This window comes from Felis catus, chromosome C1 (assembly GCF_018350175.1).
Source record: "Felis catus isolate Fca126 chromosome C1, F.catus_Fca126_mat1.0, whole genome shotgun sequence".
Lineage (NCBI taxonomy): Eukaryota > Metazoa > Chordata > Mammalia > Carnivora > Felidae > Felis > Felis catus.
In genome coordinates, this window is record NC_058375.1 from 149,742,255 (window position 1) to 150,030,612 (window position 288,358).

Consider the following 288,358-nt stretch of genomic DNA (forward strand, 5'->3'; position numbering starts at 1 on the left):
AAATAATGGGGACATGTTTTGAAAAAAACACAGAAGCTGGCATGCACAGGGCCCCACTGACCAAATTAGGGACAATTTGAGCATTAAAACAAATAATGATTGTAACAGATTAGAACCCAGCGGATACAATAGGAAACCCTGAGCCCATCCTCATGTAAATAAGTAAATGAATAAATTCAGTTTGAGGAAGTCCAGGATATTTACATGGTTGCAAAGCATCTCCCCACGAAACACTTATTAACGGCCAAGTGAGAAGGAATGACTTTACTGTGGAGATGCCAGGCAGAAACCACCTTAATTAAGTGGTCAAAGGAAACGTTGGTAATGAGAAGAATGGAAATCCTGCACCCCCCAAAGGGATTCGGGTGGGGAGAACACAGCCTCACTTTGGTGATACTCCTGCCAAAGGTGCAGGACCACGTGGAAACTTCAACCAACCTGAGGACAATCTGCAGACTAACCGGCACATAATCTTCAATTGTGTCAAAGTTGTGGAAGTCAAATAAAGACTGAGATGCTATTTCAGACTGAAGGAGACTAAAAACACAGCAAGTAAATGCAACGTATGATTTTGAACCAGACCTTTTTATTATGAAGAACAATGGTGCTCTCACTGGCATTCCTGTCCTTATTTTGGTGGTTGTATTGTTGTCACCTAGGAGAATGTCCTCGTTTGTAGAGGATAACGGAGCACTGGGCTGGTAATTTGCTCTCAGACAAACCAGGCTAAAAAAACTCCTTTGTAGTGTACTTGCCACTTTTGTTTCAAAATTAAAAAATAAAATGGCACAACCATGCTGGCGGAAAAAGAAAGATATGTTATAGGGTGAACACAAAATTCCCATTAGTTGAGGAAGAAAACATGAAAATTTTTGTGTTTATCAGGGGTCGTGCAGGGCTGGCTGTGCCTCAACATCCTTGGAGTCCCCTATGCTCTCTCCTCAGCTCTCAGGGGTCGTTTGACAGAAAAAGCGAGATGTATTATTGTTGACAGTCATTGGAGAGCTGAAGTATTAGGTAATGGCAAGTGTCATGATTCTCCTTCCCAAGTCACAGGCCTTGCCAGAGGACTTGAGCCCAGCGACTTGAGCTGTAGCTGCTGCTTCACGGGAAGTGGAAGAGAACGGACCATGTGTTGGCTATCACTGGAAGTGCTCAGTTAGTGGTAGGACAACTTGTGGCTTACATCTCTTTTTCCATCTGAGGGGCTGAACTTGGACGTGAAAGGAGCATCTGGAATGTTTGTGCTGTTGCAAGACATTTTGTCCTTCAGGATCAGGGCAGAAGGAGGGATGAAGTATGTAAGAACATTTGAGAAGAGACTTAACTGAGAACATTTATTACAAGTTTACAGTCTTCCAGAGTCACTTTCATGGAGTGGGGCTTTGAAGTGCTGTCCTTGGCTTCCATTAAGGGGCCCTACCTGAAACAGCCTTGGGAAAGGGTCCTAGTATTGGCAGATACTTCCCAGTATCTCCTGCAGAGGTCTCTATACAAAGGTAATAAATACTATCTTGTCCCAGAGGATTTGGTAGGCTTTGCTACCTTTGACAAGAGTAGATGTACTTTCTCCCTTTTCACCTTGGCTGCTAGGAAACTCACAATTATTGAGGTTCAACTATAGGGATAGTGGAGGCCTTTTGGCTTGCAGAGTTACATTCTGTGCTCTCCTTCTCTCTTCACTGTTAATCTCCCAAGCCCTGATTTTTAAATGTGTTTTATTGTATTTCCTATAAGCTGCTTTAAACTATTATAAATTAAAGGTTTGTAAACCAAATAAAGGGACAGAAGGATCACTGGAAGAGAAAAGTTGAAGGAAACAGAAAATTTCCTCTGTAAGACAGAACTAAACATTAGGAAGAAAATTACACAGTAAGAATGCAAGAAGTTCCTTTGGTATTTCTTAAGAAAAGAAGAGGTAAGAGGGCCAGGAACAATATTCACGGTCTCCAGCATGTGTCAAAGCGCAGCGTTTGACAAGCGGGTACAATGGGATGCCTGCCTAGACTTCTGAGAAGAAAGTAATAAATATAAGAGTTCTCAAGATATTGTGGTGGGGTAGGGAGGCGGGTCAGAAAACCACGCAGGTGTTTGCAAATCCACAATCTGGCCTGTGCAGAACATCTGACAGAGGGTGAACAAAGTCAAAGTGATGCTATTTAAAAAGTATCCTACACCCTGCTTGATTAAAACAAATCAAACCAACACTTTCTTTTCCTACATTCCAATATTTTCAGAGCAGGAGTGACAAAGAACATCAACTCTTTGGACATCTGCTCCAAGTCTCCTTCTGGCACTAGCAGACCTACTGAAGACTTCATTTGTCTGCCTGACAATTTCATCTCTCAGAAGGCACAGGGGCCGATGACGGAAATGGCTGCTTTGGCGTGAATTCCGATCAGTAAAAACGGAAACGGTTGGTAATGTGGAAATGACAAGAGTATCAGGAGAGAGTGTTTATGTCGTCTTGGCCCCTCCCAGAACTCCCAAAGCTCTTGATTTAGGTCATGCTTTTGTTACTTCTCCTTGCTAGATTGTCATTCATATGCTTGTGTCTCCTTGCAAGACTGTCCCTGGAGGACCAGGACCACATCATGTCATCTTTGTGTTTTCTGATGTCTGCTGCAGTATCTTTTTTTTTTTTTTTTTTAATATATGAAATTTATTGTCACATTGGTTTCCATGCAACACCACCCTCCAAAAACTCCCTTGTGCTGTCCCTTTATAATCACATCTTCCTCTCCCTCTTTAATTCCTGGCAATCACTCTCATGTCTGTCAATACACTTTTGTCTTTTCAAGAGTGGAAATGACTGACTTAACTCTGCAGCATCTCAGTTGGCAGGACTAATAGTGATAGGTAGAAATTACAAAGATGCAATTTGACTTCGTTATAAGCTAGTTTGGGATCTGTTCCAAAAACATACATGATGCCAGGTAAGGTGGGAAGTGCCCTGTCACTGGAGGTATTCAAGCAGAGAAATTGGATTTAGGGATACTAGATGGTGGAAGATATCTGCAGCCTCATTTATGATCCGAATCTTGTGTAAAAGAGCATTGGAATAACCTAGATCAAATCTCAGCCTCTCAGAATCACATTTAAAATGAAATGAATAATAGCATTAAAGTTTTTATTTAATCCAAAGCCACCTGTTTTCAATTCTGAGCAGCCCAGAGACCTGCCAGTGCTTTCTCGTGCCTCCAAGTCATGAGGTCTGGCAAGGCTTTTGGCTTTCTCCTCTGCCCCCAGCTTCCTTGAGCCTTAAAGTCACATTTGTTACTCCCCGGGTCTGAGCTACAATGCTCTTGGTGAGGAGAGGGCTCTGCCAGCAGCAGGCAACAGTGGTTATCTTTGTGTCTGTTCTTAAAATTACTCTCCGATTCAGAGCCCGGTTACTCCCAGCAGCCTGTGCCTGGAGCTTCAGAATACCCTACCCACCCCCCTTAGTTGCCCTCTAAGGCGCTACACTGTGTCTGTGCATGCAGGTCTCCCAAAGGAGAGCTCACAGCTGAAGGTGAAGAACAACATAACCCTCCCTCTAGTGGCTCAAACTAAAACACTCTGGCCCTACAAAGGTCCAGAGCGAGACGCTCTGGAGCCACCTTGCAGGGCTGAAATTCCACTGCTTCTCAGAGTTTATCCTGAACAAAGGGATAAGCACAGAGCAGCGCCTCTCAGCTGTGCCAAGAGCTGCCTGCTGGGACCCGTGGGCACCCATCTCCCAGACCCACTCCCCGCTGCCATCTGGCACGGGCCCCGGGTGGGAGCCATGTTCCGTGATGGAGGGGTGGTTGTCTCATCACGTTGCTATCTGAGGGAAGAAACTGCCCGACTTTTCTTAACCCCTGAGCTCCGAGTTTCCTCCCTCCTCACCTATGTGACATCTTCTGAAGCTTTGTGTGTAGGGAAGGGACCTTTACTCAAGGTAGCTAGAGCTTTTCCTTTTTGGCTACTCGAGTGGAATGAAGGCATGAGTCAGATCTGAACTTTGAGTCCCACTCAGGCTGGGAAACACTGCATCTCTACTAGTGAATTTTTAATCAGTGTTTGTGAAATGCAAGAGGTGGAATTCAGGCTCCTGTGAATTTACCTAGTGTCACTGGCCAACTTCACCCCAGCCAGTTATAGAGAGGGATATACATGCATCCCAGGGAGCAACTGTCAGCTTGTCCGCCCTCCCTTCCAACCCAAAAGTTCCATCTCAGAGATGGGCCCAGCCCACCTCAGACAAAGGTGAAATCCTGGCTCCCGAGGATGAGCAGAGCAGCCACGACCTTTTAGCTGGGCACCACAGTTCCCCTATATATGAGGGATGGCTCTTTTGAAAGCACCATCACTCCGGTGACAGAAAGGGTGCTCCTGAAAAAGTGTTTACCAGTTTCCTTAAAAAAAAAAAAAATTGTTTTTAATGCTTATTTATTTTTGAGAGAGAGAGTGAGAGCGTGCACGAGTGGGGGAGGGGCAGAGAGAGAGAGGGAGACACAGAATCTGAAGCAGAGCTCTGAGCCATCAGCACAGAGCCCAACACAGGGCTCAAACCCACAAACTGTGAGATCATGACCTGAGCTTTAAAAGTTGGATGCTTAACCCACTGAGCTACCCAGGCACCCTCAGTTTCCTTTTAAAGGCAGCCACTGGATGTCTCAGGACTCCAGTGACATAAAGCCTTCCTAAAAGAACAAACAAAAATAAAGTTAACAAAACCTAAGGTGCTTAGCAGCCCAAATAGCAGATCTTTCCTACCTTTGGTCACTGGTCACATGAGGAAGCACTGGGACAGTGTGAGGCTGGGAAAGAAAGGAGACCATGCAGCTTACAGTCCTAGCAGCCTGTGTTCATCCTGGCGAGGCCACACTTCCTCCTGCCCTGACATCCTTCTCGCTCAAGCACTCATTATCATCAAAGGGCCATATTTCCTTTTCTGAAAGAGCCATTCAGTACCAGGGTTTTCTCGGCTCTGGCAAGTTATGTGGTCTAAACTCCACTTACGTACTTCACACCCCACATGGCCCCACGGCAGGGAGGTGTACAGAGATGGGGGGTGTGGGTTCTTATTGCCTACTTCTCTCATCACCGAGCCATTGGGTAGCAGAAAAAGAATACTGTAGGACTACACAGAACATTTAATCTGCCTTGGGTAAAGGACTCAATTTCCTGTCCCGAGTATTTCCCATAAAGCACCTTACTTAGTGTGGCAGAGAAGAGTTCTCTCTCCCCCATGAATGCTGAACAAGAGCTTCTTAGCCAACTGAGGTCACTGAAGGAGGCCCGTGGTCATCAAGGCACGGATAAGATCACCCTGAAATCCTTACCCATGTGCTTGCTTAACACGACAGGGCAGTTTTTATTCTGTTCTGGGCAATGACAAATAGCACCACAGTCAAAGGGTAGCGGTAGGAAAGAGGGAGACGGGTCTGGCTTTCTGGCCTTTTAGAAGAGACCAAAGGTGGACTTTGGCTGAGAAGGACTGTGGTCAGCTGATGGCTCATGTCTCCAGTTCCTATCAAAAAAGAAGGAGGTGGCAAGGTTTTCCCACTTCTTTCCAAGGACATGTATTTTGAGTACATACCGAATCTGAAGTAATTTTCAACTCACTTTCAGACCAACTTACTGAGCTGAAGAAAGAGATCAGAATGAAACGCATGAAATTCTAATCTACAATGAACCAATTAAAAAAAAAATTGACAGGAAAAATAAAATTTCAGATGTTTTTTATTCAAAGGTTTTCAAAAGAAATAAAACAGAAAAAGCTAACAATCTGATCAAATGTACAGTTCAAAAATGTCTTTTGGCGTTTAACAACAAGTCCTAGGAAAGAAAACTACAGAGTTATCTTGAACCGGACAAATAAGTTACCACTGGCAAGTTTGTGGCACTAGTAAAACAAAAATAAAAAATTAACTCTCTTGATCATATAGATATCTCTATGAAAATCTTTTTTTTTCAATCTGTACAAAAGGTCTTTCTTCATAAATTAATTTTTTTTATAATTTAATGGCTGTCTACTATGTGATGTTTAACTGATTTTTTTTTTATTTTTATTTTTTTATGTACAGAGGTTATGTTTCCCAAATCTTACCCAGACGAGTATGGCACTTAGTTCAGACGTATCTAGCAGCAGATTTCCCCTCCCCTCTAACCGAGCTATCAAATTTCTGTCTTAACTAATGCAAAAATATCAAGTAGTGAGAGACCCAGGTTTATAAATGTATTAGGTACAAGGAGGGCGCTGCGTTCAGTCTGGACTTTCACAAAGCAGTAATATTCCAGGGAGCATAGAACCAATTAATACCACAACTTTAAAAAAGGAAACAAAAACAAAAACAAAACACATTTCTCTTAGGACTATGTAATTTTCACTAGCATCTACACTTCTCAGAGCAGCAAGGACTTTTGAAACTATGAAATGTCACTGACATCTATAATCAAATACAAGCATAAAATTTAAGAACTAAAAAATACTCGAAAGAAATAACTGCTCAGCCCTAGCTCCTGAGCTAGGAGGATTTGGTCTGTGGAAACAGGGAGGGCCAGCAACCTGTCCCAGCACAAAAGAAAATAGACTCTGAGGTAGATAACTGATCACACACCGTTGACCAGACAAGTACACAGTTTTGGAAGACAACTTAATTTACCGTTGCTTTTCAAACGTATGCAATCGTCTCACTAAAAGAGCTTTAAGAACAGTGAATCACCTTAGATGTACTAAAGTAGAAATAACCGTGTATTTATGAATCAGGAATTTCATAGTTTCAAAATTGTTTTCTCTTTACACTGAATACTTGTAGTGATGATGTAAAGTGTGGCACTGCTTGGATCCAAATCTTCCTTCATGCTTTTTTTTTTTTGTTTGGGTGTGTCCATACATCAGTTAAAATTATAAAACCTAAATGCAAAGGTACAAAAAAGGCACATTCTCCTAACCGCAAACTGGTCCGGCAAAAATAAAGAGCACAGAAGATATGACGCTGAGACAAGGTGGAGCAACTGGTTACTGGCTCTTCGGTCTTTGGTGAAGTTACCTTTAAAAGTGCCAAGTAATTTTTATTTCTCAAATTTATGTAATAGAGAGAGCGAGTAGCCAATCGTTTTGCTTCTATTCATATCTCAGCTTAGGTTTGAAGATAAAATCCTTACTTTTAGCTTTTGCCATTTAGTTGCAATAGCAACGTTTTTCGCTTTGCCAGATCTCAGGCAGAATTCTCATTCTAAAGCACTATCATTAGTATAAAGGAAGGACAAAACATTCGGTGACTCCCCGCCCCCGCCCCCCACCCCCAGCCCCAACGCTACCTACACTAAATCTAGAACATCGAGTTAGGTTTTTTTTTTTTCCTGAAAAAAGGCAAAAAAGACTTTACATTGCATCATACAGCAGATATCCTAAATCAGTCAAACTATCAGAGGAAACTGTTGGCATACAGCCTTACAAACAATTTACCCTATTAAAAGTTCCCCAGTCAGAAAATGTGTTTCACACAAAACATTTTTTCCCTTCTTGCATTTCACTACCTTACACATCATGTGAAAAATCATTAAAAACACCTACTACATATTTAAAAAAGCCAAAATTTCAGCAACTTTTATTGACTACCTTTTAAAAGCCCTATGCTGCTGTTTTACAAGGCATAATAGACCAGCTCATTTGGTCAAAGCGTTCTACATCATTAGTTTGAACTAACTTTTACTGAAACAGCTACAGCATCAAAGGAGTTAAGGCAAATTGGAATTCATAGAAAAGGAGAAGACACTTCACACTACGTTGAAAGTAAAACGGAAAAGCTAAGAAGAGAGACGCGGAGGGCAACACTGAGTACAGGGACACTCACACGGCAAGCACAGAACGCCATGGGGGAGGTCGGACTACTTAAACGTCAGAGCCCATTTCATACAGCTGAAGAAAACGCAAATTCAACACAAAAATGGACAAAACCACAAAAATCTGGTCATGCACTTGGATAAGTCTTCATGGTCTTTGTGCATACCCAGAAAATTGAAGTTTTCTTTTTCTTTTCTTTTTTTTCTTACTTTTTTTTCTTTTTTCCTTTTTTTTTTCTTTTTTGCATCATAACATTTGATAAAAATCTTTCGTTTTGTTTTTTTTTTTGTTTTTTTGTTTTTTTTTGTTTTTTTTTTACTAAAATAAACCTGTTCGGGGGAACAGCTACTAGATGAATTTAAGGGTTTTATGCACCTTATAGAACTTATAGCAAAAATAGTTTTAGTTGATTTCATTATAAATAACGTTTTCAAGAACCTGTGCAAAACTGTCAATAATTTCCTAAAGCACAATTGATCAGAAAAATCCATGATTGTTCAGCCTTCACACCCTTCTTCATGTAAGAACACCCTTCTGTACATCTGGAAGAGAAAAATAAAAGATAAATGCTTTTGTGCATTTGGTATAATACGGCACCTCCTTCCTGTTTTAACGGTGTAGGTGTTTGAGGAAGGCAAGGTGGTGGGCATCTCTGGTGGCAGACCAATAAATGCTGGAACCGAGGGTCGTTCCGATGCCTTGACTCCACCTGTCAAACCTGGGACCTGCACCAGTTCTGGTGCACTTGCACCAGAGCAAACAGAGACCCAAGTGTCTTAAGTTCCACACAGCTATTTTATTACGATCTACATGACCAAGTAAAAAGTTTTGAGACTTGTGGTCCAGGTGAGAGCTGGGAATGCAATCCTCCCATCTAAAGATACTAACATTAAATTCACGGTCAAGATATTGCTAATCTTAGAATGCTAGATGAGGCAAAATCTCGTTATTTCCTTCAGTTTGTGAGGAGTAAAGCAATATAAATTTGGGTACATGTACTATAGGTCAAATTTGGTACCTGGTGTTCTGACAGGTTACAGATTTTTAGGGTGGGGAGGGGTAAGGAGGGTGAGAGAGTAACTATACACTTGACTTCAATACAAGGCACTATTCTTTTTTGGACAGAACCTGGAAATTGCACAAAATCACTGATTTAACATTTCAGTAACACTGGATTCCTTGGCCATGATTAAGGCAGTGTGACCAAATCTGAGCTATGCTAAGTATCACTATGATAAAAGAATCATAGACTTTTTCCTTGACGTGAGCCCTACAGTTACAAAGATGTTGCCTCCATACCTCACAGTTACTTATTAGGTTGAAAGGTGTATGGTGAATGGTCATTAGACGTCTCGACAGCCACCTGCTGCTGACCAGTTGCTTCCTACGAGAAAGCAGAACAGGTGACACATGAGCAATGGCATCCAAGCTCTGCTACTCAGGTCTGAGCTCCACATCTTAAAAAGCAAGCACTCATTAAAAGTGATTTTCTTCATATTACGTAGGGTTTTCAAGGTTAATTATTTTCCTAAGGAGTTAACATGTCTGACAGACCCAAAGAACCTCCCACCCCAACGTTTATGAGTTGTCTTTTCATATCAAGCTACAACTTATCAAACAAATATCCCTTGAGGCCAGATGTGACTTGGAATTCAGTATTTTCAGATTTTAGAATCTGAAAAACGGTAGGCACATGCTGTATATCACAGAACATATCCACTGGGGTCTAGGGCTGCACCTCATAACCAAACACATGAACAGGTCTACACTGAAGGATATAAATATGCCCAGTAAGTGCGCTAGGATTCTTGCTTTCCATAAATTCGGGTTCAGTCTTGCCACAGGTCAGGTTTTTGCTGAAGTGGTTGCAAAGAGAATTTTTACTTTCAGATTTTATTGTGTTTCAGAATTGCAGATAAGGGACTGTGGGTTCTGTAACTGTGGCTGTCAATATGTACACAAATTTAAATCAATCAGAGGAGAACAAAACGAAGCAAGAATGCCCCAAATGATCCAAACACAGGCCTAGGGGTGTTTCTGCAACTGGAACTTGTGGGATCTGCCTAGTGGGTACGGCTGACTGGGTTGACGAATTTCCTTGGAATTTTAAGGGTACCGTGCAGAAAAATGCTATGTTTTGTTCAATCGTCATTCAAGTGTCAGTCTTCTTCCATGATCATTATCATACCGGTATCTTCTATAATAAAAACTAAGAGTTATTTAGCTATACTAACAACCTCTATTAAAAAAAAGGTATGGTTTGTTCCTCATCCCTATTATGATTCTAAAACATCTGAAATACCTTACTTGCAATTGACTACTTCTTGTAGTTATTATTATTGACAATCTTTGGTACTAGGATTACAATCTTTAGCTTTATCTTTTTTTTTTTTTAACGTTTTAAATTTATTTTTGAGAATCAGAGAGAGGCAGTGCACAAGCAGGGGAGGGGCAGACAGAGAAGGAGACACAGAATACAAAGCAGGCTCCAGACTCTGAGCTGTCAGCACAGAGCCCGATGCGGGGCTCGAACTCACGAAGTGTAAGATCATGACCCGAGCCAAAGTCAGATGCTTAACCGACTGAGCCACCCAGGCACCCCTTCAGCTTTATCTTAATTTGCCTGTACGTATCACTTTACAGGACACAAGATAGATTCCTGAAGGGTATGAAATGTGCTACAAACTTGGGAAAATATTTCTGGGAGTTTTGGGGTGTGTGTGGCCTGGATGTTGCTACACTCATCGGTATGCATAGAATTATCTTTCACAGTTGAAAATAATCCTAGCTATACACGCCCTCTAAACTCAATTCTTTATGCAAATATTTGACTTCTGATGGATCTTTGAGTCCTATGTAATTTACCCATTTCTTTTTTTTTTTTTAATTGTTTTGAATGTTTATTTTTGAGATAGACAGAGAGTGAGTGGGCAGAGAGAGAGGGAGACACAGAACCTGAAGCAGACTCCAGGCTGAGCTGTCAGCACAGAGCCCGACGCGGGGCTTGAACCCACGAACCACGAGATCGTGACCTGAGCTGAAGTTGGACGCTCAACCGATTGAACCCCCCAGGCGCCCCTAATTTACCCGCTTCTAAAGCTACTCATTGCCAGAATGGCCACTGGAGGGTCTGTACCAACCTCAACGGGAACCGCCGTTGTCTGCACATGTGTATACTGTGGCAAATAAGCTCCTTGCATAGCTGACGTCGCAGGCATGTACTGAAAAGGAGAATACGGTCAGGATGGGAAATGAGAAGCCATGCAAAATTCTGAGTGCTTGGGAAATTTTGAGATGGGATGTCAAGTATTTGAAACTCTCAAAGAAGAAATTTAAACAAGCCACCGCAAAGTTTAATTAGTAAGTATGTCGTATGGAAGGCAAAGTGAATGTTTTCTACTTTCTGAATTTGTCAAACTAAAATTCCCACCTGTCTTTGGATTTCCTAACAAAGAAATACATACATGAAGATCACTAGGGCTTCTCATTCTCAATAATTCAATATCACTAATGTGCAATTTTAGAAGATCTCATCTCAAACGACCTCATTACTTTCCAGCAGCCCCTGAACTAGTATCTATAGAGTTATTTCCATAGGTGGAGACCTAAGGAGTAAATGATGTGTTGAGTTTTTATCAGGTCACCGCAGAACAGGAAATGGACCCTTGGTTTCCTGATGCCGACAATCATCCTTTTCCAAAGGCCGCAAAGCTTTCTTGTTGATCTCAATGTGTACGAACCTGGCTGAGCCTTCACAAGAAGCTGCTGCTGGTTTTGAATGTAAGCAAGGAAAACATACCTCCCTTTTGTTCTTTTCTGCCACCATCGATATGGTCTGAATTAAAAGCCTTTGTCCATCTTACCGTCTAAATGCTATGTTGATATATATCAACCCCGAAAGTTCATCTGGTACCAGCTCAACCTCAGTACCCAACTAAGTCCCCTGGACTTCGGAGAAGTAAGTCAATACTAAGACTCTAATACAGGGCCTCCAAATTTCATAAAAGAAGAAGTGAGGAACAATCTCCTGCCTTTATCACCAAGTACCACCTTCATCTTTTGCTTCATGAGACCAGGTCTGCAGTATGAATGAATGACACCAGTGATTAGGGCTATATGTGGTCAAGTGTGGTTGCCAGATTCTGGTAAAGGAGAGCTACCCAAAGGACAGACATTTAGTTCATCAATTAATCATGTGGAAGGCAATGTTGGGGGGCGGTGAGAAGGGCTCGGACATAACCTTTGATGTCACAGAGCCTGTAATTGATAGATAAGACACAGGCTGCATTAATTTACCCCCCTCCCTTTGCTGAGACATAGGATATTAATTTGCCACCTACTGTTCCGGTGCTGCCTAGTGACAGATGACTCATCTGCTGGGCCAGAGGGCTGATCATAGATGCAGGCTGTAGTGACATGGTGTGCTCCATTGAGGGAGTTAACACGGCCCCCTGGGGAGTCGGGAGACAAGAACAGTGTAAGATAAACTCAAGGAGGGAATGAAGATTCTGTCATTCCTTTTGCAAAGGAAATGCCCTAGTCTGTTGAGATGTGAAGCAAAAATAACCTCTCACACTTGCAAACGGTTTCCTTAACAATTGCCTAAAAATCTTCTAGCTAATGCTTCCTAAAACTTTCTTAAGAGCATTCATTTCACTGAAATCACTGCATTGAACATCTTCCCCTTTCCTTTTGCTCAGCTGTAAAGCAGGCCAGTCCAGCAGGAGGAGCTGTAGTAGGAAATGCAAACTATTTTTGGCTGGATAAGGCTACAAAAATGCTTCCTTAATTTTTTAAAAACTAAACGACAGCTGATGTTCTATGCAGCCACAAAACAGCACACATATCATACGGTGTCTTTGTGTGAAAATGTTCTGGACAGTCACTTGACTCAACATCAGGCTGTTAGGATCAAGATCACATTCTTCATTCACTCTGTTTCTCAGAACTTTCAGCTACAATTTGGCACCAAGGGAGGGAAGCAGATCCAGATATGATTAATACTCCAATTTCAGGTTCTTTGCTTTCATTTGAAAAAATTCTGGGCATTAAACATAAAATTAAATACTATTAAATGGGGTGGGGTGGTGGAGAACAAAAAAAAGTATCGCCCATAACCCAGCCTCTCCCTAATACACAATAAACAATTTCATATCCTAGGTTTTTGCTTTGAATGTAACATTCTATTATATTTACCTAACTTAGTGCATAGCCATCATTATCAACATTTATAATTTTTTTTTTTTAATGTTTATTTATTTTTGAGACAGAGAGACACAGAGCATGAGCAGAGGAGAGTAGAGAGAGAGAGAGGGAGACACAGAATCCGAAGCAGGCTCTAGGCTCTGAGCTGTCAGCACAGAGCCTGACACAGGGCCTGAACTCACAAGCTGTGAGATCATGACCTGAGCCGAAGTCGGACATCCAACCGACTGAGCCACCCAGGTGCCCCTATCATCATTTTTAATGATTGCATAATGATACACTGATTGTCTAAACCGAAATGCAGTTAAATCCATTTCTGCATTTTCTCTAATTTATCCTATGTGATATTCTTATGGATTACATCATTCCTCTCACTTCTGCAATCACCCAATTACCTGAGAATGCAGTTATTCTGACACATCCTACCAATATTAATGTCACGTTTTTGGTATCATTGCAACTGATCTACCCCTTTAATAAATACGCTGTTATTTATTGATAATTAGAGCACAAATAAGGCAGAGACTGGTATGTGGGCACTTTAATTCTGGTTGCAGTCTAAACTGGGTAGGGAAAGGCAGATAGGAACCTTCGGCACACACTACCACTGTCTCCTCTAGATGTTAAACTAAGATATGTGTAGGCTTTGTCTCCAAAAGTTGCCCAAAAAAGATATAGATGTGTGTCAGAAACTGTTTGTTGTTAATGCATGTCATAGAAAATTTCTTTTTAAATTTTTGGTGTGCATCACCAAAAAGTATGTGGGAACATGGAAATGATTCAGAAGCCCAGAATATGCTGAAGGAATTTCCTGCCCCCTTTTCTCATTCATTGGTAGGAGCTACTGTCCAGGACTGTGCACACAGAGACAAATATGTGTGCGTGTTTATATAGACACACACACATGTCATCGGAGAGCTCATCTCCTGTGTTATCAGCAAAACTTGTTTTCTCTACTTCTTCAAAGTCATCTCAGCAACTTCCGATTTAGAACATGTCCTTGGATTACTGTTTCATACACATGGTCTCATATTGCATGCTATCCTTCAGGAGCTGTCCTGAGAGAAATTCCTACCTCCTCTTATGGCCAACAATGGTTTGCTTTTCCTAAACAACGGATCTGTTATTATCTTACAAGTACCATGAATTGTTCTGCTTATCAGAATTCCCATTTTGCCTTAGTGACTAAAAGCAGAGGGCCAAATTTGTGGCCTTCTTATGACAAGCATATAGGACACTGTGTTGGGTGCTGTTAGCTTTTTTTGGTGATTCTGTTCTCCACTTTTATTTTTCAACTGTTATTTACTTATTTTTTTAATTTTTATTTATTTTGGGGGACGAGGAAGACAGAGAGAGAGAGAGAGAGAGAGAGAGAGAGAGAGAGAGAGAGAGAGAGAGAGAGACACGATCCCAATTGGGCTCCATGAAACATCTGTCAGGGCAGAGCCCAATGCGGTGCTCGATCTCACAAACTGTGAGATCATGACCTGAGGTGAAATCAGCAGTTGGACACTTAACCCAGTGAGCTACCCAGGTGCCCCCATTTTTCAACTTTTAAAAGGCATGTTTTAATTCAACAAACTGGATTTTATGTATTTTTGAAAAACACATAAATACACTTAGTGTAACTCAATTAAAAAATGTAATATGCACATAAATATAACAAATGCTCATGCCACTAAAGAAATCACATTTACCAAAGAAAGTGTTACTGTTTCAGTATTTATAATTTCTACACAGGCTAAAGTAACACTGATAAAAATCTCTAGCTTAATTTGTAACGCTTTATACCTACATTAAACAGAATGCAATTTAAAAAAAACGTGAACTGTTTCATCCCAACTACTGTTAAAAACAGTAATTTTAAAACTTCAAAATTTTAAAATTCAATTGGGTGGTCCTCTATAGAACTGGTATAAAGAAGAAAATGGTACCCTGCTTCAAATATGATACATTTTAAGTTCTTACCATTGCAAATTTAATTTGATGTCAAGTACCAATTTGTTTTAAGACAAGGGCGAGTGGATGCTTTATACTGAACTTGTACATTCGCATATGCCATGCTTAACATATCCCAAATCCCATACCATCTTCGGCAAAAGGTTTTAACCCAGAGAAGGGGTTTCTAAATGTTGCAAACCACAAGGCCATGAAGGTGAAACACTTACAGGGTGCTGTAGGATATATGGTTGAGGTTGCATCCAAGAAGGACTTTGCACCTGGAAAAGGGAGGATTTTGAAAGAAACATTGATTTTCATTGGAATGCTAGCGACTTCTCTAGAGATCTTTTAATCATGTTAAAATCTACAGGAGGAAAATAAGGAAGCAATACTATCAATGATTAAAAAGATCAAGGCAGTTAGAGTTCTTGGCAAACTGGTCACTCTGAATAGGATGAAATGATTATTTAAAACCAAGTTCCACGTGCCCATTCAAGAAGTATTAACTGAGTACCAGGCATCAAAGAGAAAAAGGCAAAGAAGATATGGGCCCCACCCTTAAGCAATTTATTGTCTAAGCAAGGAGATAAACAAGTAAACAACTCAAATTGTGAAAGTGTTAAGACCTAGGCACTTTCGGAATGCAGATGAATGAGAATTAATTCCAGCACATCTCATTACAAACTAATCCTTAAAGTATGTGCTTATTTAAAAAGAATAACGAAATTCAATCCCTCTTTGATACCAGGACATTAGGTTTCAGGAATCTTGTCTGGTGGTCAACAATTTCTAGTTAGTGTGTAAAATAAAAATCTGAAAATCAGATTTAGGAAATTAAACTCCAGTAACTACATCTTGACATGTACAGTCAAAAGGGCACCTGCACAGTAGACCCTCTGGGTTGAGGAATAAGCCATGAGAGTCAGGTTCCATGGCAGGAAAGAAAGCCTGTGCAGTCTGCCACTCCAGAGAAAAAAATATCAGTCCATTTCTTGATGCCCAGAGCATTACAGAGGCTACACAACTGTTAAAAAATTAAGTTTCAGTCTCTAATTCTTAGCAACAAAACCCTCCTGTATCTTATCCCCTACTGTTAACTTCAAAGGTTCTATAGAGAGGATATGGGGGAAAGTCATGGGGGGAAGAATGTATTGTGATTTACCTTGATAGCAGAGCCCCGATACTTGTTTTCTCTGGTTTCCTTTGCCACCTAAGGCAGACCAAAGTTAAGTGCTTCTGCCTTGTTAACATTTCAGTTATCTGGACTGCAGTCTTTCCCCACTGGGGTACTACTGGTGGTTTCTTGCAGATGCCAATTTCTCAAATCCAATTGTATAAGCATATGGTGGTTTAGTGGAGAAAGGCCCACTCCAACATGAGTGCGAGGCCTTCACTGAATAAACTGTGGGGAGGAGAGCAGCTCCCTGTAGCCCCCAATTGGGGCAAGATGCTCTCATTTTTGTATGCTTTCAGTGGTCCTAATAATCTAACAGCTTACAGCATTATGGGGTTAGGGAGCTATAACACCTAATCCAATTTTCTTTCTGAAGCAGCAAACAAGCTCCTGTCAATTTCTATTCCTCAATTTTCCCTAACTATAAAATGGGAATAATAATCTATGTTCTTTGAATTCTTCACCATTGGTTCTCCCCTCCTTTGGGTCATGGCTCCCTCTGAAAACCTGATGAAAGAAATAGAACTCTGTCTCCCGCCCACCGCCCGCCCCCCAACCCCGCCAACTAACTGCATACACACAAGCAACATTTTGCAGACAATTTAAGGGAATCTCAGACTACTTGAAGCTCATCTGCTGACCCCACTGTGTCCCTGAATTTATGGGATTAAGAACCTCAGTTTTACAGGTTACAGCACTAAGTGGCAAATGGAATGAAATTCCAGATGCATCTTAGGGAAACACAGAATGCCCAGGAGAAGAAATCAGCCCTTTGAAATGAAATGCTGTTTCCACAGTCAGGTCTCCTAATTTCTTTTTTCTATTCTATGAAACAATTCTGTGGCCGTAATGCTCACTGCCTTACAGTAAAGAGGGAAAAAGGTGGTAGGGACATGCATTAGTAGCTGAAATAGTTATAGCAGCACAATTCAAATCAATATGCACAATCATTTACCTGAGAATAAGCTTACTTGTCCCTAGTTTTAATGATCTACATAAATGGCAGAGGTTTCCAAGTTCGGATTTTTAAAAAGAACTACCTTTCATTAGGGAATTGTTAATTAGGGAAAACACATTAGAGCAGATCTCACTGAGGCTTCTAGAGTAAGGGAAAATAGAAAAATTTTATGTCCAAAATAATGAAAGAGGCATGAAATCAGCAAATACCATGCCCAGCAGATTGGAGGACTAGCCCAAGTAACATTGAAAACCCAGACAGATAAAAGAAAAAATGAGTGAGAACTCAGGAAAAGGCAGAAAGAAGACCTAAAAGCTGAGGGAAGCTACGAATACTCCATTAAAACTTCAGTTTCAGAGCACTTAACCACTTCTCTTTATTATTCGAAGCTACTTTTATGTTTTCAGACAGAACCACCTTAATGATACTGCTTATGTTGACCAATCCATTATTTTAAAAAGTATAATGAATGTACTCTCATCAGCCCGCTAATCCTGTATATGTATTAACGATGATGATGATAATCACGGCTAACATGTAGTGACTGCTCATGATACACCAGGTACTGTGCTGAGCTCTTTACATTATTTAGTCCTCATACCAAGCCTATGAGAAAGAAACTATTATTATCCCCATTTTAAAGATGAGGAAACTGAGGCTTACAGAAATAAAATAACACAGTTATTAGATATTGTAGTTCCCTAACCCCAGAAATCAGGGCTACAACATCTAATTCAATTGTTTAAAAAAAAAAAACAAACAAACAAGAATACACAAAAGTTTAGTCACACAGGATCTCAACAGTCAACAAAAGAGAGAACTATATTCCCACGTGTCTGTATTGAACTGTTGGTATGTTTCTGTCTGGACCAAGGCGGTAACCCTGTTAGAGGTACTCTGCTATAGGAGGAGAAATGAACACCACCGGGTTCGTGGCGAATAGGAGGTAACCCTGCAATAAAACCGAATCACAGAACAAGGTACTTCATGAGATCTCGGTGCTAAGTTGGGAATTTAAGATAAAGCCTCCTCAAAATAACCTGTTTAAACAGGGAGTCACCTCCTTTTTTTTTTTTTTTTTTTTTTTTGCTGCAAATCTCATTGCATTGCTCATTTAATGTTACCTGATGGAGACACATCTTTACTCATTAGCATGTTCACTTGCTCTTTTCTTAGTTCCTGCTGAGGAATAAACAAAGGCAACGGTGCACACCTATTCTGTATTTTACCTAACGTCAACGTTTTTTAAGTTTCAACTTCTGGGACACGTGGTGTCCAACAGCAAAGCCCGCTGTGGAGGAAGTATGTGGGTTCATCCCAATTCTAAAATGCTATGATTTCAAGGACTGACAGCTGATAACCATTTTCTCTTGTTTTATATTCTCTTACATAAAAGTAAGTCTCTCTGTCAAATAAAAAGCAGCTTATTCTAAACTGGCTATCCAAGCTGCATAACATTGGACTTAAATTTCATTATAAGTGTTTAAAATTTTAAGACACATAAAAACGCAGCAGTGATTCACAGCCGGCAAGTTGTCATACTCTTGATGAATCCTAAAGGTACAAACCTGGTAGGCAGATACAGGAGATGCAATATAGGGTGTGAGAGAAGTTTGAGTGATCATTCGGTTTGTAGCAATACTGTATGGTGAAGGATAAAATCTAGAACAAACACAAAAGCCTTTATTAAGTAATCCTTTAAAAAGAATAATTCCCGGAACAAATGTCTGATATCTTCCACCTTCACATTTTCCCTCAAGCCATTATGCATTGATTTTAATGACATACCCGTTTTGTATAGCAGCTGTGGTTGGGTCATATGTAAGTGTCATTCCAGCCTATGGGAAAGAAAAAAAAAAAAAGAAAAGAATCACTCACTGCAAGGGCAAGGTTTACAAATTCCATTTCTTAGGTCATGGCAACATAAAGTAGAGATAGTTTACTAGCACTTGATAAAAGTGAGAGTTTCCTTTAGGCAAACATAAACTCAATATGAGCATTCAGCTCTACACCTGCACAGTCTCATTTGGTAGTTATTAGTTGCATGCAGTTATTGAAACATGGCATCTCTCCAGCACAGTGGCTATATCTCAAGTGCTCAAATAGCCACATGTGGCTCGTGGTTATCACTGGACAGTGAAGACTCTAAACATTTCTCTGAGTCTGAGTCTCTGAAGACTCTAACATTTCTACTGGATGGCACCTCCTTAGACATTCTTGAACTAGTAGGTTACTTAAAAAAAATTCATTGAAAATAAATATGGAGAAATGGACATCCAATATTTTTATTGTCTTTTTTTTTTTTCAACATTTATTTATTTTTGGGACAGAGAGAGACAGAGCATGAACGGGGGAGGGGCAGAGAGAGAGGGAGACACAGAATCGGAAACAGGCTCCAGGCTCTGAGCCATCAGCCCAGAGCCCGACGCGGGGCTCGAACTCACGGACCGCGAGATCGTGACCTGGCTGAAGTCGGACGCTCAACCGACTGCGCCACCCAGGCGCCCCTAGTCTTTTTTTTTTTTTAAAGAACATTACTCAAAAGAATTAGGCAAAAAACTCAACAACAAATACACTGTTTGTTTTAATAATGTTACTTAGGATAATTTCTGAGTAATTATAAATGTAAACCTTGAAGAGACCATGACGTTAAAAAAATACCAAACAGTTGTTCCATTTCTTCGAAGCAATTTAAAATTTTCTTTTACTTGATATGCAGCTAACTGGGAACCATTAACTGCACCCACCATCTATCTGTCCATCTGGAGAGTCATCACTCTCTTAGCACCATTTTCACTGGGAAGAGTTTTAATGGGACATCATCTGCATCATAAAGCCTGAATGCTGGCACCTATTTCAGAAGTACAGCAGCCAAGTCAAGATGCTGCATGTGTGCCCAGTCAAGTAGGCTCTCATGATTACACACCCATACTGAAGTCTCAAGAAGGGACTTACAAGTCTCACCTCTCCTTCTCTATGCCATGGTCTTCCATTAGGGATGTATTTGTTTGGGTTCTGCCTCTTCTTCTGTCCTCCATCCGCAAACTTACACAATAAAGGTTCTGTGGGAGCTGAATGAATGGGGACAAAAAACAGAAAACAAAATTGTATGTGTGTGCATGACAAAATGTAGTTCAACTTTTTTTTCTTTAAATTTTTTTTGAATGTTTATTTATTTTTGAGAGAGCGAGAGAGACAGCATGAGCAGGGGAGGGGCAGAGAGAGAGAGGGAGACACAGAATCTGAAGCAGGCTCCAGGCTCTGAGCTGTCAGCACAGAGCCTGATGTGGGGTTTGAACCCACAAACCATGAGATCATGACCTGAGCCAAAGTCGACGCTTAACTGACTTAGCCACTCAGGCGCCCCCATTTTTATCCCTTCAATAGAAGCTGTGGCAGGTGCCATAAGGGAATTGATAGAACACTTTAAGCCAAAGGTTTACGCAGACCCTTATACGATTATCCGCTGGTGAAAAAGATAGTAAAGAAAATATATTAGTTACTATTTTCAAACCACAGAGTGATGAACACATTTATTCTAAGGAACCAAAGGAATCTTTTCATTCACTTTTATACTTGTTTACGTGCAGACCCACTTGTTTTCAATTCTGTTGATGAATCTCCAAATGCAAATAACATTGTATCACCTCCCCCCATCCCCAAATTAAAAATGCTCCCTTAGCATCTCATCATTCATTCTTCAGAGAGGCCTTCAATTCCCCCAGGAGAAAACAAGTTCCCCTTTATACTATAGCTCATATTATATTTTTAAAAAAATTTTAAATTTTTATTTGTATTTTTATACCTAGCATCTAAACAACTTGGAATTGTGGTGATTTGTTTGGTGTCTGTTTCCCCCTCTGGAATGTAAGCCCCATGGGGAGTGGTGACACTTATTTCTTCATCACTGTATCCCCAGTGCCCAAGTATCTGTCATGTTGTAGGCATGCATGGCACCTTGGTTGAACCAATGGATGAATAAAAACAGGTCTCATATGTTTATTTGTGAAGTACAGCCTTGAAGACAGCTGTTGTAAGAAACGCAAAAACACCTACCCAAGCTATTTAAAGTTTTTTTTCTGTTCCTTTAATCATCCCTCTTGGGGTTGCTTTACTGTATATCCACATCATAGAATGATCCAAAGAACAACTCAAGAAATGAACGCAGAAAAGCAAAAGATTCAGAAACTATCACACAGGGATAAGTATTCATTAGCTTAAAAGAAAAAAAGGTGGGGGGGAGGTGACGGCATAGTAGTCTACCCATGACTTTTCATTTTCTTTGCTTTTCCACAATGAGAATAGTAGTATATTCCTAAAAGTTGTGCATATTTCAATGTTTCTGGTTAATGTAATAAAGGCAATCATACCTTCCTGTCTGGTTCTCACATTCTGTCCTTTGTCTACTACAGAACTCTGATTACTACTTTCAAGTTCTGTTTCAAAGTTAAATAACCAGGAAGAGAAAAATATTACTTATGGAAAATTTACTCCTTTCTCCTTTGCCTCTTATTATCCTAATTCATCTCTTATTTTATATCACTATTACCCACCCACTAATGACAGGGTGGAAGCAAGAGTGCCTCTCAACACTTCTCTGCCAAAAAAACAAAACACAACAAAAAACCCAACTGTAATTCCTTCTCAGTGAGGGATCTAGGCTGTCATCTGGTATGGCTTCCTCCTCTCCCCGGTGTGAACCAGTCCAGAGGGACAGGCTGGAATGTGAGCTCACTTCTGAAAGGCAGCTGTACTACGGGAACCAGAAGTTGAGAACAACACTGTGAGGTGTTTGGGGAGAATACCAGGGAATCTTGGCCCTACCACTGTTTACCTTCTGACTCCACCCCCAGGCCTCAGGCTTTCCTGAACAGGGAACTTCCATTTAAGACAAATGGGCGTGAAGGAAGACAGACTGGGGCCAAATCCTAGACTGCAGATGAATTACTCTGTCTTTTCAAAAAAATGTACTGACTTTTGGAAATGTCTACACCCACCAACAATCTCAGAACGTAAAGTAAGTGGATACAAAGGAGCAAGAGGGCTTTCTCATAGGTGATGATGTTTTTAATTCTACAACCACGCGTTTGGCAACAGGTGGAAACGAGGGCCAGGAGAACACTGCTTTCGAGTAGAAGGAAGGGATAAAGGGCAAACCTGCCTGAAAGTTAGGATTTTCCTTCTGCCACACGTGGGGATGTCTTACCTTGAAGTCTAAGGACAAACAGACAGCTCAGAAGCACAATCTCATTCTTCACAGATCTAAAAGTCCTTCTGGCATCAAATGTTTCCTCCAATGATGTTTTAGAATTTTTACTCCCCATAATCTTGTAGGGCAAGTGAGTAGAATAAACTCTGCAGTGCTAGCCCTTTGTGGGACTCACTTTGAGGACACCCTTTTATCTAGAGGCATTATAAAGACCAGCTAGCTCCTAGACAGAGATTTAAGAGTTTTCCAAAAAAGATTTTAACTTGGCACACTGAGTAATGCAAATGGACCATTTTCCTTCATGAGCATCATTTCATCCAGAGAAAGAAGGCAACCAAGTTGGACACATTCTAGAAATTCACTCTGGGCTGCCTAAGTAGGCAGGTGTGAACAAAAGTATTTAGGCAGCAATCCCTGGGAGCACCAAAGCTCTACATTTGCTCAAAGGCCAAGTGTCCCTATCTGTGGTAAGATGCTGTCAATACATTGTCATTCTTCTAGACTATGCTCTGCCAAAAAAAAAAAAAAAAAAAAAAAAAAAAAAAAAAAAAAAAAAAAAAAAGCAATCTCATGCAACAATAAAGCCTGCTAAAAACATCTAATGATGCGGTAGAAGTCGATGAGGTAAACATCAGGTAAGCAAGGACACGTTTGCAAATATATCATTCAAAATGAAACGGAATAGGATGTAGTTGAATCTTTCAACAACGAATTATGTTTACTACATGATGTGGTGATGTCATTAGGATATTTTTCTCCCTCCAAAAGCAAAAAGGTAAGTAGTTTAAACAGTTTGATACTGGCAGGTATCCCATATTGTTGGAAAGCAAATTTCTTATTTGAAAGAATTACAACCAGCAGAAATGACAGATTTTTTTTTTTTTTTAAACATAGTTGTTGGCTCCCTGTTTTAGGGAAGTGGGAGTGCCCCAGGATTCCATGTGAGGCAAAATAAAATTCTAACAGCTTCTTTCCTCTCTTAAAAATTCTCTTTGGTCTGTTTAGCAGTTGGAACTTATTATTGAGTGCCTACTATGTGTAAGGTATAGTGTTAAGAACGAGGAATACAATTGTGGCTAAAATAGGGTCTTATCTCACACAGCTCTGGCAATCTAATGGGAACGAGAGTGCAGAGTCTTATGAAAACCCATTTAGCCATTAATGGGACAGAATATTGTTTTGAGAGATGTCCGTTTTTTAATAAAAATGCCACCCAGAAGCGAGATACTTCTGATGCTGAAATGGCTGTTATTTCTTTTACAGTGGCTGCTTCATGTACCTGGGTGACATTATGAAAAGCAGGTTATCCCTCTGCGTTCTCGATATCTTATTACATGAATTGTACCGTGTGCTCCAGGAAAGCAACTATGTGAAGATTTCTTTAAGATATTTATGTTAGCATGAAGCTGAGCAAGGGTTAGAAGATTTCAGTTAGATTTCGGAATTGAAAGCAAACAAATACACCCAGATCTGTGTCATGGCTCACTTATTTTTAAGTGTGTGGGAGACTGTTGCAAAATGAGATATCCTTATTTGATTAGCATATCCTGTGTCTTACTTCAAGCCAGACCAGAAGTCTCTAGCATTTGTGTTTTGAAGCCTAATACACAGTTTCCAGGTTGAATACTGAGAGATGCCATGGGATGTCAGATTGTTGTACACATCAGATCCTTCCGGTGGCCTGCTTGGCTGTTCTTTTCAGAAGGGAGATATTGAGGAGGACTGACATGCAGAAAAGGAAGTGCCATGAATACTAGCAATATGACCATGATTAACAGGTAGATTTGGGCATATTACCTCAAAAATATTCATATGTAACAGTCACCCCATATCTTTTACATGGTCAATTTTCTAGATTAGCAATATTTTATCCTATTATGCAAAACAGTAATTGGTAAGAGTCCTAACAAATGATTTGTGACCTAAGATATATTCCTGTATTAAAGTGATATAAAAATTCTATCAAATTAGCCATACTCGATTGATTTTGCCAAATATGCAGAGAATTCTTAGCCGAATTTAATTAGCCACCATATTTTGGGTTTGTAAAGGGTGTGCCTCAAAGGGTGTGAGAGAAGGTCAAATTCTCTTACTATCCAAGACAGAAAAGTTACTTATTTATCAGAACCAACAGGAACATGTAATTCCAAAAGCTTGACCATTGTAGTATATAACCTTCCAGAGATGATGCCACAAACGCAAACACTTACCTGATATTTTCTGGCACCTCTTCAGAGCCATCTAAAGTGACTGCATTGTAGGATTCTCCAATGCACCCTCCACAGGGCCTTGTGAGCTGGGATGACCTTTTATGAATGCCTGATTTTGTGGCACTAACAATCTGGTCCCATCGTAAGGGACAATGAGCTCTATGAGTGATGCCCTTGCTGATTCACTGCCCATCTCTACCAAACAGTTTGCTTACCTATCTTCTGAAGCTCAAACTCTGTAACTATTTAGGCTAAAATGTCTTCCCTTGACATCCACACTAAAAATCACTTCTGGTATGCCTGCTTTGACTAACCACTGTGGCTCATAATTTGACCTCCTAGAAGTCTTCCTCACCTATCCTAATCCAGTGGCTCAGAGAATTAGAGTTGTCTGTCGTTTGTAACAGAGTGGACCTTTTCCTCACTGTGTTCTAACAGCTGGAGAAACTGCTACTTCCAAACTCCCATTTTTCTAGTTAAGCAGTATTTATCCTAATCAACATTCTGTAAAACGTGAACTGCCCTCGATGGAAGTTTTTCCATCGGTTGTGGAAAACCAGCCCACTCAGCAACTGTAATTAGCTTTCTTTCTGATAACATTGCCTACTTTCAAAATTCCTCAACTAGCAACACGCAAGGAACTATCTGGGGCTCTTCCTTTAAACATTTCGACGTAGGGATCTAATACATATTATCCATTTTTTGTGTGCACGTCATCACTTCCTGCCTAGCTTCCTCTTTGTTTCTAACCAAATCCTGCTGTCCTGTCTAAGCACCACACAGAGCCACAGCCTCTCTCCGTAGATGCATGTCCTCCTACGCCTATTTTGTTAGGGTCTCTCCCACATTCCTGACCGTTGTAGAGGGGTTCCTTCTCCCACTCAGCTTTACCTATCAGTAAAATAATGATTTAACAACATGAAAGTCAGGTTAAATAAAAAATAAAAATATAATCCTTCCACATCACTCCAAGTTAAATATTTTACTATTCTATATTTACTGCTTTTCGCAGTCTAAACTTTTCATATCTGCAACGGTAAGTCTTTTTCTCCTACCGTTTTCATTGTGGACCTTTCCCTGTCTTATTATGGAATCTTTTTTTTTTTTTTTGTAAGTGGCTACATAAGGTTCATTTTGAAATGGGTTTATGTACAGTTTCTTTGTTGTTGTAACTAACACTATATGAACATCTGTGTGTGTATCTTATTTCTCTCTTTAACCGCATTAATGCCGACTGCTAAAATGGTGGTCAGGTTGTATGGTAACACTGACTCCAGACTAGTCTCCTTGGTTTGAATTTTCGCTTTGCCATTTGTCACTTAGTGACTCCAGGCAAGTTATTCAATGTCTGAGGTTTCATACTCTGTGGAATGGGGATAGTAATTGTACTTATTTCAGAGGATTGTTACAATTAACATACAAAATGCTCAGAACAGCTCAATGCACAGTAGCTATTGTTATCATACTATGACGACAGGAGGAAGTCAAATGTTTGAATTATGACTCTTCCTCTCGCCTTTGAATTATTAAAACAAGTTCTCAGGAGAGGGACTTCTGGTTTATTAATGTTAGAAACATTTTTAGAGACTGGCCTGTTTTCCGTGGACTTTGATTTTTGTGAGATTTTAACAAGCTGGCCAGGGGTTGCCGCCTTGGCTTCACATACAATGAAGAAATGCTCAAGTCGGAGTTAAGGATGAAGTTACTGGCAAATGCCTTTCAGAAAACTGTTTCACAGTAACACTTACACTTCCCACCCAAGGTCCTTACACTTTAATAAAATTTTACTCTGCTATTTATTGTTCCTCCCTGGCAGAACCTGATAGCGAAAAGGTATAAAACTGATCTGAGGGATCTGCTGTAGGCTGGGTATGATCGATGGAGCCCCATCACCGGCCTGGCATGGCACGCCAAGCATCTGAGGCTGAAACAGTGGCACATTTCCAGTTGAGATCCCTTGTTACTTTTTAAAAGCTAGACTTCCCCTCCACAGTAGAGAATGAGTTTGCGTTTGGAGCTGTAAGACAGCCCTCTCCCCACGGGCCACCCAGGAGTATTCCAGCAGTTTCATGGCAGTGATTGTTCCTCCTAAGAGCACAGCCCTTGGAGCGGCTGTCTTGACAATACACATATTTAGACTCTGCTCTATGTACACACTGGGTAAGGGAGACAGGAACACATCGCAATCCCAGGGGTGTGATCACATTGTCCTAAAGCTACTACCAGGAGCATCACACATGTCTTCAAGGGTTTCTTTTGTCCAGAGCTGTCAACATTCTCTGTTTTTACAGAGTAACAATAGCTTAAGACAAACATTCAAGGAACAAAATAGGCAATAAAAACCCGTGAAAGATTTCTAGCCTTTTCGTTAGAGTCGTAATTTTTCCTCTAAACATTACCTTTCTGCCTCCTGGCATAGGACAATGCCCAAATAATATCACCTATAGACAGAGACTTATGAAATGTGGGTAAGAGCAGTTTTCAAGCCCTGCTGGGCATATACCCAGTCTGAAAAGTCAGAATAACACAGAAACAGATGTAAAACAAGCTGAGGTCTTTGGACAGACCTGGCCAGCAGTTATGCACTTCACTGGAGCCCTTCCATGACAGACGAAGCTTCGGGCTGTGGCAGAATGATGCCAGCACAATACCGAGAATATAATGACTCACATATCCAGGGCTAGACACATTTTTCTCTTTTAAAATTCTTCGCCCTTAGCACACAGGAACGTATTCAGACTCTGATAACATCATGGAGAGGTCCAGAAAGAAAGATAAGTAATCACACTGCATCCTGCAGCAATGAACATATATGTGGACTTTGTCCGTGTGTGTGTGTGTGTGTGTGTGTGTGTGTGTGTGTGTGTGTGTGTATGTATGTGTGTATGCGTAGGCAAAAACAGAAGGCACGGAGCAAGCACTCTAGGACAGTTCCAGCTAACATGCCAACGTGCATTCATTAGTCTTCTCAGAGACTGTACTCTCTTCCAGGCAGGTACAGGAAGAGCATTTTTTAGACAAAACCCTGAATCATGACCATGAGTGACAGTGTTGTTGCCTGGGGCATGTCTCCTAATCTGAACATCTGGTCTAACTAACAAAAACTCCCCATCCCTTGTTTCTAACATTCACTGTGTGGGAAACCACCACCATATGATTTCTCCGTAACAGAATTTTTATCAAGTAAATATTAAGTTATTTCAAACCTCTGTGAAATTCACCTGGATTGTCTGACAAAGTAGTCATTGGTTCTTTAACCCTGGTTCGGAACCTTCCACGCAAATCTGATGTACTGCAAACCAGCTAGCACTCAAAACCAAGATAGAAATCAAGACAAATCCAAATAAAAGGACAATGCTTCAACATTTTCAGGGGAAAACAAGAGGCTGGATGGGGAAGGATAGAGGGGATGGCCTTATGAGTAATTTTTTTCCAACACAAACTATTACGTATATTTAAGAAAGTTTGCTGGAAGATAAAGCCTCTTTGGAAATATGGTAACATCAGGGCCACCTGGATGGCTCAGTCAGTTAAGCGACTGACTCTAGGTTTTCAGTCAGGTCACCATCTCATGGTTCTGTGAGTTTGAGCCCCGCATCAGGCTCTGCACTGACAGTGTGGAGTCTGCTTGGGATTCTCTCTCTCTCAAAATAAATAAATAAACTTAAAAAACAAAATATATGGTAACATTAGGCACCAAAGCACAAGATTTTTAAGAAGCAATTCCAGGAAATAGATTGAAAATAGACTGAAAATCCTGATGTGGATTTTCACAGAGCTATAAACACGTACTCCATTATGCACATGCCCCCAGGACAGGGTGGAATATGTCTGGCACGGGGAATTCAGCCACATCACTCTGGTATGAAAAGAGCTGGCAGAAGGGTGGGTGGCACGTGATAAGTGACAATTTATGTGCAGATCTGACCTCCTGCTTAGCCACCTAGAGACTTTCTTAAGACCGCTACAGTTAAGATGAGTTCACTGTTCAGTTTGTTAATTTTCATAGTGTCTTTTGGGGAATGCATCTAACGTGGGTTTCTTTTCTGTACTTGCTTGGCTCCAATGTCACAGGCAAATTGCCAGTTGTGCAAGAATCTGAGTACTCTGACAGAAACCATCCTGGGTAATTCTGCTTATGCCGGCTCAACAACTTGCATCACTGATTAAACCATCCTCTGACTGTATTTATGAGACGTTATGTCTGCCTAGCAATGAGCCTACATTATTTAGACATTAAAGTGGAGGCTCATTCAATTTACCCTTGCCTGACAATATTTTTGTTTTTCATCTGGCTCTACTGAAAATAATATATGCATTCCTTGGAGAAACCCATGGTATGCAGTAGCCATTTAGGCAATTTGAGAGAGCAGTATCCAATAAACAGACTGGTAGTCAAAGAAAATTTTCGTATTATGTGTACCAAAAAAGGGGAAAAATCCAGAGAAGTTCAAAACTGCTTCAAATTCTGTTGTGGCTCTCAAATCCACTTGGGACTTGTTTTGGGGAAAAGTTGAGTTGACTGGAACTATCCTTCCAAGGCTCACATTATACATTTCAAACTCCTGCCTAAAGGCAGTTCAAACTCGTTTACATGCAAAGAAGTATTCAGAGAAACCCTCAAAATAGCCATGATTACTGTGATGAGCGAGCCCTACGTGAAAAAATGCTCTTGGAAACCACTTGGTAACCTCTGCTGTTATAGGGCGATGCACAGGCTTTCTGTGCCTAGCACAAAATTAAAAATAAAACAGCCCCTGCTGCCAAAGAACTTGCAGTCTAGTTGGGAACTAATACATAGAAAAAAATCAGGAAACGTTAGAAAATGGCACAAAATCAAGTTCTGATTCAGAACAGAGAGAGTGACTTGACTGCACCCCCCTCCCCCCCCAGCAGTGATTCTCTGGAAGCAGAAGGAATCTGTTTCTTACCCCCCAGGTAACACCTGGCACAACTTAGAAGAAACTATTCTCTACTAGTTGCAAAGGTACAGAGACTCCTACAATCATTTACATGTGGTTTGGAAATCAAGGTCTTTTTTTCCTTGAATAGGTATGACCAATAGTCTTTAAACCCACTTCAAAGAAAACAGTTTAAATCATACAACCATGAAGTCCAATCTCGATCTGTGACACCCTGAGATCTACTTCATTCAGGAAACTGGTAGATCTTATCTCGTCTCAGACTCACACAATAGCAAAACAATTGTGTGCAGGGGTATTCTTCCTTCTCGAACTTTCTTTGTTGTACGTAAAAATGAGCTGAGAAAGTAAAGTGGTCACTGGTGGGTGGATGAGCAGCCCTTCAGAGGGACTAAGAGCGTGGGGTCCTGACACTGATGACATGGGGAAGTGAGGAGAACACCAGGAGTCGGCTGTGCACACGTGGTAACCTCAGAAGGCCCCGCGGGGTAGGCTTTACACAGAAAGCTCCCATGTATTACATTTCTCTCTCGTCTTTACTTGGTTGGAGGGTAAAAACATTGCTTTTTATTTTCTTTCAACTCAAGTGCTGTTGATGGAAAACAAAACGAACTTAAAAAACAAAAAGGAAGCTCCTTCACAAGGTTGAGTTCCCTGGAATAGTGTATTCCAGGTCTTTTTATTGCACGCTCCAAACTTGTGCCCTCAGGCACTTCAAGTTCACATGCAGCCCTGCAAACTGTGTGCTGTCGGGTTTTAGCATGCCAAGATGAAGTGCAGTCTGTGGTATCATATGTACTTACAAATAGGTTCTTCCACGAAGTGAGACTTAACTAGATACAGAGAATTAAAGTAAATCTCTAATCACCACTACCAGCCACCCAGTGAAGCATGGAATACTGGGGCTACAGCAGAATAAATACTCAACACCAGTTACACATGCACAGCCTAGTGTATGGGGCAAAATGGAAACGTCTTCCAGTTGGTGGTCGGCCGTTAGCACATGAGCATGTGAACATGTAGTATTGTCTTGGTGAACAGTACAGTGAAATTGATACAAAACCAACAAACATATGGCTGATGTACTGTGTCGGGATGAAAACAGAAAGATGAGAAAAGTTTCTGCCTTCAAGGAGCTTCTGGTTTAGTCAACTGACACATTTAAACATATTAAGGGGACACAGAGGACAACCCAACTGAAGAGGGGAGGCTCTCACACGAGGAAGCAAGATTTGAACACAGGCCTGAAGGGTGAGGGTTGGAGAGCCAGGTTAAAGGGAACTGGAGGGAACTAACTTGGAGACCATATGAGAGAAAGCAGAGAGGAACAGGGCAGCATGGCGTGTTTGGAATACATCTGCAGTTTGGCCTGGGAGGACGGTACATAGTAAGGCAGAGAACAGAGAGAGGGCTCAAGAAGTAGGCAAGAGCCCTTTCACCCCTGGCCTTCAATGACAGTCTAAGAGCCTGGAAGGGAGATGGGGGCTTTTCGCCATAAAATGACACAGAGGCCTGTATTTTATCAAACTCGCTGGCCGCAGGCAGGGAGGGTATCTGGGAAAGGAAAGGCTAGCTATCAGGCAGGCAATCAGAAGCCTGCTGTAATGGCCTTGGTGACAGAGAAGGGGTTAAACTAGGCTGCGGTGGGAGGGACGGAGGGCAGAGGGTAGGTTCTAGAAGTTATCAAGAGAAAAAAAAGTAAGGACTTGAATGGCTTTGTACGTGAGATGACGGATGGTGCGGAAGGCAGAGCCCAAAGTGACTCGACCCTGAGTTTCTGGCTTGAGTGCCTGGCTGGGTACCAGTTCCACTCACTGAGAAATGCCTAACTGACGAAGAGCAGGATTAGACAGGAAAGGGGTCTCGTTCTTGTTTGGAGACAGTGAACGTGTGGTGACTGAGACCAGGCAGCCTGAAGCTCAGGGGAAAAGCCAGGGTGGGAGATGAGTGCTTCTGAATGTACATACCAGCCGAAACCTTGAGAATGCATGACGTCTATCAGAACTGTGGAATTTGGGGAAATAGCAACAATTAGGGTTTAGATAGAAGAAACAAGCCCACAAAAAGAGAAGGAAGTAACACAAGATGGGAAGAAAACAGAGGGATGGGTGAAAGAGACATCAAAGGAGGACACGTTTCAAGGATGAGTAATGGACCAGCAGCATCAAGTATAGCAGGCAGACAGCATCACAAAGATAGAGAAGCTTCCAAATTGGGTAGTCAGGAGCTAAGTGTTAAGGGCTGAATTGTGTTCTCATGGCTCCCGCCCCCCAAAAAGGCTGGCATCCTAACCCTTGGTAACTCATAATGACAGAACAGGACCTTATTTACAAATAGAGTCTTTATGGTTAAAAAGAGTGGGCCCTGATTGAATGACTGGTATCCTTGTAAAAAAGGGGAAACTTGGACATGGAGACAGACATGCACAGGGGGAAGAAGGCATGAAGAAACACAGGGAGAAGATGCTCATCTACCAGCCAAGGATGGAGGGAGGCCCCTCCCTCCCTGCCAACACCTTGACCTTGCACTTTCAGCATCCAGAACTGAGACAACACATTTCTACTGTCTAAGCCACCCAGCTTGTGGTACTTTGTCACAGCAGCCCAGCAGACTAATATGGACAGTTTACCACGCAAGACACAAGGGGAAGAAGTCAGGTTGGGGAGGGCTGAGGTATGAATGTAAGGCAGAAATGGGGACTACACTCTTACAAGGTTTATGTGAGAAAAAAGCTAGAGAGGAACACAGTGCTTGGTTTAATTTAGTTTCAAGATCAGAGACACGTGAATGATCTCAAACACAAATGGATAGATTTTTCCGGGAAACTATTTCAAATTTAAAACGTATTGGCATAGTTCATAGTTTTGTTCTCTGTATTCTGTGATTTAAAAAAAGGCCTGTTGTGGTAATGGTCACAATTTTTGTTCCTAGTATTATTTGTGCATTTTCTCAACTTCTCTACCAATTAGTCATGCCAGAGATGTTACAAATTGAAAATAAAGGTTTTTGTGTTTTTTTGGAAAAAAAAAAATAAAGGCAAAAGACTTTGAAATTATAAGAGAGGGAGGGGATAACTGGCAGAGCAAGGTCCTGATGGGATGTGATCAAGGCCACAGCTTGGGACCCCCTGTTTTTTGAGACTTCAGGGAAGGAAGGAGTTAAGAATGGGGATGGAGGTGGTCCTTGCTGGCAAGAGGCAGGAAGTTGATGGTGTTTCCACCTGTGATCTCAATTTTACTCATCAAGTAAGAAGCAAAGTCATCTGCTCAGAGTTGACAGGGGGTTAAGGAAGAACCGAGCAGGCAGGTGGAGACTGCTGCGAGGGAAGGATGAGAAAACTGAATGAGGACCAATGATGCTGGGGGTCTGGTCATGCTGGAGACAACATTTACCTGCCTGGATTTAATAGAGGCAGAGGAGGTGGCCTGTTGTAGAATTAATCCAGGTTTAGCATTCTGCAAAGCAGGTGTGACCAAGGTACGGGTACAAGAGAAGTCTCGATACTGTTAAAGAAATGGTTTTAGCACTCAAGAACGGAGATGAGGTTTTGCAGGGATGGAAAAGTGGTAAAGAAAGATCCCTCTGTATTTTGGATCAGGTTTAGTGGGAGCTAGAATGAGAGCGATCTTGGAATGAAAAGCTCCTGAGGTGTGGTATTCTTGGTCATGACAACACAAGGCAGAGCGCTGGGAGGAGGTGGTTAGAATGGACTGGACAGAAGGGCTGTAGGGACTGAGGTCCGGGCTCCAGAAGGGGTGCATGGTGACACATGCTGGAACCTTCCACAAGAAAGGCAGGAGCTAAGATGGAAAGTACCTCGGCCCTCAACGGACAGGACTGCAGGACACAAGATTTACTGAGGATGGTAGTGGTAAGATGGGGAGTTACAGGATGGCCTGTCTACCAGAGAAGGAGGGGCTTCCACAAGTCAGACCCTCTGTCCTACTGGGATGGCTTCCATTCATATTTAAACACCCAATGTCTGGAAGAGACACATTTTTAAGTCTTATTTGTAGGATCAAAGAAATGAGTTTTAAGAGCTAAATGAGAGTATGTGGTTCTTGATACATCATGTGCTAAAATTATAGATACATTACATAAAAAACTACTGATAAAATTTTAGATAAACAACATACCAGAAACTCCAGGTGGTGTCTTAATGAATTTTCCATTAAAATGACCAATAACGGCTTCGCACTTTTCTGTTGATTCCATCCTATTCATCCATAAAAATAAAACACACGTTTAGAGATCTCTTAGTTGTCATTTGGTTTTGTGCATGTGAGCACTCTTACAGGTTTACTAGATACAAATGAAACCTAGCAAAAATGTGAATAAGAAAAAGTGGGTTTATTCTTTTATCTAATTGTTATATGTGTACTTCTGTCATAAAATGAAAACTGGTCTCCACAGAGTACTTTCTGAATCATAAAAGAAATACATTATACCCAGAGAGTTTAATATCAAGCACATCAAATGTGTCAGTTTTTTCTACTTGTTGGAAAAGTGGCAATCGATACACAATAGTCTTTCTTGGTCATGATACTGAATTAAAACAGAAATGCCAGCTCAAAATACGATTGTATTTATTATTGCTGCCAGAATATTAGTCATTTGATGACCTTTCCTTTTATATAGTCACAAAAGGACAGACTCAAAAGTCATGGTAAGAACGAGTGATCATCACAGGACACTCCTTGTATGGTTTTACGTTAGCTTTAGGTTTAAAATTAAATCAGCAAAGTCAGTTATGTACCTTCTTTGTCACCCTGGCTTCAGAGAATGAGCAGAGGACGGAGCCTAACTTCACAATTTATTCTACATCTGCAGGTGGCTAAAAACGTTTGAGAAACATTTCAGGGAAATTACATTATTTTGACTTTTTTTTTTTTTTTTAATGGAAGAAACACTGAATAATCTATTCAAAATGCACTACACTCCTGATTACCCAGAGAGTTACATCTTGGTTTTAATGGGTAGTAACGGTTTTAAAAAGCCATAGAATTTAATTGGGTTCCATCTTTGGATACAAAACTGAAACTGCTCGATCTGCTTTCCGAACACCCACAGAGGTAAGGATTTTTAGATGGTGCCGAGCTTTTCACGGTTTCCCTTGGACCTTTGAAGCAATGAAGGGCACACTGGAAATTCAAGTTTTGGTGACTTTCCACCCGTAGAAATTTTAGTTTTGTTTTAAATTATCTGGCTGAACAGAAAGAGCTGTTAGCTAAAAACCAGAAGAACCGAGTCCCAGACCAGTGCTTGAAGTCTGGGGAAAATGCAAACATTTCTTCTTTGACTCCATTTTCTTACATGGAAAATAGTAAACAATGCTGTTTGTGTTGATTTCACAGGTCTATGGGAGACATGATGGTCACCAAATAGGATACTGCATATGAAAATAAAATGCCAGCAGTTTTTCTTCTAAAATAAGAGTCAACACGTTGAAAGATACAGACGTTATGTGTTCCTGCACAGTATGAATAGGTTCCTAAATAATGTAAAATCAGTTTTCGTGCATGGGCTTTCAAATTAGAACTACGTCAAAAATCAAAGCTCCTTCTGTTTAAGATTTTTCTGTTGGAAACCAAATTAACCAATACACTGAAGTATCCTTTCTGGGGAGGAAGGTATGAAAATAAGCTGTAAGGGGCCCCTGGGTGGCTCAGTCGGTTAAGCGTCTGACTCAGGACTTCAGCTCAGGTCACGATCTCAGGTTTGTGAGATTGAGCCCTGCTTCAGACTTCTGCGCTGATAGCGTGGGAGCCTGCTTGGGATTCTCTCTCTCCCCCTCTCTCCTCTGCCTTCCCTGCTCTGCTCCTACTCTCTCTTTCAAAATAAATAAATAAACTTTAAAAAAAGCTAGAAGTGAAAGCACTTTTAGATATATTTGTAACATATTTCTTAAAAAAAAAAAACTAATCTGAAGCAAAACTGTAAATGTTAAAACTGGTGTAGCAATTGGTGGTTAGACAGGTGTCCAATCATTGTCTTACTTTCTGAATGTTTGAAATAATCTAATCCATTGACTTTATGATGAATCAAATTTCCATCTAATAAGAAAAAGCCATACCAATTTATTTATGAAATCTAGGAGCCTATGATTGTTACTTTTAAGAAGTTATAGGCATCTGGTCTAATTAATCAAAACATTAAGGACACATATTTTCAAAACTATCGCTCATGTGGTATTTCCTTGCCCTGGGTCACCGAATATTTAGTGTCCTCCGGTTCAAGAATCCTAATGAACTCCCAAAAGATCTGGAAAAACTACCAACCAAAACTTACACATTTAAATTCATGGTAGAGCTGGCTCCCATAACCCTGCCTCTTCTCTTTTTGCTCGACTTTTATTTTGCAGGAAACTTAGCAGAGCTATTGTCACTGACACGATAAAGACAGAGCAGCGTGCTTACCTAGCAAAGCCAACACCACGACTCGTACCACTGGAATCACGTAGTATCCTTGTAGAAATAACTTGTCCAAATGGCTTGAGCATAGTTTCAAGTTCTTGCTCATCCATGGACAGTGGCAAATTAGAAATATATAGGTTAGTAGGATCTTGTTCCTGTTGCTAAAACAGAACAGAGAATTGTCCGTTAATGTCGAACTGAAGTTGAAGTATTTACGTTAACACACTTACTTTTCTTGAGCCACTCTCTCTGCTCAGGTCCTTTTAGAGCGCTACCTAAAGAGAGCATGGGAGCTACAGAACACCCAGGTCACCTTGGACACTTGAAAACAGTGTCTGAAGCTTGGACAATCTGTGCAGGTCGGACATGATTCCACTGCGTCGTTCTTAGCGGATCTGGGGGTGGAATTGCTGGCATGCACTGCGGAGCTGGAGAGGAAGCCCTCATTGAACCACACTCTCAGCTGTTTGCAGCGCTCCCAAAAATAACCAACCTCTCCTCCACTACTATTTTTAGGAGTCCATTTCAGGCACACTATTGCACACACGGGTAATACTGTGAATAATTCAATCCAGAGACAGATAACGGATTCTGAACCAAGGCATCTAAAGTCCACTGGGGCTTTATCTCAATCCCCTTCCTCTGCTCCATGGCAGGGTCCTTACTACTTACTTTTGAGTTGTGATCACCAATGGGGAAAGGAGAGCCCGTAAATTCACAAAGACAAATAAACTCAAAGACATATAAAATAATAAACTCTAGGCAGAGCAAACTTTAGAATCTGCATAAAGGTGAACTCAAGAGCAAATGGGGAAAGGGAGCTCTGCTAAATCCTTGCTCCTCAAAGAGCGATCCAGGGGCCAGCAGTGATGGGATTACCTGCAAACCTATCAGGAATGCAGAATCTCAGGCGCCCTCCCAGGCCCACAGAATCAGAAGCTGCATTTTAACAGGATTTCCAGGTAATTCATATGCATATGATGTTTAAGGAGCAATAATTAGATCATTTCCCACTCACCTTTCCTTTGCTCAGACAGAATCAGCTGAAACCAAAGATACCAACTGAATTTTCTGAGAACCAGTAACTACTAGGTATATTTACTAAGAGTCCAGTGTTAAATCATCAGAGAAAAAGCTTATATGACAACTGGAATATTTTCTGACCACGTTAGAATCACTTCTAATCACTTCTGCAGGATCACTTCTGCAATTGTAAGACTGGAATTTTAATTTCATTTTAAATCAGGCTTTCCTTTGATCTTACTAACCAAGTGTATCTTTACACACTGAACTATGCAGGCTTATGACTTTTCTTTAATGAGCACTTTTAGTAGTCATTCATTGATATTTTAGCATTAGGCAACAGAATGGCAAACTCATATTTTAGGTGTCCAAAATGCACAGTGCTTTGAAGCATACACATATTGAATTGTACAAAAGTCTCTACTTTTAAATTTGTCCTATCATTAATTAAACCTGAAATGAAACCCATCCTTTTATGTCATCTGGAGTAAAAGTGAACATTGACCTTTCGTGATATACTTACCTGGTAAGATTTAAAATAACAACCTGGTATCCTAGGACATGGCAAATGCTCTGGTATTTCCAAGCATTCAACTTATCAAATCTGGAGAAACTATGGGCAAAAAGTATTGTCCCTATGACCTCCTGGTTCTGACAGTGGGCAGCAACATGGAACCAGACCAGTCCCAAACGCGTGCAGCAGAGGCTCCAGGCCTGGGAGTCCCTGGGGTGTGTCAGTGTGGGTGGATCCAAGAAAAAAAGTGAAATTTTTCAAATGCTCACTAGCAAGCCAAATACTTAACCTCATTAACCCTTCACAGACTGAACAAAATGCTAACTATCTTTGCTTTTAGCTGAAATTAGGATCAGCTCAATGTGGAACGACTGATTATTTTATGCTGAACAAAACCTATCTTTATATCTTTAAGGTATAAAAATTGGAAAGTGATTTAATAACTAAAAAACACTAACAGATAAAGTGGAAATATAAAGAAAAGCAAAATGGTCTTAGGTATGAAAGTTTTCAAATGCTTCTGCAGTAGGGTGAAAAGTAAAATGTTCTCTCCTTATTTTCATTTCACTCACTACATTTGCCCCATTAATTGCACAGCTCCTGGGTTAGTCATCTCACGTGGGCTCTACCCTCCCAAGTCCCTGAAGATTTCCTGCGGTGCAGAAGGCTCTATTTGATCCTATGGAAGTCTGGTCCTTAACTGGCCAGTACAGATGGAGTCCTTTCTCTGAGGGTGGGTCCTGATGAGCCCCGTAGCCTCCTACAGCCAAATGATGTGTACAGCACATTTCATGCATCCCAGACTCACATAAAATAGCCTTGACTCCAGTCCCGTCTTCCAGCTGCTTATAGTTAAGTAGGAGAGATAGAAACACAAGTAATAAGTGCTATGACAGAGATGGGTACCAATCACAATGGGAGGACGGATGGGGGGAAACATGTCTTGGGAAGACAGTGAAGACTTTCCGGAGGGCATGACATTGAGTTGAGACTTGGGAAACAAACAAGTCGTTGAGGCTGAAATCAGATTGTGAAAGGCTTTCTAAAGAATTTGATTCTACTTGGTCAGTCACTGCTGTTGAAACTTCCATTTCAGTGCTGTGAACAGCAAGAAGGACTATGTATCCTGAGGAGTCGGCAGGCAGAGGCCAAAGTAACCTTGCCAGAGTGCAAAATTTTTTTGAAGCCTTGTGTTGTATCTTAGGAAAAAAAAAAAAAAAAGTCATGTAAATGTTGCAATCTATTCCCTAACTATTTAGGTTTGTTTTAGTATAGAAACAGTATTTCTGACCTCATACTTTCAAGTACTACTGATACTCTGGGGAGATAAGCTGTGTTTATCCTGTGATTTCATGTACTGGGGTGGGGGAGGGGAAGCAGGAGGAAGGAGGGACTGCCGTCCATGAACTGCAGTTACAAAGCCACAGTCTGACAAACGGGGAGGTTTCAGAAGCATGGAAACAAGGAAATGATATGATCAAACCTATCTTATGAGAAAAATCTCTGAATCATGCTTAGTCAGATTCAGAATAAAGCTGGGAACCCCCTAATTAAAAAGAATTAAAACCTTCCCTGGGCAAAGATAAGGCCTAAAAATGTTACGTAAGAAACATATAGCACAAATATTGTGGAGACTTCTCTATAAGTTACAATTATAACAATTAAATGACTAACATTTAAGAATGTTCAGAGGATATTTGTCATATGTGAAGTATTTTTAAAAGGGTTAACAATGTAGGTACAAAATACTTTCTAAATCCATGTTTTAAAATATGATTAAAATATGTGTAAAATACTATATTCTTTAAAGTCTTGATTCAACCTGAAAATTCACCAGTGAAGAAAAAAATAAGCACTAAAATCAGAATCCAGAAAGAAACTGAGCTCTTAACCCATTCATTGGTAAATAGTGAGGTAAAAGTAGACTAAACACAAGTGAATATTTCCTATGATTTTAATACATTTGTTTTCAACAGCAACAACTCAATTAGTTTTTTCATTTGGGATGATCTTTAAAGCTAATGTTATTTATTTTTCTTTTCAAATGGTCAACTTATCCTGCAAACATTAGCTACAAAGTTGCAGTAATTAAAAAAAAAAAAAAAAAGAAAGAAAGAAAAGAGAAGAAACTCCAGGCTGGCAGGACTGGCCACAAAAATATCTAATCCCCAAAGTGTCCATGGATCCTAATTACCACACGTTCATAGTGAATGGAATATATAATACTTGCAGTGAGTGGGGAGTGGTTCTTGAATGAGGGTAATTTAGTTTCTTTAAAATCAGTGACAACCATAACTCTGTTTTATTGCATACAATGTTATGTCCCAAAAAACAATTATTCTGTAAATTATGGGTGGCCAAACATAAAGTGGGGCCAACAGGCCTCTTTATATCCATCCTTAGGCATGGAAAAGGTTCAATGGCTTCTCTAACAAGTAGCAAACTAGCTCCCACATTGGCCGTGAGAGGGATAAATGGCCACTAATGTTCACTTGAGTAGAAAAGCAGGGCTCAGAGGTCCCGTGTGGTGTAAAGCACTCAGTCATCATCTGAAAGAAATTAACAAAAACCTCCCTGTGCATGTGGAATGGTTCCTAACATGCAAGAAAGGGACTTGGCAGGAAGACCAGACATCTGTTTTCCCTTGTACTGAATAGGTTCACCAACCAGCCGAGAGCTGCTTACAGGCATGTGAATGCAAACTGCCTGAAGCATGGTGGACTCTGTGTGGAAGGGGGATTAAATTCCTGCTCCTTTGCCTATTTACTGGGGGAAAAAATGTGCTCGCTCACCACCAGGCAAAGAACATATGATGGCCTGCTGACTCCCAGCAGGCCTTAAGAGGTAGTGCTGAAAGGCCTGGAGAAGTCATTCTATTAACAGATATACCAATGTTGATTTGGTTGTTAAGTCTTTTCAGCTTGGTATCTGAAATTTTCTCTTCTGTTTACTGATTCTGAGTCTTCTATTCTAAAAACAAACACATCTGAAACAAAGCCAAGTTTAACAGAAACGGGAATGGCCTTGAGCCTTTGGCAAAAGCTTTTGATAAGTTTCATCAGGGTACTCTATAGACAGAGCTCAATAAATCTAATTTTTAAATGTCCCATTCTTGTCACTATCTGCTCAAGCTAGGAAGAAAGTTTTTCTCTCACTTAGTTGGCTTCTCTGGTCATCAACAAAATAAACATTTAGTATCTACCCTATGCCAGGTACCAAGAAAGGTACTGAAAGTTAAAACATGAATAAGAAACCATTTCTGCTGTTGAAAGCTCTCCACTCTCAATTCTGCACTTCAGTTCTGAGTATCTGGGGAGTCCTTTTTCAACCCAGGTACCCAATGTGTCAAACAATATTATATGCTTCCTCACCCTGAACCCCACACCCACCCCCTGACTTCCCTGGAATGCACTTTAATTTTTTCTAATTACATAAGAAATAAAGACTTTAATATGTAGCAACATGAATTTTCAAAACCTTATGTAGTATCCTGATTAATTCACTAGCAAAAAGTGGATGGCAATGGGTCCCTTATGACTCAACATGGGAGCTAGACCTTAACTTCTTTTAAAAAGCTGTCTCCACAAAAGGTGCATGCCAGGTGCTCCTTTATCCAGACAGCATAAAGGGATGAAGTCAATTCCAGATCTTCAAATCCATGGTGCCATGCTACAGAACAATGGACCCTCTAGCATTTAAAATATCTTTTGTAACTTTAATGATATGATAAAAAATAAATCAGGTCCAGGAAACTCCATCTTTCCACAGAGACCTAAAGAAATTCAGAAATTCATGAAGTGCAGGATGTTGGCACACTGCCAGCATCTCTGAACCTACGTACTGTTCCTTCCCGACAGATGATGTAGAGCGGGATCACTCTTCCCAGCCAATTTACACTACCCAAGTCTCCTAAGGAGGCCTTTGAACAGTGCTCATTATCAATCCACAGGAAAGTGGCGTTCAGGTGCACTGTTGACATGTGCCAATCTAGACCCAGTCCAGTTTTGACTAAATGCAGCATAAAGAGTCCTTCAAAACAGTGGTTATTTCATAGACCACACTGCTTAATATCACTGGCACTGAAAAGATGCCTAGGTAAGTGCTCTTAGGGTTGCTTTAAAGAAGGCCTTTGCATTTGTAACAGGTTGTTCAATAGCCCTCTTTCTAACTTGGGTTTCAGCAGAAGCCACAAAACAATGGTTGGCACTCTGACATTCCAGAGTGAGAAACCAGACCACCTAAAGAGAGCTGCTGAGAACTGGTTTGGGGTGCTTAGCTGACCACCCACCTCCATCTGGCTACGAGAGATTGGAGAGGCTGAGGATGAACATGTATGTGGAGAGAAATGCTGATGTGTTCTGAGTCTCACCATGTGGGCTGCTTCCCTATCACTGCGAGTCAAGCAAGAGGGGCTTGAACAGACCACTCAGGAGGCTTGATCTGTGTGCCGTGGAGCTTGGTGGATACAATGGATCAATGTCCGACTTAAACCTGAGGAATCTAAAAGGCAAAAGGCTGGTTGAAGGGGCATATAAGTGTGGTTAGTAAGTTACCTACTCTCCCACAGACAGTTGCCAAATGCAGATCAGATGAGGGCCACGCAGGGTAGAACTGGCCCAGCGTTGTGTTAAATCCTTTCAAGAAGGCAGCCTTGAAGGGCAAGGAGGTCTCAGCAGAAAGGGGTTGAAGTTAGACTCTTAGATTATCAGGAGCTGAGGCATATATTTACCAGTTTCGAGGAACCACGGGAGAAAGATCAATTAGGGGTGGTGGTGGTGGTGGTGTAAGAGATCTCTGAAAACCTCCCAAAGCATTCCACGAAGGAAAACATTAGCTCTCTGTCTGGCCAGAGAAATTAATACCAGATTATACCACTGTCAGGTCAAGAAACTTTCCCATCCTGTACCACTGTTCCAAGGTGGTGGGGCGGGGGCATAGGGGGCAAGAAATCACAGTTAGTTAGCTGATGGAAGCACAGGAAAAACAAGCTTGGGAAACAGGAGAGAAACTAATCATGCTCCTATCCTGCTGTAGGCTTACAAATTAGGGCAGACCTGAGCTGGAAAAAGGGAGAAGCTTCAATGGGATACTCAAAGTTTCATAAAAAAAAAAAAAAAAAAAAAAAAAAAAAAGTCCAAACAAGCCAACGAAACCCACCAGGACTGGACATTTAAATTACAGGCATCACACATACAACATCAGTAATGTGTTCTTAAAAATCAGATGTTCAGCATCAAAATGTTAATTAGGATCCCATTCCACATTATTTCAAATAATAAAAAATCATAATGTATTACACATGAATCACCACCCTCAATTTCCTAAAATGTCATTACTTATTTTCCTATTTTTCTACAATTTCCTAAAATGTGACTTAAATACATTTGTTACATATGTATGTATATACCCACGTAATAAATGGTTGTATTGGGATATAAACCTTTAAAACATTGCTTCCTGATCACCAAGTAATCAATACAGCTGTTAGCAGACAATTGCAGTTTAAGCTGTGATTTCTTTAGCACCAGTGACAGCCGAGACACCTATCTCTTTGGCCCACTCTCAGCAGTTTTCAAAACCTCTCCATGTGATTCTGACATTTTACAAACTGTATTTAGAACGTAACTTGAGACTCCCTATACAACATCTTGTTTAAAATACCGTATTGTTCGGTTAAGTACATTTAGAAATGGCTGAAAATGTGTCGAAAGAGAATTCTATTCCGTGACGTTTGGATATAAAAAAAATCAAGAGGCATTCTACCGAAAAAAAATTTATCAGAAAGACCTGGAATGAAAGCAGCAATGGAAGGGACGTTTTAAGATAATGAGAGTGGCGGGAAAAGTCATGGGACCTGCCCTGGATATTATCCATGAGAGGATGAAGCAGGAACTTTATAGAACAGAGGAAATGGACAGAGTAGAGGGAAAAATAGAGTTGTTTTTTTGACTGTGTCTTGAAAGTCCTGCTTATAAAATGTACGGTTATCCATTGTTTACAGAGGCAGATTAAACATTCTGTAAATCATTATACAACACAGGTACTGCACAATCATAATGAAATATATTTAAAATCCTCATAATCATGATCTTTCAATAATGCCACAGGGAATTAATTACTCTATAGTATAGACAATCTGAAAATCATGATACTTAATATTTATAGATTTGTTTTTTTTTTTTTAATGTTTTTTTGTTTTTGAGAGGGGGGAAGCACAAGCTGGGGAGGGGTAGAGAGAGGGAGACACAGAATCTGAAGCAGGCTCCAGGCTCTGAGCTGTCAGCACAGAGCCCGAAGCGGGGCTCAAACTCACGATCACGAGTTCCTGACCTGAGCCTAAGCCGGATACTTAATCAATCCAGCTACCCAGGTGCCCCTCAGTTTATTTTAACTTCTTACTCTGGGGTTTGAGAAAATCTGAAATATGTCCAACTCATGTCCAAATATTGGGGCGCTTGGGTGGCTCAGTCAGTTAAGTGTCCGACTCTTGATTTTGCGGTTCGTGAGTTTGAGCCCTGTGTCAGGCTCTGTGCTGACAGTGTGGAGCTTGCTTGGGATTCTCTCTCTCCCTCTCTCTCAAAATAAAGAAATAAACAAACATAAAAAAATATATCCAATTCCATTCAAAGCTTTAAAAATATTGAAAGTCAAGGACTACTTTAGAAAGGTGATTCCTTTCAGTAATTCCTGACATCTTTCATGAAGTTGAATCTTTGAGTCAAGGTAAATGTCTATCTTGGTAGGGGCACCTGTGTCCTTCAGGAGCCTCAAGGTCTTAGCAGGTAACTTATCTCTTTCCTAGAACCCTTTAACTTCTATAAATCTTTCCTTCTGGAAATGGGAATGTCCCTGAGGGAATGATCACATGCTTCTAGCCAGAAGTAGCAGAGGACAGCACAAAATTACTTTCCTTTGTACTTCAAGAAGCCAGAGAATATAAAATTATCGATCTTTTGAAAAGGATATACAAAATATCAAATTGGTGAGTTTCAGGCTTGAAAATATTTCCCACAGCAATTCAAGGACCACAAATGGAAAAAAAAATGCATATAATTATATGAATTTCTGAATAAGTGCCCCCTACAGGTACTAAGTATGACATAACCTGAGTTTACATCTGGGCAATAAAAGGACTGGGGCATAAACCTCACTTTAACAATATTCTTCATCTAGAATGCTAAAAGTTCATCAGAAACAACCCTTGAGTAAAGCCACTGTAGAACTACTAAAGAAGAGATTTCTAACCTGTAAATAACCAGTGTCTAAAAATGTCGGACTTGTGTACAGATTCGAAATAGCATTTGTGGCTTCCACCTCACTTAAAGTACTACTGAGGATGTGGGGGCACAGGACAGGTGTTCAGAAGTGACCCAGGCTGTCTGGGATGGAGGGAGGATGTTCGCAGTGACAGGCAAAGCACCAATGCCAGGCTTCGGAACCAAAGCCAGGGACCAGAGCAGCGACGACTGGCTCTCGACTCACCTTTGCCATTTGAGCTTGAACCCCACTAGCCTTCAGGGCAGACACAGCTTTTTGAGCTGCTGCAGGACTGTCGAAGTCGACAAAACCATAACCTGAAATGCAAAACACACTTCGTTATTAAGCCATTCTTTTGTAATAACGTAAAGAGCAAAAAAAAATGACTCTAGTTGGTTTCCAATGTGGTCAGCAGAAACGAAACCCTGACGTCCTGACAGATGTCTAGCACTGACAGCGGCAAATGCAGCGTCCTTCTCAGGCTGTCTTTCCTTGTCGTCTGTCATGAGCTAGACCAATGTCCCTTCAAAGTAAAAAAGAAAACAAAACAGTTTTCCCTTTTCTCAGGTGTCCTATACTTACTGGAAAAAAAAAAAAAAAAAGACATCTAAGTTAACCAACCAAAGTTAAGAAAAGAAAGGGGAGGGAATCAACTTCAGAGAAATAGCATTTCTAACGATTTGGCGAGAAGGATAGAACAACCCTTTGGAACTTAAGACATGACAGGAACAAAAATGTTTATTCCATAGACTAAACTATATTTTTCAAAGAAATTAAGAATACCCATTAAATACCCCAAATATAAAATAATCTAAATTTTAGTACTTGATTAAAAATATGATTACTTGTTTACTTAAAATACACCTCGTGATCCCCCTTCACTTAAAGAAGGGGGTAAAAAATGCCTCCAGATACCCAAAAGAGCTGTTTCAGCAGTTCATGCTCTAAAACCTAAAACTAAACCTCCCCAAAGAGGCTCTGATTTAAAGCTTATTTACCCATAGCTTTAGAAACATTTTTAACAAGCTGGTCAGCTACTCCTTGGCCACAATGTATCAAAAGCAGAAAAAGGGAGGGGGGGGTGTCAGGCTAAGGGTAGGGCTGCTACAAAAGCAGCATATGGATGGTACTTAGCAGTGAAAACTGGCAACAAGTGATAAAAGAGGAAAACTATACAAAAAACAGGACTTACTCAGTGTAGAGCAATAGCTCCATGCGTTTCGCACAATCCAGTGAATATCACTGTACTAAAATAGGCAATCTCTGATTTTTCCCTGTGATCACTCTTAAGTTATTGGCAAAAAGCTAAATTGTATTTAACACAGTTTAAAAGATCAGGGAAACCAGGCAAAAATACCAACGGAGATTTTATTGGAACTCAAACCTATTACAAAATAAATTTTCAATGAGTAAGAGTATTTTGAAAAACAAAACAAAACAAAACAAAACAAAAAAACACTGTTAGGATGCTGCACAGAAGAAGGGCCAGTCCTATCACTGACGTGTAGATATCGTAAAGATAGTTTAGACCATGAAGTCCTAGTGCCAAAACAGACCAACATACAGATCAACAAGGCCAAATGCAAAGCTTGGAAAAGGTTCAAAGGTCAGTGTGCACTCTTAGTAACAAAAATACTGTCTGGTAACAAAACAAGTTGTAATGAAACAGAGTAAGCCATCAATTATAGAAATAGATGTTTCAGTAGAGATTAGATTAGTTAAAGCTGAAATAAGAAGCAGCTTCCTTCTATTACTTGGAATTGGACTGAAATAAAGCCTAGTTTGATTTAGACAGTGGAGAAATAGCCAGGTTGGAAAGAAAAAGAAGAGTTAGCTCAGGTAAAAGCAGAGAATGCTACTCAATTACCACATCAGAAATTAGGTTAAACATATTCCGAGTGTTACGTAGAAACCTGTAGTTAACGCTAATACGCATCCCTCCGTGGGCACACACAGGCACACACTCTCTCGCCCTTGTACGTATTTTATTACCAAATACAACTTGAGCAGGCCATAAATGAATACCCAACTACAATGAAATGATGTAACTCCTACTCATGGATATTTAAGCGTGTCCTCCGCACAATTCTGCTGTTGCCAATAAATCACAAGAGACAGAGGATCTCAATTTTGATGTAACCGTGGTTGAATTTATTACCAGTCAAGTACTATTAGTATCATTTTATCTGTTATTTTCTTATTAGGAAAAAATCCATAATGGTTGCATGCTAGTTGTTTACATCCTTTTCTAACCACATAGCTGTTTCATAAATATTTGCTTTAAAACAAACGTTAACGGATAGGCATGCAACCACGTGCCCTTTTCCATTTTCTCTGTTGTTATCACTTTCTAGTAAAATATGAGAGTATGCAAATTTGAACTACAGGTTCTATGGGTTTCATTATAAATATATGTATAAAGATGTTTCTGAAGGTGGGATTCACTAAGTAACACAACACCCTCACACTGGGTCCCCAGGAGGGGTCTCAGGTCTCAGGACCAGGCATGTCCTGCTTCCTGGATTTTCCTCCACACTGTAGTGACCGATCCATGAGAATAGCTATGTTTTCTGTTTTTGCTTTGGCTATTAGGAAACATAGGCAGGCCATTTCTGTAGGAACCTGAGGTTTCCTGCTCTTACCCTTAGTTTCTCACTGGTCACCCATTTTTATTTTGCGTGCATGTGTTCTAGTCCTGTATGATTCTGTAAGCATTAATAATTAATCAGTGTCATCATCAATACTTTGTAAGTTGTTTCTTTTTCTTTTTTTCTTTTGGTCCTGAATTGCCATACATACCAGTGTTGGCAAGTTTTTAAATACCTTTAGTTGGCTAAAAACGGACAAAAATTGAAATGCAGGAGAGCAACTGATTCGTGAATTTTCACATTTAATAACTAAGGTACATGTTATTCAGAGCAATGTTTCTCCCTTCAGTGTAATTTTCTTTCTTGGATAGTGTCTATAAAATCTGCTTTGTGACCAAAAAAAATGTTCTGTGACCTCTAAGGTCTCTTAATTTCTAGGTGTAAAATTCTTTGATACAGTCAACCTCAAAAAATTAGTATATAACACAGGAACTTTCCATTTATGTGAATATAATCTCTTAGCATTACCTATTTATCCATCTATCCATCCATTCACCTACCTGCCTTCTCAAGTTATCAGTGGCTAACATGTTATTTGTCTTTACCATGAGGTATGTTGTGTTATTTCTTCTCATCTGTCCTAAAATTACTTTTTTTTCAGGAGCTCTCTCATTCTCACTTCCAGGATTTTATAAACCCATTTTGCTTCCTTGGTCCCCTCACTCCCTATCCACCCCTCACATATGCTGACATCTATCTATTCCTGAGAGTCTGTGTGAAACAAAGAGCCCTAAAAGATTCCTGCCATTGCCCTCACACAAAGCAGTATCTCCTTCGATTCACTTCAAGAGAAGGTCTCTAAGAGATGTGGCGTATAGAAAATCAGTTCCGAATTATTCCTTCTCTTATTCTAAAAGCACCACAACTCTCTCCACTTACCTTTGAACACTTTCCAACTGTTAAGGCTTTGTATTATGAAAATAGTTTACATTTAGCAGGAGTATTTTTTATTTATACCTTTTCTATACCATGTTGAGCATTTTATGGATTTTGGTTTCTAGGGAATAAGTTCTCATTGGAGAAGAGTGCATAATACGTAGGAATTTTCAGTGCAGGGGTGTAGTGAGGAATTCACCCTTACTTAACTGGGGCAGCTTTGCTAATTTTAAACACACTGATCTGCCATGGAAGATTCTTTTTGGGGGGGTGGGGATGGGAGGAAAGATAGGGTAAAGCCATAAAAGCACTGGTCTACTGCGATTTCTCTCTCAGTTTGAAACAAATGTTTGAGATCAGCTTCCTGTTTTATGCCTGCAAAACCCATTTTACTTTATACAACTAAAAGATTTTTTTTTCTGTGTCCTGCTTTCCCAAATCATTTACAAATATGTGAAGTGACGCTAACCTTGGCAACTAAATGTAAACAGTTCAGTCTACAATTTGACTCCCTCTAGTTTAATTCATTTAAAATATTTATTGAGTACCTCTCTACATAAAGCAATGCTTTATTCCCTGTCCCCAGGCAAAACTGTCTTAATGTGCTATGTTGCTTCAACAGGAGCTTAGATATTGGCCACAATGGCTTCTTTAAATTTAGGAGCTTTGAAGAAGAGTCAAATACAATGAACCACTTCACGTCTAGATTAAAGGAAATGGCTGGCTTCTAAGGCGAGGCCTTACCATAGGGTTCATTTACATTCTTTGCCTTTCTCAGACGGTGCTAAACCACAGCCATCACCACTACTTGAAAAAGTAGGGTCTAATTAATGAGGAGATTTGCCTTCTCTGCCTGTTCCTGTCAACCTTATTTCAATTCATGGGGTCAGTAGTTCGACTCAAAGTCAGCTGACTCCATTCTTCCCCTTTCCTAGAAATCACATGCCCATTGTTAAGATGCTGGATCATTAAAAGTCAGAACCGGGGAGCATCAGCACTGCCTACTGTAGACGCCTCCTCTTCCAGCTCATGGAGCTGGATGAGCTCATCCTAATTACATGGAAAACTGAAGGTCAGTGCATCAAATTAATGCAGCAGCATATTTCAAAGGGGGATATGACCTCCCCTCCCTATTACAATTTGGTCAGTGGAAATGGTTCTCTCCTCCCCGCTGCCAATATTGTCAACAGGCATTCAGCACAGAACAATTGGGAGTATTGAAACATGTAATTAAGTACTGCTTAAAACTACTCTATTCTAATTAATAGAGCCAATTTGCACAATATGTAATCTTTTCAGTTCTTTAGTGCAGTCCAATGGTCTTCAGTAAGCAGCTCTAATCTCCTTGGGCTCAGGAAAGAAAAGCTATTTTCTAACTTTACTTCCCTTTTAAAAGTAGCGGCTAAATGCCAACCAGTATCCTGCACATTAGCTCCACTGGTGTCCGATCTGCGATTCTGGCAAACTGCTAACTGCTTAGGGTTTCCAGCCAAAACTCGACCAGGGACAAATGTAAAGGCATATGCTGACATTGTGCAAGACGGGAACTGGGTGACACATAAGACTTGCTTTTTAATAGAATGGAGGTGGTTCTGAAACCAAAGATCAGGTTTAAAATTCCATCATTTTCCTAAAGCTAGGATTTAATAGATTATCATCCAAGGGAAGATACCTTTGCATTTGTTCGTTGTCTTATCCAAAATTGCCTTGGTGGAGACTATTTTCCCATATCTAAAAGATAAACAGGAAAAAAAAAAGGAGAAGTTAAAATCAAGGAACACTTGTTAACATCTAAGTCCAGAGAACACACATACTTTTCAAACATCTGCAAACTTTAAGATACAAAATGTTCTATACTTAGAGGACAGAAAATGAGACTTCTAAACTCTAAACTAAAAAGGGGAATGGCTAGGTCTGCTATTTGAATCTTTGGATTACAGTTGGATGTTGAACTTTGAGGAATCAGAGGTACTTACCTGACAACCTCTGGACCAAAAAAAAAAAAAAAAAAAAAGAAAAGAAAAAGGAACACGAGTTCTGTAAAAAGTTTCTTCTAGTAACACTATGTGAATACAAAGCCAAATGTAAGGCTACAAAATTACTGAGGTACTATGATCCACAAAGACTTTATAAACTGACAAGAGGGGAAAGCTGCCTGCATTATATCTATTCATTTTGGTTTTGCAGACAGCACTGCATGGCTCCACATCGTCACGTGCACGCATGTCCTTGTTTAACATGCCTGATGGTGTATTTAGTGCAGGTCTTTTTTTACCTAAGACTTTGATAGCTATTTATATCTATATAAACAAATATATAAAAATATATAGCTAACACATTCATTAATATCTCTTTTAACTGAGCAGTAACAGCTATATAGTATACACGCTAATGTGTGTGTACATGCATGTGTGTATAAGAAATGAACGCTAATGAGGGTTTGTATAAATGTGTTCAAATTCCTTAATGTACAGTAGACACTGGGGGAAGAAGGGAAAAAGTCCAGAATGCACTGCTACTGAAGATGAAATGGCAGCATGGCTTAAATGTATGTACTGATCCTATATCCTTTATAGTGACTAGACCATAATGTAAGGTGCTGCCATCTATCTATGTCTGTCTTCAAAACCCTAAGGAAAAAAAAAAAAAAAAAAAAACGCTTTGAAAAATAATTCTTAAAAATGATTGGGACTCAGATATGCACATAACTTACTTCATGATCTGAAACCTGTGTCCTCATTTATACATGGTCAATTTTCAGATTTTACTTTCCTATGTTTTACTTTTAAAATTTCACGTTTTCTCATGATCTTGAGGACTAAAAAGTCTTAAAAGCTTAGGAAATGAAGCATCTGTGCAGCACTTTAAACCATTCTGAATACCGTAGGTTTCTAGTTTATGCATTGAACAAGTTGAAATGTTTTTATCAAGAAGAAACAAATGGCTTGAGCCACCTCTTTCCCTCAGTTAATTTTTACTCTGTGTAATCATGTAATCAAATGATTACTAACTAGGCATGAAAGTAAAGATAATTTAAGGTTCAAAAGACAATTACATCCAAGAGGCATAATGCTGCACAAACACCTTCAATTCCCTTTAGAGACTCTTGAGTATTTATAACAACATTAACACAGGTCACTATGCTTACCAGGAAAAAAAAAAAAAAAAGTAGTAATTAAAAAGAATCTGCTAATCAGAAAAAATAGGTGATTTTAGCAACCATTTCTCTACGTAGGTTATTTGCATGCTTGATATTTACCAGTGCTCTCTCCTTTGCTCAAGTTTTGGATGAAAAGATTTTTAGACTGCATTCCTGTCTCATACCATTCCAAAAGTACGGAAGAAGAAAGTTAGTACAGCTCCAATTTGGGATAAGGAGATTGAGAGTCACAGAGATTAAGAGACTTTGCTTGAGGTCACAGAGTTCAGGGTCTTTTGTAAACCACACAGAAGAAAGGAAATTTAGGGAAGGTCAGGGGCTGGCCTTCTACCCTTCTGGTCCTGCCCTCCACACTAATGATGGGAAGGAAAGAGAGGAGTGGGAAGTAGGAAAAAAGAAAAGGCTCCCGGTAGCCCTGGAACTCAATCCATGCCACACTCTCTTCGGGTTTCTGTTCTCTCTGGTCTCTTTGCTACTTTGAGGTCACTCCTCACTTCCACATCTATGAAACCCACACCTCCCCAGATCTTGTTCTACTTCTCTGGGCACTCTTTCCATTCTTCTTTGCCCATTCAGCCTCTTCTTCTCCCTCCTTAACCAAGTACTCTCATCTCAACCCTTCCTTTGCCTAGGAAATCCATCCAGTGCTATGGGGTTGTTTAACGCATCTTCTCTGATGGTGCCTGTCTCCTTTTGGAGTTGTTTGTTGTTGTTGTTGTTTTATCCCCACCCCGACTTTAGTTTTTGTCTCCTCCGCTTTCAACTTAAATATCTTGGTATGTTATTAATTAAGATACTTTAATATCTCATTCAATGTCACCTAATGCCCGATATTTTCTAAATCCCATCCCCAAAGAACCACAAACACATCTTCCCTGTCTTTTTCATTCAATAGCACTATCTCACTCCCAATCTCTCCTCAAGCTCGAGATCTTACAGACACCATCAACTCAGGCATTCCTGAGTCCAGGCAGTCAGTAACTCTTCTGACTTGTCTCTGATGTGTTTCTAATATTCATCCTTTCCCTTCACTGTGTCTAGACCCAAGCAAAAAACACATAATAGCTCTTGCCTTGCCTCCAGCATCTGGTGCTTCCAACCCTGTCTGCTTTTATTTACCTTAAACATCACTTTAAACATGTCGCTCCCATCCATCCCACCATTATCCCATTCTACCCATGCTTCAACTTGAAGAACCTGTTCAAACATTTTCTCTTCCATGAACCCATCCCTAATCTCCTCATCCAAATCCGTTGTGATTTTGTAAGAAACCAGAAAAGGGATTACATGTACTCAATTCCTACTTATGTTCTAGGCACTGTGCCAGGGACTTTGTATGCATGATCTTATTTAATTAACTTTGCAACAATCTTAGGAGGTAGGTGCTATTATTCCCATTTTTGCAAATGGGAAAACGAAAGCTCCTGTAAATTTTAAGCCTAAAATCTCACCTAAAACCCCAAAGCTTAAATGAATTGTGTTTCGTTTTTCACTGCAACTTACTCATGAAATAATTTTGAGAAACAAGTTTCCTTTATACACTGAGGGTATGAAAGGAGAGGAACCAACCCTCTTTGTATTTTATTTTACCTGCAAAGACATCTTCTTATCAAGTGGGAGTAGACTTACTTTTCAAGCCAAAGCAGAGCTTCTGTTTGTGTTAAACACAAGAAATAAACATGTGGTTCCTGGCTGAAAGAGGGATGGGAGGGGGGGTGTGGGAGAAGAGATATTTCTAAAATGTATCAGTTTTGCTTTCTACTGTGGTTTTTACCATGATTTGTGGGTTAAGCCTGAAAGACTATGACTCTCAGGCAGAAAACAGTTTCCACTCAGTCTGTGCTGCTAGTATTCCATATCGTCTCCCGGCACTGCAGTGGATCAGTGGACTGCCCGTATGGAGTTACCTGAGGGGTGCAGCAGGGTTTATCTCTCATAAGCTGTCTTCTTTTGGGGGCTATCCACTCACCTACACTTCCCACAGTGTCAGAGGTACCTCATTAAAATCACCAGGCTGGAACATGTCACACTTGCCATCACTCAGGCCCTGGCTAAGGTAGCGTCTTAGTGGGTGATGAAGTCAGCATGTTGTGGGGAGGGAGTACGGGACAAGTAGTTCTGATGACAGGTGAAAGGATCTAGAACATGGGGATGAACTGTCTATCAAATGGCACCTCAAGAAACAGGAAAAAGTACAGCAGGGCTTCAGAGCAGTCACCATTTCCCACTACTGGTTCTATCTGCAATAAGATTTACTAACGTGGGGCCAGGGATGGGGGTGTTATAGATGATTAACATTTCATCTCATTCTATTGTTGATCATCAGGGCCCAGGTGTAAAAATTCTTAAAGCAACTATTCACCTACCCTTGTTCCAACATGCATTTTGTTTAAAAAAATCATGAATTGGGGCGCCTGGGTGGCTCAGTTGTTTGTGTGCGACTGGTGATTTTGGCTCAGGTCATGATCTCACGGTTTGTGAGTTTGAGCCCCACTTTAGCCTCTGCGCTGACAGCACGGAGCCTGCTTGGGATTCTTTCTTCCCCTCTTTCTACCCCTTCCCCACTTCCCACTGCAAGTCTGCATGCACTTGCTCCCTTCTCAGTAAATAAATTAAAAAAAAAAACAACTCATTAATTAACAGGGACATGTTGGGAAAAACAGGCCTCTTGACTGGCAGAATTCATATTCTGGCAACACCAAGGAGAAGAGAGCAAAGCATAGACTTTTATGGGAAAAATGTGAATATATGAAGATTCTTTGGGTTTTCACCCGATTCAAAGTAACAAGGCTCAGACCACAGCTCTGGTACCCAAAATATAATATTCTTTGCTAAGAGTAGATAATCCACTCCAGAGGAAGCAAAAGGATAAAGAGTAATTAGGAGATGTGACTACAGAATCATTAGAATTTCAAAGGGAGAGGATAACAAGTAAAGACTCACATTTCAACCTATTGGCCCAAGTGAACTTGGCTGGTAAAACCTTCTGCTGATAATCTACCAACATTTCTTGTGCTTCTATCACAGCTTTAGACATTTCTCCCCCATTTCCTTTTAAATTTCTTTCATCTCAGTAAGTTTCAGTCTGTACTTAGTAAATAAAACTTCATTTTCTCCTCTGCCCCCATCAGTCACTCCTAAGCTCTAACTTTTTATTAATTTACCTTAATTACAACAGAAATGCATACTTGTAATTAGAAGACACAGAAAAGTAGGTTGAAATGTTAGTATCACCAGAAGTCCTGGGTAGGAATGTTAAAGCACATTAATGCCTATCTTTAGACTTTGTCCAACGTGCGGGCACATATGGAACACACACGTGTGCAACCTGTGTACACACACACACACACACACACACACACACACACACACACACGTGTGTGTGCACAAACTCCTGTACTAGGGAACTCATGGCTTTTATCACATTCCAAGTTACAAGCCCAGGCTCTGGAAAGTGGAGTCCAACCCACCCACCACCAACAGATGGCGACAGTGGTTGATAAGTTATTTTAACATTGGTCATTCCAGTTGTAAATTTATTTAAGATACCACAGGGTTATGTGCAGTGTCTGTTTTGAAATATTTTAGGATCATTATTAAACCTGAAAAAGCAATGAGTATGTGGAAAACAGGAAGAAAAAGTATACACTTACAATGTGAACAAAAAATATATTTTGTTTTGACGAAGGTGGAATACTGCTCATGTATAGAAGATGATTGGTTTTTGTTTATTTTTTAAATTTTTAAAAGTTTTAAGATAGAGACAGAAAGAGAGAGCATGCGAGTGAGCAAGGAGAGGTGCAAAGGGAGAGAGAGGATACCAAGCAGGCTCCGCACTACCAGTGCAGAGCCTGACGTGGGGCTCGATCTCTTGATCTCAAGATCATAACTTGAGCTGAAATCAAGAGTTGGATGCTGACCCAACTGAGCCACCCAGGCTCCCCATGGTTTTTGTTTGTTTTAATAGCTGAACTGCCAGTGAAGGACAGATTGAGTATGCATCCTATGAGATTCTGTGCCTGTGCAAAGGACAATAATCAGCAAGAAGGAGGGACAGGGAACTGAAATGACGTATGAGTATACGGCTATCAGTTCAACATCAATACTGGACAATATGATCTAATGAGTTAATTCAGGAAACTAATAAAAGCACCAGCTTACATTTATCCAGCTTTTATTTTATACCAGGCACTACTCTAAGTGTTTTAAGTCATTTCAATCTTAACAACCACCTTTGGAGTAGGTGAGGGCTTTTTCCCACTTTGTAGATGTGAAACTAGAGAGCAGAGCACGGGGCCTAGTAAAGGTAGCACAGCCAGAGAGTGGCAAAGATGGAAGACAGGAAGTTTGCTCCGGATAGCCATGCTGACAGATGCAAAAACTGGTTACCAACCATGGGCTGTTCCATAGGTTCAAAGCAATTCCCGTCTTGAGTCTGCACGGCTCTAAATGAGTGAGAGGATGAGGGCAGACTCTAACTGCAAAGGTTTCCAGGACAGATGCTGATAACATTCAGAAGGGAGTTACTGCACTTTCTGAGATAAAATAGACAACACTGTTCTGCTTGGAATAAAATGCCCAATAGAGCATATGTATTAGTGGAAAGGAGGCATGACTGGCTTTAAAGCTTAAAAGGAATAATTCATGTATTTACTGGGTAATAATGGATTTGGGACTATAAGTCATTTGGCACTTGTCATTTTGGACTTTTGGGGGAGAAGAAAAACAATGCACACACAAACACACCCACACAGAGATCATACTGTATATGCTGTTTTCTACCTTGCTCTTTTCGCTGCTTTTTCAGTGGCCTCCCAGGAAAAGAGAATTTCCTAAAATTTGTTTTAGCTCTTCTAACAATGGCTTGAAAAGAGGAAGGAAAAAAAGTATTAGATAACACTCATTTTGCTAATAGACAAGTTTGTTGGAGAATGAAATAAAAAAGTAGGAGTTTTCCAGTGAGGATTCAGAATAACATGGATAACAAAGCCATGAATATATATATATATATATATATATATATATATATATATATATATATGTATGTATATGTATGTAACATGCATTATATATGTATATGTATGTATATGTATGTAACATGCATAACATATATATATATATATTTCCATGGATATGTTATCCATGTTATTCTGAATCCTCACTACCTTGAATAGCTCAACTGGTTATGTTTTCTTTATTTACTTGGTATAGGAAGTGGTAAGCACTTGACGATGTGACATTTTACATTTTAAAATTAGGCAACCAATATCAAGCAAATTTTGTAAGACTTTACCTTTTTAGCACTGAAGATTTTATTTTAAAGTTTATTTATTTATTTTTGAGAGAGAGTGCAAGTGGTGGGGAGTGGGGGGAGCAAACAGAGAGAGAGGGAGAATCCCAAGCAGGCTCTGCACTGTCAGTGAGGAGCCCAAAGCAAGGCTTGAACTCACAAACTGTGAGATCATGACCTGAACTGAAATCAAGAGCCAGATGCTCAACCGACTGAGCCACCCGGATGCCCCAGCACTGAAGATTTTAAATGTTTCTGCAAGACTCTTCTAAGATCTAAAAATACAAAAGGTATAGAAAGTTATTCTACTTTTCATTTCAGTTGTTTTGCCTTAACGGTCCCTGTTACTTGGGTGTAACAAAGGCTGGGTGTGCCTTTGTGGATAAATGATTTCTGGCACAGGGGACAGAACAGAAATCTCCCCCATCTTATGCAGCTGAAATTGGAGCCAGAGTTTGAAGGAGGTAAAATGCTTGGCAAGGGAAAGCTGCTACAGCCCTAAAGGTCAGGAACAAACCTGGTGCTGAAGGTGAACGGAACACAGGAAAGACAAGAACAGTCAAGAAAGGGATCAGACCAAGAAACCAACCCACACAGCATGTCTTTGGCATGCCCTTCACCATATAAGGCCTATGAAGAATATACACAATGCCATTCTTGTCATCAAAGGGGGGGCACTCTGTTGGGGGAATGATAGGGAATCTTTAATATTAAAAAAGAACTAAGAGAACTTGAGGTGTTGTCTGATGAATGCTAAATCAAGGAGGCATAAAACATAGGATAAAGGTCAAGTTCATGAAGAAAGACTTTGGGGAAAGCAGAAATTCAATAAACAGAAGAACCTGTCTAATGCAAACCGTGTTGGAGGAGCAAGGGATGCTAAGTGTGCAAAGGTCCTAGAGGGCCTGGAGTTCCAGGAAAAGGAGTCAAGGAACAGGACAAGGCTGGAGGTGTTGCAACTGCACAGTGATATGACGAAAGCAAGAGTTTAGTAAGATTAATGAAAATCTTATGGCTAGGATCAGCAGAGAGATGCCACATTTTATTATTTTTGTTTTTGTTCTTGGTACTCAAGCAATAACACTCACGTTCAAGAAATTAAAATGGAGGGATCAGAGCAGCTAGGAGATGACTGGAAAGGTTCCAAAGGACAGAAAAGTTTTAAGACAGAGGACTTTTGTGAACTAGCCTTAAATGCTTAACTTGACAGCTGAGAAAAATAATCCATGGTGTCTGTGCTATGGAAAGCCGGTGGCTTGTTTCTGTGAATGCAGAGAAGAGGGAGAAAAGGAGCCACTGCAGCTCACTTTTCCACACTGTCCTGGAAAGGACAAGGGGTTCCAGACCCTGTCCCAGACCTAGAGCTTGAGGAGACATGATCTGGCAGAAGCTCTGACTGTCCTTGGGCAGTCTATCCCTCCTCTACACTGGTTCTGTCATGGCACAGGCGCTGGTGGAGAATAAATTACAGAAGCTCTGGAACAAAGCGTCACATTTTTCAAGAGAAAATATATACACCTGCGGATCTGATTTTTCGTAACACTAACATGTTAACATAAACATGCCCTTCAGGAATACAAATAAAATTGGCTATTTGTACCCAGTTTTTGAGGTTTATAACTTCTTCTGACTAAATTTAGAGCCATGCCTGCTCATCTGCCTTTTCAACATTCCTGGGTGGCACAGCTCATCTATTATAATTGCTACACAAAAGTAACCAGTTCAGTCTGTTTATTGCATATATGGCTTGAACTAAGTAAGTCATAGAGAATGGACATTAAAACTACCTCATGAGAAATGGCTAAGATGCATTTTTGCCATATTCTATGAAAAAATTACACTTCTAAATAAAAGGCACACTATAAAGCATTTGATTTATTACACGGATTTGCTATTGTAGTTTAATATCAAATCTGTTATGATCTGCAATCAAGGTAAAGTAGCTTTAGACTATTTTATGGTCTTTTAAGAGCACACAGCATGCAAAGTGTCATTTACATTATCTTATGACAGAATTTTTGCCACAAGTCACTGTACTACAGCACTTAGGGATGCAGTCACAGACCTACGTTAGCACTCCCAATACTAATATGTCAGAGGAAACTAATACTCCCTGAAAACGGAAACCAGAATTTTACATGTAAAATAGAGATTACCTATCAGTCTGAAACACTGATTAGTGTCTAACTTTTAAAACAAAGACAGCTTGGTTGTAGAAAGTGGTCTTTTATTTCTGAACTGAATTTATGCACTGACAATGACAGAGCATTTTAAAAACTCTCTTCCTCTCCCATCAAAACCCGGAATGTATTTTCTTTGCTTTGACAATGTCACCTTCATGTTGACTTCACGTTACTGTATCGTAACGAAGACAGTATTGAAAGTAGACAGATTTGCAGCCAGAGAGGTCTATGTTCAAGGGATCCTTTGGTCAATGACCAGCTCGGGGACTCTGGTGTAGCAGTTGTCTGGCCTCAGTAATCCTACCCATAAAGCAGAATGGTAACATCTAACCTCACAGGACCACTGCTAAGGGGCTGGCACAGTGCTTGACACAGAATACATACTCAATAACTAATAAATGTTGTCCTCTTCTCCCAACACACTCCAAATAATGGCACTTCTAATTCTTACCACTTGATAGCACTAAGCTAGACTACCTCCTTACCTTAATTTCGACATGATCCTGGGTTTGCAAATGTTGAGAAAATGTAGACCTACCACTTTTTATCCTGACTTTTCAGTACAGTCATTTGCATAATGTAGCCACTCAATATATACTGGCTGAATATGTGAAACATAAACATGTAATATGAATTTTTTTCCCCTGAAAGTGTTTGGTGTAGGGAACTGAAGGAGGTTGGCAGTAGTAGGGAGAAGGGAAATATTACATTTTGCCTTGGAAAATGAACACTGCCTTGTATTTTATTCCAATTTAGCTTATAAGAACACCAAGGAGGGAAACAAGGTAATTTAACAGTTTAACACGAAGTAAAAATTAGTACCAAGAAGAGAACTGTAAAATGTTAGCAGGGGGAAAGACCCAAAAAACTAACAGAATTTTTGTTCCTAGATTGTTTTTCATGTATCTCTAAATTTGTTGCTCTTATAAAGAGAAATCAAAACTAGAAATCTTTCGGACACACACACACACACACACACACACACACACACACACAGTACCAAAGAACTATGTCAGAATCTGCAGAAATTGAATGCATTAAACTGCAACACTGAAAAACATATTAATGTTTTCATTAATTCAAACTGCTTCATTCAAAACAAGAAAAGCGTGACAGAGACTAAAAGTAAACAATGCTCTCTGAAGCAAAACAGAGAGTTATCTGAAACTATTAAAACAGAGTGTGCAAATTACCTAGAAATTTCTTTTGATTCTGATACAAGCAAAAGAGGCAAGAATCAAATTGGACATTTCCTAGACCAAACACTAGTGTTGGCTTTGATCCAAAACACAGCACCAGCGTATTGATTTTCAAATGCAGTAGGTCCATCCTTTTCTAAAGTAAGATGTCTTGACTGCCCCAGGACCTTGAAAAGCCAGTCTGGAGAACAGACTGAAAAGGGAAATGATATCTCTTCTACTCATTTTTAGCTCTAAGAAATCTGGGGACACAGTATAAATGCATCACTGGTATATACACTTGGACAGTTTAAGCAAGAGAATGCTAATGTAATCTGCCAGCACAGTTGATGTTCCTAAACTCAGATACTTCATTCAAGGGGCACTTGTGACCATGGTCACGGCTCTGAGTGGATCTGATGGAAAAGGAATGTTGGTTTCTCCCACGTGGGTTTCCTACTGGTTTGCCTCTGAGCAAACCGTCCTTAGACACTGTAGCTGAAGATAAGCAGTCATTCCAGAGCCAGAGCAGTGTGGTTCTGAAAGTTTATAGTCTTAACATTTAAGAAAATCAGAGGGGAATCATCTGTATGTAAAAGAATGGAACTAAGGAGAACCAAATGCTGTAAATTACTTCAGAATCAGTTTCATGAAATTACCATATCCCAAATGAAAGGGCTACACTTCACTCTCAAGATGGCTGAATTCACTGCATTTTCCAGAAGATGTTCTCATTCTCCTTTGCGAGTAAGGGGGCTGTGAATGAAGGCTAGGACTGTTTACATGACTTTGTGATAATTTTCCCATCTTGGTTGTTTGGAGAAATCTTGCACAATAAGAGAGGTACTAATGGAAAGTGAAAATGCCATTCAGATTCTCTAAAATAACAAAAAACTAGATTCAAGAAATGAAGGCTAATACTGATCTGAAGCAAAATTCCAGAGTGGATTGGTAAACAGAAGGTTAGAGAGACTTGTGAAAAGAACAAATACGAGTGAAGTCCTGAAGAGCAAACCATACACATTCAAGTTTTGTTCTTTCTGTTTTGGGGGGGGGGTGCTAAGGAAGAAAGAGCTGCTTGGGAATGCCACACAGCGTATTTTTATTCGAGCTAAATAAAAATCATTATTTGCTCATGGAACTAGATGAGGACACCTGGGAAGAGAAGTTTGGTCTGGATGAGTGAGTATGTAAAGGGTTAAACAGGTGTCTGGGCTGAACTCTGTTGGTCAGTGATCGCAGCATGGAGGGAAGGCTCTAGTGCTGTGCCACACGGCTCTGTTCCTGGCAGCACTTTCTCAACACGTAAGCAACTACATGAATCAGGTAACTAATAGCATGCTAATTACATATATACATGTTCCAAAGCTGGCAGGGGAGGATGGTGGATGTAAGCTGTCAAAATTAATACTTTGAAACTGTTTCAACAGGCTAGAATAAATCCTTGGCCAAAGCCAACACTATAATATTTAACAGAGAAAAGTAAGTCATTTGTATATGACTATTCTGGGGGTGGGGGGAATCAACTGTATAAATTTAGGTAATGCTTCAACATATTCATGTGAAAATACATGATTTTTTGATTAGGAACAAACAAGTTCAAGTTCTCTGAATAAAACAGACTTACGTTGCACTAAGAAAAATACATGATCCTGATCATAATGATAAATTATGCTTTTGGGTCTCTTTGCTCACCAATCCCCAAAATCCACCATTATGGGTTAAATTGTGTGCCCCATAAGATGTCTTAGGCTCCAGTACCTGTGAATGTGATCTTACTTGGAAATAGGGCCTCTGCAGATATAATCAAGTTAAGAGGAGGTCATTATTAGGGCAGGCCCTCATCCAATGTGACAGGTGTCCTTATAAGAGGGAAATTTGGATACAGAGACACAGAGAGATGCTGTATGATGACAGGTGGGGAACTGAGCTACAAGCCAGGAATACTAAGGATTGGTGGCAAGCCACTGGAAGCTAGGATGAGGCAAGGAGGGGTTCTCCCCTATAGGATTCGGAGGCAACACAGCTCTGCTGACACCTTAATTTTGGACTTCTGGCCTCTAGAACTGTGAAACAATAGTTTTGTTCTTATAAAGCCACCCAGTTAGTGGTACTTTGTAAGAGCAGCCCAAGCAAACTCCTAAAACTCAAGCTTGCCTATCGCTATACACGTTGCTGTGCCTGCCCTGCTCGGTCTTAATTTCCTGACCTTTAAGCTATTACTTCGCTCGGGGAACTTTAGTGTCATTCTGCAAGACTCAGTTTCATGGTGTTCTCGGGCAGCAAGGCTTTCTGACCGCCCCTCTCCGCACCCCCCCTCCCCCGCTCCCCATGAAGTGGAGTGCTGTGTCTGCACTACGTCCATGGCAGCGTGTCCTCAGTGCATCTTGTGCGGCAGTCAGCAAGCTGCCGCACGGCCGGCGTGTCTGCGTCCTCGTTAGATGGGTACCTTTCAACTGCTTTCCTTTGTGTATCAGGCTCCAGAATAGTCAGCAGTCAAAATTCAGAAGAAAGGAGTGGAGGAATAAATAAACGAGGAACAAGAGCCTGCTTTCTACATCGAACGTATTTGTTCTAAACCTCTCCTCTTCCCCAGTCTGGGTGCTTTTCGGAAGAGAATGAGCACAATAGACAAGTCCAGAAATCACAGCCTCTGAGGCAGGCACAGCTGAGAGCCTTACAGATGCTTGCCTGGAAAGGGAGACTTTATATATATATATATATATATATATATATATATATATATATATATATATATATATATATATATATAAAGGCCTTTCTAAACACGACATAGAGAGTTGCCACCACTAGCAGTGGTAAAGCAGAGAAGGATCTCACAAAAACTGACCTAGGAAGAGAGGATCACTAGCACTCAACAGAAAAATAAGTGCAGTGAATTCTTCCAAAAGTTAAATTTATTCTAAGATTAGTTTTAAAATGGCCTTTCTTTTTAGGAAGTAGTGGTGAAGAGTGGTGGTTATTTCAGTTTGTGTCCTTTTTGACAAAATATAATCTTAACTCTGTACCGGCTCTCTAACCTTAATTACTTTTGTTTAGTATACTGGCCCTTAAAATCCAAAACCTGGGGCACCTGGGTAGCTCAGTCAGTTAAGCATCCGATTCTTGATTTTGGCTCAGGTCATAAGCTCAAGATCCGTAGACTGAGCCCTGTATTGGGCTCTGTGCTGACAGCGTAGAGCTTACTTGGAATTCTCTCTCTCCCTGTCTCTGCCCCTCCCCTGCTCTCTCTCTCTCTCTCTCTCCATATAAAAATATAAACATTTTTTTTAAAAATTCAAAAACCTGGGGAACCACTAAAACATGCTGGGTTGGTGAGCAGGAGGTTGGTATCTCTGCTTTGAAAAAGGGACCCATCTGGATGACTAAGAAAATTAATGTCAATAAGAATAATGGTTATGTGGACAGAATCACTGGGTAAAAGAATAATGGCAAAAACATCTTTTAAAAAACCCACAGTTCACAGCATTCCACTCATTTTAATTTTAAGTTATAAACTGGGACAAAAACAGCCCAATAAAACTCTGTAAAATTATACAGGAATTTACCATGCCCCCAATAAAGATATACCTGTGGGAAAAAATGAGACAATGGGGAGAAGGCCTGTGGTTAGCTTCCCTCTCTCCAGTTTTCTCCAGGATTCAGCTGAAGTGGGTACTATTACCAGCAATGATGCCTCCTTATACTTCCTGAACTATCCTGCTGAATTAGCAGAGCACAACCCTCACTCCCGACTTCCTGCTTTGTTCAGGGCTTACTTAACCTTGAATGCTTCAACTGTCAAGGTAAAACAGGTTCCCAATGTAAATGTTGTATTATGTCCTGTATCTTTAGAAAGGCCCTGTAGAATCTGCTAGGAGAGGATCTTCGTAAGAGAGCCCAAATCCTAGTGATACTAGAAAGTTACTGAAGACAGGGAGTCAAAGGAAATCACCAGAAAATCTCACTACGTAACACAGTCTTACATATATAAACACGTACATATATGCACGCATGCACACAGTTCTTTTCAGGTGAATGTAAAGCTCACTTACCCCAGATGCCATCCCAGGCCCTAGTGGGTGGAGATGGGGGTGGGGGGAGGAGAGGTGGCCTTTCTTTGAGCTTGAGTTGAAAGCAAAACGTAGGGATACGACATGATTATCTCCTGTGCTTACTGGAAAAATACACATAACATTCAATCTATAGGATGATCCTAATAATGATAATTCCCACTCTCTTGTAAGAAACATGGGACTGTTTTAGAATGCAGATAAAATAAAATACAAAGTGTTAAGTAAAAGTGAAGTACCCTTTCTCAGTACTTAACTGTTCAGAGCTCAGCTTAACAAAGTATTTGTTTTTCTTTTACCTGGGTCGGTCCCCACCAGGCCAGTATCTGTTCCAAACTGTATCTGACGAAGGTGATAACTGTCCCCTTAACACCCGGGCCTACACTGGGCACACAATTGCTCCATGACCTTGAACGTTTCTACTACAACACTCTAACTCCCAAAGAAATCAGGGAATGTCTTTAAGCTGCAGCTTGCTTTCTAGATCTGTCTCCAAGCCCTCACACTTCAAAAGGGTTTCCAAACCATACACTTCATTTTCAGAAGCAACGCGACAAGAATGAAGGGCAAGTGAAGAAGGGGATGGGTGGGGGGAAGGAAATTAGCACTTTTCGGTCCAGTAAATGAAAAATTACATTTCCTTCTGGTGGCTGAGCGTACAACACAAAGAGATACCCAATTATAGAAATCAGAGAAAAGCTGCAATGGAAATTCAGAAGATAATAACAAACCAGCATTTTTAAAAACCAACAAATACTTCAGAGACATGTGAAACCATGAAACTCCTGCACATGAACCTTGAATGGTGCACCTTGAAGAAAACAGAGACAGAGTGCATTGGTTTTAAATAGATGAAAACCTGAGGGGTCGGGACCTGCTCTAGTCACATGTGTAATGAGCTGCCCACATTTGTGTTCGGCAAGGATGATAATTTTTAACACTCAGTTCTATAAATATTTTCATCCTTTTCAATGAGAACAACTACTTTGAATTACTACTCAGGATTTATCTGCAGTACCTGAAGATTTCCATTTCTCTGACATCATTTTACCTAAGGAGATTTTGCAGAGAAGGAGAATAAGATGTTACTCAGATAACAAGTTACTCTTGAGTAAGCAAATGAGCTAATAAATGGGGAATCGGTACGTCTACCAAGTGTGCAACGGACAAGTGGGCAGTTAAGAACTAGGAGAGAAGCGATAGCACGTGTTTGATTTCTACGATAAACTTTGTAAAGAACTGTCACATTCGATATGTTGGAAGGACTTTCACACACATATCTTGTCCAAGCCTCATGACAACCTGGCAAAGGAGATTAGTCCTGAACGGACACAGGAAAGGAACGAAGACCGAGGAAGAAAGGGGGTCATCTTTCCACTGCACTGCAGCAGAGATGAATTGGAAAAGGAAGTCAGGTTATTTGGTAAGTGCTCAGTAAAAAGGAGTCTGAATCAGGTTCTTCCTGGAACTCATCAAATAGCCACTTCCAGTGACAATGTGCTTTAAGGAAACTTGGCTAAATGGGAAGAGCTTGTCACTACAGCCAAGACTGGACCAGTGCCATGAAGATTGTGTTGGGCCAAGGAAATAACGCAACACAACCCTCTTCTTTAGGAAAATGAAACCAAAACATTTAAGGCCAAAATCCATCTCTTTAAAAGTCACCATTTTAGGCTACGTTGAAAGCACAAGTTTTAAGTTTACTTTTATTAGTAGAGACTGGAGATAATTTGGGGGAGACAAAAAAAATTCTAATGTATACCTAAGACTTTATACTGAAATGGGGGGGATAAAGTAAAAAAAAAAAAAATAATAAAAAAATAAAGGGTCAAAGCTCTTCAGCTAATCACATAACAAAAAGCAAAATGATGAAGATTAACATCTATCATAACCCACGGTGCAGAAGATAGAAAGAAAAAGGCATTTAGAATCTAAAGAGTATGTTTTAGACACAGGTGTTTATTCTCAACAAAGAGAAATGACACGGGACCTAGCTGTCACCTGAAAAAGGGATGAAAGAGTGCACAGGACATTATTTTGGGGGAAAATATTTTTTAAATCGTATTTTTTAAATTATCAAACCAATCACTAAGTGGAAACATGCAAAGGTATAAGGATCTGCAGTACCACTGGGCTCTGGTCAGAATGTGGAGGAGTAGGGAGAGTAAAGGTGTCACAAATACCCAGGAGTGTCCAGTCCCTCAACTGGTGGAGCCTCTTACTGTTACATCCGCATGGCAAACCTGACACATGACAGGTGCAGGACAGCAGCCTCCTAGGGAACTGTTCACACTGTTGTGTGGGAAAAACATTAATGTGCTCGAGACAACAGTGACAATCAAGGTCTTGACATAAACCAGCTCCTACCCTTGCTAAAAGAAGAGAAGGAAAGCAAAGGGGTGTTCAGCGTTTCTTGTCATTTGCTCTCCTCAACTGCAGAAGGCTCAGAAGGGATTTTCATAAACTCTGAGCTAATTGGCCTTGCAATCCTGATGTAACCGTATCCCATGTAGTCGTGCCAATTAAAAACTTCCCACTCGAGGAGGACTCTTCTCCCCAGGATCTTCATTATGTACTTCTAAAACTACACGTAATGTTAACTGTTCTTGGCTTCTTTTCATTCCTAGGGCACATGTATGGATCAGTTCCCACAAGATTCATCCCACAGGTATTCCATGCATTTTTAAATTATTTATGTCTTAGTGGCTTCGTTGCTGGCAAAGAGAACCAGACATTCATTAAAACCATAATTTGGGATGGTCACCGAGGCTGATGTACTTCTGCACAGACTACAAGTTAATTCAAGCCTCCATCCCAACTGGGTTTGGATAAGCTGTCCGTCATTCTTTCCTCTTACTTGACACTGGGCAGCTCATGTCAGAGTATAAAATTTGGTTGTTTTTCCTTTTCTAATAGAGATAAAACACACTCTCTCTCAAATCAGCAGCGATGATAACAACAACAAAGTAAAGACCCCCAGGTTGCACACAAAATGGCCAGAAAGGCACACACCTCTGGCTAAGAGCAAACTGGCCATGCTCACAGGGCAGTGGACACTCTGGAGCCAAAGCTTAAAACCATTTCTCTTATGGAAAAGATTGAGAGTAGGTACAAAGATTCTGCGGCAAAGATTACATAGAAATATTATAAATAATCTAAATATTAATTAAACTGCAGAACAGCCTGGGATGGAAAAGCCATGTAGTCAATGATATTGTATATCCTTGTTACAATACCCTTGTTACTTTGCCCCAAGCAAAGAGGGAACAAGATACGGTATTTCCTGAGCTACAGACTGTCAAGAAATCATATACAAATATCCCTCCCTTGTTTTCTCTTGAAATACCTCAACCAACTCTATCCAATAGGAACAGAATTCAAACCACAAATGTGACCCACATATGTAACTTTAAATTTTGTAGTCACCACACTAAAAAGAGAAATATGAAATTATTTTCAACGTTTTACTTAACCAAACATATCGAAGATATTATTTCAACACGTAATCCGTGTCAAACATCAGAATGAGATGTCTAACATTTTTCTGAAGTCTGAAATCCAGGGTGCGTTTGACACCTCCGGCACGTCTCCATTTGGACTGGCCACATTTCGAGCACTCTGGAGACGCCTGTGGCTGGTGGATATCCTGCTGTTTGCACAGATCTGGATGTTTATGTATTGCTGTCTCTTCTGCAGTTCAGCATTTCCCTCGCCATGGGAAATAGTAGCCTGACACTATTTAAATCACGGCTACAGCAACTGGCAACTACTACTTTAGATTTCTTATGGTAGCTGCCTATAGTGGGCACAAATTAGGGCAATAATCTAACTTTTGTACTTTCAAGTGATTTTTCTAAACTTGGCTGTAAGGGAAATACCAATCATTCACTTTGGGGGCGGGGGCTAATCTTTGCAAATGTCTGAACAACAAGATATACTTGAAACATCCCAAAAGATTTTTCTTTTGACTTACTTGGTAAGATCTTACGTTTAGTCTCACAGTATAAATTATGTCTCATGGCACATACATGGCAGAACATTCTATAATTCTTCCTTCACCATCCCCAACTCTTGGGGCTTTGGATGAGCTTAAATCATATACTTTAAATGAAATGAACGACACATATGAAACAGGACTTCACATCAGAATGCCATCTCAAACATTTGTTTGGGAAGCCTCATTTCAAGAAAAAAAATCTGGGGGCACCCCCATGTCTAATCACTGTCTAAAAACAAGGAACTGACTAAATCTGAAGCCAATTGGCCAGCATATCTGAGATCTGCACTTGTCTCAAGTATCATATTTTAACTTTATTCTACACCACATGATGTTAGGGAAAAACCAGGGCAGATACTAGCCTCTAGAGCACCTTTCATGCAATTCAAAAAAAAAAAAAAAAAAAAGATATTCTCTATTGGAGGAAATCACTTACGCACAGGACTTTGTGACTTGAGTGGGAGACAGAGTTTAGCCCCACATACCCCCGGGCCAGGTATTTTTTGTACAGGTGGCAATGTCCCCAGTTGTACATAAAGTCCTGGGAACAATGCATACAATAGCAGATCTGGGTAGCAAGCTCTGGACACAGCAATGAACTCAGTATGTAGGCTGCATATTTCCTGTAGGTGCATAAACACTAAGAATGCCATCCTTATTGAATGTTGTAAAATGAGGATAACCCCTCCTGATGGACAGGTGAAGCAGGAGATAAGGAGCAGAAATCCAGATTTTCAAAAGGTAAAAATGCTGTTAAAGATATACACTGGAAATTAAAGTTTCTGAAGTTAAGTGAGTTCTTAGTATGAATAAACACACGATGAACTTCATAAAAATGTTTTCTACAAATGTTTATAAGGTGCATAATAAATGATTCTGAAAAAGTCCATCTAATAGTATAAATGGGAAAACCGGAACTTGTTGGTCACACACTTTTTCATTCTTCTTTTGCTACAATAATTTGATTATACCAGAATATAGAATATTCTATTTAATTTTACATGTGTGCTATAAAAAAACATTACTGTACATTCTACTGTCCATCTCAATAGGGTTTAAATGAAAATCTACAATCACTTCAAGCCAAATTCACTGTCTCCTAACCAAACCCAATAGTCCTCCTACATTGGAAAAGCAGGCAGAGCATCCTGCTGTCTATCAGTCCACCTATCTAGTGATCTATCTTTTTTCTCTCATATATATTATAATCTTGTTAAAGACAGGAAGCATGTCTTATTCATTTATATGTCCTGTATCTACCACAATGCCTGTCGCATAACAGGTGCTCAATAAACGGTGGTTGAACTAATGTAAAAAACATTAAACTGTGAAAAGGTAAGGTAGCGGCCATAAGGCACAGACTACAGAATGAACACAGAGAAATACCCAATAACCACTCACCAGTTAGAAGAGAACAGGAGAGGGAAAGGAAAGAAAGGAGCTGTACTTGTTCCATCATGACCTATCTGTGTGAAGCACTGGTGGAAGAACTTTACACATATCACTCACTGAATCCACCCCTGCCCCCCGCCCCTTTATGACTGAGAACACGGAGGCCAGAAAGGAAAAGCAACCTGTCCAGGGTCATCCACCTATTACACATGGAGCCAGGACTGAAATTGGCTTGTCTGTGCCGAATCGCATCCCTTTCCCTGTGCTCTCAGCTCCAGGGGAGGAGCCATTAAAGAACAAGCCAAGGCCCAGCTGTACGGACTCTGGAGAAAAGTTCTGTGCTCCACTGTCTAAGTAGCTATTTTTCTTCTCTCTCCTTTGTCTGTCACACATCTCATTCTGTTCTACGAAAACAAGTTTATTTTCATTATGAGCAACATTACAATCTGAGCATAAACTCTAAATTAATGATCAAGTTACTCTAATAATATTCAACATAAAATTCCAGGAAACAAATTATTTCGAGCCTTTGAAGTTTATGGTAACAATGGTTTTGTTACCTGTTGTTTTCCCTGTTTCTGATGTAGCTGGAAACAAAGCTATGCTGATGCTCTAAAATTATTTGTGACAATCGAAAATGGAACAACATTCGTAAATTAATTTTTCCCACAGTGCTGGGAACTGAAACACAAGGATTTATTTATTATACACCGTGAACTAGCTTAAAACAAGGTTTTCAGTAAAGTGTCCAAAATAGTAAAATAAGTATATGTATATGCTCAAGTGTATGTACACATCTTTACACATGTGTATATGTGTGATCAACTAAATATATATATGTATATATATGTATATATGCATATATATACATAGATATATATGAAATAGCCTTGTGACTAAAGTAAACTGTAATAAGGTATAACATTTGTAAAAGACTAGTTTTTAGTTTATGGGTTTTCTTATTACATAGAAATATATATATATGTATATACATATATACACACACACACACACACACACATACATGTATATATATTTTCTTACACAGAAATATATTTTATTTCTTCTTAAAACTTCTTTTAAAACTTTTATTAATTTTTGAGAGACAGAGTGTGAGTGGGGGAAGGGTAGAGACAGAGGGAGACAGAATCTGAAGCAGGCTCCAGGCTCTGAGCTGTCAGCACAAAGCCCGATGTGGGGCTAGAACCCAGGGACTGCAAGATCGTGACCTGAACCAAAGTCAGACGTTCAACCAACTGAGCCACCCAGCTGCTCCGACACAAATATATTTTAAAGGCACAAATTCTGTCCTTGAATTGGTCCTGTATGGACAATGATTAATGCTCATCAAATGTTCATAATATTCAAAGCACTATGTAAGTCCTTGTCCCTGCCCTTTAGAGGCCTGTACTGTTTGGGTTCCCATCTCTCAATCATATTCCTTCTCCTTCTGCCCTCCTTCCCCAGGTAAATTTGGTGCTCTGTTGTGTAGACCTTAATGAATCAGTTTAGGTTAACTAAATACATGTATTTTAACTTTTTTAAAAAAGATTTTTTAACGTTTATTTATTTTTGAGACAGAGAAAGCATGAGTGGGAGAGGGGCAGAGATGGGGAGACAGAATCCAAAGCAGGCTCCAGGCTCCAAGCTGTCAGCACACAGCCCAACGCGGGGCTGGAACTCAAGAGCCGTGAGATCATGACCTGAGCCGAAGTCGGACACTCAACCAACTGAGCCACCCAGGTGCCCCCTAAATATACTGATTAAATATTAATCAGTAAACTATGAGGAGAGGTTCTTTAGCAATGAGATTACTTTGGATTCTTAGTTTCTTCAAACTTTTGTATGTTTTTCATTTTTTTATTTTTTATTTTTTATTTTAAAAGATCACTTTTATTTTTTTTTCAACTTTTTTTTTGGGGACAGAGAGAGACAGAGCATGAACGGGGGAGGGACAGAGAGAGGGGGAGACACAGAATCGGAAACAGGCTCCAGGCTCTGAGCCATCAGCCCAGAGCCTGATGCGGGGTTCGAACTCACGGACCGCGAGATTGTGACCTGGTTGAAGTCGGACGCTTAACCGACTGCGCCAGCCAGGCGCCCCATGTTTTTCATTCTTTTAATAAGCAGATCTTATTTTTGAGAGAAAATATTAAACCATACCATTCTTAAAAAACCTCTGCTATAATTTATTAATGGATCAATATTAAAGAACGTTAGCCAAAATATTAAAATAGTTGTGAGATTATCATCTGAAGACATATTTAATTCTGCTGAATTCTGCTGGAATTCATATTGAATTCTACTGAAGGATTCAAAAAGGGACATCTTTGGGTTATGTCCTTACGGTGAATGTGAGACTGTGGAACACAGTGGAAGCAAGAATGTCTGAAAACATACTCCCAAGAGGTCTGACACTGGCTTTTGGGTCACCAAGGAGTAATCTAGTAACAGAAGAAACACAGCTGACCTCCAGGTACTTAGGGGAAAAGGAGGAAAGAAAGGGAACCTCAAAGGAAACAATGAAAAATTACAGGAGGCTGGAGAGTGTGAAAAATCAACAACTCCTGGAAAACATGTGAAGCAGATGCAAACGCAATAATGAAGAAATGTAGATAACCAGAATTTTCTGAATTACAAATTACAAAAGACGGGCAAAACTGTTGGCCACCATCCAGAAAAAAAAAAAACCCCAAAACCTTAAGGTCAGAGCTGCAAAAACCAGGAGTATGTGTCCATCCCTTGATGAACAGGTAAAAAAAAAAAACTTCCAATTTAATCCTTTAGAAAACTGGGATAACTCACAGGTGTTGTCAGTGAATATACAGAATATATAGATATTTTTAAAAAACTGCTATCCTAAAACACATGGAAGTCTGAGGGAAGATCAATGTCTTCAAGCTGACTTAAGCACCCAACTATTACAGAGGATGACCCTTAATCCAATGATTAAGAACATAAGGACATTTTCATAGCTTACTCTCATTTTTTCTATTTCTCTATGAAATGTTCATTTTTTAAAAAGATTATAAACCTGGCAGATGCTCTTATAAAGTGGGAAACATTGATTTTCTTAGACTTAAAAAAAGTACACATTTGAGTAGACAAGTAAAAATTGTTAACAAAATCAGGGTCATGTCGAACATAGAAGTATTCAATCTTTTTCATGTAATACACTGTGAGAATTTTTTGCATGTCATTAAGTATTTTTCAGAAAAAAGATGTGTAATGATTCTAACATGTTTTAATGGGCACACTATGAATTCATTATTTCTGAACATTTAATTTGTTCCCAATTTTTTAATACTATAAATAGTACTGTGATAAACATCCTCTTACTGATTTCTTCAGCCCCGTGATTACCTTCCTTCCACTCGGCACTGAGTCCTGAGAACTAGTGGTGACACTGAAGCTCATAGCCTGGTACCACTGTCAAGAATAGAAAGTCTCCAGGGGCGCCTGGGTGGCTCAGTCGGTTAAGCGGCCGACTTTGGCTCAGGTCATGAGCCAAAAAAAAAATTAAAAAAAAAAAGAATAGAAAGTCTCCCTTCTGACAGCCGACAAGGGGCAGGGGAATCTCATGTTCACCATGAGGTGGGGAGGGTTAAGAGTCCAGAGAGAAATCAGAACTGGAAAAACAAACCATAAATCTACTTACATTGCTACAAAAACAGACACATTAATTAGATAACACCTGAGAATATTCTCCCTGTTCTTGGGGAGACCTAGAGATGGACATCCCTAAATGAAGAGGGGATAAGACAGCTGAGCTAGAGTACCAACTGTTTTCTGCTTTGTTTTTATTTTTAAAACATTTTTTTAAATTTTTTTTTTCAACGTTTATTTATTTTTGGGACAGAGAGAGACAGAGCATGAACGGGGGAGGGGCAGAGAGAGAGGGAGACACAGAATCGGAAACAGGCTCCAGGCTCTGAGCCATCAGCCCAGAGCCTGACGCGGAGCTCGAACTCCCGGACCGCGAGATCGTGACCTGGCTGAAGTCAGACGCTTAACCGACTGTGCCACCCAGGCGCCCCTAAAACATTTTTTTAATGTTGATTTATTTTTGAGGGAGACAGAGAGAGAGAGAGACAGCCAGCATGAGTGGGGAGGGGCAGAGAGAGGGAAACACAGAATCCGAAGCAGGCTCCAGGCTTCGAGCTGTCAGCACAGAGACCAACACAGGGCTTGAACCATGAACCATGAGATCTTGACCTGAGCGGGAAGTCCGATGCTTAATGGACTGAGCCCCCGAGGCGTCCCTGTTTTCTGTTTTAAATTGAACCAGCAGAGTACATTAAAATGACCAAATAATTTTATCTCAGACCTCAATTTCCCTTCCATTCCAAATTTCACAATAAATATTTGAGTGGATAAATGAAATGTGAGCAAGATCTAAAGCTGGAATTTCACCTCCAATGTATGTCTTTTCAAACATTTACAACTAAATTGAAATATATAATGTGGTCCACTAGTAAGATTGAGAAAACTCAATAAAAAATTTACTCTCCAAAAGAAAAGTTCAGTAAATCTGGCAAGAACTTCCTTAAACCCTTGTTCAATCTAGCAATGATATAGGAGTTTCATTTCACAACCTTATGTTTGATCTCAAAACCTAGCAGAACTGCCTGTGAAATCTAGTGACAATAACGTGTTATTCAAAGGGCTAATTAAAGATGCCCTGGTTCTGAGCAGCTGCCTTATTACTGTCATTTACAGAAATTTGTCTTAAATATCTGACCCCTTGTCCTTGAAGAAAATGACGTCTACTCATGGTTGGCATAGTATCATGCCTTGCTTTTCTTTGGGAGGCAAATTCTCTTCTGAGAGATTGAAAGGTACAAACTTCCAGTTTTAAGATAAAATATATTTGAAAGTTGCTAAGAAAGTAGATCCTAAAAATTCTCATCATAAGAAAAAAAATGAACTACGTGTGGTGATATTATTAGACTTCTGGTGGTGATCATTTCACAGTATATACATATATCAAATCTTTATGTTGTACACCTAAAACTAATAGTCAATTATATCTCAATAAAAAAATCACCCGAGACATAGGTTTCTATATACGTTTAAACATCTAAATAGACACCACTAGTGCCCCTTGCAGCTACTAAAAGATGCAAAATGTGTAAGTAAGATTCAGAATGTGTAAATGCAAAGTAAGAAAACCCAACCTGGCATTATTTTACACTCATTTCACTCATTATACTCATTTCTTAATAGTGCCAGATGCCTATTTATTTAAATGGTCACACAGAAATAGAAGGTTTTTTAGAGGTCAGACACTCCTTCCACTCTGAAGCATCCACCCCATTTGTTCATATTAGAGTCCTTAAGGGGCATATATCAAGTTAGCAGTAAAGAAGGGAATTTTTTTTTAGGAAAAATTTTACAGTGTCATCAATCTACTACAACCCAAACAAGGCATCGTCCAGTGATATACGAAAAAATGATTATCTCCTAAGAACTTGAGTAAGGGACCTAAGAAGCCATCATGGCATGGAACACACCTCACAGAAACTGACTGATGAAACCAAATTATGATCAGGAAGTAGATTACTACTTGGGTCAAAAATGCTCACTGCAGTCAAATGCTGTATCCTAGGAAGGACAGTGCACAGTTCTCACAGGGTAAGGAATTCCCCTCTCTGTGGAACCTCAGGCAAGACAGAACCTGATTTCCAGTGAATACTCAAAGTAAAATCAAAAGTGTCCTTTACTCCTACCTTCAACAGTTGGCTGTTTAGCATTTCAGAAATTCTCTTTGAATCTCGTAAATTTAAGAAAAACAAAAACATCAAAATCCACATTAAAATGACAAACCCACTTTAGTTAGCATTGGAGCATTGACCCCATTGTCTTACTATAGCCAAATCATAGCAGGGGCTCTGTTCTAGGTTTGCATATGGAAATGGAACAAGTTTATTTGGGCCCCCTGTTTCATTACTAAACCTGTAGGATTACTGGTTCTAATTAAGGACTGTGTTACTGGCTATCACAATTATTAATGTGTATTATTACCATTATAGGACATTCTGACTTCTGCTATGAGTCACCTGGAGTAAAATAACCAACCAGAGAAAACAGGAGTAAGGATGACACAAGATGCCTTCTTGTGAAGCATTTGTGATGGTAAAATACTATTTTATAATTTTTGCTTTGACAGTAGGAGAATAATGACAACTGGAACCTAAAAATAATTCATCCGGAAGATGAGACCACAGTGTATCTATTCTAATTTTCATGTGTGTTATTAATTCAATAAATTCTTTACATAGTATTTTTTTTCAAAGTTCAAGAACATAAGCTTCTAGAAACTGGATTTACTGACTGAAATTAGACTGATGTTAAAAACAATATTGTAGGACTTGCCAACGTATGTTTTATTTCCTACCGTATCTGTTGGCCAAACAAACAGCTTGGAATTAGGAAAACAGGTACCATTTGAATGGACATTTTTGTTTTTTTAACCTGAATGTTATATTTTCAAAAGGTCAACATGAGGGGCGCCTGGGTGGCTCAGTCCATTGAGCAATTGAGCGTCAGACTTGATTTGAGCTCAAGTCATGATCTCAGGGTTGGTTCCTGAGATGGAACCCCACCCAGAGTCAGGTTCTACAATGACCGGGCAGAACCTGATTGGGATCCTCTCTCTCCCTCTCCCTTTCCCCTCTCCCAAAATAAATAAACTTAAGAAAAAAAAAAGTCAACATGAAATCAATAAAATTGACCTATTTCTGGTATCTTAATAACTAATTACTGACATGGTCCTCACAACAGCTAGTAAAATAGGTAAAAAAAAGGTAATTGGTAAGCATTAACACAGGTGGGGCAGCATGTATTACTAAAAAGGCAACAGTTCATTCTCTACAAATTTTAACCTACAATCAAACATTTACCTTTCTGAAATAAGTTCAAAGCCTTACTCAAAGACAGAACATGGGCAGGTGCATTTTTATATTCCTTTCCACATCTAATGATGCTTGCCTGCCTTGAGAAGCATTTTAATGTAGGACTCTAACAATATATGGAAACATTAATGTGTTCTATGAAGATGCAAACATAAGCTATTCAAAAGGAAGAGGTCAGAATTTAACGTTCAAGAGGCATTTATATGGGGATGTCAAAAACTTCACAACTATGACATTTCATGGTTATGTACTGAGTGCTTACCATATGCTAGCACTCAGTCTAAATGTTGGACTAGATGCTGGACTAGAGAGGACAGAGAGGAAAACCCAGTGTTTAATACAGGTAGGTGTTAGGTACAGGGGCTACACGGTGTCCGTCTGTTCCAGTTAGCATCATCTTAGTAGCCCATCTATTTAGCACCGTGCCTGACATACGAGTAGATATTCAAATAAAAGTTTATTAAACTGAACCTAGTATACAATGATTCCCCCAACTGGATAGGCGATGCATCATTAATTCTTAACTTAAAACATGATGATGATAGTTATAGTAATAGAAACTTCCTTCTCTGAGTGTCCATGGATTAGTTTATATGACAGCTAGGCTATGTCTCTCTCTCTCCTAAAAATAATCTTGGAATGTTTGGTACTACCCCTATTTTACAAAAAAAGGAGACTAAGCTTCAGGGAAATTTACCCAAGATTATACAGTAATTTTAGTAGAATGACATAGAAAGTAGAGTCCTTCTTCTTCCCATTGAAAAACCCACAATGTTAAGGTGAGTAACCCGTAGGACATTCAGGTCCTATAGACTAATAGACAAAAACATCAGACAGTAAGTTGCTCAGGAGAGCAGGAGAGTGCTATACCAGAAATTGTTACACCAGAAAAAATCAGTTTATAAATGGCAGCTGAAAATACAGGAGAGGGAAGGAAGACCGAGTTATCAACATTTCCACACAGGAAGAATAGCCTGTATGGAGGCTAACAGAAAGGGGACAGGGGGAAGTTCTCAAGGGAGACCTGAAACTACCCATTCCTGAGAAAGCCTGTAATAAGGGTCAGAACGTCACAGTCTGTGTAACATAATTTCCATACTAAAGATGAAGAAACTGAAACTTAAATGTTTAGTGAATTCTTAGGATGATTCTGTAACCAACCTTTGTTAGTAACTGGTGGGTGCAGGGCTTGAAAACAGGTCTTGTGCTTCTTAAACCAACTCCAAATCATATGCTTTGTTTCTCATTTATTCTTTGAGAAGACAGCCCAGGTAAACTGTATCCCTTTAAATCCTAATAAAAAAGTAGGGAAATGCCCAATGGATGGGCAGAATGGGAACGAATCAGGTTGCCAGTGCTTGTTCAGACTGGTTAGAGTCTCTTTTAACTGTTAAATATTTTGACTGTCACTCTAAAAGGGGATGGTAAGTAGCAGGAATAATCTTTCCCTTATAATGCCGTGTGTAAAGGTTTCAGAAGGGTAGATATCAATCCCTTTAACCGTCCAGGCTATGTCAAGCATGGTGGCATAAATAGTATCCTAAGCAGAAAGTGATTGTTCAGAGTAAAGGACTGTGGTATTACCTTCACTTTAGATTTCCCAGAACCTACCATAGGAAATACTCTTGATACATATTTGGCGAATTACTTGATAAACACATTTCCCCCCAATTTCGGAAGCCTTCTTAGTCTACAAGGTCTCCTCAACCACGAAACATCTCCCATGCCTGCCCATTTAAAAACAACAGCAATTCCATTCTTTACCTCTTTTGGCATGGGTCTTTACAATTCTTATCAAAGATGGGCTATAATATTAGTCACCATCAGAATGTACTTTTTAATTCAGATATGACAACCCACATGTGATGTTAAAAATACTTAACACCCAATAAGACATAGGCACCAACCAATCAAAATGTGCAGCAGCCAGTGAGCCCTCCCAGGGCTGAATGTGGGACCTGTGCCAGCCTGATCACTCCTTCAGAATAGTAGCCCACTTTCTTGTTTTCCTAAATGGAGATTTTGTTCCTTTTGTTCAATTTTTTTCATTAAAATTACATAAAGAATCATATCATACCCTTAAAATACAGACAAATCATAGAAAATATCCAACTCTCCTTCCTATCTACTTCTAAATTTAACCTAGATTGACCTGAATTGCCATGTTATAAACTAGCTTGAGCTTCCATTCTGTCCCTTACTTCTAATTAAAGATAAATAAATCAACACAGAAATGGGGTTAGAGTGAAAACAGACAGCAAGCAAGAGATGCTACACATGAACTCTCTCGATGATTAATGCTATGACTGAGTCTTTCATTTGTTTTGTTTGTTTTAATGTGTATGTATTTATGTTGAGAGACAGAGAGAGAGAGAGAGAGAGAGAGAGAGGGGCAGAGAGAGGGAGACAGAGAATCCCAAGCAAGCTCCTCACTGCCAGCTCAGAGCCCGATGCAAGGCTCAAACTCATGAACCATGAGATCATGACCTGAGCCAAAACCAAGAGTCAGAAGCTTAACTGACTAAGACATCCAGGCGCCCCAAGTCTTTCATTTGTTTTAAGTCATTCTTAAAAGTTAAGACTTCAAAGGCAATACAATGCAATGGACGAACCAAAAACAGAGGTCAGTGGTCTTGTGTCCAATTACAAAACCTTCTAAACACTGCAGAATTCTGAACAAAATTTCTTAAAGCTTCCAAAAACACCATAGAGAACTTTTATTTTTCAATTGGGTTCCTCAATCTATTTAAACTAAATGTAATTATTATGCAAAAGTTCCTTTTTAAAAAAAGCTAACTATGCAAAAGAATGGCAACAAAAGAAAACTCATTGTTTGCTTTTCCAGAAGTACTATGAAAAAGAGATCCTTTCTTATTACCAGTGGAAAAAAAAATAAGTGCAAAACTATTGGTCAGAGAATGGGTCTTTGCAGTTTAACTTAAATCACGTAAGAAATGATTATCAGAGAAAGAATGAATGACTTCTAACTAAAAGCATAAATCACTTTTAGTGTTAACACAGAGGTGGAGCCATGGATGATATCCTCCTTTCTAAGGGCCAGCGATTGCTCAAAATACTAAACAATATTCTAGCCTTGGTAGCTGTATTAATTCAAATGGTTTAGTTTCAGTGGCAAAACCCAGCATATTGCTCAAAAGGCATTTCAAACCACATAACTACCAAAGTAAATACAAACCTGCAAAAACATAACATTCTTGAATAATAATTTTTCTAACACCATGCTAGGCTTATTTAAACACAATTTTTACCTTATTTTTAACCCCATGTATAACAATCATATAATATCCAATATCTTGATGTAAGAGGACAGTCACAAGAATGGATTTCACTGATGCAAAAGACCAAGTAAGGCTGTAGAACTGGACAATTATTTGTTGTAGAATGGTGGCCTAATCTGTTTCCTCACTGGAGGTCATCAAGTATTGGTATAAATAACCAACCCTGAATCAAAGGTTGGTCTGGCCACCACTTTCATCCATGGAATGTGCGATTCTGAGAGTTACATTTTTACTGATCTCTAACACCATATAATATTATCACAGGAATCATAACATTTCTAAACTAAAGAACTCTGCTGCATTTCACGAGTCATATCTGAAATCTAGCCTAACAGCACACCAACAGAGGCTCTGATATCCCTGATTTTCTGTTTGAATAGACTGTTTATACTTACAAAGTGCTTTCTCATGATCTCCATCTTAATTTAGAGTTCATGCTTGAGAAAGGAGGCTAAAATAAAGGGTAACAAATTAGACATTGTCCATTGCATGGAGAAGAGTCAAGGGCAATATTTCTGAACTTTGACCATTCTAAAATAGAACAACGGCCTGCACGGTCATTATCTCAAATTTTACTACCTGAAACAAGTTTTTCTAATTGTGATCCAATTAAAGAACGCCAGTATCTACTGCACTTAAAACATCATATGAAAGGACATTATTAAGTAAATCTACCCAAAACCAATATTGGATATGTTTTTTTTAATTTTAATTTTTAAATGTTTACTTATATATTGGGGGGTGGGGGAGGGGGGGAGAGGGAGAGAGGGAGGCAGTGGGAGAGAGAGAGAGAGAGAGACAATCCCAAGTAGGGTCTGTGCTGTCAGCACAGAGCCCGACGTGGGGCTTGATCTCACAAACCATGAGATCATGACCTGAGCTAAAATCAAGAGTTGGACACTTAACCAACTGAGCCGCCCAGGTGCCAAGTACTTTTTTTTTTTTAAAGGGGTGTATGCATTTGACACTCTAAATAGTCCCTACAGACATTTTTGAAAGGTATCTCACTCAAAACATCCTCTTCACCAGAGGAATGAACAGATTTCTAGTTGATGTTTTTCATTATTTTACTTAGAAAAGTAAATAGCACATTTATCCATCCATCTATGCATTCAGACATAGAAGCAGCTGTGTGCATGTATGTGTGCATACATGTGCATAGGTACAAACTGACCTGCTGTAGAAAGGGCTCAAGGGAGCTTATAAACAGGCATACCCTACCAGATAGAATAAAGGTACAAATCAATGGCAAGGAAGACAGGAGGCAAGGGAAAATGAGGCAGGAAGGAAAGGGCTTACTGACAAAGGTCAATTGTTTCAAGTGCCACACTTCTCATGGGTGGTGGTTAAGTCCGAAGAGCTTGTCTAATGACTGTCACCAGGCAAACATAGTGAATGACCTGGAGAGGAAGTATCTGATTGACAAGAAATCTATCCTAAGCAGCTCTTCAGCACAAGCATAGTTCACTGATAATTGGCCCTAATGATGACTCTGAAATTCAAGTGTTAAGTGTAACCTGAATCATGATAGAGAAATGTATTCCCTTATATCCTTTTGCTATGAGAATTGACAATTCATATAAAACACATAAAGTAAAAATCTATAGTCAGAAAATTGGATTAATTACTATAACTGATTTCTTGACTAAACTGAAGATAGCTCAGTTATTGATTATTTGGAGATACGAATCCCTGGTTTATTAACGCATTTTGTGGATAGATATTAAATATCAAAAAACAGAAGCAAGCAATGTTCTAGGTTCCCAGAAAGACAAAAAGTAACCCTTTAATTCTCCCTATCACAGGACTGAAAGGAATCTGCCAAGGGTTTTAGACAGGTTTCATCTCACATCCCAACTCTGATGTTTGTATTGTGTAGGGAAGGGTTCTGAGGGCCAGCCAGGCCTCGCAGGAAAGGGCATTCTCATCAATTTATCGGCGATTCTGACAGAGAAGAGGAATTGAGGTGGCAGGTTGCCACTTACCTGTTTATTCCTTATCTCAGTTCAATTTGCTTGATGTTACCAATGAGGCTTAAAGCGGTTGGTTATTTATTTACCATTTCTTTTTAGATTTATTAATTTGTAGCCTGCCTTATTACCAAAACTATTTGATGTGTTACAGAAATACACATAATAATAGTAAGCAGATGAGAAAAACAGGGTAAGAGAGAAAAAAAATACATATCCTGGGGGAGAATAAAGTTTGTCCCTGAGGCAAATTCTAAAGCCTACATTTTCATTATGGCCTTTTTCAGCACTGAGTAATCCATATTCAGTGATGTATTAGAGAGGGAGAGGGAGAGGGAGAGGGAGAGGGAGAGGGAGAGGGAGAGGGAGAGGGAGAGGGAGAGGGAGAGAGAGCGAGAGTGTGTGTGTGTGTGTGTGTGAGTGAGAGAGAGTGAAATATGCACCTCAGAAATGGGACAGGTCCTGGGGCGCCTGGGTGGCTTAGCATCCGACTTCAACTCAGGTCATGATCTTGTGGTTTGTGAGTTCAAGTCCTGCACCAGGCTCTGTGCTGGCAGCTTAGATGAGTCAGGAGGATTGGGGAGGAGCAATGCAGGCAGGAGAGGAAAAATCAACGCAGGGCTGGAAGGCAACGCAGATCTGGTGGGCTGCAGAAATACCCAAGGGTCCACCACAGCTGGAGTGAAGAGGTGGTGAGGTCAGAAAAATAGGGGCCGGGGGGGCAGTAGATAACACAGGGTCTCATAGCCATCGTAAGACTTGTGAATGACATGTAAAGTGAAAAAGCCACTTGGAGTCAATAAGCCAGGACAAGTAAGTTTACCTGTCTTTGGAGACAGGGCCAACCTGTCCATTTCGTGCAGATGTGGGCAGCAGTAGAGTACACAGATTTTAGGCACACACCCAAAGATGTTTATCTTTATGGTTCATATTGGTCCATAACATGAAAAGACAGGCTCAGATTGTGACACATCCTGGCAACTGCGTCCGTGTGACAGCAGCACTCCTTGGATGGTGTGGCTGGGGAGATACATGGGTACAAGAGGGGAACGAGGGTTGCCTAATTTGCTGCTGTCTGAGATCATGTATGAAGTGCTACCTCCTCATTTCTCTTCAATGTGGTATTAAAATTCTTCCTCCTGGACATCTGTAAGTGTTGGACCCAAGGTGGAAACCTTGGTCTAGCTGTATCAGGGGTCAGAAAACCATTAATCTATAGAATAAGATCAGGGTATTCATGGATCCAATAAAAAAAATAAAACCAGTCCCCAAAAACTCATAACCAATATATCACTGCTGTCTGTGGAAGCTGAGTAAAGACTGGTGCTATTAGCACAGAGAGCCAGAGAGGAAAGCAGAGGACAGAAGGAGAGGAAACTCACAGAAACTCTAGCATGATGACCTACTTCCAGAAGAATGTTCCTTCAAGATCAAATCTGGGAACTTGTCAGGAAGTCATAGTAGAGAATAAAACAGACGCACAGCCCACACGAGGTTTAGAATCTAGAACCAGATATTTTAAATTGTGACTTATAAAGCCACCAAAACACAAGTGAAGTAAACTCCTATGGCTAAAACACATCTTCAGGCAAGTTACTGAATGTTTCTGGTCTTCAAACATTAAAAAGAAGGACAACTGATTCAAGGCCAAAGTGAATTTCAAGTGAGAATGGGTAGAAGAAAAGCACATTAAGACAAAACAAAACAAAACCCTTCCTTTTTCAAAAGATGTCCATCAAGCTGAGTTGCTGAAAATCATGATTTTGCGTATTTGCCGATTTTAGTGTTTAATGACAGCTGAGGAACTACTGTCTTTATAGGGACACAAAGAGAAGGGACTAGATTTTCCTTTACAATGGAAATGCCATTAGATATTTTAAAATATCATCAACCTCAAATGAGCCACTCTGACAAGAATGATTGCTGTACAAACTGACAACAGAAGACCGAGCAACATTCCACATGCTGTGATTTTAAAAGGGGTAGTCAAAGAGACAGCACGAGAAGCATTTATTTCTGCCTCTTTCCAAAAGAAGTTTGAGACTGCTGGCGAAAATATAAGCAACACTACAAGACAGAAATGGATATGGAGAGCTCAAGGTGAAGGGGAAAAAAAAGCCAGGAGTAGAGTGTTACACAGGCGAGTCCCCTGCCAACTGCCAACAGGGGATGTAAATCTGGCTCAGGACTACTACTAGGAACAGGAGTCAAAATTAAGAAGGAAATACAATAATTATGAAACTGAATGCTCACTAGAATAAAAGCAAGCCCAGGACTTAGGAGAAGTTCCCTTTGTCCCAGCCTGAGGGCCAGAAGGAACTTCCTCCTGGGGTCTTCCTAAGGGCTACTACCCCCTAGCAATGCTCGGTCAGAAGAGCACCTGGAGTCTGAGATTCCCCAGTGCCTGTGTGCGATTCTGCAAGGGCAAATAGCTATGTGGTTCATGTATTGCTTACTCTCCCTGATGACTCTGTTGTATCTAGGGATAAAATTCACACTCCCTGGAACAGTGACTATCAAGTTAGGCTCTTGAAGAGATGCTTTAGGAGTTCCACCAATTTTCCATTTGAATTTTATTATCTTAGCGCTGAAAAAAACCAAACAGGAAATGCAAGCAGATGTGCGGCACAACAACTTTAAAACACAGGTAACAGCCTTCACGTTAAGTCGCTCCAAATGGAGACGCTGGGTCAATGTGTCTCCTGCCATCTCTTTGTGTACATTTGAGCTTCTTCAAAATGAATCACTGATTAGGAAAGCTATAACTCTGCATTGGCATTCTGGAAACTCAAGTCTGCGCATGCCCATTCATATAAAATTATACAAGCAACCTACACACACATCACGCTCAAACAAATGACAGACCAAGAGCAGGTACAACTAGTTGGCATACACCCTCACCATGACCTAACAGCCAATTGTATAATAAAGCTGCCTACCATGTTGACTCAGGATGAAGTGACGTCACTACGACTGGTACTGACTCTAAGTTTTAGGTGCTCCTGGTTGGACTTTTCGGTCTATCATGACACATTTGAATAGCTGTATTAGGGATTCAACATAGAAACAAAACATTTCTAGTTCTCTCTAGCTTCTGGATCAAATTAATTCAAGAGGGTACTGAGATAAAATGCACTGTTAAGAAACTGTCACCTGTGCAACTGCTTATGGGTATAAGTAAGCATTTTCCTGAATGCTGTACAACTAAAATGGAACATAGAAATAAATGAAGTATGTTAGGTTAACAGAATGCTTTTCTGCAACTGTCAACCCGAAGTCTCAATCTCAAATTTTTGAGTTCATCAAAACTGCCTCATTGTTTTCCCTGGTCCATTTTATAAACGTTACAATTCTGTATTTACAAAATATATACTTAAAAAAAAAACCCATTAGTTTGAAACATTTTTACTGTTAAAGATTTCATTTGACTAAGGGGCTTTCCTACTAAAGAAAAATGTCTAAACTTCCCTTGCTGGAGCAGTTCTATTACAGATGTGGAGATAGTGACCCATCAGTCCCTGGAGACTGGGTGAGGCCTATCATTCCAGAGGACAGACGAGCAGCCTCACCAATGGATGATATATTAATCTAATCTGACCTAATCCTAATAGAATTGAATACAAACATTACTCTTTTCTTGTGCGCCATGACGAGGTTGGGAAGCTCGGTGATGCAAAAAAGAACCACAAATCCTTTAGGCAATCCTTCATAAATCTAATTTCTTCCAATAGCTTTTGACAAGAGCTGGCAGTGGAGAGGTTAAAGTTAACTTCTTTGGCAAGACAGTGAAGTACAGATATTTCCTACTCATGAGTAAGGACAGAGTTGAAGGTAGAGTTTACATTCGTTCATGAAAAGAGGCAATCAGGATGGGTGGGTGTTTCAGGAGCCAATGGGATTTATCCTAGGACCGCCACCACCTAATTTTGACTCAAAGAAAGTCACTTAATCTTCTCTGAGCCTCAGTTTTCTCAATTTTAACATGAAGAGACTAAAACAGAGGCTCTTAACTGGGACTGAATATCAGAAATTTCTAGGAGTTGGCAGTAACATTAATACATGCCAGGGTATGTTCTGAGCAGTGCACATGCATTAACCCATTTAGTCCCCACACGAACCTGGTCTTAGTATCCTGATTTTGTACGTGAGGAAACTGGGGCACACAGAGGTTGAGAAATCTGCCTAAGGAAGTTGCAGAGCCAGGCGGAAGGCTCCAGAACCTGTGCTCTTCAGTATAATTGTACGTTACACTGCCTCTCTCTATTTCTCAGAATCTATTTCTCCGAATCTTCTGACTCAGAATCTCCTGAAGAGCCTGGGCATGCAATTTTTAATTCTGGTGAGCACTCCTTGTTAACAGCCTTGACTAGAGGAGATGTAAAGTTCTGTGATTCAGACTGGAGATTGATTAAATAAATAAATAAATAAATAAATAAATAAATAAATAAATAAAATTTTTAATTAAATAAACGCTCAAATTTTTTTGTCTCAATCTGACTCAAAATTAAATGGCCTTTAATAGCTAACTGCATTGTATCAAACAAAAAAAGATAATGAATAAAGGGATAGTAGGAAAAACTGAAGAAACAAAATGTTAGCTAGCCAGCTAAGCAGGAATGACTTACACAGGGCCATTTAAGTAGATGAACTATTGGAGCAAAAGCTATGCCTATAAAGGGGCCACAACAATAATATTTCATAATTTATGGCTTAGATTTGGGGGTGACGATGAAACATTTTGGAAAAAACCCCTGGAAAGGATCTGTGCTCCTATCCAAATGGGCTGGCAGCATAATTTGTTTCCAGGATCACAAATGATTGCCTCTTCGCTTCATCTTTAAAGAAACAGTCCTTATGTTATCAGAGACTGGCCTTTTTGCAAAGTTGGAAGTCTGAAACTACGCGTGTAAATGTGGATACTCAAATGGTTTCTCATAAAGGTTCTCTCACATTTGACACTTAATAGAGGCAGGAAGAAGCTATGGCACAAAGAGAAAATAAAGCAGACAAGTGATGCCGGTCTCATAGGCAATTTAGAGAAGCTTAAACCTGGGCTAGCCAGGTCAGTGAGTACAAAGACAGCCAGGAGAAAGAGCCCATGTCCATTGGCAGAGCCATGAACTTGGTCAGGTTTGTTTGTGTTATGAGTGTACTTCCTCACTAATTCTAGATGCCCCATTTAAGGAAACTCAGCCTCTTCTCCTCCTACTCAGTCCACATCTCTCTTAAAAAATCTCATCTTTAAAGTCTCCAACATGAAACCACATGATCCTATCAAGGGCATGGCAAAGCACGTTATCAAACAAAAAGCAACCTTTTAAAAAGTTTAAGCCCCTAATACTCAACTAGAAAAATTTAAGAAAACAGTTACATGTTGCAGGAATATATAGACCTTATTGTTGACCATGAAGGCTGTATCAATTGAAAGTTTCTATTATACTCGATTCCACTGATGAATAAACATGTTTAATCACTAGTATCTCTTCTGCACTGAAGATTCACTAGTTTGGAACTGATGCACTATTTATTTCCATTTAATAACCACACCAAAAGCACACAAACTCATAAAGCAAATGGGCACTCAATCTGAAAAGCTTCCTGTGAGTGGATGAGAATTTCCAGGCAAGAATAAAAATAAGCTCTTTCTCCTGATCCCCTTATCTGCAATGGTACCAAACTCCCAGTTTCCTACACTCAAAATCTTACACTCAGCTTTGAATCATCTTCCTCCTTGGAGCCACTCCCAGTTTTACATTCCATCAAGGGCAAATCCTAAGGTGGCATGTATCCCCTACCTTCCCAGTGAGGTACAAGCCTTCCTCTGGCATTAAAACCCCCCACCGTACGGTCCTAGTGAAAAAAAGGCAGGCAGCCAGGCTAGTTCTGGCTTTAAACCTGAGTCTGAGCTGCTCATTCCCACCCTGATCAAATGCCAAGCTTTTCCTGATGCCCCAAACCACATGCAGTCACTCCCTATTTTATAATTTCTGTAGCACTTTCTTCTCTCTCTCATGACACATCACATTCTGGCCCATATGATGTGTGAAGTTTATTTTCTATGTGAGACAAGAACCTCCTTGAGGGCCAGAAATATGCCTTGGGCACATCTAGCAAAACCAAAAGCATGATGCTTAATAAATAATGGAATTTCCCACTCACTTCCAATTGTTTAATTTCTCCTCACAAGCTTGGTCTTATGTTTGAAAGAGGTTTATACTTGTAGCAAAACTATAACACTATGTTGTGTCCATTATTATCTAAAACAATGTTGTTTGGATTTGTCAGACAGTGGTCCCTAAAAGAATGTTTCTTTCTGTACGTGCGCTAACCCCAGGCATCAAGCAGATGACAAATTACATACCTCCTCTGTGCTGTGTGATCTTGGGGGAGCTGCACACTCTTCACTAACCAGGAGCTGAATTTTGTACAGCTAGCTACACTAAAACAGATTACTTGGGGGGCGCCTGGGTGGCGCAGTCGGTTAAGCGTCCGACTTCAGCCAGGTCACGATCTCGCGGTCCGTGAGTTCGAGCCCCGCGTCGGGCTCTGGGCTGATGGCTCGGAGCCTGGAGCCTGTTTCCGATTCTGTGTCTCCCTCTCTCTCTGCCCCTCCCCCATTCATGCTCTGTCTCTCTCTGTCCCAAAAATAAATAAACGTTGAAAAAAAAATTTTTTTTTAAATAAAAAAAATAAAAAAACAGATTACTTGGTTAGATTTCAAGAAAAACGAATTTCTCCTCTAAAAACGAATTCCTCCACTATTCCTCCTCTGCCTTTACTTTGAACTTTGACCCTCTTGGCTATTCATGTGGACTTAAGGAAAGCTGATTTTTTTTTGAACAAAATCTTACTACAACTATCACAGCTGTGTGTCTCTTTTAGGGTTCTGGAAAAGGGAGCCCTTTTTGTAGCCTGTGGTAAACAGAGGAACATGGATGCTAAGGGAGGGAGGATGGAGATGATGAACTGGCCTTTAGAGCGTATCTGGGGAGGGAGGGCACACAGCGGTTCAGAGGATGGGCTCTGGAGTGAGATTGTCTGAGCGCAAGCCATGGCTCCACCAAAATCCACCGTACTCCTGAGTCATAAGAGAAAGAACCCTCTTTCGACTTCATCTTTAAAACAAGAATACTACTACTGCTCAGAGAGTTGTTCTTACAATTAAATAATCAAACTACTTGGCATAGTTACTGGCACACAGTAAGCACGCATCTGATTGGCTGCTGGCATCATTCAGGTGTTTACACACTGTACAGGGTTTTTTTCATGGACATTTGTGGAATGAAGATGAGGAAAAGTGAAGAAAGAGGTTATAAATTTCTAAGATCCGTGGTAACCCAATAAAGAAATTCTAAGTCAAACTAAGCACAAATGCCAAATCAAGGTTTTAGAGGCTTTTATTCCCAATGATACTATCGTCACTTTCATATAATGTTTAAACACCCCAGCCTACTGCTACAGAACTCTAAGGTTCCTATAAAGGAACATGGAATGAACATAAAGCAAATTCCATCTGCTCACAGAGAGAAGGAGTGGTTGTTCTTTTAAAAATTATTGTGGTTATGGCCATTATCTTCAGTGCTGGCTTCCCAATTAGATGCTAAAACTAATATTAAAATAGGTGTGCCGACAGCTTGCGCAGTATTTGGGCAATGCAGGGGAGAACGGCTTTTAGTCATGTGTAGGAATAACAAAAAGAAATCCTAAAGAAAAATGTCAATTGGCAATAAGGAGGATTGGTTAAATCTTTAAAGATTCATGCTTACCAAGCCAATGTTACACTGGAGATAAATTTGAACAGACATCACTGAGATTTTCTGCCGAAATATCAAACATATGCATACAGTAGGTACTTGGCAATAATTAGCATCTGCAGTTTCATGTACTCATGACAATGAAACTGCAAGTCTCTTACCTATAGTTAGTTTTAATTTTGCTGCAGTGTGTATTTGAATCATGGAGGGGTTAGGCAGAGGGAAGTGAGTCATGTAGTCTATCACCCACAGTCCATATTTCAAGATTTTTGTTCTAATTGTGTAGCAGTAACTCTCGAGAAGGGATTAAATACTGTGTTAATTTCTGAAAATTTTCCACCACCCAATAAAAACCAACTGATAGTTCTAATGATGAAAGTGAAGGGAGAGCTAAGAGAGGTCTAAGAAAGACATGGATCTCTACTAGAAAGTAGGTACCTGTGTGGAATTTTTTTTTATGCTGAAATTATTTTTGTGAAATTCTGGGATTTCCAAGTCTTCAGACTATGTCTTGGTATGTCAAAGATCTACTGTGCATGCCAGAATTCTTTCATACCATGAAAGGAAATCAAACAGTTAACATGCTGAACAAGAAAACCAAGAGATGAATGAAGACGGAGATGATTCAGTTAAATACACTGTTGGTCTGAAACTCTCAAATCTGTTTTGACTGCTGTTTTTAGAAAAAAAGATCACAAATATGAAATTTGGCTCAGTCTCCAATACATCGTGTTTTGCTCTTTGAGTACACAGAACCTTACGGGAATTTTGACCATAAAGAGAGACTTAGATTACAATTAGTAATGCAACATTTTGACTAAGTAATTTGGGATGCCTTTAAAAGGACGAGACAAAGTCTGAAAACTTCACATCTTAGATCACACTTTTCATCAAAATGCCCAAGTTCCTCAGCGTAAGTCCTCATTGAGTTATTCATTACGTGACATCCTACTACGCTAGCAATAATAGAAAAATGCCAAGTCCCTGAAACTATTGCTATTGGTATTTTATGTTTTAAGAATCTTTTAGGGGCGCCTGCGTGGCTCAGTCGGTTAAGCGGCCGACTTCGGCTCAGGTCATGATCTTGTGGTCCGTGAGTTCGAGCCCCGCATCAGGCTCTGTGCTGACAGCTCCGAGCCTGAAGCCTGTTTCAGATTCTGTGTCTCCCTCTCTCTGACCCTCCCCCGTTCATGCTCTGTCTCTCTCTGTCTCAAAAATAAATAAACGTAAAAAAAAAAAAAAGTTTAAAAAAAAGAATCTTCTAGACCAAGAAAGAACCCTTGAGAGGATAAAAATTAGCTGCTTTATAGCACAAAAACATTTAAAACTTAAAAGAAATTCTGTTACTCATAATACAAATAAAATCTGTATATGGTCAAGAAGTTATACAATAGTAATAAAAACAAAAGTGGCATGCATTTTCTATCATCATAACTCAATTTCACTTTTTGGGAAGATTTTACTTTAAAAAGTGTGCCAGTGAATAAAGAAAAGGTTTTTTTGTTTGTCTGTTTTTTAAAAAGACGCACTAAATGAGAGAACAAGTATTTTTCTACTGCTTTGTTTCTGTTGACTTTTCTTTTTCGTTCGTCTTTCAAAGGAACGAGAAATAAAAATTTGCTAGATAACAGTTTTCAGTACTCTTGCAAAATGCAATTAAAAAAATACTAAAAATTCAGATGGCTTTGGAATACAATACAGCTCAACGAATACAATACAGTTCAACAGGTCCAAATCTCAATTGTCTGAGATAGACAATACCAAACAAAAAATGATCTGTTCGTCTTTCATTCTCAGTGTGTGTGAATTACATAAAACACCACCACAATCACTAAGACACTACTTCAACTTGCTTGGAAGACAACACTTAAAGAGTAAATTATACATTAAAGAGAGATCATCTCCTTGTATCAGCTTCTAATTTAGCCCTACATCAAGAGCTCTGCGTTTGGGAGACTCACACGCCTGACTTTAGAATGATGCTTAATGTAGGCAATAAAACCTTTGGTCTGGGTCTTTCATGTCTGTATAGCTATCGGAATATTCCAGTATAGAATCCATATGTGGAGACAGAGGGAGAGAGAGGTACAGAGAGGAAGAGAGAGGGAGAGACAGAGAGAGAGAGTGCACCGTGTGAGCGTTTCTTCTCTTAAAAAATGCAGTAACTCGGTATGTTCAGGCTTCTTGGACTGAGTCATTTGGGAATACCTGAATGACCTTGGATCACCTGGCTCAACAGTCTCTCCTCAATGTGGAAGTGAGAACCAGCTCTCTTTTGGATGGAATGATTTTTCCTACTTCATCACAGGATCATTGTTTTGAATTTAGGGTCCTTCTCATTTCATGTCATTTCTGTAAATTTCAGAAGATTTCATATTTACCTGGGATTTCAGGGTATTAGATCTAGCAGGCCCGTTGTTACTTTCAGAGTAAAGACCAAAGGTAACATTATTGGGTAAAAGTTGATTAATATTCATCACAGAATGAGTCGCTTTTAGTTTTTACACTAAAAGTAACCTAATCATTTTGGATTAAAGGGATGATTACTCCATTTGTAGAGGAAAAACACCTTTAGCAGATAGATTTCTAAAAAAAAATCTAGAGTTACAGAGATAAAGATGTATAGGGAAATAACATAAAAGTTTCAAGTTGCCCATTTTCCTGATAGTTGCCCGAGTTTTTTTTCCTGTGCTTTTTCTCTCACTTAATACAACTCAAGTTTTCCCTTTATTCAGAGCTAAAAGCTTACAGTCATTTTTAATCATGCTCAAGTCCCGATATTCCTATCTCCTATGCAGTTCCAGTACCTTCTCCTCTTCTCATTTCCTACCACTGCCCTAAGTCAGGGTTGCATCATCTCTCACCTATAAGAGTCTCCTCCGACAAGCCAACCTTTCTACTTCTGGTAGAATTATAATTCTGAGAGAGGGAAAAAACAAAACAACTCACTGGATTATGCTTCTCTTCCATTACATGCACTTTGTAATTGAAGAATAAACACCAAACTTTTTAGCCTATTACTCAAGGTCTAACAATATGCCCCCAACCTGTACTTCCAGCCCCATTTTTGTCTTTACCCACACTCTCCACTCTGGTCACCAGAAGCCTTGCCAACTAGTAATTGTTGAATGACAGCTACACATTGTGCTCTTTTTTAAACTTTTTTTTAATGTTTTATTATTTTGAGAGAGAGAGAGACAGAGCATGAGCAGGGGAGGGTTAGAGAGAGAGGGAGACAGAATCCAAAGCAAGCTCCGGGCTCTGAGCTGTCAGCACTGAGCCTGACGCGCGGCTCGAACTCACAGACGGTGAGATCATGACCTGAGCTGAAGTCGGAAGCTCAACCGACTGAGCCACCCAGGCGCCCCAGTGCTCTCTTAAACACCCAAGTGCTGTCCCACCTCTTGGGCTCTTTCTGAGGCCTGGAGGACCTATTATTCCACGCTGCATGAAATCTTCCCTGTCCTTTAAAGTCGAGACGCCTTCTACCTGAAAGCAACCCCAATGCCCTGGCAGTAAGGTGAACAAAGCCTTCCTCTGACTTCTCACAGAACACCGCACTCATTACAACATTGACTTTGTTCTGTTTTCATTAGGGTTGGTTGTTTATGTCTACCTTTGTAGACCATCTTGCTTCTCTGTTTTGCCTTTGTAAAAGTTATATTTGAAAAAAAATACGGCAAACTTGCAGAAAACAGAAAACAAAGGGACGGGAAATAAAAAGTATTGGGTATTACAACCAGGGACATGGATGACATTAAAAACAACATTTCCTTTTAATTAGTAACAGGCTATAATATTGTAAGTTAGACTTAATTTCACATTTACACTGAAATCATGTTTTATTGCACTTTGACATGCATTAGATATCTATTGAAAGAAAGGACAAAAATAATGGCTGACCAAGATTGGTTTGGGAATGAAAGAAAGGATACATAAGAGGAGTGGAAATATCTTTTGGTTTTTTGTTCATTTGTTCGTTTTTTTTTTTTTTTAATAGTATATTTGCCTTTATTTGCAAGGCTGCTTTATCATTTTTTTAATGTTTGTTTATTTTTGAGGGAAAGAGCATGAGTAGGGGAGGGGCAGAGAGAGAAGGAGACACAGAATCTGAAGCAAACTCCAGGCTCCGAGCTGTCAGCACAGAACCCAAAGTTGGGTTTGAACCCACGAACCATGGGACCATGACCTAAGCCGAAATCTGATGCTTACCTGACTGAGCCATCCAGGCACCCCAATACCTCCTCTTTTGTTTTAGTATCAATAGACTCTTTCTCCTTCAAAATAAGTTGTGGATACACTGAGTTATCCAGACCTTTTCATGAGATGTCATACCATAGTAACCTCTAAGCTACCTAGCCACAGCCAACAGAGACTCACACATCTATTCCTGCTGCAAACCAGGAAGAACTATACCAAAGCTTACATACAAATACTGTTTCTAAATCTTAAAAAAAGATAGTTTGGACACAATGGAAAATTTTACATGCTATAGTCATTATTAAGTCAAGAAATAAATCATGAAACCGAAACCAGTCTTTTTTAAGTGTCAAAAAAAAAGAGCCTCAAGAAGGAGGCGGGCAGTTATGTTAACTATGTTAACATAACCCACTACCCTGGCTTTTGCAGACTTCAGGATCAGAAAAGCTGTTTGTCGCTTTTTTTTTTTTCCACCCTTAGCTTTAAATGTAGGATTACATACAATTTAAGTTTATTCTACTAGTTAGGGTTGTGAGGAATAAAGACATGGGCATGAGGGAGACTAATATTTGTTCAATGACGACTGTGTTCTAGGCAGCAGACCAGCTCCATTCCTCAAATTACTTGATTTAATCCTAATCACAACTTCGTGATATAAGCCATATTTGACCCATTTTACTGGCTCCTAACTGAGAATTAGGTACTTGCCTACCACTGTGGTTGGGAACTCTAGGGTACCAAACACTTGCCATGCTGACCTCCATGATTTTATAACACAGGTGAGAAATCTATGAAGATGACACACTGGGGTACACGGCTGGCTCAGCTGGTAGAGCATGTGACTGTTGATCTCAGGGTCATAAGTTCAAGTCCCATGTTGGGTAGAGAGTTTACTTACAAAAATAAATGAATAAAATCTTTAAAAAAAAGATACACTGTCAGCATCATATCTATCATAGATACACTGCTCAACAGTGGAACAGGCTCTTGGAGAACAGAACAGTATAAAGATGGCTGACTGTGAGGAAGTGACACATAAAAGGAAATAAGGAGAGTTCAGTATGGTCCAAGCATGAAGGAGGCAGGATGGGCTTGGACTTAGCCTTGAAGAATCAAAAAAGGGAAACGGGGAGGCCCCTGAGGTGAGGCAGCAGCAGGAGCAAATCATTCTCACTTGTCACAATGTGGGGGTGGGGGGGAGGGAAGAAAACATTTAATTCTTCTGGCAGTGAGAAGGAAGAAGAAAGGTCATAGAATCTGCAGGACTTGGTGACTGAAAGGGTAATGGGAAATAGTCACCACTGCTCCAAAGCTTCAAGTTGAGAAGAGTAAATTTAGAAATGTGATAGCTTGGAGAGGAAGGAGATAGTGTTGAATCTGAGGTGATAATATGAGAGTGTAAAATGTGTAGAAAATAGTGGCCTTACAAGAAGATGAGGCTATAGAAGAATGAGCCAAAAAGTAAAATCAAAAGAGCAAAAAGTTGAGGAGAAGTGGACAAGGGTAGAAAAGAGCCAGAGAAAATAAGATAGATAGAAGATGCCGGTGCAGTTTCCTTTGAGAACGTGAAGGCAAAATGCAAAGGGTTAAGGTGGCAAGAAAGTGGAAGCGACAAGAGCCCTCAGCCCATCTGTCTCGAAAAATCACCTGAGAAGTCTGAATGAGAGAAATAAAATGGTAACAAAGTCAGGCAAAGTATTTGTTTGGCTGGATGTTAGAGAAGGGAGGGAATTAAGACCGTCTGAAGGTCACGGGGTAATAGATTAATCCCTTCTGTTACTCAGATCATTCCATTTCCTAAGCTTGCTTGTTAACTGTGCTGATGTACTTTCCGAGCAGATAACCTTTCAGAAACAGAAGCAAAGTTGCAGCAGCCTGCAATAGTCACGAGGCTCCAACCAGATTTCCTACACACCTGCCACAATTTAGAAGTTACCTGGTCTGCTTTTCTCATTTAGTACTCCTGGAAAATGTATCTACTTTCAACCCCTATCGCCTTACCACTATGGCCAGGCACATCTCCGCCTGGTTCTTGATGCAGATCTCCATCCGTAACCAGTTCCCTCCAGTCTGAGCCCTGTCCCGTGACCCTAACCATGGTGATCTATACTTTCCAGGGTCAGGAGTCTCTCTCTGACTAGGGTGAGGCTGCTTTCTTACTCTCGTTTCTTCTAACATAGCATGTAGATATTCGACTCCAAACATAGCTTTTTAAAAATATTTTTTGCTTTCCTCTCCTGTTCTCACAGCCCTTATATCATTCTTGTCTTAGACTTGTGCATTGTTTGTATGGAACTAGGTCACTACTACAAACATTCTTAGATATCTTTTCCCATCTTTCTGTTGGATAATACCCTAAAATAAGCCCCCCAAGTTACTTGTTTCAATTGTTGCCCCTCCTGCAGTTCATCCCTTAGGGTCAATTTATAAATATAGTGCTAAATTTTTAATTCTAAAACATTTTTTCATTTTTAGACTTATGAATTTACACCCATCTTTTCTGAGAAGTTTTGATACCTACTTTCTAAAAAATCTCTAATTATGTCCACTGGGTTTTTTAGGCTGTGGATGAGTCACTTTTCCCATAGGATGAGTCACTTCCATGTCACCAACTAGTATTCTTTATTGGAAACAATTAAATCCAGAACAGGAATGCCCTTTTTTCTCTCTCTACATTCTAAGACACAAAATCGTCAGCAAGTCAAACTGGTACTTTTCAGAGGCTCTGTGGTAAATGGAATGAAGCTCTCAGCAGATACTGGCGTATGTATGTCTTGCCTCTGTATAAAACATATCAGGAGCACTATCATCAGAGTTAAGTATCAAACCAGGGGTTTTGCCGATAACAGGAAGGAGTGACAGTGGCAAATGTTTATTGCTGTTATTGATAATAGCGAAGAGAGTGAACCACATTAAGATAATTCACACACGTTAAAGAGACCAAGAACAAAAAAAAGGAGTGAATTGTCTAGGAAAAGTGAGAAAATGATCTTCTACTGCATTTGGAATATGATTTGACTCAATTAAAAAAAATTACTGGCCTAATTTTTCAAGTACATACTTACTGTGCATAAAACATGGCATTCCTCTATTATTTTATGGTTATTTAACCTCTGTGTCCTTGATATTAAAACTCACCTTACATGATTCAAAACTGGCTGAGGAACTATTTGTCTTTTGAAGTCCTCTCTCCTCTTATACCTCAAGAACTGGAGGGCTAACTTCATTCTTTTGTTTCCTCCAGTTATATTTTTAGCTCCTTAGACTTTATGGCGCTCTATCTACCTGTAATTATGCTGCAAAAGCATAAGAAGACGCCAGTAAAGACGAGCAGCAGACAAGATAGCAAAAGGCCTATTTGTGGTCTCGAACAGCTGCAATGGGGCAGGGCACGCCTGGCCAAGTTCCCTCTGACTCTGGCCAGGAATGACAAACCCCACGGGCTGGACTGGCCTTCGGAGGAGTCCCTAGCACAGGACATTATTTCATGATTTCACTGCCCCTAAAGCAAAGGGCTTCAGTCAAAGTCCAAGAAGGCTGATCAAAAGGGTAACCCAGGAAAGGCACAGGGAGGGTGCTGGGAGTGGTGGCCTTAGAGAAACCCTCCAGACCCTGAAGAACTACCACCCACCACCCCACCCTCCTCTCTAAAAACAAAACAAAGCAAAACCACCACCACCTCCTTATGGAAGGCCAGATGTTACTTTTAGTTCCAGTTTGGAAATACTGCTCAAGTTCTGAAACATTTTTTTTTTCTTAAAATGATAAGTAATATATCTGTATTTTACCCAAGACAACAGAAATGAGATGCCATTAATCAGATGTTTAGAAATGGGAATGTTTTTCAGGGAACAGAAACCATTCTCAAGTGGACATTTTCTTCCGCAGTTATGTAAAACTCCTTTTTTGTAAGGGGACATTACTGTCTTTGGGTAAATAAAAGATGTTGTTTGTGTAGGCTTTTATAGCTCAAAGTGATTAGTCTTTACACAATGATCCCTGCACTCTGTATACTGCTTCTGGCTCCTTGATTTAAATTAGCGCTTTCTTACTTAGTGAGTTAACGTAATTTGCAGCAAAGCAACATATTTATATTCTGTTCATCGACCACATTAGCATATAATGCATATTTACTTCGGAACTTCATGCACACGAACACATTTCTTCACAAGACTCAGAAAGGGTGGCAGCGAGAAGGGAAATTGGAATTCTGGAAGCAAGAATTCCCAAAGAGATAAGGGTGAACAACCCAGACCACAAAGCTGCAGGTGCTAGTGAGAACACACTATTATTTCCTGGCCAAAATTAACTCTTACACACGCTTAAGATACAGTTAGATGGTAACTACCTTCCCGACAAACAGTAACAGCTGAAGTTTCTCTTGTTATGGGATAGACCGGCCTCCACAGATGCTTCCTCAAAAAATGAGCAGTCCTAAAAAGGATCCAGCCATACGTTTTGAAAAAAATTCTCATTTTACTTCTCATATGCCAATGAAGTCCAATTCTACTGCGAAGGTGTTCCAATTTATTTTGTGACACAGGCATTTTGCTGATGTTAATGCTGTGTCCAAAGACTTAGAACTTGGAAACTGTCATTTTGCCGATAATGAGGATTTACACTTGTACTAAACCTCTCCTTTAACACAATTTAACACAATGTCACTTTAGAATACGATAAAGGATAAAAGAAATATCTATCAGCTAAAAACAACCAAGAGTAACCGGTACTTACGGCTGGCACAGCTTCACCAGGTCCTGGTCCGTGGTGTTGGGAGGCAGTCCCCGGATATAGAGGTTCGTTTTGCTTAGCTGGTCCCATCCTGAGTTGCTGCTACTGCTGCTGTTGTTATTACTGCTGGTGGTGCTGGGGCTGGGAGGGGCCATGGGGTGGGCTGGGACCAGAGACTGCTGAGAAACAAAGATGAGGAGTGTGAGAACACTAGCTGCAAGGTATTTAGCACCATTCAGAGGCTATAAGAGCTCCGCAACAGAATACACATACAGATCATCTTAAGCGACTTTAATACATATATTTTAATTTACACCTTAAAAAAGTCTGTCCATTCTACACAAAAAGCCCTCTCCTTCAACATGCAATGAATTGTAGAATTTTATTCAGTAGAATGTTCTCCATGTGTCCCTTGAATAGGACTAAATTTATGTAAGATTAACGTATTCACACATTTTAAGGAACACATCTACTGAGACTCTAAATTAACTTGCATGAAGTTATATGATAATAATCATTTTACTGTACCGTAATTTTCTAGTAATTCAGAAATCACTAGACTTTTGAAAAGGTTTTCAAATTCTGAATAACATTTGATTGAAAGTTGCCGATAATTTTATTAAGACTCTTGGGGGAAAAAGATGACTCTTCGAGTGTAAGAAAGTTTGAGTTCAATCACAATGCTGAAATAAGGAAGCCTGCACCTCATTCTAAGTCTGGCACACAGCTCCACTGAGACATTTGGATTAAGATTCACAGGCATGCTGCCTTTCGCTCTGGCTAAGCCTGTGAAATTTAACCCCTGTGAGAACGGTGTGGTAGCTGGAAATCTTCCCAAGTCGCGCAGCAAGGAACAGAACTTGGGTAAAGCCTGAACCTAGGGCTCAGTGTGGTTTCACAGTCAGTAGGCACCTAGGAAGACTGTCTGAAACCACTCGCACCAGATAATTCTCTGTCAACCAATCGAAAGACACCACACTTCTCTGCCCCTGTGCCACACACATGACTTTTGAGGAAGTTAAATGGTTCAGTCTGAGACGGCAGTGAGCACACCCCGAAGTGTCCTCAAAGCAAATGCTCAGCAGTTTCAGACCCGGAGAGGAATTTTGTCACCTCACATCTAAATAATAAATAGACTAACCTAAGGACTTTACTTATACTGAGTAACAGTTTGAAAATATAAAATTAGTCCCTAGATATTAAAAATATTTTCAAATCTTACAGCTTGATTTTTACAACCACAAACAAAAATTTTAGGCACACCTCTAAGACACGATTAAATCCCCCTTTGGAAAGTTGGAAAGCAGAAGACTCCTTGCGATGAATGTCACCTTGCTACCTTGTCGGCAATCTCACCTGTTCACTACAGGTATCTGGCTCTGCACCGAGTTTCTGCCATGACTGTCCTAACTCCACAATATCCCATACACCGGTGTCCTCATTAATCTACACATGTAACCGTTTCTTCATTCCCATACTATGTATTTTTTTTTTCTTCTCACTGCCCAGGGGCCTTGCCAAGATTTTTATGAAGTCCAAACACCGCTTAATCTCAAGCGATTCTCTTTTAGAAGGACAACAGCAAGAAGGGTTAACAATAGTCAGTGTACAAATGAAGGCTGAACTTGAACTGGGAATATCCATGCTGCTTAACCCAAGAAAAAACATACCCGAGATCATATCCTATCAAATGTATTTGAGTTATGCCCGTAAGAAGCAGTTGAACTCCCATCCTTTTCTCTCATCTCTGGTTTTTCTCTAGGGGATAAAGACTCTGCTTTCTAGAAGTAAAACAAAGAGTAAGCCTGTCCCTTGCTCTGCCTCAGGTGGCACCTCACATCTCCCAGGCGTGCCACACAAAGGCCTGTGTTCCTTCTCCAAAATCACTCGATACAACTTGCGCGAGCTGCTACCTGCAATTAGCCAGGCACCCCCTATTTCTCACTTCAGTCAAGTACAGAGGTGTGGGGAAGTGAGACACACATTTGCCTCCCTGTCCTGAGCCTTTGATTTCCACAAAGAACTTTTAGCTAGGCAAGGCTGAATTTTTTCTTCAATCGTCTTTGATCAATGTCGGAGAACCTGTCCTTGCCACAAAACACACGGTCACTCACAGTAGGGCCCAGTATGTTCAGTGCAGCTGGTGGGGGATGAAACATGGTCACCTGGGATCAGCCTTGGACAAGTCTGTGAGAAGCCGTGGATCCGCTTCACCCCCACCCCTCTGGGGCATCACACCAACATGAAGCAAATGAACCATCAGATGGTTTAAGGACTGCATGCCAAGTCTGCATCGGCTCTAACCTCTTCTCTAGGGGGGAAAGTGGAGTGCCAGGTGTGGACTTGCAGAAGTAAAAGACACATTTGGGGGTATGATTTAGTGAGAGATTATTTGGACATGAAAGGAGTAGGTTTTTATTTATGTATTTATTTTTGGCAGAAGCAAAACCATAATTTACATCTTGGAATTTACATAGCTGATTTAATATATCTTTGACGGGCCTCTCTATTTATTACAGTAATATTTTCTCACTCTGGGAAGTCGGTGTGGAGCCTATACAGCCTGTCCCTCCCTGCTTCCCCCCTAGTCTGTCCGGTGGTGGAAGAAAGTTTCTAACACTCTGATCCCAGCTGGGAGAAGGGGGTTTCTGAATGTGCCCTGAGGGGGAATGCCCTCTGGTGAATCTTATACAGAACAAGTTCAAATTCAAACGTTATCCTGATATCAATTATTTCTCAGAACTAGCTGAAGACAGACCAAGATACCCGGAAGAGAGAAGCATTCAATTGTTCTAGGTTGCCAATGTTCTATTTTCTGGTGTAGAAAATTTTAGATCAAAGATTAGGTTTATAAAACGCATAGAAATTAACAACTTAAATCCTAATGACAACTGGACACATGTATAAAGAAAATTCAAACATAAAAAAGCTGGGTTTATTTGCAGAATAGGAAACTTGAGTCTCAACAGGGGTTGGACGTCAGGGCTAGAATGTGAACCCAGGTCTAATAGACAACAAAGCCAGAGCCCTCAAACAGTACTCTACATGGTACACCAGAACCGTCTATATCCTAAATGTGCTATTTGTATTATTTCATTTCTCTGTGCCCATCCTTCCTGCAATCTAAAATATTAAATTCAAGTTTCTAATACCACTGGTGGCCATATATATATATCTATATATATATTATATATATTTCTTTTTTTTTTGAGAAAGACAAAGGTGCCATTAATTTAATGAGTGCACAGGTAGCTTGTGTGTGCGTGTGTTTAACAAAGTCAGCTTCTAAAAGGTTAGTTTTTAAAATTCTACTTTATATTTTCATTAACAAAAGAATTCTGCAAAAAAATTTTTGAAAGCTACAGCACATTACAGCTGAATACCAGAGTCAGCATTTTAGAACAGCTAGACTTAACCAGGGAAGACTTAAATTCCGACTCCCAGACTAAAACGCAATTGAAATGTAAACACTGACAAGTCTTTAAGCACAACTTCAGAGCTCTGATCAATTGAAAATAGTGACACTGTAGCTATGTGCTCAATCACACAAAGAGTAAACTTAAAAAGATATATTAAAAAAAAAATGCTTACCAACAGATGGTATTTTACCAAACTCCATTTTCATTACTGGTTGTCTTTTTATATTTTGCCTCTCAAAACCCCCAAAACTTCCCTGGAATTTGACAAGGACTCTGTCCCCATCCCCTGTCCCCTTGGATGTCGCTAATTTATACAAATTGGACCTAATTAAGGAACCGGGTGGGTGGCTGGCTGACCACAGGTAAACGCTGACCCATCCCACAAGAGCCTTGCCGTCTAGCTCAGCCTTCTCTGGCCTAATTTCACTGCTTCACATCAGGTCAACAAGCTACCCATCAAGTTCTCTATCCAAGAGCAGGGAAAACAAACTAATTTAGTTTTCACAGCAACATTACCTGGGCTTAATTTGCATGCCAAAATTGAGAGAGAAACAAAGTTGGTGAACACGCGGAATGGCTGTGCATGCAGACCCTCACTGCACTCCCTGCAGGAGCGAGCGTGGGCACCAGTGGGAAGAGTGCTTGTCAGCAATCAGGGAGGACTTCCTGAGTGGATGGCTCTGAGGCCGCCATCCCGCCAGGAAGGCCCATTGGTCTCCCACCCTCACACAGGATGATCAACAACAGGCACGTGGCAACTACACACACAGCAAATGAATCTATTTCCCTTTCCATCACATCACCCCCACTCCAATGCCACACTAAGTACACTCTTCTGTATATAAAAAAGTCTAAAGGGTGTTTACAAAAAAAAGGCAAAACTCACCATGTGTGACCTAAAATATTTAGTAATCATGCATTGTTGTAGATTTCTGCTCAGCAAAGATAATAAAAATGAAAATCTGACATTATAATTCTATTGCCTCGTTTCCTCCCTAATACTAATAGGCTATTAGTATTGTGCAAGAATTGTGCTCCCACCAACCTCACAATTGCAGTCATCTTCCCTTCCCCCTTATTTTCTAACTTCCCTGGGGACTCCACTACATTCTGAAGGGAAACCTAGAATCTACCTCTTAATTGCCTTCAAGGCTTCTTTAAAGGCTATCATCCTTATAGCTTACAGAGGCTATGATCCAAAATCCATAAGCCCCATCTCCATCCTGCCACCCCCTGGGCACACATGCTCACGAATGCACACAACACCACCACCATCACCACCCCAAACAACACATCAACTACAAACCAGAAGCAGCATAACCATTACAGTTGCTCCTGAGAGCTGAAAGAAGTTATGGAACAGTCTCATTTTCCACCAGGAAACAGCACGTTAACAAACCTAACGTGAACTGAGTACCATGTAAAGACACTACATACCACACTAACTCCACACACTGGTTCTGCTCCTCTGCTCCATAAGCTTTCAAGGTATAAAAGAAACTTAACAATTTAAGGGAACTATCGAAGGGGGAGGAGGAGCATCCAAATGGGCCAGTTTCACCAGTTAGGGTATTTTCTCCGTTTCCTTTTAGACATCTGAGTGGCTCAAAGAGGGCCAGGAATAGTGGCTGTCAGAGATAAAGTTCCTGGCACAGGGAGCTGGGAAAGTACACACAGCTGAGAAGTGGGAGGTGAATTAGTGAGAGATGAGAAACTGGCCAGGAAGCAGATGCTCTTCCGGGTAGGCCAGGATGTGAAAGATCACCTATATTAATGAACAGCGATAGGGCCCCTTCACACATGCAGGCTCTTACTTCTCCATAATGTGGGAGAGACAGCCAAAGGGCAAATATCAATTAGTCCCATTTGATGCCAGGATATCAGGGCTTGAAATCACATGGCTAATTAGTTAATGAAACTGGTTTTCCTAGAGCCAGTGTCCCTTCTTTGAAAACAAGCTTTGTAGCCTCTAAGACTATGAATCTGAGCAACAGATTTATTCACTAGTTCTTTCTTGGATTATGGTTAAAAAGGAGAGGGCCATGTTTTTGTGTTAGCTATTAAAATAAAATCTAAAAATAAAAATCTCCAATATACTTCACAATTAAGTATTCTCCAAGACACTAATCAAACTGATCCTTACATGTAAAGCCCTGTTCTTTGCATAGAAATCTCCTTACCTAAGTCCATGAATAAAGCATCATTTCCTTAGGCTTCAGATAAAAGAAACAAATTTAAAACTTGCACTGAATAAGATAAATATCTGTTGTATACAACATGACTGAATGAATGGACAGAGACCATGTTGCAGAAGTGAAAATAAACAAAGAGAAAAGTACTTATAAATAAAAACAACAACAACAACAACAACAGCATAGATAGGCTTTTAGGGGTGGAGGTGGTGTTTGTGAAGGAGGTTAAGAAGAAGAACGAACAGGCAGGTGTTGAAAATCCACAGTAGAAAACATACCTTAGATATGGTGTGTGAATTCTGAGGTCATATTTTCTTTCAAGATCTCATTGAAAACAAAACAAAACAAAACAAAACAAAACAAAACAAAACAAAACAAAACAAAACAAAAACTAGCTTCCTTATCATCCAAATATCTCTTAAAGATCTGGTTTGTGTTCCAGCATGCAAATCAGCTCAGTTGTTTGGTTCTCTCCAAGGTTCTGCCAAGAACACCACAGATGCCCCAAGTTGCCTACTGAGAACTCTGGGCCAAGGAACACACCAGAGTTCTTGTGCTATTTGTTCCTTCCAGGGTTTGTAACAGTGTTTATAAAGGGGGAGAATGCTAAAAACCAGCATGAGACCCCCGTAAATACAGTCAACAAATCTTTGACAAAAGAGCAAAGGCAGTATGATGGAGCAAAAGATAGTCTCTTCAACAAATGGTGCTGGAGCAATGGGATGTCTGCATGCAAATTAGGGATGGCTGGGTGGCTCAGTTCGCTAAGCGGCTAACTCTTGATTTTGGCTCAGCTCATGATCTCATGGTTCACGAGACGGAGCCCTGCATCCATCTCTGCACTGACAGAGTGCAGCCTTCTTGGGAGCCTGTCTGCACCTCCCTCGCTCTCTCTCCCTCAAAGTAAACAAACATTAAAAAAACAAAAACAAAAACATGAATCTAGATACAGACCTTACACCCTTCCAAAATTTAAAATGCAAATCTGTAAAGCTCCTAGAAAATAACAGGAGAAACCCTAGATGACCTCAGGTATAGTGACAATTTTTAGGTATTATATGAAGACAGACTCCATGAAATAAGTTAACTGATAGGGTAGATTTCATTAAAATTAAAAACATCTGTGCTGCAAAGAAAAATTCAAAGAATGAGAAGACAAGTCACAGAATGAGAGAAAATATTTGCAAAAGACAGATCTGATAAAGGACTGTTACCCAAAATATATAAAGAGCTCTTAAAATTCAACAATAAGAAAACAAACAACCCAGTACGTGGGGTGAAGGTCTTAACAGAAACCTTACCAAGGAAGATATATGAATGGAAAATATGCATATGAAAAGATGCTCCACATCTTATGTTAACAGGGAACTGCAAATTAAAACAATATAAAGATACCAGCATATAGCTATTAGAATGGCAAAAATCTGGAACACTGACAACACCAGACGCTGGGGAGCACATGGAGACACAGGAATTCTTGCACAGGCTGGCAAAAATGCAAAATGGTATAGCCACTCTGCAGACAGTTTGACAGCTTCTTACAAGACTGAACACACTCTCATTATACCATCTGGCAATTGTGCTTCCTGGTATTTACCTAAAGGAGTTGAAAACTTATGCCCACACGAAAACCTGCACCAGACAAATATAGCGGCTTTATTCACAATTGTCAAAACGTGGAAGCAATAAAGATCCCCTTCAGTAAGTGGAAGGATGTACCTGTGGTACGTCCAGGCAATGGAACATTATTCAGTGCTAAAAAGACATGAGTTATCAATCCATGAAAGACATGCAGGAACCTTAAATGCATATTACTAAGGGAAAGAAGCCAATTTGAAAGGCCACATTTTATATGGTTCCCCCTATGTAACATTCTGGAAAAGGCAAAACAATGGAGACAAGAAAAAAGATCTGTGGTTGCCTGGGGTTGGTAGGACAGAGGGATATACAGGCACAGAGGATTTTTTTCGTTAATGAAACTCTTCTACATGATAGTAAATGGTGGAAACATATCATTATACATTTGTTCAAACCCATAGAATGTACAACACCAGCAGTGAACCCTAAGGTAAACTCTGAACGCTTTGAGTGACTCTGATGTGTTTATGCAGATTCACCCTTGGGGAAAAAAAACAGTACCATTCTGGTGAATGATGCTGATAATGGAGGAGGCTATACATTTGTGGGGGCAGGAGTATACAGGGAATCTGGGTACTTCCCTTGCAATTTTGTGTAAACCTAAAACTGCTCTTAAAAAAACAGTCTTTAAGACAGACTGGAGGCATTGGACGTAACTTATTCACCAGAAAACTGTAGGGACAAGAAAGTAAGTGAGGAGCTTAGGCAATCAGCTCAAAACTTCCCTACCAGAAAATACATTCATCAGGAAGGGAAAACTTTTTTTATAATATATTTTTTTTAATTTTTATTATTGAGGTATAGTTGACATTCAACACTATATTAGTTTTAGGTATGCAACATAGTGATTTGACACTATACAATGCTCACCAGGATAAGTGAGGTTACCATATGTCACCACACAATGTTATTAAAAGATTGCTGGTTATATTCCCTATGGTGTATCTGTCATCACGATGTATTTACTTTATAATGGGAAGTATGTACCTCTTAAATCGCCTTCACCTGTTTCACCCATCCCCCACCTGCCTCTGATCTGGTAACTAACATTTTGTTCTTCACATTTATGAGTTTTCTTCTGTTTTTCGGTCTGTCTGTTCATACGTTTTGTTTTTTAGATTTCACATACAAGTGAAATGATGGTGTTTGTCTTTCTGACTTATTTCCCTCAGCATAATATCCTCTAAGTTCATCTATATTGTCACAAATGCCAAATTTTCATTCTTTTTTAAGGCTGAATAATATATTCTTGTGTGTGTGTGTGCACATGTGTATCACATTTTCTTCCATTCATCTACTGATGGCCACTGAGCTTGGTTCCATACCTTGGCTATTGTAAATATTGCTGCAATAAACACAGGCGTGCACGATATACCTTTGCAAGTTAGCATTTTTGTTTTCCTCAGGTAAATATCCAGAAGCAAAATTACTGGATCAAATGGTACTTCTATTTTTAGTATTTTGAGAAACTTCCAAATGGCTTTCCATAGTGGCTGCCCCAATTTACATTTCCACTAATACTGCATGAGGATTCCCTTTTCCCTACATCCTCACCAACGCTGGTTATTTCTTGTCTTTTTGAAACCAGCCATTCTCACTGGTGCAAGACACTATTTTGTGGTTCCGATTTGTATTTTCTGATGATTAGTGATGTTGAGCAGCTTTTCTTGTGTCTAGGAAGGAAACACTTTTAAGGGTGGGCTCCCAGCTGTACAATCTGCCTCACATATAATGGTCTGGTATGGAACAATTTCTAAAAGACAAAAGCAAGAGTTCAGCAAATGGAAGACTGAGGATGAAAGGGTCTAGGACAGAAAGGTTGAAGAGGGCTTCGAGAGGGGTAGATATGGCTGAGAGGGCTGAACACTGGTGGCAAATGGCAGTCTAGAAAGAAGGGGGTATGTGGGGAGAGGAGAAGAACCAACAAAAACAAAGACAGGAAAGATCATTGTTCGTGAAAGTGAAAAGACCAACCTTGGTTGGCTGAGAGGGCATGCTAGGACAAGCTGGTGTTTGGGGAGGGGAAGGGACAGGAAGATGGTACAAGAAAGGCAGGAGAATAATCTAGAAATTGAGAGAGAATATGGACATGATATCACAGATTATTATTATTCAGAGTGTCCCAGGTAGAAAAGAAAATTTAAAGATGGTCAATGAAGAGGGTAACTCATGGGGAAAGTAAAATGAGGAATTTCTTGCCCATCCTCTCTATGAAAAGGTATATAGTAAAGGAAAAAAAAAAAGTGAGTGGATGAAATAGTCTGAATATCTGGATTCGAATCATGCCTTGGCCAGTAACTAGAACATCATCTGGGAGCACACTCTGTTCCTCATCTGGGAAATGACAGGTGAGACTACAGGATTCCCATCTTCCCTTCCAGCCTGAGAATTTGAAGGTTGGGTAATGTTGCTCCAACTAAGACATATCAAAACAGAACCCAGTCAGGCCCTTGTATACTCTGCTCCATCTGCCCAACAGCCAGAGAAATGGAGCAGGAAGCTAAACGGGCAGACCCCGGAAGGAAGACTTGTACCCTGCATCATGCAGCTGGAAGACACAGCAAGCACCTACCTGGCTGCCATTTTTCCTACCCTGCTCAGGCCAAGCACTGATTCCTGGTTTAGTCACACATGATTCTGAGAAAATATTATAAATATGTAAAGCTATACTAAAATTAAACCAAAGCTTAAAGGAACAGTTTTGTTTGGTTTTTTTTAATGCCATAATATTCAGAGTTCCCCAAACCAGGGTGTTCTTAAGGTGAAAATATTACAGCTGAAATCGCTTTAATAACACCTCTGTCAGACTTTATGCTGGTTAATGGGCCGGCATCTTTTTGTCTCAACATGTCATTGGTACAAAAAGTTGCATTTCAATTCTGTTTAATCTCTTCTACAGAAAAGGGTCATGCAATAGCTCCAAGACCATCTTAAAAGAAAATTCAAAACAATAAACAAATTATACCCCCCAAAAAACAGCTATTAGAACTCGGTAAACTTAAAATCCTGCCCAACTTCAGGTGTGAAATTAATTACCCTTCTGGATTCTGAATGCAGGTATGGAGGGTGGGGTTTTTTTCCCTCCTTCTGAGCCCCAAATGAGGAATTTTCAGATCTGTACCAGTTTTCTTCCTCAACACAGAGCCTTGTGAAAAAGACAAGAACAAACTCTTCTTTTCCTTTTTACTCAAAATAACTTGAAAAACAGAAAACTTCCTAAGGGAAGTGCAGCATTGCCTTTATCATGACAGTTCAGAACACCTCTGCAACGTTCTGATTTCCTGCCTCACCCAATGGAGTTAGGATTCCAGCATCGACAACTTCCTTCAGCTGTTTTTAAAAATCTATGTACAGTACAGTTTGTATTTCTTGTAAGTAGAGACGTACTGCTGAGATTGCAAAGTTCTCAGGGTGGGAAACATTTTAAAATATTCCTTTTTCACATTAAACAATACTTATTGAAAGTATTGTAAAGTTAACTGAACATTAAAGTTAGAAAAATTATACAAGTCAGCTTACCCAAGGAAATCCCAATGAATTTATTCACTTTTTTTTTTTTTTTTTTTTTAAGATGTGAATTGCCATGTGAATGAGCATGCAGCATCATGGGTTTCATAAACTCAGCCCTAGAGAAAAAAGCATTATCTGTACTTTCAGGAAACTACACAAGTAGTATTTGAAATCTCATAACAATTTTAAAAATGAAATCTCACACTGTTGTCATCTATATATCGCCAAAGTAAAACATCATCACAGGAAAATTTGAGTTAATACAATTTTTTTGAGTTGTATTAACTCAAAAAATTAATGAATATTCATTTCTTTCTCATGATAAAATCCTGCAGCTTACATCTGATACACAGTAGGTAATTAGTGTAGAACAGCTCTTTATTATGTTTCTCTGTGTATCTCTATGTAAATGTCTGTGTATATATGTGACTGTGTGGGGGTAAACAGAAGGAAGGAGCCGGTTGTCTCTAAGATACATTGTCTCTGATGTATCTGATATATACTGTCTTGCTGTCTCTGAGATACCTAGTCTCTAATACAAAGCACAGTGGCTTTAAAAAAAAAGAAACTTTTTTTGCCTGAATTCCACCTCAAAAATGAAATTTTTGCCTGAGGCGAACCCATATAAAAATGAAAGAAAAATTTTGCGAAAGTTATCTTCCTTTACCATTGTCAATGCACCTTCATGTTCTCTTTTCTCGTCTATTTCCCTAAAAAACAAATGCTGGTAGTGACCTACTAAATTAATTTGAGACCCCACTAATATAGCCCCTAGCAGGTTAAAAAACCAAGGTTGTGTTGCATTTCTGAAACCTTGATGTACTTTCGAACCACTACTCAGTTATTTCAGGTGAGGTCAGGATTGTGCATTTCTACCAGGCTTCTAGGCAATGTCCGTGCACAAGGCAGGACTCAAGACCGTGCTCTTGGTGTGTGAGGATGGATTTTAGAAAGGTCTCCTTCTGGCTTTAAGAAGGAACAAGCTACATCTCTTCACTAAAAGAGATAAAAACTTTTGATTTCCAATTCAGTATCTGCTCAGGATCACAAAATGTTAGAGTTGAGAGAAGACATCAGAGATCATGCAATCTAGTAATTCTCAATTGGAAGCATAACAGAATCTTGAGAAATGGTTGTGGGGGTTTACAGTATTTTAATTTTTATCAAAGGGAGCTTGGCTTTAATAACATTGAGGAACAATGATCTAATCTGACCCCTCAACCCAGAGAAGTCAAAGCATATATCCAAGGTCATACAGCTAATTCAAGGCAGAACTAGGTCTCCATTCCCACCACTACTGTCAAAAGGCACCAGCCCTTCTTTGTTCCAAGGATTGTACAAAAAATGATGGCACATGTCAAGTTTTCTTAATGAGTTTTAAAAAGGGAAATTGATATGGTAGTCTTATTAAGGCATCACAGAAAAAGTATGTATTTTGTATGGCCTCTTTTATCCCTCATATTTCATCTGTCAACTTCTAGATGACTTACTTGGATGCCCATGTCTGTGTTAGACATTTAGATTCCCGCTTAAAAAAAAGAAAAGAGAAGGAAAGGAAATTCACAGCATCTATTACATTTACAATCCAAAACTCCTAAAAAATTATGAATGGCACCATTTCTATCTGTACATATTAAAACTTTGTGAAGAGCATGCATCACCATTATCTGACCATCTATCTACAAGAAGATACAAAAATCAAACAGATTAATTACAGCAGCGTGTCGCCTTTCTGTCAGAGAAGTGTATTTAGGGTCAACTGGCAATTTAATAGGCTTCGATTAGAAACCTTTGAAGAATCATCAGAATTGTCCCCTCACTGTCTGATTTCCTTATATATTCACAGAATTCATATACTTAAAACAAGTAACTTCAGCCTCTCAGTTTCCTTATAAAGAAAAAAGAAAGATCTGTACAACTTTTCCTTTTGTGTATTCTGGCGTTGGCTTTTATCCTGAAGTTTGCCATGATTATGTTCATATTAATTCTCTAAGGTGAGCTGATTTTCCTCAACAGTCCAAAAAGGTATGCAAACCTTGCTCCCAGCAGCTCATTGGTATACTCTGGAAGCTGTTACTTACTGCCTTGATCTGACTGAGCATTTCCCCATTTTTGCAGGTACAAGCTTTCAGACATGTCCTATCTCTCTTTATCGATACTGCATATTCGGACTGAGTACCCACGGCTACTTAGAGCTTGAGACCGGCCCTTTTTTTTTTTTACAGAGCCAGCCCATGCACTACTGTCTAATCATTTCAGGAGTGATGCTATCAACCTTGGAGTACCAAGACACGTTGGAATCTAACCAACTCCTGGCAAGGTTCACCCCTCTCTTCATCTTTCCTCAAGCAGATAAACTGAAGAAGAAGTGCATTCTGTGGTAAGTAGAATCTGGGAAACGGTTTCAATATTTACAAAAACCAGATGCAATTTTGTTTTTCTTTCAGTCTTAAATTGTTTCACAACACTCTTTGTTTAGAGTAGGGAGTTATTACTCAAGATGAAAAAGAGTGAGGCTATTAATCTTCCTGAACACCTTTTTCTGTTGCTAAAGTTAATCACAATGCACCAGCTCCATCACTGCTACCGAAATGAGCTAAATGTACATATTGCTAGTTATTACATTTCCAGAGGAAGTTTCTTTTCCAAGGAACTTGGGCAATCAAGTTACAGCTCTCTGGCATGGAGACCCAGAACTTCCACGTGTGTGGCGGGGTCAGATGTGGGGATCACATGCCCCACAGCAGCACAGCACGTAGACGTTACACTTGGGTTCTACAATCCCTTTTTCTTCTCATTATACTTGGTTTCATTATAATAGCAAATAAAACATCTTTTACCTTTGAGGCACATAATCAAACATGCAATCTTTCACTCCAGTCACAATTCCAGGTTAACCTAATTAGTGACAGGTATCCATATTGGGTCTCACAAGTCTCTGGCCTTCCAAATGCACAAAACAAGAAAACACCACCACCCATTCCCACCAACCACAAAGAAACATTTACGAAGAAAATCGTGTCTAAATGGAAACTGACTTAAGAGACTCACACTCAATGACCAGTGACAGGAGACCAGCTCTCCTCACCTCCCCACCTAATCCAAAGCAGCCAGCGAGCATTTCCAGCACAGGAAAGGGAAAAACAGGCCAGAGCCCAAACACCGCTGTGGCCCCCTGCCCAGACAGAGCAGAGAGGAACAAAGGCCCAGGTGTGGCCTGCAGCTACACCAGATCACTGAATTCAGTGAACACTGAGCAGTGGAATCAAAACTTCAGAGCACTCCTACATTATCAAATCATTTTCCTAAAAAAGAAATAAATGCCAGAGGGGAACACAATTTTTAATTTTCTCTTGCTCCACAGAGACGTCACAAGCCCTAAAATTCACGTTCTTTGGATGTTTTCTTTACATTTTGGATCCAGAGCTAATCTCAGAATGGTACTCTCTTCCCAATTTAAAAATCAGAGCATAGAGCAAAAGAATGAACTAAGAAGAACGGTGGATTTTATTTTAAGGATCAGCATCAGGCAATGTACCTTCTCACATGGAAGAAAAATCAGGAACGAACAGGCAGCCTTCCTTGCCTGCACCGTGGCCAGGAAGCTGATGCAGCAGGCCCACACCTCAGGGCAGTGGAGGACTACAGCAGCTACCCTGTGCTCCTCTCTTGCAACCCAGCAGTTGGTTCTAGTACAGAAGAACCGCTCAAAGTAAAACGTCACCCTACTTTCAGAAGAACTTCCATCACCACGGAAACTGAGAAGATACAAATCTAAAGGAGAGTTTAGTCTGGCTGGATATGTTTTTTAAAAGGCAATTCTGTAAATTACAAATATCGGGGTCAGAATTTATCCATCAAACCTTGGACAGGTCACCTCACTCTGAGGTCCCTGGAAACACATGTGGGAACCCTGCCTGAATTACACACTAGCTACATCTCCATTCTTCCTTACTGCAAAACCCAATTCTTACCTTGCAGTGACAACCGATGTGCAAATCCCTGCTAGCGGGCTTTCCAGAAATAGATAAAAAGCCAAGACCAATGTTTTCCCCTTAACTGAAGGGGGTAGGTTGTAGCCATTTGCTTACTCATTTTAGTTGGAGCTATAATATTTTATCTTTTTCTTACTCTCAAAGTAATCTAGGTAATCTTTAAACATAGCTAGATAAGCAAAAACCAAAGGGGGGAAAAACCATTTTAAGCCAAGACAACTTAACCGAAAACACTTTTTCCCCCTAGAGAAATGTGTGTTATTCATAGTACTAATCATTAACATTGTTGGCCATTTATCACGTTTCTGGTACCAAGCTAAGTGCTTTGTATATATTGTTTCATTTAACCAAAACAGGGTAGGTATGATTATCACCATTATACAGTTAAGAAAACAGAAGATAAAGGACTTTCCCAAGGTCACTGAGGAGGTAGCAGTCTGGTAGTGAGATAAGGTCTGTCTGACTACATGTTTAGGAGCTAAGCAGAAGGGAAAATGGTAACAAGGGACGTATGCCGTTAAGTTTCACTGTTTCGGTGGCCTGGTTGATACACAATTGCTCTAACTAAGGCTTTTGGTCATGGTTACTGTCACAGTTACTAAAAATCTTCCTAACACCCATCAGTAAAACAAAACCAAAAGGTTTGGCTCAAGAAAGTGGTTGCCAAACAGCGAAAGTCAGTGACACGTCCTTCTTTACTCCAAAACTAACAGTACAACATTACTGTGAAGGAATATTGCTGGAAAATACTCAGGCAACTTGCTTTCCTTTAGATCTTCTCAATATAGGATATGTAATCTCAATACATGTTTAACACTTTCTAATATGATATTTCTACGTTTGAATTAAAGAACAAATCTCCCCCATTAACCTGTAAGCCTTTTGAGTACACATGGTCACGCCCTGTCTGATAATCCCACTCTGCACCTCGGACCCAGGGCTTTGTGCATTTGATGAGGAAATAAATAATAGACTGGCATATGTCAGAAAGCAGGTAACTATGGCAGGGATTAAAACATTGTATGCTGAACAGCTCTCTAGTACAAGGAGGTAAGAGGAGTCAGCAAGAGTAAGATGGGGGAGGAACCTAAGTATTTTGGAAAGGAGTCTGACATCTAGGCAGAAATACATCAATCATATCATTTTTTTTTAACTGAAACAAGACCTCTACTTACACTGGAATTCTGTTCTATTTCCTCTCTAGACTGAAGCATCTCGGGAACAATGGCCCAACTCTATGACTTTTAAAATTCCTAGTTTAGACTTCAAGACACCAGGGACAGTAGACAAATTATGATTGATAGTGAGAATTATAATTCAGAGAAAAATAGGAGTCCTAATAATCTTAATCGTATTGCCTCTGGATACATCAGATCTGTGGGAATCTGTCTTTTCAAAACAGATTAATCAGAATTACTATAAACGTTCAAGAAGATGTAATCACTTTGGGATCCTACTGCCTTTGGTAATGGCCACATCTGGTCAGGCAGTTGTTATTCATTCTTGCCAGGATTCGCTTTATTAGACTTTCAATTGAAAAATGACACCTTCGCTCCAATCCTTTTAATTGATTTTTAACCTTAGAGAAGTGTAAGCGAAAGAGTTATTTAGAAGACTAACTTCTTAATGGAGTCATCTAAGTGGTCTGGTAAAATTCTTTCGGATGAATGATACCCCCGCCCCTTCCAGCAGGGCTCTAAAAAAAAAGAAAGAAAGAAAAAGAAAAATGCTACTCCTTGAGATGCACTGCACCTCTTTATATAAAGTTAATTCAATATAAGTGTAGCCATGCTAATACAATTTAATGTAATTAGTTTCCATGAGGAAATTTAAAACTCAGTTTGTACACTAACTACAACATTATATACCTGCATTAAGCTATTCAAAAGTTAAAAGATAAAACAGAAGTGGAGAGAAAGTGGGAAATGGCTGTATTAGTTTCCTAGGGCTAGTGTGGCTTACAACAACAGATATTTACTCTCTCACGGTTATGGAAGCCAGAAGTCTGACATCAAGGTGTCAATGCTCTCTTGGAAAGCTCTAGGGGCAAATCCTTCTTTGCTCCTCTGGTTTCTGGCAGCTCCTACTGTTCTTTGCCTCTTGGTGGCATAATCCCAATGCAGCCTCTACGTCACATGGCCATCTCTTTGTGTCTCTCTGTGTCTTACCCTCTTTTTATAAAGAGACTGGCCACTGGATTTAAAGCCTACCTTAAATCCACTTTGATTTCATAGCAAGATACTTCAACTAATGACATCTGCAAAGATCTTATTTCCAAATGAAATCACATTCTGAAGCTCTTGTTAGATATGAATTTGGGGGCACAGTATTCAATCTACTACAGCAGCTTTCTCTAAAGGTCGATTTTGACTCTCTTAACCTTACTTTTAAAAACTTGGGATACATAATCAAAACACGTAAGAGTGCTGCACCTGGCTGGCTCAGTTGGGAGAGCATGCAACTCGTGATCTCAGGGCCATGAGTCTGAGCCCCATGTTGGGTATAGAGATTACTTAAATAAAACTTAAAAAAAAAACAAAAAAGCAAAAAAACAAAAACGTGTAGGGGTGCCTGGGGGTCTCAGTCGCTTAAGCGTCCGACTTTGCCTCAGGTCATGATCTCACAGTCGGTCAGTTCCAGCCCTGTGTCGGGCTCTGAGCTGACAGCTCAGAGCCCGGAGCTTGCTTCAGATTCTGCGTCTCTCTCTCTCTCTGCCCCTCCCCGGCTCACACTCTGTCTCTCTCAAAAAATAAATAAGCATTAAAAAAAAAAAAAGTGTAGAGGATTATTTTACATAAGCACCCACCAAGTTATATTACCAATAATTCTTTAACCATAATTAGATCCAGAAAGAAACTTATGGGTCATCTTGCCCAGCCTCATATCCAAACTAAGATGTTTCCCTATGGTGTAGAAATTGGGGGTGAAGGCAGAGCATCATGACAGACCAGCAGATGCCCCAATTTGACATTTCTAATTGCTACAACATATAAGTTGTCATAATTTAAATCTTTAATGATAGCTATTATCCCTCCAGTGATATTCCTTTAAGGCTACAGACAAATGACAATAACCAACAACTCTGGTCAAAACAACTTCTAAGGAGGCAATATAGCAATTAGAGTTGAAAGGATGGATTCGGAAATCAGACTGCCTCAGTTCAGATCCCACCACTGCCATTCACCATGACCCTGGGCAAATGATTTCACATCCGCACATTTCATCTCTTCATCTGTTAAGTGAGGACGATAGCATCTATTCTAGCTTGCAGAATGGTTACAAAGATTGCACAAGTTCATCAGGGTAAAATGCCCAGCCCACAAGGAGTGCTCAGTAACTGCCAGCTGCACTTGGGTTCATCTTTCTCAATATCCAGATGGCCGTGAGGGCTCAGCCCAGTGCAGGCACCCCTAGACTGAATCTTAAAACTGACTAATAAGTAGTTTTCTCAGTCCTTCTCCTGCTACTCTGGGGCTCTTTCGCCCATAAAAATGAGGGGAAAAAATGGAGAAAACTAAAAACAAAAATGAGTTCAAAGTGGAAGTTGCTGCAAAAGGCAGGTAAAATGGGGGGTGGGGAAGTTGGGGAGGTTTTCCCAGGAAAGGCTCCCTGGAAAAGCTGGCCTGATCACATCTGATCAGTCCTCATATTCCCTGGACTTTTTTACTTAGGTTAGGTTTACCACTTGAAATTCTAAGTAGGGATGCATTAAGTTACGGCCCCTCTTTGAAATACCAGAACTTCCAAGCTACAATGGGGGGAGAGAGTCATCACTTAGGACAGCTGAGAAAAGCATCGGCAAGACAATTGAAAGGCGGGCCTATGTTCCGTTTGAGTCAACTTGAATAACTTCTGTTATTCTCAATCTTCGGAGAGAGAAGAGGAAGAGTACAAAAGGCCATCTGATTTACATTTTTCATTATGATTATTAGAAGTGAGAAAGCGATTTTTTCCCTCTACTTAATGTACCACATGACAATGCTTTGCTCACAGAGATGCATAACTGGAGCTGTCACTATCAGTTCTGAAATTCCATTAGAACACTACGGGCTTTGAAGGTAACCTGGGGTTCTAACTACTATTAATAATACTTCAACAGGAAAACCTGAGAACTAAACTACCAAATCCAACGCTTCTGTGAAAACAAACAAACAAACAAAAAAAACCAGTGTCCTAATTAAAAAAAAAAAACTCACCGTAGAGATGAACTTTTGGATTAGAACTTTTAATGTCTATGCAGTAGGATGATCTCATTTTTTTTAATCTGAATACATAATTTTATTAAATGTAGGCAAAGCTATATTAATGGTCTAAGCAGCGAAGTCAGTTTGTTGGCTAATACTCATTTATGGCCAAACCAACCACACACGCCTTTTTACACACTTAGTTATACTCCATTTCCCTCAGTATTTTTCACTGAACTGTTAAGACTTTGATTATTTATTCCTTTTAACCCTCCTTTTGTTAAACTGCGCCTATTTTCCAGTGTGCTGGTATCTTCATGCTAATTGTTATTCTACACAGATCACCATGCCTCCTAGCTGGACATCATCTGAAGAACCGAGAAGCATGTTTCCTACATGGCATACAAGTTGCTGTTTTCAACAAATTTTATCACAGGATATTCACTGTCTGGCTTTTCAAATCCTAACACTGCCCTCATCTCTTGATTTTCCTGGTTGCTTTTCCTTTTCTAGCTACTCAATAAACCTATATACAGTTGTCAATACAGAAGTTCAAATTATCACAATCCTGTCACTCGCTACAGGAAGCAGGGCTGGGGAGGTGGTTAACAGTGGAGAAAAGGCTGAGGCAAGTAAAACTGCACTACAGTAACCATTCTTTTTATCACACTGATTCTCTTTGTATTCTTTCCCTTAGGAGGGAGGAGGAAGAATTGGGAAAATCTCAAATGTTAGCAGGAGCTTTTTATTAGTAGATGTTACTTCCTAATATTAACAGTCACTGCTAAGTTTTGTGGACTGTGGCTGAGCAAGCAGAGGAAGTGTATTTGAAAATACAAGGAGCAGGTGCCACTGTCTGATGGGACAGTTCTTCACCTGGCGATGATTATACATCCATCCAACTGGGGCAGGAGATGGGGGTGGCGATGGGGGTCTCTGCAGTGGTGTCAGCCCCGTCTGTGATGTCAATGGCAGTCTTGCCCACTTGGGGTGTAGAGCAGAGAGGGTAAGGAAAAGGGTCAAAGAAAGACAGAAAATGGAAACTGACTCTCATCACGCACTGTATTTCGGGCTCTGAAATGTTCAGAATTTCTCCTCCCCCCCAACAAGGCAACACACAGACAGAAATGGTATCTACTTCCCCCAAGCCCCCAACACACAAACACACCACAGGGAGTTACTTTAAAGAGAAGAGAAAAGGAGAGGAGAGGAGAGGAGAGGAGAGGAGAGGAGAGGAGAGGAGAGGAGAGGAGAGGAGAGGAGAGGAGAGGAGAGGAAAAGAATCCATGGCAAAAATTTGACAGGAAAAAAAGAAAAAGCTTGTCTGTATCCTGAATTTCAAAGATTTCCATCTGGTCCTTACGGCTTCTGCTTGACCCTGGAATCCTAGTTGGCTCAACACAGTAACAGACGCCTGCGAAACCACTTCCAGTTTCTTATAGAAATTCAGAACGGCTCAAATGCATCAGCCCAGCTAAGTCCAGTACTCTGGCCAACCAAGTTTCCAAGGGACACGCGTGGTTAGTTTTTCTGACGTCAGTCTTAAGAGATGTATCCCAATTTTTCTTTGGACCCAATTTTGACTTGGTTACTCATAAATTTGTCATTCTCTACTTGGCACCCATTTACATTTCCTGCCTGCATCATCTGTGGACTTAAAAGATCACTGCTTTATAAGACAGCTCATTCTTCATCACTGAAAGATTCAAACAAGCAGAGCTTCTCTGAGGATTATTTTACCCCAGTGGTCCTTAGATTTCAGTGAGCTTCTAAATCACTTGGAGACCTTAAAATAGCCCCACAGTGTCTGAGGATGCCTGACGCAGTGGGACCCCAAAATGTACATTTTTAATGAGAACCCCAGGAGATTCTGATGCATGTAGCCCTGGGACCACACTTTAGGAAATGCCTCTAAAAAGGGTAGAACCAAGATAGTGTGTCTTTGGAATTCAGAGTCCTGGTGTTCCTCCTACTGGGGGGTGGGGGGAGAAGTCTATTCTATGGTCTCTACAGCTGATCTGAATCTTCCGGGCACTGGGGCTCTCCTACTCCCTTATGCCCCATCACCCTGACTTTGTGACTATGCAGACTACGCCACTGCCAAAGTGGCCACCATCTTGTCCCCTGCTCTCCACAGTGTCTTTCAACTCATCCAAATGACACTTGACCCTTTCACTAGCCAACAGGAAAAGGCGTCTCCTGGTTCTAAAACTGCACACTCTCTGGCCACACCCTCCAGATCCTCTTTTGCATCAGCTGATCTGAGCAATTTCCGGTTCCTTGATCTGACAGTTCTGACCAACCCTCCCTCAGATGTGAGAGGGTTTCCTGGCTCTTCACTAATTGACATGCAGAGTTCACTGTCCAGTTCTAGGTTAACGACTCTAGGTACGTACTTCACTGGGTACAAATACAAACCCTCACCTTGGATGATGCCCCTGGAGGAGGTCTTCCACAGTGCCCCTCCTACACAAGACCTTTCTGTTCCTATTCAGTCATGCAGTGAATTCCACACGTGTTCATTTTACAAACCGTCTCAATCCTTACTTTAGTTTTTGTGACTGTTTGTGGCCAAAAACCTCAGAAGGTGGTTGCTTTTGTAAACCCAACAACCTCATTTTGGGCAGAAATGTACATTCCCTGACACACAGCACTGCAGTCACTGATAAATTCTTGCTGAAATAATGACTAATAAATAAGTATGCTCAACTTCACACACTGGATGTGTTGCTGAAAAATTCTACATGACCAAATCCAAGCTTTAAATGCAGCAAGAAAACAGGACTTTGAAAGAAAACTTGAGAAGAAAACCAGCAAATGTTGTGCCCCGAATGTATATTTAAAATGCTACGCTACATAGACTGAATGTTACAAAGAAATAGAGGTTCCAGTGCTCAAAAATATGAAGTAAACTAGTTGGTAATGAGAAACACACTCAAACAGAAGAACAACTCACCAATTAAGCAAAATTCATATATAATTTACAAAAGGAAGAGAAATAACTGATTTACTGTTTTTGTAAAGAGAAAAAACTAATTTATTGTTTTTTAAAAAAATTGCTGGCATTCAAGATGTGTCCTAGGTTTCAAAGGGAAAAGAAAAGCAAAGCAAAAAGAAAAAAAAAAGAAAAGAAAGAAGAAAAGGGGCATCTGGGTGGCTCAGTCTGTTAAGCATCCGAATTCGGCTCGAGTCATGATCTCATGGTTCGGGAGTTTAAGCCCTGAGTCGGGGTCTCTGCTGTCAGTACAGAGCCCATTTGGGATTCTCTGTCTCCCTCTCTCTCTGCCCCTCCCTGGCTCTCACGAGTACTCTATCTCCCTCTCAAGCAATAAATAAACATTAAAAAAAAAAAAAAAAAAGAAAGAAAGAAAAGAAGGGAGAAAAGAGAAGGTTGAGAATAACCAAAGTGAGGTACCTCTAATGGAGCCTATGAACATCTTTAAATTTTTGTATAAGACTCAAGAGGCTTTAATATCACTTCATATTTCCACAGAACTACAGCTCTATAATAGCTTTCAAAACAATACTTGCAAATGACAAGAACCTTGCTGTTATGAAGGACTTACCTCATAACTACAGTAACTCATTCCCATTCCAAGTCCCTAGAGGTAACCTGATGCCTTAATGGGTAGTGGTGCAAATCATCCTCTCCTCAATAGAAAGGGCATTACTGCTTCTCCACTCCGCCTACACACAAACCCCAACTGAGATGTAGTTGATAGAAAACCATCACATCAGAATTCTGTCTTAATGTAATAGCAGGAACTGAAAAAAAAAAAAAAGAGACTAAGCACAGTGATCATCTTCCTGGAAAAGGCAGACCTTAAATTTCAATTTAAAGAAGAGAGGAATGTGAACTTGAAGAGGAGAGAATAGAGTTCTGTGGCCATTTGTGATAGCTTAACGAAAGCTTGGAGGAGAGGAAGGAAAAACAGACTGTAAGAAGCAAGGGAAAGACTTTTGGCTGGAATGCCAGGTACAGACTTGGGCAAAGCCAATCAGAGGAAGGAGCATGTTAGTTACTCAAGGTCCTTGAAGACTATGGTTCATAATGGACATTTCCATAGCTATTTTACATGGTTAATTCTGTAAAGAAATTTCTTTTATCTTGTAGGTTGAAAACAACAACAAAAAGTTTCCTTATATGTTGTGCACAACAGGGTCACCAGTATAATACTTCTTTTTAGTCATGAAGCATTTTGGCTTTATCTTGGGCCCACTATGGTGCCCAATTGATGAGTTTTGACTAAGATGAATGAATGTCTGGTACCAGGTTGTTATGAGATGAATTGCCGCCCCCCCCCCCCCCCCCCACAAAAGATAACACTGGAGTTCTAACCCACAGTATCTTAGAACATGATCTTATTTGGAGATAGGGTCTTTACAGAGATAATCAAGTTAGGATGAGGTTACTAAGGTGGGCCCTAATCCAATGACTAGATCCTCACAGAAAGGGAAAATCCGGGCATAGAGACAGACACATAGGCAGGAGCATGTCATGTAAAGATTGGGGTTAAGAGAGAGGCCTGGAACAGATTCTTCCCTCGCACCTCCAGAGGGAGCATGGCTCTGCCAACACCTTGATCTTGGACTTCTCTTTCAGGCCTGTGAGAATAAATTTCTGTTGTTTAAGAACTCAGTTTATAAAATGTTGTTACAGCAGCCCTAGCAAACTAATTACACAAGTGCAACAGTAGTTTTGCTTGGACCAGGTTGTTCTGATAATAATTAGTAAAATACAAATTTAGCCAAAAATTATTTTTAAAGAAAAAAATTAACATGTTACTCCCTGGATGCTATTTCTATTTTACCATGGCTCTTGTCTCATCACTTCAGAATTACGGCCAAGCCTTAGCGATTCAAAATACAAAAAATGACTAAGGAAGTATTGATGACACAGATACATGAAGGATGCCTACCCAAACAGAATCAAATAAAATACTTAGTCAAGACTGAGCCTTTAATCTAAAACCTTCTGGTCAAAGCTATGAATCAGACCTACATTCACTTGGTTTCCTTCTTTGTCTAACCTGTTTTGATGGTGCAAATAAGTATCATTATTATCTGGTTTGAGTTTCATTTTCTTCCAATTCCTTCTGTGTACCTTTTGGTAAAAGAGCCAACAAAGGATTCTATAGATGAGGGGTCTGCAAACTACTGTCCACAGGCCAAATCCCATCTGCCACTTGCTGGAACACAGCCATGTCCATTTGTGTATGCATTATCTACGGCTGCTTTTGAGCTGCAAAGGCAGTGCTGAGTACCTGTAAGAGAGACCTTATGGACTGCAAAGACTAAAATATTTACTATCAGGCTCTTCACAGAAAAACATCTGCTGAGCCTAGCTACCCACAGTGCTATGAAATGTATGAGCAACTCCTATGTAAACCTTTCCTGACTGTTTACCTTGATTGTCAACAATCCCAATTCCACTAATATTTTCCATTCCTAATCCACACATTGAGCTAGAGAACGATGAAAAGAAGATCCCCTTTGAACTTGAAATAGCATCTTTTTTGCTTGAATTTGTCTTAATGTTCTCTAGTTTTCCACATCCCTTTTAAAGAATTAAAACCAAATTTGGCAAGGAATTGATGCCAGGAAAGTGGAAGATATACTTTCTTTCCTTCTCTACTCTGCCTTAGTACCCCAGAAAGCAGCTCAATATGGTCAGTTAAAGGGTAGAAGAAATCTAAGGTGACAATCAACACAATGACAAAATTGATCAGCCAACTCAGAATCTTATTTCTACCATGGAATCAAATCAAACGTACCCAGAAATCAAACAGTCTAGATTCAGGTCATCTGGAACATGACAGCTGTAGGTTAAACATGTTGTTACTATGAACTTCTCAAATACCTGCCCTTCATATGGCATTAATTCCCACCTTATACACTTATTTATATACCTGCCCCAGAGCCCCTATTGGACTGTAAAGTTGAGAATAGGACCGTTTATGTATTATTTTCAAGGCCTAACATAGCGGTTGGTCCATAATGGACTCTAAAAAATTAAATGAATAATGATCCAGGCTGGATTTGTCTGAAAAGATCCCAAACTGCACTGTCAGGATATAGGGGTTCTAGTCCTGGTTTTGTCATAAATAAGCGGTGTGATATTGAAACATTCTGACCTTTAAAATAAGGACTTGGAAAAGCTGGTGTCTTAAGATTCTTTTAGCACTAATAGTCTACGTTTGTTTTTGTTTTTTTGTGGTACACGTGACATAACAGACATCATTTCATATCACTTCATCCAAAACACTAGTATCATCACATCACTGGATTCATTGAGGGTTAATTTTCATGCTGTGGACACAGAAAGAATCGATGATGGTCTCCGACAGACACCTGCCCACAAGGCAACTGAGAACCTTAAAATACATAAAAAGAGAAATGTTCCACGTGAACTACTGTGACTGAAATATCTTAATTATAAAAAAGGGGAATAAATTGGTCGTTCACATTTTTCAAGAACACAGAGAAGCATGTCCTGGAGGGGCCTTCCGCACAGCGGGGTTGTAAAGTCTTCACTGTGGTTTCTTCTATACAGGAACTTAACCTAGAAACCACAGAGCAAATTCTGCATGCTGTAATAAGTCAGGCAGGAAGGGGCTAAAAATATGTAAATTTGTCTACCCACAGCCAATTATACCAAAAAAAAAAAAAAAAGAAAAGAAAGAAAGAAACGATAAAACAAATTTAGAGGGCAAGGGAGGGCATTAATAATTAGAATGTGTGGGTTTTCTAGATCACTGATATTTTAAACTAGATTGATTTCCCAAGTCAGTAATCATGATTTCATAAATGCTTCAAGAAGCAATAAAATAGGTGGAAAAATGAACCCTAAGAGACAAGAAATTAAAAACAAAAGAGATGATAGCTGGTAGATTCCAGTTTATTTTGTCCGAATGTAATGTGAAGCATACCATCCCTAAAAGCCCACTTATTCAGAAAATGATTTTTAAAAACCTCATATGAAAACACAGTTATAAGGATGTGCCACACTTGGAACAGCCAAGACTTTTAAGGTAAGGTGGTGGAGAACTAAGAATCAGAAGACTGAGACTTTTCAAGCTGTGAGACATTGGACAAATCACTCACTGTCTCTGGGTTTTAATTTCCTTGTGGGTCAGTTAAAGAGGTTGCACTAGACAGCATCTAAGATCCTTCCAACTCCAAATGCAAAAGGCTCCTTAAATAAATGTCTCCTAAACATTCCCACAGAATATAGGTAGTAACTATTCTAGGACAAGTAGTTCCAAGATCAAGTAATTCTAGGAAATGATGAAATACACAAAGCTGGACAAATGTCTTTATTGCAGGACTTCTCAGAGACTTTTTTATGCTAATTTATACCGTTACTCTCCCAGACAATACCGTATAGTATGTAGTGTTTCCCAAGTTTCTTTGAACACTGAATATTTTAATTCTTGGAACACTTTCAACATTTAATAGAATCCGAGCATCTCAGTGAACACAATTTGGGGAAAGCAGCTTTAAACAATACACTTCATGAATTTAAAATCAGACGCTGAAAGAAGCAAAATGGTCACATAATAGTTTAGGGCATCCATTTCAGAAACCGTAATATCACTACAGTGTCGACATGTCACAAAGCACTTTATCTTACATTAACTCATTGACCCTTCACTCTAGAAGTCAGGGATGGAGAGAAGAATCATTTCCATTTTACCAATGAGCACTCAGTTTCACTTCTAGATCTTTCTCATCACAAAGTATTTTCTGCTAATGAACAGAATGATCCATCTTCCACCACTATTATCATTCCAGGCTTTCCTTGACCCATCTTCCAACGTCCTCTTGTGTAAACGGACTTGTTAGGTGACACTCTAAGGAAAGAGAGAAGCAGACAGAGCCCCTGTGCCAAGTACTGTGCTAAGAACTGTCACATACATGATTCACCTAATCATCTCAATAACATTAACTATTACATCTAGTTTTGCCTCTGAGGAAAGTAAGACCAAGAAAGTTTAAGCAATGTGTTCACAGGGAGCCTGGGTGGCTCAGTCAGTTGAGCATCCGACTTTGGCTCAGGTCATTATCTTGCGGTCTGTGAGTTCGAGCCCTGTGTCGGGCTCTGTGCTGACAGCTCAGAGCCTGCAGCCTGCTTCAGATTCTGTGTCTCCTTCTCTTTCTCTGCCCCTCTCCTGCTCATGCTCTCTCTGTCTCTCAAAAATAAATAAAAATGTTAAAAAAAAAACATTAAAAAGAATTAAAAAAAAAAAAGAAATGTGTTCTCTATAACTGTGAACTAATAAATGATAAAGATCCACACCCATATCCACTTTTTTTCTGTAAAAGCAATACATGAGATCCTTCCCGCTGATGGAATGGAGAGAGAAGCCCTGGAAGCTGGGTAAGGATCCAGGCTATATATCCATTCTCTCAGGGATTTGGAGTGAACAACTGAAACTGTCCAGGTTCTGTGAAATGAGGACAAGAGGAAATATCTCACAGAGGTGTTGTAGAATAGAGAGGATGAAATGTAAAAGTACTCAGCCATAGGCCCAGTGCACAGAGAGTGCCCAATAAATTTAGCCCCTTCCCTTCAGAACTCACATGCTTTGTGAGGAGAAATAATTAGATAGTTCAGATGCTAAGACACTAAATAGAGCGAAAGGCAGAGAAAGACATATAGGTGTATCTGGAATGGTGTGTAAAGGCTCCTGGAGGAGAGGTCTTAACAAAGCGGTGATGGTGAGAAAGATAGCACTGACAGAGCCAGAAATCCACCTGACTTTCTACTCTGAAGTGAAAAAGAATCTAAGTTTGGCCCCAAGAAGGAAGGAAGGAAGGAAGGAAGGAAGGAAGGAAGGAAGGAAGGAAGGAAGGAAGGAAGGAAGGAAGGAAGGAAAAGGAAAGGAAGAAGGGAAGCCGGCTGGGGAGTTGGTCCAAGAAGTGATGGAGTTGGGATCCACACCCATTTCCACCTTTTTTTCTTCAAAAGCAACTCAGATTTTCTGAAACAGTTTGACAGTGTATTTTAAAACTTAAGCTGGACTTGTGGTTCAGTTAAAAAAAAAATCAGTATTTTATTTTGGTTTGTGGTTCATGGTTCATTGAAGTCTGTTTGAAATATGATTTGATTTACACAAATATTATAACAGTAGAGATACGGAGGTATAAACTATACAAGAGCCACATCTGTATAATTATAACCACCTGAGCATTTACTGCCTGCCAGACACATTATCTCATTTAATCCTCCCAGCAGCCCTACAAGGTAACATCCTGAAACTGCTCCACCTTCAAGATCTTGACCCCAGAACGTCCTCTCAAATTTCTCCTTCCTTCACTCCAAAGGACTTGTCTTTTTATCTTATTACAACCTGCATGCCCTTCCCTGTTCCCAAAGTTTATTATGTCCTTTCATTTCACCTGTCTCTTTAACCTCCATAACAGTGCTCTCAATTTTTGTACAGATTCACCTTAGCAACGCCAAACGCTCTTTACCCAGATTCTTTCCCCCCATTTATTGCTGGAAAAGGGTCAAAATATCTTGCCAACTCAGACTATTGAACTCCCAGAGGCCCTCACTACAGCTCAGTCATCTTTTTACTTGATTTGAATACTCACCAAATTCCCAAAAGTAATTATTCCAAATCTTCTGTCATACTCTTTAAGCCTAGAATTACAATCCCTCCCCCACCATCTCTTTTTCAATCTTAACAGATGACCTACCCTCTTTACTGAAATGTAAGCTTTTTAAGGGACTGAGTTTCACTGTTCTTCCTACTTCTCCTTGACATCCCTAGCATTCCCAACCTCCTCCTTCCAGTTATCATTGACCTGAAACTCACTCAGATCCCTTTCCTTTAAGACTAACCTTGCGTCAATCTTTCTTAAAGATCTATTTCCACCTATTCCCTCTGTTTTCTATTATCTTGCTCTACCCTACATCCATAGTCAGATACTAAGATAACCCTCCCTCAAGGCTGTCTGAAGGGACTCTTTCCTTTGGACACCTAATTTCTCTAAAGACATACCCTCCTCCCTTATTCACTCCTTAAACCCTCTGGAATGTGCTTTCTACAACCCTCACACCGGCCTTCCCTTCCCTGCCCCACCACACACATACTACTCTATTGAAACTTCTGTTTCAAAGGCTTTCAAAGACCTCCCAATAGATTATTTCCAAGAGCCTTTTACTCAGCCTCTGTCTTCCCTGACCTCCAGGAAACCTGTTAACAGAGCTGACCATCTTTTCTTGAAGCTTTGTTCTTCTTGGGCTTTTGTGACACTCTGGATTCCCCCAACATTTCCCGCTACAGAATCTTTGTTTCCCCAGGTCTATCCAGACTCCTCTGGACATACTGTTTCCCCGGAGTGCTTTAACCTATACGCAGTGCTCCACCTCTGAAGTTTCAGGAGGTTCTGAGTATTGTGTCCACAGCTCCAGTTCTACCTGGGGAGGGTAATATGTGACAGGGTGATGGGCAAACCGAGCTCACTGGCTTTCCTCAGAAATTTTTAGTGTGGTAGGATGAACATCCTAACCCCTGAAGCACCCTATCCGCCCATCTTCCGTACTTCTGTTGAAGTGGTTGAAGTGAGAGATCTTTTAACAAAATGAATGTACTTGCCACGCTATAGATGGTATTGATGACTCCACAGCATAGATGACATGTACCATCAAGGAAAAGATTTGCTGTATAAATGCTGCACTTCAGAGAATGTGGGGGTCTAGTCAAACATGAAAATCCATGCACCCATGTGACACAGCCTCTATACCGACTTTAGGGCAATCCCAGGGGGAGAGTAGTAAAAAAAAAAAAAAAAAGTTTACAACCATCTCCTTGATGCAAAGTGTGTTCGTACAGTGGTTCACACTGTGGGCGCTACTAGCCCTTGAGGCTGGACGATTCTTCCTTAATGAGACTGACTTGCACACGCAAGGGCCTTTTGCATCCCTGGTGTCTGAGCATTGGAATTTAGCACACCCCTCCCAGTACTTATTTTAACACATAAAAAAAAATGTAGAAAATCTCTGTATCAGAATGGTGGGGTTCTTCCTTACCACTGAGACCAGAGCAAGCAAGGCTGCAGTGACTTTTCATTTTCCTAATCATCTAAAACTAGAAACCTAGGATCTTTTACTAAGCAACCTCCCATCCAGTCACCAGCTATTCTCGTCAATTTTCGTGTGTGCAGTATCTTAAATCCATCCCATCTAATACATCCACACTGCCACTACTCCCTTTTACAACTTTATTTCAACCAGGGCCCCACCTGCTAAACTCAGGCTCTCCCATCCAGCCATTCTAGCAAACTAGACCCTATCCCCCTTTGCCCTCCAACTTGTACCCTGCAGTCTGGCCATCCTGAATTGCTCACTCTTCCCCTAATAAAGCCCATGCTTTCCATCTTCCATCTTTGCTGTAATGTTCCTTCCATCTGAAATGTCACCGTCCGTGATGTAACCAAGGATCCCATCTCCTGAGTTAGAAATTTGGCATCATCTTTAAGTTCTTCTTCTCCTTCCACATGTGGTCATAAAATCTTTTGGAGGACACAGATCCCTTTGGCAAGCTGATGAAAGCTGGGAACCTCTCCCCAGGTTTTACATTTTACATACAATTTTAGGGGCTTTATGTTCTCAAATGTCTATAAAATTTGGTTGTTCCTCTTGTCTACAATCTAACTGCCTTCTTCTGGGTCCTCACTATCTCCCATCTATTTTAACAGCTAGCTGACTGGTTTCCCTGCACAGCCTCTCCCCTGATGCAGTGTATCCCCTGTATGCCACCAGCTTACTCCCTACAGAATGATGTCTGTTCCCAAAACCACTTAAGTTAGGTTACATACTCAATAATTATTTAACTCTATGTTTTGGAGTCTGTTAAACTTCCAGTTAAACTAAAGAACATATCCACTCCCTTGGAATTGGTCTGACGCATCTGACCTATAAAACTGAGAACACACAGAGAGAAAGTAAAGACAATGTCATTTCTAGAATCTTTCACTAGGTAGGATTGGTTTGATCACAAATGGTCTTCCAAAATGGCCATTTGGGGGCAGCTGTCCGAAGGGGGAGAGACAGAGAGCTTGTCTTCGAACACAGCTGAAGGAAATTCTACGTGATGAGAATGACATGAAGAAAACAACGTGATGTAATAATATGAGATAATACAAAACACAAAGCTACATATTTGCGCTCGGCCTGCATACACAGCACCGAAACAATGAGACTTGAGCAGATGTTGTAAAGTGACCTACCAACTAGCACGGTAAGAACCAGACAAGGCAATACTGCTTTCCTTCTCTCTCTCAGCTCCCACCTCTTCCTTCCTCCCTCAGGCTCCCTCCTCCTCTCACTCTGGAGCCTCGCAGCCTCTACACGGTGCACATCTAAAACTCCCCTGATATACTGAAAATCCCCCTGGGTTACACAGTAACAACAGCTTCTAAAGTGCTGACATTATCTGAACAGTGTATTTCTTACTGAAACCTCATGTTCCATTATAAATTAAAGACGACTGTAAAGAAGCCACACCTCCCACTCCACTGCCCTTTCAAAAAGCTAAAACTAAAAAGGAAGTATGTGATGAAGATAGTCATGAGCATTCATAATAAAATAAATCCAAAGGATTCTGACATAAGTAGTAGAACAGTCTCGTTTTTCACATTTTACGTAGAAGTTAAATGTGGGGGAATCTGCCCCCAAAGCAGCTCTGTTTAAGTGCAACTATAAGTCAAATGAAAACAGAGACAATAATGGTCAATTCCTCAATATTTAGGATAGCTATTTTCTGGAAAAATAATCTAGGATAAGAAATTTCATATATATACCTACATTTTCCCCTTACTGACTCATGTAGATAAACTGGTGTAGACAAATGTTTTTAAAACATCAGAACATACAAAGCGTATTTTAAGTGTGTTTAAAATAGGAAAATATTGGGGTGCCTGAGTGGCTCAGTCAGTTAAGCATCTAACTCTTGACTTCAGCTCAGGTCATGATCTCATGGTTTGTGGGTTTTGAGTCCCACATCGGGCTCTGCACTGATAGTGAAGAGCCTTCTTGGGATTCTCTATCTCTTCTCTGCCTCTCTCTTTCAAAATATATAAACTTAAAAACAAAAAGAAAGGAGTCAGTTAAAAAAATAAAATAGTTGGGCCCCTGGCTGGCTCAGTCGGTTAAGCATCCGACTTTGGCTCAGGTCATGATCTCGCACCTCGTGAGTTCAAGTCCCGCGTCGGGGTCTGTGCTGACAGCTCAGAGCCTGGAGCCTGCTTCAGATTCTGTGTGTGTCTCTCCCTCTGCCCCTTCCCTGCTCTCTCTCTCCAAAATAAACATTTAAAAAATTACAAATAAAAAAATAAAAATAAATGAAACAGGAAAATACTAAGTTCATAAATATAAAAAAACTATCCATCAGTAAAAGTGATTTCCAAAAAGATGCTATTAATAATTTTCAGTAAAAATAAGAATAGAAATTCATAAAAAATAGGAAAGGACCACATCTCAAGGCTCAGGCACAGAAACAAATGCCTATATGCTACTTGCTGAAATTCTCAATGACATCAATTTCTTGGATGTTCACAAGTTTTAGACATTAAAAATAATACAATTTTCTAAGTGTTTTTCATTTACTTTTTTCTTGACAACCAAAGAATTATATATTTATTGTGGGAAGCAAGAAGGACTGGAAGGTTGAAAAAAATGTAAACAATTTCTCAAAATAAGTCACTAGCGATTCTGCCTACCAACAGGAAAATATTTGTTAATATTTTGGCAATTTCCCTCCAGTCCTTTTTTTAAAATTCATTTTTGAGACTGTAGCGTATGTACAATTAACAAATATGAATATAATCTTATACTATAATGTTTATACTACAGTGTTTTGAAATTCTATATGTTTAAATAAATAAGGTGGAACCAAAACATCATTCTATTTATTAGGGTACTACTCTGTATCACATCAAGTTTTTCTGTCCCTGATGCCATTTAATAAGTGTTAAATAACAATAGCTATATTGATGCTAAGTGAAATAAGTCAGCAAGAGAAAGACAAATATCATATGATTTCACTCATGTGGAATTTAAGATACAAAACAGATGAACATAAGGGAAAGGAAGCAAAAATAATATAAAAACAGAGAGGGAGACAAACCATAAGACTCTTAAATACAGAGAACTAAAGGTTGCAAGAGGGAAGTGGGGGATGGGCTAAATGGGTGATGGGCATTCAGGAAGACACTTGGGATGAGCACTGGGTGTTATATGTAAGTGATGAATCACTGAATTCTACTTCTGAAATTATTATTTCACTATATGTTAACTAACTTGGGTTTAAATTTAAAAAATAAGCAAGCTTAAAACAAAAACAATAGCTATATTGATTCATTACCTGAACACAGAATTTAGTTTGCTCCATTTAATTTTTCACCTTGTCTTTACTCCAGAAAAAGCTTGCTTTCTTGCTCATGGTATGTCTATCCTATTTCAAAATTTACTAAGCTTTTAGAATGTGTTAAGCAAAGCATTCTCTACAGATGCGAGTTTAAAAACAAACACCCACCAAACACCTACAGATGTCCGAGGACAAAAAAAAAAAAAAAATGTTTATTTTTCTGAGTAATGCAGAGATGGCGTCTTTGAAAACCAAATATACAAACAAGACAAAGGAAAGAATTCAGGAAATCATCATGCATATACTAATAATCAAATCTGTTCTCAAATTAAAAGGTAGCAATTCTCACTGATAAAAGTGATCAATGCTTTTTTTTCCTTCTCCAATCATATATTTGCATAAATAAAGACATGAAGATTGAAGGCTTTCCTTCCCCAAAGAGAAGGTAAACTCTGCTAATAAGAGCACAATACAGAAATAGTTGTTTTAAAATATGGTGGAATGCACTTTTCTACTTTTGTGGTTCATTCCTTCCTTCTTTCCTTCCTCTCTTTCTTTTTCTTTCCTTCCAGTGGTTAAAGAATCTCATCTTCAAGCTCCAGGTCCTTACCATTTTGGAGGCTGTCCCCACTTTCTAAACATAGTCCATTCTTAGAGGCTGTGTCAAGGTCTCCTAGATCACACAGAGCCTCTCAGGACCACCCGCTGTTGCTTGCTCTGTGGGGACATTAATAATAATAGCACCTCCCAGAAGGATTGACAGCAACAACCCTGTGGAATGGGCACTACTCTCTCCTTAACAGAAACAGAGACATAGACAGGTTAAGGGGAAAGCATTCAAGTGGGAGAGCCAGCACATAAGCCAGGGTCTTTCAATTAGGCTGAGCAACAGTTAAAGAAGTTACAATGGGAAATCTGCCTTATCATCAGGGTTCAAAGTATAGGCTACGAGGCAAAATTTTAGTGGAAAAAGTAGGAATAATAGGGCTTATCATTATGATTTTTTATATTTATACGATTTATATGATATTTTACGAATTTTAGTTGTAAGAAGTCCAGGAGACAGGGTTGCTGGACTGAGCGAATAAAAATACACAATACTACACAATATTTGGGACATGCGTATACTAAGAAATTATTCATGGTTTACCTGAAATTCAAATTTAACTTGGCATCCTATATGTTATCTGACAACCCTAGAGTAAAGGCCTTTATGAAACAAACAAAAAAACACAAATAAATTACAGAGCTACACTTCCCAAAGCTGAAATCTGGGACGCTCTGTGTGCCACATGTCTTTGAGAGGCCAAGTAAAGGGAAGTGTAGTGGGGCTACAGCTGGGCTTCCTTCTCCTTCTCCTGGTGGCAGACACAGCCTTGATGGCAGAGAACTAGCTTTCACCAACCAGGCCACTTAAATTCACTGCCTCCAAATTCCTGACCCTTCTCTACTTTCTATGGATGTTGTGAAGATTAAATATAGTTCAGGTTGGGAGGGAATATCATCTATATATCTTTAAATACTTATTTTTGGTGGAGTGCTTTGGAAACATCTTCTCAGAAACGTGGGAAAGACAGACTCCCCCACCATCCCCCCACGCACACACACCACCAAGAAAGGGCTTGAAAAGTATTGCCAATAGATGGGAAGCCCAGTTGACATCAGTCTCTAAAGGGAAGAATGAACGAAAACAAGAGATGTGTTCAAAACCCGAAGTGAACTACAGAAAATGTAGCGAGCTGCCAAAAGGGATGCCCAGCAGAAAAAGTGGGTGATCACAGATGGAGAATTCTGTACTTTTCAAATGGCTATGGATACATGTTTAAAACACAGTTCCTTGATTCATAAATTCTACTGAATCACCAAGACGCTGAGATAGCTTAAAAAAAAAAAAATGTAGGACCTTACTTATGCACGCCAATTTAATTTTCTGCTACCTTCCCCTAAACTGCCAATCTCTATGGCCTGAGTATGTTTACCTTCTTCTCAAAGCAACAAACTGGGAGTAGCTGAGTGTTCATTTGAATATTTCTTTTTTTTTTTTAAGTATTTCTATGCACAACTTTAATCTTCAAACTTAACAAAACCCAATCTACTACACATCGATTGCTGTGAACAGAAAGTGCTTGAAGAGGATTAATCAACAGCTTTGTATGTCATCCTCCAACAAGGCCAAACACTGAATCACTGTTGGATTCTTCACGTGCAGCTACACCCAGTTAATCTTCAAGAAAGCAGCAAACTATGTAAATCTACTTAAACTGGGGAGATAAGTACTTCACTCATCAAAAGTTAGCAACACTTAACAAGTACAGCTATTTGCTGGCAATATCATTTGTAAAGAAAAAGACACACACACAAATTCTTGTGTTCACCCCTCTACCTCAAAGGCCCCAATGCAAATCACTAGGGCATACAGCAAGAAAGGAATTGCTACCTGCCAGTTTGTAAAAGCCAAATTACAGGACATAACTGAGTCAACTACCCCGAGAAGGCAGTTCTAAAGTGGAAGTCACAAAACATGGAGAGAGGAGTGGCTAATAAAAGAATTCAAAGAAAAATCGAAATATTCATTTTCTCTATTTCAAGGCTGTAGCATAAAGCATTTTCTTTTTTTGAAACACAATAAAATAGGTTCACAGCTACAGAGGTCCTGATAAATGTTTTTTGTTTAGACTGTGGGGGCACTTTCATACAGACTGGATATGCTTAAGAAATACTGTGTATCTGAAAGTCATAGGCAACAATAACAGGATGTACACACTTCTCCACCGAGACTTGAATAAACCATCTTTGTCCACATACTGCCTACTGGGTTATCACTTCACTCAAAGCCTCTCACTTTGACCTGAGCCAAGCAGGTGTACTTCTAATGCGATCCTAGGCCTGCGATGCAGGAAAATCCTGTTTATCCGAGATGATGACAGACATCAGTGCTTTTTGATGCCCTCGATATACTACATGGGGCAGGAGGGAGATGAGCACTGAACTAAAACTGCCTGACTCCTATACATGTCAAATACAAACTTTTTAAAGACATTGTACAGTCTCCACTGAAACAATACTTTGACACAAATGCTGCTTTCAAATATCACGAACCCATCATCCATATCATCCATTCACCTCATTCTTTGCTTCCAACCTCACAACCTCCACCCTTTCCCTTCAAAAAAAAAAAAAAAAAAAAAAAAGAGGCAGGAGGAATCCCTAAACTGAACTTTGGAGATGAGAAAGGCAATAGGCAGTGATGCAGATGAGCTCCGTGTGAGTTTCTATTGACACGTGCACATAAGCAGGCAGTTGTAGTGTGGTGGTTTTAAGAGCTTGACTGCCAGGGTCTATCTAAATCCTGCCTTTGGGTTGTACAGACTGGACAAGTTACTTAAGCTATGCCTCAGTTTTCTTAACTGCAAAGGAGATATTATTACCTACCTCATAGGACTGTCAAGATGACTAAAATTAGTTAATCCACCTAAAGCACTTAACACATTGGCCAGCAGGCAGTGAGGTGCTCAGTGATGGTTAGCTACTACTAACATATATGGAAAAAAATGATTTTCATATCATTTTCCAAAGGTGACTTTTAGGTATTCCTCATATTCATTTTTTTCTTTAGGCAAATTATTTGAAATCAGCTATATTTCTAGATTAAAATCAAACCACATTAGACACCTAAAGTTTACCTATTCTTTCATCAGAATGAACAAATTAATATGAACTGAAAGGTGCAAGCTTAACATCGCAAAATCTTACAAAAAGCATTAATTGCACTTCTCGTTTAGACGAAGCCAGGATGAGATCACAAAGTCACTCATGGTAACCAGGTCCCCACGCTGGAAGTGTGCTTTCCCAGTGAATGGCTAAATACTAACAAAAGAAACCTTTGACTCAAATACCACTGGTACCCGGGGTCTTGTGTCTGTATAATGCCTACACATTCATTTCTTTCTTTGCCTATAGAAAAAAGAAAGTCTGTTTGTTTTTCTGATTCAGTCAGCCCTTTTAGTCTCTGAATCTAAGGAGAGCCCAGTGAAAAGAAGAGCATCTTATCAGCGTGCTCCAGACCAGCAGGCTGTCCCCCTCTACACACAAAACCTCCAGCCCCTCACAGCAAAAGGGCCTCGCCCTCAGAGCCTTTTCCCCATTTCAGAGCTAACACCCCGCCGGGTTTTGACAATAAATAAATGAATACACAAGGCCTTTACATAATTAGCCATCTTTTCAGGTAGAGAGGGGTGGGGGGGGGAGGGTTCAGGAGAAGAATATTTATTGTGAATTGGCATCATGGGTGAAGCTGATGTAAGTGTGCTAGATCCCAGTACATTTATTTTAAATGAGGCCACACGAAATGAGTTTAGAGATGCCTGGTTTTGAATCTAGACAATTTTAGCATTATACTTCAGACAAGTCAGAAATGCACTTTTTTTTTTCATGAAAAAAAAAAGAGAGAGAGAGAGCTTTTCTTAAACCAGGTAAAAGTTACATTGACTTGGGCAACCAGGGCATTCAGACAAGGGTGTGTTTACTGCCTTTTCAAGGGAAAGCTAACAAGTAAAAGAACCAAAGACTGGAAAACAATACTTTGTGACACCATAACTGTTTGATCAAATTAGCCCTACTTTGACATGTACTTATGCTAAGACATACCCCCCCATCAAATGACTTTGAGAACAAAAAGGACTAAATATAATCAATAATCCTGTGAATGTCTTTAGGAAAGCCACCAGGCATCACCAGGCATCTGTCATGATCTTAACAGAGCCACGGTCTGGATGGAAGGATAGAGTTCACTTGTATCATTATTGGGATAATAACTTAATTGATTTGTCTCCGTAGCTAAGGATGTAGACAAGAGATTTATTATGGAAGAAAAATATCTGCAATCGTGTTTTTGTTTTCTCAACAAGCCTCTTGCCACTGACCTCTAAATCAGTTTAACCTTTTCTAAACAGACCTGCACATTTTTTACATAATTTAAAGCTAGGTTTTGTTATTGCTGCTGCTGAAAGGCTCTGTGAGATTTATCACAACATGGCTTCAGTAACCTTCTTTTAAAAACAAAGATGAAAAACAAAACAAAAGGCCAAAACTATAAGCTCCCAGCTCCACTCCTATTTCCCGGCAGGGGATTTCGATCTAACCACTAAAGTGCCTTTGGAGTTCAATCTGTTAAAAAATGTATGAAACGGTATTAAAATAGGAAAAGGCATGTGTATGACTCAGGCTTATCCAAGTATCTCTGCAACTAGGATGTCACAGGATTTCCCTGTGCTTCTGAAAACTGAAAACCTTGAGAAAGTGACAGAAGTTCCTGTTTCGTCTTTTTTTTTTTTTTAATATATATCGGGGGGGGGGGACGCGCGAGCGCGCGCGCACACACACACACACACACACACACACACACACACACTGGTCTTCCGGGTTTGCTATGAATCAGGCAGGTTCTTTCAGGTTCCGAGTGAAGACTGTTGCAAACCAATGTTACCACTTATTATCGTACTCTTCTACACACAAAGGTTTCAGGGGGGAAAAAAAAACCAAACTTGTTGCAGAGCTGGGAGAAGCCCCTGGCCCCGCGCTCTCCGCTCCGGCTGCCTCACCGCCCCTTCCCCTTCCTCCTCGTCCCACCCGGCCCGGCGGAGACGAGGGCATCTCCCCTGCTAAGGTCACCGGCCCGAGCCGTCCCCGCGGGCCGCCTCCTTCGGAAACAAGGTCACCGCCCAGTCCGGTCCCTCCGAGGAGGAGAGCGGTGTCCGGCCGAGCGCTGGCGCCCTTTGTAAAGCCGGGCGGCCGGCCTCGGCGCGGCATCCCGGCCGCCGCCTCACCTGCTTGCGATAGGGCGTCCTGCAGTTGCTGCTGCCCCCGGGGTTGCCGCTGCTGCTGGGGAAGATCATCGCGGCGGGCGCGGGCGGCGGGCGCGGGCGGCGGGCGCGGGGCAGCCTCGCCGCGAGGGGGAGGGCGCAGGAGGGGCCGGCCGGGGCCGCGGCCGCTCTGGGAACTCCCTCTCGCCGCGCGGCGGCGGCCGGCGGGGGCTGCAGCTCGGGGCTGACTTCTCCTCCGCCCTCAACCTCCGGACTCGCCTAAAAGTGCGGCGCGACGGCGGCGGCGGCGAGCGAGACTCGGGCAGCTCCGGCGGCCGCCGCCCTGCGTGCCATGGACGGGAGTTCGCGCGCGGAGCTGGCGGCGCCGCGGACTCTCCCGGCGGCAGCGGAGGAGCAGCGCCGCCGCGTCCCCACCTACCGCGGCCTCAACCACCGCCCCGAGAGCGCGCCGGCCGGGGGCGGGGAGGCGGCCGCGCACCGCCTCGCGCCGCGCCCAGGCCCACCCGCGCCTCCCCGCCCGCCCTCTGGGCGCGGCGCCCGCAGCCCCGCCGGCCGATCGGCCCCCGCACGCTCCCTCCCGCGCTTGGGGCCGGGGCCGGGGCCGGGCGGCCAGGGGAGCCGCCGGCGCCCCCGCTCCGGTGCAATGGTTGGGTCTGGCTCCCCGCGTGCCGCACATTCCTTGGAGTAGCCACCCCCCTCCTCTTTTCTTTTTTTCCCCTCGGCTCTTTGCCTAAGCACCAGAGGCAGCTTTGCACCCCTGCTCGAAGCCCCTTTTAAGGGTATGGCTTCGGAGAGCACAATGACACCTGGGTAGGAACTGAACCAGTCCCGGGTCTCTCTTTTCTTTCATCCTTCCAAACTACCACCCACCCCCGCCCCCGCCATCTCTCCAAAGGGTGCGGGCGGTCCCTCGTACTTCAACAAACCAGCCTTCCACCAAACCTCTGCAAATCCGCGCTTCCCCAATTCACAACGCTAAAATTTTAGCACGGGAAAACAGGTCTACACTCCCAACCCTGTTAACGCAAATACGCACGGTAAAGTTCTGCCAGAGTTTACAAGCTTACCTTCAAGATGACAATATCAAATAGTAAAAATCACTTAAGGCCAATGGTTTGGTAAGCCTTCCTTTAAACTGGAATAGTGTAATCCTTCTATACGTTAATTACTAGATGCCACACAAACGTGCTCTGAGAGGGCACAGAAACTGTAAAAGAGGGACGGGGGGGGGTAGTTTCCTTTGTTTCCCTGTTGAAATTATCTAACTCGTCTAAAGATGCCCCTTTTCTTGATCACTTTCGCTTTGGTGTATCAAGCCTAGAACCTGTGCATTGCAGAAGGCTTCTACAGCAAGTCCTACAGGCAGAGCCCGCAGGCTCTGGACAGGCCACTGAAGTAGGCTTGCCATCTGTCACGATGGCCGGTTCAGCTGTATCACAGGGTAGTATCAGGGTGGTATTACAAAGTTCTTCCTGGCCGCTGATCTAACGCCTTGGAAGGGGCCATCTGCCATGAAAATGAAAAATCCTAACTCCTCCAAGAAGTGAAGGCACTCAACTTCTGGCTGCCATAAGGAAAACAAAGTGAGTCTACTAGCAAAGCTGTGGCTCCTGAGCCCCACATTGTGTGTAGAGATACTACATTAAATAAATAAACTTAAAAAATAAAAAAAAAAAACTGAGGCCAAAGGTTTTTCAGCAGCAAAGAACTGAAAGTATCTATCTTCAATAACCTGCTGGTGGCTTAGCTACCTCCGTACTCCAAGATGCTCCCAATGCTCTCCAGCAGAAGTGATGACTCGCAAGTTTAACCCAATTTAAAACAACCATATACACAAAATACACATACACGTAGTCCCTAATTCTTTTCACTAAAAACAAAAAGCAGCAGCAGCAAAGGACCTTATTCTAGACACAGTACTAGGTACACCATAGACAAGTAAGAACTTGCTAGATAAAATTCACAGAAACATATCTGTCCTTTTAAAGTGCTTTAAAAAAACAGCACAACTAACATTCAATTGCGTGTTAATATATATGCTAGAACTATTTCCTCCTACTCCATAGATTTATAATTGTCTCAGCCGCTGCTCTGCCGTCACCTGTAACTAGGACACTTTACTGCAAGTTATTAACCACAGGTATAAAATACAAGGTTTTAGGTAGAACTGTTCAGGTTATAGGTACCTTTTCCTGAGAACTTAATGCCCAGGACCCCAGCAGTTGAGGCAGGATATCTATGGAAAAAATTCCATGTACAACCTCAGTTGTCATGATTGGTCTCTTAGGAAACCACAATCTAAACCACAAAGAACAGCATAGATTAATTTTTCTATGGCTCTGCTCTAAGGTATTTTTGATGTTGTGCTCTTCTAGAATGCTAAGACTTGATTTGAAACCCTGCAGTAGTTTTACAGGGATAAGGCAAAATTTCAAGTGATAACAAACTTTAAATTAGAACACTAAAATATACTTAGAATATTTTATACTAAGTAATTAAAGAATACATTAGTATTCTTAATAAATATAAATAACATTAAAAGGACTCTATTTCTAAGAATAAAAAGGATATCTAAATATCAAAAATATATAGCATCTTATCATGATGAATGGCATACAAGGAGAGACCATTTTTTAAAACGGTGTCTACCAGCCAGGGTTCAAAAGTTTCAGACTTAGGTAGGTACTCTTAACTAAGCAAGGCATTATAAAGAAAGGAGAAGATAGCCCCAAAGACTATAAAATGTAATGAAGTGATGCTTAAAGCCCAAATGATTCCAATGTAAAAGAAATAACAGATATATGAAACCATGTGTATACACATAATCAGTTATAGATATTTACAAGTGCTTAGTTGTAAATGATTACAGGGATAGATCCTAGTGAGCTTCATCTGGAAAAGTTTATTGACCTTTGAAACAAATATGTTTTAAGACAGACAAATCAAGGAAACATTCCAGAGAAACTGCAAGTTATCATGGGAAGAACATTGGAATCTGTCCTGTAAATGCTCATTCTCCTGAAAGGGAAACTGAGACTTTGCTACAACACCCTCCACCTCCAGCTCAGCTGGTGGGTAAAGTTATGAGAATCTGACCCAGGAGCAGCCAATCCAGAGACAGGCCAGTGACCTATGACATGGCTTGGATTGAAAAAAAGGAGCAGAGCCAATCAGATTCTCACCCTTGGGAGTTTGATTCAGAAAACTCCAAGGGCTGAACTAGTGAGGAAAGGGGCAGAAACTGCAACAGCGCCAGGGGGTAGAATTGAGGCGACAAAAAGCCAAAGCCATATGTAAGCCAAGGTTATGAAGCAGCAGAAACTATGAGTAAACAGGAAGCTGACTGGCAGCAAGCAGAGTAAAGCAGATGCCAGGAGCGGGTGAGCACTTGGCCGTGAGATGATGAAGGGAGCAGCAGTCCCTGGAGCTGCTGTGGCTTCCAATAGCCAGCCCCTCCGTGTGTATACTTTAACCCCACCCCCCTTCCTCAGATGGCTTAAGTGAATCTGTATTTCACAATCCAAGGAAGAAAATTTAAACAGCCAGACAGATCTGGCTTCCCATTTCAGCTTCCCACTTACGAGCCACATGGCTTGGGACAAGTTAGTTAACCTCTCTGAGTCCCAGACTCCGAACAGATTGTCTTAAGTATATATACATTATACCAACAAAAAGGCCAAACTCAATAAATGCCTGTTGTTCTTATTGTTTTTCTAGGTTTTATAGTGGTGGTTTGTAGATTTAAGTGGGTGTACTGTATAAATAACTGATGCTTAGCAAGTCTGGCTGACCATCAAAGAGCCGGAGCAAGGGTATATAGCTGGAAAGGACAACAAGTAAAAAGAGCTTTCTTATGACTGTGTATACCACAGACTTCACTTTTAGAGGTTAAAAAAAAAAGTGTGGCAAAGGTCTGTTTCAATAGCCGAGGTGCCCTGAAGCTTTTCTCCTACATTTGTTTTTGTCCCATTTCCTTTAAAGAAGTTATATATTGGACCAGAACGATTTCTGTATGCATGGGGAGACTGTGAGCCAGCATCAGGGATCACACTCTGTAAGGCAGGAGTCTGCAAATGAGGACAATAAGGATGGAGTCATCCATCAGTAGAGGCAGAAGCCTGCAATCTCATGGAAGACATAGGGCCTGTGACTTCCAAGCATTTATATAACTAGAATTTGAGAATCTGAATTTAGGAGACATTTGTCCTAAGAAACAATCTGAAAATGTGACTTTCATTTATAAAGCTCTGACAACAACCCTATTAAGTGGGAAGGGTGACTAGGCTCCATTTACAGATGACAGGGGAAAAAGAGTGGGACTGACTGTCCTACCCACAGCTAGTAAGCAGCAAGCAAGTGTTAAAATCTAGATCTGGCTAGGGTTAAAAGACTTCATCCTGTGCTCCTTTAACTCTATAATGCTGTATCTCCACAAAGCCTTATAAGTAATGTTCCAGTTCCCAGGTGAGTACTTGTAACCCCTACAGCACCCGAATTGCTCTACACTAATAATGCAAGGCATTAAGTGGTAAGTACCAGCCAAGTGGTCTAGACAAGTATGTGCTATGGGAGTCCGCCAGAGAGAAAGATCAATACAGGATACATAACATGGGTGTGGGAAGCTCAGATGTATAAATGTTTTGTTTGAGGGACATTTAGAAAGAAGCACTATGCAGACGGTCTGAAAAACAGAACTTGAGACAGACAGCTTGTATGAGAGAGGATGCAGATTTGGGGCAATCGCTGCTGAAATCATTGCTAATCGATGAACTCCCGGGAGCAGATGACAAACGATCAAAAGGCTAGGGAACCCCCTCATTCCAACACGCACATTACTGAGCCCCACAGCAGAGAGGAACCTTTGAATGAAATTACTACAAAGAAAGTATAGTGAAGAAGCTAAGCTTTGCAAGAAATAAAAAAATGGGGACAGAGATGTCCAATGAGGTAAGAAAGAACACCTCTATCAACAAAAGAATAGATTTATAATAGATTCTATCCCTATATCACTGCTTAAAGCACTTCAGGCACCTTTTTTTATTTGGATCACATTAAAAACAGAAAGGAATTGAGGGAAAATTCACCCAACATTATTTCAAATTACAATCTTTAATGAATAAAATATAACCACATGGTATTGGTTAGCATAAGCAGTTCACACTAAAAAATTATTTACATTTGAGAGTCTCTAGGTTTAAAAGCTCACAAAGCCTCTGGCTCCCAGCAAAAGAGAAAAAAAAAAAAAAAAAGAAAGAAAAAATATGAGGTCAGCAGATTCTTTAAATTTCTTTTCTTTCCTGGTACAAAATGGAGTTGATAAAGTACCCAATTTCTAAAGTAGCTGCAATATTTTCTATAATTTACTATTTTGCTTTTTAAAAACCTATGATTCTTATTCTAGATTTAAAGCCTCCCTAGACATACATAAAATCATATGTATATAAAAATGAAACCACTCTAATAAAATAAAACTATAGCTCTACAGCTATAATCCTAGAAGGTATACAGAACAACATAAACATAGCCTGATGAGTCTGACCACAAGCAATAACCTGACGATCCTTAAATCTGTTCTGGGGAACAAAACAGAACAGTCCTTGCCCTACTACTGCTTCTCTGCATGGGCTAATAAATAATAGCTGTCATTTATTGAGTGACTACTATATTCCAGGCACTCTCTCAGCATGTCCTCTGCCCTATCTCTCTGTAACACACACGCAAACACACACACACACACACACACACACACACACACACACACACACACAGAATCATGAAGAAAGAATGATTATCCCACTTTACTGAAGAAAAAACGGAAGTACTGAAGCTTAGAGGTTTAAGTAACTTGCCCAAGGCCACAGATCCAATACGTAATGGAACTGAGGTTTGAACTCAGGTTTCTTTGACTCCAAAGTCCTCTGCCTCCAGCAATACTAATGATGGTTATTAGCTAAGGATCAAGTGCAAACCCCATACGGAAAAACTTAAGAGCCCACACCTCAGCGTATATTGAGGCTTCCGCAATTACCATCTATGTGACCTTGTGCAAGTCACTTAAAAAAAGCTATGGAAAAGCATAAGAGACTCTTTTTTTTTTAAATTTTTTTTTTTAACGTGTATTTATTTTTGGGACAGAGAGAGACAGAGCACGAACGGGGGAGGGGCAGAGAGAGAGGGAGACACAGAATCAGAAGCAGGCTCCAGGCTCTGAGCCATCAGCCCAGAGCCCGACGCGGGGCTCGAACTCATGGACCGCGAGATCGTGACCTGAGCCGAAGTCGGAGGCTTAACCGACTGAGCCACCCAGGCGCCCCCATAAGAGACTCTTAAAAACTGAGAACAAACTGAGGGTTGATGGGGGGGTAGGAGGGAGGGGAGGGTGGGTGATGGGTATTGAGGAGGGCACCTTTTGGGATGAGCACTCGGTGTTGTATGGAAACCAATTTGACAATAAATTTCATATATTGAAAATAAATTTAAAAAATAAAAAAAATAAAAAAGGCTATGGAGGGGCGCCTGGGTGGGCTCAGTCAGTTAAGTGTCTGACTCCTTATTTCGGCTCAGGTCATGATATCTGGGTTTGTGACTTCAAGCCCCGAGACCCGTGTTGGGCTCTGTGCTGACAGTGCAGAGCCCACGGGGAATTCTCTCTCTCTTCTTCTCTCTCTGCCCTCCCCTGCACGTGCACGCTTTCTCTCTCTCAACATAAATAAATAAACTTTAAAAAAAGGCTATGGAATAATGTTGAGTTTTCATTCAGTTAAATATGTAGGCAAGCTTTTCAGTATTAGAATATACAGTAAATGGTACAGATACATACTCTGACGTAAACTAGCTCCTAAACCTCTTTTAACTGATGATTACTGGGGCACCTGGGTGGCTCAGTCGGTTAAGTGGCCGACTTCAGCTCAGGTCATGATCTCGTGGTCTGTGGGTTCGAACCCCACATCGGGCTCTGTGCTGACAGCTCAGAGCCTGGAGCCTGCTTCAGATTCTGTGTCTCCCTCTCTCTCTGCCCCTCACCCCCAGTCTCTCTCTCAAAAACAAACATTAAAAAAATCAAACTGATGGTTACTAAGATGTAACTCCTCTCTTGAACCAGTTTTATTTTCTGGGATAGTTGGTAGGATGGAGTTGGAAGAGATACAGGAAGAACTATCTTCCAGAAGCTAGGACGGTATTTAGGTGGAAGGTACTTCCGGAAACCTGCACTGGAACTGAAAACAAACTTTCCCTTGAAAAGTAGTGGGAGACAATATTAGTGATTAGTTTCATTGTGGGATTCATAGATGCTTCTAGGTCAACTAAAATCCTCATCACCATTTAGGACCTTCCTCTCTATGGAGAAACATCCTGCAAATCTGAAGCAAATCGTACATTAAAAAACTTTTGGATATAATCTGTTCATAAATTAGTTACTGCCTTGCTCTTATAGAATAGTTTAAAAATTCAAAGCTTACTCATATTTCAGGAATAATGGTTCTCTGTGAGTTAGATTTCTTTCCAAAGTTTTTCTATAAAAATAGGTATATGGGTGGGGGGGGGGTGCGCCTAGGTGGCTCAGTTGGTTAAGCATCTGACTTTGCCTCAGGTTATGATATCACGGTTTGTGAGCTGGGAGTCCCGCATTGGGCTGCCCCTCTCTCTCTGCCCCTCCCCCATGTGCACACGTGCTCTCTCTCTCTTTCAAAAATAAACATTTAAAAGTTTCTTTAAAAAAAAACAGGTATATGGGTTCTTATTCTTTTCAAAAAAAATACAATCTGGGACAGGGGAAGGTTATACAAATTAAAAATTAAGGATTTTTGTTTTATTTTGTACTACATTGAATTTGCATCAAATTCTATAACTAAATAAAGGAGAGTCAACTATTTGGAAAACCAGGACAAAGAGCTCTGTTCATTTACTGTGGATTACTGTTTTCCTAAATTACCTGGATGGATGCCTCAATCCTCTATATTCTTGCACTGTGGAAATGTAGAAATGGGGCTATTATTCTCCATTCTATAGCAAGCCTATAAGAAAACAAGTGTTTGTTTTCACAATACTTCAATTCAATGAACTGTCCATGAATTATAGTAAAACATACAAATTATGAAGGATATTAGATGATCTCTGAAGTTACAGTTTTCCTAAAGAGATGTAAGTTAACATAATCATTTACTGTATGTCAGCAAACTATGGTCAAGGCAAAGCGCTGAGGTGAGGAAGGGAGAAGCTTCTGTGCTGTGGAAACAGCAATCACATCCACCTCTTGCTACTTGGGAAGAGACAGAAAGGACTTAGGGTATCAACAGAATTTGTAGAAGTAGGGCCAAAAAAAATCTCTAAAATAATGAAAAACAAAGTTTGAACCTGGAATGACCATATCCTTTCCATAAGTAAAAATCAACTGTTGAAATGACAACGTGGAGAGTACAGAGTGAACAACTGTACATGGGACAAACAAAATCCTTATGTAAGCTCAGATTCACAAAAGGTTACCCTAAGACTTCCCCAAGTGTCTGGGGGACATAACCAATGTTCATCCAAAACCTGGGATCCATAGCACAAAAGAGGTTTTCAAGCCTTTAAAACACAGAAGAGGGGTGCCTGGGTGGCGCAGTCGGTTAAGCGTCCGACTTCATCCAGGTCACGATCTCGCAGTCCGTGAGTTCGAGCCCCGCGTCGGGCTCTGGGCTGATGGCTCAGAGCCTGGAGCCTGTTTCCGATTCTGTGTCTCCCTCTCTCTCTGCCCCTCCCCCGTTCATGCTCTGTCTCTCTCTGTCCCAAAAATAAATAAACGTTGAAAAAAAATTAAAAAAAAAACACAGAAGAAAAAAAACCAATGAAACAATTTCCTTTCTCCTCTGTTGCTAAGATTACCATTAAACTATGTCTAGAGGATGAGAGGACAATTAATTATGTCCAAATAGAGATGCTGAAAAGCTTTTCATTCTCCACTGAATTATAAATGTAAAGGTTCAAATAAGAAAATAAAGAATTAGAAATGAATTTCTATTCAGTTGAATGTGTACGATGGCAAACTTTTCAACATTACAGTATTTCGTTAAAAGTTCTGGAATGGGCTACATACAGAGCTTATAAAAATTCCCCACCCTAATTGTCCTTAAGAATGACTAGTTCTGGGTTATCTAATACATGGGGCAAACTGATGACAAACCTGTCACAAATTGATACTCCCCAAGCGAAGAGAAGGCGAATGAGGAAATTCTGATGTTGTCAGGACAATATGACTGATCATGACATCAGCAATTCCTAATTCCAAACTATAAAGAACACTCCCAGAATGCTGACAACATATTAAATGGATCCTCCCAGAACCACCCTCCTTTCAGCTTCCCACCTAATACTTGATCTCATGGCAAATACGATAATGTTTCAACTAAAGGATTATTAATTGTTAAAATCATGTTAGATTCTTCTAAGCTGGAGGAAGCAGATAACTTCTGAAGACATTCTGCAAATTCGTTTTATATATATATATATGTATATGTGTGTATATGTATATATATACACACACACAATGTATATAATATTTTATATATGTATAAATATATTTAACACTTAAAGAAAAAATGAATATATAAAAATGTTACAATTTACAAAATGCTTCATTGTATGTAACCATATTAAAATCTCAGGGAAGGAGGCAGGGCAGGCATTCTCTGCTTTTTTTGAACAGGTGACACAGCCTCAACTAGGTTAAACAACATGCCCAAGCTCATGAAGCCCGGAAATGTAGAATCTCAAGGTAGGAAAGGATTATTAAGGGTCAGTCCCTGTGCCTGGCATATAATAATCACTCAGTAAATATTGCAATAATGGAAGGAATTCTACGGTCTCTTCTTGGACATCCTGACCAATAATAGACTCATTCCATCTACTCATATTTAGCCGTATCTATTACAAAGTTCTATGTTTCATGGCCTCCAAATCTGAACCTACCCCAGGACTATGTCTTCTATAAGATGGTATAGTGTTTTTTCTCTGTATTCCACACTTCCCTACCCATAAAAGTGAGGGCAGAGTCATCTTACTTTAAGTTTTAAAAGTCTTATAAGATGACTTAAAGAGTCTGTAAATTTCTGATGAGTTTCTTAACCCACTGTCCTGTATATAGGAGGTTTTGTTGGAGTCACGAATGGATGAGGCAAGTCAGCCTTCTTATACACACACATACACAAGTAGCAGAAATAATGATTTTCAACCATTTTTCAAAACCATGATTATCTGAAGTTAGAAAGAGCTGAATGTGAAAAAGGAAGTGATCAAATCTTCAAAAAAAATTTTTTTAATGTTTACTTATTTGGAGGGGGTGGGGCAGAGACGGAGACACAGAATGTGAAACAGGCTCCAGGCTCTGAGCTATCAGCACAGAGACTGACACAGGACTGCAACTCATGAACCATGAAATCATGACCTGAGCCGAAGTCAGATTCTTAACCAACTAGCTAGCTACCCAGGTGCCCCTGGAGTGATCAAATCTTAAAGAATAAGTTTTATATGGGCACCTGGGTGGCGCAGTCAGTTAAGCATCCAATTCTTGATTTTGGCTCAGGTCATGATCTTACGGTTCATGGGATTGAGCCCCGTGTTGGGCTCTATGCTGATTGTGCTATGCCTGCTTGGGATTCTCTTTCTCCTCTCTCTCTCCCCATCACCCTCTCTCTCTCTTTCTCTCTAAATAAACATTTTAAAAAAAGAATAAGCTTTACAAATTATGATTAAACACGATGAATTTTCACCCTAATTTTTAGATCACTTGGGATTATAAAAGGGGTTGTAATAAATGATGCATTTTGCATTTGTGTGTGACTTATTAAGGAAATAGAAGTCCATAACCAAATGGTTTCTTTTGACCTAAACTGTTACTGTCAGAATAAATCTTCTTGCTTTACTTCTTGGGGAAGAGAAAGGTCCTACTCATCTCTCTCAGATCAGTGTCCTCGAAATATTTGGATACAAACAGTATAGTGTGCAATCTAAGATGCAACTGATTGTAAGATGCTTGATAATTACATGTCAACATTTGAAAAAAAATGGACAACAGTAATTATAAGACATCATAAATTATAAGATGGATCCTGACTTCAGAGACGTTGAAATGTGAAAAAGGCGAGTCTTAGACTCTGTAGAGATGGCATACAGGCACATGAACACAATGCATGCACATGTTCTTTTTATTCAGAGCCTAGACTGGAGAAATCTATTTTTTCAAACACTCATTTTTAACCTTCATAAGAACACAGAGCTACTAAAAGGTTACAAGTCAATGACGAACAGACTCCTTTCTTCCAAGGCGATCTGACAGTATGTCTTACAAGCGGTGAGCACAGTCTCCCAGTGTCAGAATGAGAAACTTTACCCTTATCTCACAAAGGCATCCATTACAAAAGAACAAACTCAACTGTCTGCTCCTCTCCTCAGCCATCTCCCTACAATCATTTCAAATTACGCCCACAGTGTTTTATACCGTGCATTTATGTAATAAGAAAGGGTAAATGGAGATGAACCTCAATCTGTAGATATGTACCAGATTTCTCCATTCCACACTTCTTGCTATTGGTGGTGCTTTAGAGTTGTCAGTTGCAAACAGGACTTCAGACCATTCATCCTGGGCTGTTACGTCTTTATCAGGTTTTACTCACACAGATGTATACAGAGACATACACACACATTCCCAAGATTAGGCAACAGTACAGTTTTGGCACACGGCATCAATTCGAACCTACGTGTCTTACAAACGGATTTCCATCTTTTTGCAGGACCTGGAGTGCCAGTTCTCAGTCTTCTTCGGGTTTCAGAAAAGTAATTTTTATGTGAATCAGGTAAGTCAAATATAAAAAGACATATATTTAAAATGGTTGTCATAATCCTTAAAATTGATATGAAATTACAACATGAATTGAAAACAATAACTTAGCGGATAAGATGACCCAATTTTAGAAAAATGTCCAAATGGTTTACTCGGAGCAATGACTACTAGTAGATGCTACTATCTGATTTCGTATGTGTTCAGGAAGCGACTAGTCACCTTGTATTTCCTTTTTCCTTATGCAGCTTTCCTTTTAGTCATTTCACTGCTGATGTGAAGATAAAGCCAAAACGAAAAAGTGAGACAAACTGGTCAATCTATTATTTGTCTCCAGGTTAAACTAACCTATTGTCTGGACCAACCTACAGTCTCCATAAGCTTGGGAACCACCTATGAATTTCACTTATCTGTAATGTTTCCCTTGTAGTAAGAGAAAACTGTAATTGATTTTGCAATGAAAATCATCTTATAGGAATTATTAACACATCAAACTGCTAATATATCCTAAGCCCCTAATTCGGGGCCTAGAACATATCAGGCATTCAAATATTGGTTCAATGAGTGTATGAATGAATGAATGAATGAATGAATAATGTCTTCAAATGCAGGTAAGTCCTATTCGAACAGACACTATAATTTCATAAAAGTCCAACCACCTTATAATTTTGAGACATGTTAATTCAATGACAAATTATAAATTCTAATTTATCAGCCAAACTTCTTAAGTATTAGAGAATATCATTCCAGGATCTGTAATTCATGATCTCTTGAGTGATTTGAAAATATATGCTATTTTAGGGCCTCTTTAAAGAAGGCTTAGAATTAACTTAAGCAATACTGAGAAGTATATCAGGTTACAAAATATTGCAACTCACTGAAGAAACTGATTTCCCCTGTTTCTACATCTCTCTGCCCCCTTTATTTAAAAACTCATAATTTAAGTTTTTGATGATTACCAAATTTTTTAAAAAATTTTATTTTAATGTCTATTTTTTAGAGAGAGAGAGAGAGAGACAGAGACAGAGATAGAGACAGAGACAGAGAGAGACAAAGCACAAGTGGGGGGGGGGCAGAGAAAGAGGGAGACACAGAATCTGAAACAAGCTCCAGCTCTGAGCTGTCAGCACAGAGACTGACGTGGGGCTCGAACTCACAAACTATAAGATCATGACCTGAGCCCAAGTCGGACGCTTAACCGACTGAGCCACCCAGGCGCCCCTGATTACCAAATTTTTTTTAAAAGTAGGTGTACAGGCTCTTGTAATGGAATGTCATGTGATTCTTTCCATTGTGTCACACAACATTTTTAATAGTTCTATCAGTACATAAGAATGGACAAATTGTTGATAATGGTTGAAGCTGATGTTTCTATTTTAAAGTAGGTTTGAAAATTCCCATAACCAGAGTATTTTTGGGTGATATCAGTGTATTAAAAGCCTGTGAGGTTGATTTTCAGAGGATCCAGAAACCAAAGCAAATGGATTTTGGGGGCTCCAACACCCTAGAAAGGACTTTTAAATAACTATTTTATCCACCCATTTTACTCTTTCCTCCATGAATCGCTCCTAAAAAAGAAAAAACATTCAAAAGTTGAGATATGAGACTAAATCTAGATGGTACAGAGGTAATAGTGAATCTGTTAGAAAAATACTACAAATCCAAGTGATTAAACAGGTAAGATTCAGCCAGTTTCTTTTTTTTTTTATTTAAAAAAAAAATTTTTTTAACGTTTTTATTTTTGAGAGATAGAGACTGAGCACGAGTGGGGGGGGGGGGGGGTAGAGAGAGAGAGAATGAATCTGAAACTGGTTCCAGGCTCCGAGCTGTCAGCCCAGAGCCCAATGTGGGGCTCGAACCTACAAACTGTGAGACAGATCATGACCTGAGCCGAAGTCAGCGCTAAACCAACTGAGCCACCCAGGCACCCCTCAGCCAGTTTCTACACTTGACGGTGAGAACCCATGATTTCTAAATTAGCAGCATTTCTTTGGTTCTTACTGACTCTTCTTTTTTTTTTTTTTTTAACGTTTATTTATTTTTGAGACAGAGAGAGACAGAGCATGAACGGGGGAGGGTCAGAGAGAGAGGGAGACACAGAATCTGAAACAGGCTCCAGGCTCTGAGCTGTCAGCACAGAGCCCGACGCGGGGCTCGAACTCACGGACCGCAAGATCATGACCTGAGCTGAAGTCTGCTGCTTAACTGACTGAGCCACCCAGGCGCCCCAAGACTCTTCTTTTTTTGTATCTTTTATCTATTAGTTTCTTCAAGCTAGAAATGCTGGGATGTCTTCTGTTTCTCCCCCTGACTGGTCCCTATTAATTCCAAATTGTTACATATATTACTTCCAAATATCTTCTTTATGACCCCTCTGGTCCTCTCTTTCTACTTCCTAAAATCTCCACATCCAATGCAAATTTCTGAACATCACTTATAAAGCACTCTCCTTCCAACTCCTCTCCGCCTTTACCTCTCTTCCAATGACTGTTTGTGTTTTGGCTGCCCACGAACTCACTCTGTTCTGGTTCTGAGTTTTGCCAGGAAATAGCCTCTGTTTTTCCATCAGCCAAACCACATTCATCCCTCCCTGTTTACTCTGTTGAAATCACAGCTCATGGTTCACCCCTTCTGAGTTTTTCCTACTCTCATTTATTTTCCAAGATCTCTCACTATATTTTCTAACGACCGTAGTAATGCCTGAATTAGGTCAACTTAGTGTCTTTACATTATAAACTCCTCAGCTGATGAAACTATGGCCAAGATGTGCCATGTCCTCTCCACTATTTACTATACTGAAAGGCATTTTCGGAGAGCTCAGCAAGTCCTTACTGACCTGGCTTCACCATAAGTCAGCTGTTCTCAGCGTCTTTTCTAGTCCAGCACACCTGAAGAATGCTATATATACTCCCATCAGTCACTGTGTCTTACTCTGCACAATTCAGAGTCAGAAATGATGAGGACACACACTCCCATCCTTATCTGAACAGCGTTGTTATAAAGAATGAAACAGAGAGTGGTTACAGGAACCCAGAGAAGATAACCATTTAACTTCAGCACTCGTGTGCTCATGTGCGTGCATTCGCTTTCTCTCTCTCTTTATTCCCCTCCCTCCCTCTCTGCCTCTCTACCTCCCCCGCTTTGTGTCTGTCTCTGTTTCTCTCTACATACACATGATATATAACAGATGTATCTATATACAAATATAACAATACATGTAACAATTTATATAGAGATATATAAATATCAATATAATAGATACACCTATAACATACTATACATATAAAGTTTTGCTATGAAAAGAAAGAAGCCTTCCTATAAAGTGTATGAAAATTACAGCCTCTTGACCTAAGAAGGCTTAGAGATGACTGTTTCCTCAAGTGAGCTTGTATTTATTAAAACCCAAAATGGTACCAAAATATGTTTTAGAATGATTAGAGCAGCTGGGAAGGACTTTCCCCTGATGCCACAATTTTCCTTGAAACTCCAGTGGCTGATTCCTCTGACTTCCCACACCAAGAGGCACCTGCCTCTTCCTTGCTCCTCTTCAATGCAAAACAGCACAGCCCTCAAAATGCACTCCATCTCCATCTATCACCTATAGGTTGCCATTGCCACTTATAATATGGAGTAGTGGACAGGCATTCACTTTCAATAAAAATTACCACGTTCAAAAGATCATTCTACCACTTGCTAGTTTAGCAATCTTTATCTCAATCTAACTGTAAAAAGGGAAAAGATAACAGTATCTTCTTTACAGTTTTGGGGAGAAGCAAGTAAGACACATCAGTTTGTTAAATTACAAAGACTAGTTATCATTTACTTACCTTCAGAGAATTTAGCACATAACTAAGAGCTTTTTGTAGGTGATACCACATCCTCTAAAACCCCAACCTCACAGATCCTTGAACTCCACTCCAGCCACACCTGCCTATCCACTTTGCCTCAAGGACTAATGTCATTGCATGGCATCAAGGTCTGAAATTACCATTCTTCCATCTATCCTGTACTCTTAATAGAAAAATAATAGTATTAGATAACACTGTTTGAGTGCACAATGTGCCAAACATTGTTATTAGTATTTTACAGGCATTGTTTCTTTACCGTCCATAACACCTGTATTTTTTAAATCCCAGATGTAGAAACTTCAGCTTCCTCTTCATTCTGTTTATGCTCCCATTCCTCTGCTTTATCATGTCACTCCTGTCACCAACAGCACCCCTTCCCCACACTTCACGTACTTCCAACCAATCTAGATCCCCAAATCAGGTATCCCAAGTTTGTTATTTCTAGTACCCAGTATCCACAGCCCTTTTAATCTTTCAGATGAACACTTTAACCATCAGATTTTTCTATTCCTTCTCCTGAGTTGCTAACAACTACAAATCATAACTACGCCTATAGGCTTCATTAATAATTCACTAGCATTCATTTTACTCATTTCCAAGGGGCTCCCTACCCCTTCTCACAGAGAATGAATCCCAAACCTTTTCTTTCTTTCCCTCAAACTCTCAATCTCACTCTTCATTGCCAAATGATAAGGTAGAGATCATTTAACATTATTTGCGTGAACTTCCCTTGTTCCTTCTCCAGTGTGTGTGCGTGTGTGTGTGTGTGTGTGTGTGTGTGTGTGTCCTTGATTTCAAATGAATTTCCTTATTACCTGCTCTCGCCATCACCCTCACCTGTCTCTCCAACTCAATTTCTGTAATGGTTTGCCCTTTCTTTCTTTCTTTCTTTCTTTCTTTCTTTCTCTCTCTCTCTCTCTCTCTTTCTTTCTTTCTTTCTTTCTTTCTTTCTTTCTTTCTTTCTTTCTTTCTCTCTTTAATTTTTGGGGGGCTACTTAATGTTTATTTCACTATAAAAGTAATACATTAATATATTTTTCTTTTAGAAAGAAGAACAGCGCATGCAATGGCTTCTTTTCCCTGTAAAGTAACTTGCTTGTGCCTTCTTTACCTTAAAAGAAGAGGGGGCACCTGGGTGGCGGCGCAGTCGGTTAAGCGTCCGACTTCAGCCAGGTCACGATCTCGTGGTCCGTGAGTTCGAGCCCCGCGTCAGGCTCTGGGCTGATGGCTTGGAGCCTGGAGCCTGTTTCCGATTCTGTGTCTCCCTCTCTCTCTGCCCCTCCCCCGTTCATGCTCTGTCTCTCTCTGTCCCAAAAATAAATAAAAACGTTGAAAAAAAAATTAAAAAGAAAAAAAAAAAAGAAGAGAAATGCTTCCTTGGTTAAGCTGTTTTACTCCTTCTCTCCTTCATTGCCAGAGTTCTCTGAAGACTGTTCATCAGTGGATGTTTGTTTGTTTTCACTTCCCATTCTAGTTACGGACAACGGTAATTTGGCTCATGCCCCCCACTACTCACCCACCATCACCTCTTCATCCTCTTATCCAACGTGATTTAGTTCTGTCACCCATCTTCAAGGAATTCCAAGATGTCACCCCTTTTGGTCATCCTCCTTGGTCCTATCTGTTACCTTGCTCTAGATTTTTTTCCATATACAAGTTTACTCACAGCTAGCGCTCCAGTAATCACCCTGGACAAAGGAGTCCACACCTAGAAATCCAATCTTAGCTTTTCTCTAGGGATCCAGACCCATGGTTCAGACTTCCGTGAGCCTCTATTTCCCCTAGTCAGCATTCACTGCTTTAATCTGGTGTCACTACTGAAATCAATATGCTCCCTCCTATGGCCACTTGTGCTGTACTTTGATTATATCTGTGTGTTTCGCTGGAAAGCAAGCTTGTCAAGAGCTAAGGGTCTATCTTAATACCTTGCACACAGTTGCAACTCTATAAACCAAACTTATTTTAAATGTATTGACTTATGAATCTAGGAAAAAGTACCGTTTTCATAAAATTAAAGAGAACATTTTCTTCATATGTATGTGGCACTTTTTATTATTTATTTTGTTTTTGTTTTGTTTTCACACAGAAAACTTTCAGAATCTGAAAAGCACCTTTACCCTAATGAGGGAAAATACTCAAATGCATTTGAGAATGCTGATTGTTTCCAAAATGCAGTGGGGATGGAAGCCCCATTAACTGACAACTTTGGATATTCATGCTCTGGGAAAAGATAGCTGAGCAACTAAATTTTAAAATGCTTCAACCCAACAGTTAGTTGAAAACCTTTAAATAAAAAGAAAAATTACACATTTGGGTCTAATTATATTTGCTGTCCACTTATAAACTATCATTTAAATGGCAGAAACTAGCAACGATTTTATTTACGGAAGGAACTTCAAAACCATTCTTTGCTATTTAAAAAGAAAAAAAAGCAAGCAAAGGAGGGAAGAATTGAGAACTCCTTCCTGGTGTTTACTGTGGTACCCTGAGCAACCAAAAGTTAAAAGATGAGTAGCTATAGGTAGGCATGGGATTTTGAAAACTGTCATAAAAGGGATGGTTGTGTTAAGGCAATAGGGAATTGAAAATCTATCTATTCACAGACAATTAAGATTAAGATCTGAAGCTCCCAATTTTCTCCATTTCAAACAGTTAGGCGTTTAGCTACCTAAATGGGGCAACACAGAAGTAGGAGAATTTAAGGTATCTTTTATAAATAAACAAACATTGAAAAAACACCAGCGGGGGAGGGTGGTGCTGGGTGGCTCAGTTGGTTAAGCATCCAACTTTGGCCCAGGTCATGATCTCACCCACATTGGGCTCTGTGCTGACAGCTCAGAGCCTGGAGCCTGCTTTGGATTCTGTGTCTCCCTCCCTCTACCCCTCCCCTACTTGAGCTCACGCACTCTCTCTCTCTGTCTGTCTCTCTGTCTCAAAAATAAATAAATAAATATTTTAAAAATAAAGTATCTTTTAATGTGATAGTCTGGACTCTCAAGCTTAAACATATAAAATCCTTCAGTGCCTCTGTAAACAAGTAATTTTTTTCTATTATTACAGTGAATATTTTTTAAGCCAAAGGTCTCTTAAAATTTTCAAAATATCTTAGGGCACCTGGGTGGCTCAGTCAGTTAAGCATCCAACTTCGGCTCAAGTCATGATCTCGCGGTTTGGTTCATGAGTTAGAGTCCTGTGTTGGGCTCTGTGCTGACAGCCTGGAGCCTGGAGCCTGATTCGGATTCTATGTCTCCCTCTCACTGCCCCTCCCCTGTTCGTGTTCTATCTCTGTTTCTTAAAAATAAAGAAACATTAAAAAAAATTTTTTTTTTCAAAAAATCTTTCCCCTTCCAGCTGCCTTTTAGTTATTTGGTATATTGTTAGCTCATTACGATGAGTTACTCTTTAAATCTAATGATGTTCTTCGTCTGTTCATTCAGAGAGAATATATACAGGGAGTCAACCATAGTCCAACTGCAGGGTGCTGGGCCTATGGAGGGAGGCCATGAAGTCGCTGGGGGCCGTGACTAAGCTGAAGTTGGCAGGATGCAGAAACAATGAGACAGAAGAATAGTGACTCACAGGGCAGGGGTTTTCAGCAACACTGAGACTCACAGGAGCGGAGGAATGAGATGCCGGCAAGAGGCAAAATAGCCAGACACAGAAACCAGCTGACAGAAATGGTGGAATTTGAAGAGGAAAACTTTAAACCTGCTGTTCTTGAATTTGTGCCTTGAACTGAGAGCGGTCATCCAGTTGGTCTCCATGAGGCCATAGCTACTATGGTTCCTGCCCTTCCTGAGGCCCAGGAAGGCAGATTTCCAGGGTTCACGTGAGGTCTGGTCTCAGAGCTGAGATTCTGATGCCCTTACGTATTCTCAGAACCATCACAACCCTATTACTTAACACAAACAATAGTGGGTCTCTATTACTTGCAATCAAAAGCATCTTAGTAAACGAACACAAACAACATAGTTGTATAAGAAATTGCTTCTTGGAAGTTACCACTTAGCAATATCAAGTCATTTCAAGAGGGAAATAATATGATGTCAGGCAGTACCAGCTGCTTATTAAATTACTAAATTATTTCCACTTTCTTTCAAATCATTTATTACTAATGGAATTGCCCTAATTTTACCTGTATGATCAGCACGTATCACATTCACATCTTTCTTATCATCCCAATTAAAGTGTTGCCTGGTGTCCAAAACAAAACAAAACAAAACAAAACAAAACCAAAAAACCAAAACAAACCCCAGAAAATCTGAGTTATCTCAAATTCTGTAAAAGAATTTTACACCCCTCCAGCCCCCCCAAAACCCACATACAAATTAGACTAACCTTCATCAAACTTAAAATATGTCTTCAATGTTTATATATTTCAATGTCTCAAGAGATAATGTTATTTGCTACAAATTCTTCTAAAAAGTGTATGTACTATGTATTGTTTAAGTAAGTCAGTCTTGGAGATTCTATTTTGGTTTTAAATCTATGTTTTAAATCAAAGGAGACATCTTTTTGCTATTAAAAGCCAACAGATTTTTGATAAGATGGTCTTAAGGGTCGTGTTATATTTTGGGAATGAGCACTTCCTTTCCAGATTTCTGCTGCCGCCTCATTCCCTGGTGACTTCTAAACAACCTAGGGTCACAGTGGCCTCTCTTTAATTAGTATCTCACTAGAGGGAGGGGAGCATGTCCAGAGGAAGAGAATGCACAAAAACATTATAAACAAAGGTCTTCAAGGCAACTTAGTGATTTTGTCAGGGAATGAAAAAAGCCTAGTTCCTTCTCTGTTACCAAAGTAAAGTGGGAAATGGTTTTGATTCCTACAAATTGAGAAGTCCAGAATTTTTATATATGCTTATTTGTTAATTCTAGCTTAATGTGTTAGACTTTATCTCTACTTTGACAGTCTTGATTGAAACCTATACATTCGTGGTTCAGACAGCAAAAGAGTGATCTGTGACATAAACAACTGACTCAAGTAAAAACTTTCCATTTAAGGCATGATTCTATTTGGGCTTAGCAATATCCAAGTTATATTCATACACATTATCTTTTAAAAAAAATACAAAAAATTAAAAAAATTAAAAAGTACATTATTTAAGAGAATAAAAGTCAATAATATCTATCCAAAAGATACTTTTAAATGGATATTAAATATCTAAAGCTGTATCTCTTCTATTTATGTATAATCAATTAATCTTATAAGCCAGGAACAAAGATTCTATTCAAATTAGGCTTCATGAAACAAATGAATGAATGAAACGGAATCAAAAATAAATTTGGCCTGAAACTCATGAAAAACACAATTTAAAAATTCTGAAAAGCCTAAATATGTACGTATGTACGTATATGTATGTATATCGACATCTCTATCTATATATGAGTGTGTGTAGAGACATAGGTAAAGATTCCATATAACATAATCCTACAAGGAAATTATATTTTCAAAATACTAAAGGGTAAAGTTTTTGAAAATTAATATGATTATGTGTATGAAGAGGCAATGCTTTTAAATTATTAAATTTTCAGTTAAAAAAAACGGACTCTGATTAATGGTTTCTATTGGGTACCGTTTACAAGAAATCACCTCAGCAGGGTGCCCGTGTCCAGTTTCATAATCACATAGTACACTCGCTCTACAGGATTATGTTCCAGGCAAGTTCGCATGTTAAGTTGAATTTCATTCTCTTCAGGAAGTGACTTTTACTCAAGATTGAATACAGCTGTTAGCACAGACCACTGTTCCAAAAACACTTCTATGAGAACTGGAAGAAAACACTACTTTAAGAATTGCAAATTCACTTTCATTATTCCAAATCTGTGCAACTAAATGGGAGGAGAATCTTTGGTCTCTGTTAGTTAAATTAGGTTTTCATAAATATTCAAAAGAAAACATGCAGGGTGGTTGGAAGATGGCTATAAGACTTACCATGTACTTTGTAGCCTATGTATTTTAATAACCAGACCACCACTTTGTTTATAACAGATTTAGTGCTTCATTTTTTGTTTCAAAAATCAATGTTATACTAACACTTAATTTTTTCTCAAGTTTCACTCTCTAATACAAGTTGGTTTTCTCTCTTTATATTCACAGAAATGAAGCCTGGCAAATAAAGTGGGGCCTCAACAGAGGAAACGCTGCCAGCTAAAAACACCGGATGTAATCGAGACCACAAGAGACACATACTGGGTTATAAATGTCGAACTAAAAAGAGGTATTGGAAAGAAACAAAGTCTAACTTTTTATTGGATAGTTTAATTGTTTTTATGAAATCTTACTAGTTCATAGTTTACTCCCAAACTAAACAAAATCTCTGGGAATTATGATAATCCTGGGTTCCACTTTCTGAAGTTTTAAAAGGAAAAACAAATCTATGGATTCTTTTTTTTTCTTTTTAAGGTTTTATTTTTAAGTAATCTCTGCACCCAACGTGGGGCTGGAACCCCCAACCCTGAGGTCATATATATGATCTACCAGCTGAGCCGGCCAGGCACCCTGAAATCTCTGGATTCTTACCTCCCATCCCTGGCCTGGAAGAAGAGAGGGATGAGGGTCTCAGCCTGCCAGACAAGACAATGCAGTAAAGTAATCTGGATCAGCTTCAGCAAATAGTGGAGAAAACAGCATTTTGTAAGAATGTCTTTGCTGACAGCATTACAGAAAACGTCCTTTTAAAAAGAAATTGGAATTAATCTGCCTGTGAATGGATAGATAACAGAGTAAGTTAATGAGCATTATTAACTCTCTCTGGTGAGGCGTGGGGATAGGAAAACTTCATGTACAAAGTCCATAGTAGCTGTTTTTCTATTCCCACCCTTTGACATGCTTCCTTTAGGTCAAGTGATGGTGATAGCTACGATGAATATTGTTTCCCAACTGGCTATGAAAATCTAAACGTGAACTTTATTTAAGAGGGAACCATAAGGTTTTGACACCTCTCTCTTTTTTTTTTTTTTAATTTGGCTATCAGTGCTTTCCAAGCTCCATATTTTAATAGCTATCTACTGCTCTCTTTCTAAAAATGTTTGCAATTAAATACATATATCGGTTCAAAAAATATTCTTCAGACAAAAATTAAAAATTCAATTTACTTTCTAATCAGGGATCTGGATATTTTAGTTGTCCAACTATAATAATTTTTACTTCAGACTTTAGTTTTTATACTTCAAAAGAGGAAATTTCCTTTCCATTTTTTTCATAAAATATGATCGAAGTTTCTTAGGAAGGTTAAAGTTTCTCATAAGAGATGAAAAAATCCTATCATAATTTACACAGGAGAAAGCATACATCTCAGTAAGAATCAGTCATTCTTGAAACTGTGTTCTGTTATATATGTCAGCCATCTTATTATTTCAAGCAAGCTCTTTGGGAAAGAAATGAAATCTTTTGCCACTAGAGGGAGATCAAAATTCCCTTTGTATCAATAAACGTCTAGAATGAATTTAACTTCTGAAACAATAAAATGTAGGATTGTAGTGCATTTCTTCTTTATTAAACAATAAGACTAAATCAGGAATTACGTTTTTAGGGGATATATTTTCCCCTTCAATTAGAATAATTACTGTGGATTTATTTGATGGTTATTATGCATGGCACATTTATATTAAAAACGATGTTGAAACGTTAATCTCCAGGAGTAGTACAGCCCAAGAGTTTGGTTCTAATTTCTTACCCATTGAATATGGAATCTTTTCATCTATCAAGCTTCAGTCAATAATGGTTGTGATAGTGGCACAAAAACAGACACTCAGATCAACCGAACAGAATGGACCCACAAACGTATAGCCAACTAATCTTTGATAAAGCAGGAAAGACTATCCAATGGAATAAACACAGTCACTTCAAGTGGTGCTAGGAAAACTGGACAGCGACATGCAGAAAAATGAACCTGGACCACTTTCTTACACCATACACAAAAATCAACTCAAAATGGATGAAAGACCTAAATGTAACACAGGAAGCCATCAAAATCCTCGAGGAGAAAGCAGGCAAAACCTCTTTGACCTTGGCCACAGCAACTTCTTACTCAACACATCTCCAGAGGCAAGGGAAACAAAAGCAAAAATAAACTATTGGGACCTCATCAAAATAAAAAGCTTCTCAACAGCGAAGGAAACAATCAGCAAAACTAAAAGGCAACCAACAGAATAGAAGATATTTGCAAATGACATATCAGATAAAGGGTTAGTATCCAAAATCTATAAAGAACTGATCAAACTCAACACCCCAAAAATAATCCAGTGAAGAAATGGGCAAAAGACATGAATAGACACTTCTCCAAAGAAGACATCCAGATGCCCAACAGACACATGAAGAAATGCTCAACATCACTCATCGTCAGGGAAATACAAATCAAAACCACAATGAGATACCACCTCACACCTGTCAGGATGGCTAACATTAACAACTCAGGCAACAACAGATGTTGGCGAGGATGCAAAGAAAGATAATTTCTTTTGCACTGCTGGTGGGAATGCAAACTGGTGCAGCCACTCTGGAAAACAGTATGGAGGTTCATCAAAACATTAAAAATAGAACTACCCTACGTCCCAGCAATTGCACTACTAGGTATTTTCCCAAGGGATACAGGTATGCTGTTTTGAAGGGGCACATGTACCCCAATGTTTATAGCAGCACTATCAACAATAGCCAAAGTATGGAAAGAGACCAAGTGTCCATCGATGGATGAATGGATAAAGAAGATGTGGTATACACACAATGCAATATTACTCGGCAATCAAAAAGAATGAAATCTTGCCATTTGCTGAGGATTTCGGCTGAGGTCATGATCTCATGGTTCATGAGATCGAGCCCCGTGTTATGCTCTGTGCTGACAGCGTGGAGCCTGTTTGGGATTCTCTCTCGCTCCCTCTCTCTCTCTGCTCCTCTCCTGCTTACAACTACGTGAATGAAGTTAGAGGGTATTATGCTAAGCGAAATTAGTCAGAGAAAGACAAATATCATATGACTTCACTCGTGTGAGGACTTTAAGATACAAAACAGATGAACATAAGGGAAGAGAAGCAAAAATAATAAAAAACAGGGAGGGGGAGAAAAACATAAGAGATACTCAAATATGGAGAACAAACAGAGGGTTACTGGGGGGGGGGGTGTGGGAGGGGGGATGGGCTAAATGGGTAAGGGGCACTAAGGAATCTACTCCTGAAATCACTGTTGCACTATACGCTAACTAACTTGGATGTAAATTAAAAGAATAAATTAAATAAAAATTTTAAAAAATAACGATAATGGTTGTGATAGAATGTTCCAAAGATGGCTGCCACAATCCCTTCATTCTGCATATGCTTTCCCAATATGAATTTGCCCTCTTGAGTCAAGACTTGGAACCTATTTTTAACCCCGTGAAAGTGGGATGGTCCTGTGACTAAAACGGAAGAGTGCAAAAGTATTGCTGAGTGACTTGCAGGTCTAGGCCTTAAGAGCCCTGAGCCAACTGCCACGTAAGGAGGTCAAGGCTAGTCTGCCATCCAAGAAAAAAGCCTACGTGGAAAGAGAAGCCCTGCAGAATGAGAAGCCTGGCAGAGGAGAATGGAGACACTCCAGCCAAGAGCCAGATAACTATAAGGTATGTGACTATGGCCATCTTGGACATTCCATCTGCAGCCAAGCTCCCAATTACATGCGGCTGTATGAGTGACCCAAAGTCATATGGAGCAGAAGAGCCACACAGCTGATCCCAGTCAACCCAGGGAACTACGCAAAATAACAGATCATGTTTTAAATCTGAGATGGTTCTTTCCTTAGTAACAGATGACTGAAACAATAACACTAGTAAATACATTCCTATGGTGCTCTATAGTTTTTCAAAAGCCCTTTCACATCCACGGTGTTCTATGAGCCTGACCAGAGGCTCTGTTTCCCAGCATGAGACTGGGTCAGAGATTAAATACCCTGTCCAAGAGCTGCGAGTGCAAGAAATTAAATCGAGTTTACATTTAAAAAAGATATTCTCCTCAACACATGTGACATTGTGTGTCAACTACACGTCAATAAAAACAGAATTAAAAAAAATTGAACTGGATGTATTTAAATATGAGAAATCATGAGGCACACCTAAGTGAAGGAGATAATAAAAAGATCTTTCTCATAAGAAAATACAACACCTCGGGGAGTCTGGTAGCTCAGTCGGTCAAGCGTCTGACTCTGGATTTCAGCTGAGGTCATGATCTCATGGTTCATGAGATCGAGCCCCATGTTGTGCTCTGTGCTGACAGCGTGGAGACTGTTTGGGATTCTCTCTCGCTCCCTCTCTCTCTCTCTGCTCCTCCCCTGCTTACACTCTCTCTTTCTCTTAAAATGAATAAACTTAAAAAAAAAAAAAAACTACCACAAACACACCTCTAATTTTCTATTTTCCATCTAGTATACTAGTAATTATCAAATAACCAAGCACTGACTTAAAACTATTCTTTCGAGTGTTTCTTTTTAGTAAGAACTGATCAATCCAAACAATTTATGTATTTTTACTTGCCCAAAGGATTCAAAAAGCAGACATAACCTTTCTGAACCTGTGCCTCTTTATACACACTTCCCTTTTTGTTTCCATGTTTAAGAAATGTTAATCATTTAAAAGTGCTATGCACAAAGCACTGGCATCTTCAAGCACTATTTATTAGAAACTGGATTTTTAAATCTGAAATAACTCTTTAAAACTCCTTGCCTTTTTGTTCTCATTACATTCAGCTGTCTGCTTGAGTTCCAGTTCAACAAAATAATCACTGGCTATCAAGCCCAGCTCCTTTGCATTTTGGTCCCTCCACCTCTTCCTTTGTCTCCTCCAGACTTACCACAGAGACTACTCATACAAGTGATATGGACACACAGCTCCAGCGAGAGAAAAATGCTGGCATTTATCCTTTGATGGTTAAGTGTTGGTGGGGAGGGGGTTGTTTGTGGCAGGAGGAATGGTTTCAGAATTCAAGAAAGGCCTAGTTCACTTAGGCAAAAGTCTAAGAGTAAACTGAGAGGAGGATGATTGCTAGAAATCAGTTTTTCAGAATAAACTGAGTGGTCCATATCCAAGATAGAATAAGATTCAAATTCTGAAAACCCTGGATCCAGACTGATAGTCCTTCAACCTACTAGTCAGTTTCTTTTCCAAAGAGGCATCCTGTTATCCTTCGGTAGAGAGGTTCCAACTGCCCGTATAACTTATGCCTTTTCCTCTTTTCCCCCAACAGTCAGTGCAGATGAGATTGAGTGCAAATGTAACTTACAGAAGCTGGAAGCTGGAGGCTGTTAGGATTTAACTGAATAAATGTAGATTAAGCATCTTCCACTTTATACCTTTTCTTGATCTTACACTAAAGACTCAAATCCTTCACATGGTCCACAAATCCCTGGGAGCTTTGATGCCTATCCACTCCTCCTCCTGCACCATTCCCTTCCTCACCCACTTAGTTCCAGGTATTCTGGTCTTTCAGCTCTTCGATCTGTAAGGCAATCTATCCAGCAACGTGTTTCACACATGCTGTTCCCTCTGCATAGAGTCCTCCTCCTCTACTGCCTGGTTCATCCTTCCTATCTCAACTTACAGCGCTCCTACCAGAAAATCCCCCCCACCCCCGCCCGCAGAAGAGGCTAGACCCTCCTGTTGCATAATCTCACACAGAGTACAGGGTACAGCTCCTTTTCCGGACTCATCAAGTTGTAATTTAAATTATTATTTAAATATCCATCCTCTGTTGAAACCTCCTTGAGAGAAGGGATCATATCTCTTTTGTTCGTTGCTTTTTTTTCACCAGTGTCATGTATAATATAGATACTCATTTATTGAATATGAATCTATAATATTTAAGAAACTAATATATATATATGTATATATATGTATGTATAAACATATATTGTTATAGGTGCTTCTAAAGGTACAAAAAAGAATCTGACAGTTTCAATAAGAAAGAGACATGCACAGATGGCCAAGTGGCAAAGCAGAACCTGACCAGTAATAGATGGAGATCTAGATAACATACAGTGGGAGAACAGGGAAAAGGAGATTGACTCCAAATGGTGACTATAAAGAGCTCTGTGGGACAGGTTCTCAAAGGGCCTGTGAGAATAGGTAAGATTTACACACATTTTTCTGGCCCACTAGAAACAGTAAAATTCACAAGCGTTTGTCATTCTCACAAACACTTTTCTATTCTCTGCTTTTTCTTAGCACCTGGTGTCTCAAATGCCTTCTAAACTCTAGGAAATATAGAAAATGGTAGTTTCATAGAACATTGGCCATGATTAACTCAAAGAAATGTCATTTTAATGCCACACTATTTGACAGAGGTGTAAAGACTGATTTAACCCCTTGCAACAATGACCGTGTGGCATCTGTGGGGGAATTCAGATTAGGAGCTGCAAATCAATCCTGACCAAGAAAAGTTCTTAGCTAGATCCAGATCTAGGGATATAAAATGTTTGTGAGAGACAGCATAGCATGTAGGACATGCAGGTAGCCTAATGGCAGTGTGTCCAAGAAAGAGCCAGAGTTTTGAGGAAAGTTAGGCTTGCTGCAACACTGCAGGGAAATCTCTGTGACTCCTTGATGAGTCATGACAGTGATTGGGAAACAGGACTAGCATTTCATTTAATGGTTTGGAATGCTGGACAGATATGCAAAGTAGCCTGCCCAACTACCTAGAACAAAGCAGATTTAGACCTGGGACATCACCCTCATTGCTCAATACTCAAGCAACTCACATCATGAAGGAAATCTAATGAGATAAGCTATGAGCTATTCTTCCCTTCTGAGATTCGAGGTTCCTGGCTAACTGGCTGGATCTCCTGGGTGAGCATCTACTCTCACGGTTTTGATATAAAGATAGGAAAATATGCTTAGAACAATTCTGTTGACAGAATTCAAGTTTTCAGCAACCAAACTTCATTTTTAGCTTTACAACTAGAATTACTAAAATCTGGTCTATGTAGCAAATATTAAGTGATATTAAGGTATACTTTGTTTCCAGGTTTTACATAAATTATGTCAACATTAGATAGAAAGCAGGCTTCCTTTACAGAAGATCCATTTGGCAAATAACACGACTTAGGCCAATTTTTCTGGTTCTGAATCCTAAGAAATGTGGCTTGGCTTTGAAGACTGTTCTTTTTTACACCACAGCTCCACAGTGCTATCTTAAAGCCTTTTTAGCAACTATTCATCATAACTGAATTTTAATTCCCAGTATATTTCAATATCAATCTCTCAACATGAGGCACTATAAATTTAAAAGCAGTCTGGAATATCCAGGAGCATGCCTGTGCAACTGAATCGTGTTTCTTACGTACAGAATTGTGCAATCCTCGTTTACTTTGGGTTTTATGATAAGGACTCAGCTCCTAATCATTTTAATCTCACGTTTTTTATGACCCCTTTGTTTAAAGTCAATATTTTAATTGGTATATATCAAGATCTGAACATACCCTGAATTAGAAATTTTTGTTTAAACTGAGAGAAGGGCACGTATTACTTCAAATGTCTTAGATATGAGCATAGTGACCTAATTTTCACCTAGTAAAGGAGTTTGTAGTCAAGCGAAATTTTTAGAAGTAATGAAACAATACTCATAAGAAAAGTGCAGTCACTAGCTCATGAGAAGTGTTTAGCTAACACATGATTTTAGTCCACTTACCACCACCTATAGCCACCTCTGTGATCACTGCTGCAGGCAATAGATATAAATTGAATTCAAAGGTACTTCAAAAACCTTACTCTAGTCAATAGTTCCAGTCCACCCAGTTATCAACTATTTCATCAACGCTACTAAAAACCAGACATATTGGACACGAGCTTGATCTTTTTCCCTGACCAAACAAACAAGCACAAAAGAGAGCGCCTTTGAAGGAGACAGCAAGAGAAGAAAAACAGCAACGTAAGTTAGGAAAGTCTACAATAGTGTTTTCCATTAAAATTTTCTATGATAAACATGTTCTACCTGTTCACTGTCCAATATGGTGGCCACTAGACACAGGTGGCTACAGAGCACTAGCAATAGGGCTAATGGTAACTGAGAAACTGAATTTTGTATTTTAATTAACTTTAAAATGTCACACATAGCTAGGGGCTTCCATATGAGACGGCAAGGGCCTATAATTTACTAAATCCCTGAAAAATGAAGAAGCAAACTATTATATACTATTATATACCATCAGATAAATGTGGCAATTACTTTATGGCCAGCAGCAGTCTAGAATTATTTTAATCTGATGATTAACTAATGATCCCTTCAAATCTTTATTACTTTAGTCATGAAAAGGACCTTTGACAAAAAATAAGGAAAACTATTGTCAAGGAAGGCCAGAAGTGATGGAAGCAGGGCAGAAAGGACAAACTCAATCCTGAGTCCTGTGGTTACTGTTCTGCCATATTACCCAGCTTTTAGAGAAAAGATATTTAGATATTAGATATTTAAAGGGGATTGATAGGGGCGCCTGGGTGGCTCTGTCGGTTAAGCATCCGACTTTGGCTCAGGTCATGATCTCACAGTCCATGAGTTCGAGCCCCACGCCAGGCCCTGTGCTGACAGCTCAGAGCCTGGAGCCTGCTTCAGATTCTGTGTCTCCCTCTCTCTGACCCTCCCCCACTCATGCTCTGTCTCTCTCTGTCCAAATAAACATTAAAAAAAAAATTTAAAGGGAACTGATATTTTGGCCAGGACAGCTCAGCCTGACCCAAACTTTCTACATAACCAGCAGAACCAAACAGAACTGAAAAGTTCTGTTCTTTCTGGAAATAATTAGGATTATTTTAAACTATCCCTATGCCTTAACTAGATATCCTACCGGAAATACTCTAAGGAGATGCAAGTCTTGTGGGGCAGGGATATGTATATGTAGGTATACATATATAAATATACATACATTTGAGTTCTTTCTCACTTTTTTTGGTATCTCAACACTTCTTTTATTATCATACCCTAAGTATGGCCCTGAATGCTTTTCCTCATTTAAATTTCATAAACATTCTCTGAGGTAGGTAGGTGAAGTAGAAAGTATTCTCAGAATAGCCATCACAAATCCCTTCTCTTCCCGTAGTCACCTGCCATTCCACCCATCAAGGGGCGGACTTTATCTCGTTTCAACTCGAACGTGGGCTGGCATGTAACTGGCTTTGACCAACAAAATATGGTGGAAGTGACGCTGTGCCTGGCAGCTTCCACTTTTCCTCTTGGGAGTTAGCCACTATTAAGAAATCCAGCGGTTTTGAGACGACCGTCCTGTGAGAAAAGGCCAAGCTATCAAGACAGAGAAAGGATAAGAGCAAAGCAAGAGACACTAGCTATTCAAAGTGAAATGTTCACAACTTCCTAGCTCATCCGAGCCACCAGTTAAATGCAGCTGAGTGAGTGAACCCAGTTGAATACACAGCCCAGTGCCCCACCCAGCTGATAACATGTAGAAGGGCCAACCCTGACCCTGTCCCAATTCCTGCACCACCAAATCATGAGAAAGAATAAATTACTGTTGTTCTGGGTTGATCTGTTATCCACTCCATACTTTAGTACCAAACTTATACTTCTACTTTTTATTCTGAATAAAAGAAATATCTTGAAAATTTTGGCTGTCCACTTTCACCCATGTTTAAATAAGGCATATCTAAGAGGGTGTTACTGCCATCACTAAGTTGATGAAAAAAGTAAAGAAAAAAAAGTAAAATTAAAAAGGAGCTAACAGAGTAATGGGTTCCTGGACAACTTAGCATACATGTTTATACTATTCAGAATGAATGTATTTAGCAAAAGGATCTTCAGCTAAGACCTTTAAACTGAAATTTGAAGGACGATGAAGAAAAAAAGGCCAGGTTAACTGAGGTCAAGCAGCCAGGCTGTCCATCTCTGGAGTACATCCTAGAATCTCACCCTGCCCTCACTCTATTTCTTATCTTTTCCTTTTTACCATGAATATTTACTTCGATGATGGGATTAGAACTTTATGTCATTAAGAGATGTAACTAGGTAAGTGCTAAGTTTAAACATTAATCTTGTTTCCACTTTGTTTCCCTTTCCCTACAATGAAATGATGTTGGGAAAATATTTTTAATAGACAAAATCAGTAGGAATGGTATGAAACAAAATAGGTAGAGAAGTCTAAAATGCAAAAGGAATGCTGGCCAAGGCAAAACCTGCTTGAGAGTTCCCAATTCACTTAGACTGAATCCTGAAACAGTGATGTTAAAGGGGGAAAAAACTTACATAAAAATAGAATAGCAAATTGGCAGCTACTATCCTAAAGGCCATCATCCCAGACTTTTAGGGTTATTCTTAGTGACACTGATTTAACTTTACCACAACGACCCGCTTAGTTCTTTGTATAGTTTGTGGCTCCCACCTGAGCCCTTCTAAAGGCATTCTGGGAAGGGAGAGGTACAGAGCACAGCCTGATCTCATTTCTCTTATAGTCTCTCTGAGTTTAGCACAATTAGCAAGAATGGTGTATAATCCATAATAAAGTGATATATAATCCATAAAGCAAAGTCTACCCTAATGCCTCACTCAATTTGAAAAATTGCCAGATCTGTCAGAAATGCCAACACTCCAATCCAGTATTCACTGCACAGAATCTTCATCTTTCCATCAGTATGTGCCAGAGTAACAGATGTTGAAATATGACCAATTCTGTGGCTGACAAATGAATCTTGAAATGTCTATATCCACATGAACAAAGGCATCCCATGAATACACTTCCTCTAGGTCAAACTCCCAAGGGTTTTTGGACAGTGTCTCACAACATTTCTGTACCTTATAATATATAACAGGAAAGATTCAAATTTTGAGGGCTCCAGGTACAAAGGAGCAGTCCATACCACATGCAGTACATACTGCTGTCATTCAGGAAAAAAATGACAGGCATTGATTATTAAGGGATGCAAGTGATACTTTATAGTTTTTTTAAAAATAAGTTCCAGACCAAGCCCTGTGAGATACTTCTCCATTTAAGGGATTAAGGACACATAAGTAAATTTCTCTGACAGAGTTTTCAAGAGCTGACTCCAAGAAATGCAAGAGAACCACCGCTTTCACTCCTGTGATCAGCTGAGATTTTTGACGGGACCTGGACAAGAAATAAGAAATGCCTTAGGGTCCTGCTGTTCCTACCATTACAGAAAAGGATAAGCTACTGTGAAGTCAATGCCCTCTCTGACTTCCTATCAAGTCCTTTTTGCTTCTCAGCAGCATTGAAAGCATTCAGCACTCAAGAATACTCTTTGCGATCACTGTAAGGGACTCTGTAGGGGAATCGAGTTATATAAAGCCCATTGTTTATGCAGATGGAAGGCAATCTTTGGAGAATCAATGCTTTCCGGTAACTGGCAACATAAAGGAATTTTCCTTCTTCATCAAGAAGGCTGAGCACATGGATCCAGCCTCATGTCTGAGGAGGAACCCAACATTTCTGGCCTGAAGAAACTGAGTCCAAGAGGGGGTGCCTGGGTGGCTCAGTCGGTTAAGCGTCCGACTTCTGCTCAGGTCATGATCTCAACGTTCATGAGTTTGAGCCCCACGTTGGGCTCTGTGCTGACAGCTCAGAGCCTGGAGTCTGCTTCGGATTCTTTGTCTCCAGTCTCTCTCTGCCCCTCCCCCGCTCACACTCTGTCTCTCTCTCTCAGAAATAAACATTAAAAATTAAAAAAAAACAAAAACACAACTGGGTCCAAGGTATAATTCTGATACCAAAACCAATCCAGCATCCCTAACTTCCGGATGCTTCTACCTCAGTTCCACCTTCCACATACACTAATTGATCTTTCAGTCAATCGGCTCTTAAGCCAAGGAACACCAGAGGTATCTTCAGAAAGATCCCATTTACCATAGTCTTCTCTGGGTGAAACACAATAGTCGCCATCTTTACTCCTGGCAAAGCCCACCCCTGCTCCCCACTTAATCCCCACCAAAATCTGTTTGCTTTAAAACAGCCTGTTCTGTGATATCCCTAGATCTGCTGGTATAACAGCACTGCTTTCCATTTGCATTTCCTTAGTAGGTTGTTCACTCCAGGTCCTCCTCTCTTATACTCTTTTGAGGGGTTCTCAAAGCATAGACACATATGTGCACATTGGAGGCAGCCAATTTCTTTTTCCAAGAAATCTCACATATAACATTTTCTCACATTCTTTAAGCTCCCATCTTAGGCTATTCATCAGTCTGCAATCATTTTGGAAGATGACAGTTTCTTCTTATCTTTTTAATTGAGATATAATTAATATAGAATAAAATACACAGATCTTGAATGTTTAGTTCATGAGTGTTGACAACTGCATGCAACTGTGTAACCAAAACTCAAAACAAGACATAGATCATGTCTGTCCCTAAGAGAGTTACGTCATACCCCTTTCCTGTCAATCTCCTTCTCCAACCACTATCTGACATCACCATAGATTAGTTTTGCCTGTATTTGGATTTCATGAAATAACACAATAAGGCCTTTTTCTTGTGACAGGCTTTTCCACGCAGCACATTTCTGAGATTCATCACTGTTGCTTGAATTAGTAGTTTATTCTTTTTTACTGCTGAGTAGTATTCCATTATAAAGAAATTTGATTATTCATTCTCCTTTTAATGGACATTTGGACTGTTGCCAATTTTTGGCATTATAAACAAGACTGCTATAAAAACTGCCTATGTTTTTATTTCTCATTAGTAAATACCTAAGAGTCAAACTGCTGGGTCATATGGTAGATGTATGTTTATCTTTATAAGAAATTGCAGAACAGTTCTCCAATGTGGTTAGACCATCTTCTACTCCCACCAATGACTGAGAATTCCAGGTGCACCACATCCTCCACAGTGTTCAGTGTTCCCAACCAGTCTTTTTTCTTTTAGCTCTTCTAGTGGATGTGAAATGGCATCCAATTGTGGCTATAATTTGCATTTTCCTGACGTCTAATGATGTTGAGCACCTTTTATGAGCTTATTGGCCCATGCCCATATCTTCTTTTGTGCAGTAACTGCTTAAGTCTTTCATTGAGTTGTCTTTGTCTCATACATTTGTAAAAATTCGTTATGCATTTTGGATTTAAGTCTTTTGTTATACGAATACATGCTGTGAATATTGCCCCAGTGGGTACTTGTCCATTCGTTTTCTTTTTAATTTTTTTAATGTTTATTTATTATTGAGACACAAGAGAGAGACAGAGCATGAGCAGGGGACGGACTGAGAGAGAGGGAGACACAGAATCTGAAGCAGTTTCCAGGCTCTGAGCTGTCAGTACAGAGCCCGACGCGGGGCTCGAACTCACAAACTGCGAGATCATGACCTGAGCTGAAGTCAGACGCTTAATCGACTGAGCCACCCAGGTGCCCTCCATTCATTTTCTTAAAGGCGTATTTTGGTGAGTAGAAATGTTTAATATAGATGATGCCCAATTTATCATTTTTTTAAGTTTGTGATTTGTGCTTTTTGTGTGGTGCCCAAGAAATCTTTGCCTAGTATGAGGTCACAATCACATCCTCTTTTGTCTTCTAGAAGATTTATGGTTCTAGGTTTACATTTGGGTCCATGATTCCATTGCAACTAATAATTTAAAGTATGGCGATAGCTGTCAATGTTCATTTTCTTTCCAGAATAAGAATTTTATTTATTTACTTATTCATTCATTCATTCATTCATTCATGCTATTCAATACTATTTCGTGATACTATATTTACCATTTACCCATAATTTGATAAATAGGTGCATCCCGGTACATTTAAATATAATTTTTATACACCTTAGTTTACATGCAAGTTGTACATGCTCACTCCATGCTAATTTTATTTTCTACTGCATTCAATATTCTAGTTGAACTGGCCATCCCAACTCTGAAAAGTATTACAGGGATAGATCACTTAAATTACACATCCTACAGCAGCTAGACACTGCACTACATAAATATTTCATTTTTTTTAAAGGCAGGAGCTCAGATATAAAGACTCTTAGGTTTCTAATCAGAGTGAAAGTCTTATAGTCTCACTCATAAGTACGACTGTTTAAGATGAAATGTTTATAAGTGTAAAATATCTATAATTTGTTCATGTACTCAAAATGGGATAGGAGGTAAGCAATGGCCCCAACTCATGTAACATGAATTCAGAAGGCAGGAAAAGACTGTCTGCTATGAAGAGGGCTAAGAGAATTCATGGGCATTTTTTTGCTTGCTTTTTTCTCTTCCTGCCTCCCACCCCACCCTTTTTAAATCCTATCTACCAAACAGAAACAACCTTGATTCATGTTTATAGAAAATATAGCTCTTCCTTTAGACTTAGAAAGAGCCACAAAGGATTGGAGACTATCTGATAGTATGTGCTACAAATCTTGAAAAAATAATTATTTGAGAATCAGTTAAGTGTACTTTCTCTACCCTTTTAATTCAATTCAAATTCTAGTCAGTGTCAATTTTTTTTTTAATTTTTTTTTTTCAACGTTTATTTATTTTTGGGACAGAGAGAGACAGAGCATGAACGGGGGAGGGGCAGAGAGAGAGGGAGACACAGAATCGGAAACAGGCTCCAGGCTCTGAGCCATCAGCCCAGAGCCCGACGTGGGGCCCGAACTCCCGGACCGCGAGATCGTGACCTGGCTGAAGTCGGACGCTTAACCGACTGCGCCATCCAGGCGTCCCTAGTCAGTGTCAATTTAACACAGGAAACAGAATATTGGTCAATGAGTTAGAGAACTGTACCTTACCATAGAGCTACTGGTAAGTTGTCCACTGTTTTCTACCTAACTTTCCCAGACACTAACTGAGGATATCTTTGACCCCAAATTCCCTATAAGGAGAACTGAAAGACTACTGAATTTCTTATTATGGATGAAGTACCTTGATTTCCACAGCAATAAGTTATACAACCATGTGTTTTATTTTTAATTGTACAAGAAGGAAAGTTCTGTGTGTGTGTGTGTGTGTGTGTGTGTGTGTATGTGTGTGTGTGTATGCACGTGCAAGGGCTAAGTAGAAAAATGAGAAATGTAGAGAATTCCTTTTTCTGTTGCTAGGAAAGTTACTCTACCCTTGCTTTTTCAGGTAGAATGTACACAATGTCATCCTGAAATCGTTAAGTGATAAACTGAGAAGGTCCTAAATCTTTTTGGAGAGCAGACATTCTGTAGTGCTGGAGGAAGGAGAGGAGTAGGGAGACCAGATCAACACTGATGGGAAACACTTCTTTATAAGAATTTTATAAAATAAAACATATTCTATTCTCCACAGCGGGAAAATTTTTAAAGCATGCTGTGAATTCCCAATGCCAGTAATCATTGGATATGTAAACATGAAGTACTTGACTACCACACATATAGAATCACAAAAGTCTTAGCTAAAGGTACAAATATCTTATTAGATATTTACTAATAACTAACATTTATTAACCACTTACTAGATGTCATACACGAAGTACTTTGCATATCTTAATTCATCTATTCAACATGATAAAGCCATAAAATAAATAGTTACCATCTTTATTCTAAGTTTACACACCAAACTAAGAAACAGAGAGGGTAAGTAATTTGCCTTAGGTCACATTCCAACTCAAGCAGTCTGACTCCCATGGTGAGTGTGCTGTGGACTGTATTGTATCCCCCATGCAAAATTCATTATGTTGAAGCCCCAAATTCCAGTGTAATCCTAGTTGGAGATAGGGGCTTTCAGGACGAAAGTAAAGTTAAATGAGGTTATAAGGATGGGGTCCTAATCCAGTAGGACTGGTAACTTCTCTCCAAGCGCATGCACCAAGGACAGACCATGTGAGCATACAGCGAGCAGACAGTCATTTGCAAGCCAGGAGAAAAACTCTCATTAGAACCTAACCATGCTGGCACCCTGACTTCATACTAGCAGCCTCCAAAAATGTGAGAAAATAAATTACTGGTTTTTAAGCCACTCAGTTTATGGTATTTTGTTATGGCAACCGAAGCAGACTAAGAGACCATGGACATCACTCTTCCCAGACACTTCCAAATAAGGAGAGAATCAAAGAGAAGAAAAAAATCTAATTTTTGCCTCACCTATAATTTCTTTGCAAACTAGTAAACTTACCCTTCTTTCATAGGGTACCCAAAGCATCTAAGACACTGAAATCTTATTGGATTTTATTACTATAAATATTCATAGAGTTTTAAAATATATGCATCAATACATGCAGGTGAAGACACGTTTACTATATTGATCTTTGCACAAGAAACATCAAAGCTTCTGATCGATATAAATGTAAAACTTTTTGGTCAGATTTTTAGCATAACTAGATTTTCAGGCAATGACTCTGGAATAAAATGGAATAAGAATGAAGACCTTAAATGGCTGCTGTTACAGTGTTCCTGATTTATTAAAAATAATCACAGAGCACTACTGGTAATGCTAAATCTCCAGCATTCCAATCTAGTGCAAGGAATTATCAGTGTCTAAAAGGTCTTTGTCAACTTCAACATCTATACACATTTAAGTGGTATTGAGCAGATTCCATAATCTGATCTGCTTTTAACTGTGGAAATCAATGCAATTATTAAGAAGCTATTTAAATAATTCATGTTGTAAAAGAAAGCCTTCAGAGGGCCATAATGTGTTTGCATCTTAATGGTATTTTAAATAAAGTTGTGTCTTGCTCCAGTGCACACTGGTAAGCAAGACCAATCAATCCCCATCCTTCAGTTCGGAGGCAGCGATGAGAGAAATTCTGACAGTTTAGAGGAACAGCTGGGCTATCTGGCTTTGACAAGTAAGGGAGTTAAGGGAAAGTTTCTTCCCCCAATATCTCAGAGGAAGATGGTATCTGCCTTTTCATTCACCCTACTGTCTTCTTGTTGGTGCTTGACACTCTGCACTGCATTGGAGATACTATTCAGTGATATCATTGCAAGGTCATTTTAGCCATATTAACCAGACTAAATGCCTATTCATCAGCCCCAACAAAAAGTACGTATCAAGTGCCAAGTTGTTATCTCTGGGTGAAGACATCTTTGTGCAAGTATAGTTTTCTCTCTGGAAGTTTTTTAACGTTATACACTTCCTTGGTGTTGAAATCAGGGTGAATGTAAGTAGTTAGCCTTCATAAGATTTTAAATTTCAGATAAATATCAAAGAATATGAGAATATTATTAGCAAAGACATCCAAAGTTTTCTAATCCCCGTTTCATCCAATACCTGAACCATCTGTATCACAGCATCTCCCATGTTGTGACACCAGTCTATTTCAACCCTTCTTGTTCATCAAACTCATTGCCATCTTCTCTAGGACTGAACAACTGCTGTTCAGGCAATTATGACAGAAAGTTCTCCCTTATGCTGAACGCAAATCTCCCTACCTTTCTACCTATTATCTGAACTAGCCGTTTGGTACCACTCAGTCAAGAATATGCCTCTTCCACCTGCTGTCCACACTTGAAGATAATGATTATTGCCTTTACAGGTTCCCTCTTCTTCAAGTGACACATTCCCAACTCCTTCACTTTTCTCATGTTCCGTCCATGTCCATGTTGGCATCAGTAGAGGGGTCTACGATCCCAAACTTCTGAAGATCATGTATGCAGGAAAACCCACTAAAACGATGTCCATTACTAAAAATTACCTCAATTATGAGAAAGTGTTTTTACTATTAAACGATTTAGCACATCTGGGTTAGCTCCTCTTCTTTATTGTTTGAATATCTCCATTACACCCTTCATCTCTTACACTGCTTGTCCCTCAGGTCTAGGTGGTTCTCCTCTCTTAGGTTGGCCCACAAAGCTTTCTGTCATCTGTCCTTGATGTACATTCCCATCCTTTACTCTCCAGTCCCATCCTTAAATATTGCTCTCCACTCCCACTACACCTGGCCACACCAAACTTCTGTTTCCTGAAAGCTCCAAGCTTTTTCCTTCCCCTATGTTGTTATCCACCTATAACACTCCTCCTTCTCTTCTTTTTCTTTTTTATATTTATTTTTGAGAGACAGAGAGAGAGAGAGACAGAGCCTAAGCGGGGGAGGGGCAGAGAGAGAGGGAGACACAGAATCCGAAGCAGGCTCCCGGCTCTGAGCTGTCAGCACAGCCTGACGCGGGGCTCAAACCCATGAACCGTGAGATCATGACCTGAGCTGAAGTCAGACACTTAACCGACTGAGCCACCTAGGCGCCCCCCTCCTTCTCTTCTTCATATAACTAATGCTTACTAGGGGCAGATATCCTTAGAGTGGAGAGAGAGTACATTAAACGGTACAATTAACTGCTATAAAAAACAACCTCAAATCTAAGAACGTAACACAATAAAAGTTTATTTTTCATTTATATTACAATTCAGTATTGTTTGGAGGGGCAGTGTTTATAGGTGGGTGAGTGAACTGCACAGTCTTTCAAGGTGCCAGACTCCTTCCTTCTACCTGATAATGCTGCCATCTTCTAAATCCAGCCTCCAAGGTCATCTTAGAAAGGGAAGAAAGCAAGCGAAGGATTTCACTTGTTGTACACAGAAGTGTACATCACTCCTGCCCACATTCCACTCACCACAACTCAGTCACAGGGCTCCACCCTGACTGCAAAAGAAGCTGAGAAATGCAGCTGCCTGAGGAAACTGAAACAGGATTGCTAAATCCATAGGCCTGTTTCTAGATGATTCTACTTTGTTGTCCATGAAAGTCTATGGTTACTGATCTCATTGCACTTACTGCTATGGCTGGGGAAATTACACAAGTTAATTTGGTTTTTTTCCCCAACTAAACTATAAGCTCCTTGAAGACATCAATGTGGCTTTTATCTTTATATTGTTAGTATGTGGCACAAGACATTTCTGCCACAAATGTCATTTACACTTATGAGTGAATGGATTAATGAAGGAGTCTTGCCTACTCTTCCTGACATTCCTAACTAACTTCTGATATTTTGCAGACCCAAAGATCAACACACACTGCAGCATGGCTCCTTTGACCATGGGGAGGGGTGGGTGTCAACAGAGGCTAGAGTGGTCTCACAGGGGATTGGATGATGCCTTTGGCAATTTCAGAGAAGATTAAACTATGTCCTTTTCCCTTAGACTATGGGCTCTCCAAAAGCACAAACTAGGTCTTACTCATCTAGGAGTCCTTAGCACTCAGCACTCATAGAAAGTGTTGAATGAATAAATGCAAAATATTGTTATAAATAGGGTAGTCAGATCATAGGCTGTATTAACTTTAATTTCATGCCTGATAACAAAATTATCAGGACCAACCATGAAATGCCAAAAGAGTTAGTTTTAATAAGGTTTATAGAAATTATCTTTATATCCTTTTATAATACTTTCTACTCTGATATTCTTTTTGTAATACCCATTTTAAGGCTAAGAAATTTTTGAGAAAGTTGCATTAATTTTTAAATAAAGTGAAATGGTGAAAATCACTTAACTACTTGAACTTAGCAACCCTGACCCCCAGCTTTTAGGAGTGGTGGTTTCTTCTGAAGATGTATAAAGACTGCCTTCCTCCTTTGGATTTATTCATTACAAGCTGAGATATCATCATTAGGAAACTGCAAAAGCAGGAAAGGCTGTCTTCCTCTTCCATTCTATAAATAAACAGGAAGACAAAGATAAAGACTAAAGTAGCTCCCAAGCCAGTATTTTGAAACTCATGTTGACCTGCCTTAAATGCCTTTACTGTGAACAATTTTCAAGGGAAAAACAAAAACAAAAATTAAAAACCAAAAACACTCAACTAATGTCTAAATTAGAAAAAATGAATTCTTTCCTTGACATATATTAACTCTTAAACAGGATCCTTAAGTTTATTTATGTCAACACTCATTTAAATTTTTGCTCTTTGGATGTTTGTTATTGTGCTCAAAATAGCAGAGATTAATGAGTGTCCACCTTCCAGTGCTTTCATAGTTTTTATCTCTCAATAAATAGAATAAATAAGCAACAGGTCCAAAAATATACAGTGGTCTCCCCTTATCCACAGGAGATATGTTCCAAGATGCCCAGTGGAAGCCTGAAACTATGGATAGTACCAAACCAAATTCTTTTTCTCACACACACACACACACACACACACACACAAACACACACACACACACACGCACGCACACACACAAAAACACACACTCACTTATAATGAAGTTTAACTTATAAATCAGGCACAGTAAAAGATTAACAACGATAATTAACAATAAAATAGATCAATGAAAACAACATACTATAATAAAAGTGATGGGACTATAGACTCTCAAGATCTTACTGTACTGTAAGTACAGTACATGGTGAGAAGAGGTGTGGTGAAATGTCATAAGCATTGTGATGTAGCATTAGACTACTACTGACATTCTGACAATAGGTCAGAAGGAGGATCATCTGCTTCCAGACCAGGGTTGACCGTGGGTAACTGATGGTGCAGAAAGTGAAACTGTGGATAAGGAGGGACTCCCATATTTACTTTAGAATGTATAGTGCAACCCACACCTAAACTGAAATGCAAAAATTAAGAATTTATTGGGTTTTTTTTGTATTAAAGAAATCCGTTTCTTTATTGGTAATTTGCAAGTCTACTTAAATCTGATCCATCAGACAAAATATGAAAATGAAAATTTTAATGCAGCATTACCTTGAAAAATCATCTTCCTACGATCTCCATCTATTTTTTTTCAAATTGTAAAACCTTAAAAGTTCAATGAAAATCAGATGGATAAAATCTGGATAAAACCAAACTTGAGGGACACCTGGGTAGCTCAATTGGTTAAACTTCCCACTTCTGCTCAGGTAATGATCTCTCAGTTCATGAGTTCAAGCCCCACGTTGGGCTCTGTATTGGCAGTGCAGAGCCTGCTTGGAATTCTCTATCTCTTTCTCTCTCTCACCCTCCCCCATTTGTGTTGCCTCTCTCTCTCAAAATAAATTAACTTAAAAAAAAAAAAAAAAGCAAACTTGAAGCCTTAAAATAAGCTGCTCAGAGAATTTGAACATCAACCTTGGCAGGCCTAGAGTCCCTGTTGTCTAGACTTGCATGAGGATATGACTAGAAAATCGTGTCAATTATAAGATGGCAGCATGGAATAAAGGGAACTGAGAGGATTTGGAAAAGAACATATACAGTTTGATCTAGAGGCATCTTAGCTCCAGGAAATCCCAAAGCCCTCATATCTCAAGGCCCCAGGACTATCATGGAGCCCAGCTAACAAGGATCCTCTTCCAGTTTGGGTGATTTTACCAGGTCGGTACATTATAGGCTTAAACGAAACTTACCACAAGAGTAGCAGTCTTCAGTGTCAAGTGGTTGGTTAATGAACACCATACTGTGCGCCATGTGATCACAAAGCTAAGCACTGGACGATACAACTAGGAATAAGACAAACACAGAACATGCCCTCATGGGGCTTAGAGTCGAAAAGGAAAGATACACACTTATCAAATAAGTTCTAATGTGATAAAAGTCTTCCAGGAGAACTTAACGGCTATGAGATCCCATTACAGGGGTTCCTAACTTGGTCAGGGATGTGAGCTGTTGGGGAAGGCTTCCCTGAAGGAGTGATAAGTAGTGATATTTATACCTGCTCAAGTCACTTAATTTGGTAGTGTTCTAGTATCTTCATCTATAGAAGGACATCATCGTACCCACCATACAGAACTCTTGTAAGGACTCAATTGCATAACAAATGAAAGCACTGACCATAGTGCCTAGCATGTGGCAAGTTATCAACATATATTTCTGCAACTGTTGTTATTATTATGATGCTTATTATTAATACTATTATTAGCTCGAAGGTGTAAAACTTAGCCAGGTAAAAGGAGGAGAGGAGGAACAGCAAGAGGAACTACTCCAGACAGTGGAAAAAATAAAAGCAAAAACCCTGAGACCAAGAAGGTTATGGACCTTCTAGATGGATAAAATTAGGAAGGACATGCAAACAAACAAACAAACAAACAAAGGGATCTCCATAAGGGAAGATCCTTCTGGATCTTTTCCAGAAGTTCCTCCTCTCACCCTGACCATCCTAAGAGCATCCTCCCTTGACTCCGCTTTCTCTTCCAGGAACCATATTGTAATCTTTATTTTCTTTTTTATAATGTGCTGCATTTTCCAAGTTCCCCCTTTCCAAATCTAAATTCCAAATTCCCTCTTTCCAAATTCCCAAATTTAATACATATCAGTGTCATAATTTTTTTAAAAAGAAAGATTTTAAAAGAGATCCCATCATTATTTCTCTTTCCATAGCCACCTAACTTCTGCAAAGTTTGGCTATTATTCACTGCCCTCTTCTGTCCCTTCTCACTCCCTCGGCAACTCATTGCTCCCACTCAATTGACACAGCTCTCTTGGTAAAGTCTTCAGATAGAACTTCCGCATTTTGTTTCTAAAACACAGATCTGCGCTCTCACTCATATCCTTCAAGTATTTCATGGCCTCTATCTCCTATAAAATAGCATCCAAACCTCTAAGCAAAATCACTCAAATGATCCACAGTCTAAGCCCAATCAGTCCTTCCATGATCATTTCCTGCCATTCTCCTCCATTACCAGCCTGTTTTCTACCCACTCCCAGCCACACAGAACTTCCTTCAGCATGTACTCTGAAGCGTCTCTGCCTTAGCCCAGCTCAGTCTTTCTGGCAAGAGCAGTCTTCCGACCTTCCTCTAGCAAAATTCTACTCCTTCTTCTAAACTCAACGAGCTTCAATGTCACCTCTTTTATGAGTTTCTCCAACCCTATCCACCTCTCCCCAAAACACAAGCAGGCTGCCCTCCAAAGAATGAAATGTTTACCTCTCTGCTTATATTATGAGTTCCATTAAGGGAGAAGCTATATTTAATTTACCTTTGCACATAGAAGCACCCAGCTCATAACTCAAAAAATGTCGTTGCTACTCAAACTAAAATAATATTATAATGGTTTTTGTTGAGGAAATCACATGAGAGGTGGGATATTGACAGTGAACTAGAGAGAGAGAAAAGAAGCAAAGACACATGCAAACCATTTCAATTATTTCTTGCAACCTTATGTGAGTATTTACCAATTTGGCACAGAGTTATTGAGGGCTTGCTATTTGTCAGGCACTGTGCCAGGCACTGCGTATACAGCTGTGAATAAAGCAAAACCTCTGTCTTCCCCTTCACAGGGCTAAGGATCTACTTGTGAGATGGATCCTGAAGAAACACACACACACAAATACACAGTTACAGACTGTGGTAAACGTCATACGGTTAAAGAAGAGGAGACGATGAAAAACGGCAACTTTGAGGCTCCAAATTAAATCAGGGGATGAGGAACACCCTCTAGCGGTAAGTAACTGTGACAATGAGAAGCACAGGCCGAGGAGGAAGTAACCGTGCAAAGAACGGAGAAAAGCCATTCTGAAAGAGGGGAAATGTCCTGGAAGGTCCTGAGGCGGGGGGATGGGGAACATGAGGAAATGAAGGACGGCCAGTATGCTGGGAAGCCGGTGAAGAAGAAACATGATGGGTCAGTTCCTCTAAGGCATCCTGGTTCTATGAAAGAGACTGTGCTTTCTTCTCGGGGCACCTATAAGCCACCGAAGATTTTAGGCATACAGTATTGTCTGTTTGGGGCTGGGGGTATAATGGCATCAGATTTACATTTTTAAAATATCACTCTGAAGTGAGGAATTAAAATTCCTTTTAGGTAGAATTACTAGCGAGATGGGAAAGTTGCCCATTTATTTGATTTTTCAGTACATTTGAGGTAATAGTTATGTGAACATCCATCAGTCAAATATTTGTCTCTAATCATTCTCAAAAGTTAAACCCAATCCACCCCTATAGCTCTGACTTCCCTGAATAGTATTCTTTAGGTGTACAAAGTTATAGTGCAGACAGATCCTGGTTCCTAGAATGCCACATGGTACATGCCAACAAATGTTTAATCAGAGCTGTCATTCCAAAGTGTGTAAATCCTCTGGTTGAGATATAGACTGGTATATGACATGGACTAAACCTCAAATTTTTCATTTTAACTTCAGTTGAAGACTTGGCCTTTTCTACCTGAGCTGACACTTATAAGAAACACTGAAAGCCGGTATTTTTGTTTGTGTAGAAATGTCACAATCCTTCCCTCTGTTGAGAACAAATTCACTTAAGTTACAATTATGTCACAAAAAGGACATAAAGCACGGTAGCATTAAAAAAAACCTTTTTTTTTAATGTTTATTTATTTTTGAGAGAGAGGGACAGAGACAGAGCACGAGCAGGGGAGGGGCAGAGAGAGGGGGAGACACAGAATCTGAAGTAGGCTCCAGGTTCTGAGCTGTCAGCACAGAGCTGGAAGGCGGGGCTCAAACCCACGGACCTCAAGATCATGACCTGAGCTGAAGTCAGCCGCTCCACTGACTGGGTCACCCAGGTGCCCTGAAGCACAGTATCATTTCAAGAATGTTTCTGTGACAATTTGTTAAACCAAAAGAAATACTACAACCAGAATGAAGGAGAGGAGGGAAGAAGAGAAATATAGTTGCAGATTGAACAAAAACGAACGGAACATACTTGCACACTTCAGCATATGGACTTAGGCTGGCAAGCAGCAGTGGTGACTGGGCACTACTTACAGCTTGGGAAGGAAAACTGTGAACACACATGGTGAAGATATATCCAACATTCAGCCAAGACAAGAAAAGAAAGAGAGCACACGCAATGTAGTATAAATTCCTTTCCCAAGCTTTTAATGTGCAGCAAGTTACCCAATATAAAAACGATGTTTGGGAAATGGATGAAAGAAAAGGAAATCTAGACCAAACAAAGCAGGAGACGGTGAAGACCTCCAGGTAATATAAAAGGAGTGGAATTTAATGATTTCAGAAAAATACTCTGGAGAAGGTAAAACAGTAGCTGTAACATTCATAGTAAGAACACCTGTAATGAAAGCTAACCTTTATTTATCAGGTTACTAGCTCTGTAGTGGGTAGTAATTTTATTTCCATTTGAAAGATGAGGAACCTGGTGCTAACTCCAATATCACTAAGCTGAAGTGTGAATGGGAAGTCAGCTCTGTCTGACTGGAGCTTGTGCAAATGAATTCCAGGTAGCTCTGTTGTTGCTTTTAATCTAGATCATTAAAGCTTTAATGAAATATAATACAGATTTCTGCCTTGTCTTTTTAAAATTTTTTTTAAGTTTATTTATTTTGAGAGAGAGAGAGTGAGAGGAAGAGAGGCAGACAGAGAGGGAGAGAGAGAGAATCCCAAGCAGGTTTCACACCATCAGTGCAGAGCCCGACATGGGGCTTGAACTCATGAACCATGAGATCATGAGCTGAAACCAAGAGTCAGACGCTTAACTGACTGAGCCACCCAGGCGCCCCTACCTTAACTCTTTTAATGACAAGCTTTCTAAATCATATTTTAGATTTTCCTTCTCTCTTAAACCCAATATCCTAAGCATGATTTAAGGTTCTCTTAATGATACATAATATACTGAGCATAATTTAAACATTAGCTATCATGTTCTGCCTAAGAGCAACCTCAAGAGATACTAAGATATGCAGGACTATTTTGTTCCTACACCAAATGGGACCCAAAGCTCTTTGAGTTGTTCCTGTTCATCACATTCCGACTAGTCTAGTCCTTCACTGCCAGGTTATCAGCTCTAACTGCTAGCTGCCATCGGGCACCGAGTTCTAGTAGCAATCTGTCCGCACACCCTTCCCCACAGTTCAGCTGCTTCTTGCTTCTCCAAACTCCTCTTGCACCATCCACTGTCTTCTGAATTCCAACCAGTTCAATTTGACACATTTTCCTAAAGTCTATTCTGCCCTGTATTGGTTCTCTGTGGGCTATTTCATCAACAATAATAGTGCAGATGCTGTGCCAAACCAAGAAAACTTGTACTTCCTTTCCACAAACTTCAGCTATCCAGTTCCCAGGGGCTTTGTGCGGCTTAATAGAGGTTGAGAAGACTAACAATCCTGTGAATCAGTAGCGGTGTCCTCATTTTCCAAAGTGGTAAACTGAGGCTCAGAAAGGTTAAGCAACTCTGTTAGGCTTTCACAGCTAATAAGTAGCAGAGCTCACATTTGCACATGGTCTTTCTGATTCCTAAGCTTCACTGCCACAAATGGGGGGAGAAAGACACAACAATTTTTCGCCATATGAATGGCCTGAAGAAATCGCCACAGTTTGCGTTTTATCTTTAATATAAATTAAGTATTGAATAATATCACAAATCCACACTGAAATTATAAAACACAAACCAGATTCAAAGCACAAACCAGAGATTTACTAAATAGGCGGCATATAATATTTGAGTTGTGCATGAATCAGTGCTAGCCTGAATATCACACTTTCACACATCACGTGACTTCCTTAGTGATTTCCTGGCACTCTTGGGTGCAACCCACAACTTTCGAGGCAGATTATTGCATAAGAGTAAAACAACTATGCAAAGATATAAAGATTTCTCTAGCATATATTCATTATCTCTTAGAATAAAAATATTGCTAGCATCAATTTTTGCATATCATCACACTCCAGCTTTATTGATCACTTTATTCAGAAGCCCATTTACCTCTCCTATTTAGACCTAATTCTATTACAGCCTGGTGGTCCAAATTCAGTTATTTACTTAACCAGTATATATATATATTTTTTTTAAATTTTTTTTCAACGTTTATTTATTTTTGGGACAGAGAGAGACAGAGCATGAACGGGGGAGGGGCAGAGAGAGAGGGAGACACAGAATCGGAAACAGGCTCCAGGCTCCGAGCCATCAGCCCAGAGCCTGATGCGGGGCTCGAACTCCCGGACTGCGAGATCGTGACCTGGCTGAAGTCGGACGCTTAACCGACTGCGCCACCCAGGCGCCCCAACCAATATTTATTAAGTAGATACTTTGCCACAAATACTCTGTGCTGCATATTATGTAAAACGGCAGACAGAGGTAACTCTTTTTATGGTGTATAACCCTGAATGTTTACTTAGGTACAGGGATTGTAACTGAATTAACATGCACCTTCATTTATTCCCAGTAATCCTTAAAATCGTCAATTATTACAAAGTTCAAGAAACTTCCGTAGGAGTTGTTTCATACATGAAATTACATTTTAACAATTTACTAATTGTTACTAATATTTACTAATATTGGAAGCTCAATTTACTAATTGACTAATTACTAATTTACTCAATTTACTAATATTGGAAGCTACTAAAGTCTTTACTTGGAGTGGAAAGGTCTTTATACAGCAACCACACCAAAAGAACGTCCTTAGACCTGTTGTAAGCACTGTTGGTTATGTCTTGGGGTCCTGGGTCTCAGAAAGAAATCTCTAGAGACACTTTTAAACACAAAAGCCACATACACACGATATGTACATGGAGTTGTGGAAAAATGGCTTCTTGGATGGGGCAGGTCCTTGTGTTTCATTACTTTAGACTCACACAGCCTTTATTTGCTGCTTTGACTCTTCTAAGCCACAAATCAGAGGCACCCTAGAAAAACTGCATCAATTTCAACAGCTCCTTAGAAGTTCAGGCAGCACCTTTCATAGACAAGACCTAATACCCACCACGTGGTCTAACTGTTTTTGTGATGCAATTATATTTTGAAATTGTTTAGCTTTCAGTTGATCAGCATTTTTGTTCCAAACAATCCTACTAATAGACTATCTATGGCACTTTAGAGACTTTTCATCCATGTAGCTTTGAGCTTTGTCTCTTTTCTAACATTGGCATATGTATTCTTATTTTCCATAAGTATCTACTCTTTCTTAGGGTTACTAAATTGTTGCCTCCCTTCCAAAAAATTCTAGTAGACTTCCCAAGTACATGACATTTAGTTTCATCTTAGAAAAATAAACAGGACACCAGTACTGCCATTCTTCCTGCTTATAAGATTTGCGCTTAATGGGGAAGAAGTGAGAGCTTTCCCCCTAAGGTCAGGAACCTAACAGGGATATCCACTCTCACCACTGTTGTTCAACACAGTACTAGAAGTCCTAGCCTCAGCAACCAGACAACAAAAAGAAATAAAAGGCATCGAAATTGGCAAAGAAGAAGTTAAGCTTTCACTCTTTGCAGATGACATAATACTCTACATGGAAAACCCAAAAGACTCCACCAAAAAACTGCTAGAACTGATATACGTGAATTCAGCAAAGTTGCAGGATATAAAATCAATGTACAGAAATCGGTTGCATTTCTATACCAATAATGAAGCAACAGAAAGAGCAATCGAAGTATCAATCCTATTTACAATTGCACCAAAAAACGTAAGATACCTAGGAATAAACCTAACCAAAGAGGTAAAAGATCTGTACACTAAAAACTATAGAAAGTTTATGAAAGAAATTGAAGAAGACACAAAGAAATGGAAAAATATTCCATGCTCACAGATTAGAAGAATAAATATTGTTAAAATGTTTATACTACCCAAAGCAATCTACACATTCAATACATTCCCTATCAAAAAAATGCCTACAAAAATCCCTGCAAAAAAATGTTCAAGAGCTACAACAAAGAATCCTAAAATTTGTATGGAATCAGAAAAGACCCCAAATAGCCAAAATAATGTTGAAAAAGAAAGCCAAAGCCAGAGGCATCATAATTCCAGTCTTCAAGCTGTATGACAAAGCTGTAACCATCCAGACAGTGTGGTACTGGCACAAGAACAGACACCCAGATCAATAGAACAGAATAGAGAACTCAGAAATGGACCCACAAATGTATGGCCAAGTATTCTTCGACAAAGCAGGAAAGAGTATCCAATGGAAAAAAGACATTCTCTTTAGCAAATGGTGCCGGGAAAACTGGGCACTGACATGCAGAAGAATGAAACTGGACCACTTTCTTACACCATACACAAAATAAATTCAAAATGGATGAAAGACCTAAATGTAAAATAGGAAACCATCAAAATCCTAAAGGAGAAAACAAGCAGCGACCTCTCTGACCTCAGCTGTAGCAACTTCTTACTACACACGTCTCTGGAGGCAAGGGAAACAAAAGTAAAAATGAACTATTGAGGCCTCATCAAGATAAAAAGCTTCTGTACAGTGAAGAAAACAATCAACAAAACTAAGAGACAACCAACAGAATGGAAGATATTTGCAAATGACATATCAGATAAAGGGTTACTATCCAAAATCTGTAAAGAACTTCTCAAACTCAACACCCAAAAAACAAATAATCCAGTGAAGAAATGGACAGAAGACATAAATAGACACTTTTCCAAAGAAGACATCTAGAGGGCTAGCAGACACATAAAAAGATGCTCAACTTCACTCATCATCAGGGCAATGCAAATCAAAACCATAACGAGATACCATGTAACCCATCAGAATAGCTAAAACGAACAACTCACGAAACAACAGATACTGGCGAGGATGCAGAGAAAGGGAACACTTTTGCACTGTTGGTGGGAATGCAAACTGGTGCAGCCACTCTGGAAAACAGTATGGAAGTTCCTCAAAACATTAAAAATAGAACTACCCTACAACCAATAATTGCACTACTAGGTATTTATCCAAGGATACAAAAGTGTTGATTTAATGGGGTACATGCACCCCAATGTTTACAGCAGTGCTATCAACAACAGCCAAATTATGGAAAGAGTCCCAATGTCCATCGATTGATGAATGGATTATGTGTATGTGTGTGTGCTTGTGCATGTGCATGTATATCTATCTACCTATCTATCTATCTATCTATCTATCTATACACACACACATACACATACAATGTGTATGTACATACATACAATGGGATATTCAGTGACCAAAAAGAATCAAATATTGCCATTTACAACACTGTGGATGAAACTAGGGTGTACTATGCTAAGCGAAATAAGTCAGTTAGAGAAAGACAAAAATCATATGATTTCACTCATGTGGAATTTAAGAAACAAAACAGATGAACACAGGGGAAGGGAAGGAAAAATACGAGAACAGAGAGGGAGGCAAACCATTAAGAGACTCTTAAATACAGTGAACAAGCTGAGGGTTGCTGGAGGGGGTGTAGTGGGGGGATGGGCTAAATGGGTGATGGGCATTGAGGAGGGCACTTGTTGGGATGAGCACTGGGTGTTATATGTAAGTGATGAATCACTGGGTTCTACTCTGAAACCAATGCTACACTATCTGTTAACTAACTTGAATTGAAATAAATAAATTTAAAAAATAAAAAATAAAAGATTTACATTTAAAATGCTTTTACTTGATCCTCCATGATCTTTTTAATTGCACAAATGCTTAAATGATTAAATGCACTTTGGAGAAACTTTAAATCCATAATTCTTAATGGCATATTTCAAAAAACTGCAAATGATACATATGCTTATCTTTAAAAATTTCAACAGAGGGGCGCCTGGGTGGCGCAGTCGGTTAAGCGTCCGACTTCAGCCAGGTCACGATCTCGCGGTCCGTGAGTTCGAGCCCCGCGTCAGGCTCTGGGCTGATGGCTCAGAGCCTGGAGCCTGTTTCAGATTCTGTGTCTCCCTCTCTCTCTGCCCCTCCCCCGTTCATGCTCTGTCTCTCTCTGTCCCAAAAAACTAAATAAACATTGAAAAAAAAATTTTTTTTTAATTTCAACAGAAATACAAACCAATATAAGCATTACATTTCTGCCCTATTTTCACATGTTTTCCTTTCTTCAACTCATGAATCACTATTAACCACTGACCAAACTGTATATTATTTCATTTGATATATGGTTAATTTTATTGCCTCAGATGATCAGCGAGCATTTTATGACCAAAGTTATCAGTAAATAATTTATTCCACTTTTCCATTACTTGAAAAGTAAAGTTTCATAACAGTGCCTGACACTAATACTTGAAGCATAGCCCCTGACTTACTGGATAGATGAGATAAGATTTAATGCATTTATCTTCCTTCTGAAAGATCAGCTCGTCAATATTGATTGAACCCAGTGTGCACAAAAGTATATATCAGGAGAGCAGAACTTCTCTGAACACTATTTTATTTCAAGTTTAAGCTTACCAAGACATGGGAGAATTTATGGCTTTTCCTACACCAGCATCATTAATTGGGAAGAATCCTTAATTACAATCTAACACATAATTAAATCCATTAACCTTGTGGGTAAGTTAAAACAAGAAGGCCCACAGAAAAGTGGAGTCTCCCTAAAACAGGTGATGACCTGAAACAGGTGATCACCCCGCCCCCAACTGCTCCATCTTAACCCGAAGCAAGGCAATCAATGTCCTGCATCTGGTCATAAATTTTGGGACGCATCTGCTTTCTGTGGAGAAGAGGAAATCGAGGTCACTTAATGACTCTGGAAGGCACCAAGTGCGAGGAGCAGAAAGGAAAGGAGGTGGTGACCACATGTGGGTACGTTCATCACTCAGCATGTTGCCACAAGGTAAGGAAATCAACAAAATGGTGGCATTACCAACACCAGAGATAGGCAGGGTGGCTGTGGCTTTGTCTGCAGTTCTAGAACTTTATTCGATCCAATTCAAGTAAGTGGAGGGGCAGGGTGCGACTTCCCATCCCTTTCCTTTTACTTTTTTAAAGTCAGCACTATGGTCACCGACCAGCCCGAGCCTGCACCCTCATCACCTCTGGAAGGGGAGCCCCGTGTGGCTGGTCTGGCTCTGTGAGAGTTCTGGGGCTGCTGTGAACACACAGGATGACCAAGACTGTGGAAGACACCCTCCCTAGCTCACAGCCATCACTGCCACTCACTGCCTTTCTCCCTGAGTTATAACCTCCCTTCTCACTGCTTTATATAGTCGATTAGGCCCACGCAAGTATTTGCCTACAGCAAATGACTCAGAAATTCTTCACAAATTTCCAGTAGAATATAATAGAAAAGGGGTCAGAGAAAGGAGAGAGTTTAATTTCCCTTGGACTGCTGTTTCTTTTCTTCTAGGCATTAGCCGTGTGGCCTTCTGCTTAGCTATAAAAAATTCTTCGGGCTAATAGGCAGCTGAATGGAATCACCATTGTCACCTTCTTGATTTAATAATTTTTCTATATTCGGTTTTCTATGACAATGGAAGGCAAGTGGCAGAGCTGATGATCTAGAACAACAGATAACACATGCCATTATTATTGTTTTAGCCATTATTGTTTTACATGCTCTACCCCCACCGACTTCCTTCCCAAGCTCTCCTCCACTTAGCCCAAAGGGCCCCAAACTTGAACTGGCATCAAATACATCTGGGAGAGGGTATTCAAGTGGCCTGAATGCACACTGTGTCGTGAGGAAAACCAATCTGTTCTGTGCTGTTTACCACAGATAACTAGCAAATGGACACTGAAGAGTTTCTGCTTAATGTTTACTGAGTTCACAACTGTGCTAAGTACTATAATGAAATAGGAGGGTGATCTCTGCCCTATATATGCTCTTTGCTCTTTGCTCCCATATATGCTCTTTGCCCAGGAGTTTCAAGGTAGCAGCCCTGAGAAAACCTCTTGACCTGTAATTTACATATCACACTGGTCAGATCAGGGCAGGAAAGGGTGGGCTGACAAAGAGGAAGGCTGGATTTCTGAGGACAACAGCAGTGAGTAGACCCAGGAGGAACCACGTGATTTTTGAGATTCTAGTACTGAGTACGGAGAAATGACACTCTCAACAATAAAAATATTTGGCAAGAAAAATAGAGAATTTGAACAAACATCATATTAGCCGTGGTCATTTGCTAGATTTAGATAGGCATTTCAGTGGCAGAATGAGAATCTGAGCAGAATGGCAGAGATTGGAGGTTAAAAGGCAATCTAACACTTGCTATTTATACGTTAAAGGAAAAGCATGGCAAGGAAATGGGCTTTTCCTGCAGAACTGAGAAGAAAACAGAGCACACTGTCAGGAGAAGAGAGGTAAAGAAAAAAACAAACGTGATCCTTAAAATTAGGCAGAATGCTTTTTTTTTTTTTAATGTTTATTTATTTGAGAGACAGAGCACAAGTGGGGGAGGGGCAGAGGGAGAGGGAGACACAGAATCCGAAGCAGGCTCCAGGCTCCGAGCTGCCAGCACAGAGCCTGACGCGGGGCTCGAACTCACAAACCGTGAGATCATGACCTGAGCCAAAGTCCGTCGCTCAACCAACTGAGCCACCCAGGCGCCCTTTTTTTAAAAAAATTCTGATAGAACTAGGGTTTCATTTCTGCTAACAGTAGCTTCCCATAAGAAAGATGTTATCTTTTCTACAAAAGAGAGGTTCACAAAGATGTTCAGAATGGTCAGGATGGCGAATCCAATGCCTATGAAAGCTGATTCTTACTCACTTGAGCGATTTAATCCAGAATCTTTCATTAGATATCTACTTTCATTTCATAATACGCCTCTCAAAAAGCATCAGTTTGGCTGCCACAAGACTACGTATTTAGGGCTGAAAAATGATTCCTGCCAGCTGCGAATGTCACCCGGAGGTTTAGCCAGGACCCTTTCTGAATGAGACGGATGCACTTTCAGTGTGGTTCCAAGCAACCCAGAGGGAGGGTCACAAGAGGGTTTTTAACCCAATATCTTCTATTTCACTCCACAGTTACCCCTTTTTCTCATTCGCAAGTGTTTTGTCTATTATGTTGTCTTCCTTTCTCCTCTATGGTTATGAAAAAGAATTTAAATTTTGTGAAACTGGCAGTTAAACCATCTACCATGAACTTTAAAAAAAAAAACCCACTTTGCCTATTTTACAAAATACTAAAGCCCCTTTGAAAGAATATGGAGGAGAGGTCCTCTCCTGCATGCTGGTGGAAGGATAAATGAAGACATCCCTTTCAGAGAGCGACTTTCCACTACTCCTCTTCCAGAATTCTCCTCAGAGAAGCTTCTGCACATGTGCACAAAGAGATCCAGATAGGGATATTCACAGGGATATTTCCATAACAGTGAAAAAATGTGCATCAATCTAATTATGCATCAAAAATTGAATAGATAAATTATGACATAAGACAGAAAATTACTAAGGAATAAAATGAATAAAATATATAATATGCAATCAACATGACATTTTTCAAAAACCTAAGTCTGAATGAACCAAACTACAGAATGATACTCTATCACACAGTATGCTATCATAAACGTAAATTTATTTTTTTAATGTTTATGTATTTTTGACAGAGAGAGAGAGAGAGAGAGAAAGAGGGAGAATGAGTGGGGGAGGAGCAGAGAGACAGGGAGACACAGAATCTGAAGCAGGCTCCAGTCTCTGAGCTGTCAGCCAGAGCCTAATGCAGGGCTCAAACTCACGGACCATGAGATCACGATCTGAGCCAAAGTCAGACACTTAACTGACTGAGCCACCCAGCCACCCCATAAACATAAATCTAAAAACACAAAATAATCTAGTACTACATATTGTTTTATTAACACACATAAATGTAGGAAAAGTAAGGACATGAATGTGAACACTAGTCTCAAAATTCACGATGAGAGGTACCCCTGAGGAAGTAGGGAAGGCAATATTTTATGTCTTTCATTAAAAAGAAAAAAGGAAATTAAGCATATGAGGCAAATGTTAATAACTATTAATACTTTAAGGAAGATACATGAGTTCTTATGTTATTTCCTTGCAGCTTTCTAGATGTTGATTTTTAAAAATAGTTCACCTCTGATTACCTTTTATTTTAAAAGTCGTACATTTTCTTAAATTCATTCAATTGCCTATTTGCTCAATGTATTCAACAAACATTTGTTGAACATGTCATTAATCCTGGGATATGAAGAATACGAAAAGATCGTGCCCTTGTAAGGCCCACATGAATGGACTAATTCTTATTTAGGAATCTTGTCACATTCTGCAATGTAGTTTTCTGTATATAGTAAGGAAGGATTCCCGCTAGGTTTGCAATTGCCCAAGAGTAACTGCAAGGTGCTTATTTGCAGGATAGCATACGACTATAGTGCCAAAACTATAATTATCAATATTTACCTTTAACTATCTTCTTGCCGTGAGTTTTAAAAAGGGCATTAAAGCAAATGAGTTTTGAAGATGTTCCAAAGTAAGTTATTATCAAACAGACAATTATAATGACAAAAAAGTCAAATAAATTCATCTTTCTTTGAAGGTTTTCCAAGGAGACAGATTAATTGGCTAACCTGTCACTACTAATGAAAACAGAATGTGATAGGGTGAAACTTGAATTTGTCATAGTTGCTACAACACTACAATAGCACTTCCAACATCTTACGGCTCAATTCTGTAGACATTCAAGACTAAAAGTATTGCCTATTTCGTTTTTCTCTAAGGTAGCTGTATATAGTCTTTGCGCAACAAATATACATTGCCATCTATACTGAAAAAATCAGTCCTCAATTTGTTGGCTAACTCAACGGTAACTCAGTTATTGCAACTGACCAACTCAATTCTACATTTTTTATTCAACTTTTTTGTTTGATAAAGATGAGAAAGGCACCACTCTCAGTCCTCACCTGTCAGCCCCCAGGTCTACAGTAAGGCTACCCTATTATTTACTTTCAAAGAAAGACCAGGTCTGAGGGTATGAAAAAGTCAAATACTGACCAGATCACAGCCAGTATCAGGAGTAAGGAATCATCAAACATGATGGATCATCATGGAATCATCAACATGATTGATCAACATGGAATCATCAAAACAGGCTTAATCAGAACCCGAGTGAGGACTGTGGGACTGGATTCTGTCTTCTCTCTAATGCCTTCTGATAGTATCGTCAATCATCAAAGTTCACAGTATAGCCATAAGATTAGGAGGCTGGTACAGATTACCCCAATTTATTTATGCCTGGGTCTGATCAACCAGTATGGATCAAGATGCCAGGTAAATAAGTTAGGACTTTGTAGGGCTACAGTATCTCTCTCTCTCTCTCTCTCTCTCTCTCTCTCTCTCTCTCACACACACACACACACACACACACACACACACACACAATTCTTACACTTCTGAATTTCAATTTTTACCTAGTAATTATGTTACCTAGTTTCCATAAAACCTCCCTCTTTGAGTAATTCTAACACTTACCAGAAAAGGGTTTTTTAGGTGCCTGGGTGGCTCAGTCAGTTAAGCATCCAACTCTTGATTTTGGTTCAGGCCATGATCTCATGGTCGTGAGATCAGGCCCCACATCAGGCTCCGCAGTGAGAGAAGCCTGCTTAAGATTCTCTCTCTCCCTCTCTCTCTCTCCCCATCCTCTCTCTCTCTCCCTCTCTCTCAAAAAAAAAAAAAAAAAAAAAAGAGGGGCGCCTGGGTGGCGCAGTCGGTTAAGCGTCCGACTTCAGCCAGGTCACGATCTCGCGGTCCGTGAGTTCGAGCCCCGCGTCGGGCTCTGGGCTGATGGCTCGGAGCCTGGAGCCTGTTTCCGATTCTGTGTCTCCCTCTCTCTCTGCCCCTCCCCCGTTCATGCTCTGTCTCTCTCTGTCCCAAAAATAAATAAAAAACGTTGAAAAAAAAATTAAAAAAAAAAAAAGAAATGACTTTTTTGCTTAAAGTGTATTCATGTGTTATCATCATATGGTATGTATACACTCAAAGTGTTTTATCATTTTATTTCACTTATTGTCATTCCAGGTGAGTGAGATGATGTCTGTCAATCATACCTAAAAAAAACAAAAGTTTCTAAAATCATTTCCTTTTATGACATTAAATTTACTCAATAAATTGTATCATTAAGTTCCAGAGATTCTCAGAGTATAGCTAACTGTAAATATAAAATATTGTTTGCTTTCCACTGATGCTTTATCAAATCCTAAAGAGGAAAAAACTCTAAATCAGTCATCCATGTAAAAATGAGACACCAAAGCGGCTATCAGGCTAATTTTAAGATTTTTAAATTTGAGAACTGGATCAGCAAGGCCTCAGCTTTTGTTTCTAACTGAAGTAAAAGTACTCATTCCTCACATGTTAACACAGTAGCCAAAACCAGTAAGTATATAACATCCACAAACCCCCCACCCCACACACGCCTCAAAATGAAGGCCCAAATTTTACTTGGCTATACCTATGATGTGGTCAGACGCAGTATCTGTTTTAGCTGAGTTCTGTGTGTTCAATCTTTATTATAAACAAATCACTTAAGCGAACCTAAGAGAAAGAAGCTAAAACAAACAAGCAAAAACCAGGTGAAGCTCTGACTTCAAGGGAAGCAACGAGATAAAGTGAAGTAGTCTGGCTTTGCAGTCTGACGCAGGTTTCAAATTCTAGTTCTGCTCCTTCCCTGCCTTATGGCCTTGGGCAGGTGCTTGACCTCCATGAACCTCGGTCTCCTCTTAGGTAAAATAGGATAAAAATTATCTGTCACAGATTGCTGTGAGGATCAAATCAAATGATTTCATAAAGTACCTGACAATAGTAGGCAATAAATAAGTGTTAATACTTCTCCTCCGGTCTCTTTTCCCAAAGAAGAAGAGAATCACCTAGGGACAGACGCATTAAAGGCATGCTGGCAACGCTCATGAAGGAGAGAAACAGAGAGTCTGTTAACAAGTGGAGATTATAATTCAGGAGGGCATTCTAGTACACACGTGTGAGGGCAAAAAAATGGACGAGGACTAATTGCTATGAGAAATGCAAAGGGATGCAGCTGACCAGTAAGCGTGTAATGTAGAAGTGTGGCCATTAAGGAAAGGACAGGGTATTTAGTGGGAGCTAATGAGAAGAATCAGGACTTTTGATTAAACACCACTTGGATTCCTGATTGTATTACTTGAGTGCCATCTCCGAGTGAACCTTAGGCATAGCAAGGAACCATGATAAAGCAACTACAGTGGGACCTTGTTTTCCAAACCCCAGATAAGCTTAGCAGAATTAACAGTGCTAAGGCACCGGTTGTCATCCAGACTGACACACCTTCAGGTCTACATGGGCATCCATCCTAACCATCTTCTACACGAAATTAGCTTTCTGGCCCCCTGCGTACTGGCAGGCCAATACGCAGAACCTCCGGGCTTTCAAATGCCACGGAATCAGGTGGATAACTGCAACCTGAGCAAGTACTGTGTTTCATCAAATCTAAGATGTCCCCTCATCTTAGATGATGATCCCTCAACAGCAGGATACGCCATTATTTTATGCGCCACTTAGAAATAAAAGATGCTCCAGGAATCTGATAGAAGAGCACTACCGACAACTGGGACACCCAAGAGTCACATCCTCCGGGGAAGGGCCAACAAGAAATAAACCTACCATGCTGAAAGAGAACCATACATGCAAGGAACGGTGCATGTCTCAAGCTTATGACTAGGTGAAGAGAAGAAATCTCCGCTGAGAATTTGAACTACCAACTGGTCCTACACCCACACAACCAGTATGGCACAAGAAAACCTCAAACAGAGAATTTAATTTCAAGTGGTTTCAAATTGAGAGTGTCCCCAGGTGGTTGTCCCAAGTACACAAAAATCCACAAATCCCCTCTGGAAGGACTGGACTTTAATCCAGGCTGACAAGCACTCAAACATGCCACCAACTACACAATGCACTCCAATTTCAGGGAAGTTAAAGTGTTGGGGGATGAGGGGAAAGAAATGTGTGCATTTGGAATTTTTAAAACAGTACCTGTTTTCTTAAAAAGAATAAGACAATGTTATTTCTGGATCTGGGTCACTCTTCGAGTATTTATTAGTATATATCCACTATGTGCATAATAGAGGTTTCAAAGCAATTGAAGACATGACCCTTGCTCCCAAGCGGCTTACTAACGATCTCTCTGGAAACAGAGCTTCATGTCTCTATCTGATTTACTTTTGGATTATTATGGTTGCAGTGCTGTCACAAAATGGTTAGAGGGGTAAATGCACATGCCCCTCATCTTGGGTCTGCTTTTTATCATGGTCTAGCATTGAAATGGTGTCTTTACAAAATCAGAAGTAAACCTGTTTTCATTCCTCCAATTTCAGCAAAATTGATTAAACAAGATACTTTATGATTACTTTGGTTAGCTTTCACTTGAAAAAACAATATTAGGTGCAGCATGTGGGATATGCGATTTTGATCATTTAGTTAAAATTTATAGCATAAGTAAATATGATTAACTTCTACATTGGATAGGAAAGCTTAAAGGAACCTTACCTTTAAGGCTTTTTTTAAAAAACCTGTAAATGTCAGAAATCATTACAGCAACTTTTATTCATTAATTCAGCTTTGAAAAGTGAACATCTAATTTATTGGGCAAGAGAGATCTGAACTCTTGCATAAAAAGAGGTAGCAGGGCTAGCTTAGTAACAACCCACTGAAAAATTGTTAGCATTAGTTCTGTCCTTACCCATGACAGAGTTAGTATTTTTACCTGTGCTGCAATTACTCCGTGCACATATGCCAAAACCCAGCCCCGGGGAACCTTACACAAAAGTCTCTGTCGGATGCCACTTCTTGGGAAATGTTCTGTTATCACCACCCGAAGGAATATAGTCTCCTCCAAAGACAGTCACTTGGTTTCATGCCTTGGTACTTTTCTTACAATACCCTCAACCCCCACTCTGAGTCCTCAGCAAGACATGTTCAGAAAGTCATTTAAAACAGACAATATGCCTGACTTGGTAACTGTTCACAAGCAAACATGAAGACTCTCAGAGAATAAACTATATACAAATTATACACATCATAAATGTTTTTAATGATTATTTATTTGGGGGGAGGGGGCAGAGGGGCAGAGAGAGATACACACACAGAATCCCAAGCAGGCTCTGGGCTCTGAACCGTCAGCCCAGAGCCTGATGCGGAGCTCGAACTCACCAACCGTGAGATCAAGACCTGAGCCGAATTTGGATGACTGCGCTATCCAGGCACCCCCAAATTATACACATTATAGATACATACTCTCACACTGCACATGAGCTGGCTCACACTAGATCATTCTTTCATGGCTCTTCTCCAGGTAACCTTAACCTTAACTCGAACCAGAGACCTCTGTCTGCCTCCTCCGACATGAAGGACCCAAAAGTTCTTGCCTGGGTCTGGTCCTCATCCCCTGAGTCCTTGCTGCCACCACGGCCTTGACTCCAAGTTTCCTTGGACTCTGCCCATACAAGTTATGTGGTCCCTGATAGCAACTCGGGGCTGCAGGGCTTTGAAGGCTTCAAGCATTTTCTACACTCGTCATTTTGCCAGTAGGTGCTAGCTTCCTCACAGTGGGACAACCCTCTGCCAGAATCACTACCCATACCCAAAGGTTTCTAGTTGCCCACTTTGGTATGCGTCCCCTCAAGACCAACTTTCTTCAGGGAGTTGGTAATCTCAGCATTTAAATCCTGACCTTCTGTTTTCTCTCAGGATCTTACTGGTCTCCCTATAACTCTCTCTCAAGCCACAGACTTATGCAAACAACTTAAAAATTATTCTGTGGAGGCACTGAGAGAATTGTCACAAGACAACGTATATAATTACATTCTGGAACGTAACTCCATAAGTGAGTAAAGGAAAGATTTCAAAAAAATACAGTTATGGAAATGAAAAGGTGACCTCACAGTGAATAGATAAAACCATGAAAAGTAGGGAGGAGGGATAGGTTATAAATTTCTGAAAGGAGGAATGAAAAAGAAGATTCTTAATTAAAGATGCTCCACCTGCATTGGCAGCATCTGAAGCCTAATGCAGAGAACTATGATTTTCATTGAGTGTGGTACTATTGGACCAAGATGGTAAAATCGCACAGATACATTTTAAATCCATGAGGTGCAGGTGTAGACGTAAAAGAAAAACAAATCCGAGCCGGTTTTCTGCTTGGAACAGCTCCCCCTCACAATCCCCAAATACTATTCTGTACACCCACTTTCCTTTTACTTTCTAGCATGTATTAACTACATTATAGATTTTTTTCAACGGTCAATATAAAACGGTGTCATTATTCATTTCCTATGGTGCCCCGTACATAGGTATTTTCTTGATTATATGAAAAGGGACAATATTTATAGATTAAATATGTTCTGTTTATCAACCACATCAATTACTGTTCTCTTCCCTTTTTTTATTGTTTACTCTAAGATACATTTATACTTAATTGCTATATATTATATTTTAACAATAGTGATTTGCATACATATAAACTCCTTGGAACACTGCCTGGAACACGGCAAATATTCAATAAATGTTAGCTGTAATCATTGTCATTATTATTTTTGTTATTGTTGTTAAAAACAATTTACCTTAGTATAATGAATTCTAATTATATCACAGCTTATACCCGCCAGGAAATTCCTACACTGTGCAGAATGGATTTACACAGTACTCGAGAATTATAAAGTGGATTCCAAATTCATATAATGCAAGAACGTAGAATCACTTTGGCTAGGTATCTTTTGTACACATCGCAGGCACATTTGATTTTATACTTAAATATTTTTGTGATCGGTAGTGAAAAGAGCTGTTTAACACTAATTTTAGTTGAAGTATATAGAAGGCAACTCAGCTAGGGGTTTTCAAGAAACCTTTGACAAGAGTCCCAGAAAACCAACTTTAAGATAATAAAGAGCCTTATTATGCTTGGAGTTACCCTCACCTTCAACCCATCCTTCATGCACCTGCTAAATTAATCTCCCTAAAATGTTGTCATTCTTCAGCTAAAAAGTTTTAATGGCTCCCATTGCTGCAAGGACAAACGAGAACTTTTTGCTTGCCTCACCCTCCTACACGGTTTGCCAGACAGAATCCACACTGCTCCTCCTATTAGCTTCAAATATAACAAGGCTTTTCTGCCACCAACATCACTCGTCCTCATCATCATTTCTTTCAAGGCTGAACACAAATGTTGACCCGTCCACAGAATCTTTCTGATCTCCCCTGAAGAGAAGTAAGGTCTGTTTCTCCAGTTTTCCACACACCATTCCCCTCATACCATCCACGGCCCTCATCTTAGGTTGTTAACGGTTACTGATCATGCAGCAATTCCTCCAGCTGCACTATACTCTCTCCAAGAGTGGGGATATGTCCGACCTTTGAATCCTCCATATGTGTCGTCAAGAATACTTGTGCAAAGAACATTATTATGGAAGGATACGTAACCAGAAAATAACATAAGAATCATAACATAATTGCTTTAAGTTCCAAGAATGGTCTCTCTCGGACTAATGTTGGGCTTAACATTTTTATATAGCATTTAAGAGAAGCATTACACATCGAAACAGCCACATCTAAATATAACTCTCTACCCTTTCGTCACAACGACATACTGAGCTGATGAGGACAAGCTGTGGCAAACTGGATAAAAGAGGTAACTGATGATCTCCAGTATCTATAAAAATCAGACTAAAGTAAAGTAGACATCCCACTAAACTATCAGTTACAACTGGAACAATATTTGGAATTCATTTTGGACTACGTGAAAAGTAGCTACATGAACCATAACCCAAAAGAGCAATTAACACTGGGCATGGGAAATTATTTATTGGAAATAAAATTAAAAACCTAATGTTAGTATGTACAAAATTCAAGTGCATCCAGGATGCTACAGGAAGTTGTAACTACTGCCCTTCCAATAAAATGAAAAACAACTAAAATGACTCAAAGAATAGAGATATTTCCATGCAAGTATAATTTTAAAATTAGGATTCTTCAGTGTGGAAAAATATTAATTTGAAGGAAATATTTTTAAAGTTTATAAAATCATAACCAAACTCATTCCTCAAATCATGGAAAATTAGGAACAGAGGAAAGATTTGAAAGATGTATTTTCTTGGGGGAAAAAAAAAAGCCAAAAGTACTTCACAAATGTGTGTGGATTACATAGCTCTCAGTGTCCTAAACACATAAACAGGCCCAAGAATGGTCTAGTCATACTCACAGATGTTAGATCCATTGGTTATTTAAGAGATATTTGGGGTATCTGGTTGACCTCATCCAACTGTCATCTAATGCTCCAAAAAGTTCCTCCCTTATTTCTCAAAGTAGGGTCAGAATCATGTTTGGAAAAATCCTTGGTCTAACTCAACATAACCTTTCATATATTCTAATTGTAAATGGAAGCTTACCAAGTATTTTGAGAAGTAGGCAGATGGGTTTATACTGTAAGAGAAAGTAAAGGGCTATAAAGAAAATTGTTTGTACTAAGGGCTCTAAACCCAGTTTCGCTTCAAGCCAGGGTTAGGGGGAGGCAAACATCTAATTTTTTATTGAAAAATAATACTTTGGATAACCTTTTAATTTTTTGAGGTGCTCTAACACTCAGCCATTCAAATATCATGATGCAAACCTTTCATATTTCCAATTTTTCCAATTTCCAATTTTTCAGGTTGACAGTCCTCTTCTGAAAAAAAAAAAACTTTTTGGCCATATAACAGGTTAACTTTCTGTCAAGTGGTTCAAATCTCTCTAGGAATATGCTTGACAAATTCTCAAATTTTAGACAACAGACTAGAAAAAGGAGGCAAAAACAGTTGGAACCACTGGTCTAAACTGAACTCAAACCTTCCTCTCTGTATTGAGTTTTGTGATATAGCTATGCTTTATTTTTGTGTCAATATAAATGAATTTTCATTATTATAAAGCCAAACATCCCTGGGAAACTGATAGGAAAAATATTACAGAGAAAGCCCAGTATGTATTTTACATATTTTACATATATACATATATTATTAAAGCACAGAACTATAAATCAATCTTTTAAATATTTCCCCTTTCCAAAAGAGAGAGAGAGGAGAGAGAGAGAGAGAGAGTTATCACTCCAGTTGTGTATCTTGTTACCATCTTGTTACCTCTTGTTATCATCAATGCTGAAGGATCAACTCTTCAGGTATTAGCTATAACTATTAAATTAGCCTAATCTAACTTTAATAAACAAGATGTGGACTTAACAGTCTATGTTTGGTTTCATTTAAATCTATGATATTCTGTTGCCTCTTTGCATTTGATATTTTTAGTAAATGCCTGAAAGAAGGAACCAGTAAATACATTTTGTACTAATTTCTAGTGTAAAGTTATTTTCAAACAAATAAAACTTCGTAATAAACTTAAACACAATCTCCTTTGTTTATGTCAGCTTACATAAAAGTCCAAAGAGCTGAATGCATAGGCTCAGTTGCAAACAAAATAAAAATATTAAATTCTTTGACAGTCGAAGAAATAATTCTCATTCAGTGATCCCTTTATTATTGCTATCTTTGGTTTCCATGGGGGTTCATGTGAATAAAATAAAGTAAAATCCCACATGCACTTAGACAGAATTACAAATGAATGTTCTCTATGCCTGTTTAGGTTAAGAGTTCCAAGAATGACTATCATGTGAGTATAATGGCGGTCTTTTAGCAGTACCGACATAAAAGGGCCGTTCAACTGTGTTGTTTAATTGTATATATTCCAATGCTAGGCAACTCTCCAAGCCTTATTGTAAACATTGTATAAGGCCTGTAAGTTCAGCAAAATAATGGAGTTCAGGCTTTTCACAGTGAACTCCAAGTGACAGTTGACTTCTCTTCAGGATTTTATATATTGTTTGCCATGATTAGTGCAGACTGCTTTGTCACATAAAACAAGCTGTCATGTGGATCTCAGACTAATGTTATGTTCTAAGAGTGTCATTTTTTTACCCCGTGAACACTGACTTGGTGCAGTGTTTTGTCTCCATGTCTATAGAAAAAGGTAATCTATTACAAACTGATGTTACAGTTGTGTTAAGGTTAGTAATACAAGAGAATGTAATAGAAATAGATAATCAATAGCTGTACTGAACAGGTATTAAGTATACTGATTACTGTGTTACAGCAACAGAGAAATATTAATTTGATGAATATTATACTTTAAAAGCACTTTTAGGCAAAAATTCACGTTTTCGTACACTCTCGAAGTAGTCACTAGTTTCTAGTCGGTAGTGCCATGATTAAGGAGGAAAAAAAGGCAGAGAACCATAGGATAAAAGGTACTACAATACTACCCTTTCGTTTTGGAAGAATGAGGCTCATTTACTGTTCAAAGGACATTGTTTATACATTCCAGACTTCCATCTTATAATTGCTCTAGGATTTGTAAAAAGGAAATCTCAGCAGGGCAGCAAAATTTATTCAAAGCAATAGCTGCACATAATTGGTATAAAATACCAGAACAGTCTGCTCTGAAAACTCTTTTCTCAGCAATGCAGATTTCCACTCCTTCAACTCTCTTTCTATATTCAAATAAAGTTTGCTTCCTTCTCTTCCACTACTTGAACCTTTCCTTCCCCTTTCCAGCTCACATATTTTTTAAAAGGTCCTACAAAGAATTTTCAACACAAATGACACGAGCAACTTTGATGTCCATGTAGTTTTATTTGTTTACCTGGTTACTATGACAACAGGGAAGTAGGATGAACCCCTGTTGTGGAAGAAAAGTTGGTTTTATCTTCCGTACTTACACAGAACTTCATGAGTTAGTTATGTGTTTTATCACTCGAGAGAGGGGGAGAGAGAGAGAGAGAGAGGAGAGAACGAGAGGGAGAGGGAGAGCTAAAACTTCATTGTTGTGTGAGGATCATCTCAAGAACTGAATTAAATGAACAAAAGAAAGGAAGCTTAAGTTTGAATACTATTAGACAAATTTGAGAATAAAGGAAGGAGAGTCCAAAGTGTGATACACGCCACACATAATTAATTACAATCACACCCTTTCTCTAGCACACTGTGTCGCTGTTCCAGAGTGTGAGCTGGGGTTCTGACAAAATTCCTCCAAAAATGAAATGGAAAGAATAACGGCATCTTCCTATTCAAAGTGCCATTTTCATTTTAAAAGTTATTTCAACAAGTTCTTACAAAGCTTACAATAGCTTTGCTAATATAACACCACTTTAAAATGCCGTTAGATAGGATTTTAGCAGATGTTTCTTTACTGACATGAAGGAGAATTTGTGGGTGATTTTGTTGTTCTTTTTGGAAAAGAAAAAAATCTCCATGAAACTGGAAACTTCACCTCTCAATATTAAAGATTAAAAAATGTTCTTGAGTGGTGATGTTTGCACACAAGGTCAACATACTTAATGCCATGGAATTGTACACTTAAAAAATGGTTAAAATAACAAACGTTACGTTATGTGTATGTTACCACAATAAACAAAACACAAACATTCTTGAGTATGTACAGCAAAAGCCATTTTCAAATTTTGTCATACTGAATTTAAAACTTGTTCCTTTTAAAAGTCACAGTCTTACATATAATCCTCATGTCCTATTAAAGACAGATGAAATAAAGTATAAGGTGGAAAAAGGTCGGCAAAAGGTAGAGTTGAGTAAAATAAGAATAATCAGAAAACAACTATCTATGAACTTAACACTATGAAAAGTATTTTCAGCTGTATTACAGGTAACATATGATATTATGATGTGATAATCTGCTTTTCCTTATGGAATATTTATGAGCATCAAGTGACTATTTTTTCAGATAAACCCCAAGAGAACTCTCAGATCAGATGTAAAGACATTTTATCATAAAGCTGAATACACACATACATACACACACACACACACACACACACAATACATACAAATACACATACATATATCCAATAAACTCAATAAAATAAGCAAAAAAAATTAAGCCACTACATATCAAAACCTTGAAGATATATACGCCTTCAGTATATATTCAGTCATATATTCTTCTAGCTGTGTACATATTAATTTCCTGTCTTCATTCTTTGAATATTTCTTTGTAACCAATTCCCTTCACATGGAAGCAACTAGTATGGCAATTAAGGATCAAATATCCAGAATAACTACATCATAGAAATATATTGTTTTTTAATTGAAGTAGACATCTTAATGGTAAGAAATCTGGACACAGGTGTCATTTAAAATACAACTCACTCTAAATAAATATAACCGACATTTGTAAAGCATAGGCTATATAACATAAAGGGTTCTGGTATATTTTGCTTCACTTTTATTATCCAAAGCCTTAGGACCTGCTCCATCTTGGTTATTTTTAACTTCTCTCTTTACAGTCCAGTGACCAGTATGTGCAAGGCTCCTATATACGGAGGCTAGTAATCTGAAAATCTGAAAATGCTATGTACCCAACTTTTTACTTCAAAATGGATTTCATACAAGAATTAAATCTGGTGGTGCACATTTATTTAACAATTTGTTATGCACAGTGTCCGATAGGAAAGTCACTATCCAAATGTGGCCAAAAATGTTAAATTCAGTTCCTCCATGGCACTTGCCAACTTTCAAGTGCCTAATTGCCCCTATGGGGCCAGTGGCCACTGTATCAGAGTGAAAATACAGAACATTTCTATCATCACTGAAAGCTGTACTGGACAGGGCTGCGGCACAGGGTTGTTCCAAACAGCAAGCTCCCCAAATTTACTTGAAATGAGGTGTTTTGTATTACTTTATAATGCCACTTCCAACTATTTAATATCAACACTTGCTTCACTGCTTTCGGCATCTATCCGTTATGTAAAGCAAGGTACAACTCTACTAGCAGCTAATGTCTTAGAAAGTTATCCACTATAGGGTGGCTTAGTCAGTTAAGTGTCCGACTTCAGCACCGGTCATGATCTCACAGTTCGTGGGCTCAAGCTCCCATCAGACTCTGTGCTGACAGCTCAGAGCCTGGAGACTTCTTCAGATTCTGTGTCTCCCTCTCTCTCTGCCCCTCCCCCACTCTCTCTCTCAAAAATAAATAAACATTATAAAAATTTAAAAAGAAATAAAGTTATCCACTACTGATAGCAACAGGTCTGGTAAAATGCTTTGCATATGGCCACTCTACTAAATAATGTTTAGCTTATTTGACTAATAATGCAAATTTTTAAGAAGGCAATAAGTAGCACTGCTAAGTAAAAGTAAAAAAACTATCCATTAAGATAAGTAATAAGCGGTCATTCATTTATTCGACAAATATTGAAGGAACTCCAAACCTCCTCTGGCCTTTCCACCCTCTTCTATGCCCTGGGAGGCTGACTTATAATGCCTTCCCCCTGTTCCTCCTCCCTCCAGGTTCCTACTAGTTCCAAAAGAAGGCACAGGCAGGAGATCCCAACATAGGAAGGGAGTGAGGGATGTCTGCCCAACATGGGTTGGCCTTGGTCCTCCAGTGAAGGTCACTGCTCCTCTCTGAAAGCCCTCTTCACAGGACTATCCCTCTAAGTTCCAGTAACAGCTTCCAACCTAGCTCTTCAGACCCAGCTTAGTAAAGGTGCCCATCTTTTGCTGGCCTCAGAATATGTCATTATCTCTTTTTCGTTTCCCTAATTTCTGCCAACACATTTACAAACATTCTTGTTTATTAAACATCCTTTAAATACCAAGTTTAAGTATATGTTAAGTATATACTGTTACGCTTCCTGCCAGAGAACCTTGATAAATACAACACTCATCCTTCCACCCACAGTTCTAGGCCCTGGGAGACCTCCAGCTAATCCTAAGAAAATATATTTCTTAGAAATGTAGCCCTTTTAAAAAAATTTAAGTGCTTTTCAATAATAATGCCCCATCCTTTTATTATTTATAAAACTACACTGATAGGGGCACCTGGGTGGCTCAGCTGTTTGAGCATCCAACACTTGATTTCGGCTCAGGTCATGATCCCAGGGTCATGAGATCAAGACCCGTGTTCGCTCTGCACTTAGTGTGGAGCCTGCTTAGGATTCTCTCTCTCACTCCCTCTGCCCCTCTCCTTCACTCTCTCTCCCTCTCCCTCTACCCCTCTCCCCCACTCGTGCTCTCTCTTTTCTCTCTCTAAAAAAATAAAATAAATACATAATTATACTGACAAGAGCAGACATTTTAATGTGCCTTCCATTTCTAAATGCATGATATTCACTATATGTAACTTAAGGCAGTCATTGAGTATTTCATTTTTGTACTTCACGGAGTGCTTATATGACAATGACAAACTAGCTTAATAGCAGTGATGGAGTCTGGGCGCGAACAAGGAGTCCAATAGTAAAGCTAAAGATTGAGAAAATTCTTTAGGTGATTTAGACTAACAGCCCATTTTTATCCTAATCATATGTGTACTTTAAGCAGAAACATTCCATCCCTGAAGCATTCTGTCTATGCTTCATATTTCTCTTTGTCATGTTAGACACAAGATATGGATTCAGTTTTATCAACATTTATTAAGTACCTACTATACGCAAAGCATTTAATAGGCACAAATATGAATAAGATATATTTTCTGTCTTAGAATCTTACATTCTTATAAAGGAAAGCATAGATATACAAATTACTGTTAACAAAACATTATGTTAAACTATTTCTACTTCTTTAATTTCATGCTACACTTTTTCTTTCCTGATATCTTCCAACATTTTCCATTTTTTTCCATTATAACATGTAAGTTATATTACATTCTAATGCAAATTTATCATACAGTATAGTCTAAATGAAATCCCACTTAGTGGGATTTACAATATAATAAGAAAAGGAAAAATCGAATTAGTAAATTCTCATGTCTCATTTTAAATATCGTAAAAAAGACATTTTATAAGCTGCCTAACAGTGAGTACATAACCAATATAGAATTTGATATGTCTGCCTCAATTTCTGAATATTCTGCCTTTATATTCTCTGCCTGTATATTCTTAACAATCTGGGTGAAAAAACTGTGCTCGAAATCTTCATCATATGTTCAGGAAGTTAGATGAAAGCTACTAAAACCAGAAACTTTTGGTTTAGGAAGTAAACGTGGACCAGAAAGGAAACTCCCTGTCTATGGAGGGATAAGAATTACTCGTATGGTTACTGGAATCCTAACTTTCCTTTTATATTCTAAGTTACTCTCATTGAACACATATGGTTTTTGTTGTTGTTGTTGTTGTTTTAATTTTTATTTTTTTTTTTTTTTTTGAGAGAGAAAGAGAGCGCAAGCCGGGGAGGGGCAGAGAAAGAGGGAAACACAGAATCAGAAGCGGGCTCCAGGCTCCAAGCTGTCAGCACAGAGCAGGACACAGGGCTCAAACTCACGGACCGCGAGATCAAGACCTTAGCCGAAGTCGGACACTTAACTGACTGAGCCACCCAGGTGCCCCGAACATGTATGTTTTAACTTAGGCAGATAATGCACAGGATTTCTAAAATGCCCATCCATCTTCCACTGCTGAATATTAAGTAAGTAAAGGAAATCCAAATACAGGCTACTGCTGTGTTTGGGGAGAAGTTAAGAGCAATTTATGCACAAACATTATTCACAGTAAAACGTGCTGGATCAACATGTTTTAAGGTGATTGGCTCAATCCACCTCAGAGAACTTTGTAGCCCGAGGAGTCAACTGCTCTGTAAACAAAAACAACAATAAAAACGAAACACCTAAAATGTCTAAAAACACATGTGTCTCCCCAACCTTTAAACATACCACCAGTCTGGGAACCTCCCTAACTGTGACAGTCGTCAACTAACAATGGTCCACAAATAACCAAGTTTTCCTACAGATCATACAAAGGCACTAACAGGATCTTAAATCGCCCACAGCCCTTTCTGCCATTTCCTTTTGTGCATCCCACGGCTTCCAGGGTTTATCAGTTATGGTTCCACATACTTACAGGAAGAAACACAAAAAGGTTTGAACCAATCAGTGCAGAGAATTCTTGAAACAGTGAGAAAAAACAATACTAGCTATGGTTGTACCTTGCTTTACTCAACCATGCATTCCTAAGATGTTGGGTGTAAACCAAATATAACAAAATAAACTCATCCTCTCTAACTGACTTAAATTATTTCACAAATTGGTTTTCTTGGTATCTAATACATCTTTAATAGGGCATGGTTCCTGACGGCTTTACTTTAAATATACCTTCTGTCAAGGACTTAGGTACCTGTAACAACCTCTGAAATATGTAAATGAACTAAGGATCATTTTACCAGTGAGTCTTTTTGTAAACTGTGGAAAAATCATTCTCTCTTATCTGTTTAATATATCCCAATTTCTCCTGTATTTGATTTCTCTAATGCATGGCATAAAGCCAGGCATGATATTTTCAGCTAGTGTACTTGAGGAGTATATGATAAAACAGGATGAGGGAAAAGCTGTGTCCAAGCGGTATAACGGGCTTGTCGATGCCACCTACTGTGCATTTTGTGTTTCCAAGGTTCCCCACATAATTGACGAAAAACAGAGCTGCTGAAGCCTGATCATATGATGAGTACTGAAGGCTTCCAACTATGTTCAAATACCTCGTGAAAAAACAAGACACGCTGGAGACTAGTGGGGTGTGCTTGACATTAGGAAGAAGGCAGTTCCCATCAGAGTGGTTGACCTTCAACAAAAAAGGAGATGTTTAATCAGAGTCTCTCTGGTTTGTTTGTTTGTTTGTTTGTTTGTTTGTTTGTTTCCTGTGGTGACCAAACATGTCACAGCAGGTAGTGATGGCAGGACAGAGAAAGGTTAGCAAGAATGAAGTAGTTCAGCATCTATTTTGCTAACATGGGAAGGCTCCAGGCATGCTGAAAAAGTGAGAGGGTCATGGCTCCAGATTCAGGACTATAAAAACAAAGACCCTCAGGAACATGGAGGAATCCAGAAGCAGAACAAAGCCATGAAAAGGCCAAACGCCATGGAGGATGAGCAGAGCCCGGCTATGGGCTTCCTAGCCAATCTGCAAGGTTAGAAACTTGAGAACAAAGCAGAATCGGCTCTGGATACTGTTCTGGCAAACCAGAAGCAGCAGCCACGCCAGTGGAAGTAAGTGCAGAAGTCTCGCTGGCCCTCCCTGCTGGGGTGACCTTGGACACGGTGACCACTACTGGTTTCTGATCAGGCACCAGCTGGCGACACTGGCCCATTCACGCTCATTGACTTCTGTGATTAACTTCCTGGAATGACTGCTAGAACTGTGTGTGGCCGCCCTTTTCTTTTCTTCCTCTCTGGCCGCGGCACTGACCAATCATGTGAGATCAGGCCTCACCACCACCCCTACCCCGACTCGGACCCTCTGAGCTCAGCTTCTGTCTCTCTACTTTGGGTAGCTTTCCTCATCAGCACAATGAGTAGCCGGGACCAGATTATCTTAAAAGTTGATTCTAGTTCTAACATTCTGCAATTCCTGGATGTTACAAATTCCCAGAATCTCGTCTATTCAACCTCCTGCTCAACCTAAGCTAACCTAGCCAGAACTAATAAGCTTTGAAAGTTCTATGGAGTTGTTCTTGGCTGGCTGAAGACAGCAATAATCAAAGCTTAAAAAACTTAAATAATAAAGCATGAAAAAATATGTATATGATTTTTAAAACATCTAAGAAAAAGTTTGAAGGTGCCAACGCCCATGGAGCAGTATGTCCTGTTGCTTAGAAGTTCATACCTAAGTAGCACTTCCCAATCTGTGTTTTCACAATCTCCAGAGCCGCTTACAAAATCACAAGTGGTGACAGAAAATTCTCCAAACAAAACCAATTTTCAATATATTATTATGCATATAAATATATAAGACGAGGGGCGCCTGGGTGGTGCAGTCGGTTAAGCGTCCGACTTCAGCCAGGTCACGATCTCGCGGTCCGTGAGTTCGAGCCCCGCGTCAGGCTCTGGGCTGATGGCTCGGAGCCTGGAGCCTGTTTCTGATTCTGTGTCTCCCTCTCTCTCTGCCCCTCCCCCGTTCATGCTCTGTCTCTCTCTGTCCCAAAAATAAATAAATGTTGAAAAATTTAAAAAAATATATATATAAGACAAGATGATGGCACGTCATGTCAAATAAAGTCTCAAAAGGAGAATAAGAAGTATTAAGGAGAAATGCAGTTATACTTTGAAATGCATTCAAGAAAAATCAAAAAAAGAACCTCATCTGTTCTTAAATTGTGTTTTAGTAAGCTACTTTTCAAAATTAATTTTGATCTCTAATAAATATTCTCTCTCTTTTTAAAAAATTCTTTTAAGTTTTATTTATGTTGAGAGAGAGAGAGAGAGAGAGAGAGAGAGAGAGAGGGAGAGAGACAGCATCAGCTGGTAAGCAGCAGAGAGAGGGAGAGAGAGAATTCCAAGCAGGCTATGTGCTGTCAGTGTGGAGCCCGATGCAGGGCTCGAAGCCACGAACCATGAGATAATGACCTGAAATGACCAACATCAAGAGTCAGAGGCTTAACCAACTGAGCCACCCAGGTGTCCATAAATATTCTCTCCCTTTTCAAAAAAAATGTTCTTAACAGAGTTTAAGGCAACTATCATACTATAGATCTTGAAAAAATTATTGGAATGAGCATTTAAAAAATATTTTCCATTGTATTTTATTGTCAATTACTTCAAAGTGGTAAGTTCATCAATAAATAAGAATAGATATATTTACAGTTTGGAAGATATCAATTCTCCAAAAACTGACATATAGATTTAATGCCATTCCAATAAAAATCTTATATTTATTTTTTATGGAAATTGAAAAGCTGATTCTAAAATTTATGAAGAAATTCAAAAGATCTAGGATAGTTAAGACCACTTTGAAGTATATACACTTAATTTATTGCTATAGTAATTAAGACCCTGTAGTACTGACACAAGGATGCATAGGGAATCACAGAGAAAGTCCAGAAAAAGAAACACATAAATGTGGTCACCTGATTTACAACAAAGGCCACACTGAAATTCAAAGGGGAAAATGAAAATGCTTTCTCCATAAAGGGTGCTGGATCAGCTAGATATTCATATGGGATGGGGAGCAAAAAAGGAATCCTGACCCTGTCCACACTAAATGCAAAAATTAATTAGAAATGGATAGCAGATCTAAATGTGAAAGGTAAAATACACCTTCTAGAAGAAAATATAGGAATATAATCTTCATGACCTTAAAATAAGCAAAGATTTCTTAAACAGACACAAAAAGTAATATTCATAAAAGGTGGACAAATTGGACTTCATTAAAATTAACAACTTCCATTTATTAGAAAATACTAACCAGACACTTAAAGGGAAAACTGGAAATTGGGATAAGATATTCTCATACATATACTGGTAAAAGATTTGCATCCTGGCCATATTTAAAAACCTACAAACTGGGGCACCTGGGTGGTCAGGTGAGCATCCGACTTTGGCTCAGGTCATGATCTCATGGTTTGCAAGTTCAAGCCCCTCATGGGGCTCGCTGCTGTCAGTGCAGAGCCCACTTCAGATGCTCTGTCCCCCTCTCTCTCTGCCCCTCCCCGGCTCTCTCTCTCTCTCTTTCTCTCTCCTTCTCAGAAAAAAAAAAAAAAAATTAAAACCTACAAACCAATAAAAAGGACAACTCAATATAAAAAGTGAGCAAGAGGTCGAGTTGTATATTATGTAAGTTATATTCAATAAACCTAGTATTTTTTAAAAATGAGCAGAAAACTTAAGACATTTAAAAGACAAAAGATAACCAATTAGCCAACAGATACATGAAAAAGTTCTCAATATCATGAATCATCAGGGAAATGCAAATTAAAACCATAATGAGATACAACCTACCGGAGGGGCTACAATTAAAGGCTGAGAATTCCAAGTATTAGTGACATATACAGCAAATACATTTCTCATGCTTTGCCAGTGGGAGTAGAAAACTGGTAATATCTACCAAAGCCAAACATACAAATACCCTATGACATACCAGTTTCTCTCTTACAAGTGCGTGCATATATTGACCAAATGATATGAACAAAAATAATTATAGCAATTTTATTCATACTAGCCCCAAATTGAAATAATCAAAACACTCAGATAAATCAATTGTGGTATACCCCATGAAGGAATTACTATTTAAAAAAGAACTGGGGCTCCTGGGTGGCTCAAGTCAGTTGAGTGTCCAACTCTTGATTTTGGCTGAGTTTATGATTCCAGGGTGGTGGAATCCAGCCCCACATTGGACTCAGCACTGAGCGCGGAGCCTGCTTAAGATTCTCTCTCTCTCCCTCTGCCCCTCTCCCCTACTCGCACTCGCTCTCTCCCTCTCAAATTAAAAAAAAAAAATTTTCTAGGGGCGCCTGGGTGGCGCAGTCGGTTAAGGGTCCGACTTCAGCCAGGTCACGATCTCGCGGTCCGGGAGTTCGAGCCCCGCGTCGGGCTCTGGGCTGATGATGGCTCGGAGCCTGGAGCCTGTTTCCGATTCTGTGTCTCCCTCTCTCTCTGCCCCTCCCCCGTTCATGCTCTGTCTCTCTCTGTCCCAAAAATAAATAAACGTTGAAAAAAAAAAAATTAAAAAAAAAATTTTCTAAACAAAGAACAACTGCTACACATAACATGACTGAATCAATCAAAGCAAAATAATAATGAACTAAAGAAGTTAGACAAAAAAGGATACATACTATAGGATTTCACTTTTATGAAGTACAAGAATAGGTAAAACCAATATGTAAAGATAAATGTAAGACTAGTGGTTACCTTTGGGGAGTACAAACTGGGGAAGGAAATGAGGGTGCCTTTTGGGTGCCAGAAATATTATATAGTGATCTGGGTGGCCACCCAGATTAAGGAATACCTTAATCTATATATTTAAAATGCATGTCCTATATGGGGCACCTGGGTGGCTCAGTCGGTTAAGCATCCGACTTCGGCTCATGATCTCACGGTTTGTGGGTTCGAGCCCCATGTCAGGCTCTGTGCTGACAGCCCAGAGCCTGCTTCAGATTCTGTGTGTGTGTGTGTGTGTGTCTCTCTCTCTGCCCCTCCCCCCACTCATGCTCTATCTCTCTCTCTCTCTCTCAAAAATAAACATTAAAAAAATTGTAAATGTGTGCACTGTATGTTCTACCTCAATAAAAATTTTAAATAAACACACAAGTAAACAAAATTATCCCATTGTGCTCCATGATGGCACAAATCATGTCTTATTTACATATTTGCACCTCCCAGAGCCTAATACGATGCCTGCTCAGTGTTTGCTGAAGTTAATTAAATTTGCCAGGTAGTTCCAACTACATGATCTTAACTACATCATTTTAAGTACAATAAGTCTGAGTTGTCAATGGTAGAACTATAGCTTAGTGCTTTCTGCAGATTCCTTTTAAATTCCCAATTCATTCATATTTAAAATATCTGGCTTTCCCACCCCCCCCACCCCCAAAAAAAGGAGACAGGAACATCTGCATATTGAAAACCAGCCCCATTTTCAGGGTTTAACAAGATTCAAATCAAAAAGGCAAAGGACGAAAAACAAAGAAAGGTGCTGTCGTGGCGCCCTAGAAAGCAGATGTTCATTAGGGCCAGACACACAGATTACTATCACAATGTACTTATCTGCACACGCTATCGTCAGACCACACAGTCAAATCAAATTTTGAAGGCTCAAAGGATGTGCACTGAAGAACATCCTGTGCTGCTGAAACATGAATTTGAATTTTGTGACAGAGACAGAGGGGTAAAGAGAACTCCACAGATCACCCACTGTCATTTGAAATCCTATTTATATGTTAAGAAATCATCTATTCCTTAAAAAAGCAATCAAAATCAGCATTTAAGATTTCTGCTACTAAGATGAAAATCTGAGGAACTACTACCAAATAAGAAACATACCTTGTTTTCAGTCTTTAGCCAAGTAAAAAACACACAATAGTCTTGCAATTATTTCTAGATAAAGAATCAGTTTGTGGAATATCCAAGAAATAGAAAAAAACGATTATGTGTGACTTTAAATATCAGTATGGGTGAAGAAAAATGTAAACAGTTTACCATTTCACTATCTCATAATTAAATTCTAATCTCATTAGGAGTAGCATTGGTCATCAAAATACTTTCTATTATGCTAATTATGTTCTCTTTTGTTCAAAGTATTACATCATGTCTGCACTTCTGTAACAACATTTATACATTGCCAAATAAAATTTTATTTTAAATTTCCACATAAAATTGGATAAAGATTCCGAAGGAAAATCTGATTCAAAGAGGCAATTGTAGTTAGCAAATTCTTAATCATAATCTGTAGCATTAAGAGTTAATAAAGATTTTTTTTTTTCAGTCAGGTTAAGTTAGACACACTTGGTCCCTGATTTGGGAATAGCTTGTATGCAACAATCACCCCAGTAGACCAGTAGCGTGGCACACACCAGTAGCTAGTCAGAAGTAAGTCCAGACTGACACTACTCTTAATGTGCAGTAAGAAAAACTGGGGGCAGGAGCAGGGGAGAAGGGAAAAGAAGAAGGGAGTAGGGGAAAAGAAGAAAAGAAAGAGGAAACACCCTGAGAATGCCCAAACCCATGGGCTTTTCCCTCACACATTCCCACTTTGCAGGCTCTTCACTCCAGAAACAAAATACCAGGGGATCCATGGTCTGAATCATCCTCTTAAGCACAGATTGGTTCCATTCTGACTTCCTCTCAGGGTAGGATTCTTAACCTGTGCTCTACAGGCTGTCCTGGTAAATATTTGAGGTTAATGGGAAAGTGCCATCATCAAATTCTCAAGGTTTAGAGTTCCCCTATGAGTTATGAGCCATTGTTGGGACCGGAACTAGATGAAAATAAGAGAAGTGATGGAACTGGACAGTTTGTTCTTTGTCATTTTGTTTCCTTCTTGTTTCCAGCCTCACAGGGTGTTTGCTTGATCTGATGCTGGAGGAGAGCGAGCAAAGCAGTGAGGTTGTAATCATCTAGTCAATGAGGGGCAAGGGATGAAATGCAGAAAGCCTTGGACTCCATTTTTTAAAGTGAGTTTTGGGGCTGGAGGTGGGGGGGGGTGTTATCGCTGAGGCCAGCATAAGAAAATAGGTGAGTAGGAAGCTAGTGTCCCAGGGAATAAGGAATAAATCAGGCTCCCAGGGCCTCGTACACAGCGAGAAGCTCCAGAGTCTACACCTCAAAGGACTTCACAAGCCACACCTCCCATCTCTTCTTGGAACCCAGTCCCCAAGTCCTAGAAGCTCAAAGCCCTACTGAAGGACTGCAGGGAGCTCTTGTCTTCCCACAGCCTGTCAGGGGAGTTAGGAAAACCTACCCACCCCCCTAAAGGATACAAAGATGGGTTCCTGGAACCTGGAATTTCAACTCTGAATACTCATGCACCGCGTCCCTCCCCCAAACATTGCCCAAAAGGGTGCTTTGGTTCTGTGATGAGATTAGTACTGGAACAAGTACCTGTGAATTATACAGTGGATTACTTTTACAGGCTCTTAAAGGTTGGCTGTGGGCCCTACCACTAAGGATAACAATTTATGTATGCAATATGTTAGATGAGTTTCAAGTTCTGAAACTGATAAGTGATAAGTGAACTTTTCAGACCAAACTTGAAAACAATTCACTTGTAGGTTAAGTCATACCCAATCACTGAACAAATCACATAGAGCTCTAGAAAAATATCATCTTTCAGCTATAGAATTTTTGCTATAGAAAGTGTTCTGGTAGCCAATTCCTTTTGTGTTGCTGTTGTTGTTGTTGTTTAAATAAAAGTGCAAACAATCATGTGGAATGAAACCTAGAAGAGGCTGAGATTAGGAACCTCTTTTCGTTAAGGCTTCCATTTTTAAAACAATGAAATTAATCAAAGTTGTGCTTTGCAGGAGGCAAAGAAAGTTTTGAGAATATATCAGTTAATGACCTGAAAATAAAAACTACCAAATTTGTCTTTTTATTAATGTCTGTATTTGTCAAAAGTCTATTCACTGATGAACCCAAATGCTGTTGAGAAGACAAAGGTAAAGGTGATGGTATTAAAAATTTTTAATAAAATATCACTCTTGCTTATAACCAAATATTTTATTTGAGACTTTACAAGCAGCTAGTATTATTCTATAGGTAAGGAAGGATTTAGAAGTTCTCCAGTACAAATATACTACCAATGGTAACTCTCAAAATCACCATGTCTAAAAATTGTTAAATAAGGGAAATGGCATAGTGTCATTTGAAGAGCTTAAGCATAATAAAAATGGAAGTTTAAAATCTAAAATTCACTTTTGGCAACTTTGATTTCTCCCCTCCCCCAAGAAACTCAGGTTAAGAGAGCACAGTATTCCATGATGATGTATCCATCCAATTCTTCCCATTCTAATTAGTACAATTTTCAATTGATTAAAAAAAAACAAAACTGGTATCATCTAAAACAGATCCACACACTTTACTTTTCCTACAAGATCGGTCAAAATTATTTGTGATATCTGTGAAAATATTTCGGTTTTTTTGCACAAAACCTTTCCCTGGAATCACTCTTCATCTGGGAGGAAGCCCAGTAGCACCTGTTGTTCAGTGGGCAGCCAGAGAGGGGAGGGTTCTATGTTCCCCAGTGAGGCCAGTGAGGCCAGAGGACAACGTGACTCTCGAAGCACATCGTTTCATTTGCAGAGGCGAAGAAAGCTTATTTTAGAAGAATTAAAGCTAGAGAAAAAAATAGTTATACCTATGAAAGATCATGAATAATAAAAAAATCTGTTATTTTCTAAAGAAATAACAGCTCACATAGATACGTTATCAACTTGTAGATTGTAGGCACACAATGATGTAATTAGCAGCATAACAAACCATTTTCTCCCTTTGCCGTGAGCACACCTAATGAATTAGAAGAAATAAACATCATTTCAAATGGTTTAAAACAATAAGAGTAACAAATCTGTGTAACCATTATGTCATCACTTAAGCATGATATTCTCAGCCTGTCACAACCCAAATAGGTTGGCTTCGTAGCACACTTATAAGCCTAAAACTTGAAAAATCACAATGTAAAATACGGTAACTGCATATGAAACTTTGTGGGGAAGGAGTTAACATAAAGTACCAAAAAAAAAGTGTTATTCTTTAACATTCTAAGCATTCATAAAAGGATTATAAAGCACAAGAAATACAAAACAATGCTGATTATCAATTCAAGACATTTTCACTCATTAATCTAAAGCCCCAATTTCTTTCTAAAATTCCCAGGTTTATTGTGGCCTTTATATGCCCTTTACTTTTTCTCACAAAACTCAATGGCAGTGTTTTTAATCTCACAGATGTATATCTCAGGGCTTTCTCTGTCGCTCAGACTTCTGGTTGATACGTTACCTTCCTGGGTGTACTATTTTGTAAATATTTTTCTTCACTTATTTCTTGTATTGTGTCTATTCTGTCCTTCCTGGTAGCTGATGAGATGCTAGAGAGCAAGGACCAGCTATTATACTCCCTAACCTTTCCCAATTTCAAGTGCAGAGAATGGTGCTCTGGGATCACTCAGAAAATACAACCGATTAGTTGGTATGTCAGTCCTTCATGAACCTCAGCAATTTTTCAACAAGCTACCAGCTGAAAACTTTAACCTAATTCCAGAATACAGATGTTACAGCCAACGTTAGAAATCATCCACCAGGCATTGTGTTTAAAATGCCAGAGTTTGAAAAGCAAATTAACTGTTTATATTAGCATCTAATCTCTTTTAGGATTTAGGTTTTCATATTTATCATCTAGAAAACTGTTCTCCATCCTCTAAAATGACAAATGCATCCATTTAAGAATTAGCTAAAAGATGTGCTCGCTTCGGCAGCACATATACTAAAGAATTAGCTAAAAGACAATGTATAGAGAAGGACAGCGTTCAGTTCTGTATGTTTTCTCCCCCAGGAGGACTGGGTGTTGATTTTTGCCCCCCCCGCCACTTTTTGTCTCTCTCCCTGTCTCTCTCTCTCTCTTTCTCTCTCTTTCTCTCTCTCTCTCTCTCTCTCTCTCTCTCTCTCTCTCTCTCACCAGCTTTGACACACTTCTTTTCCAGTGCTTATTTGAAAAATTAAGATATTCATATAATTATGTTAAGGAGACAAAATACATTAAGAAAAAGTAAGGAATTCAACTATGGGAGATATGTGTTGAGTTTGTTATTAGCTTAACCATCACCATCGCCTTTACACTTCCCCTTCGTAGGAAGAAATGTTTAGTTTCTGCTACCAAATTAGTGTGTGTGCTCAAGTTTGCATGTATGTTTCACACACACGGTTCTAAGAAGACATTTTGCTGTGTATCACCCGGCCAAGCTCCCACTGGTGAAAGTCTGTATCATCCAAGTGCTGCCTTCATGAGGCACAACCAACTTCCATCAGGTTTGACTATCTACCCATTAAAACAATAGAGAAAAAAAGCCAACATTTAAATTCATTCCACATAAAATCTCCAAGTCCAATGTTCAATTTTGAACATATGGTTTGATCTGACACCAAATACTATGGCATTACATTTAAATCACTCACATACCATTACTACATTTTATTTAATAAAGCTACGTTACATTAAATATAGTACTTCTACTTCAGGGCAACTTGATACGTTCCTGCTCATTCCTCTAACCCCAATGAATGGGATAACAAGCTAGGTAGCTGAATGTCATGTTTAGGGTTATGCAACAGTCAGTAATTGAGAGAGGACTAATTCTGAACACCTCAATGCTAGTTTATATTTTAGTTGTTATCCATTAAATGAATACATGTTTTTACCGAGTCTGAAATACATTTCTTTAAGAAGGTGATTTTCTTGAAAACTGAGCAGGAAAAAGTTTCAATTATGTTGGTGGGGGCCACTGATAGGAAACAAAGACAGGCTCTGAGTCACCAATTCATCACATGTAACATTTCCCACCTCAATATAATACTATGAGATTTTTTTTTTCTGGCACCATAGGCTTTAATGAAGAATGTACAAAACGGCACTTTTGATTCCATAAATGAAGCATTGACCAACTGATATGTGATTCCTCCCAGGGATCTTACTCAATCCATAAAACAATTTAAAGTTGTCAAAATGGTAACAAAATAAATCAAAATGCAAATCAAACTATAATGAGATTGCTATAGAAAATCAGACTGGATTATTATATTTGTACATTTTGGTCTACATTTTTTTCCTGGTCTAAAAAAATTCACATGTACTTACTCTGAATAATAATAGTCACTAACAAGCATTTATTTAGCACCTACTGTTTTGTGAATCAAGCAAGAAACTAGGGAGGTGTTGATATCCTTTGCAGAGAGACTTACAGTGGGAGAGAAGATCATGCTTGGGGAGAGTAAACATTAGTGAGACTAAGCATCCAATAAAAAACAAACTGGACAAAAAAATTCCTCATCCTTAAAAACAATGAAGAATATTTAAGTGTCTGTATCATTTTTACTAAGCACTTATCCTTCCATTGTACATATTTCTCTCACATGATTTTTACTGGTTAAGTAGACATGGGGAGAAATATTTTATTTTCTGGAAATGCTCAATTTAATAAAAGAAAGAAAGACCCTTTTGTCTTTAGGTAAAAGACCCATAACTTAAAATTTTAGTACTCATTAAGTAAGCTGGGGTAATTTTAAAGTTCCAATAAACCATTAAACCAAATACAAAGTCTGAGCAATATATCAGTAAAGTTTTAAAATATTTTTTCTTGAAACTGCATTACATGGAAATTGCCCATATTTGAACTTAAACTCAAAACCAAGATTGCCAACCATGTAAGGTATATCTAGTTATACTAATACTAAATGACTGAAAACTTTCCTATTTCACTTCTCTTTTCCTTTTCCTTTCCAGTAGCTTGAGATTTAGCTCCCAGCATATAAAAATATAATAGATGCTATGGAAAATCCAAAAGAAATAGCTATCTCGGGGGAAGAATGCTACAGTACTGCATTACAATGCATGTTCATTTTAACCATCCCATGACCTTGAGCGTTCCAATACCACTTCTAGATAGCCACACTATCTCATTCACCAAAGGAACGAAGGTGTGTATTCAGGGTATAAAATATTACTTGGCTGTATTGATCTATTTAAGCAAACTTTATTCGTTGTATAAACGCAGTTACTTGTTAGGACACAAAGCACCCTAAGTTCTAATATCATGCCTCTGTATCTCCAAACCACCCTACTATACTCAGTCGTTCCATGTATCAACTCATAAACCCTAAGCCCTAGAGAAACAGATTGACACAACAGTTATATGGGTACCAAGTAAAAGTTAAGGAATTCAACAAAATGTTAATGCACACAAAAATTCAATACAGAAAAACTACTTTGTTCTGGTAGCCTTTATTAACACAATCCCAAATTATATCACTCGTTATTTTTCATATTTTGAAGCTAGGTGATATGTTCTTTAGCATACACTTATATAAAGATAACTTTGAAAGAAGTTTTTGTTTTAGAAAGACTTCTTTAGCGTATAGACAACAATACTGTTTATGCATAAAAACTTAAAAACCAAGCTTTCAAAATGGTATGTTTTATAGAAATATCTTTCAATAACTATGAACATACATCACAAATGTGTACACTGCATTTAGTTGGTACAAAATATTAGCTAAGCATGTAAAGAACATTTTGTACTTTCCTTTCTTCAAAAGAAATAATAAGTATTTCAATTCCCATATATATCTGCATACATGCATTGGCAGCAATGTAGGTTGTAGGATCTCTGAAATAAAGACCGTGAGGAGTGACTTTATACTAAGTGAAATTAATACAGCCAATGTTTGAAAATGTGCACATACAAATCTTTAGGCTAAAATATGTTGAATTATCAGATTTTTTTTCCTGTGTAGCTGAAAAGTGGATACCAAATTTAATGTTTCATAATATACCACGGGTCATTTATAATTCAGAAAATCCTTTAGAACGGTATGTGCTTACATTTACGAAGCTACATCAAACTACCTCGTAGAATGAACGTGTCAGGTGATAAAGAAAGCCTGCTGGGATAAGACCACCCTGACAGAGAAACACAAAAAAACCCAACAAGCATGTAAAATCAGGTTACTTCTAATCTATGTTACTCCACACTAAGATATTAAGAAAATTTCACAATCTCCTCATTTCCGCCCATGCCCGCCCTTCCATACCATCCTCCGATTTACTTTATGTGTAATGCAGCTGTACTACTTTTCTAATGATTTCTGTCAAATGATTTCTCTTTCTGTCAAAGTACAAAGCATGCTGATATGGTCACGCTGTAATAGAACTGCATATATTTTTGTTGTTGTTGTTGTTGTTATTGTTAATAACTGGAGAAGTGACCAAGATGTTTTTATGGGGGAAAAATACGAAATAAAATTTACAACAGTCTCTAATTGGATGAGTAACTCAAGAATTATTTGACATATGTTAATTTCTTAACATAGGAAAACAAAACTCATTCTCAAGTGTCACTTTAACTGGTATGTATTCCTCCTGCTGAAAAGAAATCCCATCCATGTATTCTTTCTTGATTCAAAACCATCACATCCGTCTCCTGATTGCAAGTTTAAGTCAAATATCACTTTGTAAACAACCATGCCATTACTTAGTTTTTGATATAGTTTCCAAACGGAAGTTTCAAAACAACCCTGACCAGCAAACACATCACTGTACTTTAAACAGACTGATGTTTTCTATTGCACGTTTCAGGAAGGTTAAAAGACACACATAGGCAAGGATCATCACCGTAGACAACAGATTCTAAGTGAGAATATTAATTCTTTAGGTAGACTAGGCAACACTTGTTTTTAAACTAACTACCAATCAAACGAAGTCACTTTTTTTTTTAATGACTCACACTACCATGTTACCAGCAAATACGTCAAGGAGAAAAAACAGAGCTATGCGTTTCAAACTGTGCTTACCTAAAATCTGCATCTGGTCACTTTACATTTTAGGAGATACCCCTTTCTGGGATAATCAAGATACGTACAGTAGGGAATTTAGGTTTAATTATCGAACTTTAATACCATGTTATATAGGTCAAGTCGGTATGTGTGTCTTTCTTCTGAAACAAAGAAATTCCGAGTAATAGGATTTCAAATTTCATAGTAGAAACAGCAAGATATGTTTTGAGAATGTCACTTACAGTAACACAAATCAATATTAAATGCTTTATGCAGGAAGCACACTTTCAGAAAATGGGCCCTAAAGCTTTCTGGGATCCGACCCTAATTACTGGAGCAGGCTCTTGCCGTTTGTCTCTCTCTTCAATTATTTACGGGGCAAAAAGAGCCAAATGGCAATGCATTAGCTATATTAAATGCTATGTACTTGGTTTCTAACTTACTAATGGTACATAAAAATTACTAAGGTGAATGTGCCTGTAGAAACATGGCCCTTTTTCTTCTTCACCTGAGTGTATCTATTTATTATTCATATAGTTAAGTGTTGAATAGGCTGTCCTTTAGGCACCCGATGCTGCATAATTTAAACAAGTGCATTAAACATATATGATATCTAAAAGGTAGTGCATTGATTATACCTCAAAATTTCTTTGAACAACCTGTATTTACAATGTATCTCACAAAAAAATGAGCACCTCCCTTGGGTCTCTGAAAACAAATATGTGGGGACCACACAGAAATGAATGAGTATTCTTGCTTCTACCATCTTGCTGCTTTCTGGCCACCCAAAGTAAGATGAGAATTGAGGGGAACAAAAAGGAGGTCCTTGATTACTCGAAAATTTCTGGTCTCAGTGCTGACAAGTGTCCTTTTTTACATGAGAAAATACAGAGCTATGTTGTAGGTACATAACGCGGACCACACACACTGTAAGAAAGAAAAGCTTATCAAGATTGAATCAGAGATTCTTTGCATCAGGCCAGGAATGTCCTCTGCCAGCAAGGAGGACATGATTACAACCTACCAAATAAAGTTCAGACACTGCATCCATACTTGATTCTTTTGTGATCTAGAAAGGCACCTGGGGTAGTGATAGGAGACGCTAATCGCTGAAGAAGGCTGCTGCATCCAACTTCAACCCTCCCAAATTATGGAAGAAGCTTCCAAAGCAGTGAAACCCTCCCTCTTCATGGGCCCACCAGATATATATATATACATATATTTATTTTAATGATTTTGGAATGCCTCAAATCTCACTGAAAAAATAAGACAGGCCCACTAACAAGGTACCCGGGGTCTCCAGAAAGTCAGCCGCAATTTGTATGGCTACATGTCATCAGCTGTGTTACCTAAGAGTATGTCAAGGCCACTTTTGAGAAAGCACCACTGGAAATCGAACTGTGGTCAACATATAAGGTAGCATTTTTCTAAACTAAATATAAAGTCACTTCTTTGCACTGAAATCTGCCCATTGTCCTTCCTTTGCAAAACCTACAGGATAGATTAAAAGGAACATCAGTGAACGGGGAGTGAACTTTGGCCACTTTTTCACCCAAAACACCAGCGTAAAAGTAGAAATCAGTAACCAGGTGAAGTGCCACACCGCACAAAGATCAAGGCGAGAGGCGGGCGCGCAAGGCCGTAGGCGGGGAAGAAAATGTCCCGTCCCCCCACTTCAAGCCCCAGTCATCGCGCGCGCGGGAGGTTGAGGGGCGTCCCTGGGGGCCCCGGGGCTGCGCACCACTCCGAGGGAAGGCAAGAGTTACTGCTCGCAGGGCGAGGCCCAAGGAGAAGCGGTCGAAAAGCCGCGCCGGCCGCGGGTCCTGCCGCGGAGCCCCAGGCGTCGGCGGCTGAGCAGCCACCGCTCGGTGAGGGGCGCCGCTCGGCCCCGCGACCCTCCCCGCCTCCCGGGCCAGGAAGGGGCTGGCGGCTCTTTCCTGTCTAGTCTCTCCCCCCACGGCTTTCTGTAACCCGATCCCCGCACTCCGCTCCCCGGGCAGCCGCAGCCCCGCGCGCCGCCCCGCGCCGCCCAGGCCAGCGCTATAGTTAGCAACCCTCCATCAACTCCGCCGGGGGTGGCGGGGGCTCGCCGCGCGCGCCCCTGCACGGGCCCCGACCGGCGCGCGCGCCCCCGGCGCCCCCCGCCCCCGGCGCCCCTTTACCTTCGCTTGAAGATACTGGGGGTAGTAGTAGGTGGCGTACTGAGGGTACATCTGCTGTTTCCACACTTTGCCCATGAAGCTGGAAGGGAGCCTGCCGTGAGCCTGCCGTGCAGGGTCGCGGGCACTTTGGGGTTTCCAAGTCTCGATCTCTCCTGCCTCTCCCTTTCCGGCGGCGGCGGCGGCGGCGGCGGCGGCTGCCGCTGCTCCACCTCCCAGCCCGGACCAGACGTCGTCGTCGTCGTCCTCCTCCTCCTTCTTCTCCTCCTCCCAGGCAGAGAGAAAGACACTGCAGAGCGCAGAGGGCACCCTGGACAGGGCGCTCCCAAGGAGTTGCCTCCCGGAGCCCGACTGCTCCGAGGTTGCCAAGGGCTGGCGCGCGGGCCGCTCTCCGCTCCGGCGAGCAGGCAGAGCGGGGCTGGGAGGTGATCAGTACAAGTGGAAAGTGCTGCTGCGGCGGCGACGACGGCTTCGCTCAGTGCCAGGCGGCATCTGGGGTGGGTGCGCCGGATTGGGAGAGGGGAGAGGGGCTGGCGCGCCGAGGCGGTGGGGGGAAGGGCGGGCGGGGCGGGGCTTGGGCGCCGCGGAGCTCGGGACCCGCTGGAGGTGAGGGCTGAGTTTTAACCACTCCTCACTTCCAGGGCTCGCTGTTGGACGAGCGGAAACCTTGGGAACCCGGGTCGCTTTGTGTGAGCGATGGGAGGTGGGGGGTGACTTGGGGGACCCAGTTTAAGAACTGCAAAGTGGACACCTCGTTTCCTTTCTTGAGTTTTTATCGCCGTAAGGGGGAGGGGAAGTAAGGAGAAAGCGGAGGAAATCTGATCAATTTCTCACTCTCCCCCCCCCACCCGCCCAATGATTTTTTTTTTTTTTCGTAAGAAATCGAAAATGATTTAGTGTCCAACCACAAAGCTGGAGTCGGGACACCTGGGTTCTGTTTTCCCAACCCCCAGACCACAACACTTAATTTTCTAGGTGACCTTGGGAGGGTTAGTATCCTTTGGTTTGGTTTTCCCAGATGTGAGGGGTGAAATCGTGCCCTCTGAACAAGGGGAGGCAAAGCTCTCTCAAACACGCACACACACACACCTCACAACAAATAGATGGATCCTTCTAAGGGGGGGATGCCGCAAAGAGGCAGAATGTTATTATTAGAGGACACAATATAGACATCAGCTCTTCTCTGCCTCTTTCTAATGCTGCCAGACAGTCTGTCAACTCCCACTCAGGAGCAAGGAAACTCCTGAGTTTGGAATATTTTAAGGCCATTTTGAAAGTCACACTGGCATATTGTTGCAGCGTGCTTCAGTGACATATAAAATCAATCTCTCTCTTTCTGCCTGTCTCCATCTCCTAATTGTCACAGTTCTAGACAGCCCCAGACAGCAGTGGTTCAGTTCACTATGTAACTGGTTATAATTTAATGGAGTTAATTGGTCCCTGAAGCAGCCTGTAGAAGACTTTTATATTCTAGCTCAAAAAGAGATAATACCAAAATGTACAAATAGAGTAAGGAAGCACCTCCAAATTGGAGTCCTTGCACATCTAATAAAATGTAATAAAAAATTCATTTGTTATTAAATAGACCTTGATTACTTTGTTTTGTCACTTTGGTTTTCTGAGAGTCTGTTTTCCTAACAGCACAAAAGGTAAACCAAACTGAAATGGAATGCATGATTTTGTTAAAGTTACATTTTTTTACCATTACATTTCAAAGCAGGTTTAGTTAGATACTTTAAAACAAAGAAACAGTGTCATGAAACCCTTACAATCTTTACATGATTTGGACAAATTTTAAGGTTATGCATTTTGACAAAACAAAATAAGTGTAAGCTGATATGAGAACATTTTGGATATGCTAGGAGGCAAATCATGTATTCTTTAAAAAATTAACAGTTAACCTATGTAAAAATCCTATACAGAAACTAGTGTTTATTGGGTTTCTGATATATGGTGGGCACTGTTGAGGTTATTGTAAATCTGAAGGTCAGAATGATTCACTATCTGGCTGGGCAAACGTTAAAAAGTTCCTTACATGTTTCATTGTGGGACTCTTTAATGTTTTGGGGAAGAAAACTGACATGAACTAACTTGTGCTTTAGGAACTTGTGTTTGAAAGGCTTGAGGTGATAAGGGAAATTACCAAACTTAGACTGTTCTACTTTTTTCTGGATGATGACAATTCAGCCTGTGTTCAAGAACACAGAAGCACACACACAATTACGTGGACACTTGATTTATGACTGAATTGGTATTGCAGAGCAGTGGAGAAAGAATGAGCTTCTCAATAAATGATTCTAGGTCAATTGGCTATCCATATGGAAAAAATGAAATTGGAGCCCTGCCTCACAAAAGGGAAAGAAAAAAGTTCAAGTGAATTAAAGACTTAAATTAAAAAAAAAAAAAGATAAAATGGGGCACTTTGGGTGGCTCAGTGGGTTAAGCGTCGACTTCCGCTCAGGTCATGGTGTCGTGGTTCGTGAGTTCGAGCCCTACGTCAGGCTCTGTGCTTATAGATCAGAGCCTGGAGCCTGCTTCAGATTCTGTCTCCCTCTCTCTCCGCTCCTCCCTCGCTCATGCTCTGCTTCTCTCTCTGCCTCTCTCTCTCTCTCTCAAAAATAAATAAACATTAAAAAAATTTTAATGATAAAGCTATTAGAAGACAATTTAGGGAAATATGTTTATAGCTTTGAAGGGAAAAATTCCTTTAATAAGGTGACCAAAAGTGCAAGATTGATCAATTTGACTATATTAAAATTATGAACACTGGTTCATCAAAGGATTCTGTATAGAAAGTGAAAAAAGCAGGCCACAAAATAGTTATTTGTAATCCACAAAACTATAAGGAGTTAATATGTAGAATAATATAAAGAATTCCTTGGTATCAATAAGAAAAAAATGAGCAAAAGATGGATGCATATTTCACAGAAGAGGAATGATAAATGTTCCTATAACTTTGAAAAGATACACTCTATAATAAAGGAAATGCAAATTGAAATAATAAGATACCATTTCACACTTACCAGAGCGGCAAAAAATAGTACTGAAAATGTTAAGTGTAGGCGAAGAAGTGGAAAAGGGGGAACTCTTGAAAACTACTTTCCAGGGAAAGTGTGAATTGTACAGCCACCATTTTAGAAAACAGTTTGGCACTGCCCAGTTTCATTTGCGTGTATACTATGGCACAATAGTTCCACTTGTACATACATACCTCAAAGAAAGTATTCAATATACGCCCCAAGAGAAATACACAGAAATGTTCACAATATACTAACAACTCAAATGTCTGTCAACCACTGAATAGATAAAAAGACTATGGTGCTTGCACACAATGGGACACTTTACAGCAGTGAAAATGAATAAACTACAGTTAAAAGCATCAACATGTATCTTTTCAAAATGAATGTTGAAGAAGCAAGTCAACATAAAGCATCATTCCATTTGTATCGAGTTCAAAAACAAAAAATAACAAAAAGTATATTGTGTAAGAATAGGTACATGAAATATAAGGAGATAACAGAAAATTCAGAATGGTGGTTATCTCTGAAGGAGAAAGGTGAGATATTCAGAGAGGCACCAAAGGGGACTGGTAGAGATGGTAACTTTTCATGTTTTGCACTGGGTTGTGGATATGTAGGAATATATTTCAATGTTTTCTGTAAGTGGTTCAGAGAATTTTTTGTATGGTTGCTGTATTTTATACTAAAACACTTTAAAAACAAAACTCAGCTTTTAATTTTACTCATGATCATTTTCAAACAAATACAAAAGCAGAGAGAATAATGAACCAGCTTCAATACTTATTAACATTTGTAATTCTTGTTACACATGCACCCACACCCACACCCACTCACACACTCACCCATACACCAACATGCTTTTATTTTTCTGGAGTATTTTAAAGCTAATCCCAAACATCATGTCATTTCACCTGCAACTACTTTAATATCTACCTTAAGCAAATAAGAACGTTTTAAAACACAATATCATGTTCACAGCTAACAAAATTCATAATTTATTAAGATCTACTAATACCCTGTTCTTTCATTTTTCTCTGATTATCTAAAAAATTGCGTTTGTAGTTCATTTAAATCAGACTGAAACAATGTCCACATATTAAATTTGGTTGATGCCTTGCGCAAGCCTCTTTTAATATATAAAAGTTAGCCCCCACTCACTTTTTAAATTGATGCTTGTTTGTTAAAGAAATCATGGTGTTTGTTCCATAGAATGTCCCACATGGCTGATTTCAACCTCTTGGTGTCTTTTAAAGTGATGATTAGTTCTAACAAGGGAAGGGAAGCAAAAATAATGTAAAAACAGAGAGGGAAATAAACCATAAGACACTCTTAAATACAGAGAACAAACTGAGGGTTGCTGGAGGGGTGTTGGGTGGTGGGATGGGCTCAATGGGCAACGGGCATTAAAGAGGGCACTTGTTGGGATGAGTACTGGGTGTTATATGTAAGTGATGAATCAATAAATTCTATTCCTGAAATCATTATTACACTATACGTTAACTAACTTGGATTTAAATTTAAAAATACTACTAATAATAAAACATAAAATGATGGTTAGTTGTAGAGGTTTAATTACATTCAGGTTCACTTTTTTTGGCAAAGAATGCTTCATAGATGGTGCTAAACATACACAGGTGATGTGATGTACATCATATCACATCAGGAGACACATAATGACTGATTGTCTCATTTTTAGTGATACTAAGATTGATCAGAAGTTTTGGTATTATCAGTCTGATTTACCCATTTAAAAGTTCTATGGTTTTAAGAGTCGTTCATCTATTGGGACCTCATGAAGATAAAAAGCTTCTGCACAGCAAAGGAAACAATCAACAAAACTAAAAGGCAACCAACGGAATGGGAAAAGATATTTGCAAATGACATATCAGACCAAGGGCTAGTATCCAAAATCTATAAAGAGCTCACCAAACTCCCCACCTGAAAAACAAATAATCCAGTGAAGAAATGGGCAGAAAACATGAATAGACACTTCTCTAAAGAAGAATCCAGATGGCCAACAGGCACATGAAAAGATGCTCAACGTCACTCCTCATCAGGGAAATACAAATCAAAACCACACTCAGATATCACCTCACACCAGTCAAAGTGGCCAAAATGAACAAATCAGGAGACTATAGATGCTGGAGAGGATGTGGAGAAATGGGAACCCTCTTGCACTGTTGGTGGGAATACAAACTGGTGCAGCCACTCTGGAAAACAGTGTGGAGGTTCCTCAAAAAATTAAAAATAGACCTACCCTATGGCCCAGCAATAGCACTGCTAGGAATTTACCCAAGGGATACAGGAGTATTGATACATAGGGGCCCTTGTACCCCAATGTTTATAGCAGCACTCTCAACAATAGCCAAATTGTGGAAAAAGCCTAAATGTCCATCAACTGATGAATGGATAAAGAAATTGTGGTTTATATACATAATGGAGTACTACGTGGCAATGAGAAAGAATGAAATATGGCCCTTTGTAGCAACGTGGATGGAACTGGAGAGTGTGATGCTAAGTGAAATAAGCCATACAGAGAAAGACAGATACCATATGTTTTCACTCTTATGTGGATCCTGAGAAACTTAACAGAAACCCATGGGGGAGGGGAGGGAAAAAAAAAACGAGGTTAGAGTGGGAGAGAGCCAAAGCATAAGAGACTCCAAAAAACTGAGAACAAACTGAGGGTTGATGGGGGGTGGGAGGGAGGGAAGGGTAGGTGATGGGCATTGAAGAGGGCATCTTTTGGGATGAGCACTGGGTGTTGTATGGAAACCAATTTGACAATAAATTTCATATATTAAAAATTAAAAAAAAAGAGTCGTTCATGAGTATTACCTCAACCCATTATTTCATAGGTATTACAAAATTATGGTTTTATAATTTCATCATTTCTTCTGCACTTGTTAGTTGGAAATTATCTATGGAGAAGAATTTTCTTCAACTCTTTGGTTAACTTGAAATACAATTAGCACAGGCAAAGCAAGATACTTCCTTCTCCTACTTACCAGTTTTGAGAATAATGAATTGATGCCATAGGTTTGGAGGAAACTCCAAACCTAACCAATTTTAAGTAATATTCTGAACTTACAGCTTTTTATATATTTTCTTTATTTCAATCAATCACAGTCATTATTCTTATTGGTGCTTAAATTGCCCCATCTTTGGTCAATGGAAGACTCTTTGAATTGACTCCTATGTCTTTTATTATTATTATTATTATTATTATTATTATTATTATTATTACCAGATCCCAATAGTCTGATCGATTTTTTTTTTGCTTTCTAGCATGATAAAATTCTCCCAGGTTTTTGTATAGTTTGTGTCCAAGCCTGGGTCAGCTATTTCTCTAATAAACCCATATCAGCTTGCTGAGAAAAAAAATTTTAAATAATAACAAATTCTTTAAAATGTGTTCTTCATACTTATCACGTTTGGTAGAAGGAGCTCATGAAAGATTCTTAATGAATTTGATGCCAAGATGACCCTTAGGAGAGCATGAGCCATTGAGTGATGTTCCCCAAGAGAAGCTGTACATTTACACCTTCGCTAACATTTAAGAAGTATACTCTATATTCAGGACACGCATAGATACCGTTGGGGATGTAGTTTACTTGGTGTTTGCCTGCACAGAGCTTACCATCTAGTGAGAGAGACACAAATGAAGCAACATTAAACTGTGGTAAGCTCTATGAAGAAAGTATAATGAGAGGAGAGCAACTTTGTGGGAGTTGGGTTAGAAATTTTAAGTAGAGTTGTCGGGAAAAATCTCTTCAAGGAGACATGCTGGAAGAGAATGATGTGCCAGCCATAAGAAGCTTGTATGAAGTGAAAGATGGGGGACTGTGTCCCTGCAGAAGCAGCAGCAAGTTAAAGACATTGAACCACCAATTATCCCATCCAAGATTTCTAATCTGGTTTCACTTATAACCAAGGGTAAACATTTTTTTATTATACTTAATCAGAAGTGGACCAAACAAGTTAGCATTCATTAATGCCTTTGTTCTTATGCCATCTGCCTGAGTATTGAAATAATTGAAGGATAAAATTAGAAATTTTGCAACACACCCCTGTAGTAGAACATCAGCAAATTGGAAATGGGATTTAGAATTTTTAGAAAGACTTCACACAGAACTTGGAGAATTACTGGCTGTGAGTTCTCTTGCTTCCACATTAGATAACTAGGTGATGTCTGTAATACATTTACTGAATATTAAAACAGAAAGGCCAGTTTTTGCAAGGTGAAAGTATGACTGACATATATGTTAGAAGTCTGAGTGGGTTAAACAAATAAGAATGTATATTCAAGGGAACCCGTGGTTTTACTCTACAATAGAATTTTGTCATGAATAAGGAATTGTTTTTTAAGAGGTTTCAGTATAAATCTTCTAGCTTGCTATTTCTTAGATATGTGGCTTTAGACCTTGTTTTGTAGACCCCTGCCCTAAGAAACTAAAATCTTATTATCTTTCTAAGTGGAATATTCTTTAAAAATATTTTTTCATCAGGGGTGCCTGGGTGGCTCAGTCAGTTAGGCATCTGACTTCGGCTCAGGTCATGATCTCGTGGTCTGTGAGTTCAAGCCCCACATCTGACTCTGTGCTGACAGCTCAGAGCCTGGAGCCTGCTTCCGATTCTGTGTCTCCCTCTCTCTGGCCCTCCCCTGCTCATGCTCTGTCTCACTCTCCCTGTCAAAAATAAACATTAAAAAAATTTTTTTTTAACTTTTTTTCATCAAAACAAAACACAAATTAAAAATTTCTCATAATGTGTCCCGTATCTCCCACCAGAGTTTGGGAAGCACTGTTCAGTTCACACTTTTTATCACAGCTCACAACTCCTTTCTTGACCAGGCCCTTCCCATTTTTCCAGATTCATCTCCTTCCACTATATTACTTGTTGGCTTGTAGTTCTTTCCTCCCCTCCATGCCTGCTCCTTTCAACTCACATTGTATTGTTGTGTTACTCCAGTTTTTTCTGATCCGTCTGCCAGCCATACCTTTCAGCTTTCTTCACCTGGTCCACTCTATTCTTTTCCTTATGACTCAGCCCTCTCACAACTTCCTCCCACCATGTTGGATCAAATGCCCATCCTATGGAACCCATTTTGAGCCTCTCTCCAAGCACCAATTATCTAATTATCTGATCAACGTGCAAATCCATTGGAGGCACATGGAGAAGTGTTTCAACACTAGGAATCCCCCAGAATTTGTAGTAGTGAATATTTTAAAGTCCTCAAAGATCCTTTCCAATTTAGACATTCAGCGATTTTGTTACTTGCAGGAATGACAGCAACAACCATCCACCCATCCCCTCTTTGGCCCAACGTATTTTGGACAGATAAAAGGAACACATATATTTCAAACAGTAGGTATTAACTTTAGAAAAAATTCCTCCAAGAAGTGAAATAGACAAACAGTACACATGATTTAAAAATTGTTTTTGATAAACGTATTAATGGAAGCTAAAAATGGGCACAGTTGAGGAAAGTCCATTACAGTGAATATTTATTAATGTTGGTAATGACAGACTACTAAGTCCTAAATTTAGCAAGTAATGCGTGCAGTTGGATGCTGCTATCTAAGAATGTGATGGAACTAAGGACTCAGTTGACTATCAAGAACATGCATTCCCCCAAAAAGCTCTGCTTGGAAAGCGTGGTCCATAAAGATTTCACCTCTTTCTCACTTTAACTGACCTAAGTCAGATGATCATATCCACCAAGGGACAAATGAAATAATTTAGTAACTAATTAATTCATCCAATGAGCATTCAGTAAGCACAATCAGTATGCAAGAGACTATTTGTTGATGAACTCTAGAGGCAAGTAAAGATCTGGACCCTGCCCTTAAGCAACCATGGCTCGATTATTTGCACTCATTAGCTCATCTTAACAGTATGTTTGTTCACAGGTTGCTGATAAGTATTATTATAATCTTTGATGACATCAAAACTCAAAATAATTTAAAATGTTTAAGAGTCAAGGGTGTAAGCCAGTGGAATGGGAAGGAGACAAATTGCTCTCACTTTATTGTCTGATTTCTTTTCTATAGGCCAGGAGTTGTCAAGCCACATTTGTTAGACATTTGGGTTTCATGCAGATCAACATTTCCTAGAGACAGATTTTAACTTTTGGGCCTTTGCTTTCCAGGTTTATAAAATGCTTCTGACAAAAAAATGATTTAACAGGATAATTTTTTAATGTTTTAAGAGGACCAACAAAATCATTTCATTAAACATGTATCTACTCCTTGAATAGTTGTATTGTTAAAAGAAATCCAAATTTGTAACCATCATTGTGTAATGATATAGACTACCATAAAATATTAGCTTTTTATTAAAGAATAACTCAAACCTAAAAAAAATAAGATATGTGCTTATACATAAGACCTCAAAGATTCTTACATCAACATAAAGAAGAACTACTCAAAAACAAACAAACAAACAAACAAACAAACAAAACATGTCTACTGAGGGTTATTTCTTTCAACTGTAATTTCAATTTTTAAAATATCCCGATGTTAAGCAATATGTTTAGAGGCCTGTGTGAGGTAGGCTGTGATTTCATGATTTCACAGAAGAGGTCAAGAAAAGGTGCATGTGCTCCAAATACCTTAATGAGGATATTTCCAATATTCTCTCCAATGACAGAAGTTCTACAGAAGTATCTAAAGTTAAGATAGAATTTTTGCTTCTCCCCCATTTCTTTCTTTTTTTTAAAATTATACTCCTCAACATTGAAGACAACTATTTAGTCATTTCAATTCTTAGATATTAGAGATTTTTTTAAAAAAAATTAGAAATGAGATAAAACAAAGCTGAGATTTAACCAGTGTGTGTACACACGTTATATATACACATACATATGTGTATACACACACAAAAATACTCTTCAGTGTGGTCCTGAAATGAAAAGGTGTAACGTGTTTCAAGATCACATAGAAGTATTCAATAAAAATAAAAACCCAGCACTATAAATTCCATCAGTTTTTATCTTTTAGGTCAGGGTTCTGTGGCATTGTAGATTATTAGCCAAGCCAGGGTGGAAGGCATTGGTAATTCTATTTCCTTGATGTTGCTGTGGAATTAGAAAGCTAGGAAAGAAGGAAAGAACACGTAAAGGAAACATCATCTTCAGCTTCTTTATCACTTGTACATTTCCCAAATTGAAATTATAGCTGGATTCTCAGCAATGCTTTCTTTTTGTTTCTAGGACTTCCTGTGGTCTTATCTGGACTTTATCACCATCATTGCCATCACCATTATTTGGAAATTATTATTATTTTTTTAAATTTTTTTTTCAACGTTTATTTTTTGGGGGACAGAGAGAGACAGAGCATGAACGGGGGAGGGGCAGAGAGAGAGGGAGACACAGAATCGGAAGCAGGCTCCAGGCTCTGAGTCATCAGCCCAGAGCCTGACGCGGGGCTCGAACTCACGGACCGCGAGATCGTGACCTGGCTGAAGTCGGACGCTTAACCGACTGCGCCACCCAGGCGCCCCTGGAAATTATTTTAACATCATAATTACTTTATAGTTTACAAACCCTCTCACATAAGTTACCTCCTTTGGTCTTCACTGAAATCCTTCCAGGTTGAGATTTTTACTACGGGCACAGACTCTGGAGTCAGACTACCTTGGTTAAAAGGTGGCTGTTCCACTCCCTAGCTGGGAAAGGGTAAAATGAAGTAGTTGAGATATTAAAGGAGATAATATACAAGTGGGAGCTAGAATAGTGCCTGGCACAGGTTAAACACTACCACCGTATGTTGCCACCAACATCACCACCAGAAACACTGGAATGTTGCTTCAAACTTAAAAGGAACTTGTGTTGAGAAATTTCTCTTTAACAGGTTGATGAAGAAGGATGAAGGATGGAAAGAAAGAAGGCGGGACAGAAGGAAGAAAGGAAAGATGATTTATGTGTTATGGCATGAAGGGGCACAGTTTAGCTGACAACCATACTATGAGGTATATTTAACTAGCAATTATGACCTCTACTTGTTCATAAAAAACAATGCCTGAGATGAAAGGTGTACCTGAAAAGATTAATAGCAACTCAGACACTGCAGAAGAAAAGATTAGTGAACTTGAACAGGTAGCAATAAAAGCTATCCAAAACAAAAACAAATTCAGAATGCTGAACCATGTTAATACTATGATTATAAATTGATAATTTATGTAAAAATATGGGAATGCTTGTGTAAAAATTACAGGAGTATGTGAGCTAGGATGTTGTGATAGTGGATAGTTTTTGTTGCTGTTGTTGCTCTAATTTTCAATATTTAGTCATTCCATTGTTTATCATATGCACACTAGGTGGCTGACACTGTTAGGCAACAGAGCACTAAGGACAAATTAAATATTGTTCCTGTCCTTGAGTGGTTCTCAGTCTAGTAGAGAAAACAGACATGTAAATACATGATTGCTATAGAATATGACAAAGCACGTTATTTGGACTAAGGAAGTCCAGGGAAACACCTCTAAGAAGAGACACTTTTAGCTATAGTTTGGGGGGGGGGGTGGAGAATTTACCGAGTAAATAGGGATACAATTAGAATGGAGTAGGGACAGAGCTGGAGGAGAACTGGAAAATTCCAAGCAAAAGATCAGCATGTGCAGAAGAGTATATGTATAGTTAATGAACAACACATCTTTCATCATGACTTACAACTACCAGTACATGCAGAAGTGAGTAGGGATTGAGGTTAGAGGGGCTTAAGTGAGGGCCAGATCATGACAACCTAGTTAGAATACTACTGTGTAATAAGTGAAATTTTACAGTATTTTCTGCATAGGCAGAAATGAAGAGTTTTGTGAATCATCTGAGGTTTATTCTGTAGCCACAAGAGAGTTATTAAAGGGCTTTATACACCCTGAATTACAATCTGAGCTATAAGGTCAGATTTAAGATTAGAAAGATTACGCTGCTATCACTGTGGTAGATACATTCAATGTGGATGGGTGAGGCTAGAATCAGAAACTCCAGTTATTCCAGAGAAGGATGACAATGGCTAAGCTAAGCCAGGATATATGAGAGCAGTTGGGAGCATTTCATTCTGGGTACAGGCAATATGCGGATGCAATAGCTGTGGAGAGTTTCAAAGCAATAAGAAAGCTAACTAACGTCAGCATGTTTTATATTATCACTAGGCACCCTTTTGTCACTAAATAAAGTTAGTGATAAAACACTCCTCCCTGAAAAAATCTTTCATTGGTCTAAGTTCCAAATAATTGCCGATGGTTTCTGTCGAGTTTTAATAGTTGTATTAGTTATTTGTTGCTGCTTAACAAATTACTGCAAAGTTTGCAACTTAAATAACAAATATTCATTATCTCACATGGTTTCTGAGGGTCAAGAGTTTGGGAGTGGCTTATCTGGATGATTCTGGCTCAAGGTCTCTCATAAGATTTAGCTATCAAGTGGGACTGTAGTCACCTGAAGGTTTGATTGGGGCTGGAGGATCCATTCCTAAACTCACTCATGTGGCTATTGGCTGCATCTTCAGTTAATCTCCATCTGAGCCTCTCTGTAGGGCTGCTCAGAACGTGACAGCTGAGTGTGTCTATATACACACACACAGAAAGAGAGCTAGCGCATGAGCCAGAGAGAACAATCAACCAAGACAGAAGCTATAGTATCTTTTATAACCGAATCTCAGAAGTGACATACTATGAACCCTGCCATATTTTATTAGTTACAGTGTGGCAAGGGACTGACTACAAAAGATGTGACTACCAGGAGTGAAGATTGTTGGAGGCCATTTTGGAGTCTGACTACCACATACAACATGCATTATGTACCATGATGCATTAGAAAGTTCAAATGAACATATTCTTATTATCTACTCTACTTACTCATTTAATAAATATTGTACACTACATGAAAGTTAAATCCAAAAATTACCCATTAAGCGATAACTCCTACTCCCATTCTCTTCCCAGCCTCTGTCAACTAACAATTTCTGTCTCTGTAGATTTGACATTTCTGTATATTTCATATAAATGGAATCAGACAACATATGATCTTTTTTGTTTGGCTTCTTTCACTAAGCATGTTTTTGAGCACATTGTAGCTTGTATCAGTATTTCTTTTTTCATGGCTGAGCAATATTCCATTTTATGTTTATACCACAATTTGTTCATCCATTCATCTATTGATGGACACTTGGGTTGTTTCCATCTTTTGGCAATCTTGAATAGTGCTGTTATAAAAAATATTTGCTTGGGGAAGTGCTGATTTTGAGGTGCCAGTGAATGGTGCGAGTGAATGTGTCCAGCAGCTATTTATTTATTTATTTATTTATTTATTTATTTATTTTTGAGAGAGAGACAGAGCATGAACAGAGGAGGGACAGAGAGAGAGAGGGAGACACAGAACCTGAAGCAGGCTCCAGGCTCTGAGCTGTCAACACAGAGCCTGACGCAGGGCTTAAACCCATGAACCATGAGATCATGACCTGCACAGAAGACAGAGGCTTGCCCAACTGAGCCACCCAGGTGCCCCAGCAGGTATTCATTTGTATCCATGGGTCTGAAGTTAAGAGGAGAGGTCAGAGTTGGAGGTAAGCTTGCGATCAGCACTCTGTATGGCTCGTAGTCAAAACCAAGATTGGGGATGACATCACCTAAGGAAAGCATGTACAGAAAAGAGAGAAGCAGACTGAAAGCAGGAAGTAAGTCAAAATGTTAATGACGCATAGGACTGGCTAAGTCCTCTAGACATGCTCTGGTCTAACAGCTTGAATCTCATGAGCATCAAACTAGCTCACATTAGGCACAGCCTCCTATTTGTCACTGACCTATAGATTTTGTAGGGTCACAGAACTTCCTTCAAAAACTTATTCAAGAATACAGTCATTTTTATTATCAAGAAATCACTTCTTTCTAGATGCTTAAATTGCAATTTTTAACATTAAGAAATCATATCCTGCCCTGTGGAAGATGAATAATGTTTAGTCAGTGCTCTGTGATAACTGAGGCATCTTTGCTATTGACTAAATAATCTCGGGCCTATCATCTTCTCTTCAAATATTTTCTAATATTTAGATGCGTTTTCTAGGTCTCCAATAATTTACTACATCATGATTCAATTGGATGGTCTAATAAAGCACTGTCTCATGCTCAATAAAGTATGGGCTCTACCAAGCTTTTACAGTTTACCCTTCTTTTAAGGAAGTATCGTGTTCTATTGTTATAAGAAGAAACAAGACAAATCCACAATTGAATTATTAGTATATCTTCAATATGTGTTCTATTGGAATCTCAAACCCTTTTATTGATGTTTATGTCTAGATAATAATTTCTCTTACTATATTAGCAGAGGGTATTTTAATTTCAGGGCACATGTTAATGTTGCCTTTGCATTTTTCCACCAAAATTCTCTGTTTACACGTATCTCTAATTTATAAAGAATGCCTTCAATTATCTTCTTATATTTTTTTAAGTGTTGATAACCTTGCCATATTCGATATCATAACCAGAACTGAGAATTCTCCCAATTCCATTTCATCACTGATAAAGAATATTGAATAACATTAGGGATCTCAATTTATCCCAGTGGGGTAACTTTCAATTAGACCAACACTAAGTTGTTCACCTATACTTTTGGGGGACGTTACTTTCCATCAAATTATCTTTCTAGGATTGCATGGACTTTCCCACTTTAATGGGTACTGCAACATAAGCAAGACTGTAAATCTGTCTAGTGGACTAAATTCCAGCTCACATGAAACTTAGTCATTTCCATTTCCTGTATGTGCAATGCAGAATGCAGTGATTGTAAGCTGTCCAATCTTTGTCAGGACTCTGTGTTTGGTATATATCGTGATTGACACAGCAACGATAATGAAATGCGAGCAGTCCTGTGCTGTCAAGATGTTTTAGAAGGATTTCCTTGTATTCAGGAGATGTCTGGCCTTGAGGGAGGAAGAAATCTAATCTAACATTCAGAAGACCAGTACCTACTCCCTGATGTCTAGAAGGAAGTAAGTTAGACTCCTGGATAATGTGATTATAGGGCAGTGGTGTTTACTGCTGAGGAATCATCAGGATATTCCAACACTTTGAAAGATGGATCTCTTATGTGCTCAAAGGGTGGGGTTGACACCCCTAATGAAAGCTATGCAGGAAGACTAGATTGCCTAGGGCGTAATTGGCATTGGGGGGAATGGGCAAAGTTTGGCTGGGTCAGGGCACCCCTACCCCACTAAGATCCAGCCTGCTAAACATCCATTTTCCAGTTGACTTCCTGGAGATCAGGCTTACATTTGACTTCCATAAATCTTTTACATTGATACCTCTTGCACAATGCCACTTATTAAATGTTATCTCACTTAATCTTCTCAATCGCCCTGCTTTGTAGGTTACTATCTTTGCATTTTCAGATGAGAAGACAAAGATTGTGTGAGGTTACATCTTGCCTAAGGCTTCAGAGTGAAGGAATCAGGATTTGAACTGAGTTCTTAGTGAAGTATGCCTCCTTATTTCACATAAAGCAAAGAGCCAACAGAAGACATGGATGGTGCAGTTAATTAAATTTAAATTAATTTTGAAATCATTAGGCACATTTATGTAAATTTTCTCTGCCCTTATATTGTAAAAGCTGCTTCTAATCCTAATTCTGGTATAATTAAGATTTTTATATATTTATAACCAGCAAATGTGCAATTTCAAGTTCTATCTTTCTCATATACTATTTCATTTATACTTTCCCGGGTTGTATAGTTTTTACAGTTATAATTTTAATAGCTACACAACAGCGCAGTCAGTAAATATTCAGTGATTAAAAAAATTCTTAATGTAGAGGTGCCTGGGTGGCTCCGTGGGTTAAGCGTCCAACTTCAGCTCAGGTCATGATCCCCTGGTTCATGAGTTTGAGCCCCACATTGGGCTCTGTGCTGACAGCTCAGAGCCTGGTGTCTGCTTCGGATTCTGTGTCTCCCTCTCTCTCTCTGCCCTTCCCCCACTTGTGTTGTTTCTCTCTCTCAAAAATGAATAAACATTTTAAAATACTTAAAAAAATTCTTAACGTAGTAGTGAAAATTAAGACAGCACTCTACAACTACATCTCACTTTAGGAAACCCAGAATTGTGGGAAAAAAAAAAAAAAGCAAAACCGAGGGTGAATATTTTCTTAATGAAAGGATTCAATATAGAATTCCTTTAAATAGTACACTTCCCTGAATCCCCAGGGATTCAATTTCCTAAAATTAAGAGTTACCCATTTTTGTGAAGGTCTGCCTAAGGCTGACTAATTTCTGGGATCCTTTCTAGCATCACCATGTCTATTACATTGAGTGGGTAAAACGAGGCTGCCCATACATTCTAGGTGTTTCAGTTACAGAAACCTATGGGAATGAAGGATGTGTTTACTTCTTGAGCCCTCATAGTTCAATACAAATTCAGAAGAGTTTGCCAGTCATTTATTCTGACAGTGCCGAGTCCAAGCATTTCTAGAATCATAGTGTCCCCAGGACGTCAGGGACAGAGTGCGGTCATCTATTCTAGTTCATCCTCCGGTCTCCAGTCGGGACCACACCCAACTAGCCCAGACAGATGAGACTCTGTCCTATTTTAAAATTTTTTTTAAATGTTTATTTATTTTTGAGAGGGAGAGAGAGACAGGGAGCAAGTGGGGGGGGGGGCAGAGAGAGAGGGAGACGCAGAATCTAAAGCAGGCTCCAGGCTCTGAGCTGTCAGCACAGAGCCCAACACCGGCTGTGAACTCACAGACCGCGAGATCATGACCTGAGCTGAAGTCCATTGTGCAAATGACTGAGCCACCCAGGTGCTCCATGATTACATTATATTTAAACAAGATTATATATGAGCAAGATTATATTTCAGATATATGATATTGAAGACCACTCTACCTCCTTCCACTTACAAAATACAGTTTTATTTTTGCTCAATGGGTTAGATTGCTTTGCAGAAAAAAACCACTATTTCCCATTCTGTTGGTATTTTGCTGATTGTGTCCCATCAGCTTTTATGTAATTCTTTTAAATGCTAGGAAACTGAAGATTTTGAGGAGACTTAAAAGGACAAAGATTAAGGGTGCCTGTGTGGCTCAGTCAGTTGAGGATCTGACTTTTGATTTTGGCTCAGGTCATGCTCTGACAACATCAAGCCCCTGTTGGGCTCTGTGCTGAGTGTGGAGCCTGCTTGGTAGTCTCTCTCTCTCTCTCTCTCTCTCTCTCTCTCTCTCTCTCTCTCTCTCCCTCTCTCTCTCTCTCCCTCTCTCCCTCCTTCCCCGCAGTTGTGCTCTCATTCTCTCTCTAAAAACGAAAAAAAAAAATACAATAAAAAAAGAGGACAAGGGGTTAATCAAGGCTAGAAGTGGCTACTTTAAGTTGTACCTGATCAGCCTCTCTGCTTTTGTTTTCCGTGTAGCCCAAACTGCTTGTTTGGCATTGCATGGGAATCTTTCTTAGGTAAAGGACATGATTTCCTGAAGTATCATGTGTTATTGCTGTAGTTTTGGTTAGTTTATTTAATAAATTTATCCTATCAAAATAGATCGATTGTTTTCCTCTGATATCAACATTCTGACAGGCTCGGTTTCCTCACTTTCTTCTTCTTAGAAGATTTCTATATTGAAGAATGTAAACAAGAGTGCATGTGCCTCCCTCATCCAGTCTCCTTTTTTTCTTTTTTGGCTCTGAGGCTGATATGCAGCCACAAGGGCTAGATAAGAATTCTCTATCAGATTCAGCCGTTCTGTACATGATTAATTTTGTTATGGGCAAAACAGTATGTTTTCAAGGTTGCTCTGGCAGTCACTGTATAAAGCTATTCTTGCCTTTAAATCATCTTAGTCTATGTGTCGTAAAATAGAGTATGTCTTAGTTGAAACAATGGTTTTCTCCCATTCATGCTGTCTTCTGGACTTTCTAGGATCATATTTTCATACCGATGACAATGGTTAATATCACTCTGACAGGTTGTCTTAATCTTCCTCCATGAATTTGTCCCCATGACAAAGACATGATTTTCTTTTTTATATTATAACTAATTTTGAGGCAAGTTACATCAAAAAAAAAAAAAAGGAAGACAACAGTCTGAATCTAAGAATAAAATAAAATAAGAACAAAGCAGAAAGCAAGATATCTTTCTTATCAGGCTCTGGTGAAAACTTACAAACTCCTCAAGTGCAATGAAATTTTGTTTTTTACTAGTGTTCGGTAGATGTATGTTCAACAAATATTACTAAGTGAATAATAGTTCTGCAGAACTCTAGTTCTCAAAAATGTAGCCATAGATATATTTGCTGATCATATCAAACTACAGTGGAGTCTCTTTACATTTACAGGTGGCTCAGTGGGTGGGAGTCAAGAGATGAACTTAGATTTGAAACCTTGCTCTCTCATTTAATTGCTGTGTGACTCTGGACAAGTACTTAACCTCTGTGTACCTCTGTTTCCTCCTTATAAAATGGAGAAGATAATAACTGTTCTTACTCATAAGCTAGTGTCACTATCAAATTGCTTGTGAATATATTTATTCATATTATATGAATATTATGAATTATAAGTATTAATATGTTCTACATATAATATGTATATATCACTGAGAGACCTGATAAATAATAAGCACTATATATGTTAGCTGTTATGCTCATTTTATCTTATCTTTATTTTTTAAAGTTTATTTGTTTTGAGAGAGAGAGAAAATTCCAGCATATGCATGCTAGCTGGGGAGGGGCAGAGAGAAAGGGAGAGAGAGAGAGAGAGAGAGAGAGAGAGAGAGAGAGAATACCAAGCAGGCTCCACGCTGTCAGCACAGAGGCCTACACAGGGCTCAAACTCACAAACCATGATATCATGACCTGAGCTGAAATCAAGAGTCTGATGCTTAACCAACTGAGCCACACAGGTGTCCCACTTATGCTAATTTTGAAATCCAAGACCTCATTGCTGGGATTCTTTATACTGATCTTGGACATTCATAAAAATCGTGGTGTTTGGAAATGATTACCAAGAGAGCAGGAATTTTGGGATTTCCTTGTTTTGGTTTTTTAAGTAGGCTTCATACCCAGCACAGAACCCAACGTGGGACTTGAAGTCACAACCCTGAGATCAAGACCTGAGCTGAGATCAAGAGTCAGATGCTTAACCGACTAGAGCCACCCAGACGCCCCTAAGAAGAGGAATTCTTCATAGAAATTCCAGACAACACAGAACTCCTAGATGGTGTACAAACATGAGGAAAGAATTTACTCTTTACGGAACAAATCTGTTAACTGTCAGGAAGAGTCACAGAGGCAACTATGACTTCCTTGAGATGTCTAAAGCTGGCACGACCTGATCCAGTTAACAGAAGTCAGGATGGAGGGAGATCCATGTTCCAAACTTCCATTAGTTTAAGGGGACCTGCAGACTGCCTTAACTTCATCCTTGTCAGCCTCTCTACTTGTCCCATGGTGTTATCGCCAAGTTTCATCTGTGTCCTCCACATTTGGGTAACCACTTGTCAAGTTTCAAACTTCTTCAGATGACATTGGAATAGTCAGCAAAAGCCACTAGATCATTTGTAAATTCTCCCTATTCTTCATGTTATATCTAAGAATTGCTTAAAGAAAAAAAAACCTACAAGCATATTACAATGCTTTCTGTTTCTAGTGTTCATTAATTTAGTAGATGAATATGTGTTGAACATTAGTGTGTGTTAGGCACTTGACATATAAGGATAAGTAAACCATGGTCCTTGTCCATATTGGGTTTATACTCTGGTAGTTTAGTGTCAATCTCCTATATAATTGATCCTCATTATTATTTAATCTACCCACTAAAATTTATTTGTAATTTTACAATCAACACCTGTGGTGTTTTTGTGGTCATTTGTGGACATGCACAGAGAAGCAAAAAGTTTGAGTCTCCTGTCATGCACGCTTTTATTTGAGACAGCACAAGGCAATGCTCTACCTTCTTGTTTTGGCTTTCATACGTAAGCAGTGTCCTTTTTGTGGTCTATTTGTTGCTGCATTTTTTGCATTTTTGGGCTTTTTGTTGGTGATTTTGCTGTTTAAAATGTCTCCAGGTGTAGTGTTGAAATGCTGGTTAGTGCTCCTAAGCACAAAACCGTGCTGTGCCTTATGCAGAAAGCACGTATGTTAGATAAGCTTTGTTTGGGCAGGAGTTGCAGTGCTGTTGGCTGTAAGCACAATGTTAATAAATCAACAATATTGTACATCCAGAAAAAGGAAGAGGGAATTCACTAATCTGTACATGAGACTACTCCAGAAACTGCTACCTTACCATCCACAGTGCATGATGATAAAAGATAAAAATATGGCTGAATTTGTGGATCCACGAGACGCTGAAAACCAAAGAAATTTATAGCCACATCACTCAGGGTCAGGAAAACATGAAACCCCTCTTAGCTAGTGTTTTATTATGAAGAACCACTGCATACAATTATTTTTGAGAGACATATTTTAAATATGCTGCTTTTATTTATTTGTTTGTTAGTTTGCTTTCAAAGTGTATTTATTTATTTTGAGAGACAGAGAGAGGGAGGGTGAAAGCAGGGGAGGGGCAGAGAGAGAGAGAGAGAGAAAGAGAGAATCCCAAGAAGGCTCTGTGCTGTTGGCACAGAGCCCAACGTGGGGCTTGAACCTGCAATCCGTGAGATCATGACCTGGGCTGTAATCAAGAGTTGGACACTTAACCAAACTGAGCCATCCAGGCATGACTTAAATATGCTGCTTTTAAACAGAAACACGCATAAAACAAGACTGTGTATTGGTCTTATTGTGACCAGAAGCTTGCAGGAAACTTACCCTGTAATTGCTCTGGAAATAATGGCTCCGTATTTACCAATTCGGTGCTTCCAGTGATTTTATAGAACCTAACTAGTGTGGATAAGAATGAACTGTTTATTCTCTGATATTCTACATCAGTGGTTCTCAACCATCATGATTTTGCACCCTGGAACACTTAGTAATGTGTGGAGGAGTTTTTAAAACAATATTTTTTGTTTTTATTTTATTTTTGAGAGAGAGAGACACAGTGTGAGCAGGGGAGGGGCAGAGAGACAGGGAGACACAGAATCTGAGCTGTCAGCACAGAGCCTGACGCGGGGCTCGAACTCACAGACTGTGAGATCATGGTGCTACTGTCAGCTAGTGGATAAAGGCCAAAGATGTTGTTAAACCTCCTAAATGCATAGAACAACCCCCCACAACAAAGAATTATACCATTAAAAATGTCAACAGTGCCAAGGCTGAGAAACCATGCTCTGTACTGAGGGTCTGCAAACTTTTTCTTTAAAGACCAAATAGTTAATAGTTTCTCCTTTGTTGGCCGTGTGGTTTTTATCCCAACTATTCAGCTCTACCACTGTCCCATGAAAGCAGCCACTGACAATATCCCAGATGACTACGGACAGAGCTATTTTCCAATAAACTTCCTTTATTAAAACATCAGCATGCTGGATTTGGGCCTGCGCTGTAGTTTGTGGACCCCTCTACAACAGTGATTTTCAATTTTGGATGCTCATTAGGGGAACCCAAAAGCTTCTAAATGATGATATTGCCCGGACTTCCTTCCCCCAAGTTCTGATTTGATTGGTCCTAAGGGGCCCCAAGTGTTCATAGTGCCTAAAAGCTCCCCAGGGATTAGAATGTAGAGGCAATGTTGCGAGCCATGGCTGTGAAATAGTTGCTGTTTGTGTATTTAAAAGTGGCCCCAGCACAGTAGACCCTTATCAGCGATCAGCAGACCCTTCTCTTGAAATCTGGCTTTTGTCCCAGGCACTCTCTTACAAGTCCCCAAATTAATGGCCTTTTATTAGTGTGCATTCCTCTGAACCTTTGAGGTTCAGATTTAGAAACATTCCATGTTTTCAGGTACCTCAAAACTCCCCACTCTCCTCGTTCTCCTCCTGTGCTTCTTCTTCAACCTTTTGCACCTTACATGTAGGTGCATCCCAAGAAGCTGCTCTGGGGTTCTTTTCTAAGTTCCCCTGCAGTGTGTCATGACTTTCCCTCTCAATAAACCACGTTCATACAAGTCTCTGTTGGCCTGATCTCCCCTACAGGGGGTGTTTTTCAGTAGGCCACCTGATGACTCTCTTCTTGGTTTGATCATAGTTTTAGAAATAGATATGAAAATTCTTATTCATAAAACGAAGTTACAATCTCTTCTTCCAGATATCAACTCCCACTGCACAGGATGTTTCATAGAACGTTTTAAACATTATAATCCTTTCTGCGGAACTAGCTTATAGGGGAAACAACCCCACAGTAAGGTCATTTGGGGACTTTGTAATGTATCTTATGGATCTAGACCTACCTCATAATAAATTCAAAGTTATCAGCGTATGCAAAGTTAAATGCTATTTAATAATAGTAATAGTAATATATAATAATAATAGTAACATTGGATGTTGAATTTATGTCACCTGAATAGTCCTAGGGTTCAGAGTTATAATAATGAGGCACTAAGTCATTGTCAGATATACCTAGCAGATTGTGGCAGAGGTTAGGTAGCACACACAAACTGGGTCAGGGGCAAGAGTTTTAAAAGGGTCTGTTTACAAAGATATGGGCAGGTGCGTTTGTTTCCTAGGGCTGCCATAACACATTTCCACAAAGGTGGTGGCTTAGAACAACATAAACTTATTTATTTTGGAGATCAGAAGTCCAAAACTAACTGTTAGTAAGGCCGCACTCCCTCTGGAAGCTCCAGGGGAGAGTCCTTCCTTACCTCTTTCAGTTTCTGGTAGCTGTTGGTATTCCTTGCTTCCTTGACATGTGTCCATATCACTCCAATCTCTGCCTTCCTTTACATCACCTTCTCTTCCTTTCTTCTCTTCACATTGCCTTCTTTTTTTATGTCTGCTTTGCCTTCCTTTTATAATGACACTTGTTGGATTTAGAGCCCACCTAAATAGTCCAGGATCATCTCCTCATCTCAGAATCCTCATTAATTACATCTGCAAAGATTATTTTTTCAAATAAGGGATTAAGACGTGGTCATATCTTTTTGGGTGTTACCATTCAACCCATTATAGCAAGATTGGGAGACAGCAACAAGGGACAGTGAAGCCATTCACTGTTTGTCTTTACTAGGGCTGCAGGAAAAAGGGGAGGAAGCACTCAATGAAATCCAGAGCCAGGAGCTATAACTGTAGGGTGAGAATGTGGCACCTGACAGCAACGTGGCTTTTAAAAGAAAATTTTACTCAATGTGTAGACTGACATAAAGAAGGCAGGGAGAATAAATACCCAACTTTATTCTCTTCCCACCCTCGTGTTGATGCCTCTCATTGGCAAAACTGAAATGGATCTCAGACACAAAGATGTTCAATGATGCGGTCCCTCAAAGAGAGCAGTAGAGATTGGATCTGGAGGGGCAAACAGAAAACACAAGGACATTACCACTCTAGAGGAGAAATAGAAAAGTTCTCAAATTAGAAGTTCAAATGAAGTTACATTCACAAATGTGGCAGTACATTTAACTTTTTCTATATGTAAAAAACAAACGAGAGCATATTTCACTTTTTCCTGTAATTTCAGACCATTACACACTGGTACTGGGAAATACTAATTACCTGTGTGTTTTGGGAAAAGAATTATAAACAGAGTACAAACCACCATAGTCCTTTCCATATATAGAAATAATCCCATTATCAGAAGCATCATTATCATTACTGTAATTTTACTCTTCTTATTTATATTCCTTTTCTTTCTCAAAAAGAATTTAGGCAGCTTTTGAAGAAGACATGTATTGTAAAGATGATGAAATTGAAATAGAATGTCAGGACGATAGAAGGGATGCCTGAGTGGCTCAGTTGGTTAAGCTTCCAACTCTTGATTTCAGTTCAGGTCATGATCTCGTGGTTCATGAAACGGAGCCCTGTAACAGGCTCTGCCCTGACAGTGTGGAGCTTGCTTGGAATTCTCTCTCCCTCTCTTTCTGCCTCTCCCCAGCTCACGCGTGCTCTCTCTCTCAACAGTAAATTAAAAAAACCTAAAAAAAAAAAAAAGATGGAAAGGAGTAGAAAGCAAATATGTCAATTATAGGGGCTAATAGGGGCTTTCTGGTTGAGCATCACATTTGGTCCTGCCTTCCTGGCAGCTGTCATTTTGACGTCACACTTATGCCCACCTCCCACTCTAACACAGTTTTGCTTATTTCATCATGAGAAATTCTGCAACACATGATTCTGTAAAGCCTGTCTCCTTCTCCTTTTCGTGTAACAGACACTTTGTATGACTAAAAATTACTAGATAATTTGTACAAGTAAGCACTTGTGGAAATAAAAATTTGACCGATGGGAAAAAGACTATGGAAGAATACAGAGAGACCAGAAGGAAAGAAATAATGAAGAGGAGAAGGCCTTAACAAAGTTAAGGTCAATGTAGCTTTTCTAATTGCTAATTATTTTTAAATTTTCTCACCCCTGCTTTTATATTTTTTTTGAGGTATAATTTAAAATGCATTTTAAGTTTTACTATTTTATTTTTACTCATTTTATTGTATTTTTACTATAATATATTATAATATATAATATAATTTATATTTTATTATAATATATAACAGATTATAATATATAAGTTCACCAACTTTATGTGAATTGTTGATGATTTTTGACAAATGTTAACAGCTGTGAAACAACCACCACAATTACAATATAGAACTTTTCATCACCACCCAGAATTCCCTCATACCCTTTTACACTCAGTCCCCTCCTCTCATTGTTGCCTCCAGCAACAACTGACCTGCTTCTTAACAATATAATTGTGGCTTTTCTAGAATTTTCTAGAATTTCACATATATAGTCTTTTGTGCCTGGCTTCTTTCACTTAGCATAATGCATTTGAGATTCATCCATGTTGTCACAGACATCATAGCTCATCCCCCCTGTTTATTATTGAGTAGTCATCCATTTTTTTTAATATACCACAATTTATTTATCTATTTATCAGTTGAATGGACATTCGAATTGCTTTTAGCTTTTGGCGATTATGAAAACAACTGTCATGAACATAGGAGTACATGTCTCTGTGTGAGCATGTCTTTGTTTTCCTTGGGTAAATGCTTCATAGTGGCTTTGGTGGGTTGTATGGTAGATATAGGTTTAACTGCACAGGAAACTGCCAAACAGTTTCAAAAGTACCACTTCACATTCCCACCACCCATGTACACTATTATTTCACATCTTTGTGAAGATTTAAAAAAAATTTTTTTTTAATATTTATTTTTGAGAGAGAAAGAGAGAGAGAGACAGAGTGCAGGCGGGGAGGGTCAGAGAGAGAGGGGGAGACACAGGATCTGAGGCAGGCTCCAGGCTCCGAACTGTCAGCACAGAGCCTGATGTGGGGCTCAAACCCACGAACTGGAGAGATTATGACCTGAGCTGATGCTTAACCAACTGAGCCACCCAGGCGCCCCACTTGGTGAAGATTTTGTATTGTCAGTTGTCTTAATTTTGGCTATTCGAGTGTGTGCATTGGTGGTATTTTTCTAATTTGCAGTTTCCTAATGATTAATAATGTTAAATATCTTTTCATTATTCATTTGCCACTCTTTGGTGTAGTGTGTTTAAATCTTGTCCTCATTAAAAAAGTTTTTGAGTCCCAAGAGATTATTTTTGTTTTAAAATAAGTCTGATTTAAACAAATTCTTCAGTGTGTTTGTAATGTTTTTTTCAGCTATGAAAAAGAAATAATATTACTTTCAGCACAGAGCTGTAGTAAGAATTAAATTAGACTAGATAATGGGCAAAGCTTCTGATACCTAATAACCACTTAATAAATGTAGGTTCTCTTCCCATATCCTTTCCCCTATCAATAGATTCAAATCCTCTAGAAAAGCTGAGAATGATGCAAACAAGAAAACGTAGTTTGAGGAGGTCATCTTGGAAAGAATATTTTTCAGGATAGTAGTGGGTGGGGTCATAAAGGATGTTACAAAGGATTAAAGAGTAAATGGTAAGAATTTAATCAAGGGTGGGGTGCCTGGGTGGCTCAGGCAGTTGAGACTTTGACTCAGGTCAAGATCTCGAGGCTCGTGAGTTTGAGCCCTGCATTGGGCTCTGTGCTGACAGCTCAGAGCCTGGAGCCTGCCTCAGATTCTGTGTCTCCCTCAGTCTCTGCCCCTCCCCAGCTCACACTCTGTCTCTCTGTCTCTGTCTCTCTCTCTCCATCAAAATATACATTAAATTTTAAAAAATTAAAAAAAATTTTGAATCAAGAGCAAAGATTATTTATATATTATTTTTTGAAAATTAAGAGATGAAGGATGAAGAGAGAAGACAGTAGCACCAGGGAGAAGCAGTAAAGCGTGCCGGGGAAGCACAGAAGTCTGCAGCCAGGTTGCTTGGCTTTGAAGCCCAGCTCTGTTGCCTACAAGCTACGTGAAAAGGAACATGCTATTTAATCTCTTGGTAAAAGAGCAGTTAAGTGAGGAGGGCAAGGTCGCAAAGGAAGTTATGGGGCATGAGCCTGGGGAAAAAAAGCTCAGATTTGCATTTACTGAAGGATGACGGGAGAAAAGTCCACGAGGAATTCTGAGGGATACGTCAAATCAGATGACCTTTATTTTTTCAGTAAAGTATGATGCTAAATAATCTTCCTAGAAAAACTCAAACCAAGGGCACAGTTGGGAATTAAGGAAAGTGAAGAAGGTGAGGAAATAGTAGTTGTTGAGATTCAAATAGCAATTTGGCAAAAAGGACGTTAAAAGATTGTCAAAAGTCGAGAAGGATCCAGCTGAACTTGGAGACCATGAATTAGAAACGGATTTCATCAACAGGTTCTTGTGACTTGCCCTAATGGTATTTTATCAGTCTGGAAGTAGTAAAGGGAAAACAGAACACAGCCTGAGAGAAAATAGTGGTTGACAAAATAGCAAATATCTAAAGGCTTCCAGAACACATTGTTGAAATGGTCAAGCGTCTGATAGATATATTTCTGTTATGCAATAGTGTGCAGCTAAAGAATGAGGTGTTCACGAGTGTATTTTGTTTTTATAAGTAGAAAAAAGAAAGGGTAGCTTTTGTAAGTAACAAATTTTAAATGGTTTCCCAGATGGACCAGACAGTATAAGACGGAGAGAAAACCTGAAAATGCTGAAAATGTGGTGGCTCACATATTTCAGATTCAGTGATAACCAGATGCAGATGGTGTTGAAATGAGGGACGGGAAGATGTCAATGGGAGGTTCTCCTGCCATGGGGAATTTTTAGAGAGGAGATTTTCAAGGTAGAAACCTTTGGAAGTTGCGGTACATGGTCTCATGAGGGTTAGAGCGGAGATGGGAGAAATCGCAAATTCATTGGTTAAGAGACTGCAGGGTCAGTATTAGGATGTGTAATGCTGCAGGCGGCACATGAAGGGCGCTCACACATGCTGAGGAACACTGAAGTCCCCATGAAACAAGGAAGAGCGCTTTGGAGATTAAGAACTTATTGTGGAGATCTCTCAACTACCTTATTTCGCCATTCGATTGTAATAACAGGTGGTAGGTCTGTATCCAGCTGAGTGTTTGTTTGGCTTTGTCTTGTATGTACTACTAAGTGAGCTTCTCTATTATCTTTGATAATTGATGTCCTCTCACTACTCATAGCACACCCATGCCCTGCTCCAGAAAACAAGAAGCTATCAAAGCCCAGACCTCATCTGCTTGCTCCTCACTCTCAAGTGTCACAAGCCTGGTTGGGATAACTCCAGTGAGCTATCTTTTGCTTGGGACAGAACTGGAGAGTTGGAGAGAGTGGAAAACAAAGTACTCTTCCCTTCTGTTTCCTGTGGGACCATTCTAAGGGGGCAGAAATGTGGGAATAGGGGAGAGTGTATGTATATTTCAGTGCTGGTTGAGAAACATACCTTGGCTTTTCACTGAAGGTGTTAACTTGTGTATTGTGCACATTTGCACTCTGAGCCCCAGGGTTCTTAACTATAAGCACACAGACATGTGAAAGACCGCTTAAGGCAAGTCAAGGAAATCTGTAGGGGAATCTGTTCTCTTTCCTCTTCCACTTCTAGTGTGCTAGGTAAAGTTGTATTTGGTCCACAAGAGGAGCAACAATCTTTATAATTCAGCTAAAGCTCATGACTCATTATTTACCACATTGAAAAAAAAAATTGAACTTGTCAATGTCTACCTAAAAATGTTTTAAGGTTTATTTAAGCAGGGTGAACTTCTTCGTCTGTGAAAGTAGGCAGAAGATTGCCATTTAATATCCCTATTCCAAGTAATTTGCAGCATATACACAAATAAGTGAGGGATTGAGGAGCCTGTATTGATCATTCAAATCTCAAAAAGTGATTCTGAGAAAATGTTTTACTGCTTATGTGGTCCAGACTGACTGTCTCCATTAAATACATTCATTGGATAATTGCTTAACTTTCCATTTTCCTTTTCTGGTGAAGTCACATATAATATCTCCAAAATGGCTAGAAGGAATCATGGGATTTATGCATATAAATACAGCATTGCTTTTCAAAGAGGACAGAATACATTCAAGAACTATTTATATTCTGGGTAAGCCTTGAATTATATATATCACATGCACAGAAAATAATTCATTATGAGGATATCTCATGTTGTAGGCCACACTAAATGACCCTTTGATCCTGATGTCATGTTCATTCATTTTGTAGGAGTGATAGATACCAAGAGGACCAAACACTAATGCCAAGAATGCATGGAATGGTCTCCACAGAACATAATGGCACAATTGTCTGATGGAACAAAATTGGAAAGAACTAGAGGACGGGAAAAGGGTGTGGTGTCTGCAAAAATGAAAAACTTTATTCATGGATTCAAATTTATGCTTAAAATGAATTGGATGTGATATATCATTCTCGGTTCTCAGGCAAAAGTTAGAAACTAGTTAAATAGTGATGGAACTTTCAGAGTAATCTGGCAACTTCTCCTGGAACGCTCTTTCCTTCCACTTCAAATATATGAATTATGACCAGTCCTATCTTTCTTCCCTCAAGGATGACAGAATATCTTCCTTTTATAAACCAATACTTTTGAAAAGTTTCCTTCCATATCCTTTTTGCGACTCCATGTCACCAATCTTCACACTTTCCATTTCTTCCCACACATCTGGAAGGGCCTGTTGGTAGAGTCCATTACCACAAAGAACTCAACCTAAGAGACAGTTGGGAAAAATTCTTAAGCCAGGGATAATCCAAAATATTTCTTTTGTCTTTTCATTATACTGTTGGTTATGTTTTTTATTCTGTCCTATAACCATAATTAAACTTGACTTTGATATCCTTTATGAACACTGACAACCAATAAGCAGCTTTAACATTATCATGAGTATGTAAATAGCGGTCACTTAGAGGCTTCTGGACAGTACAATTTCATGACTTTGGTGTCATTCCAAAGATAGTTTCTTGTGTTAACTTCAAATGAAGGTGCTTTTCCTATGTTACCTACTGCTTAAAATCAGTCCACAGTTTAATTTGTTTCATAATGTCTAGTTCAGACAGTTTTCTCATGGAGCCTTCCCCAGTAAATAGTTCCTCTCTTACTCTTTATTATGTGAAATTCATTTCATTCTTCCTTAAGGTTCCTGACTTTGTGTTTTAATTTGACGAGTTTCTTCATTTGTTGGCCAATGCTTTCACGCTTACCCTCACTTTCAACTCTTACCATAGATCTCTTTCTTGGGATCCTTTCATCTTAATAGTATTATAATTTGGGTGGATTGCTTCTAGACTTGATATTCTACTAGAGCTTCCTTTTCTTGTGCTCCTTGACTGGATGGATCTCCTATGTTTTTGGATCCTATACATTCCTTCTGATTGCTTTGCACTTTGTTTTGCTGTTGTACATGTTCAAGCAATTGCTCGTGAAAAAAATGAATGAAACGCAAATGTTCCGAGACGTTACCAGTTTGAAAAGAAAATGTCTTTTATCTGCTCTTACCCCTGATTGAGTGAGAGGTTGGATGAATAGAATTCTAGGTTGTAAAAAGCATTTTATTATAATTTCCTCAATGTGATAAAAGAAATTTATGAAAAACTCACAGTTAATATCACACTCAATGGTGAAAGACTGAATGTTTTCTCCTAAAGACTGGGAATAAGGCAAGGTTGTCTATTTAATTTTTATTCAAAAAAATTTTTAAGTCTATTTATTTTGAGAGAGACTGAGAGAGCATGAGTGGGGGGGGGTGGAGCAGAGAGAGAAAGGGAGAGAAAGAATCCTAAGTAGGCTCTGCACTGCTAGCACAGAGCCTGACGCAACTTTGAACTCTCAAAACCACGCAATCATGAGCTGAGCCGAAACCAAGAGTCAGACATTTAACCAACTGAGTCACCCAGGGGTCCCAAGGTTGTCTGTTTTCACCACTTCTATTCAACTTTGTACTGGAAATTTTAGATAGAGCAATTCGACTAGAAGATGGAATGAAAAGCATCCAGATGGCAAAGGAAGGAGCAAAACTATCTATTCACAGATGACATGATCTTATATATAGAAAATCCTAAAGAATTCTTCAAAACTACTAATGCTAATAAATGAATTCAGCAAAGTTGCAAGATGCAAGATCAACACACAAAACTGAGTTGTCTTTAACATCTGCAATTGGTTAGTTTTAAAGAGATTACCCTTGATAATGTGAATGGGTTTCACCCCATCCGTTGAATGGCTTTAAGAGCAAAAAAAGAAATTCTGCCTCAAGACTGCAGTGTCAACTCCTGCCTGATTTTACAGCCTACTGGCCTGCCCTACAAATTTCAGACTTGCCACCCCTATAATTACATGTGCCAATTTCTTCGAATAAACCTCTCTCTCATATATATGAGAAAAAAACATTCTCTTAAAATATTGAAGATAATCTTCCAAATCTTTTATTTGCTGATGAGAATTCTGATACTAGTCTGATAATCATGCTTTTGTAAATGATTCTTTCCTTCCTTCCTTCTTACTTTCCCTCCTTTCTTCCTCACCCCCCCCCCGCCCAGCAACAAAAGCCACGATGGTCACACTGAGAATGATCTGGTTTATATGCATCTGCTTTTGAGGTAATCTTGAACCCTCCCAAAATAATTTTATTCATGACTCAGCATTTGAAGTCCAAGAAATCAGTCATGGGTTCATCTCCTGGCTGTGATAGGGAAGGGGAGAGGGAATCTGGATCATTGGCTTCTGAAATATGAGGCATCCATAGGATAATTAGACAGATAAGGAGAGGTGGATATCAAACAGAGATGACCAATGGCATCTTGAAGTTCAACACATACTGTTTCATAAATGCTTATTATAATACATTATGAACTTAAACAGTGGTGGGGTTAAGTGGCTCACTTAATTATGTAATTATTTGCTCATTCATTTATTGATCTCTCTTGTGAGTCTACAATTAAACAAGAGCCCTTGGTTAAGTTATCCAAGATGTGCTCCTTGGATATCACTGCTGTCAACCCAAGAGTATATTAATGTTCAAGTAAAGCAAATATACACATGGCAAGAAGTTCAGAAATTTATGAATCAGATTCACATCTAAATATGCTCTCATCAGCCGTTTCCAAGAAACAATATTGTCAGAGGTTGCTGATAACCTTCACAAATGAATTTGTTCTCGGTTATCAGGATACTAAGCCCATATTGAAAATCAATGTTAATTCAAGAATTCTCGGCTCAACATGAAGCTTGTTCTGAGCTCTAGGAATTGTGCAGGAAAAGGAAAAAGGAATGATTTGTGATCTGGGGAATATGCTTTGACAGCCCAAACCCAAAACACATTCAAAAATTTTCACAGGGGCTCTAAAGGTGACCTTAGTGAGGAGGGGAAAGCAATCTTCACCCAGTGAATACAGGGTGAGAAACATTGCCTAGAAAGATACACAGATACATTTTGTTTCAAAATGAAAACAAATTCGAATTTTACCAGATGAGTGCTATGGAAATACAGTTTGAAATGCTGGCATCTCAGCAATAAGTATCGGAGAATCTGAAGACTAGAAATCAGATGGTGGCCCCTGCCAATCACCTGCAAGAACAATGAAAAGATTCACCTATTGTAACAATTCACCAGTGCTCCCACTGCCCCGCAAGTCAGACTGTCATGGAAATGACTCTCCAATGGCCTCCTTGGAAGCTGGTTCTGGAGTTGGTCTACAGGGTATAATTATGAGATTCTTAAGCTCTCATGCTGTTAGCTGGAAATAAAGGTCATCTCACTTACAGTTCAGCTGGAAATCTCTGTCCTGTGTTAAGTATGAAGGAACAGGAGAAGAGGAGGCCTTGAACTTTCACTCGCAAATGCTTAGAAGGAAGCATTGACAGAAGTCATTCTATTTCTCCATTGTTTGATAAATAAATACAGACATAAATGCTAGATATTTAAATGTGCCCCAAAACTCCCAAACCCTTCAAATATGCTCAGAATAGAGCACACGGGCTCTATCCTATGAAGTCATAGTAAACTGTGATATACATGTTTAAATGAAACAAAAAAATAATACTTTCTACTCATGATTATCTTCATTAGCTTAGCCGTATTATAAGACAAAATGGGACGCAGTACTACCAGAATTAGAAATTTTAAATATTTTGTTTGTTTTAGAGAGAGAGAGACAGGGGGAGGGACAGAGAGAGAGAGAAAGAGAATCTTAAGCAGGCTCCATGCTCAGCACTGAGCCCAACATGGGGCTTGATCCCATGACCCTGGGATCATTGACCAGAGCCAAAATCAAGAGTAGGATGCTCAACCAACTGAGCCACCCAGGTGCCCCCAGAATTAGAAATTTTAAAAGCCTTGTTTCATTTTCAAAATGAAAAATTGCTTGCAATGACATGGATGGAGCTAGAGAGTATACTGCTAAGTGAAACCAGAGAAAGACAAATACTTTATTATTTCACTCATATGTGGAATTTAAGAAACAAAACACTCAAAGGAAAAGAGAGAAAGAGAGAAGGCAAGAAATAGACTCTTAACTATAGAGAATAGATGGTTAACAGAGTAGAGGTGGGTGAGGGGTTGGTGAAATAGCTGATGGGGATTAAGGAGCACACTTTGTCGTGACGAGACTTGGGTGATGTATGGAATTGTTGAATCACTATGTTGTATACCTGAAGCTAATATTAAACACTAGTACGTTTACTAGATTTAAAATTTTTTTAAAGGAAAGATTGTTTTCTTAGTTTTTAAGAAGAAAGTATTAGATAAAACATAAGACAGAGACTGATCTCAGGAGTATTTCTGACTTAAAAAAATCAAAGTCCATTCTCTCTCAAAACTGATGTGAGTTTCAAGGATTATTTCTTGTTCAAAGACCTGTTTACATATTTTGGGCCAATTAGAAATTTTTAAAATGATTATAAATGAATGTCTATTTGGGGCCTTCCATGTGTATCATATTGTTCTAAGCCATTAAGCTGATCCTTGCCCTCGCAGACTCACAAATCAAAAATCATAGACTCTAGATAACCCAACCTCAGTGGCGGAGAACAAAGTACTAGGCTGGAAAGCTGAAGCCTGACCTTACCAACAGTTCATTTGAACCTTGTTGAAATTCAATACATGTTTAGTATCTCTGTTTTCTCATCCTTCAGTGGTAAGGTAATAATACCTTATCTCATGGGTTCCTGTATGGATACTGGCTATAAACATTCCTAAAAATTCTAATGCATTCTTATGATCTATATTAGGCTCAAAAAGACTGCAAAGAGATGTGCATTTCCTTTTAAATAGCTTTAAGAAACATCATTAAAATTTGTACAGTCTTGAAAAATCTCTATAAAACCCCAAACTGCAGAACTGTGTTTTTTAATGTATTTTTTTATTTAAAAAATTTTTTAAAAAATTTACCTCCAACTTAGTTAGCATATAGTGCAATAAGGATTTTAGGAGTAGAATCTAGTGATTCAACCCCTACATGCAACACCCAGTGCTCATCCCAACAAGTGTTTTCCTTAATGCCCCTTGCCCATTTAGCCACCCCCCCACCCACAACCCCTCCAGCAACCCTCAGTTTGTTCTCTATATTTAAGAGTCTGCAGAATTGTTTTTAGCTGCAACTTGGTTTCTGATTTCAGAGGAAGATGTAAGTTATAACTCCTTCAACCAGAAGCAAAATGCTGATTTTTTTGAAGAACTTTTTCTTTTCCAGTTTTATTGAGAAATAATTGACTATATAACATTGTGCAAGTTTAAGGTGATTTGATTTACCTATATTTGATTTACAATCAATGATGGCCGCAATAAGTTTAGTTAACATCTGTCATCTTGTGTAGATATAAATAAAAAGAAAAATTCTACTTGCGATGAGAATTCTTAGGGTCTACTCTGTTAACTACTTTTCTATATGTGATACAGAAGTGTTAACTATAGTTGTCATGTTGTATATTATATCCCTAGTACTCATTTATCTTAAAACTGGAAGTTTGTACCTTTTGACCATCTTCCTCCAGTTATCCTTCCTTCTACCCTACCCTCCACCTCTGGTAACCAAAAATCTGATCTCTTTCTCTATGAGTTAAGTGTAGGTTGTTTTGTTTTGTTTTATATTGAAGAACTTTTTTACTGACACTCACAGAAATGTGGAAAAGAAGAGGAAGAGGAAGATTATACTTTTAAGCCCTGAAATATATTTAAAAAACTGATGTGTGGCCTTTTGGGGTAATTGACAAAATACCAGGTTAACCTACTTTATTGAATCTTTGGAATGTCAGAGAATAACATTTCTTAGGAATATGATGATCCTTGAGTAATATATTTGAAATTTATATTAGATATTAATGACTTATAGAAAAAATGTAGACAGTTGAGTTAATATGCTAAAGGCAGAAGATATTTATTTTAATTCTAGGTGTATTTATGATAAAATGAAAACTTGAATGTAAAAAACTTCATTCCCGCTAGAGTTGAAGATGTTTTGTGCCATTGCCTCTTATCTTACTACTCACCTGTGTGTCTCTGATTTTTGGCTGCAGTGATCAACACTGTTTCCATGTATTTCATAGTTAAACTTCCCAAGAGAGGATTGGTTGGGTTCTTTAGTCTATTCAGTATTCAATGCCCCTCTGGATCTCAAAATAGGTCACTTCTGAGGTCACTGGCTGGCCAAGTGCGGTTCCAATTAGTTGTGGTTGTGCTTGTGAGGTCAGATGATGCAAAGCACACTCTGAGGATTCCAATGCACACAGTTTATGTGGGAAGAGCAGGAAATACTAACTGGGGAGTAGGGAAGTAAGACAAGAAAGGAAAGGCAGTCAATAAAGGATGCATTATCTAGCACTGTGAGTGACCAGAGTTTAAGCCCACAGGGAAACCCAGGTATAACCCCCCCCACTCCCAGGCCTATCCCAGTGAAATGCAAGGGAGTTGGGGTATTTATATACCAACTCCCCTTAGTCAGTTGTTGAGGGCTGCTGGGAGGGAGGTGGGGGAATTGTGTTCATTTTTCTATACTCCAGTGTTCACGCCCTCAGGCCAAGAGATGGTATTGAACCAGCAGTTAAATGTGCTGCAGCTCAATGAAATGGTTAGGCCTGGGGGGGAATCTGTGTGGGGCATTCACAGCACTTAGTATCTATATGTGAGAAATCACTCATAGCCACTCTCCACCAGAAAGACTTTTCATGTATAAGCTTCATAGTTTATCCAATCACATTTTTTATTAAGGCAGTAATTCAATTCAAATTTTGTTTTATTTTTTTTTTTAATTTTAAATTCAAATTAATATAGGTGGCACTAGATTTTTGAGTTTGATTTTTTTGGACAACCTTTATTTATATATAAAGTTTATATATATATTTATATATATTATTTAATATATAAAGTTTATTTATGTATACAAGCACCAGGTCCTTAAACTTGGACATGTAATTAAGGTTGTCCAAGAAGTCAAACTCAAAAATGATGTAACTTCTTTATATTGAATTTAGATTTTTGTGCATTAGCTGATAAATAAATGTTAAGCTTTTCTGTGGGAATGCTGGGCACTAATCAATAGTTCCGTTCTGGCAGTATTGAGATTTTTGTCAATTAATTGAATTGGATAATTATTTGACTATTTTATTTTTATTTTTGCCCCAATTTTAATGACACGTAAAAGTGTTGATATGAATCATGGGACCTTTCATATGATTGTAAAATAGAGACAGTGATGCAAACCATAGAGCATCCCCCAAAATGGAAATTTTTAATCATATTTGAACTTAAACTTTATTTTATTTTTTTATTTTTATTTATTTATTTTTTAATTTTTTTTTTAATGTTTATTTTTGAGACAGAGAGAGACAAAGCGTGAACAGGGGAGGGGCAGAGAGAGAGGGAGACACAGAATCTGAAACAGGCTCCAGGCTCTGAGCAGTCAGCACAGAGCCTGACGCGGGGTTCGAACTCACGGACCATGAGATCATGACCTGAGCCGAAGTCGGACGCTTAACCGGCGGAGCGACCCAGGCGCCCCTTAAACTTTATTTTAAATTTCAAGAACAAAATTAACAAAAACAAAGCATGGGGTGCCCGATGGCTCAGTAGGTTGGCGTCTGACTCTTGATTTCAGTTCAGGTCATGATCTCATGGTTGGTGACGTTGGGTTTTGTGCTGAGAGAGCAGTTCCTGCGTGGGATACTCTCTATCTCTCTTTCTCTGCCTCTTCCCCACTTGTTCCCTCTCTTTCTCAAAATAAATAAGTAAACATTAAAAGGAAAACAAAAACAAAGCACAAGATTATGACTCAAATGTAAGATTAGATTAGGATTTTTATAGTTTTTGGCTTCTGAGAACCAGCACCCTTTAAAAACTGTAAGTCTGTGGCTTGATTTTCACTTTTCAACTTTGGTGAGTGTTGTTTCAGAAATGTACGGAAACATAAATTGGAGACTGCAAAGTAAAACTACTTTATGAAAAAATAGAAATAATTAAAAATGTCACTTTATTAAAGTAAAATAAAGCCCTGATAGAGATAGAGTGCCTGACCAAGAGACCATGCATTTGGAAATGCCCCTCAGGATCTGAGTTCTGTCAGTCCCACTAAGTATAAGGTCAGGCAGGCACAGTCGCCATCCGACATAAGGTGGTAGAATGCCAGAGGGCATGAGAATTTGTGTGAGCAAAAGGCCCAGACCCCATGCCTGGAGAATCATCTTAGCTGTCACCTATGATTACATTGGAATTCATTACAAACAGCTAATGGAAGAGAAAATAACCAAAACTTGACTTATTGCTAGGTCTGCCTGATTTGTGGATACAAAACCAAGAACTCTGAAAGACTATTATGCAGCAAATCCTTCCAGTAAACCAGCTGCTTGCGGGTGATGAAGAATATGCTGCAATCAGTGGATTCTATGGCCTTAGAAGATTCTGGCAACTTCTCTGCCGTGAAGTGGATCCCCTAGTCTTTGTGGGATCTATGCTGTTGGACCAAACACTGTTCACCCTCAGAGAGTCATCTGGCTGGGGTTCTGCAGGCAGGAAAGGCAAACATATGCCTGGAGTATGTGTCTACTCTTGGTAGGACAAATCTCGACTCTTCCATGTAGCCACTGATGGAGGGGGCTGATGCAGCTGTCTAAGTCATTTTGTCTACTTGCTTGGTTGGTGCATCTTTCACGTTGATGCTCTCTGGTGGATGCTGACATGTGATACATAGATCTTCACACTTAGTGTCCACTCCTCTATATCTATCCACATACCTCTACCTTAGCCCTCATTGTACTTAATCTTCCAACTTTTTGTTTTCCAGGTCTCTGGACATTTGACCAGTTCTTGGCCTCTTTTCAAAAAGCTAGGCCATTTGCCATTGCTTCTTAATCATATACAGTCTAACCTTGGGCCACTTCTTCCATCAAAGTGAATACAGCCATTGCTAGGAATATATATATATATATATATATATATATATATATATATATATACCTATGCTTTCATTTCTTTTCAGTAAATATCTAGAAGTGGAATTACTGGGTCATATGGTAAGTATTTGTTTAACTCTATAGAAAACTGACATGGGGCACCTGGGTGGCGCAGTCGGTTAAGCGTCTGACTTCAGCTAGGTCACGATCTTGCAGTCCGTGAGTTCGAGCCCCGCGTCAGGCTCTGGGCCGATGGCTCGGAGCCTGGAGCCTGTTTCCGATTCTGTGTCTCCCTCTCTCTCTGCCCCTCCCCCGTTCATGCTCTGTCTCTCTCTGTCCCAAAATAAATAAAAAACGTTGAAAACTGACAGTGTTTGCAAAGTAGCTGTAGTATGGAATCCTAGCAAAGTATGGAGGTCACATGCTAACAACATTTAGTTTTCTCTGTTTTTAATTTTAACTATTTTAACTTTGATGTGTCATCACATCTCATTGTGATTCTGACTTGGATTTCCCTTGGATTACTTCTTAAATTATTACTGAGCAATAAGGTTTTTTTACATGCTTTAGTTTTTTAAGTTTATGTATTTATTTTGAGAGACAGAGTGCGAGCAAATGTGCATGAGTCAGGGAGGGGCAGAGGGAGGGGGGGGGAGAGAGAGAGAGAGAGAGAGAGAATCCTAACCAGGCTCTGTGCTGTCAGCATGGAGCCTGACAGGGGATCGATCCCACAAACCCCGATATCTGCATGACCTGAGCTGAAATCAGGATGCCGAACCAATTGAGCCACCTAGGCACCCCTACATATTTTAGATTCAAGAAATATTTTCCACTTTCTGAGACTAGCTTTTTCATTTCTTAATTAAGATAATCTTTTGAAGAGAAATTTTTTTCCCAAAATTTTTGTTTATTTGAGAGAGAAAAAGAGAGAGTGCAAGCAGGGGAGGGGCAGAGAGAGAGAAAGAGAGTAAGAGAGAGAATTCCAAGCAGTCTCCATGCTGTCAGCAGAGTCTGACATGGGGTCTGAACCCAGGAACCATGAGTTCATGACCTGAACCAAAATCAAGAGTTGGATACTTAACCAACTGAGCCACCCAGGTGCCCCTGAAGAGTCAAAGTTTCAATTTTGATGAAATTCAGTTTATCAAGTTTTTCTTTTTATGCTTTATGATTTTTGTGTCCTGGCCGAGAAATCATTGTCTACTACAAGGTTGCAAAGATTTTCTCTTATGTTTTTATCTAAAAGTTTTATAATTTTAGCCCTTATGTAGATCTATGATCCATTTAGAAATTTTTTTTTTTTGCATTTGTGTACAGAGTGAAGGAAAAATCAAGATCGATTTTTCTTTCTATGATGTGCAGTTGTTCCAGGACCATTTGTTGAAAAGACTGCTTTTCACACTGAGTCACCTTGCACTTTTGTCAAAAATCAATTCACCATATATATGTGGGTTTATTTCTAGACTCTCTGTTCTGTTCCATTTATTTATACGTTTCTTCTTATGCCAATATAACACTGTCTTTTGATTTGTTCCAAGTCTTAATTATTTTAGCTTTATAATAAGACAACATCAGATATATAAGTTCTTTAATTCCATTCTTATTTTTCAAAATCGTTTTGTGTATTTTAGAACTTTGCAATTTCTATGTAAAAGTTTACTGGTATTTTGATTGGGATTGCACTGAATCTGTAGATCAATTTGAGTGAAAGTGACATCTTAACCATACTGAGTCTTTCAACCCAATAACGTGGTATATTTTCCCATTTATTTTGATATCTAATTTTTTTTTGCATTTTTCAGTGCAAAGATCTTACACGTGTTTTTATTAAATGTATATCCAGGTGTTTCATATTTTTGGATGCTAGTATGAATGGAATTGTTCTTTTAATTTTGTCTTCCAATTGCTTATTGATTATATATTGCAATACACTTTTTTATTTTTATTAATTTTTTATTAACATTTTAATGTTTATTCTTTATTTTTCAGAGAGATAGACAAAGCATGAGCAGGGGAGGGTCAGAGAGAGAGGGAGACACAGAATCTAAAGCAGGCTCCAGGCTCTGAGCTGTCAGCACAGAGCCCGATGTGGGGCTTGAACTCACGAACGGTGAGATGTGATCTGAGCTGAAGTCGGACGCTCAACCGACTGACCCACCCAGGCGCCCCTCAATACACTTGATTTTTATATATTTTCTTTGTATTTAGCAACCTTGCTAAATACACTTATTGGTTCTAGTAACTCCTTTGTAGGATTTTTGGGATCATGCTATTTTACTTCTTCCCTTTAAATCTTTAGTTTATGTATGCATGCATTTATTTATTAGTTTGTTTGCCTATGGCACTGGCTAGGACCTCCAGTTTAATGTTGAAAAGAAGTAGTTTGAGCAGACATCCTTTTTTGTTCCTGATCATAAGAGAAAAATAGTCTTCTACTATTAAATGTGATGTTAGCTGAGGTTTTTACAGATATCCTTTATCAGGTTGGGGAATTTCTCTTTTATTAAAAAAAATATTTATTGAGATATAATTCATATACCATATCACAGAGTTGTGCAACCGTCACCACAATTTAAGTATACAACATTTTTGTTACTCAGAAAAGAAACCCTGTGTTTATTATCAGTCTCTGCCCATTCTCCCATTCCCTACCCCTCCCAATGGCAAACAGTAACCTACTTTTTATTTCTATAAATTTGCATATCCTGGACATTTTACATAGAGTCATGCAATATATGTGGTCTTTTGTGACTGATTTCTTTCACTTAGCATAATGTTTTCAAGGCACATCTAAGTTGTAGCATGTAACAATACTTCCTTCCTTTTTGTTGCTCAGGGGCGCCTGGGTGGCGCAGTCGGTTAAGCGTCCGACTTCAGCCAGGTCACGATCTCGCGGTCCGTGAGTTCGAGCCCCGCGTCGGGCTCTGGGCTGATGGCTCAGAGCCTGGAGCCTGTTTCCGATTCTGTGTCTCCCTCTCTCTCTGCCCCTCCCCCGTTCATGCTCTGTCTCTCTCTGTCCCAAAAATAAATAAAAACGTTGAAAAAAAAATTAAAAAAAAAAAAATTATGATGGCGATGCTGCTGCTGCTGCTGGTAATCCCTTATGGTACATTTTATTTATTCACTCATGAGTGGATTATTTCCACTTTTTGGCTATTTTGAGCACCACTGCTATGAACACATGTGGAAGTGTTTATGTGAATGTATGTTTTCATTCCTCTTGGGTATGTACCTAGGAGTAGAATTGCTAGGTCATATGGTAAATCTATATTAAACATTTGAAGAACTGTGAGAGTGTTTTACAAAAAGGCTGAAACATTTAAAATTTGTACAGGCCATGTTTGAGGATTCCAATTTTTCCATATCCTAGTCAACACTTGCATTATCCGTGTTTTTGATTATAGCCATTTTAGTGGGTATGAAATGGCATCTTGTAGTTTTGATTTGCATTTCTCTTGACATTCTTGGTGTGATATTCTAGAGACAGATAGAACTGCAAAGAAAATTAAATTTAACTCAGTAGGTTTTTTTTAATAGTAATATTATTATTATTATAGTTTTGAAACAATTTTATTTATAGTAGGGTAATGCAAATAACGCAATTTGTTACCGTTATTAGGAACCCAGATTTTTAATGTAAGCAATAGGAGATAAAAATGGAAAATTAAAGTAGTTAAGGAAACAAACCTCTGATATATAAATCTGAATTGGAAATACCAATATAAAACTCCTCCTATTATATTAAACTTGAAATTGTCTAGAATCAATGACACTCCAATAACAACAGTGAAAATCTTCATCTTGGTTGGAGCTGAAAGGAATTCTTCTTGGAGAAACGCCTAATTCTCCGGCATGTGACAGGAAAAATACAAAATGAGCCTGGTTTGTCTTGTTGTCATAGAAAGCAAAGAGGTACTCACAGAGCAGTAGGCATGTGACAAAACTGTGTAAGAACCAGATTGAGAAGGCTCCATTGGCCAAATGTGGAACAGTTTTAGCATTAAAAAATATCAAGTGTAACCGATTATAATTCATAAATCCATAGTGAGAGAGAGAAGGAAAGAGAGCACATGCCTCGTTTGTCACATTGAAGGTGACCTTTACATCGAATCTTCACTCTGAAAATCTATAATTAAAAGGGAAGAATGATCATTTACCATATTGTTTTAGAAGATAAGGGAAAGCTCTTCTTTATAGAAGGATGCCAGCTAATAATTGTAGAAGAAATGAGAAAATTAGAAAACCATTGTTTTTCAATTCCCAATGAAATGATGGATTTTTGCCAGGATGATCCTTAAATGTAAAGACCAATACCATTAGGTGAATGGTAGCTGTGGAGAAGGACTAACTCATGGTGCTTAATATACCTTTATTGCTAATCTCTAAGGGAAAAACAAAACCGCTCTTATGCAGATGAATCTGTTTGTCAACGCTTAACTCAAATCAAGTTCAAATAATGTCCTTTCCAGTAAGAAGATCCATTCCAGAATTATGTGTTGCACCCAGTTGTGTGTCTTTCTAGTCTCTCTCAGTCTGGAACTTGTATTCTGTCTGTCCTTGAGTTCCATGCCATTGACATTTTTGATTGCAGGGTGTCCCTGTTTTAATGTGCCTCAATTTGGGTTTGTCTAATATTTTTTTCATGATAAGACTCAGGCTATGCATCTTTTGCAGAAATATCACGGAAGTGATGCTGTGTTTTCCTCACTGTATGCTATCTGGTGTTACACAAAGTTCATTTACACCATTACTCATGATCTTAACTCTGAGTACTTAATAGGAGATGTCCGCTAGATATCTCTACTATTAAGTTTCTTTTCTTTCCCCCGTAACTAGTATTTTGTGAACAGACACTTTTGAGAGTATGTAAATATTCCATTTCTTATTCTTCTTCCAGCCACTGCTTTTAGCACCCACTGATGTTTCTTATATGAATTATTACTGATGATTGTCAAATGATTTTCAAATTCCATAATTTCTTCTGCATTTATTTCCTGGCTTTCTATGGTAAGAAAGTTCTTTCTTTCCTTCCTGTTTATTTGTTTACTTATTTATGTCAGAGTGGACTCAGGGGTTCCTGTTTTATTCAATAACTTATAATTCATCACTATCTTTTAATGCTTCAGTTGTTCCAGATTTGGGTATTAGAAGATCCCTCAAAGCTGCCTTCTGTATCCTTTTGACATACCCCATCACTCTTTGAGCATTTTCTTACTTTCTGGCATAACACGGTGTTTTTGATGTATCTTGTACCTTGCCTGCCCACTCCTGAAGTTTGCTATTTTTCCAAGAAGTCCTCGTTCCTTTTAGTGGAGAGTGTGATTTAGAAACTGAGGTTTGGGTGAGCACTGTGCTCAGGGTTATTGGAAAGTTACTGCTCCTGGACCTCCTCAGGAGCAGCAGGAGATGCGCAGGCAAGTCTTTATACATCCGTATCTCTCTGAGTTTACGTAGCTTCAATTCCAATTCGGTAGTGCAGGATGCATTCTTGTTTCTTTTTTTCCACATTTGTATTCCCCCTTCCATCAGTGAGAACCTTGTCTCCCATTATCCTTAGAGTATTTACTTATTTGTCTTGTCACCTGTAGGTAGCTAATTTCCTGATCCTGCCAAGCTGTTTCTGCTGCCCCATTACGACATTGTCCTTGTGTGGGACACAGGTACTGGCTGGCACCGAAATCATGTCCTTCGTCTTCTGTTGCTGTTCTTACTATAACCAGCTGTCGCTGGGCTCCCCGTGACAGCTCGCTCTAACACTTCTCATGCACACTGTCATTATCCATCTAGTTTCTTACGGTAATGGAAATAATTCTAATGAATCTTCATTATGTATGATGCCAGATTTTTGTCATGTATGTACATGCAATATATGTATGTATACTCATATATAATACATGCCCGTATATTTATATGTACACATATATGAACACATATATACATATATGTGAATATATATATAACTTTTAAACCAGGGAAGGACATTCAACTTTGCAAAATACTTTTCATTTATTCAAATGATTAGATAGGATTTCTCTCTAACTTATTAATATCATGATAATAAATTAACAGATATTCTAATTTTGAACTATCCCTAGCATCCCAAGAATGACCCTCATTTGATCATCATGTATTAATCTGTTTATTTGCTTATATATTATGGCTTTCCTGTATTGTTATTAATTCTATATTGGTATGAAGTTTCCCTTCTGATGCTTTATTGTTAGATTCAACGTCAGTTTCATTTTTTCTTTCTGTCTCCATGGTTAGGGACCACTTAGGATTGAAATAATATGTTCCTAGATGTTTTGAATGAAGTTGTTAGTGAGACTGATGGAGCCTGGTGCTTTTGTAAGGGGTTAATCTTTAATAATCTTTTCAATATCTTTACCAGTAAATGGTCTGTTTGTCTTAAAAGAATCTTTTTTAGGGTCAGTTCTGGTAATGTATATTTCTTCAGAAACTGATTTATTTTATCTAGATTTTCAAGTGTATTTGCATAATTTTATGCAAAATATTTCTTATGATTATTTTGGTTTCCTTTTAACCCATTTAAGCACCGATTTTGTGTTTATGACTGTCTTATACATCCTTTAAAAAATGAGACAAACTACCATTTTATTCATTTTGCTGATATTTCAAGTATTATTTATGTTTATTTCATTTATATTTTTTGTTTCAAAATCATTAATATGTAATTTTGTCTTTAATTTCTTTTTTCTGCTTTCCTTAGATTTATTTTCTTATTCTTTTTCTTACTTCGTATTTTAAATATGAACTCATTTATTTTCATTTTTTTTGTTTGATAACTTGATGAAGTCTCTGAATTGTTCTTCAAAGCCATAACACATGGATTTTAATGCGTAGTGTTTTCATTAATATCATTTTCTAAATATCTTTCAATTTCAGTTTTGATTGCCAGTAAGTCAACTTTTTAGTTTCAATTTTTAAGCAGCTGGGAATTTTGTTTTCTATTAAAAGATCAAGTCTACTTTTATTAAATTTGACAATATGATCTATACTATTCTTATTTATTGTAATGTATTCACAGTATTCTGTGGTTCCTCAAACGAATTTTTTTTGTGTGTGAATATTCTTTGGGTACTTAAAGATGGAGTATTATTTGTTTTCAGGGTGAAGACTATGATATATTTTAGAGAGGTTAAAATTTTAGAGAGCTTTTATAAATTGTATAATTTGATCCTATATCTTTACCTTTTTTACTGTTTTCTTGATCTCTCAGGGGTCAGGAGAATGAGTGAACTTTCTCCATTACTTCTATATTTCTCTCTATTTCTCCCTGTACCTTATGCAGTTTTTCTTAGGAATTTTCAGGCTAGGATGTTTGGCATTAATGATCCATGATGGACCTTCATTAAAATAGACTCTTTTATCATTATGAAGTGAACTTATTTGTCTTATTTCATGCTTTTTGCTGTGAATTCAATTTTGTTTGATCTTAATAATGCAATCACTCTATTAGTCTTTTAAAATTAATTTTCTCATATATATGTTGAGTATTTAACCTTGTTTTAAATGTATCTCTTGCATACTCAAATAGTTGAGTTTAATTTTCTAAACCAACCTGAAAATTTTTTTCTTTTAATATGTGGCTTTATTCCACTTACGTATATTGTTGTGTACATATGGTTAGCTGTTAGTTCTCTTTTATCTTTTATGATTTCTGTTGTTCTTTATTTTTATTTTGCTAAATTATCTATACTTTTACTATCAAATGTGTATGTGTGTTTTACTTCTGATAACTTAGAAAATTTATAAGGTGGTATTTTTTAAACTGATTAAAAAATTTCTTTTTTTTTTTTAAATTATTTTAGAGGTGGGGGAGAGGGTTAGAGGGACAGAGAAATAGAGTATGACAGAGAGAGAGAGAGAATCTTAAGTAGGCTCCAATCTTAAGAATTGGAGAGAATCTTAAGTAGCACGGACCCCAATGTGGGGCTTGATCCCATGATCCTGGGATCATGACCTGAGTGGAAATCAAGAGTTGGGCACTCAACTGAGCCACCCAGGTGATTACCCAAGCTTGTATTTTTTTTTTAATTTTTCGATTTTTGACACTAGATATTGCCTCCCTCTTATAAATAAAAAAAAAATTTTTGTGTGTGTATTTCTACACACCTGTTGGCCAAGTCCTAATTTTAATTAATTATATTTTCTTTAATTCATCTTTATAACTGTAATTTACATGATTTATAAATTAGTGTCTTTTGAACATTAGATTTTATTGAGGTATAATTTACCCTTTAGGTATATAGCAAAATTCATCCTTTTCAGGTGTCTAGTTCTATGAGTTTTGACACATATATACAGTAGTATAAACACCATCATCATTAACATATGGTAGAATATTTCCTTTACACTGTAAAGCCTCCCTGTAGGCCTTTGTAACCAACCTCTTACCCCACCCCAGCCTCTGGTAGCCACTGATCTGATTTTCATCCTTACAATTTTGCTTTTCAGGAATGTCATATAAATTGAGTAATTCATTATGTAATCATTAGTGTCTGCCTTCTTTCACTTAGTATAATAATTTTGAGATTTATCTATGTTGTTGAATGTGTCAGTAGTTTTTCTCTTACATGGCTAAGTATAGATATGTCACGAGTTGTTTCTCCATTCCCAGGTCAACATATGGGACATTTCCAGAATTTAAGGATTATAAATAAAGCTGCTTTAAACATTTGTGTAGAAGTGTTTGTGTGGACGTATGTTTTTCATTTTTCTTGAATAAATACCTAGTAGTGGATTGTTGAGTTTGTTTAACCTTATAAGAGACTGTCAAACTGTTTTCCAAAGTAGCCATACTACTTTATATTTCCAACAGAGATATATGAGAGACTCAGTTGCTTTGATTCATTGTTACCTCTTGGTATTGTCACCTTTAAAAATTTTAGCCATTCTAGTAGGTGTTTGATAGTATATCATGAGGCTTTTATTTGAATTTCCCTAATGACTAATAAGTTCATTTATTTGTTTGCCATTTGGATTTTTTCTTTGGCAAAGTGTCTATTTAAATCTCAATTTTTTTAATCGGGTTCTTTGTTTTTTTATTACTTTGTTTTGGGAATCTTTATATATTCTGGGTACTAGTCCGATTTATCATTTTTTATTTATGTCTTATTTAAGATATCTTTGGTAGCCCAATATCATAAAGATTTTCTTTTCTTTTTTTCCCCTAATAGTTTCATAGTGTCAAAGAAATATGGGAGCTGGACAGTAGTTTAAGTGGTAAAAACAGATTTCATTCAGGACTATTGTAATGATCCTCAGTATATAACAAGTCAGGCAAGGAGAAGGATTCTGTGGATAGAAAATTCCTAAGAGGAAATATTAGAGGTAAGGGAGATTCTGGCTAAACCCATCTAATAGAATTCTTGCTGAAGACAAATCAGAATGATCACATCACCTGTGAGATGCTGGAGGATGGGGAACTTGATCAAACATCAAGAGTGATCAGATATGGAGGGGGGAGGTTCTGGTTAGAATGACTTTGTGGCTAAAACTGGGTTTTATAAAAAAAAAAAACAAAACAAACAAAAAAAACCACACAGATAGGCCTAGGAGAGGGTGCCTGACAAAAGTTTGGTCCAGCAAAGACTCTTTGTCAATAACTTTAGATTTACATTTAGGTGAAAGATTCAGATTAATCTTTTGTATATGGTATGAGATATTGATCCAACTTACCATTTTTTTTCTTTTGTGGTTTGTGCTTTTAGTATGCTATCTAGAAACACTTGTTAGCCTAAGGTTCTCTCATATTTTCTTCTAGAAGTTTTATAGTTTTAAGTTTTCCATTTAGATCTCAGATTTTGCATTAATTTCTTTTTTTAATGTTTATTTATTTATAAGAGAGAGAGAGAGAGGGGGAGAGAGAGAGGGAGAGATGAGAGAGAGAATCCTAAGCAGGCTCCATGCTGTGGGCACAGAGCCCAATGCAGGGCTCAAACTAATGAACTGTGAGATCATGACCCGAGCTGAATTCAAGAGTTGGATGCTTAACTGACTGCATAGATTGGAGATGTGGATCAAGGCTAGTTTTTGGTTTTTGTTTATTTTTGTTTTTGTCTTCAACATACAGATGTCCGATCCTAGCACCATTTGTTGAAAAGACTATCTTTTGTCCATTGAATTACTTTGTCAATATTTGACTGTAGATACATGGGTCTATTTCTGAACTTTTTGTTCTATTATCTATATGTCTATCCTTTTGCCAATATAATGCTTTCTGGATTATAATACCTTTATAATAAGTCTTAGAATCAGGGAATATGAGTCCTTTGACTTTGTTTTTCTTTTTTCAAAATCATTTTGGTTACTCTAAAGCTTTTGGTTTTTCATATAAATTTTATACTCAACTTGTTGGTTTCAACAAAAATATCTTTTAGGATTTTGATTGGGAATTGCATTGACTCTGCAGATTAGTTTTGGTAGAACTGACATCTTAATGATACTGAATCTGCTCATCCATGAAGATAGAATATCTAACCATTTATTATGTCTTTGATTTCTCTCATCAATGATTAATAGTTTTGAGTTTATTTGATGATTATAGGGGTAATATAGACTGGGAATAAAAATAGCTTTACTTTTTCTTTTCTAATTTGTATGTCTTATATATCTTTTCCTTTATTGCTTTGACTAGAACCTTCAACACAATATTGCATAGTTGTGGTGAAAGTGGACTTCTTTGTTTTGTTCCCAATCTTAGGGGGAAAGCATTCAATTGTTCATCGCTAAGTATGATATTATCTGTTAACTTCATTGGTTTTTAAACAGTATAATTAACCATGTCCCCTTTCCATGAAAACTGATTCCATCTCTACCTATCGACTTGTAGATTTTCTGAGTAATACTATTATTTCTATATTCTCTTGGTTCTTAACATTTTATTTTGTAACCCCATTGTTTAGTCTTAGTTCTACATCTAAGTTAATTTAAAGAGCACTGCCAGTACTTTAGCCACATTTTCTCTATTTGTCTCTTGGTTAGTAAAGTTCTTCTTTAAATTGATTTAAGAAGATTCAGATGAACTATATTCCTAAATTCATTCATGTTTGAAAATAGCTGCTATTCTTATACATGAGTGAATGTTTGGTTGGATTTTCCTCCAATGGTCTTTGCAGACATTCTTCTGTTGTTCTCTAGAATTAAGGACTACTGTGGAGAAATCCAAAGGTATCCTTACTGGAGTGAAGGTGGGTGTGGGGATGGGTTAAGTAGGTGGTGGGTATTGAGGAGGGCATTTGTGATGAGCACTAGGTGTTGTAAGTGAATCACTAAATTCTACACCTGAAACTAATATTACGCTGTATGTTAACTAACTGTAACTCAAATAAAAATTTGGAGAAAAAATTATTTTTAATCCTTTAGGTGATTTTATTTTTATTACTGCCTGGACTCTCACAGAAGTATATTTTCAATTATTTACGTTTAAATAGTTCACTTAGTGCCCAGGACTTAATCACTTAGTAAATGTTAGCTGCCTGTTTTGACTTCTTGTTGCACAAAGACCATTGTTTTCTTCTAAGTTCTCTTAATGGAGAACTCTAGCTTTTTCTATGGCAAAAATTCATGTGGGTGTTCTTCATCTGTTTTTTGTTAGCTCTTTTCCTTGAATTATTTTTGTAAATATTCTAACTTTATTTTGTTTTTGAAAATTACTGATTTCTAAATATGGGGCAGTCTTCCTAAATAAGCCATTTTGGACAGAAATGTGAGTGAAAGAGTCAGGGGACTAAGCTGAGGTAGCAAGTAATTCAAGAAATTGTAGAATTTTTTGGAATCTCTTTTCCTAGCACGCTGGCCCACAGGCATTAATGGGTCTCTGGTTAAGTGTGATTTCTCTATGGCTCACAGTGAAGTCCTGTATGATACAGGACATATGCATTTATGTGTGTGTGTATGATTTGGATTTCCTTTTCCACCATACCCTTGACTATATTTTAAGAACTGTCTACTTTTTTTTCTTGTTTATTTTCTGTATTGGTTTTATTTTCTTTTAGCTGTTCACTCTACATGTCTCTCTGCAGGCTAATTAATTTTTTTGTTTTGTTTTGTTTTATTCCTTTTCTCTTCACTGGTTGCACAGTTCAGTTTCTGATTATAACTCATCTCTAAAGGAGGATAGTCCAGTCACAATGAGCTCGACCTCAATAATTTGGAGGAAAGGGGCCCAGAGGATGAGCTGAAGCGGCGGACAGTTTCACCTTAGCAGACTAAGCTAAGGTAGGAATGATGTGAAGTATTGTAGAGTTTATGGAACCTCTGAATGTCTCAGAGCACTTTCTAGCACTTTCTGTTAGGGCTCCACCTGCGGGCCTGTCTCTCCCCAGTGTTTGTAGCATTCTCTGTACCCTCCTTTGGTGAGCAGGTCAGCTTTCTTTTCAATAATGACCAAGTTTTTGTGTGTGATGATGTTTCCTTCCTTCATTTTTTTATTCACTCGTATTTCCCTTCAAAGAGGCACTATAACTTGGTGGTTCATGCTTATAACCACGTTGGGTTTGAATTCAGGCTCTGTCATTCACCAGCTGTGGCCCTGGGCAAGACACTTAACCTCTCGGTGCTTCAGTGTCCTTACTTGTAATAGAGGGATAGTGATGGTAACAGTACCTGCCTATCTCATAGAACTCTCAGAATTAAGTAGATCAAAGTTTTGTAAGATACCCTGCACAGTTCTGGACAAAATGTAAGAAGTAAGTGTTTATATATATAAATAAATAATTCTGTGATTATCTGCTACAAACTCTGATTGCTTATTATCATGTATTCTCCATCTGATCACATGAGCAGACTTCTTGGTTACATGTTACATCCCAGTGCTTTTCACTTAGCTCCACATCTTGTACTGCTAGCAGGTTAGAGAAGGCTTCAGGGATATTCCTGGGCACACTCCAAGACCTTGCTGATCCAACCTAGGGATCACTGATTGAGCCCGTCACGGCGACAGGCTGCATTTGGGGAATTGGGTTTGCTGCAAAAGATGTTAGTTTGGTGGCTTTCCTCCCAGCCTCTATCTTTCAATTTGGTCCAGGATCTGCTGTCTTTTGGCAGCTGGTTTTCATAGTTTGCTGTTTGACGTTATGATTATTTTCCAGCTTCATTGGAGATGAAGTTTTAGTCTCTGTTTTTATCATTGTTTTGTTGTTTAGGTTGGTTTTTGGGAAGAGAGCAGGGGTAGAAGTGTCTTTACTAGGTCATCTGAAGCTAGAGGTTGAGTCAACTTGATTTAGATCACTTTTATTAATCAAATTCTAAGTTGCTGTTCAGAAACAAGAAAGTTGTATATTTATGTTTTATAAAGTATAAATTAAGCACTATTATTCACAATTTATAGGGACATGTTCCATTTTAAATTTGTACATTTTAGGGCAGTAATTAAATAATTATTAAATAATTATTTATTTAATAATTAAATATTAATTAAATATTAATTCACCAAGTTACAAATCAAATAAGACAGAGAAGCCTAAACAAAAATTCCTCTGCCCCTTCCTTACTTCCAATTCCCTCCGTCCCACTTCTCAAGAACAATCATTTTTACCTGTTTCTTTTCTTTGTTCTTCTTGCAGTTACCTTGATATATTTAAATTATCAAGAATGTATTTAAATGTGTGTGGTTTTATTTTCTGGTTAATATTGCAATGCATAAAAAACCAAAATAACAGATTGGCATGTTAGAACATGTTCTGTGGATTGCTGTCACAATTCCTCTGAGAGAGTTTCACTGTGTGAATTTTACAAGAAACTTCATTAACCCAGTCTCAAATACAAACTCCTCGTGATTTGCTATCAGAGTAGATTTTCCCTCCTGCCAGAGAACTGATTCACTGACTCTCAGGTAAATGGGGCAATATTTCCTGAAGATTACCAGAGGGGTCTGTTCAAAGCTTTGTCTGTTGTTTCTGCTTATGTTTAAGTCAGATATTACTTCCCTACTCAGATTTACTCAGAGTTTTCCCGAACGCACTTTAATTCAATCTTAGATTAAAAAACAAAAATTGGTCATTTGATTAGTCCTTTGGTAGTATTTCCTGATATAAGTTCAAAATGCTTTATTATAATTCAAAATTAAAAAGCTCTGAAAACCACAAGTTTGTGTGTGTGTGTGTGTGTGTGTGTGTGTGTGCACGTGTGTGTTTAAACTCATTTGGTGGCAAAACTTGACCTGAACTGATTTGAAAGACTATTGTTTAAGTGTTTAATAATGAGGGACTATTCCATATCTCATTGGAGCTACTACACAATTTAATGTATACACACATTGCCTTTCTAAAATCTGAAATATTCCGAATTCTGAAACATTTCTGGCTCTGAAAACTTTGAATAAGGATGTTGTTGACCTGTATTATAAAAGTGAAATGTTATTAGTACTGGAATTCTCAGCTTAATAGGTGAACCCTGTGTGTTAAATGCCATCTTAAGCCAATAGTGCTGTTTACATTTGCATTTCTTAGTGTCCAGTCAGGAAAAAAAGACCAGTTATTTTAACAGGGATAATTTTTTTAAACATAATTTATTGTCAAGTTGGCTAACATACAGTGTATATAGTGTGCTCTTGGTTTTGGGGGTAGATTCTTGTGATGTATCGCTTACATGCACCACCCAGTGCTCATCCCAAGTGCCCTCCTCAATACCCATCACCCATTATCCCCTCTTCCCTCTCCCCCGTCAACCCCCAGTTTGTTCTCTGTATTTAAGAGTCTCTTATGGTTTGCCTCCCTCCCTCTCTGTTTGTAACTATTTTCCCCCCTTCCTTTCCCCCATGGTCTTCTGTTAAGTTTCTCAAGATCCACATATGAGTGAAAACATCTGATATCTGTCTTTCTCTGACTGACTTATTTCACTCAGCATAATACCCTCCAGTTCCATCCACGTGGTGCAAATGGCAGGATTTCATTCTTTCTCATTGCCAAGTAGTATTCAATTGTATGTATAAACCACATCTTCCTTATCCATTCATCAGTTGATGGACATTTAGGCTCTTTCCATAATTTGGCTATTGTTGAAAGTGCTGCTATAAATATTGCAGTACATGTGCCCTTATGAATCAGCACTCCTGTATCCTTTGGATAAATTCCTAGTAGTGTTATTGTTGGGTCATAACAGGGAGAAATTAATCTAGGACCTTTGCAAAATGGTTGCTAAAGAATCAAAGAGCAAAAAGGGAGATAGAGGCAACCATGGTAAGAAGAGCTATTTTCCAGGAAGAATAAAGGGAAGAGTTTGGAATGATCAGAATCTAAAAAAATGAATAGAGACCCTGGTGGGGAGGGGGTGGAATTCAAGCCTCTAAAGAGATGGCACTACCTGTCTAGAGCTGGTATGTTTTGGTTTTTATAAGTTTATTTATTTATTTTGAGAGGGAGAGAGAGCAAGCAGGTAGAGGCAGAGAGAGGGAGGGAGAGAAAGAGAATTCTAAGCAGGCTCCACGCCAACAGTGTTGGTGGGGCTTGAATTCACAAACCCTGAGATCATGACCTGAGCTGAAACCAAGAGTCAGACACTTACCCAACTGAGCCACTCAGGCGCCTCTAGAGTTGGTATGTTTGAGGGGGCATTATGAGGTTGGTTCCAGGAGTGCCAGAAAAAGACAGAGTAGCACCAACTGCTGCAGCCAAGGTAAAGGGCAGTTGTTGCGGTAACATGGCCGAGAACAGCAAGCAAACAGGAGGAATCCATCCTCTACCCTCTGGCCTTCCTGTCTGCCTCCAGTGTCTTCTATCAATACAGCCTATCAAAGAGCCAGCTGGCAAAGGAGGAATAAAGTTTGCAGATTTTTATTGACAGGTTTCCAAAGCAGAGTACAGAAGGGTAGATTTGGAGGTAAGGGGCAATCGCTGGAGAATGGGCACAGTCCAAATTTGGGGCTACGTGGGATCCACATACACCTTCTAAACGTATTTGAATTTCCATACAGCAACAATAACAAATGTATGCAACTACCCCCCTAAAAAGGAAGTTGTTTTCACCATTGCTCAAAAAGGGGAGATATAAAGGCACAAGAGTCAAATTAAGTAATATCCTAACATCTAATATTTAACATAAGGAGATGATCATGGTGTCTATCTCTAGGTGATATTGATTAGTCTTGAGATTCATTCTCAATTCCATACAAATATTCTGCAATCTGACTAAATTTTAAAGTCAATCACTACCAATAATCTTTTCAAAATAATAAGGAAAAAAGAGGTCAATATATGCAAATATATATAATACAAAAGGTAATAAAATAATGCAACATTGTAATAATATATCATGTAATATATTATATATTTATTTATATTTATGTAACAAGCAAGGGAGAAAATACACATAGTTGTTATAGTTCTAGTTTCAGCAGGCTGTAGTGATATGAATAACTTCCTTCTTCCATGAAACATTTCATGTTTTCTTTTCCCTCAGCCAGCACTTGAACAGGCCTAAATTCTTTAACTGGTTGGGTGACTCAAATATTTATTATTAAAGGGTCTGAATCTTTAGTGGTCATCGTTTCTCTAGTTGTTATAATTTTCCCATATCTTTTGCTATTGGAAATGGACAGACTAGGGGGCACCTGAAAGAATACCTGGGTTCCATACATTGTCCTTCCTGCCCCCATTTTGTAAGAGCAACTCCCCTTTGGTGATCAGGATCAATCACTCCAGTTGATAAGTGCCCCTTCTCTTTCACTGTTGACACAATACTATAAGGAATTCAAAATTGCCAGGGAGTAGTCTCAAACTTCTAGTTCAGCAGAGTCGTTGTTGTGTCCCTTCTGTGGAAGCATTCCTCTAAGACTTCCAAACCTGTAGAGCTCAAAATTGGGATAACAGGAATCAAATAATCTGGGTGGGTATAATACTGGAAGGAGCCACTCCCACTTCTACCCCTTCATGATTCCTGGACCCATCTATTTTGGCTATGGGAGATCTAGCACCTTATGGTCACTGATTCAAAGCTTGTACTGTAGTCTATTAGGGACAAAGCAAACATTTCAGAATATTGTCTCATAACTGGTGCTGCAACTGAATCTTCTTCAGTAGGTCATTTTAGTGTTCTATCTATCCAGTCATTTCTCAGTGATGGGTTCTTGGTTATATCCCACCAGCCATTGATCATCACAAGCATAAAGTTAAGTTTATTAGCTTGTTCCTGCAAGGGAGAACACACACATTAGGAAGCCATGGAGTGTGAATTACAATGGGTAATTCCATTGCAATGGGTGAATCACGGAGGTTTTATAAGTTTTGAAGTTGGAGTTAGCCATTGAATGATCTTATCAGTGATTAGTTAAGAATTTATAAACCAGTCAAGTTGCCGACAGTCAGTGGTCTTATCTTTAATACAGGAATCCATGCAGTTACCGTTGGACCATTTCAACAGTGGTCTTTTTTTTTTTTTTTTTTTAATGTTTATTTAGTGTTTAGAGAGACAGAGAGATAGAGTGTGAGCAGGAGAGGGGAAGAGAGAGGGAAACATAGAATCTGAAGCAGGCTCCAGGCTCCCAGCTGTCAGCACAGAGCCCGACATGGGGCTTGAACTCACAGACTGCAAGATCATGACCTGAGCCAACGTCAGATGCTTAACCCACTGAGCCACCCAGATGTCCCTCAACAGTGATCTTATCTTGGAACACAGGGATCTAAATGAGATATGTTAAAATAGGGTAAGTTTGACGTTTATTTATTTTTGAGAGACAGAGCACAAGAAGGGGAGGGGGAGAGAGAGAAAGAGGGAGACACAGAATCCGAAACAAGCTCCAGACTCCGAGCTGTCAGCACAGAGCCTGTCATGGGGCTTGACCTCACGAACCATAAGATCATGACCTGAGCTGAAGTCGGCCACTTCAGTTGGTTACAACTGAGCCACCCAGGTTCTAAAATAGTATGAGTTTAAAGTGTTGTTGTTGTATGTTATGGTTTAGGATAGTTCATCTGTTTTGTGAGTCCTGGTATAGTTTTGCAAATTGTGTTCTCTGCTTCAATTTTCAGATATCTCCTTACAGCTACCATCTGGGGTTTTTGTTTTTGTTTGTTTCTTGTGTTTTGCTTTTTACTTCATTAGACTCCCTTTCTGAAAGATGGACTGATGGAACATTATCTTCTGAGGATGTGGTCAATCTAGAGCTGCACTGTTTTTTGAGAGGGCATTATTGTGTTGTGGACTGCATTTTGAACGGTAGTTGTTTTCATCTCTTTAATTGTCAGGCCTTCTTGTTCTCTTTGTTGGAGATTGCTAGTTGAATTACATTACATGGCAGCAGCTGTACAGCAACAATCAAGACTCTGGAGATCACATGTCTGGCTTCTGCAACACAGACAAATACTAAGAAAAGGATTAATATTAAAGCTTACACGGTACTTCAAAAACAAAATACTAGACTTCCAAATCTGAGCCATGAAGAGATGTCTCATAGTCCATTTATAATCACATGATATTTCCCCTTAACTTGGGTATGGATTATTCAACTTTGCCAATGTCCAAATAATCAATCCTCTATCTGTTGACTGTCATGGGTAAGGATCTTAAGAATATTGTGATTAAAGGCCAGGGATGCTTGTGAACTATTTAAGACCTTAAATGAAATAAGAAAGAAAAAAATAACCCAAGAGTTAAAGACCAGAAACATGTAAAGACCTGAGAGGCAGCCAGAAATTTTTGGCGTCCGGTGGGTTTTCTTCTGATGGTCTTGGGTGAAATGAGTCTGCTTCTGCCTGTCTTTCTTCTAAAGCTCAAGAGACAAAGCAGCTTACACTGCAGACTGGACTTGCTACAGAGATTTTTCTTACTCTGAGCCCACTCAAAATTTGCAGGCTTAGAAGCTGTTGGGTAAATGGGTCAGAGAAGCACACACAAATGTGGTATATGTTTTCCTCTGATTTGAGATTCCCAGGTTTGGTACCAAGAGACAAAAGCTTAAAAATCAGCACAGTATTTAACCTTTTTGGACCTTAACATTTTTAGAGAGAGAAGAGAGCTGGACTCTAAATATTTCAAGATGAACAAATCTGTTGTCTTTTAGTTCCATTATAATAAGCATGTTAAAAAGATTGCTCTCAGCACATGCTAACTAGATGAAATTCTTTATATGCATTATGTCGTTTAATGCTGACCAGACTAGAAGGAAGTAAAATTAGGCAAATTTTCAAGTTTATCCTTAATGATCCTTGACTCTTTTGGAGACATAGATTCATAATTTATAAACTTAAAGTAACATCTTCACTGATGTCCAATGAGAATTTTAAGAGTTCCTTAAGGCTGGGCTGAAACTACTCACATCAGAGTCATTTTAAGAGCTTAGTGAAGATATAGACTTAGATTTCATGCTCCAATTTCCTTATGGGTATTTTTGAGGATGGAACCCTGGAATGTTCAATTCATCAAGTTTCCTACATGATTCTTATGCACAGTAAAATTTGGAGGCCACTTTTTTAGCTACATTCATTAATTTCAGATTTCTTGGGTATGTTATTTATTTATTTATTTATTTATTTATCTTTTTTATTTTTGAGGGAGAGAGAGAGGGAGAGAGAGAGCATGAGTGGGGGGAGGGGCAGAGAGAGAGGGGGACAGAGGATCAAAGTGGGCTCTGTGCTGACAGCAGCAAGTCCTATGTGGGGCTTGAACTTATGAACTGTGAGGTCATGACCTGAACTGCAGTCAGACGCTCAACCCACTGAGCCACCCAAGTGCCCCGGTATGTTAATTTTTTAAGAGAAATTTTCTAAGTAATCTAGTGAAATGCTTAAGGAATTTTATAATATTAAGTTTTTAACAAAGTCTTTGACCTCTTGCACTTAGTAATAACACCTTAATAAAACAGCTGTTTGAGTAAATACTCAACATGTTATATGAGAGTCCACCCAATTTGTGAGGTGTAGGTTCCTAAAAACACCATAGAAGGAGAATTTAGAGGCAATAAATTTTAGAACTTAAAGGAATAAAGGGGTTGGAAGATTAAAGTCCTGTGTGAAACTATTATGCATTCTTTCCATGAACACAAATAAAGATGATAAAGATATCGTGCTAAATAAAGGGATTATCATTGGGCATTTTGCATGTCTCATGTTAGTATTTCAGTCTGCGTTCTCTCTGCTGTAAGTGGCAGATAGCCAAACCAAGCTGACTTGACTTAAAACATTTTTTCTTAGTTGGCCTACATAATTGAAAAATCAAGTTGGTGGGCTCGGTTGGATCCAGGTGCACACATAAGAACTTCAGGAATCTGTGTTCCTCCCATATGTCTTCCCTGATGTCCCATGCGTTGTCATGATTTCAGACAGGCCTTGCCCAGTAGTGCAAAAAGATGGCCACCACCAAGGCCAGGCCTGGAATACGTTGGTTTAGCAGTCTCTAGGAAGAACCCTTCTCTTTCCCAGTAATTCCAGTAAAAATCCTGTGGTTGGTAGACTCCCCATACACATTGATAAGAGGGATGCAGAACTTTTAATGGCCAGATCTGGTCCATGGTTCTAAGCTCGGAGTGCAGTTTGCCCTGAGATGGTGGGGGAGGGTGATTTCTCAGAGGGATATCAAGGGGCTCACTTCGAAAAAGAAGTATAGATCATGGGCAAATGCAAACCACAGCTACAGTGTGTAAATGGAGTAGTGTGCAATTGGTTTCCATTAACTGACTTAAGATATTTTAAGAAAATCTTTAGAATCTTCTTTAAACTTTCAATAAGACCCTTGTTAAGTTTGTTTGCCTTTGTTGTGGATAGTCTTTATACAAAGGCTTCCTTCCTTCCTTCCTTCCTTCCTTCCTTCCTTCCTTCCTTCCTTCTTTCCTTCCTTTCCTGCTCTTTGTCTTTTTTTCAAATAGTCCATGACTTTCTAATTTTTGACTCAGTTTTTATTTTTTTCTCCTCATTCTGGGTCCAGAGATAAAGAATAACCGGAAATCTCAGCTTGCAAAAACCTTTACTTAGCTTTGATTTAAACTTTTTGGCAAAGCTAATGAGGTACATCTCACACTCTGCCCCCGTACAGAGAATTATATATATTTAGTCACAAGGATGGTGTTGTACTGTTTAAGCCCACAGTCCCTGGAGTCAGACTGCCTGGGTTCAAATTCTGTCTTTGCCATTTGCTAGCCATGACCTCTGCACGTTTTAAGACTTTGTATGACTCAGCATCTTTATCTATAGAATGAGGCTAACAGTACCACTCCAACAGCCTTGCCATGAAGAAGGATTAAATGGTCTGATCTGTGTGGTGCGTGGTAAAGGGTCAGCGAATGTTAACAGGAGGCTTTATTCATGCCAAAGCTCATGAAGTCTGCCATCACCTTTACTAGTTTCCCATTTGCTTTCCTTTGTAGATATGCGTGTGTAACTCCAAGCACGGGTCTACTTTCTCTCAACATTCTTTTGTTCTTTGCAAAAAATCTTTATTGCAAAACTCTCTACTCCAGTTCTGCCACATACTTTACCTTCCTTTTCTATTTCCAGCTCTCGGGTTCCCCTTTTCTCATTACAGCTGAGAAGACTGACTCAGCAGTCTCTTACATGGAACTGAAATTCTTGACTTTGCTGCAGAAGGTATATAAAAGTAAAGCCACATGAGCAAAATTTGGGTGAGGTCAACTCAAGGTCGGGGTAGAATATGCCCTATTGTGTATTGGTTCTTACATACATTGCACAAACGTCTTGACTGCCACAGACCTGTGACCGGAAGAGAGTTATGGAGATGCAATTGGAGATAAAAGCTAAATGCCGCACACACTCTGTTCTTAAGGAGAGGAGGATTTTGCCTCCCTTTCCATTATTATGTATTTGAGTTTAACACAAATTAAAACCATTTTTACCAAATGATCTGATTCTCAAAATCTTTTAAAAATAATTTATTACTTTTTCTGCATCTAATGAATCCGCTGAGGAGGAGGATGATAATCGCAATCGTAACTAATAATTACAGTATGCTTAACATATGCCAGACTCAGTTCTTCTTGATTTATGAATACAAATCGCTTAACTTTGCTACACTACTCATTCCCACTTTGCAGATGAAGAAAAAGAGTTGTGGAAAGGTTAAGTTTCTTGTCTCAGGTCATGCAGCTTGTAAGTATGGATTGTGCATAATGACTATACACAGGAGAGTATTTGCTTATTAGGCATTTACTCAAAGAGAATTCAGAAAACTTACTAAATACAATGATGTGGGATTAGGATAGCTCTTTGCTTTTTTTTTTTAAATCATTGCAGGCATCTACAAGATTCCTCATTTTGAAAATTCAAGGTTTTTTTTTTTTATTTTTTTTAACGTTTATTTATTTTTGAGACAGAGAGAGACAGAGCATGAATGGGGGAGGGGCAGAGAGAGGGAGACACAGAATCTGAAACAGGCTCCAGGCTCTGGGCCATCAGCCCAGAGCCCGACACGGGGCTCAAACTCACGGACCGCGAGATCATGACCTGAGTTGAAGTCGGACGCTTAACCGACTGAGCCACCCAGGCACCCCGAAAATTCAAGGTTTTTAAAGTCTCTCCTGATGTGGTATTTCCACGTTTGTCCCTTCTATCATTTTCTTCTCTTTTTTCCACATTGATTTGTTCCATAAATATATATTGGGTGTCCACTCTATTGCAAATCATGTAGGACTGAGATAAATAAAAGACTTTTTCTTTACAAGAGTAGGTTGTTTTAACTCTATGGATGGTCACCTTTGGGAATTATAAGTTGTTTTTCATTCAACATATTTTTAAGTAGGTTTTTTTTTTTTTGAGTGATATTGACAGGGAAGTCTAGGGTAAGTTAATAAGCAGGCAAAATTCTTTCTTTCTTTCTTTCTTTCTTTCTTTCTTTCTTTCTTTCTTTCTATATTTTTTTACATGTATTTATTTTTGAGAGACAGAGTGCAACAGAGCGTAGCAGGGGAAGACAAGAGAGAGAAGGAGACACAGAATCTGAAGCAGGGTCCAGGCTCTGAACTATCAGCACAGAGCCTGATGTGGGGCTCGAACCCACGAACTGTGAGATCATGACCTGAAGCAGGCAAAATTCTTAACAGCACTTTACCGGCAAAGTATTCTAGGGAGAGGAAAATGTCTTTTCTTTATTCTGCCTTGCACTGTGTCCACTTTGCCCACATCCATAATTTGCTGTCAAAGAAACCTGCTGATGCACAAGATAAAGAAAAAGATGAAGCTGTTAACCACCCATTTCAGAATAATTAAACATTTTTCTCTCAGTGGTATTGCCTTAAAGTTGAAGCTGACTCTCAAAGAGGTAGGAAGAGTTTTCGAGGTGGCCTCTAAAATGTTCAATGCTATTCTACACACTTGGTAAAAATAATCTAGATGAATGTCTTTGTTGTTCACTTGTCTGTTTTCAAAATTTTCTCTGTTACAATAATGCCATAGAGAAATTATTCAGTCTAACAGATACTGGCCAATACTTATTTCTCAGGATTGTGTACAGCAGTATTCGGAAAGACAAAAATTCTAAAAAGTAGATCTACTTGATGATATAAACTACCTTATTTCTATTAATATTGCTACACTCTTGTTCTTTACTGTTTCCACCTCACCTCTCATAGAATTTCTAGTTAAAATAAAACAAAACCTCCCATATCCTTAATAAGAGAGTAGGGGAAGCATGTCTCAATTCCTTATGAAGGCATGTGGAACTGAAGACATAGATACTTTCTAAGCAGGAAGCTGGGACATTTGGTCCAGGATGTGGTGAACTACAGAGTTTTGGATCTAGAGGTGAAAAATGCGAGCCCTGGAAAACAAAGAATCCATTTCTCATAAAAGACCATCATAGTTTAAACTACTGCAAGACAAAAGTCGGCTAGTTGTCAGTTTCATTTATTACTGGTTTCTGGAAGCTATGTTAAAGTAGTCCATGTTTGAAAATTTGAAAGAATAGTCCAATTCAACTTCAAGATTAAAGATTTCCCCCTCCTCAAGATAACCCTTTATAATATTTATTCGACTTTAGTTTTTTCCTGTAGGCAAAACAAAAACTTGATGCAGAGTAAAGATAGAATACATTCGATTTAGATTTCATGTTTTTGTCTTCATCTTTGACCAGAGGTTAGTGATTGTGAACATGTTTTCCTGTTATTGAATAAGACCCACAAACCTAGGTGCAGTTGTATGATACCAACTTGAAAACCCCCTACCAATCAGTGGAAACCGCTTGATTGCACTGACAGAATTAGAAAATGTTCCCTTGGCCAAGCGGCAGAGCTGGTTATTGAGAAGGAAACGAGACATTGCTCCATATAATGTGCGAATATGCTACTTCCCAGGCTTAAAAAGAATGCTTATTGTTTAAAAACTGAGGCTGTGTGGGATATGAGCAATAGCTTGCTCACATAAAGGTGCCAGAGCCAGCAGAATTTTTCTGTTTTTGTTTTTGTGTCTTCTTCTCCCACTACATACTCATGGAGTCCATTCTGGTTAGTAATTTGGGCATCTTCAGAATTTAAATTTCTAACTTTCCATAGAAGATCTAGCAGAGGAATTTATTTTTTTAAATCCAGGTGTCATTGGCTTTTAGCCCAACATATTTATGCCTCAAATGAACAGAGCATTTTAAAGATTTGTTCAAGGTTTTGAGGACAGGAAAGACAGAGTGCCTTTTAGCATTAAAGATATCTTTAAGTTTCTCATTTCCTGTCCCTGATGTGTTCACCTTCAATATTTCTTTCGTATCAACACATTTCTGAATAGCTCTCCAATAGCATTCCATTTGAAATGGAATTGATTTTGTTTTGAGGCAGCTAACATTAGGAGCTAAGTGCATATTTCCTGTTTAATCATTTCAACTTCATTTCCTAAAAAATGAACACCCAGAGTATTTAACCTATTTGGTGGTGGGGAAAAAAGTACAGACCTTTGGCCCAAAGCCTAAAAAAAAAACCCAATAAGAGCTCAAGAGGCAGCAGTTTGGGAAGCGGTTAAGTATGTAATTAAAAAACAAATCTAGAATCCTCAGACTGCATTAGATAAACTCTCAGGGTTTCTGAGGGTCAATGTTACAAGACATCTAATCCAATCGCCCATTTTGGATTTGAATCCCATTATATCCACGCCAAGTGGTTGTATAATGCCTTATCATTGTGAGGACAGGGAACTTAGCACATCTCCCTAACTCTGATCACAAGGAAGATTTTCATTATG

The 288,358-nt window shown here is 39.2% G+C and overlaps 1 protein-coding gene across 12 annotated transcripts; it reads right to left on the reverse strand.

The window, feature by feature from the left end:
- Positions 1-5,694: 5,694 nt before the first annotated feature.
- RBMS1 (RNA binding motif single stranded interacting protein 1) lies at positions 5,695-225,959 on the reverse strand. Of its 12 annotated transcripts, none has more exons than XM_045033860.1 (16): positions 225,435-225,959; positions 180,281-180,373; positions 98,314-98,489; positions 49,842-49,900; positions 44,871-44,962; positions 35,855-36,012; positions 33,575-33,654; positions 20,053-20,168; positions 18,886-18,935; positions 18,666-18,759; positions 16,128-16,175; positions 15,193-15,243; positions 12,160-12,270; positions 10,960-11,040; positions 9,119-9,203; positions 5,695-8,361 (listed from the first exon to the last, which is right to left on the reverse strand). In XM_045033860.1, the coding sequence occupies exons 1-15, from the start codon at positions 225,507-225,509 to the stop codon at positions 9,126-9,128; spliced, it is 1,362 nt and encodes a 453-aa protein (XP_044889795.1). In that variant the 5' UTR covers positions 225,510-225,959; the 3' UTR covers positions 5,695-8,361; positions 9,119-9,125. The 12 variants fall into 12 exon arrangements, with proteins under 12 accessions (XP_044889795.1, XP_044889796.1, XP_019693718.1 ...); XM_045033861.1 differs by having other exon boundaries at positions 20,062-20,168; positions 225,435-225,957; XM_019838159.3 differs by lacking the exons at positions 180,281-180,373; positions 225,435-225,959 and adding exons at positions 145,382-145,463; positions 146,612-146,641.
- Between the last annotated feature and the right edge of the window lie 62,399 nt (positions 225,960-288,358).

What these genes read in the sequence shown, in the direction of transcription:
- RBMS1 (XM_045033860.1), bottom strand. Translation starts at nt 225,509, where the DNA reads ATGGGCAAAGTGTGGAAACAGCAGATGTACCCTCAGTACGCCACCTAC. An exon ending in TGAAGACTGCTACTCTTGTG is followed by an intron (nt 98,490 to 180,280) that starts GTAAGTTTCGTT and finishes TTTGTTTCTCAG; the next exon opens with CAGTCTCTGGTCCCAGCCCA. An exon ending in CTCCTGTATCTGCCTACCAG is followed by an intron (nt 16,176 to 18,665) that starts GTTTGTACCTTT and finishes GGTCTGCCTTAG; the next exon opens with GTGGCAAAGGAAACCAGAGA.